This window comes from Rhamphochromis sp. 'chilingali' (genome assembly GCF_963969265.1).
Source record: "Rhamphochromis sp. 'chilingali' genome assembly, chromosome: 7".
Taxonomy (NCBI): Eukaryota; Metazoa; Chordata; class Actinopteri; order Cichliformes; family Cichlidae; genus Rhamphochromis; species Rhamphochromis sp. 'chilingali'.
The window spans coordinates 6501194-6736428 of NC_137934.1; the positions used below are offsets into that span (position 1 = coordinate 6501194).

The 235235-nt window shown below is 41.4% G+C and overlaps 16 protein-coding genes across 29 annotated transcripts; 9 read left to right on the forward strand and 7 right to left on the reverse strand.

Annotated features, from left to right (window-relative positions):
• Window positions 1-19819: 19819 nt before the first annotated feature.
• LOC308399873 (DENN domain-containing protein 2A-like) lies at window positions 19820-33704 on the reverse strand. Its single transcript, XM_080887282.1, has 20 exons — window positions 33567-33704; window positions 31836-31907; window positions 29622-30752; window positions 29440-29531; window positions 28957-29051; window positions 28649-28861; window positions 27932-28025; window positions 27796-27846; window positions 27506-27702; window positions 27279-27388; window positions 27019-27088; window positions 26637-26714; window positions 24834-24974; window positions 24168-24316; window positions 23412-23589; window positions 23277-23318; window positions 22584-22692; window positions 21919-22188; window positions 21292-21378; window positions 19820-20366 (listed from the first exon to the last, which is right to left on the reverse strand). The coding sequence occupies exons 2-20, from the start codon at window positions 31892-31894 to the stop codon at window positions 20335-20337; spliced, it is 3198 nt and encodes a 1065-aa protein (XP_080743408.1). The 5' UTR covers window positions 31895-31907; window positions 33567-33704; the 3' UTR covers window positions 19820-20334.
• A 999-nt stretch (window positions 33705-34703) lies between these two features.
• Window positions 34704-42896, forward strand: slc37a3 (solute carrier family 37 member 3). Its single transcript, XM_080886175.1, has 14 exons — window positions 34704-34815; window positions 36972-37170; window positions 38182-38296; window positions 38573-38665; window positions 38991-39074; window positions 39227-39372; window positions 39712-39808; window positions 39919-40003; window positions 40381-40583; window positions 40666-40807; window positions 41673-41774; window positions 41944-42143; window positions 42315-42380; window positions 42626-42896. Exons 2-14 carry the CDS (start codon window positions 37094-37096, stop codon window positions 42716-42718), a joined length of 1503 nt encoding a protein of 500 aa, XP_080742301.1. The 5' UTR covers window positions 34704-34815; window positions 36972-37093; the 3' UTR covers window positions 42719-42896.
• A 1618-nt stretch (window positions 42897-44514) lies between these two features.
• Window positions 44515-49535, reverse strand: cdkn1d (cyclin-dependent kinase inhibitor 1D). 2 transcript variants are annotated; one of them, XM_080887414.1, is made up of 3 exons: window positions 49363-49535; window positions 46758-47248; window positions 44515-46662 (listed from the first exon to the last, which is right to left on the reverse strand). In XM_080887414.1, the coding sequence occupies exons 1-3, from the start codon at window positions 49500-49502 to the stop codon at window positions 46604-46606; spliced, it is 690 nt and encodes a 229-aa protein (XP_080743540.1). In that variant the 5' UTR covers window positions 49503-49535; the 3' UTR covers window positions 44515-46603. The 2 variants fall into 2 exon arrangements, with proteins under 2 accessions (XP_080743540.1, XP_080743541.1); XM_080887415.1 differs by lacking the exon at window positions 49363-49535 and adding an exon at window positions 48905-49063.
• Window positions 49536-68156: 18621 nt separating this feature from the next.
• On the forward strand, window positions 68157-72717 carry sapcd1 (suppressor APC domain containing 1). Its single transcript, XM_080887417.1, has 4 exons — window positions 68157-68391; window positions 71623-71793; window positions 72204-72359; window positions 72521-72717. The coding sequence occupies exons 1-4, from the start codon at window positions 68293-68295 to the stop codon at window positions 72608-72610; spliced, it is 516 nt and encodes a 171-aa protein (XP_080743543.1). The 5' UTR covers window positions 68157-68292; the 3' UTR covers window positions 72611-72717.
• A 2446-nt stretch (window positions 72718-75163) lies between these two features.
• On the reverse strand, window positions 75164-80387 carry prdm4 (PR domain containing 4). Its single transcript, XM_080886796.1, has 12 exons — window positions 80314-80387; window positions 79957-80023; window positions 79644-79759; window positions 78846-79034; window positions 77981-78751; window positions 77744-77893; window positions 77536-77654; window positions 77349-77434; window positions 77134-77261; window positions 76331-76885; window positions 76079-76247; window positions 75164-75976 (listed from the first exon to the last, which is right to left on the reverse strand). Exons 3-12 carry the CDS (start codon window positions 79756-79758, stop codon window positions 75616-75618), a joined length of 2643 nt encoding a protein of 880 aa, XP_080742922.1. The 5' UTR covers window position 79759; window positions 79957-80023; window positions 80314-80387; the 3' UTR covers window positions 75164-75615.
• LOC308399495 (achaete-scute homolog 4-like) lies at window positions 80031-82554 on the forward strand. 6 transcript variants are annotated; one of them, XM_080886799.1, is made up of 4 exons: window positions 80031-80408; window positions 80561-80698; window positions 81663-81742; window positions 81839-82554. In XM_080886799.1, exon 4 carries the CDS (start codon window positions 81843-81845, stop codon window positions 82380-82382), a length of 540 nt encoding a protein of 179 aa, XP_080742925.1. In that variant the 5' UTR covers window positions 80031-80408; window positions 80561-80698; window positions 81663-81742; window positions 81839-81842; the 3' UTR covers window positions 82383-82554. The 6 variants fall into 6 exon arrangements, with proteins under 6 accessions (XP_080742925.1, XP_080742927.1, XP_080742926.1 ...); XM_080886801.1 differs by having other exon boundaries at window positions 81842-82554; XM_080886800.1 differs by having other exon boundaries at window positions 81690-81742.
• A 7356-nt stretch (window positions 82555-89910) lies between these two features.
• tmem209 (transmembrane protein 209) lies at window positions 89911-96819 on the forward strand. The gene is made up of 15 exons (XM_080887640.1): window positions 89911-89971; window positions 90260-90420; window positions 90511-90569; window positions 91060-91191; window positions 91347-91576; window positions 91666-91870; window positions 93539-93714; window positions 93841-93912; window positions 94014-94110; window positions 94247-94372; window positions 94551-94648; window positions 94980-95094; window positions 95224-95321; window positions 95738-95811; window positions 96017-96819. The coding sequence occupies exons 2-15, from the start codon at window positions 90281-90283 to the stop codon at window positions 96069-96071; spliced, it is 1677 nt and encodes a 558-aa protein (XP_080743766.1). The 5' UTR covers window positions 89911-89971; window positions 90260-90280; the 3' UTR covers window positions 96072-96819.
• An 858-nt stretch (window positions 96820-97677) lies between these two features.
• ahcyl2b (adenosylhomocysteinase like 2b) lies at window positions 97678-152256 on the forward strand (the record flags this gene model as incomplete). Of its 2 annotated transcripts, XM_080887638.1 has the most annotated exons (17): window positions 97679-98090; window positions 133836-133944; window positions 137517-137660; window positions 137943-138043; window positions 138139-138241; window positions 138399-138493; window positions 138733-138839; window positions 140344-140460; window positions 140631-140694; window positions 141744-141832; window positions 141915-141985; window positions 142787-142881; window positions 144352-144450; window positions 146280-146348; window positions 146445-146523; window positions 147320-147440; window positions 149050-152256. In XM_080887638.1, the coding sequence occupies exons 1-17, from the start codon at window positions 97755-97757 to the stop codon at window positions 149054-149056; spliced, it is 1806 nt and encodes a 601-aa protein (XP_080743764.1). In that variant the 5' UTR covers window positions 97679-97754. The 2 variants fall into 2 exon arrangements, with proteins under 2 accessions (XP_080743765.1, XP_080743764.1); XM_080887639.1 differs by lacking the exon at window positions 149050-152256 and having other exon boundaries at window positions 97678-98090; window positions 147320-147444.
• Window positions 120971-128078, reverse strand: LOC308399536 (general transcription factor II-I repeat domain-containing protein 2-like). Its single transcript, XM_080886851.1, has 2 exons — window positions 126602-128078; window positions 120971-121079 (listed from the first exon to the last, which is right to left on the reverse strand). The coding sequence occupies exon 1, from the start codon at window positions 127970-127972 to the stop codon at window positions 126608-126610; it is 1365 nt and encodes a 454-aa protein (XP_080742977.1). The 5' UTR covers window positions 127973-128078; the 3' UTR covers window positions 120971-121079; window positions 126602-126607.
• A 1682-nt stretch (window positions 152257-153938) lies between the features above and the next one.
• Window positions 153939-184772, forward strand: strip2 (striatin interacting protein 2). Of its 4 annotated transcripts, none has more exons than XM_080887781.1 (22): window positions 153939-154202; window positions 159347-159416; window positions 163882-163956; window positions 165732-165866; window positions 166099-166219; window positions 167491-167559; window positions 168245-168351; window positions 168472-168599; window positions 169705-169893; window positions 170256-170306; window positions 173471-173703; window positions 174345-174410; window positions 174499-174562; window positions 174845-174916; window positions 176066-176140; window positions 176454-176551; window positions 177330-177456; window positions 178266-178366; window positions 178575-178641; window positions 178740-178844; window positions 179032-179236; window positions 180760-184772. In XM_080887781.1, the coding sequence occupies exons 1-22, from the start codon at window positions 154092-154094 to the stop codon at window positions 181008-181010; spliced, it is 2520 nt and encodes an 839-aa protein (XP_080743907.1). In that variant the 5' UTR covers window positions 153939-154091; the 3' UTR covers window positions 181011-184772. The 4 variants fall into 4 exon arrangements, with proteins under 4 accessions (XP_080743907.1, XP_080743909.1, XP_080743908.1 ...); XM_080887783.1 differs by having other exon boundaries at window positions 153939-154112; XM_080887784.1 differs by lacking the exon at window positions 153939-154202 and adding an exon at window positions 159014-159137.
• Window positions 184773-185759: 987 nt separating this feature from the next.
• morn2 (MORN repeat containing 2) lies at window positions 185760-188010 on the reverse strand (the record flags this gene model as incomplete). Its single annotated transcript, XM_080887234.1, has 6 exons — window positions 187871-188010; window positions 187739-187771; window positions 187617-187667; window positions 187409-187443; window positions 187118-187254; window positions 185760-185889 (listed from the first exon to the last, which is right to left on the reverse strand). The coding sequence occupies exons 1-6, from the start codon at window positions 187875-187877 to the stop codon at window positions 185760-185762; spliced, it is 393 nt and encodes a 130-aa protein (XP_080743360.1). The 5' UTR covers window positions 187878-188010.
• A 255-nt stretch (window positions 188011-188265) lies between these two features.
• dhx57 (DEAH (Asp-Glu-Ala-Asp/His) box polypeptide 57) lies at window positions 188266-199244 on the forward strand. The gene is made up of 25 exons (XM_080887786.1): window positions 188266-188395; window positions 189004-189037; window positions 189142-189297; window positions 189390-189668; window positions 189750-189956; window positions 190087-190979; window positions 191072-191253; window positions 191374-191495; window positions 192608-192803; window positions 192914-193038; window positions 193158-193291; window positions 193380-193434; window positions 193530-193741; window positions 193830-193946; window positions 194303-194399; window positions 194545-194718; window positions 196256-196456; window positions 196565-196841; window positions 197080-197175; window positions 197267-197350; window positions 197570-197707; window positions 197793-197867; window positions 197954-198088; window positions 198178-198378; window positions 198601-199244. The coding sequence occupies exons 3-25, from the start codon at window positions 189146-189148 to the stop codon at window positions 198742-198744; spliced, it is 4296 nt and encodes a 1431-aa protein (XP_080743912.1). The 5' UTR covers window positions 188266-188395; window positions 189004-189037; window positions 189142-189145; the 3' UTR covers window positions 198745-199244.
• Window positions 199245-199388: 144 nt separating this feature from the next.
• smkr1 (small lysine rich protein 1) lies at window positions 199389-200280 on the forward strand. The gene is made up of 3 exons (XM_080887787.1): window positions 199389-199742; window positions 199840-199884; window positions 199962-200280. The coding sequence occupies exons 2-3, from the start codon at window positions 199882-199884 to the stop codon at window positions 200205-200207; spliced, it is 249 nt and encodes an 82-aa protein (XP_080743913.1). The 5' UTR covers window positions 199389-199742; window positions 199840-199881; the 3' UTR covers window positions 200208-200280.
• Window positions 200281-200720: 440 nt separating this feature from the next.
• Window positions 200721-204717, reverse strand: stmp1 (short transmembrane mitochondrial protein 1). The gene is made up of 3 exons (XM_080887791.1): window positions 204564-204717; window positions 201874-201927; window positions 200721-200861 (listed from the first exon to the last, which is right to left on the reverse strand). The coding sequence occupies exons 1-3, from the start codon at window positions 204576-204578 to the stop codon at window positions 200790-200792; spliced, it is 141 nt and encodes a 46-aa protein (XP_080743917.1). The 5' UTR covers window positions 204579-204717; the 3' UTR covers window positions 200721-200789.
• A 95-nt stretch (window positions 204718-204812) lies between these two features.
• On the forward strand, window positions 204813-215965 carry LOC308400226 (dynamin-1-like protein). 4 transcript variants are annotated; one of them, XM_080887789.1, is made up of 19 exons: window positions 204813-205055; window positions 205946-206084; window positions 206598-206644; window positions 206729-206800; window positions 207945-208031; window positions 208422-208584; window positions 208702-208822; window positions 209158-209289; window positions 210479-210685; window positions 210906-211026; window positions 211199-211354; window positions 211435-211524; window positions 211627-211719; window positions 212255-212308; window positions 212616-212696; window positions 213534-213665; window positions 213764-213873; window positions 214879-215038; window positions 215121-215965. In XM_080887789.1, the coding sequence occupies exons 1-19, from the start codon at window positions 204954-204956 to the stop codon at window positions 215175-215177; spliced, it is 2124 nt and encodes a 707-aa protein (XP_080743915.1). In that variant the 5' UTR covers window positions 204813-204953; the 3' UTR covers window positions 215178-215965. The 4 variants fall into 4 exon arrangements, 3 of the variants coding, with proteins under 3 accessions (XP_080743915.1, XP_080743914.1, XP_080743916.1); XM_080887788.1 differs by having other exon boundaries at window positions 204815-205055; window positions 205946-206087; XM_080887790.1 differs by lacking the exon at window positions 212616-212696 and having other exon boundaries at window positions 204815-205055; window positions 205946-206087.
• Window positions 215966-216061: 96 nt separating this feature from the next.
• Window positions 216062-233989, reverse strand: tnnt2e (troponin T2e, cardiac). Its single transcript, XM_080887792.1, has 17 exons — window positions 233891-233989; window positions 230729-230788; window positions 230629-230636; window positions 230517-230540; window positions 228183-228206; window positions 227597-227620; window positions 227355-227369; window positions 226894-226917; window positions 226629-226659; window positions 226455-226515; window positions 224776-224892; window positions 224579-224656; window positions 223545-223658; window positions 223300-223412; window positions 223042-223132; window positions 220059-220096; window positions 216062-216254 (listed from the first exon to the last, which is right to left on the reverse strand). Exons 2-17 carry the CDS (start codon window positions 230770-230772, stop codon window positions 216215-216217), a joined length of 846 nt encoding a protein of 281 aa, XP_080743918.1. The 5' UTR covers window positions 230773-230788; window positions 233891-233989; the 3' UTR covers window positions 216062-216214.
• Window positions 233990-235235: the final 1246 nt, after the last annotated feature.

Below are 235235 nucleotides of genomic sequence, written 5' to 3' on the forward strand. Positions count from 1 at the left end.
CTTGATTGTTTAATTTCTAATCTAATGTGGTAGTGTAAAGCAAGAAATTAACTGCATTTGCATTCACAGGTGTTCAGGCACCAAACTCCAAATAAATGCTGACTAAAACAGAGTAATACAGATAAGGTTTTCATGAATTTAACAAGAGATAAATGGCTTAAATGAAGCGCAACAATGACCAGTAAAAGCTAATAATCTTCAGTGCTGCGATAATAAACCTGTACACTTTTACGTCTAATTCTTTACCATGAAATGGACAAACACTATGATTAAATGACAAGCAGAAATAGAATTAGACCTCCTGGGAATTTCTTGCATTTTAAATCTGTTCTTGCTCAGGTTGAGTTAATTTGACCAGACTCCCTCTTCTAATGTGCTACCAGGTCCCCTACAACTGCAAAAGGTGAGTTGTGTAGCACTGGAGGTCAGCCTACAATTAATACTAATGTTAATGCACTCTATAACATATTTTAGCCCAGGTTCACATTTAAAGTCTTGGCTTTCAGCTTCATGTTCATTTACGTTCTACGTAAGGCAATATGTTTCTTCAAACGAGAAGCTTTTGTTTGGAGACAAAACTACCATATTGGAAGCACATTGCATTAAGATTCATCCCACAAGCTCTGTTTTCTGTTGCCTTAATAATGAGCTGGTCCAGAGCCCAAACCCCTGGGAGCAGTATAATCACAGTTTAATGAGCTGTATCAGGACCAGTGCCGAGAGCCAGGGGATTTGGAGAATTACTGACCAGGCTACAGGCCCTACCTGTTACCCCAAATGCTCCCATAACAGAACATCTGGATTCAATGGCAATAAAACACAATTTGTGTGACTGTTATTTACACCGTTATTAGATTTGTCCAAACCGCCTCGTATTTATCAGCAAAATGTCTCCAAAGAAATAAGGGCTACAATCTTCAGCTGTTTGTTTTATGTTTGGCAGTTAGTTCTCAAACTGTGGTACGTGCACAAGTATATACATAAAGCTCCCGCAGGTGGTTCAACAGTATGTGGAAATTCTATTACAGTTTTTACCGAATGCCTAAACACTAACTGTGATTCCTGTAGCACAATTTCTAAAACTAGTCAGACGTATAGCAAAACCACTCACTGAGTGTGCAAAACTAAAAGCACAAAAACTGCTTTGCACTCAGTTTGCAATTTTGTAACACACACTTTGCAAGACTGTAGGCACAATTCACTGCACAACACTCAATTTCCAAATTTCCAACACACTCCTAGCAAAAGTATACACATGTATGGCTATCATTAACACTAATTTGCCAACTGTCTGGCACACTTTCACATGTGAAAACTTTTTTAGATAATTTGTTCACTTTGCAATCAGCCTAAGCACTATAATACAGGTAAGCTGTGTGTGCGGAGTACAATGGTGGGAGCAGAAAGAGTGAGAAGTAGAGGAGGCCGAGGAAGAGGACGTGGAGGTGAAGAAGTAGGATGAAGAGGACGACAAGGACAAGGAGGAGCAAGAGGAAGACGAGGAGGGGGCAGAGGAAGCATGTTCACTGCAGACCAAGTAACCCATATAGTCATTATGGCGATTGCAAATAATCCTATACTTGGAAATAAACACTTGTGTTTGTTTTGATGTGTTTGACTAAACACCAGTACTTGAAGTTTGGATCCCTCCATGCTTATGGATCTATGACAGAAGTATGAGCTCAAACTGACATAGCCTACCTTGTGCACAGGGAAGGCAAACGCCAGATGTGTTTTGTATTCATACCATCGGTGTGCAGTTGGCGCATTGTGTGCTTAGTAGATGATGGCTTGTGTGTACTGTTTGATACGGAAACACCATTTTTACAAAGGTGTGAAGAGTTAATCTAGCTGTGTTCGCTTTTGCAAGAGAACTAAAATGTTTGGATAATTGGGTGACAGGTTGTTTTATTTGTGTGTAGAGTTTTGCTAAATTAGCCAATAGTTACATAACATGTGCTTAAGCAATCAGAAAAAACTGTAATACGGCATCTTAATTACCAAAAAATGCTAAAAGGGTTTTTTGTCATGGTCAAATAAAAGCAGCACACACAAACACATCTGACAACAGATCCGGCACACCCCTTGAAAAATGAGTCACAATTACAACTGTTCATGGAAGTAAATATCATAAAACAGCAGCAGCAGATGTTTCAGAAATGGACATTTCCATTGCCTGTATAAGGCATCGGTTCAGACTAAAGAGCTAGAGTAATATGGGCATAAAAATGAAAAGAAGCACCAAAGCAGATGCGTCTGGTCATATTAATAGAAGAGAATGATTTTAACATGTGTCAAAATGAAGGCATATCACTTTAGGTTCTTAGTAAACTTTGGCCCACCTGGTAGTTGTTAATGTCTGCACAGAAACACGCACCCCATGCACACGTCAGACTAAACAGACAGTTACACCTCCACAGTTCCTGCCGGATAACGCAATGCAACAAAAGGGAAAGTTTGATGTTGCTGGTAGATCATTTCAACAATTTGGTAGACTGAGTAGCCTTGTTGTTAATGAGTGTGCTATGAAACATCTTCTAATTTCAAAGAATATAATCTTTGAGTCCACATACAGCAAAGGTATGGATTCATAAATAGAAAGCAAAACCTTCAGATAGACATAGAACTAGAAGAGACATGCCTAAAAGTGATGGAGCTAAAGGTAAGTTTCATCTTTGTGTGCAGCCAGTTTCCTGCCACAAAACTGGGCTGCATAATACAGATAAACTGCACGATCAAAGACACTTTACTTGACTTAATGAAACATCCTGCACACCTAATCAGTTTTCATGGCGGATGCCTGTAAAACAGCCTTAGTAACACATGCAGACATGTTTGCAGGAACAAAATCATAGACTTGTTGTTTGCTTGATAGCGGCCAAATTAATGAGTGTCAAACAAGCTGTCTAAGTCAGAAGTATGCTAGGTGGAACAAAATCAATAAAAATGCATTCTTTTTCCTGAATAAATGTTATAAAGGCTATTAAAAATTAATCTGGACCCCCACTGTATTTAAAAAGAATACACTATGTGAGACAAGTAATCACTGGCCACTTTGTTAGGGACACCTTGCAAGACCCAAACCAGAACTCCCGTTTTCGAATCTCTGTATATTCCCGTGCGGAAACAGGTTTTCCACCTGAGGCAAAATTTCCCACCTCCATAACAACTGTGTGGACGCACTTCTCAGTCATCTAAACTGTATATATGTTTCAAGTTATGCTAATTAAAAAGATATAGTTGGGCATTTTGTGTTAAAGTTCTTTTGCATTAAAATACACTTTTAAGACAATTTTCCCTGAAAGAATTTGCATTCAATATCATAAAGTTTTGTAAGTGTCAGTGACATTACATTAACTCATCCGAATATGGTCACATCTAGTTTAAAAATAACAAACAAAAAGACAACTTGAGAATTAAGCAAGTTCCAGTGGGCGACATCACAGTGGCCAGTCCATTTTTCATATACAGTTTAGAAATGGAGCATTTCTTTAAAATAATCCCATAAACATGAATACAGGTGGATCAGCTGGCTAATACTATCTTCAGTTTTATTAAATTTCTCCATTTAATCAGTGAATGAATATCCAGTGCAGTTAAATCTTTTCTTTTCCTGTTGTAATCATCACTATATGATAAAGGACTAGTCATATTCATTGCCTATAGACCCATACAAAAAGTGACAAAAGTTTCTTGTGTACCAACAGTCTATAATGTCATGGTCTCCGTTGCCAAGTCAGGATATATTTTGGTTCTTGAGTGGAAACTGCCTGGAAGGAGACCCTACCCCGGAGGCAGCTCTCTGAGTCACCAACAGCCAAATTGTATAAAAGGACAGAGTCTGTGTTTGTACAAGTGTTTCACATAAGACCAGTCCCAGACATATTTCTGAATGAGGCGAAGTGACGGATGATTTTCGGAATTCCAACTTTTCCCTCTGTGAAGGGTCCAGCCAGATCTTCAGACACCTGCCTCACTTCTCAGGAATTTATCTGCAGACACCACTGGGCTACGTTCATATCCATGTATCACTATCTGTGCTGAAGTTCTAATTTTGTTATGTTTGCACGGACAACTCATTAATAACGAACACCAACATGATGCACAGTTATGGTTGCCTGGAAATTATTAATGCAACCCATGATACTTCAACCATTAGACCACCCTCTCCCATGTTTATTTGACATTTCAACACCTAATTGATTGTAAAAGCTGCTGAAATGTAAACTGCATTTTTGCATGTCGGGCCAGGTTTTCTGTTTACTACTGTAGCCCTCTCTTCATATCTCTGGGTTTGGAAGAGGAGACAGAAAGCTGTGAGCAATGACCACATTGAGGATCTACTGTATACTAATTGATACCATGTGTATAGGGAGGTAACGTGATACTAAGCTTGTGTACAACCCAAACACAGGCCACCTGCTGTGGTTTTGGAGAGAGACGAGTTCATCTCCCACCACAGTGGAGGCCATTCTGATTTGAGCGGTTCACACAAGGACACGCTGGCCAGAGTCCATAAGTCAATCAATCAGCGTGTTGAGTCCAGAGTTGAAAAGCTTTGGCTGGAGTGGCTGCTTTTTGCAGCAGGAGGAGAAAATGTCTACTTCCAAGATGAAACTTTAGAGGAGGGAGAAGACTGTAATTAATCACTGTTTCTAAAATAAAGAGAGTCCAACATGTAAAAGTTTTATCAATGGAAGTTTCTTTACTATCTCACTGTGTGCTCTTTGGCAAGACATAGTTTCACCTTTTTCCAATAATGGTTATCGCATTTTGGAACAAAATGTCCGAGGGTTGTTGTTGCCAAATTGCCTCATATGTCATTCAGAGGATTTCATTAAATGTCTCATATGTCCTATAGTCATTAAATGTCTTCAGCGTGCTCTTTAGCCAAATACAAGCTTATGAGTTCTGTACTTTCCGTTACAGCATTTGTTTTCTCACTCCAGACAGCTCTGTACATATCAACTCATAGTGCTTTGGAACATCCTGGAGAGAATTAGCTGAAAACCCTCTGCACCGTCTCTCAGGCTCATTTTGTTGTACAGAGAAACACGCTGCCAGCTACCACACACACACACACACACACACACACACACACACACACAACTATGCTAGTCACTCCCAGGACACAGCTCAGTTTGTCGCTTGGACAGTCCACAGATAAGATAATATGCAGCCCAGCCACTTCCCCTTTTCCCACATTTATTAAAACAAGGTCCAGCTCATGCTAACTATACATAAAATACAGTATGCCACATGTAAGAACCACTGAAAAATCAACCCACCCAAATAAACTCTGATTTTCCTCTTAGTCAATGACTTATATAAACAACTTTCTACATTTATTACAGTTTTTCTCAAATGTTAAAACACAAAAGCCAATCCTGTAACCCAAATGACCAGTAGTCTAAACACATTTACTAAATGTAGCCACCATATTCCAGTACCATAAACACATGTCACATGAAGACACAATTCACAAAACACAACCCTCTGTACTCATAAATCTAAACACATTTTTCCTTGCTAAAACACATGTTGCAAAACAACTCTGCTCATATCCTCAAATGAAAGCCCATGTGATGCAAAATGCTTGCCACAGTCACCAATCTTTGAACACAGGGAACACACCTGGCGTCATTCACTACACACAATGACTCAAAATTGAAGACACTTGTTGCTAATGCTGTACCCACATGTAAAAGCAAGTTCAGAGTGCACAGTATGCTGAAGGTTCCAAACAAACACAATGGATGAAGGCAGAGTCAGGGGAAGAGGAATTTGATGCAGAGGAGGGAGAAGAGCTGGCCCTGGAAGAAGAGGAGCAGGCCAATGAGGAAGAGGAGTTCAAATGAGAGGAGGAAGAGGAGCGACCAACGAGGAAGAGGAGAAGGCCAACATGGGAGAGGAGAAGGTCCAGGAGGGAGAGCAAGACAACCTCGCACCATCATTACGGACGAGATGCGAGCAACAGCTCAGCGACATGATGCCGCACAGTGATTGTGGTGTGTGTGTGGTGTGAATAACGTAAATAAAAAAACTTCACACCCTGTTCATGTTTTCAAGATTACTGTTGTGTGCATTAGATTCTGTTTTTGCATTGAGTTGTGTTACAGTAGTGTACGTACATGCAGGATTTTCTATAGATTTATACTACTCATATGAAACTCACAAATCTAAATGCCTAATCCTCTGCAGAGATCTACGACGATCCGTTACTGTATAGTTTCTAAAATATGCATTGGCAGTTATGAAACAAAGAACCTTCTCACAAATTGAGCATTGTGTTTTCAATTGTTTTGCTGTAGTGTGTAATGCTGTGTATAGTGTTTACAGTTTTGACAGCTTCGAGCTGCTCTCTTGGTGTGGGAGTTTGAGTTTTGCAGTGGGAAGGTGTGGTTGTGTTTATGTAGCTTTAGAGAAGGGTGTTGTGTTTGGACATTGGGGGACCTGGTGGTAACGTTTGTGAAATGTGTTTTAGCATTTGAGAAAAACTGTAATAGGATTATCACTGATTTGAAAACACTGAACAAAACGCTTTCAAGCTGGACTGGAAGGGCAGCATAGTTTGTTTTCACTTGTAAGGGTCTGGCAGCCTATAAGGAGCTGGACTGCACAGAAACATATTTTCCACATGTATCCTTTACATGGGAGATGGATAGTCAACATCTTCAGAGCAAAATATTATGTTCCAAAAGTTTTGCAGAAAGAAATGAAATCATATTAACTGTCCACAGAAGCATATGCCCAGGCTGAGATGAGTTTTGCTCATTTTTTCTTGGAAACACAGTCCAGTAAATCTGACATCCTGTTTAACCTGCCATCCACTGACAAATGGCTACAAATTAGAGGCTGACTGTATATTGACTCTTTGTCAATTTGGACTCAAAACAATTGTCTGCACTATTAAAAAGTCAACGCACCCATCTTGTAATCCTGCTTACAAGAACAGTAGATTCATGCTTTTCCCCAAAACCTGTGCAGCTGTGATGAAGTGTGCCACTGTAGTGTGGCCACTAGTGTGGACTTTAACATTGACTGTTCGTGGTGTAAATTGCATTTTAAAAAATTCCTATCAGCAAGCTTTCTTTATGTATTTTAAAGCTTTCTCTGTATGGTATATTTGATATGTATTACAGTTTTTGCCCGTTGCTTGAACACATTTGGCAAAACGTCGCTCATTGTGCCAAAACTCTAAACACAAGTAAACACGACACAACACTGGGAAATATACCATACACATCTGTGCCAAAATGAAACTCCACTCCCAAAACCTAAACTCTGCTGTCAAAACCTAACATTCCTCTGTCAAAATGTAACTCTGTTGACAAAATGACACATACTTGCATCATATGCAAACACTTACAGATCAGGGGGAACACACTAGTCTTCTTTACATAAAACACTGCAGTCCTTGATTTCCATTGTTTATTCAGAAGGCACATTTACAGGAGACACATTTCCAAACAACCAAAAACGCAAATAGACCTACTCAATAGTGTACATCGCAGTACCATGAATTCAGATGAAGCAAAAAAAAAAAAACCACAACACAATAATACTGCAATAGAAAAAAACACTATACTGTAAACACAAAAAACCATGACAAGTGTGCATAAGTGGGCTCATGGATCCCGCCGTCTGTTGGGGTCTGGCCACAGGACCTCATCAACATCGCAAGCTATGTCCTCTCCCGCTAGGCACCGGGGAAAATACCCTCTTGCATGCCGAAACCATCCATGGATCGCTGTCACCTCAATGTCGCCGCAGGCCTGTTCCATTGCCTGCAGAAGAGGCATGCGGGCATGTGGTTGGCGGTCATATACACGTCATCTCCAAGCCTAAAAAAATCCTCAATAGGGTTTAAAAATGGTGAGTAAGGGGGCAAGTATAGCACTTCAAATTGATTGTGGTTGGAGAACCAGGCCTGGACCAGAGCAGCCCGATGGAAACTGACATGATCCCATATCACCACAAACCTGGGCTGATCTGCTCTGTTCTGTACAACTATATCATGGAGAGCATCTAGAAATGTGAGTATGTGTTGGCTATTGTATGGACCTAGTATTGCATGATGGTGCAGAAGCCCTCGAAGGCATATGGCGGCACATAATGTGATGTTTCCCCCGCGCTGCCCTGGGACGTGCACAATTGCCCTTTGGCCAATTACATTACGACCCCGTCGTCTTGTTTTGCTCAGGTCGAATCCAGCTTCATCAATGAAAATGTATTCATGAGGCTGTGCAGCTCCATCCATGGCCGAGATTCTCTGAAAAAAAGGGGAACATGTCACTGTACTACAGTGCTACACATACGGCACCCTCACCCCATCACACAGGTACCTGTGTAGCTCTCAGAATAGATCCATGTGGTACTGATATGGTACATATTCAGCTGCTACTGGACTTCACCAATACTCTATTGTAAATGTAAGGGACAGTTACACGTACCCGTACATATTCAGCTCGAAGTCCTTTGACCCTGTCACTGTTCCTCTCGAATGGGACTCTGTAGAGCTGCTTCATGGTGATGCTGAGTTTACCCAAGATGCGTCTGATGGTGGTGATGCTCACATGGTTTATGTTGCTGAACACTCGCCTGTCTGCAAGTAATTTCCGTCGTAGCTGGTGGAGACGGATGGCATTGTCTGCCCTCACTAGGTCCACAACGGCAAGTTCCTGCTGTTGTGTGAACAGGCGTTGCCGTCCTCCCCCAGAAGGTCTTCGGGTCATTCTGGAGGAATACAACCACATATTGTCATCGGTTTGCTTATTTTTCTTACAGTACTTTACTGTATGTACTGTGTCATCCACTGTACAACACTGTACTTCAATATAAGGAATCAGCCACTTTGGCTGCAAAAGGAGCATTAGCACCCCGTACACTTGATATGGTAATGTGATATACTGTAGAACAGTGCTATGAAACCATCTGAGTAGAGCAGAAGGTATGGAGGTGAAGACATACCTGTTTTCTAGTCGGAATGTTCGTATTACAGATGCCACTGTGAAGCGGCTTAGATGTGGGTGGACTCTCTGCCCAGCTTCCCTCATAGTCAGGCCATGGTTGATGACATGGTCCACCAAAGTTGCTCTTATTTCATCAGAAATATGGGTCCGTTCATGGCCTCTTCGGCCTTCTCCTCCTCTTCCTCCTCCTCCTCTACCTCTTCCTCTTCCTCTTGCTCTCCCTCCATCCATGCTTGCAAAGTTCTTGAAATGGCTACGCTGAGGGCTTTTTGTAGTTGGCTAATTGGTGTTCGGTTTTGCAAGTACGTGCCTTCAGGTGTGTATTTGAGTGGTTGCAATTATCCGATGTGTTTTGTATTTTGGATACATGTGTTTTCCGAATGGCACCCTGAGATTTCATTTTGTGAGCGAAGTGTCTTATGTATGAAATAGAGTGTAGCATGCAGGACCATGTGTGTTGCATAAAGGGGTAGGTGTGTTGCATAAAGGAGTAGGAGTGTTGCATAATTGGTACTGGGGTGCAAAGCAGCGCTTTTGTTTAAGGTATGGGTACATGTGTTTGAGGTATGGTAACAAAAGCTTCACGTTGTGTTACTTTAGTCTGAGCATGGGTTTATAGTGTTCAAGCAACGGGCAAAAACTGTAAAAGAAAATACTGACAAAGTTAATGGTCTGCAGTGATATTAATGACAAAACAGCAGGCAGCCAAACATTTAAAACCACCCTATGAATACAGTTTTAGCTAATGCTAGTAAACATGGTGTAGTCTGCGTATCAAGCAACAACCTCCAGGATTCAAGAACAGCTCAGAAGTACCAACATTTGCAGTTCCAGAAGTGGCCACTGGAGGCTTGTTCCAAAAGAGAGTAAATTGGTACTTTCTGCTCGTCCCTTATTTTGCCACAGCAGATGGATCCGCTTCCTGATTCAACCCTGCCATTTATCCAGGCTTTGCATTTTGGATTTTGAGCAAATTCCAATAATCTCCCACTTTAAAATACCCAACGTATGGGCTTCAAAAAGCATATTTACAGTATAATCGAACAACAGGTTTGTACAGTGCTCTTGTTTCCCCTTCATTATGACTGCATGGTTTGCAATTTGTATAGCTTAATTGCAGTGCATCTTGTTTCAGCTCAAAGGTAGGGGTGTGGCTGCTTTTACTGATATACTGTAGGCAGCTGTAATGTTAGGCAACACCAGTTTTAAGGCACCACTGTTTTTTAGAGTCAGACTCTAGTATTTGTTATTCTGTTGCTTAGCACTAATTTGCAGGCATCTGTACTTACTTACTTACTTTATTGCACTATGTGAAAACTGAAAACTTCACCCGCCCACCCAAATATGGTTACTATTGGCTTGAAGATCCAACACGGTAGCAGCCAAAATGCTAGCGCTGAGGCTCATAAACACTAGTTCACAAGCTAATGGGCATCACCATAGGTACATACATCTTTTGTGTACAGTCTATAATTTGGGTACACAACCTTTTTGTTTTGTTGCTTCTTTTTTTTTAACTTCTCTTAGGATTTATCTGTCACAGAATTATAGTTACCAAAGCACAGTACATGTCTCTCTAATGTCTGTTTGACACAAATTATTTTTGCACACTACACTTAACGAGAATGCTCCTCCCACTTTTTAAAACTTAACAGGTCTTCTACTGTGTCTACTTCAACTGTGGTTTGCCTCCACCATTGTGTGAATGTGAGAGTGAATGAATAGTGGAATTGTAAAGCGCTTTGAGTGTCTAGAAAAGTGCTATATAAATGCAATCCATTATTATTATTATTCTAAAGTGAATTTCAGTCCTTCATTTTTGCAGTAGTCGATGTTCAGTTTGGGTGATACCCTATCCTATCCTGTTCCCTCCATAAGTGACTCAGTACAATTCACAACCTGCCCCAGTAGGAAAAAGCCCCTTTTCCAGAACTTTCCAGACCAAAGCCAGTTGAAGTCCTACAGGAGAACAAATCACTGTGGGGACTGGCTGAAGTGGAAAATGAAGAGGACCAAAATAAAGCAGAAGCATGTCTTTTTCATAGCAGCATGTTTTCTATTACTGTCATCTTAAGTGGAGACCAGCAGGAGCCAGGGAGTATTACGGTAAAGATACACCATTCGGAGCAAAGGCATATACTGCATTTCATCAGATAGTGCCTTGGCAGGACAAATGACAAACCTGAGGAAAGTTTCAAGGTTGTTTGGACAAAATGTACAGGAGCCCAAAATGCAAGTCAAATATTGTTGAATGTTGGTGTTTGAGTCCAATTAGATCAACTAAGAAAAATAGGTATATAATAATAATAATAATAATAATAATAATAATAATAATAATAATAATATAGAGAGTTTTTTTTTTAAAGCTACACCTGAGTGGGGGTGTTGATCATCCTAGATGTACAAAACTGAAAGAAGGAAAAAGCGCTTCTGTGACGGATCTAGTGGAAAATAAACATGACCACCACGAGATAAGCATTTCTAATCCCCGAGAATAAATACACAGGCTGATGAATGTCTGAGTGACAGCTTAAAGACAGAGCTTATTTGTATGGGCGTACTTCCTCATAGCAACATTACTCACAGGCGCATACAGTTGTCAGGCAATTTTCCCTCTCTGCAAATAGCACCACTCTCTCAACGCACTCGGTATGTGCTGCATGCCTGCACAGTAGTCCTGATTTTGAAAACGCCCTCATTTACTGCAGTTTGAAGAAATTATAGTCAACAAAACAAAAGTTACAAAAGGTTCAATCACACTTATTGCAGAAATAAGATCTTAATGCACTATAGTGGCAAGGCAATCCCTAATTTGACACACATAAAACACACACACTAAAATACAGGGCTTGTGCTAATGTGAAAAACATATGTTACTGTATATCTTCCCTATTTACAGCAAGCAGTACTAGTCACTCAAGCTTTTTTATGTTAAGCTGGCCATTGTAAAACTGCAAGTGTGCCTTGACACTGAGTGCCATCGCAGGTATGAAAAGATCACATTTCATCTGGATCACTTTAACAGATGGTAGGCTTTACAGGAAAAGATATTACGATTGTTGTGCACTCTGATTGGCAGTCACGTTGTTCATTTTGGCAAGCTGTCAGGATGCTGAGAAGGAAGGTGAAGAAGGAGAGTGAAGAAAAAGAAACTTGTACAGACAGGCTTTTAAACCTATGTCGTTTTACTTGGGCCATCACCTTGCTCCAGACCAAAATACCGTGATCTCTGTGTTGATCCTTCTTTACTTCTCGATTTGCTCTCTTCTTTTTCCATGTGCTTCCTGCTCAATGCCTCTTTCCATTTACTCCCTGCTTTATTTTGTATGTTACTTCCTCCTGTGTTATTTTCCCTTCTGTTTTCACTTCCTTTTTTACTTTTCCTACAATCGTTATTGTCTTAATTGCGTTCACTTGTGCCATATCAACTCTCTCCATGGTACAGGTATGTAGTCTGTGCATATACACAGGTATTTTGGGGATTTTGTCCACAAGTAAACACCATGTTAGGAAACTGAACAATGAGATTGTTTTTTGTTTGTTTGTTTGTTTGTTTTTAATGCTTAAAATGTGAAGAACAAACAAAGAGAAAACATTTGGTTTCCCTTTGGGTTAAATCACCACTTGTTGACAGCACTTGACATCTTTTTTTTAGTTTTTATGTAGACATCTATTTCAAAAACAAAAGCAGAAAATCACATTTAAAAAAATACCTGTGTACCTGTGAACTCCATCTTTGTAAGCTTTAATATGCATCACATTCTTCAGCAAACCATTTGTACAGATATTTATTAGGTCCAACGGTGAACCCCAATGCTGATCCACTCACCTAGCATCACCAAGGCAACAACCTGTACAACAAAGCCATTGTTTTGGCTATCTCCAAAAGCAACTCAGTCCCTGTAGACTCCCATGTGAAAATGCTCAATTTCACTGACAAAATTAAATGTTTATAGGCTGGTACAAAAAGGTAATTCTCCTTTTTATGACATCAGATTAAAAAATAATAATAAATTGCCAGTTTGGCTTAAAATTAGAGGCACGATTCTGTATCTATTGATGAATATCAGAAATGGTAGCATGCTTGCTACCTCTAAGCGTACGGTTACATTGTAACCTTGGTTCTCTCTGGTTTCACTGACCTGAAAGATGGGCTCATGGCCAAGCTTGAAACCTGGATCCCCCGTAGCCAGTTACCAAGACTACGTTAAGTACCCTAAGAAGGTCTGCTAGATGATGTTAATGCAGCACTACGGACGATACCTACAGCCACCATTACCGAGAGTAACAAGCTGATCTACACCACGGCAGTAGTGATCAGTGAGATGCTTGGCTACAAGTTGAACAGCCAAAAGGAGCAGTACCCTCCATGGATAAGGGGGCTACAGGCTAAGATCAAGGTAGCACATAGGGAGGTTAGCCAACTATCGGAGCTGCAGAAAGGTGTGATGAAGAAGGTGCCTAAGAAGTACAGCAAGGGTCTCAAGTATGAAGAATTGGACAGCACCAGGCCCTGACATGGTTCAGGCCTACTGGCTGAAGAAGCTGACTGCATTCCACGAGCGCCTGGCAGTACAAATAAACCAGCTGCTAGTTGACGAGAGGCAACCAGAATGGCTAATCGAAGGCCGGACAGTCCTGATCCTCAAGGACCCTCAGAAGGGACCGGTCCCCTCCAACTACCGACCAATAACCTGCCTCAGCACCACGTGGAAGCTCCTGTCAGGCATCATAGCGGCTAAGATGAACAGGCACATGGGTCCATACATGAGTGGGGCACAGAAAGGGATGGGCAAGAATACTAGAGGCGCAAAACACCAGCTACTGGTAGACTGAGCAGTCAGCTGAGACTGCAAGACTAGGCTCACCAACCTGTGCACTGCCTGGGTTGATTACAAGAAGTCCTATGACTCAATGCCCCACACCTGGATCCTGGAATGCCTAAAAACTATACAAGATCAACAGGACCCTAAGACCCTTCATCAGGAACTCAATGGGGATGTGACAGACAACACTAGAGGCCAACTTCAAGCCCATAGCACAAGTCACCATAAGTGCGGGATCTACCAAGGAGATGTTCTGTCCCCACTGCTTTTCTGCATAGGCCTGAACCCCCTCAGTGAGATCATTGACAAGATTATCAGCTACAGATACCGACTACAGAATGGAGCAGTTGTCAGCCACCTCCTGTACATGGATGATATCAAGCTGTATGCCAAGAGTGACCGAGACATCGATTCACTGATCCACACCACCAGGATATACAGCAATGATATTGGAATGTCATTCGGACTGGAGAAATGTAGTCGGATGATAACAAAGAGAGGGAAGGTAGTCAGAACTGAGGGGATCAAACTACCAGAAGGCAACATTGCAGACATGGAGGACAGCTACAAGTATCTGGGGATCCCACAGGCAAATGGGAACCATGAAGAGGTCGCTAGAAAAACTGCAACCACCAAATACCTGCAGAGGGTCAGGCAAGTCCTGAGAAGTCAGCTGAACGGTAAGAACAAGATCCGGGCTATCAACACCTGCCCGTGATCAGGTACCCTGCTGGGATAATAAGTTGGCCAAAAGAAGAGATAGAAGCCACTGACATCAAGACAAGGAAGCTCCTGACCATGCATGGAGGGTTTCACCTCAAGTCCAGCACCGTGAGGCTGTATGCTAAGCGGAAGGAAGGGGGCCAGGGACTGGTGAGTGTCAGCACCACGGTCCAGGATGAGACAACGAACATCCATGAATACATCAGGAAGATGGCCCCAACAGATTGCGTGCTCAGTGGAATACCTCAAGTAGCAGAAACCCAAGAATGAGGAGGAAGAGGAGGCACCATCATGGAAGGACAGGCCCCTGCACGGTATGGACAAAATGGTGGTGGCTAACCAACTGGACATAGTGGTGGTAGACAAACAGAAGAAGATGGCCATAGTGATAGATGTAGCGGTTCCCAATGACAGCAACATCAGAAAGAAGGAACACAAGAAGCTTGAGAAATACCAAGGGCTCAGAGAAGCGCTTGAGAAGTTGTTGAGGGTGAAGGTAATGGTGGTCACAGATAATGTGGGCGATCGTGGCTCAAGAGTTAGGAGTTTGCCTTGTAATCGGAAGGTCGCCGGTTTGAGCCCCGGCTTGGACAGTCTCGGTCGTTGTGTCCTTGGGCAAGACACTTCACCCGTTGCCTACTGGTGGTGGTCAGAGGGCCCGGTGCCGCCAGTTTCTGGCAGCCTCGCCTCTGTCAGTGCGCCCCAGGATGGCTGGTGTTTTTAAGTGCAAAAGAAACGTCATTACTCTATATTACTAGTGATGCGTAAAAAAAATCCAGTTTTTCCATTTTTTTCGACTTTACTACTGGAATATATTAAACTCTGTGACGTTTCTCCATCATCTGAGTTCAGAGGTAAAAAGAGCGCAACATAAATCCTGTCTTCTAAATATGGCCACTTCTGACTTCAAAAAAACAGCAACAGCCAAGAGGCAACACTTGAGGCTTTAAAACCAATTGGTAATATGACTACAGCAATCTTTTTATTAGTGTTGCTTAATTGTAATTTGTTCCTTTTTGTTTTCAGGTGAGATCTCTCCACTAGATGGATTTCCCTGATACTGGATACAGATACAGATGTACATTTAATTGTTAATTTATTATTAATTCATTTAGTACTATCATTATATAAGATTTCTATTTGATTTTCACTAAACTTATTATAAATATCTGCAAAAATAACTTAAAAATTTCATTCCTTGTGGAAATTTCAAACACAAAATGTTTACACTTAGACTGTGTGAAGATATTTTTTTAAAGGTTTATTATACCACATAGGTGATAAGGGGTGATTTTTCACCTTGTTTCATTTCTTGTCTCTACGCCAGTGAATTTTCTCGAGGAAAACCTAAAAAAATAAACGCTTGAATCCTCGTGCTTATTACGTTTCCACAAGACTTAATATAACCGCTCAGAGTCCTCAGACACGCACAACGTCCACACATTCAAAACCACATTAAGAGAGACATGAGCCGACATACCGACACTTAAACACCAGACCACCCTGTAACTATCCTGACAAACAATCCCCTGCAACTAGTCTATGTGTGCATGAGTGTGTTTGTCCACGTCCACTCTGCAGGCTCCAGACTGACTCCTCTCCGTGTTCGGCGGAGACACAAAGTCAGACAGCGGTGAGATAGGAAACTTTAAAAGAAATTAGGGGTATGACCCTTTAAAAGATCCTTAGAGCTGAACGACTTATAGAAGGAAAAAAACAACAAAACAGGACGAGCGGAGGATCTTAACCCTTGTCATCGGTTGCCACGACTAATGGTGGTGTAATAGTGGTGTGGATAAACTTGGACACGTATAGGAGACCACATGCAGACAGGCCTGACTGACGCACCCTCAGGCCTGGAAATCTATGTGTGTGGCCTGAGCTTCAATGCCCCCCCCCCCCCCCCCCCCCACCCCCCCACTACTCTTCTTTCTCCCCCTTTCGAATTCTATTTCTGAGCCTCACCGTTTCTCCTCCTTTCAAAATCTGAGATTAAAGGAAGAGGGCAAGAAAAAGAGGTCAAACACACAATCCACACTTATTTTCCTCTTCTCACACTACCCTTGTGTTACATGTTCAGTGCCCCATTCTCTCCTTTTCCCCTCCTTACACTTCTTTCGTCCTCTTTGCTAGCTTCTGGTCAAGCATAGCAGCAGGGGAATGGAAACGCTCCCCTCCTAATCCCCTTCTCTCTCCTCTACACCTACCACTTCACCTCTTCTTTTCCTCCTCTTTCCACTGTTTCCACTGTTCTCCTTCCCCACCTCCTCCTGCCTCGCTGTTATGTTCTCCATATGCTTTGATGGCTCCTCCTCAGAAGAGGGGTGGTTGGGGGAGAAATGATTCAAGCCGCTGGCATGTATGGCAGTGCTGCAGCTGGACACTGCACCTGCAGCTCTGAAAAACAAGCTGACGGGTGCAAGTTCAGGAAACTTTCAGTGCATCTGAGTGTGTGTGTAGTGTACATCTGCATGCATTTTTCAGTGTGCATGGTCAATCAGAGTTTCTCAGATATCAAATTCTTCCCTACTTTCTTACTTTTCTTCAGCCAGAATCAAGCAAGTTGAACTACTGTGAGATGTTTTGGACTAAATAGGAAGGTTTCCCCAACTTTCAGCAAGCACAAGCGCACTGTATGGGCACCCCCCCAGGCACCGTATTTGTGTAGTGATAACTTGAAAACCCTAGGCACACAAAATTTGTGAAAAATTTCATGCAGCACCTGGGGTTTAGAAACACCCTGAGCTTTTTTTTCTTTTTTTAAAAAAAATCCAAATCCGTCTGGAGTCTAACCACAATGCCCTTTTTGATTGAGGGTTGTGGGAGAGAAGGTAGAAAAAATTGAAAACAAAATGGCAGAAAACGACATAGCACTTTTCATTTTGATTAATGCAAAGTGCTGGTTTTGCTTGCCGCACCTCCACGCCTCCATAAATGACACCATAAATCATGTAAATAGCAGAGGCAGCCTCAAGAGAGTTGCGAACACTGGTTTTCAAGCCTCGAAATGAGGTCGGCGTATCTCTGAAGAGATTTTCCAGTTGAAATAGCTGCTGGTTTTAATGGGCCATGATATTTGTATGATTTTATTTCTGCTGAGAATAGTGAGCCTACCTGCAGGCTTACATTGTATTGCCAAGCTGAGCTTTGCAGCAGGTAGCTGTGCTCAAGTCAGGGTACCACTGTGTAGCATCTCTTAAAGGTGGAATGCAGTTAGGTAATAGGCACCCGTGAAAGGGACTTAGCGAGAATTATCGAAGTTTCAACAAGCTATTGTTGCCTCTAAGTGCCAGATAAGAGTCCTCTCTCGCTGACTGAAAACACATGACATTTGTGTTTTCAGCAGTGGGAGATATTCCACTGGGAGGTTTGCTGTGGAAATACACCAGTGCAGGATGTAAGGCTTCGGGGGTCAACCCCTGCTGACTGGAATTAATCGGAACCATAATTACCTCCTCGCTAACGAGCTGGTTGTCCTGAACCGCAGCCAGGTGTTAAGCAGGAAACAGTATGTGATACATTGGGTTTGGGGTTCACCCCTCTCTACACACACAAGCGCACACAGACACACACACATACTCATAACTCCAAGAACCTGAGTGGGTTGAGCAAACATTCCAGCCGCTGTCCGTGCTCTTCTCTCACCACATCCATTCATCTTCCTGAGATGACTCCTGTCCCACAGCACAGCAGCCTTCCCACCTTGGGAGCCAGATAGGAAGTTGTGGTATGATTTTCACATTTGTTACTCTGTGACAGCCCGACTGAACATGTGTATTCAGGGAACACGTGTTTTTATTGCCCCCACAGCCCTGTCAGAAGCGCTTAACTATCCCTTCATCGTCTCTCATCTCCATGTTCAAATTGTGTATTTGTATTGACTTTGAACTGGATCTTATATAATGTTGTTGATTAAATGTGACTTTGTATTTTTCTAAAATATTTTCATGTCAACAGGAAAGCAGGACTGCAGGGCGCCCTCTGGTGCAGCAAACTTTGCAATAACAAAACTCATAGCTTGCTTTAAGGTGTTTCTTCCGTTTCTTTTTAATCTTTGAAATTTCAAAAAGCTAAATCACTGAAATTTTGGCTGGGTTCTAAAATGGGCAATAGAGGCCAAAAACAGTTTTGGCCTCTATTGCCCTCTAACAGAATCTCATTAACCTCCTTCCAGCTGAGCTGATGGTGCCAGTTGCTCATTTCAGGACCGACCGTCCATTTAGTAAATTATGGTCATTCTAAGGGTTAGATGGGAGCATTATATAGGATAGGCTACTAATTTGTGTTTGCCAGGTCATCAGCCAATGATTATATGGTTTCGCATTCATGTCTGCTCCTTATCTACACCCAGTTTCAAAACCCTAAGATTATGTCAAAAATGTTTATCTCAAGCCTTCACAATGGGATTTCACCAAACAACAGGTGATGTCACTGTAGTTTCTCAGAGTTAACCTATGAGGAATTGCAGTTTTTGGCACTTTTGTACTCTACACTTCAGCCCCAAAGGCTGATTGGCAAGTACTGAAGTAAATGTGAACCGTGTGGGTTTTAAAGTCTGGTGTGTCTGTTTAATATAGATTTTGCACTTTGGCCATCTGTGTTTAGAATCAGCAAGTGTGTCAGCGAGCCTGTGTGTGAACTTGCCATTTACAAGGTAACAGGTTAGGGGCTCTCAGGCGTGCCCAACAGGCAAGGACTGAACATACCATCCCTAAGACAATACGCTACTATGCTCTGCTCTGCACCTGTGTTATGTTTTCCTGCTGACAAAGATGTTTCCTCTTTGTGGGCTGAGGATCTGCTTTGTTTCCATGACTCAGAGACTAAAATAGTAAAGCTGCCACCAACCCTGAACCAAGGCTCTTTGTAGTAAAAGAAGAAAAAGAAAAGAAAGAAAGAAAAGGAAAGAACCAAATACCTTCAAACATACAAACACATCAGCCAGTAGTTAGGGAACTGGTGGCATGTGGATTACTCATGTTATAAAACTGGCACACAAATGATGAGTGAGTGCAATTCCCTCGGCTTTGATTCTCTTGTTCCCAGCGTGTAACAAACGGAAATTGTAAAATTTGCACCGTGTCATTGGATACATCTTGTATTTACCATAAAGTAAGCTCATCATTTGAAAATGTGCAAACTGGAGGAGGAAGAGAGAGAAAAGACATTTACAAAAATGGCACTGAGAATCTAAACATGTAATGCAACAGTTGTATGACATATTGCCATTTGCTTTGATGGCAACGAAAAAAATATGACAGCATCGAGACAAGAAATCACCACAGCATAGCCAGAGGATATTTATTCAAAGTGCATGTGATGTTGTCATGTTATGAATAAAAGAAAACTGAAATGCTATTTGGTGTAACTTTGTGGTCAGTCACTGTCAAAATATGTCTGAACAGCAAAAATATACTACTGCCCCCTGGTGGATTTAAAAGATTACTGCGAACGCTTCTTTCACTTTAACTTATATTCAAATCCAGACTACCACTGTTACTACTAATCAGTCTATTTATTTCCCATTAATCCAGGTTAATTCCTCAGCCATATGTAGCTCACAGCAACACACCAAACACAAAACCAGACATGCATAAACTGATGATGTCTGAAGAATCCTGTTATAAAAAGGATCAACAAGGTTTTTCATCTGTGTGACATGCAGCAGCATTTTTCCCTTGGCAGGATTAATTTGTTTGCAAAATCCCTCGTTCAGTGACATAAATCAGGATGAACAAAATTTGGTTGTGTTTTTCTTTGTTACATTAGTAGTTCTTCAAGACTTTCCTGGTTTCAGTGCTTTATTTGTTGTATTATTTCTTTGAAAGAAATTTCATTTTGTTTCCTGGAACAAAAAAAAGACACACACACAAAGTGACCAAAAGTGAGAATGAGCCCAAAACAATATTTTCCTCAAAAAAATTAAAGGAACAATTTGAAAGGTAATGTGGAATAAATGCATGCCATATCTTTGATCAAAATAAAAAGTATCAACCTACAGAGGGCTGCATTCAAAGAGATTTCAAAAATCAAATTGGAAAAAATGATGCAGCAGGTTTGTCCATTTTACTAAAATTTCATTAATCAACTCAAAATAGTAGTCAGTAGCTTATATGGTGCCTATGTGCTTGTATGCATGCCTGACAGCGTTGGGGCATGCTCTAGATGGTGTCCTGGAGGATCTCCTCCTAGGTCTGGACCATGGCACCACAGAGCTCCTAGATGTGGGAATCTGCCAATGGTATCATGGTATCATATCTGCATACTCTGACCACATTAGGCTGGACTCACTGCACCAATGTAATGTCTGACAACGGGTGTAAGGATTTCATCCCAATACCTAATGGCAGTCAGAGTGTCATTGCCTATATGTCAGTCCTACTGATAGATTAAGAGCCATTCTAGAGTAAAGCCTGTCTGCTATATTCTCCTCCATGCTCTTGAGACTGTGCAGGGAGACACAACAAACCTGGCAATGGCACGTATTGATGTGCCATCCTGGAGTAGTTGGACTATCTGTGCAACCTCTGTAGGGTCCAGGTATCACCTCATTAGTGACACTGACCCTAGCCAAATACAAAACTAGTGAAAAAAAAGTCGCCCTGTTGTTAATTTCACCAAAGCAACTGAAACTGTTTAACAACCCCCTCTGCTACTTAACTGACCAAATCAATATCCCAAAGGTTTCACTGACTTGATGTTACACACTCCTTAAGAAGAGTTCCTTTAATTTTTTTTGAGCAGTGTATATAAAGCAGTTGTTTCCTTACCCAAGCCTTTGAGAAACCTGTTAACCCTCCTATGTTCATTATCATGGATAGAATCCAGATACTCCTGCACTCTCACTTCAAACAGTCCTGGTGAGATTAAAAGAAGCAAAACAAAAACAATCATGAAGAGCTAGAAGAACCCATCACCCATACCCATTAAATTTATCCATCCTGTCTGTAAAAGTCACCAGTCACTTATGGCCAATCTAGAGTCACCAGTTATTCTAATTATGATGTCTTTGGACTGGAAGATGATGTAGTACTTGGAGAGAACTGGAGAAAGTGCAAACTCCACACAGAAAGGCCCCAGATGAGGAGTTCTAGACCTCAGGCAGTCGTTGACTGCAAAAGGATTCTGACCCAAGTATAAAAAATCTTTTGATTTAAAATGATATTACTTTGACCAATTACTTTTGAGCCTTTGAAAATGGGGGATAAAACAACTCAAAGTGCTCTCAAGGCTTTACTATGAGGTATTACAGAGAAAACCCCAACAATCAGATGAGCCCCTATGAGCATACACTTGGCAACAGTGGGAAGGAAAAACTCCCTTTCAACAGGAAGAAACCTCTGGGAAAAAACACACTTTGAGACAAAATTCCTGTTCTTTCTGCTGTGCCTCTGTACCTCTGAGAGCCTGCCTATGAAGCTCCCTCTCCTGGATGAACCAGCCAAACATCTGCGTCTCCATGAAGATCTCCAAGAAGCGGCGCACGGTTTTGGATGGGATGGCTTTGCGAAAACCCTCTCGCTGAAAGAAGGACGAGGCAGGGGAGGAGGATGAAGAGGAGTAGCCGTCCTCCCTTTCGCCGGTGATGAAGAGAGGATAGTGGCCTACCAGCTCCACAAAGAATCGAACAAAGGCCTCGGACACAATGGTGCTAAGATGGCCTGAGTCTGGAGACGGGATGTTAGACGTGGTAATATAAAACATAACAAAGTCGACTTGCTGATCAACCATTTACATAATGTTCAAAAAGATGTTTACAGAAATTTTTATCTTCTAGTTAGTCTTTCTATCCCTTTACCCCAGTATGAATTATTTCATGACATTCCAAATTATTAGGGGATCAAGTCTTTGAACTACAGTGACTACTGACTTTTTCTCTGGCACCAACTAAAACCTGGTGGTAAACATGGTAAATATACAGCAGATCCACATTAAAGCACATAAGCGTTGTCACCACAACCATGTTTGTGTTCTAGGTTTAACCATAAAGAAGCCTCAAAGCCACCAAAGAAGCCTCTATGACACTGTAGAGTCATAGAAAAAAGTCCTCAGTTTGACTCACCGCTGCTTGTATCTCCTCCTCGCTCATTAGCAAGCTCTCTTCGCCTCTCCAGAACGTTCTCCAGAGCTGTCTGAAGCTTAGGTGGCAGGATGGAGTCTTCATCGTCCAACTAAATGTGAGATAACAGGAAAGAAAATGTATTCATAAACCATAGATAGGTAGATGTAACCTTGGAAACATTATGAAAGATAAATATAGCCTCTAGATCTCAAAAAAGTGAAGTCAATACAAAAAGTGCTGTAAACTTTCTCTTGCTGCAAAAGCACTTACGTTATGGTATAACTATCTTTGATTTCTTTGCTCTATGACTAGCTAAGAACAGTTATGGAAACTTTCTGCCACTGAAAAAACAAACATTTTTTTGTCGCCCAGAAGTCAAAGTTTCAGGTTATTATCTTAAAATCTCAACTTACTAACTCAGACTTCTGTGAATATAACTAGAAGTTTTAACTTCTGGGTGACAGAAAGCACCTTTTTTTTCCAGTGCTGGAAGCAGGCTTCTATAAGAAGTCACATACGCACTGACCATTTGAAAAACAATACACATTTAAGGCTTTTTTTTAATTTTTCTTTGGCTACAACGCTTTTTTTTTTTTTTGAGAAAGTCTGGGTGAGGCTGAAACAATTTCATCTACACAGATACAGAGTGTGACAAACCATAAACACACACACACGCCTTTAAAAATATCTGACCTGTCTGAGAAATCGACTATTCCCAAGATCCACAACCAGAACCTGTACACAGAAAAAAGGTTATTTCTCTGCACAGCAGCTCATAAGTAATGTATTCCTATATGATTGCAGTGACACTTGTATTACTCCTCTGACCTCCTCCAGGGGCAGCTCAGTGAGTTGGGGCAGGGAGCTGGACAGCAGGCCCACGATGAAAGGGGTTGGTGTGCAGACGATGTCGAGCATAGCTGAGGGCAGCACTGGGATGTAAGTGTGCTGCCATACAAAGGGGTAGAGCAATGCCACGACTGCATGACAGCATTGGGAAAGAGTACTAAAGGAGGGAGCAGAGAACACAACAGTGGAACATTATTAAATTGAGCTTTTAATGAATTTTAATTTAAAAAACAAAACAAAACTGACTTTCCCTTTTAGTCTATATGAGACAAAGGAGAGAATTATCAGTTATTCTCACCGCATGAGGGCACCACAGTCTAAATAGAGACTAGCCATTCTCTAATGTAATACCATTGCCCTGAGAGAAAACCAAGCCTACAGACTTCTTTCATTTACATCACTGCACTTTGCATTCCTGTCTTCTACTACTGTGGCTGATCTTTCTGACTCCCAGTGGCTTTCAGCAGAGCAAACAAACCAGTCCCAACACGTCAACAACTCAGCTGGCCTTAGCTCTCTGGTATGTTCCCTAAATAAAACTGGGACTGCCTTAAATTTATTTAAAATTGTGAGTCTAGACCACCCACATATCCTGTAACTTTATCGTAAAACACCCCTGCTGCTTTCAACTAATATTTGCCATTTTCATAACTGCATAAACAGTACAGCTTCATATATAGCTGGAAGATATGGATTTTGGTGTACAGACAATATGGCTTAAATGAAGGGACAAACCTGAGCTTGTCTGCTGTGAAGATGACTCGCCTCTCTAGCAGCAGAGAGCCAAAAACCCTGAGAAGCAGGCGCAGACTCAAGCAGGAGAACAGACATTCAAAATCCACATGCTCCAGGCGTGAGTCAGAGGGTCGACAGAGCTCCATCACCTAAAAGATTTGATCCTGTCAGCTTACTCAATGTAACACCAAAGTTGTGTCTGATGGACTGACAAATCCATTCCATCATTCGGTTCTAAATATGTTCATTTCAAGTCATTTTAATCTGGATCTGAACTACTTTCAGCTCTAGTTATGGTTAGCGAACTGTATAAGCTGTTCATCCACAACTGCTAGGCAAAAATGCAAAAACATTTAGCCAGCAAATATTTTGTCAAATCTTTACATGTGTAGGAAAAAATGTAGTAAAAGTTCCAAATTACTGGGTGTCAATAAAGGTTTCATTTTTTTGCAGTGTTTTTTTAGATGAAAGAAACAAAACTGGATGAATTTTGTATAGTGAGATTTAAATTTCAAAATCTGGTCAAAAAAAATGCCAATGTTCTTAGCAGATTATTTGATTTATGCTTAGGATTCCAAATAAAAAGACATTTTTAACTATTTTATCTGACTTTTTCTTACAGTTTGTTACTTTTTTGGGGGGTGGGGAGGTTCCACTGTCGCTCACCTCAGTGCCTGAACCAGGAAGAAAAGTTTTGATGGTGATGGTTTTCCTAGGAGCTGGAAACTGGGCCTCCATGATGGCTCTCATGAAAGGCTGGACCAAGGCAGGAGACAGAGCCCTGCGCCTCTCCACCTCATCCAGCACCTAGAATGCGTGCATATAAAACAAGCTTAATTTCATTTGTAATCTGTACTCCCCAAATTCCACCAACATATTAAGTTTCCTTAATCTAACCACCACTCTCTGCTCCTCATCCCTGCTTACACCCTGCTCAGGAAACAAACCCCTTGAAGCACCCAGGTCATTAAATGTGGCCAGATGATCCTCCAGCCACAGGACTGTTTTGACAGACTGGTCCATCTTTGAACAGCAGGACATGGAGACCTTTACTCAGTCTGTCCCTTTCTACAGTAAGTGCTGCGTAGAGAATGTGACAGTGACCAAAACCATCTGGGTTTTTCCTAACTAAAAAACCTTGGATGATGAGTGACGTACAGGCTCTGATCAAACTGATCAGACATGGTTCTGGATAGTAAGACTACACACCTTTGGAGCAGGAGTCACAAGTTCGATTCCCACCCGCTATCCAGTAAGGGTCCTGGCTAGACCCGCCATGCTAAAAAAAAAACCCCAAAAAACAAGCCCTGGAATGCTGCAGCTCAGACACAAGCATTTCACTACATTGTGTATGTGACAAATAAAGGTTGTTTATTGGTGTCACTCAGTATCAGATCCCCGCAAGGCTGCCCTCTCAGCCCCCTACTCTACACCAACCCATCTAACCATTGTTATTGTCAAGTATGCTGATGAGACCACTGTGGTTGGGCTCATATTTGATGGAGATGAGACAGTGTATAGGGCGTAGGTAGAGAACTTGTCCCGCTGGTGCTCAGAAAATTACCCAAAGCTGAACATCCTTAAAACAAAAGAACTCATGATGGACTTCAGGAGGCACAGGCAGGTCCACCACCCTCTCATCTTAAGTGGAGAACATGTGGAATCTGTCTCCACCTTCATTTCCAGGCACCCACATCTCCACCGATCTCACCTGGACCCACAACACCAACGCCCCTTAAAGAAAGCCCCACAGCGGCTGCACTTCCTCCGTGTCCTGAGGAAGAATAACTGGGACCAGAAGCTGCTGCTGGCCTTCTAACGCTCCTCGGTGGAGAGGGTGTTCTCCTACTGCCTGGGTGTTTGGTATGAAGGGGTCACTACTGAGAATAGGAAGGCTGCACAGAGGATAATTAACACCACCCAAAAAAAAAAAAAAATCAGTGGCTGCCCTCTGTCACCCCTGGAGGCCATCGCCAGATCCTCCTCTCCCAGCAAAACCAGAGCCATCATAGGTAATCCCTTGCACCCCGCCCACCACCTGTTTGACCTGCTGCAACCTGGTCAGTGCCTCGGGTCAATCAGGTCGCACACCTCCAGACTCACAAACAGCTTCTTTCCCTGGGCCATTCAGACTGTTAACAAGCACTATCCCCCCACACCCCACCCCTGCCCACTCACAATATTAATCTGTGCCATGGTCTGAGTAACCCTCATCACTCAGGCCACTCGCATACAGACTCTTCCACTATTTCCAAGCACTTTGTCTCCAATGTGTCCCTTTCTCTTTTTTTGTATATATCCCTTTTGACTTTATATATTTGTCCTGTTTGTTATTTATTCCCGGTGTCTTACTATCTATACATTATTCCTACACAGTTGGTGTGGAGTGCCCATAATTTTGTTGTACATGGACATGGACAATGACAATATAGGGTAATAAAGGATGCTATCTGCGGAGGAGTGATTTACCTTGGAGAACAAGTTGAAGCAGCCAAGATGGCTGACAATACAATAGACCTCTGGCAGACGTTTGCCTTTTCCACTAGGCTGTGAGAAAAAGATGAAAATATGACACATAATACTCACTAGTGTACTCCTAGACATGAGGACAGACTAGTATATAAATCAACAGTATTGCAATACACGCACTCCTCCTACAGAAATGCATAAGCAGAAACACATGCGCACCCGCACATACACAGTTCCCAGTCTCACACATTTCCGCCCAGAGTCTGAGATGGGCTGTTTTCCCACAGGCGCAGGCACACTATTCTGGTATGCTTATTTACTCAGCCGTCATTGTGGTATTTAGCTACTTCCTGTTCGGTGACGGCACACGATTTCTATTTACCAGTAAACGCCGGCAGTATCCAAACCTTCGGCTCCCATCCACTCCAGTCAAAACAAATGAGAACATCTCACTGCGAGGGAAGAGCCATGACAAAAATATAATTAGTGTATTTTTACTTTTCAAAGAGAAAATACACATATACTGTAAAAGTCAACACTATTAATGAAATTGATAGTGTTTCCCGTGGTATAAAGAGTTGAATTTTCAGTGTTTATTATATTGAGATAAGTGTGTCGCCCTGTTCATTTCACACTCCTCACCTTGGGTATCTCTCCACCGGCTCCCAGTCTTTAGCATCAGGAAAGCAGAACTGAGGAATGATCCTCAGTTGATCCTCCGTCTCCCTCATGAACTTGAAGGTTCGCTCCAGCTGCAGTTAAAATGAGGTGAGAGATTTAAGATCAGTTACCACTTCTTGCATTTCTTCTTTTTTAATGTATTTGGTCTTAAATTAAACTACTACAAAAATGAGACATGATTCAAGGACCTTAGGAGGGAACTGCTGTGTGACCTCTGGTAGATAGTGCGCTCCAGCCTTTGATTTCTGCAGCGACACAACCAGGAAATATTCAAAAAGTTTGCGCTGATGGAGCTCCTGTTCGAGTGAGTGTCTTCTGGTGTGGACCTGAGCCTGGCTCGGCTGGCTCAGTATAGACTTCACCGACACGAGACGCTGGCGGTGAGCTGGAAGAAAGGATGTAAGCCAGAGCACTATTATACACCTCAGTGTGAAAAATAAAGAAACAATGACAGATAAATGAATAATTGAAACCCTACCTTTTGCTCTTTCTTCAATTTCACTCTCAGAGTCACTGTTCTCATCTGTTACTGTAAATTAAAACCCAAAAATACAAACTTACTAGACAGTAAAATAAATATTACAATCAATTTTCATTCCTTTTAACACTGTCACCTCTGCCCGAGCTTGTCTCAGCATAATGATAGATCCTTCTGAGATGCTTTTTCCTGGACCGAGTTTCAAATATGCTGTTGATCCTGAGTACAACCTGTCCAAAGGAATAAATAAAAATATGTCTCAGTGCCAGTAAATACTACTGCGTGATATCTGTGTGCAAAGAGGCTGTATCTGATGTATAGGAAAATATCCAAAAACGGAGGCAGTTAGGATTGGAGTTGAGGGTTATGGTTATGGTGTGTGGTGTGATGATGTTTCCATGTCACAAACTTATGACATGATTGGTCCCTTGCAGAAGCTGGATCAACATTTATTTTGATTATCCAGGAACAACACCAACACAGTGATACCTAATCTAATGCAACGTTCCATTTGCTTCGGAAATCAGAACTGGGAGCAAAGTCACCCCCGACTTCAGTACATTCCAGTAGGAAAGTTGAAAAAGTGAGGAAAGGATTATTTTTGCTCTTAAGCGAGGTACAACTACTAATCCATCACTAGCAAAACAGTGCAGTGCTTGTTTTCTCCAATTAAAAACACTAAATCAGTGCCCAGCTGTTGTCATTCCAGTAAAAAACTAGCACTAACCATGCAAATTAGTCTTAAATAGTATGTGCTTAATAATTTGCCAGGGTTAATAAAAGAAACCGACTGTTCAAAATGGATGTGATAAGATTCTGCAGCAAAAAAAAAAAAACATGCACAAACACAGACCGTCGGTATTCTCCGGCAGGTGCGGCCATAGGAATCCCCGGGCAGCCAGGAGGCTTGTTCAGGTCCGGTGGGGGTAGATGGAGGGCTGAGCTGGGGTGGAGATGAAACACCTCTACTGCTTCCAGTGCTATGGATCTGCTGGTTGGTTCTCCGCATGTCCAGCAGCTTAAAGCTTCTGCCTGAATTCTGCCTGAAGAACCCTGGTCTGGAGGCCTATGGACAGAAAATAAATAAATAATAATAACCATAATTATTTCTAACTACTGAAACCAAGTAGTTGCTGTTTCAAGTTCAGGGTATACTTTAACCTTAGCAGTGTCAGCACCAGGAGAGGAAGGTAAAGACTGCTGGGAGCATTGGCTCTCCAACTCTATATCCTCATACGGGTTCTCATTTGACGAGTCTGCAGAAAAACCAGAAGTAACGCATTTGACGCAAGTTTTCAAGCATGTCTGATAATTGTGCACAAAGTTAACATTATTCAGTATTTTACAGTGAAGCAGGGCTGCAGTCCTGCCATGACACTTTGGACTTAATTTCTGATGCAGTAAAAGTGGTAAAGTAGTTTACCTGGCAGTTTTGAGGAGGGGTTTGTTTTTTTTTTTACACGTTTAACAAAAATTGTACTCATACTTGATTGTTTTCTGCTGAATACTGTATCTGCATGTTACAATTAGCATGTAGAAGAGGAAAAAACTCAGCTCTGGAATCAACTGCATCCCATCTAACTACACTTCCACTACAATTTGCTCATAAAGGTATTCAATGGATAATGCAGGTTGGTGTCTGACCCAGGATGTCTTCATAGTGATGTTCCTGAGACAGCGAGCGAGAGAAGAGCAGACCATTTGACCCCGCAAGGTCTTCGAACTCAAAGGATCTCCTGTCATCATGAGATGAAAGCATGAGTTAATACATTACATACAGCTGGCATAACTTCACCAAGCAAATAATCTTTCTAATCCATGGATACCTGTTGAAGCTGTCCCGGACTCTCTCACCTCTGGGTCTTCCGTAGATGCCAGAGGGAGGTTTCAAGGAAGTTTTCGAAGCTACTGACGGTAGTGGCGGGAGGTTCCTCTGCCCTCTGCCTTGCCTCCTTCCCAGGGTGGCAGTAGCTGGGTGCTGGAAGGTTCGTTGGGGTTTAGGGACGGGGTTGATGGGGGGTGCACCTGGCTCGGTGTACACATTTTCATGCTGCTCCTTCTTTTCTTTGGTCCCAGATCTTGCAACTGTGCTTCTTTGAGCTAAAGCTTCAGATTCGTTTTTCCTCACCTCCAGCTGCTTGTCCTTGCTCGGTGGGCTGAAGTAGTTTCCAAGCTCTGGGGGCATTTTTCCATGGTTCCCCCCCATAGCCTCCAGCTTTTTAAAAAGACTGAATACAGCTCTCTTCTCATGACTCGTCTGTTCTGCTGCTCTCCTGTCAATGCTTTTTTTCAGGGTTCCCACCTGCTGTTTATCTGTTGATGTAGGCGAACAGGGCCTTGAATCCCCAAGTTTTTCTACATTCTCTTTCTCGTGTTCTTGTTTTTCTTTGTGAACTACAACTCTTTTACAGTCTTCCTTTACTTGGTTGCTACCAGGCTTACTGATATTGAATGCTCCTCTTTGCTGTTTTGTGGGTTCAACCGGTGAACAAGGCCTGGAATCTCCATTTTTTCCTACACTTTCTTTCCTAAGATCCTGCTTTTCCTTATGGGCTACTTTTGTGCAACTTTCTGCACTTTGCTTGTCTTCTATACATTTATTGTTGCTTTTTGGCAGCCAGTCTGTCCTTTTTACACCGCTACTTTGGCCCACGTTATCCGAGGTTAGAGATGAATGAGTGGGTTCCTTGCCCTCCCATAGTGAAATCTTGTCCCTGATGCTGCAGCCATTTGATCTGGGCAGCTTGACTCCTACTAAGAGAGCATTGTCATTGCTCTGAGGGTCAAAGCTCGACCTCCTGTGGGCCATCATGGATGATTCTTCCTTCTGGTTAATGAGGTTTTCCAGTGGGGTAAAGGGGTGTTTTAGTGTTCCCTCTCTTCTGTGCTCACCTCCCTTGTTTTCTACTGAAGCGAAACAGAAACCACTTTCCCCCACTGGAGAGCCCCTCTTTAGCCTAAAAATAAAAATAGGAAATCATTTTAGAAATGCTTGAAATATAAAAGCAAATCGCACATTATCACATGACGCAATGATAACTTCCGGGTAAATCGAACAACCCAAAATGTCTCTTGCACTGGCTGCTGCACTCTGCAAGTTTTATGTCATTTTTTTCAACCACATGTGGGTGTTTACATACAGTTTATGCATGTCATATATTGTAATGATTGTGTGAATGCGCTGCGACAGACTGGCGACCTGTCCAGGGTGTACCCTGCCTAGGCTCCAGCGCCCCAGTGGATCCTGAAAAGGATAAGCAGAAACAAATGTATGGATAGATGGCTTGTGTGAACGTATTTCACGTCGCCACGGCCAGCAGGAATAGAAACCATAGAAAAGAATGGCTTTCAGAGCACAGTTGTGGTTTTGTCCCCTAGTGTGTGGAAAAAACCCTCAGCTATGATGCAAAATTGAAGCATCTGCAATAAAGTCAAATAAATATACTTTTCCACTTGGAAGAACAAAGAAAATATAAAGCGAACTGGAGGCTTGGGTAAATCTGTCGAACATAGTCTACCATCTCCAGCTCGGGTCTCCTGGAATAACACGTTAACATTTATTTGGATTTTTTTTTAATGCATACTTTTCCACATTCCCAAATTCAATCAGAAAAATTGAAAATAAATGGAATACCAATTAAAGAATAACCTACTGCTAGCAGAGTTCCCTGAACTTCCCAGTATGGTCACAGTGACTGCCAGCTAGGGGACATTCAGTCTTTTTCTGGACAGTGGGAAAATCCATCCTGAGAGTAAATGCCAGAGGACAAGCCTATGACCGAGCATCTTCTCATCGGCCTCGCTAAATAAACACATGCTTGGATTGGAGCCCATTTCATCAAACTGTTATGTTTTAATAAATAAACGGGAGGAAATGGGAAGCCTTAAGTTGAAAGACCTTTTCTGACTTTCCCTTAATGGATGTAATGATTAAAGGGCAGCCTAACAGGGTTTCTTATTTTCTCAGGGCTCAGGGAGAAATTTGTGAAGGCCCGTGTCCTATTTTAATGCCTCACTGGTAAACCTGGTCAGATACAAACCTGTTGATAGATGAGTTGATGTAATCTTGCTTTGTTTTCATTCTCTCAGCGGCCTCCATGATCACTGCACACCTGGGAGAGAGAGAAAGAGAGACATAGAAGCAACTTCTGTCAGCATCTTCTCTGATTTTGCTTGTTCGTTGAATTGCACATTAGCGGTTGTTGTGGTTTTGCTCCCACTGACAATAGCTATCCGGCTTTACACTGTTATATAGTCTTCACATTGCATTTTTAGTAGATTAAACATTAAGCTGGTAAACTTCAGCATTCGGGCCACAGGACAGCTGGGCAAAATCAAAGAAACCATGACAGCCAGAGACTCAAGTGCAACTCCCCGAAGTAGTTCATCACACTAACTAACACTTCATTCAGCAGTCATTTAGGGCCTGCCTTTTCTTTCCTCTCCTTTAGTGTATTGTAGTATACTCGTTTTTCCACCACTTCCAAACATTTGACCCCTGCAGTGACAAAGCTGCTGTGCAAATTCTCGTACTTTCACATCTTCGAGGTCAATGTTCTTGTAGTTCAGCGTCCTCTAAAACAGGGCTTGGTGATTTCCCATATGTGAGGCCCCTGCCATCATTTGTTTATTGATATACACTCCAAATGATATGACAGATGTGCATAAGGACTACATACCACCCTTAAGGCTGTAGGGTAGCTGACTGGCTATAAAAAAAGCCATTTAGAGCTACACCATTTGCTAGAAGATACATCCTGGCAACAAGATACACAATACTAGTTAGAATTAGAAAAAGCACCACTTCAATCTTACTTTATTAGCAAACATACAATCAGTGGCCGCTTTAGGTACATGTTGCTTGTACCAGGCTGGATCCCTTTTTACCGTCATGGCCTTAATTCTTCACCGACAAGGTGCTGGAAACGTCCCTCAGAGATTTTGGCCAGGTACGCTGTGGTGTATAAATGATGCTCAGTTTAAAGTGTGGCTAGAAATATCCCCCAAATCACTACACCACCAGAACGAGCCTGAACTGTTGATCCAATGCAGTATGGATCCATGCTCTTATGTCTTCTGATACTACCAGCTCACTGTCACAGTAGAGGATTTTTCAGTTATCTTTTGTCCACTTTTGGTGAGCCTGTGTGTGAACTGTAACCTCAGTTTCCTGTTTTTAGCTAACAGGAGTGGCACCCGGTATGGTCTTCTGCTGCTGTATTCTGTATTCTGCATACCTTGACTGTAACACATGGTTATTTGTGGTAGTGTTGTCTTATTAAATTGAAGCAGTCGAGCCATTCTCCTCTGACCTCTGGCATCAACAAATGGATTTTTGCCCAGAGAACTGCTGCTCACTGCATACTTTCTCTTTGGTGTGTGGGAAAATATGAGCAGAACAGCAGTTTTGGAAGTACTTGACCTGACTTGATCTGGTATCAACAACCCTTTTACATTCAAAATTACTTAAATCACCTATCTTCCTCCTTCTGATGCTCAGTTTAAACTTCAGTAGGCTGTTTTGACCATGCCTAAATGGCCCAAATTGCTCTTATGTGACTGGCTGATGAGATATTTGTGTTAACAAGCAGTTCAGCAGGTGTGTCAAACAAAGCGTAGGAGTGTATATTTAGATACAGTGAAATTATATTCTGCAGTAATCTGTTTCTTCTGGCAAAGACAAACTCATGGGCACAGTGCATATTCTGCTGAAATCAGATCATTTCTAACATTATCTCCTTTCAAATTAAAACATTAAATCAGTTTCTTACCTCCTTTCGCTGCACAGTTTTCATGTGTTCATCAGTGGAATGGGAGCACAGTGCATCCCATGCTGCTATAACAGTATCCATTGGTATAACTTCCAAAACAGCTGTAGTGTGCAGTTTATATGCCCAGGTTCAAATAGATTTTCTAAGCCTTGAAACAATTCATCGACTGCTTATCTTAGTGAGCCTTGAAGACACAGTGCTGAACGTGCCCCCCTCACCCTCTCTCTCCCCTCACCCTGGATATGACTTCCTCTCTCTCTCTCTCTCTCTCTCTTTCTTTACTGTTGATTCACTTAGAGCTGGCTTCAGAAACGAGCTGTGTACGAATGAATGGATGGATAGATGTCTCTTGATGCTAACTAAAACTATTTCATCCCATACTTTACATCCACAAGCTGTGTGGAAATTTGTGGAATGTGGGACAGACATCATCATATTACGGCTTTTCCCTCTAAATCTGAAATTCACTGGAATTGTTTTTCATTCCAGCTGCTCGTGCAGCTGCACAACCCCCCTCCAATGATTTCCAATGACGTTACGTTCACTGTCATACAGAAATTGATAGGAGAACATGTAAAAAGGGAAAATTCTACATTTGTTTGTACTTTTGACTGTCATTATGCAAATGTTTGATATAAATATTTATGGGAGTGTTTATTTACATTTGCTACATATAAGCGTGGATTTAAATCCTTCAACTTTTAAACTTCAAGTTTACTCACATCTTTTATCACCACACCCAACCGCGTACCACGTTGCTCTTGCACGTGAATGGACGTGAAGCTTTGGATGTTTGAGAAGCTAGAAGGCTTTGTAAAAGTATTACATACATATGTATCAACTATACGATTAGATAAATCTACATAATTGCCAAATGCTTACCAGAAATGTAGTGCTGTCCAAGTTCAAGTGCTGCAACCCTGCTGTAAACGGACTTTTTTGGCGCTGCAGTTTTTAAACTGTAAATACATTTGCTTGTAGCCAATGAAAGTTGGGTTCTCGCGAACAAGTGGCACGGCAGCAGGTGAAATGTGAGCAGCTGGCTCACTTTTTTTTTCAACAGTCAATCCCAGCTGTTATTTTTGGGGCGGTGGGGGGAGCTGTAATTCCACTCCTGTCCTACTGGCGGCAGCAGCGCGCCTTGGCGCTCTGCGAAAGTTGACGTTTGGAGTGACGGGGCAACACACAGTAAACACAAAACTGACGCTTCATCAAGAGCAAGCTAGCCAACGGGACTCAGAGCTGAAAGGTCAGCATATGTTTTTGTTTTCAAAGAGTTAGTAGCAGTCAGCTGTTTTTTCGGAGATGTTTGTGGTGATTTTAAAGGCGCAACGAACCCGGAATTGACTCGAAAGGCTCGAACCAGTATGCGGCTTGTTACTAAGAAAGCCGAGGTGGAGAGAAACTGCTCTGTAGGTGTGGCAGTAGCTTCTTTTCACAAAATAAACGTTAATTCGGTTGGCAGAACAACAGTGGAGGGTTTATAACTTCAGTGGCAAGATGTGTCGTTGATCCACGAAGACGTAAATCATTATTTAACCACGGAGTCCATAAAATTGTGATTGCTTAGTTCAAAACAAAAGCCCGTCTGTTCCGAGCTATCGAAATTTGTCAGCACAGCACGTCTCGGTCATATTCCTCCAGTGTGCTGTATTAAGTGCACAGCATAGCCCACACTGCAGACAATTTTTTGTTAGATCCTTTTTGTCTTCTGGGAGCTTGTCAGACACTTCTGTCCTATATGAAGGTTCTATAACAGCAAAATGAATGAAAAGAGGTGTCCATGATTAAACTTTCCCATGCACCTCATTTGCCACTGTTACAGAGTTTTGTTTTTGTATTGCATCTAGTTTAAAACTAGAGTTTAAACAAGGGTGTACAAACTATTGTAGATACTGTGTAATACTGCCAAAAACTGATTTCCAATGTTTCTGTGTATTTTTTATGTGTAATATCTTTACGTATGTTGGTAAATAGGCTTCGGGTTTACAAAGGGGTTATATATAGAATTAAAAAATTATCTGTTTTTCAAGTATCTTTATAAGTCTGTGTTATTGTACTTACATTATAACCAATCCGGTCCTTTATCCCCACTTAAAATAATTTTACAGAACTATTGTAATATTTGCTGCCATGTCTGCTGTCCTCTTGGCCAACTTACTCTTACAAAAGACATTTTTTATGTTAATGAGATTTTTGTAACTGCATAAATAAAGGTTATATAAAAGTCACTGTCAAAAACTGATTGCGGCTTCTACCTTGTTACACGAATGTTGTTTGTGGCTCAAGATGACTTTATGTCATCCACAAGGGATACATTTGACATATGTTTCACATATTATAGCCCAACAAGTTACTTATAGCAGTTGAAATACGAGCAATCAGTTTTTGGCAAATACCGGAAATCAGTTTTTGGCAGGCAATCACTTTTTGGCACAACACCGGCCCCTCAGGATTTCCCGTGTCAAGTACTCGAAGTGACTTTCATTTTTATTTTTCACACCTGCTTTCGACCACTTTTATCAAATGTGTCGAGAGTTAGAAAACTCAGATCTCAAACTGACTTCAAGAAATTGGTCCAAGCATTAAAATAGTCATGCTAAGCAAGCAGGTCATCAGCAGCTCACCAGAATTTTGCCATCAGTTTGGTCCATGTATTCTGAGCTGGTAGAGCGCTATAAAGATGAAGCAAAGCAGTGTTACAGCTGAACAGGATGGAATGAAGACAGTCAGTGTACACTGGGTCCATTGAGCCCTCTTTTTTTTAAGGCAACACACAAATCCCACCTTTCAGACGAGGTGCATTACTTCATATTTATCTTTTAACCTATGGGGACATAGTTCTTTAACAAGAAGTACTGACTGGCTGCCATATTGGAATTATCAGAGACTTGAAACGAATTAATGAGCCACAATAATATTTATCCCACAGTCTCCATTGAACTATAGACTGTATATGATAGCTGGATGTACCCACCATATGGATAGTGAGGTCAGGGTGTATTGGTGTGAAGCTTTGAACAGAGTGATGTTACCCATCCTGGTTTTAAAACCAGGGCCGAGCACCATACTGGTCAGTCTTGTTAGGCCTTGCCTAAAGAAAACCCTGCTTTATCGTTGTGTTTCACTTTTGTTGGGATAAAAATTTACAACACAAACAGTGTGTTTTATTAGATAAAACTTGTGACTGTCAGCTGAAGCCATAAGCTCATAAGGAAAGTGTTTACACAGGTGATAGATAAGGGGAGCTGAGGGGTTGTTTTCCCATAGGCTTCTGTAAAATCTGCCTTCTTTATGTAATCAGAGGAGTTTCCCCTGTGGTCTGTGTCTGCAGCCCTGTCCTATAATCAGTGCTGAATGAAAAATACGTTATTTAGTTTGACATTGGCTTTCTTTCTTCTCCAGGCACGTCTAGTGATGTGTTTGTCCCATGTGGTATAGTGGAAGACTCTAGCTGAACCCCCTCCCTGTCCTCGAAGACCTTCACCAACACCTTCCTCCTCTTTCTTGTTTTGGCCGCTCCTGTGATGCCTCCATCATGCTGTGCCTCTCTGTCACAGTACACTCATCATCATCTGGTTGTCTTTCTTCTCACCTTCTTTAGGTAATTTGGAGTCACCCCGCCCTATAGAACTTCCTGTAAGCCTTGAGTAGGAATGCAAATGTCATCCTGTGCCGGTGTCTAGATAACATTGTGCTACGTGAGATATCCACAGACTAACAGAAAACTGACAAGAGCTGCACAAACTTGAAAACTTGAAACTGTATCTGGAATGATGGAATTTACACACATTTTTTGCAGCAGTTTTAATCCCAGCAAGTCCAATCTAGCCATATAGTTAATGCAGTGTGAATGCATGTGAGCTGTGAGGTCAAGTTAAAGATCTATGAGAGATTAAATCAGCTCAGATTTATCTGTCTTGTTTTATTATCATACTGTGAAACACATTAGAGTGTAGGAAAAAATAAATGTATCCATTTTCTTGTTTGTTTTTTAACAATTTTTGATCAAATCATATGCATGGAAATGCACATCCCTATTCACTGTGGAGGTTTATTAGTTGTTCGCTGTAACCCTATTTTTGCTACTAACGTTTAGTTTTAGTTTTCTTTTATTTAACAAATCTAGCAAAGAAATTAATGTCGTTTTAAATAGACAGTGTGTATCATATAATAGGCTTTGCTTTATTTTGGTTCAAGTAAAAGTCATATAGAGCAATTGCTGTTGCCATGGCATCGGACATTTGTGCATGAAATCTTTATTACAAGCATAAATTTGGCTTAAGCATTCAGTTGTTTTGGAAGTGGATTTTGTTTGGGGTTTTTTTTTTTCATTTTCATTTTTAAGTATGTAATTTCAGTGTTTCTTGCACAGCTGAAATGACATTACTTTGGAATTTTACCTTTTTATTTACAAGTAGAGAGCTGTTGTACCCAAGAGCCCTCAAAAATCCGTGTTCAAAACAAAAAGCATGTTCAAAACTCATAAATGTAACCTTTAATTGATCCATCATATTAAATAAGAATGAAATAACTGCGCTGCACTTTCAGTAAATGTTTGTCCACATATGTTTTGTCATTCCTTTCTGAGTAAAACTGCTTTCTGTCTTTCCAGCTACGTGTTGCTGCATGCGTCCAGGAAGACATTCAGCAATGTGAAAGTGAGCATCTCAGCTCAGTGGACGCCTTTCATTCTTAATGACAGCTCACCTGACTTCTCGCCTGGCGAGGTAATGAGCATACAGCACAGAACAATGTGTCTCCCACATATACAACGCTGAAATTAAAATAAGTCAGAAATATTTTTGGCTGGCCACAATTCCAAAGTAAAGCCTTTGTTTTTTTTTTACTTTTTTTTGTGTGTTATTGTTTTTCAATGTGCACACTTAGCTTCTCTGCAGTTTAACTTAATCCCTGATGCACAAAAGCAAAACTTTTACAGTCACGTCCTTGGTCTAAGAGCCTGTATGAACTCTGCACAATCACGTTTTCTCTGACTGTCCCAGACCTGGCAGGATAATCGTCTGTTTGAGGATGAAAAGCAGGCCACTCTGTTTCTGGGGATTCTGGACTCCATCTTCCTCTTCTCATATGCAGTGGTGAGTACATGATTTTCATTGTTTATTAGGATGCGTCTGCCACACAAATTGGTAAAACTGTGAGCAGAAGATAATTTTGTGTATCGACCCCGTGCCAAGTTGGGCCTGCATTTACTCAGGAATGGAAATCATTTGAACCATCTGGTGACCTGTGTGGATTATGATAAGAGTAAAACAAAGGCCAGCACATCTCTGTAACACTAAGTATCAGATTTGTTCTTGGAACTCACTGAGAAAGTACATTATGCCTGTAATTTGAACAAAATCAGATCAGACTTTTATTTATTTATTTATTTTCTCCATTTTTTTGTTCGTGTCCACACAGGGTCTGTATCTGAGTGGTATGATTGGAGACAGAGTGAACCTCCGCTATGTGCTCTGCTTCGGCCTGTGTGGCTCTGCTGCAGTGGTTAGTACATAGTACAGAATTATATGATTGATTATTAGGGTGGTGGTTTTTGCATTAATCATTGCTGGTATCTGTATAAAATCCACACAAAAAGTAAAGTTTCTGACAACTATAACACCAAACACTCAAGAAAGCTGTGCATGTTTCTGCAGGAGTTTGTGTTTGGCACTTTGACTGAATGGCTCCACATCTACAACATCTACCTGTACAGCAGCCTGTGGGTGCTGAACGGCCTGCTGCAGTCGGCCGTCTGGCCCTGCGTGGTGGCCGTCATGGGCAACTGGTTCGGGAAGGCGGGGTGCGTGTCATTTCTGTGAATGTCATTATCTTTGCCTTAACGGCTGCCAGATGAGTTTGGATCACAGACACAGCATCTGTCCAACCCAGAAATATTAGTCAGGCTCATATTTGCCAAGTCGACCTTCATCATACACGCCCAAATGGAAATACAGATGCTCACACTCGCCATCAATAGCCTCTATTCACTGGTGCCACAGTGAGAACATAGGCCTATTTAGACCCAGTTTTGCTCTGCAGCAGGGCATATTCTGCTCATATTAAAAACGGCGAGTGACAGAGTAAAAAATACTTAAAGCTGTTCTATAAATAAACTTAATGCCATTTATCTCTTTTTCAGTCGTGGTTTTGTGTTTGGCCTGTGGAGTGCATGCGCCTCTGTAGGCAACATCCTGGGTGCTTTCCTTGCTTCCAGTGTTCTCAAATATGGATATGAGGTGAAGCACACATAGACAAACATGTTTTATTGTTGCCGCCCCCCCCCGCCCCACTTAACATTGCCAACAACTAAGCACTGAAATAATGTGCTGACTGTTGCTGTGTGCAGTACGCCTTCCTGGTGACCTCTGTTGTGCAGTTTGCGGGAGGGGTGGTCGTGTTCTTCGGCCTGCTTACCTCCCCAAAGGAAGTTGGTAAGGACTTCAGGAAGCAAGTTAGATGTTAAAAATGTAAAAAATTTGCAGGGTGTTTGCTTGTTTTTTTGTTTTTGCATGCTTTAAATATATTAAGGTGACTCAAAGTACTTCCCAGAATGTTGCATATGTGTTCATATTCTCCATAATGCTTAAAAATTTATAACCCTCATTTCTTCTTAATACATTGGTGCATATACTATGTGATCAGGTTTCAGCTTGTTTTGAAATACCATCAACTTTGTATCTTTACTTTTTATAACTTCTTTCCATGAGAGGTGTGAACTCGTCTCTACCTCAAGTTGAAACAGTTTGAATAAGCTAAACTTTTGATTAAACTTATGGTCTCCTTTAATGTGTGTGTGTGTGTGTGTCAGGTCTGAGCTTGGAGTCAGAAACTGGACTCAGCCCCATTGAGACAGACACAGACAGCCACAAGCCTCTGATGAGCGACGAGGAGGATGAGGTGGAGAAGTACAGCAGGCGAGGCCAGTCTGTCGAGCAGCCTGTAGAGCCTCCAGCTGAGTCTCCACAGGCCATCGGCTTCTTAAAGGCTTTCTGTCTTCCTGGGGTGTTGCCTGTGAGTGTGAAGAAGACGAACTATATAAAACTATATAACAATGTTTTTATAGTGTGATGACTTTGTCTCGCTTGCACTGCAGTATTCCCTGGCTTATGCATGTCTGAAGCTGGTCAACTACTCCTTCTTCTTCTGGCTTCCCTTCTACTTGAGCAACAACTACAAGTGGAAGGAAGCCCAGGCCGACCGCCTGTCTGTGTGGTATGATGTCGGAGGAATCATCGGTAAGCAGCTGCTTGAAAAAGAAAAAAGTTCTGTTATAAAACTGAGGTTTGACTTTCTATTTTGAAAGAAACAGTCAGTCATCCCTGTGACTAAACACTCAGGCTTCTCTGAACACTCTTTCCAGAAATGTTTTTCCCGACTTTTGGCTGTGCAACCATAGTCCTGATATGGTCATCTCAGATCCCTCCCGCTCTTTACACTTTGTTTGCGAGGGGCAACCAATCAGGGCAAAGTTTGCTTAAAGGAAGTATGTAAGGAGAGGAACTAAAACAGCTTGTTTCAGAGAACTGATGAGCTGGGGACCAGTGTGAGATTGTTTGGAGCTGGGATCAAAGCAAAGCTGCTCTTATAGAGTCCAAGAATAAAACCATTGGAGCTGGTAATGAGCAGTAAAGGTCCTGTTTAAAATCACTTATCACTCATCATTTTGTATGATGCTTAATAATAGAATGTTATTATCACAACTTATAGTAGTGCAGTGGTTCTCTAACGGTGGGGCATGCAGCCTCTGGAGGTGGGGGCACCATCAGATAAGCATAACTTGATTTGGATCCTTCATCCATCTATTTTCTTCCACTTGTCTAATTCAGTGTAGGGGGCGGGGCTAGAGGCCATCCCAGCTGTCATAAGTTGAGAGGCAGAGTACGCCCTCGACAGGTGTGCGGCACGGCTGATTTTGATCCTTGCTGTACTTAATGGTGGTTTAAACAAAATAATGTGTGGTGTGAATATTTATTTATTTTTGGCAGGGTCCTAAAGTGGAGCTGTAATGTATGCAGCCCCACGTGTAATGTATTCATTGGTAAATAACTTTGCAGTTTGTCAGTTCCTAATTTGCCTTGATCATGCTATTTTTTGTATCAGGAGGAACATTTCAGGGTCTGATCTCTGACTTTATGGGGAAGAGAGCGCCGGTGCTGGTCGTCAGTCTGATGCTGGCAATCGGAGCCCTGGTGGGATACAGCCGTAAGTACATGCACGTCATCTAACAACAGCTCACGATCTGATATCTTCTTCTTCATAATAATAAAACAAAAAAAACTGCATTTCATGAGTCAAGGCGTCAAACTCACAATAACACTGTAAGGTTTAAAATTCACACGATTAATTTTGCGTTTAAAATCCACTCTCTCAGGATCACCTAATGACCAGGTGATAAACGGTGTGCTGCTAGCTATTACCGGACTCTTCATTGGTGGGCCGTCCAACATAATCAGTTCGGCCATATCTGCTGACCTTGGCAGGCAGGATGCTCTGAGGGGCAGTAAGGAGGCCTTGGCTACTGTCACTGGTATAGTGGATGGAACTGGAAGTATAGGAGCTGCTGCAGGACAGGTAAAGATGAAAAAAAAATCAAATTGGAGAATTAAACAGAATGAATTTGGCAGCATGAGAGCATGTTTGCTTCCACTGATGCCTTTTTGTGACACAGCTATGACATTGACTGTATACACACGAGTGATCAGACTGACCTTTAATTTGACCATTTTCTCCCTCGTCTTCTAGTACTTGGTGTCTCTGATAGAGAGCAAGCTGGGCTGGATGAGCGTGTTCTACTTCTTCATTGTCATGGTAAGATAATTCTTATCCTTAAAAGGACAAAATGTGTTAAATAAGACTTTAACTTTGAATTAATCAGAAAGGTGTTTACCGAGGTCGTAAATCAAGTGAGATGTAAGCTGGATTTCTTATAAACTCCCCCTGCTGACCGTCACGAAGCATGACACCTGGTTACACTTTTCAGTCCAAGACATTCCATCCATCTTTTATATACAGTTTGCGCTTGTTGCTTAAGGCTTCTTCTCTTCGTGTTACAGACTGCGGGCAGCATTGTGTTCATCACTCCCTTGCTTGTTAGAGAGCTGCGGGCCATGTGGACAGAGAGGCGAGCGCGGCAACGGCAGCTGTAAGAAATCTTAACCACCATCAGTTTTTACTGTAATCAGGTCTGGTGTGATTTTGTGGTTGTTGAAAGATGATGCTACTTACAGTGCATGTAAGATTTGGAGTTTGAGCTGAAGTCCTTGCCTTAAGAAGAAAAAAACCACAACAGGTTGCACTGTTCTGTATATTCAGGGCTTTGTAAAACATCCCAGAATGTACTAATGTGTATATTTTAAGGTTTTAAATGGATGTGAATGTTGATGTATTTGAATCAGTGTTGCCAAATATAGAAACTAGAGCTTCTTACCGTAAAGATCAGACTCTTTGAGAAAGCTTAATGCCCAAGGAATGTGAACAGTGATTGTAAAGTAGAACTCTGTAATCAGTTCTTGTAGATATGTATCATATTTTAGTCATTTTAAATATTGCACTATGTTCTTCTCACAGTAATCAGGCACAAGCCTTAAAACATTTTAATAAATCACTTTTAGAGGTCTGGGAAAGCTCCAGATCACTGCCATTTTATCTCACCTGTGTACAGTTTTTTGTAATTGTGTTTTAATGTTGTACTGTAAAGTCTTTTCATGGCAGGGGGCTGGTTCTCTTCATTCTGTGTACATGTGATTTTCATTTTTCCCTTTTCCATTTACTGTTTGCTCGAATGTTGACATCTTAAGTTTTAGTGTCTTAACTTGCACACACGGGCAGAAATGTTCTTAAACTCTGTGTTAACAGCATAGCATGCCTTATTTCTGTAAAACACACTACCATGGTGGAAAGGTTTGCCTGTGTGCATCAGGAGCCCTGCATATGTTTTAACTGATTTTTAACTGTAAATCCATGTAGGTTATGTCCAGATTTAGGTTTTAACAGCCAGTGTAGGTAAATATGTTTAATTTAGATGCAGTGGTATCTGCAAGGTGGGCAATTTGTTCTGGTTAAGATGGTTAATTTAGCTGCACATTTGCATGTAGCTATATAGGATTGTGTAAAGCACATTTAGGAATAGCTATTGCAATTTTTTTTATCATGCTAAGAAATTTTCTTTGTCTCTTGAAAATAAAAAAAATCATATGAGATTCCATATAATTTTTAACAAATGTAACTGTTTTTTGTTTTAAATAAATGCAATTTTTATTTCATGGTTTGCTGTCTGTGCAGTGTTGTATCAAATCCACCAGGGGGTGCTCTGAATGCAAACTTAAACCTTCACTCCCTTTTCTTTCCTGTTGAAGCAGAAACAAGTGTTGTGCTGGTAATTTCAGTTTATATCCATATAATTCATAAACATTTAACTGACTGAAGCACATTAAAACACCAACAGCCTTCATTCAACTCAACAATTAATCTCTTTTAATTACACTTCTTACATGTTGCAAAGATACATATACCAGTATTAAATTACAGTTTAAAAAAAATTATTATAAATCGTATGGAAATATTGTCATACATTCATGCATATACAAAGTATGCACTACCTTTTAATATAGCTGCGACAGGTGAGTTAGGAAAGCAGTGGTTGCTTGAGCAGAGTGAGACACTAGAGATTCATTCTATTTCTGTCCAAATTTTTCTTAGATTTTATTTTATTTTTATTTTTCCTCTTAGTGGATTTGAGGAGCAAAGCTACAAAATGCTGCTTAACCGTTAGAAGCCACGTTCAACAACATGGCAGATCTGCTTGGACACATCTACTCCATGTCTGTTTCTCTTTAAGAATTTTTTTTTTCCTTATTTTTGAAGATTACCATAAAAAAAGTAGTTCCTTTGTCAAAAATGTTTAAAGTAGTGCAATGATATGGTTTCAAAGAAAAACAATTAGTTAGTTACAGCAAAACAAAACTAAACCAAAACAACAAGAAAGAATGGGGAATTTAAAATGATGTCCCTCTGAAAACAAATGACAAAGACTGAAAATAAGTTACTACAAACACGCTGAGAAAACAGATGCACATTCAAACTTACACAGAGATAAAGTAAAAGATTTTAAAAAGAAAGAAGAAGCAATTTCTGCTTTTATGAAATGTGTGAAAAACAGTTGTGCAAAATCATGGAAGTCAAACCCAACATGATTATAAACAACTACTTTCATGGTGAGGCAGCTGAGTCATGAAAGAGAGACAGACACACTCTGGAGGGGGGGCACTTACAGACCACTCATCATCTGGATGCAGAAATCCTTTGATCCAGATAGGATCTGAGACCTTTTTCCTCTTGTTCTGGTTAAATCTGACCCTTGTTGTTTTCCTCATGTGTATTTTGGGAATGGTGTCAAAGCAAAGTAAAGGGAACAACAACAAAAGCTAACCCCACACCGCCCCTCGGCGAGTTTCCTCTGCACGGCCCTATGACACACTGACTCTTTCACCTGATGAGAAACCCGACACGAAGCAACAGGTTTTTACCACAACAGAATAACAACTTCCCCCTCGTTGAGTCTGTCTCTCTTTCATGCCTGTAGACACAAACAACCTGAGCTACACTGATTGATTTTTTTTGTCTTTTTCTGATTTTCTTATATTTGTGTTATTGAATTTTATGAGGTAGTTACAACAGATAAACCCAGGCTATGGCTTTTTACCCTTATACAAATTAGAATCACTGTAGCTAGGGCAAGCCGCATGCTATTTGAGTCACAAAACATGCAGTAACGGATCACAACAGAAAAACTCTTTTTGTTTTTAAAGTGTTGGAGACTTTCTGTAACCCACAACTGATCGCTCAAACAGTGTGCAACTTAATCCTTTGGTTGGACTGCATCAGCTGCCGCAACTTTTAAAACGAATGAAAAAACAAAATAAAAGGGGAGAAAAAACATTGACACACTCACACATACATATATGTATCTTCTATATACAAGCCTTATACAACTGCACAGCAACAGAAAATGTGACACTTTTTTATATATTAAAAAAAAAAGTTAAACGGTAGAACCAGAAGATTTGGTTCCTCTGAGCTGCACCACAGTGATAAAAACACTACATTCGCATTTACAATATCACACGAAGAGTGGGAACATGCTACATTAATAAAAGCTTAAGCCAACCATTAAGATATGTTTATAGTCTGTTGCCAAAAAGATGCTAATAATATAAAGCAAAAAAAGGGGGAAATAGTTTGTACTTTTTTTTTTTTTGCTGTGTTTTGATGGTTTCAGATAGTTTTAAGTGGCAACGGTGGAGTGTTTTATGAGCCATAAGGGCTTGTAGTCTAAGTTGTAATTTAATTACCTCGCTTTTACACTTTATTTTTTTTATCAATCTGAATAATAAATAGTGATATATGAAACATTATTATAATTTAAAACCCTGACGTACAGCCACATTCCCTAAGAAACCTCCACCGCTGACCTTTTGCCCCAAAGGTTGATCCCAGTCACGTCACCACATTTTGACTACGGGCGAGGTTTTGACCCCACGCGCTGTGGGGTTAGACTAAAGGCTAAACTTGTCAAATGAAAATCACTTATGACTTGCAGCAAGAGGGAGGGTGGGGAGAAAAAAAAAAGGTCAAGGGCTGAGGTCAAATACTACTTAAGGCACGTTCAGAAGAACATTAACCTCTTCAAACTAGAGCCTGTTTTCTGTTGGATCCTGCGAGAGTGCATTCAGAATGATTTCACAGTATAGTTAACAAAAAAAGCTAACAGTATGAAGAGTATACAGTATTATTATTATTATTATTTCTAGCTATCCACAAAAACCGATTTCTAGAGTCTAATTTACTTGGGCAATGGTAGCTTCCTTGTGCTGAGTTATAAAGGTATGTGGTGTCAGAAGTTTTTAAGCTCATGCATGTATGAGCTTGTGGACAGTCACTTGCATATTGCTACATATCTACATGTGATGCATATGAGGTGATGTGAGGAGGGATGTCGACCACTTGGTGATCCTCCGCTCATTGTGCTTTTTCTACTGCCGAGAGGAAGCCTTGTTATGCAGGAGCCTCCTCTTCTTTACCTTGAAGAAATCTGCAGAGTGAGAGAACAGAGTGGAAATCAGTTATGAGTGTGACCACAGAGGTTTAACTTTCCTTGTCTTAATCAAGCTAATCCAGCGAACTCACCTGTGATCGCAGCCTGTCTGCGTTTCCCCGTTCGCTGGATCCGGTAGCACCCCCTAGTGGTTACTTCTAGGTACTCGTCCCCAGACCCAGACGAGGCGCTCGACCCAGGCGAACCCTCGCCCGACAAAGACGACGTCCGCCGTCTCTCCTTTGTCTTCTCAGCTCCAGACCTCGCCAGCGGTCGAACCGTGCAGCTGTGGTAAAACGCCGGCACGTCCTGACACCTTAGTGCCTCCCATTGGATGTTGGAGCCCTCTAACGGCACGTCGCTCTGGAAGTCAAAGTTCCAGCGCTTGTTGGCCACCTCCACGCTCATGCAGAACAGTCGCTGGAAGTCCTGCTGCAGCTGCTGGTGATCCACGGGCCCAAAGAGGTTCTTCCGCACCGGCCCCGCCTTCAACTTCCAGGCCTCGATGCCTCCCAGGCGCGAAAGCTCTGGGTCAGATTCCATAGCTGGTTCCGCTATTGATTTAGAGGCCATCGCCATGTCCCTATCAGAGAGCAAACACACATGGATATATTAGTCCAGTGGAGTTCCAAATGAGGTGTGATCTGAGGTTTTACTGGCACAGATTACACACGCACACACTCAAGCTTTTGAACACCTAAACTCCCGCCCTCACCCATATCGGCCTCTTGGGCGCCCACATGTTTTATGTGATCACACACACACACACACATGTGCCCTCACCTGCTGAGTAACTGTTGCAGCAACAGGTACATGAGCTAACGCCAAATAAATCTCCAGCAACCTGCTCTGGTGTTCACAGGCCAAAGGTCGACAGTAATGGTCAGAAGGTCGACAAAAAAATGTTTCCCCTGCATTTGTGATATTTCATTAGAGGCAGACTGATGAATTCTGAGCACAGCCTCCGCTGGTTTCCAACTCCCAGCCAAACCCAGTTAACATTTTACAAACAACTCCAACTAACTTCCCGGGGCTTAAAAAGAACAAACATGGTATTTGGGATAGGCAGTTATTGCCACGCACTTAATGCAGCGTAAAAAGTTGTCTTTCCTCCCTGAAGGCAGACCTAAAGCTAAAATAAATACATAAACACTAAATGATTTTGCCCATGCAAATGTAGGTCAAAACCCTCAGGAAGGGAGCCCAGCGCTGGAAATTGGTTTGTGGTCATGAATTGCCTTTTTTTTCCCCCTGCCTGCATAACTGATTTAGAAACGTTCCGTTAAGACACTGTTTTTCCAGAGGTGAAAACGCACTTTACAAATTCGCCTATTCTGCTCTTGAACATACCAGCACTCTATCGGGCGAAGATAAGCCTGAAAGACAGCAATTAGACCCTGGGTTGGGGGGTGAGGGAGTTGCGCAACTGACACCTAATACTTTATAATGCTTATACTTTCACACGTACACTTAAATGCATTTACGGCACCTGCACACCCACAGGAACCGTTACAATGTCCCAAACCACAACAATTCAAACACTTTCCTAAGTGAGTGCGTATTACATATTTATAACTTCAATGACCTATTTTAACTCACATTGCCGTACAAAAACATTTAAAAAACGGGCACATAACAGTTTTTGTGTTCAGTAAGAGGACCGCGCTCCCTGAGAGAAAGTTGTTTGCGTCGAAAATGAAGTGGGCGCGGTGTGCTGGTGGTCAGGTTTCTACTATGCTCGGTGTCCCCGAGGGAAAAAAAATCCTCCACTCCTCAAACTAAACATAAATAAATATATATCCCTCCACTTTAAAATGCATTTATTTCCTTTGCAGCACTATAACACTGGCATTAAACTGCGGATAAACGCACAGCGGTGGGTGTTATTTTTTAAGGTTTTGCGGGTTAACAAGGGAGCAGCCAGAGTTCGTGACGCAGTTACATTAAACGAGGATGTGGGTCAATGAGATGCGACACACAAACAGCCTCATGTCTTTTCTAGTCTCTTCGCCCTTGCTACATAAAACAACACACACGCACTATTTTTTCTTACGAAAGCATACAGAACGCTTACATTTAAGCAGTGAGGCGAGCAAACTCTGTTAGCTTCAAAGAAAGATTAAAACAAAGCTAGCGTCTTATTAAGAAAAGGAAAAATAAAAACTAGCCTATATATGTCTATAATGACCACCAGCAATATTAATACTAGTATTATAAACATTATTATTTTTTATCTTACCATAGGCGTCAGTATCTCAGAATAGTCCGGTAAAAGTGTCGCTTTGACTGCTCCAGCTATTTTGTCGCACCGGTTTGAGGAATTAACGGTGTTGCTGTGTGACAGCCCTCGCGGACATAAACACTGTCACGCTGCAAAGTTTCACTCAAACACTACCCACGGGTGGGTCGGTCCTGTCCCCTTATCCGCGACTTGTTTGTTATGGACTGCGAAGAGACAGGGGACGTCCTTACGCGAGAAGTCGGTCACGTGGTCGCCACCAAAACAAGATTGCTGGAGCGCAGCCAGGAGGTTAGTAACGATATAATAGTTTATTAGCGTGATTAAAATATGAAGCACGTTGCACTTCTTTTGGGAACAAAAAAAAATGCACACAAAAAACACCTACACCTATAAACGTGCTACAGGAAATAGATTAATAAAAATGTATCACATTTTAATAAAGACAAACTTCTTACCTCTGATATGTTTGCGAAAATGTGAAATTCCTCGCAGCTCTCTTCCCAAACCTGTTCCCTCTTCGCTCTCCCCGCGCTGTGTTTCGCTTCTCCCTCTCGGCGCTCAGAAGTAGGTCAAATATTTTGGCAGTGGCCGCCATTTCCCCTTTTCCGTCTCTCAAATGTGACACACAGTTCCCGTGTTTGCTTGCATCACGTTTTATTTTGGCGACGTGCCCGTATCCTCGAGTCACGTTGAGCTGCAACGTGACAGGGCTGGACAGACAGACTCATTTGGACTTGCCCTACATTTTTCCAGTTGAATACAAATTTCCAACCAAGTAGGGAATAAAATAAAAATAAATCACCTGAACTTACTTCACAGGATTCAATGCATTTAGTAAAAGAGGAACTTGTTTTTTAACTCAATTGCTACTTCTCCCCTTGACCTCTTGACCAACTTATTATCATAAATACTGAAAAGAACATAATGTACTTAATGCTTTCTGACCCTGAAGAAAATTAATTAGATTTAATCTTGTGCAATTGCAGCTCTGAAAAAACGACATGACATTGTACTGCATGCCATCACACATGATGTTTTCATTGACAATTTGTCTGCTGACCAAATTAATAAGGTGTTTAATACATTAAATCATATATCTGTTTATGTAAAACGTGCATAACTCTCTGTCTTTTGGGACTTGATACAAAGTTGAGTCAGGGTGCGTGGAGCTTGGATAAACTTTGTGCTTGTGAGTAAAGACCTTTGGTTCAATGAGTAAACCATTAACGAGGAGGACACCAAACAGTAGACCCATTGTTGGGTTGTTTGGTGTTATAATGTATTATAGGAGTAAACCTAATACTACGTTGCTGTTGTTGTTGGTACCATTCAATGAATTGTTTCCAGAACAACTGAACATGAGTGCAAAAACAAAGAGATGTTCCGTTGTTTCAATAACACCTTCATACAAACAAAACACATTAATTGCACTCAAAATCAAATTTTACAGTTGAAGAAATCACTGGATGGATCAAAACCATTCATTAGTTTTGGGGAAATAAGAGTGTTTTTACTAATCCACTGGTTGTGGTTTTGATAGGAGATTTAAATAATGGTAAACAGAATCCAGTATATGACAAAAAGTAACACCTACATTTGTATCTAGTCACAAAAACTGATTTTTCACCCTAAATAAACATGAAGAAAAAAGTTGGAGTAAATTGAAATATACAAAGTTAGCCTTTCAGCATAAACATGTTTCTGAGTGTAATAGTTATATTTCTATCCATCCAGCTCTTGTAAAGCATCGGGTTTCTCTTGCCGGGTATGTATCTATTGATCCCAATGATTTCTTTTAGGTGGTGAAGTTCAGATTGTAAAATAATGTCCAAAGATTTAGAGACCGGTGTTATCTTTAGAGATGATTTGCCAACACCGCAGTCACGTTTCAAGATAAAGCGTGTACCAGCCCTGTTAAAAAAAATAGTCTGAGACTATGTGCCATATCACAGTTTTATTACATTGTTTCTGCCAGTTTTAAAATCTATTACATTTAACTCCCTTCAGGTTCCTTCCACAGAACGTGCATGTTAGGGTGGTTTTACACGACCTAACAGTCATGTTTTTTTTAAATAGTTCTTTTACTTTAGTTCAATTTATGCTTTTTTCCCAGTGGTTTGATTTCTTTTCACACAGAAAAAAAGCCAAGGGAATTCCAAGTGAACCAAAATGCGCAATTTCAAACCTTGTGAAGATGTTCAGCCTGTTTTGGCCACACGTGTCTGGTGAAGCAACAAAAGTAAATAGAGTAATGACGATGCTGTGTTCTGGAGGACTGGAGAACATGGAAAATTTACATTAATTTCACAGCCAGTTACTAGACCGTAATGACCTTTGCACATCTATGGTACCCTGCCGCATCCCAGAATGCAAAGCAAAAAATGCTATGGAAAGGTGGTAGTTGAGTTGCTTCACATTCACACTACAGATAAACCACGGAGCAGTTCATTTGGAGCCCCCACCCCTTTCTTGCCATACAAGTGTTTTCTTTTTACTTTATACTTGAATACCTCCCACTTGTCTATATATGATGTAATTTTAGTGATGTTCAGGGACCCCTTCAGTGTGGCTCTTGTTCGAGAAATTAGTTACATCCATCAATAGACTTGTAACACGCAGACATCTACAGTCTAAATTCATTTAAATCATCACTGTCGTCACTATTTCCTGCCTGCCTTCCTTTTATTTCTATTTTAGTTTTTAGTGTCAGTGAGCACTGGTGGTATTTTTGCATCCCTTTTGCTTCTTTTATCTTTCTGACACCTATTCTGACACATCATTTGTTCCCTTAACTTAAAAAATATTATTGTTCTTTCCTGTTGTACTCTCCCGTTTCCTATTGCTGCAGTGCCTCTTCACATGGGCAAAAAATTTACTGTTTTATTGCTTATCAGTGACATAATATAGAAGTCATCCAAGGGGCCTGTTAGCCAGCCAACGGCCCTCACTCCCAAAGGTTATTCAAGGATTTGCAAACACATACACAGACTATTTTTAAACTGTTTAGCACAATGAGTTATTCAAGTCTGACACAAGTAATGCTTTCCCTCCTTCAGTAAGAGATGCAGACAGAGGTTTATGAGCTCTTCTGGTCAATAATGCGGTAACGAGTGAATCATTTCCAGTGTGAATGCAACTTTAAAGGGTCCATTAGATTGCTATCATCCTCACGAAGAGTGGCACACACCAAAAGAGAAAAGAAACGACCAATTTGTGTACCTTTTTTTGTTCTATTGCGTAGACATTCAATGGCATATCAGTACAGAAGCTCAGCGATTGCCAGATTATGTACAGGAAGATGCTGTAACAGCTTGAAAAGATGACACTTTCCATGGAAAACAGAAACAAACCTCCATGTTTTCTTCCGGGGTCTACTTTCTCCACTCGTGTACTGATACACAGGTTTTGTTTCTGTGGTGAGACCTGTCATTCAGCAGAATACTGCATCCCATCTGATGCGCTCACAGTGAAGATATGAATCGTGCTGTGGTGATGTCACAGATAGCTCGCGACACAATCAGTGTGGCGACCACAAAACCTCCTTAAGGCCTCGATTATACTCTGTGGCGGACAGAGAGAGCTGGAGACCCGACAGGCAAGCAGTCATTCCTGTTATACTCCTTTGAAGTCTGAAGCCTGGGGTGCATGTGCAATTGGTTTACTTCGTATACTTTACTTCAATTTACTTCATTCAGACCCTGCTCCAACCCAGAAAGTATCATCCTGGCCTTAGCCTGCCTTGTGCTTGTACCAGCCCAGCACCATCATCCAGTGCTGCAGTGTCAAGAAGTGAAGGTCTTTAAATGGCGACTTGACCCTGCCTTGAAAAGCATTCACAGCAATCACATTGACTCCTATGCTAAACTGCCTGACTTTAAGGCAAAAATATTGTACCATTGAAGAAAAGGCCCTCCATTTCCTGTTAATTATACCCTGAGTGTCTGGTTTACACATATGTAATTCTTCCATTTGTACTAGAAATAACTGTTATCCAGAGTGTAAAGTTAGGTGGAGAGATAGATCTACAAGTTAAAACAATACATTTCATAGTAACTGCCTTTCTTTCATGCTCCATAGAGCATCCAGAAAGTGTCAGGTTACAGTTACGTTTCACGTTTCTGGAGAAGGTTGGCACTGAAAAATATCCGTCGCATGAATACTTACATGAGGGGACCGAGTGTCCCCTCAGCCAAGCATCTTTGTCACATTAATGGAAAGATACAGTGTTTCTTTTTTTAATGATTCATTGTTTTAGGTCTCGTTTATTTTAACACTAGTCAGTCAGGGTTGTGGCCCACTTCCCTAATGCCCTACTAATCTGTGTGTGAGGTGGCCTTTTTATACACTGTAATATTTGAGGACTCAGCAGCAGACAATAAGTCCTCAGCAGCATGATCCCTCACTGTTTTGTCAGCTCTGTGACCTGTATTTACAGTCAGCTTATTGTTCCACATTTAATTCCTAATCCTCTTCTTGTTGTCTACAGTCCTGTGTGTGTGTGTTTTGGTGCGCCCGCCCCCTTTTCCCATTCTTAATCCTGTGCTTTATTTTGCAGTTGCATATGCAGTCATTAAGCCCATTGTAACGGCTCCACGGTCAGTGCCCATTGAATATATTAGCACTCTTAGTAAAACAACAGTCATCATAGTACAATGTGACTTGGTCAGAAGACTGGAAACTGTCATGGTGAGCCTTGTGATTGCAAAAAAGAGAAGAATACAGACTTTTTTTTATTATAATGTTACTGATTCAGTGCACAAACAAAGGAAACAACAGAGAGTCCACTAGGAACCCTATAATACACCTCCTTCACATTTATCTGATAATATTGACAATTAATACTGACTTTCACTAAACCACAGAATCACATTAAATTACCAATTAAATACTGTTGGTCACATTATTCCCCGTGCTGACATATAGCATATGTAGGAAGGTGTTACAATACACACTGAGGTTAGGCTCATGTTCCTTTGTGCCTTCATTATTTTAAGTACTGCTTTAACTACCAAATATTGTGCCATGCAGAACTTAAAATGCAGTTTGGTTTCATTCCGGATGAGATTGAGGTTTCAGAAAGGTGCGTGTCTAGAGATAATTTTCCAGCGTTGAAGCTTTGGTGCTGAAGATGCTCTGAGGAAAACACCAAAAGAATGTACGGCACGTACCGTACGCCAGTCTCGTTTGAGCAGGAAGCGTCTGTATTGAAGGGGGATGCTTTCATAGAGATAAGGAGGACAGAAAAACTGGTGAGAGGAAGTTGTTGGTTCACAGGTGCAGTGCGGGGGTTTCCACATCCTTCTACCCTTCAGCTCCGGAAGCAAGCGCTGAGAAGAGGCTTACCACAGACAGGAGATTGTTTACATCAGTCATTATTTCCTAGCATACCACAACAAAATGCAGGCAAGGAGAAAAAGAGACACTTAATTGCACAAGAAGTAGAGGAATGGCAGCGAATTACGGGAAGTTGGTCTGCATGTTACATCACTGACATAAGGCTTCACAGCTGCCTGCTTACAGCCTTGCATTTGTTTGCATTTATGTCCATAAGCTAGAAGCTAACCTCCAGACAGCTCGTTTGTAGAGTATATGAGGAAACTACCCCCTGTGCAATATGATGGTAATCAAGCATTTATATTAATATTTTTGTTTTTTGGAAACAAAATTTGACTATAATGATTGTAGCATAGACATGTACATATATATCTGTATGTACCCTGTATGTCTGCTCCTACATCATCATGCATATAACAATTAAAAGTCTATGTAACATTAGCATCAACGGTGTCAAAGAGGATTTGGGCCTGCTTGAGAAATAATCAGTGCTTTACTGAATGTTGTTTTGAAAATGGATCTAAATCTAAATTTAATTGTACAGTTCAACAGTACGATGACACAGTCTACAATCATTTGACTTTTAAGCGGTTTTCCTACGGGGCATATACGCTTTTTTGTGTGCTCACAAGTGCATGTGCAAATGTGTACACACAAACGTTCATGCAACAGATAAGGATCTACACCAACATACAAGCTGTACAAGCAGCAAAGATACCTGTAGGCCTCAACCGTGCATATGTTACATAAAGTAAAATAATAATAATAACAAGCCAGCTCCAGTAAGGACGGGCTGGTGAATTACAGGTAATATGGTGGTGGTGAAAAGTTATTGTGTTTAGAGAACAAAGCTACATATTTTGGAAGATCATTGTGGTTACTTTTTAGTGCACATCAAAATTACACACCGACATACAGTGACTGTGAAGCTGTTCAGTGATAAGCTAAAATTTTTGAGAATACTTCTTTACTGTCTTGGTGTGAGGTTCATGAGAAGCTCATTTATCCGTACCAACTGACTACTAACTGAAGTTATTTCCTTGTTAGCTTAGCTTAGCATAAAGACTTCAAAAATAAATATAACAAACTTTGTTTGTTAATTAACATAATAATATTTTTAGGTTAGCTAACTCATTAGAATCTGTTAATTAAAGCACAACCTAAATGATTTCACTAAATGATTTGATTTTGAAACCAGCTTGCTTATTTGCTAAGGACTAGCCTATGACCATAGCTGTCATGATCCTGGGTCCTTTTGACCCAGCGTTTTGTGTTTTCTCTTCGCGATTTTGGTTCTGTTCTTCCTCTGGTTAGTGTTTACTCTGTTCTGCCCGTGTGTTCCTGTATCTAGTCCGCGTTTCTTAGGTTGTGTCCTTTCATGTGCAAGTTCCTGTTTTATTGTGAAGGTCTGCGTCTTATGTGAGTGTTTTCAGTTTGCCTCCCTAGTCTCGTCATGGTTATCACTCCCAGCTGTGTCTCCCACCTGTGTGTAATCTCCCTATGTTCTCTGAGTGTATTTAAGTTGTATTTTCTGTCTTAGTAATTGCTGGTTCGTCTGTGTTGTTTCCCCTCGGTCTCCCTGCGTCTCTCCGTATGTATTTCCCCAGACCTCTGCATCTTCGTTTCTGGTTTGTTTTGTTAGTTTTATCCAGTTTAGGTTTTCCTGTTTCACCTTCACCCACGCCATTGCTGTTTGTATTTTCTTTTGTTAAATAAACACTCACCTGCTCCAGAGCTGCTGCCCTTTGGGTCCTTTTCTACATTCCACACGGCTTGCCCCGGCAATCCGTGACAATAGCACAGATAATTGTCCTTTTTGAAATATAGTGTGACCAATTGTTACAAAATAGACTTAATGTTTTATTTGCTTTAAACCAAAATGAGCTACTTAGCCCATACATTTAGCAGGAAAGTGGTCGAGACTGAAAACCATTTTAGACTAATAGTTAATGCAAAAACTTCTTGGATGCGTTTTACGACACAGGAAGTTAAAAAAAAATCCTTTTAAAATGTCCAGTAGCACAGAGAGTAAAAGGGTCCAGTTTACTGGCAAGTGGATGAGGCCGAGCCTACTCGGTGAGATCCACCTGTCAGACCTGCCACGCCTCTAATGCAATTATTCCAGGTGAATGTGAAAAAAAAATCACCTCATTCAGAGTGCTTATGGAGGGGGGGGCGGCTATTCACAGAAACCCAAACTGATTTTCTACCAAGTTTTAAACACTTGTTTTAATGCTGTAAAGTTCAGCAGTTTATCATTGGAGCCTACAAAGGCTTAAGTGACACAAAGTTGTAAAAACTGCAGTTTTTACAACTTTGTTTATGACTGTAATTCCCTTAGTATTCAGCCCTGCTATATTTAGCATCTAAAATTCTTCATTTGCCTGGTTTTCACCTTAACTTGCATGTTTTTGTTCTGCAAACCATAAAATCTGTTCTTAGCAGGACATTAATATTGAATGGTGACACACCTTCAAAGCCAATGGTGGAGTTAAAATCAAATCAGGACATTAGTGCTGTAAAAAAAAAAAAAGGGAAAGAAAAGAAAAGAAAAGAAAAAACTTTGTGAGTGAAAAATATGTGAGGAGTTTCCATGGGAGTTTCCACTTGTGGAGGCCACAGGTGGGGTTGTCACAGAGAGTGGGGGAGTCAGTCATATACTATTTTCATATATGTGCTATGTTGAAAGAGCGAGTCTGAGAGAGTTTGCTTTGGGTCTGGAGAGACCGAGGGTTTGGGGTGGCAGCTAGTTAGAGCTGCTCACTGGGGGGGGGGGGGGATACTTGGTCGTCACGGTGAATGGCTCTAAGATGAAATTTGCCCAAAGAGACCCTGACTTTGTTTGTTTTGGGGGCTCCTCGAGGGGCTAGCGTTGGGGGGAAAAGATACAGACAGGAGACTCTAAGATTTATTTTTTCAGACTTGCGGTGTCTCATGCACCATTTCCTGAGTGTGCACTCAGCGTGTTCCCACTTTGCATTTTATCTGTACACTTAAAGTACTACTTGTTCTTTCAAGAACAGCCTGTTCTCTGAGGCGGTGCTTTCTGAAATATTGTTTCTGCAGAGTGTATTTGTGGGCGTGGGGAGAGGGAGGAGGAAGGCTGAAGGGCGGAGCGAGGCTGCTGTAAATCCATCCTTTGTTTTTATCTCTGCCTCTGTGTGTGTGTGTGTGTGTGTGTGTGTGTGTGTGTGTGTGTGTGTGTGTGTGTGTGAGGAACTTGTTTTGGTCTTACTGAGGTTAATTCAATGTCAAAACTAGAGCAAAAGTCACTGCAAGGCAATATGAAACATTAAATAAAACCAAAGCAAAATTTGAATCATTGCAAATGCATATAGGCTTAATGTGACTGCATGGTGAATAACTGCATGGAATATACTAAGAAACTTAAGTGAAGCTATATTTTATGTGCCATTCATAAGTCCAGGAGGGCTGTCTGCTTCTCCTCCCTGCAGCTGAGCTAAAATAGGTGCTTCAGCTGTTGTGCTTTTGCCCTTATCTACATCTGGTGAACATCTGGTTTCCATCTGACTGTGCTCGTGTGGAACTGGGTTGGGTTGTGAGCGTGACAATAGTGCAAAAAAGAGAGAGAGAAAGGGAAGAGGAGAGGGTATGGAATATGTTCGTGAGCTTCGATAAAGTGTGCGTGACAGGCTGGCTGAGAGGACGAATGAGTTGGGGGGGTAGGGGGTGAGCTAATGACTTGCCGAAAAGAGAGAAAGATTGTGTGTGCTTGTGTGTGTGTGTGTGTGTGCGTGCGTGCATGTTAACCTTGCCTGCAACCAATAATCTCAATGCTGCCGTGACAAATTAGGCACAAATCTTTGCTGATGTGATTAATCTCATTGTTTCACAGAAAGTTTTTTTTTATTTTTTTCACCGGAGACGATCACATCAGAAATCTGCATGGAAGAGTGAACTGGCATCTTTATCTCTTCAATGGAAACCTGTTGAGTCCTGTTTTTATGGCTCAGTTTAAAGCGAAGTATTATACCATGACTGGGGGAAAACAGAAGGGGCAAAAAAGTTGTAAAATTAAGTACGAAAAGCACCATCAAACCTATGTGTGAGTCGGATTCTTGCTTTGTGAGCAGATGATATGACGATTAATGTTTAAGATGTCCATCTCTGGGGGAAAAAAGAAAAGGCCTTTGGGTTTTAAGGGGGCAGCAGGAGTCTGTATTAAAAATCCTCGATTTGGGGCCACAGGGTATTCATGGTAAGCAGGCCAGCTGGGTTGCTTAGGAACAACCTCTAAAGCCTGTATGAACCTTTCTGCATATACATTGTATTAGATAGAGTAAATGATAAGATGTGTTGCACCTTTTGTTGATCAATATCTCTTAATATGAGATTTTAAAAAGTGGTTCTAGGCTTGGAAATGTGATTTTTAAAATGATTTTCATCCTTTGTGTCTCTTTATATTGTAATACACTGTTTATCTTGGCGTTTTGTAGTCCAAAGCTGCATCTATACTGCAAGCACTTTGCTCATCGTTCGTGACTTTGAAGCTGACGGATGGCTTCTTGCAAAAGTTGTGTTGGGTACCCTCAAATGTGTTTACTACCAGGTCGTATGTCAATCACTGAAATCCTTCGCCTCACTGTTTGTCACACAAATGTTTGACTTGAAATAATATTTTAATGCTAAAATAATAAAAACAAATATAAAAAAGCATATTTTTATTTTTTAATAAGAATCCAAATCTGTTACTTCCCTGAACAGACAAATGTGGTTTAGGTTTAATGTTATGCCCGATTAATTTCTGAAAAAAGTCCAGTTTTTCAGTTTGTAGTTTTAAACAAGTTTTTAAAGAGCTTTCTGAAGTACTTGTGTTTTCTTGTTTTTATGGTGTAATAAATCTCTTAATCACCACTAGTCCTGGGTTGGAACCTCCTTTTGGTTTCAGAACCTTAATTCTTTGTAGCAAAGGTTCTTTGCTACAGTGCAGGACAGATCCATGCTTTCACATTTAGGTTGATGTCTCCATTTGTGCTGCAACAGATGCTGGGTTTACCATCTTCTGTTGTCCAACTGGTGAGGTTAAGAAAGTTGTAGTCTCAGTTTCTCTTGTCTTCTGCTGCTGTAGCTTGCTTTGAGTTTTTCCTGACAGCACACATGTTCGAGTTAATCGCTCTATCCTAGTCCCTTGAACCAGTCTAACTATTATCTGCTGACCACTGGCACTAACAAGGCATTTTAACACACAAAACAGGCAGTTATTGAATATTTTGATATTTTGTGTTGCTTTTTAGATCTCTTATAAACCCGAGAAATAGTTGTATGGAAAAATCCTAGCAGATCAGCAGTTTCTGAAATAATCAGACCAGATTGTCTGGCACCAACAAGCATTTTACATTCAAAGTCACTTTAATTGCACTTCCTTGAACTTCAGCTGGCCGTCTTAACCATTAAATGCATTAAGTTCCTGCGTTGAAATTTGGTCGACGACATACACTGTGAGCATTTTCACAGGTTTACCTGTAAGTCTACATGTAAATACATACTTAGAGTAATATTGTAAAGGGGAAATGATGGTGCTATTTTTTACCTTTCTGGCAAAGTATTATACAAACCCATTAATAACTTCTCCATTTGCTGCTCTGCTACATTATACTGCACAAACTGCAGATAATATTGCAAACAAACTGAACAAACAGTGTGATGATCTAAACATCCATAAAGCATCTTTTTCTACATAAAGTTCTGACACAGAAAAGTCCGTAAGGCCTCAAACACCCTCCTTGAAATAAACAACCCTCAATGTGTGTTTATGATAAAGAAAGTACTGTATGTGCACAATTCAGGCGCCAACTACAGTGTGTGTATGTGTGTGTGTGAGAATCAGGGGGAATGTGGCTTATGGTGTAAAGTACATCGATTGGGCAACAACATTTGAGATGTGCTGTTAAAAAAAAGTGTAGTTTGACACATTTGGTATCTTTGACAGCTTTAATTCTTGACTTTCATTTAAAGTTTCGTGGGCCTGAGCAATGTTGGATAAACTCACCTAGTTCCAAGAGTAAAGGTAATGACACTATCTAGTCTCTGATAAAAAAAAAGAAGCTCAATGTCTGAGAAAAAGTGCTGGCTGTAGGTGCGCTATCCCTAAACTACATCCATGAGGCCTTAATAGGTCAGATTACAGCCAATATATTGTACATGTATAAGCACACTTCCTGCAACTCATCACGCAATATTATTTTTGGCACGAACACATCATATTCAGGATTGAGTTTCCTCTCAAACCGCTTGTTTGTTCCATTCCTATCCATTGCTTATATTTGGTTCTTAGGACAAGGAGGAGCCAGTCTGTAATGAGCTCCCTTGAGAGACTGCAAAGACATGTCATTATTTTCATCACTGGTTTTAAGTGTGTGTGTGTGTGTTGAAGGGGGTTGGGGGGAAAATATGTTTAAGATTCCACAAAACTATGATCTGGAACAGTGAGCCCAGAATGGCCCGCACTGGATATTGGACTGTAGAGGCGAAGGGAGCGTCCAGCTTCTGTGGCGAGGAATAATGTGTCCATTCCGCTTGACAGTGACTCTTCATGACTGTTTCACATCGCTATATAGAGGGGCCGTGGCCTGTCCGTGTTAGCTGCTTCTTCTTCTTCTTTTTTTGTTGCAAACAGTTCTATAAGTATTCATGAAACACAGGAGTGACAGCGAGGGAGCAAATATGTGTGCGAGAAAGTGTGTATGTGAGAGAGCAAGACAGGAAGCAACCAGGGGCCCACTCTCAGCCACAAAGTAGTAGTAGTGACTAAAAAGATTCACTTTAAGAGGAAGTGAGTTACTGTTGTGTTTGTGTGTTTGTGTATAAAATTGTCTGTGTGTGCGCTAGAAACTTCAGACTAAATATGAATAACCTACAAACATGTATGCACATATTGCGAAGTATTATACCATGACTGGGGGGAAACAGGAGCGGCAGAAAAGTTGCAGCTTGTGTGAATAAATTTGCACCGTTTATGTAATAAATGTGGTGAATTCACTCCTCAGGGGAGCCCACGGTGGAAACCTTTGTGATCGTATGTTGTCTTACTTATGACCATATATGCTGTGTACAAAAAAACAGGCCATCTATTGCTCAGGATATTATGAGCTCATGAAGCTTTAGGCTTCATTTTGGCAAGACTCACAGGTCTTATGATGGAACACACAATCCTCCCTCTGTAATGTAACTTTTCTATATAAAGGAATATAAATAAATGTAATATTTATATATAAATATTTTGAAATTGCTTTTCTGGGTCCTTATCTGGTCCTCTTTTCTGTCTAAATTTGCATCGTTTGGGAGAAGAAAAGTGGTTCAGTCGGTTTTTCATAGCTATACTTTGAACATGTTGTTCCTCATGAAAGAAAACATCCCCATTAAAAAAAATGGGGGTGAGGAAAGGTTGAAAATAGCTGACATACTTTTGAGGAAGTCTCTCAGTTGGCACTTAATTGTGTTGCTCCATCTGGTGTTTTGTTGAAGTTACTGCGGCACAGACTTATGAGAATATAATACAAAATGTCAGCTTTTAACAGTTTGTATTCTTCAGCAGGCAGTTTGGACTTATAGCTCCCTCTACTGTTCATAACCTATATCACACTTCAAGTAGGCTGTGGGGAAAAAGGGAAACGGAATGGAGAATATTAGAAAGCATTTTTCAAATTTTCTGTTGTCCAATTTTGTCCCAGTTTTCTGTTTTTACCCTGACAGGAGTATGCTCTTCTATTGCTGCAGCCCACAGAAAACTACACACAGATGCAGAGATGCTCTTCTGCATAACCTGTTGTTAGGAATGCTTATTTGAGTTACTTTTTTCCTGTCAGTTTGAAGCAGTCAGGCAGTTTTCCTGTGACCTCTGACACCAAAAACGTATTTTCAGTTTTCTGAAATACTCACTTAAGTGACCTTTCATCCCCATTCTGTTTGTTCAAGTCATGTAATAAATTGAGTTGCTGTCATGTGATTGCACTAATGAGCAATTGAAGGGGTATGAAGTCTCAGGTGAGTGACCTGACCATGACAAGATGAACAAGTCCTGCTATTCTACTGTATTGCAAAAATTAAATACCAGTGCATTTCTTTGCATTTGACCCAAACTCCTAACTTAAGTGCATTTAAGCTGGCATGGCTCAGATCAATGTGTTATCTATCATGACCCAGGTCATGATACTCTGTGATACTCTTTACTGTACAGCGCTGTGATAATGTAGTGGGTAGGACCAATGGGTGGGCACTGTACCGACAGGGAGGTCCATCAACATGTGTTGATGGACCTCCCTGTCAGGACAGTGCCAAAAGAGGCTTAACCGCACCCACTGAATAATCAAAACACAGTATGTACTGAATGTGATAGCCAGTCTCCCAGCAGCCTACAGTAACAGCTTAAAAGAGGTTTTATGGTTTGTTGTGTTTTGTTTTTTCTGAGCTTCTTTTTTTTATAAATATTGGTCCTCGATTATCAGAGATTGTGAGACCTTAGAATCCTAATAATAATTTGATATTGTTTGATTAGCATCAGAACTCCAGCTAAAATATTACTATGGTATCACTCTCAGGGGTTATCCCTGTTACACCTCACCCACAGCAAGTTTGTTTAGGTTATACAGCAGCGTAATAGCAAACAGTCCTTTTCACCAAAGTATTTCAAAAAGAAAGAAACAAAACTGCACAAAGACATACACTTGTGGTCAGAAATTCAAATGCAGTCATCACGGACATGAATGTCATGATAGTGTGGGGGGGGTTTCAGGGTGTGTAGCATACATCTTTAATGAGTTTAATGACTTAAATTGTGTTGCTTGTTTGTTTTTACCCCTCAAATTTTAAAGGCTGACAGGGTATCGTCATCACCCTGGTGGGCGGTCGGGCGATCGGTATTGACATCATTTCTCGATAACGCAACAACACGGTGACGTAGGAGCTTCAAATTAATATCATAAGTATATCTACTAAAAATTTCAAATCTCAGTGATCTCAACGTCAGAAGTCAAGTTTTCTGAAAATCCTGTAAATACAATAACTTCAAAATGAGGCAACATAGGATTTTTAAACTGATACCACAGGTGTGTCTGCTCGGAGGCTGAGAAGTAGAACTAGCACACGCCAGTATTTTATAATTTTTGTACTGTGCAGGTCTTCTTCCAGCCACCTTATACAGAGTCCAGAGTCCTCTTCAGAAGTAAATGCAAATTTTCTTACACCTCTCTGTGTTGTGATCTATTCTTTTATATTACATTTTATACTTGTTTATATTCATCAATATTTCTGCCCCGTGTGTATTTGTGTGTGTTATAGTTGCAGACTACAATGATACAAATTTACTGGAAGCTGCACTGCTGGGTGGGGACAGCTTCATTGAAGACACACCAGCTCCTGCATCCCAGCCTTGTTGGCAGCTTCATAAGAAAGATGGTGATGGCAGACCCTGAACCCGTAACTACCACAAAGGTTGTTTCTTTTCCTCTTTTCAGTGCATTTTTGTATTACCAGCGGCTATGTGTTGTGCTTATTCAGGTGTGCCTTCAGTGAGGAGGTGGAATAAGTGGATAGTATTTTTGTCTTGGCTTACCATCATAACTAATTGCACACCACCTGGAGTCAAGATGACTGAACGGTCTAAGGCGTTGCATTTAGGTCTTGCAGGAAATAGTTCATCAGGAATGCATGTGTGTGCATGTTTGAGTTGCTATTTGTTTCTAAGGCTATTTGACCTCAAGTTTAAATACATAAGTCAGATTCCATTCAGTTTAGGGTTATGCATTCGAGATCATTCAATTGTATATTATGATATATTGACAGATAAAAGCGTGCTCAAGCATCTTTGTAATCAGTGTTCAGTAGCTGAGCAAAAGCTCTGTGTTCTGGTTGCCTTCTCCCTTGGAGGCGTGGGTTCAAATCCTGCTCCTGTGACGAAGCATTTCAAAATATATTTCATTCAGTATTTAAGAAATTTGCAAACATGTAAACATGGATTTATTTCTCACACATAAGTTGTAAGAAAGCTGATGGGAAACGCAGATCCTAAATGGATAGCACTGGGAATAATTGCGGGTTTTTAATGCTTCATGCACTGAGAGCACAAAACATTGTGTGAATCAGTAGTGCATAAAGACTTGCTTCTTCTGCATTGCTCAGGCTGATCTTCAGCATCTATTCATGAGCTTGATCCTACTTTCACCTGCTCTGTCTGCCGGTGCAGGCCTCCTTAGATGACCTGGTGGTACCAGGGCCCACAGGTGCACCATATCCATGCTGAGCGAGGATGCCTGATATACTGCTGCAGCTCAGAGGTCCTGAGCTCAAACTATCCTCTAGCCTCAGTCTCCTGGTAGCTTGTATTACAGGCACACACCACCACACCTGGCAAGAAGCAGCCTCACTCACAGAGCTTTTAACGTCATCACATTAGAGTAGTGTCCATCAATAATGGAAGTAATGGCAAAGCAAATAACTACTGATATGAGATTTTCTTAATTAGCAGAAGGACGTGTGTGTGTGTGATCATTTTGTTTATGCACTGTCAGATAAACAATAAAACATTCATGGATTTTTAATAATCACATAAACAATGACAAACTCAGGACACTGATGGAAATCAAACTGCAGGAATTCTGTTTGGCTACACAAGCAATTTTACATTCATGAGGCAGACCACAAAGACTGAAGAAAACTGTAAACCGGAGGCTAACTTCTGAGGTTTTTCTCAGTTTTTTACAAATGTCTGTCTGAATTGTGTGACTTTGTGAAAGGTGTGACTTTGTCAGGTCTTCCAGAGTAAGATGAACCAGCACAGGTATTTATCATTTTGCCAAATCTCATGGGCTATTGTGTCATGATGGCAGAGCGGTTTAAGGCGCTGCGTTCAGGTCGCAGTCTCCTATGGAGGCGGGGGTTCAAATCCCACTTCTGACAGCAAGTAGCAAATGAAAGATGAAGATGCTGTTCATCATTACAAAACTAGTCACTATGCAGGGTTGAACAGTGCCCAACTAAGAGACCTGTGTTATGAGAAATTTAGATCTCAAATGCATTTTGTCAGAGTAACACTAAGAATAGTTGTACCCTGTTCATCTGAACAAGTCAGTTTCCCGCATTGAAAACACCTGAATGCAGTAGTGGCAGTCGAATCTACGCCTTAACCTGCTCAACCATCTATATCTTCCACAGCGCTTTTTGGTGATATAGATAATTCCACAGAGCTTCCTGTTTCATCTTAAGCCCTCAATACATGCAGCTGTTACAGAGGTTACAGATATGATATTATGGTTGGTGCTTAGAACTTTGGTCTCATAAAAGCAGATCTCAATGTGTTTTGAAGTGAATTCAAAGTCCAAAGCATTAACCATTACACCATGGGAGTGCCAAAATAATGCCATTAGAAAATTAGCTGGAAATCATTGGATTGTGCTGTTTACTGGAAAACAAAACGAATCATATTAGCTTTAGTGGTTAACTTGCATTTTAATGGTATAAAGATCATGTAAATAAAAAAAGAAGGTCAGCCCTGATTTTACCAATAATGCTCGAATGACAATAAAGTTGCTCCAGTGATTTCAAATTTGCAGATTTGTGTAAAAGAAAGTGATTCTACCAGTATGTGATAGTGCCTTTAATAAATAGTTAGCACAGTGTACATGACAGTTATATATCTTCAGTAAATATATTAGTGACATGAAATTAATGACTTGCTTTGTTGTACATGTCAGCTATTACAAGTCAATTATTACAAAACTCACCAACGTGGAATTAGACCTGACACAACACCAGCATCTTTACTTGAACAGTGTCAGACAAGCTACTTGCTGTCAGAGGTGGGATTTGAACCCACGCCTCCAGGTGAGACTGCGACCTGAACGCAGCGCCTTAGACCGCTCGGCCACCCTGACACATCTGTAGTCATGGTTTCGTGAAGTTAAAAATTTAGGACGGCTGCCTATGCCATCTAAAATGTTCGGATCATGCTGTTGTTACAGAGGTTTGGATCTTTAGCCATCAGAATTGTTGTCTGCCACCCTCCTGGGAAGAGCTGAGGAGAGCCCCAAACGAGAGGTCACCCAGCAGCCACGGAGCAGAGGGTTGCAGTGACCCCTCTCAGGCCTCAGGCCCAGAGGCCATCAGGAGTGAGCCAGTACATACATGAGCGCCCAGCCCCAGACACCAAGAAACACCAAGAAACACCAACACACCGACCTCTCAGAGCATCAGCCACTGGCAGAGAGTGTGGAGAGGGGAGGTGAACAGGTGCACGCAGACACAAACGTGCATTCCCACCCCCATATACACGAACAAATACTCAGCACTCACCCGACGTAGAGACAAACATAAATAGACACTGTACACACATTCACACTCCCCAAACATACTCTATATCCCAGGTCCGTGTACCCCTGCCCCCAGAGGGGCAAACCATACCCAGACCCAGGAGATGTAACCCTTCTCTCTGGGGTGGAGGAAAGCAGATCGCCTCCTTATCTGCAGTAGCAGGGAGGCCCCGCATCCCAGACCCCAATCCGACGGCCAGCACTTCCTCCCAGCTGCCCAGCCCTGATGGTTAACAGAACGGGGGTGAGTGAAGAAGTGCATTTAAAACACAGGAGGGCATGGTGCTTCCTGCCAGAGAGCAGCACGGCTCCTCCCGAAAACCCTCAGTGTCTATATGCATTTAAAATTGAGGGTAGGGCACCAGCGCCAGAGGTGGGTTTGAATACACAGACTATCCTCTGGATGCTGTATAACGTGCAGGAATCCATGATGTAAATTAGCCTTTATGCATGTAGTGTTTCGTGTCCACTTTAAAAGGGAGCACTTTTGTCCATAGCTTAGCTGCACAAGCTAATGAATGACCTCTCTTTTGAACACAAAACGCCCTCACACAAAACAGGAGGGGTACCTCCAAAGTTTGGTTTTGTCCGTTCATTGATGGTAGTTTTGTGCTTGATGCAAAACGCTAGTATAACATATATTTAACACATTGTTGTAGAGGTTAATTGTAGAACCAATCTGAGGGGGAACAGTAGGGGATTTTATTTTCTATATATATATTTTTCCCTCACAAGTTGCACTAAAATCTCTCCAACAGGGCTGCTGTTGGATCCATAACAGCCACTTTAGCCTGAGGCCCTAATGAATAACATGTGTTGCTGATTTTCTGTGTTGCCATCGACTAACTGAACAGCTGAGCGCTGATAGTAATGCTGTTAGTGTCAATAAACTGAGCCTACTGAAGTCTCTATCTCCTGTACTTGCTCTCAAACTCCAAACTATACTCGCCATAGTCAAGTTTGTTTAGCAGCTCCATTCAGTGCTCCACACCTCTGTGCTTGATCTCTCATCCTCAGGTTATGTCACATTCCAGGCAACATGTTGGGACAGAAAGCTCACCTGAAACTAACAAGAAAGTGATTTCGTGCCCTTCCTTTGGACCTAGCTGCAGATTAGCATGATTTTCCTTGAGCTGAGGGACAACTTCTTCGTATCTTGTTGGAAAATCCAGTGTTTGTGAAACACAGCCTTGTTTTCCTCCTCTGGCCTTCTGCTGTAAATTTGGGATAAACAAGCTCCCCCCCCCCCTGCTGTTATGACACTGATGGAAACACATCAGGAGCTGATAAGTGTGTAACCACACCTGTATCCTCCCCTCAAATCTCCCATCCGCAGCTTCATTTTCATATTTCCTGCTGGGTGCTTTTTCACCTTTTGTTGTCTTTTCTCTCATATTTGATCCGGCAGTGCCAGTCTCACCCCCTCTCCAACCCGGTTCTCCCTCTCTTTGTCACTGGTTGTCGATCAACCAGTCAGTGACATGTGGAATTTTTCATCACCTCGCCCCGGGGGCACCATGCTGCCTGCGCCTGTGTATCGTGCTGCTTTTTTTTCCAGTCCTGCCTTCTCTCTCTCTCTCTCTCTCTCTCTCTCTCTCTCACTCATGCACACTCATTCTCTCCCCGCGGTATTATTCTGAGTCAGCCAGTGGCAAGCTATGGTTTGTTGTTTGTGGTCAACCCAGCTGTATGGGGTAGCAGTAGCTGTCAGTGACTGATCAGCTCTCCATGGCCTATCGTCCCTCCAGCTCTGGCTCCTACACTGTGGTTATCATCCCGCTTAAGACCAGTCTGTGCAGCGTGGACGCACTTCGCTTCTACCTATGGGTGAGGATAGAGGTGGTATTTGTGTGTCTATACATCATCTGTTTTGTCTCCCTGTTTTTTTAGGAGTTGTATGAATGATCAAACTGTTGTATACTAAACATGCTTTTGATGGACTCTTCTGTCTCTGGGGAAGTGTCACTAGTTTGGTACATTTGGCCAACCTGCAATAACCTGACTTTTCCCACTTCTCTGGAATGTAACATCCATCATTTCTGTGTTGATTTTGACTCATTTACTCATTATTTTACAGTATTCTTATAAAGAGACAAGTTTATCTAGGCTAAATGGCAGCATATTTCACTAGTAAGTTCAACCGGTACAAGCTACAAGCTACAAGGAACGAGTGCCAAGAAACACAAACAACTAAAGTGCAGGGACAGAAATGTCAGAAATCTTATCTGTTGATTAGAACTGAGATTGTTAAACAATTCTTTTCATTAATCTTTGAACAGACAGCAAACACAAGTGTAGTCTCACAGACAAAAAAAACTTTTTTAACTTTTTAGGCAAATTCAAAGAGGTAAAAACGTCCAATTTTAAGTCTTCATGTCTGCATAAAGCTAATTCAGTGTCACACGAGATATCCTCAGTTCATTCTTTGATTGCACTGTAGGACAAAGGCAATTTTAATAATATGCCTAACATGATATCTGCACATTTTCAAAAAAAAGGCATGGTAAAAATTCAGCATTTTTAAAGCTGGATAAGTTTTGCAAAAGAGGATTTTGTGGTTTCTAAGTGCCTCCTTATATTGCTTGGTGGAGTATTACTCAAGTTACTTGACAGGCTCAGGCTCAGGGCTCTCTACTCTCACTGTCAGTCAGGTTTTTCATGTGTCATGCTGTAATAACATCCAACTTTTGGCAGCTGTGCAAAAAGCTTTTTTTTTTTGTATGATTTGCCTCAGGTAAACACTGCTTCCAAAGTACTGAAACAGTGGATTAACAATTCATCCATATCTTTTTGTCTAGCAGTAATAGGTTCTGACTGTTATTGAATTCCAGCACACAGCTAGACTTGCCTCACACAGCACAGAAGTGTGCCTCGACACACCATTGGGGAACAGCTTTGTTAGTTGAAAAGACACATTTTGGATTCATATAATGATGATGCACCACCCTCTGTTCAGTTGCAATGCTACTCTGCTGCACGTGCTGCAAACAGTGCTGAGATAAATGTTGAAGCTGCTCTGCTGAATAAAATATGTTATGACAGCATTTCTAAACTAATCTATTATTGCATTATTAACATTTAAGAAAAAAAGGTTTACGCTTATGAGCCAAATAATAAGTAACAACCTCCTGCCACCGATGTCAAATGACCTAATTAACAAAACAATTGATTGACTATTAAAATAGTATATAGTTAGCTATTACAGCTATAGTCTTGATGGTGTACCCTGCAACACACCACAACCATCAGAAAATCACACCAGGCATCAAAAATAAGATCAGCCTGATATCTGTGCAGTGATATCAGTCACCATTCAGTCGATAATTAAAAAGAAAGTGAAGAACAAAAACTATATTTTAAACAGTGCTTCCATTATATTTTTATCCATGGGAGAGAAGTTTAATAGGTGCTAGCTACCAAGGGGCAAACTCCAGAGCTGAAAAAGTGGCAAAAACTGCAGTTCCTGTAGCTGCCACTTGAGGCTGGCACCAAAATGAAGTTAATCTCCACAGACTCATACATTCAAAGGTTGAAGTTTAGAGATTAAAAAGCATATTTACTGCCTGGTACAAAATAGGGTTTGCGCCTGTGTGGGTAGTTTTCTCTTTTTAATAACTCATCTGCCTGTATAATTGGCTTGTTAGTCTCAGCACTAATTGGCTCAATTAACGTATTCCTGCACCCAAACAGTTTGTGAATGCAGCTTTCTGACCAAGCTAGCTAGAGTTAGCTTGATAAATTAGGGCTCCACCCTTTCTTCCATATATGGCAGCTGAGGTCACGGTGACTACTTTCATCTTTGATACTGCCTGTGGAATTGCCATGATATTTTGCAGTTGTTCTCTTGTGGTAGGGAAACTATATTCTGCTAATGTCAGTATGTTTAGCATAAAATATCACGCTCACCGCGTTTTTTACTTCTCATGAATTTTACATTTTCTAACTGGAAAAATGTGTATTTTAGGGGTTAAGGTCACGGCACAATCCTATAGAAATAGTCGCAAGTCTAATTGTTTCTTTTAAACATTAACACGTTTGAGACAAGAAAGCAGAGAAAACTATAGAGCAAATGTGCATGTTTTCTCACTAACAGCTAACCAGCCCAGTGGTGTATATGCTTTCTCCATTCTTTTCTTTTTTTTTTAAATGTAGTGTTTGTTTGTGATAACAGTAAGCCGACTCAATGTGACAAACTTGTAGATAATGTTGAACCTGATCTCTTTTTCTCAAGGCTCTCAGAGTTGAATGTTTTCACAATGTACATTTTTGGTTAACTATCATAACTGAATCATATGTGGCAAACTGATAACATAAGGTTGACAGCCATGGATTAAGAGGTCATGTTAGCAATATTCAGATTAAGAGCATGTCTCATTAATACTTCTAGCTTTTTAAATTTGTTTTCCATTTGAACAGCACACTCACTCACTGTGTGTTTTTCAGACAAGTTGAATTGTCACGTAAAGGTGATGCGCATCGTTGTATGTATAAAGTGCGTGTGTTGAGTCAGGTTGCGTTCAGTCATTTCTATCTTTGCTTTATTCGGGGTAGCGTGACTCTACAGTCATCCCAGTGACACATTCCCACATGTCAAGCTCGATCTTCACAGCTTCCTGTTGAAGGATCAGTGTAACCAGTTTTCTGTTAGCAGTAAATCTACTAACGATCAGCAGCCGAGCCAGAATAAATTTAGACTATTAACTCTAAAATAGAGAATAGAGTTTTCGGCCTCACTGTCGTTGAGATTACAGTGACTCTAATGGTCTGAAGTCATGAAGCCCCACCGCCACATGTCATGTTTCTCACTGTGTGTCTTTGTTTCAGCCTATTTAAAGAGCCTGTAACCCCGCTGGGCATAGACTAAAGAGCTAAAGGCCACCTGCTGCTCAGTGTTGCCTGGTACACAGTGCCTCGGGGCCTCTGGTTTACATGCTTCTATACATGAACCTGAAGGTCAAACATGTTAGCCTAGTACACAGGGACATACCAAAACTGGTTCTATCATATAACTCAGCACAAACAAAGTTTTCCATTTCATTTTGCTTCTTTGTGTTTCAGATTAAACGGTTGAAGGATCTGGAGAAGGAGAAGGACGCTCTGTGGTCTGGTCTGGAGATTCTGGAGAAGGCTCGGCTCTGGTATCTCCAGCGGCTGGAGGAGAACAGGGCTTGGCAGGATAGCATCGAAAGCAGAAGTGGGTTTGTCTCCAGAAATGAAGATGGAGCAGAGGTACAGAGAAGGGCCTCTTTGATTTTACTGACATGAGGCTGTCATGTTTAATAACGATGAATGATTACAGTCTTAACTTCCTTCTGACTTTGAAAAGGCTTGTCATTGTAACACAATCACAACTGGCTGCCTTATTGTCGAGGCTGAAGGATGGAAGTTGCATCGGGCCTTACCATAAATTTTAGCATGCACAGCGTCCAAGTTTAGTGGTCAATATCTGAAAAATTGTGCAAGACTTCAGCCTCATTCCTAAACGACAAACATTTCCTGTAATTACATCATTTTAAGCATCTATTTCATTTTCATCTGTTAGTGAGAGCATTCCTCACCAATCATAAAGATGAGACTTGTGCTTGGCATCCATTCGGGTGTTTCTAAGCCCACTAACAGTTCTGTGTGCCTGTCCTCAGGCTCGCTCCTGCCTCCTCGGGTCTCGTATCCAGCGGGTGAACGGTTCTCTGGGCTCTGTGATGAGTGAGCCTAACGCCATGACCGGCAGCAACCCCTCTCTGCTTGAAGCAGTGGCAGACAGTGACCTCCGGTGGCACAACTCAGTACTGACTCAGGTAAAGAAACAACCCTCAAGGAGGTAGAAGAAATATATTTTAATTAAATATTGAAACATCTTCTTTAAGAGCTTTTAATAAAGTTACGTGAATAAGTTTTGCATCAGCGTTCTTATGATTTGTCCCTTTGTGTAACATTGTCATTTTTCATGTTTTAACAGGAGGTGAAGAACAAGAACTGTCAAATATCCTTGTTAGAACAGGAAAAACACGCTCTCCTCAATCAACTCCATGCACTGAAGAACTGCTGACTATAAGCTTACACGTGTATTACACCCCAAACTTACATTTAACTGGATATCATACAGTTATTTGCATGTAAATATGTATTTAAATTAATAAATGATAGTAAATGATACATTATTTTTTTCTTTGCTTTGTATGCAGTGAACCAGCCTGACTGGAAGGTTTTTGAATAACTTGACTGACGTGTTGAATGTGCTGCATTTGTTAATTCCTCATGACTATCATTTAACTTTGACCACTTTATGCTCTCTGCTGCTGATGATACATTTAGGGTTATGTCAACATCCAAGTATTCCCACAAATTTGTTCCTGCACTATTTGTCTAATTAAAATGTAAAAGTATATTAAATAACAACTGCAAGTCCAGAAAAAGATGCCCAGGCTTCATTTGAACCGTAACACCTTCTAGTTTCTGTAAATGTGCTTGCTGAGCACGTGAATAAATCATATTCTAACTGTGAAGATATTCAGTTGTATGTAGACGTACAGTCGAATAATAGATACACCTGGATCACTGCATTGATTCTTTATGAAATGAAATGTCTCCATGTTTGGAGATACTCTCTGAAATGGATGGACACAACATGACTAAACTGATACCACATGAGCAAATTAATTTTTTTTTTCCTTTACTGAATGCACTGAGTAAGTGCAATAAGTGAGCAATAGTGTTTAGTACTTCTCCAAAAGACACTTGAAGCAAAGTAATCTCATTATAATAAAGGCTTACAAATTTGAGAGACTAGCCCATGTCTCAGTTTTAATTACGTTCATTTCAATGTAATTTATATAGCACTAACTCACAAAACTAGTTGCCTCAAGGTGTTTTATATTTATATTTATATTATTAGCAAGACAATCCCAACAATCACACGAACCCCCAACAAGTTAGCAGTTGGCAACAGCGGGAAGACAAATTTACTTTTAACAGGATGAAACCTTAAACTGAACCAGGCTCAGGGAGGGGCAGCCATCTGTTACAACCAGTAGTTGATCACTTAATGAGAAGTACAGAGATTCACATTGGTGGAAAAGTGAACAAAAGAATGATCATCAATTCACATTAAGAAAAACTGCTGATAGCTAAATGACTGTTGCTGCTACTGTCTTTAGAGGGTGTCCTGTAAAGATTACAAGAAGAGCTCAAGAAACAATCCTGGAAGAGTTGTTCAAAACAAAACAAAATTTAAAAAAACGGAGAAACAAAAATATACAACACTGTTTCGAGGGGACACGGTACGGGACATCAGCTGCAAAGCCTCATTCCCACTGTAGAGCACGGTGGAGGGAGCATCATGGTTTTGGGCTGCTTTGCCATCTCAGGGCCTGGACTGTGAGAAGTCACTGAGGGGACAAATGGTTTAAGGTGGTATTTTGAAGTGGTTACTTCAAAGATGGGAACCAGGTCACAGTGAGTTCTCTTCAGAGCAGTAAGTCTGGTTTCAATCAGCTTGCATTCAATGAAATCAAGCTGGCAAATAAATCCATTCTTTTTATGGAAATATTGTTATTAGCTGTAATTTAAAAAAAGAATCTATTACTGTCTGCATTTACTGGAATTTACAATAAGTAGGGATGGCTGTAGCTCAGGAAGTACATCTACAAATTAGAAGGTTGATGGTTCAATCCCTGGCTGCTCCAGTCTGCATGCCAAATTTACTTGGGCAAGATACTAACCCCAACTTTCTCTCCAATTGGAGTATGAATGTTGAAATTCCTCTACTAATAGTGACATGGTTGCTTAACTTCAGAATGAAATAGGCACTCAGTTGGGCTCAATCGCTGTAGCTGGCTCAGAGTGATTGCAGTGTGTGCGAAATCAGTTTGCATTTATAAATTATCTGGCGAGTGATTGCAGTCAGTTTGGAAACATGTTGCGTCCCACCAGGCAACCTGTACAATTGCCTTACAATCTAAAGTGGTCGGTTACAGAATTTAAAAAAAAGTGCAATCACTAAGCAAACACTACGATTTTCCTAGTCACAAGACTTTTACCCCTCCGCTGTAGAAGGCTGATGAGGAATTGTTGGCAGGCGGGCAGACGGGTAGCATGGACACCCAACAATGCAATTAGGGATTTTCAAATCTATACCATAGGTGCATCACCTAAAAAAATCTCAGAGGTGTTAAAATCTTGTTGACCTGGACCTTAAGGTAACGTTTTTCTGAAAATCTTGCAAATCTGATAACTCAAGGGGGAAATCCTCAAGAAGACTTTCAAATGTATTTATCATTTCCTGGTGCATTTACCAGGAGGCTGAGGGGCAGCACTGATGGTTCTCATTATTTTTATTCCTAGTTTCACTCAAGTGTAATTAAGCCATTAGTTCCTGGCTGGCATGCTCGACTTCATACGTCACAAAAACATGCTCTACAATTTGTTAACAGTACTAAAAAATGCTGACATCAGCAGTGCTACCCTTTACTCTCTCGGTAAAGCGCGAATGGTGTTAATTTGAAAGTCCTAGATGATGTCCTTGAGTTAACAGATTTGCAGGATTTTGAAAAAAAGTTGCCAAATTTTCTTTGCAACTTAATGAGATGACACATAAAAAATATCAGTCTGCTCTATAGCACAGTTGTTCGTTTATTAAAATATGCATTACACAGTATAAAGCTGCAACATTACTTTAACACCCAGTGTGGGATAATGCACCATAAATGCCTACCATATTACTCTGTAGCAAAAAAAAAGGTTATCAGCCACATTACTGAGTGAGCTGAAGAATTAAGATTAAGAGAAAAATAATGAATAAATGATAGCTTATATGAAACCCGAAAACCAGTAATTACACAGGCCTGAGTCATGAGAGGAAAGAAAATACAGTCAGATCTCAGATTATTTTAGCAGCTCTTGTGAGAAACTAGACAAAAATGTGGCAGTTCAATTGTACTGATGGCCAAATATGTTATTATATATTCAGAAAGTTATATTTGGCAAAAACGAAAGGTAAACATCGATAGTTTTATGAACTTAAATAAATAAAACATCTCAACAGGCACAGTGTTGTCAGTGAGGGGGTGACAGGGACTTTTCAGAGTTATATCCACCGACATCTAAACCGCAGTCTTCACTATTGGCCGAGTCAACCAGTCTCTCTCTTCCTCTTCTGCTGTCGTCGTCGTCCTCCTCCTCCTCCTCCTCCTCCTCGTCTTCGTCGTCAGCGTCCTGCTCCTTGCGGGACCCCCTTTCTGTCTTGGGCCCTTTGCAGATCTTGAGGTGGCGCGTGAGGTGGTATTTGGTGAGGAAGGCTTTGTTGCACTTCTCGCACACAAAGTCTCGGCGGCCCTCGTGAGAGTTCATGTGCTTCTTCAGGTGGTTGGTCTTGAGGAAGTGTTTGTTGCACTTTGGGCACTGAATCCGCCGCTCACTGTCATTGAGAAATGAAGGAGATTTAAAAACAACTATTAGACACTCTGGATTCTGAGAGTACAATCCATCTGTTGACTTTTAAAGCAATGAAGTGACGCACTGTGTGTGAGAGAACATGTGCTGCTTCAGGTCGTGTTTCCTGATGAACGCTCGATCGCAGAGGTCACACTTGAGCTTCTCCGCCCCGGTGTGGATGAGCATGTGCGACGCCACGTGGGACTTCTGAGTGAACGACTTCTCGCAGACTGTGCATCTGTAGTTCTTCTGACCTGTCAGTGCGAAAACATGTGTGCATGTGTTAATCAGTCTGTGTGCCGAGCATCTGAAGTTACACTATTTACGCTGTACCTACCTGTGTGAATTTTCAGGTGCATCCTGAGGTTGCTGGGGTCGCTGAAGGCTTTGCTACAGTACTCGCACTTGTGAGGTTTCATCCCCACATGGCCCATGAAGTGCACCTTGAGTTTAGTGGATGTAATGAACGCCCGAGTACACATGCTGCATTTGAATTTCTTCTCCCGCACGTGGCCCTGACCTTTTGCCCTGGAGGTAATGTTATCAGAGTTTCTATCACTGCCGCCCCCACTGCTGGCGCCGGTGTCAGTGTTTGTCTGCCCTGCAGCAGGGTTGTGACAGGGCCACGGGGAAGAGGAGGAGCTAGAGGTTTCATTTGTCAGCTTGTCTTCCTGGTGAGAGTGTTGCTGGGGCTGCTGCTCCTGTTGCTGTTGCTGCTGAGTTGGTGGTTGCTGTTGCTGATTGTGGTCCTGCTGTGATGGGCTGTGGCTGTGTGGAGGTTGGGTATGGCTGTGGTTACTGTTATGGCTGCCAAGATGAGACTTAAGGTCAGAGAAGGAGGCGCACTCTTTGCCACACTGGCAGATCTGACCCTCGGGTACCTGTGTAACACCTGAGAACCAAAGAAAAGGAAGTTAGAGAGTTGAGAATGTGGGCCAGTCAATGGCATCTATTCCTTCATCCTCCAGGAACTGCCTGCATACTCTCACCATATGATTATTGTGTACCAGGAGGTACCTAGGACCCACTGCACCAATGTAGGGTCAGACAATGGGTCCAGCTGTTTACTCACACTCGTACTAAATGAGGGTTCCTTAAATTTATACAGAGGGTTAGACATATTTAGTCATGTCCGCTCACCCATCAGCCTGCAGTAGTCTCTGCTGTAATAGAAGAGCAGCTCCTGGTCCGGGTGGATCTCAGTGGTTGTGCAGAAGAAGAGTTTACCGTTAGCAGGGTACGCCACCAGATTCTGCTCTTCATGTGTCCTGGACACACAAACAAAAACGTGTTAATTTTAATTTGCATTGTGGGTAATGTAGGCAACAATGGCATATAAAAACACGAGCATTCACCGAGCTTTGCGGACGAACATCATCCAATTGCATTCGTTCTCATCTGTTGTCACGATGCAGAACTCTAGCACGTTGTTGTGGTACATCTGTGACAGAGAAACTTGTTTATCATGCGTTCCCATGCTTTCATCGTGGTTTTGTATTGAATGTGGCAACTGCACTCCTAACAAAGGGCCACAAGATTAACCTTCCATATTTGAGGTGTGTCCTTTTCCGGCCAATCAGAGAGGTCCACGTTGCTACAATGCTGGCCAACCATTGGTCCAAAACAGGTCCTTGGTGGAATGACGTCCCGTGCAAAAACTCCTATGAGTGCAACCACATGCACATTTAAACATGAGCTTAGAGTAACATCTGAGGTCTGTCCTCATTAATAATCAAGTTTCTTTTCTTACCGAGCGGTTCGTCGGCAACAGAGATACGCAGGCACAGCGGACGCGGGAGAGAGAGGCGAGCCCGGCTTTGGATGGGAGCATCTGGGATGAAAGTGACTGGGCCATGCTCAGGACAGTCTGAGGTATATGAGCACTCACACAGTGTGCACCCTAAAACAAAAATGCACATTAGCTTTAAAGATTTCTCCATAAGCTATCGATTTTACTTGGATAGGAGACTTGAAGTTAAAAACTCACAGATGCTGTAAGCATTGACCATGTTCTCCTTGTTGGAAGAGGAATCCTCGAGCTGCAGCGTCGAGTTCACCAGCACCAGGTTGTTTTCCGGCCCCAGAGAAACCTCAGCAGTGATGGGGGACACGTTAACGGCCTCCAGCCCCATCCCAGAGTGTCCATGCAGAGACACAGGCTCCAGCTGGTTCTGGTTGGCCATGGAGCCGGTGAGTACCACACTTACTACGCCTGAGTTCAGCTCCCCGTTCGTGTGGAGTTGCTCCCCAAGTCCCCCTGCTCCCCCTCCCCCCGAGTTGCCCACTCGCCCCCCCATGTGATCCTGTTCCATTACCACTGGCAATTCGAGCACAGGGGGTCCATGCAGGGGCATCACCCCACCAGAAGAGTCCACCCCTGTCAGGCCCTCGTGAGGCTGGGGCTGCCTTCCCCCTCCGAGCTGCTGCTGGGTGTCAGGCACCGGCACTACTCCGACTCCATCCATTGAGGCCAATTCCTCCCCCATCCGCTCAGGAGACATGGGACTGCTGACACGTGACTCCATGGCAAGCCCTGTAGAGTCCAGCTCATGAGCACCTGTCTGGTGAAGGTCTGCCTGACCACTAACTTGTCTGGAGTCCATGGGCACCAGGCCCTGCTCCAGTGGGCCTCCAGGGCCACTATAGGGATCCAGACCTGAGGAATTGTTACTGGGCACAGACAGGGTCCCATCCATGTTAAGGCTGCTGGGATGAATATACTGAGGTGGAGGACGGTCTGCCAGGTAGGACAGAATACCTGTAGACCAAACACAGAGACCGTGTGGGATATACAACTTAAATTAAACATTGCCCTCGCCTCTAGATGAGTGTTCTGAGAAACCTTAACCCACCTGGCAGTATGTGTCGGAAGTAGCTGCTTTCCAGGTGAGGGTATGGTGGAGGGGGCAAGGAGTAATTCCTTTCAGGCAGGCCGCACATCACCCCTCTATCACTCAGTGGACCCATGGGGAGCATCAGAGACAAGGCTGAAGGGAGAGAACCAAGGGAAGGACCCAGACTGGGGATGGCCACTGGCATACCTAAACTCCCAAACCAAAGAACAGGTAAATACACACTGACGCTTGAGACAAGAAAGAATAATATGCAAATGAAAAATATGATCTATCTGCAAACAAAAACATTTTATACACCAGCTATAAAGTGAAAAATAACTGTCAATAGCTGTTTAATTAGTACATGAAACCGGGTTAACACTGACAACAGAAATCTGGACACAGTCATGTATGCCCCACGAGTCTGAGCAGGCCTCTACACAACCCATATTGTAAATATATGTAAATATGTGAGGATTGTCAGGATGCTTTCAAGCTTGATACCTTCATTAACAAAAATCTAAGTGCAAGTGTAACTTCTGATGACGAGTCAGTATTTTACAAGTATCAGTTAGAAAACAAACTAAATTTCTTATAATTATAACTTTGTTTAACAATAAGAAATAATTATTACAATATGCTTTGTGACTTTTTCTCCTTATTGGGTCTTCCAGAAATCAGAATTAAAAGCAGAATAGCTGGAGTGAGTATGTTTTGTTTATAAAGGACAAAATGTGTGGACCATCACAGATCACCAGGTCGGTCTAATGTGTTCCCAGCTACAGCATTAAGAGCAGGAAGCAGCGTGTTCCATACCTGGAGTGGGAATGGGATTGTGCGTGGGGGAGGTGGGCAGACCCAGGTGGCTGGCACTCACTGAGGACACGCTGAGCTGGTCCATGCCCACAGGACTGAGGTTCATGTCATTCATCCTGGAGAGTCAACATCAGAGGCAACCTGAGCGTTTAGCCAGAAAGCTAGCTAACATACACAAGTAAGCACATTTTGGGAGGGTGAGGGGGTGAGAAGGTTATTGTACCAACCTCGCGACCGTCTTTTTTTCTGAAGGGAAGCCTTTAGTAATAAACAGAAAGCACACAATGTGCACACAGATTAAGTACAAACTTACCTGAATTTAACAACTGAGGTCCTGCAGTAGCCGTGTACATCTGAGTGGTGCTCCTACATGTCTGTCCCTGCGAATTAAAGACAGTAGGCTTGAAATAAACTTAAAGCGCATGACACTGACAAAGAAGCTAAAACTAAAGTCAACGTTATCAGATTTTTTTTTTTAAAGAAAATAAAAAAGCTTTGCAACTAGCTAGCTAGTTAGCCCAACATCTCCGGACTGGCCGCACTGTTAGCTTTGTTCGAGCGGTTTCTGCTGGGCAGTATTACACGTGTAACTCGATACGTCCGTAAGTGTTGCTTTGTTGCTGAAACGTTGAGGATTTTAAAAGGAAAAGCCGTGAAAACAACAACATACCAACACAATACCTCCATGACCTGGGCCATGACAGTACTGCCTCCCGGCGCATGCGCCGTAGCATAGAAGGATGGAGGCGCGTCGGCTGATCACAGGTCAGTAAGAGGGATAACCTCCTCCTAATTTACCTTTAGTTTTTAATATTTACTATTTAATGTTTTTATAAATCTGTGCGGTGTTTCTTAGTGAAAAATGTAACTAGGAAACGCTTATTTGCTTTATTTTGTTTCCTTTGGTGCTTGTTTAGCTGTCCAGGGAATGATGTTGGTGAGTACGAACACGGCAAAGAGGCTGTAGTTCGGAGGTGTCAAACATAGGGCCCGGGGCCCGAATCGGCCCGGCAAAGACTCCAGTCTGGTACGCTGGACGGAAGATATGGTGGAGGGTATAAAGTTTTGTTCTTTTAATTGCATTTTTATAAGATTTCCAGCTGTTCCTGCTAATAAAGAACCCCCCCCCCCCCCCCACGCACACATACAGCCACTCATACACTAAAGTAGGTAAATAGTAGACAATGAAATGACAGAAAAGTTCTTGTATTTTTACTGTTTAGTAGAAGCTTATTTAGATTCTTCACTATTCTAAGAGACATATTCTTATTCTTTTAAATAAAAAATACTATAAAAGGTAATATTTTAATTATCTAATTCTATGGGGTTTGTTTAGGTTGTGATTTTTCTTCTTGCTGCTCCAGTCTAGTTCTTGATTTACTGATTTGTCAGATAAACTTGAAGTTAATCTTACACTCCTCTGCTGTGACATTGAGGAGTGTGTGTGCTTTTACTACCAGTTGGTGATAAGTTTCAATTTTTTGGCACTGAAAGATTGAATGCTATCATGTGGAACAAATAACTTCATGTTATGATGTTTCATGATGGTTTTACGTACAAATGCTACCTTCAACTCATATTTTGTTGTTGGATTAGGATTTCAAGGACATACAGTCCCTTGCAAAAGTCATCTATTATCATTGTTGAAAAAGAAAAAAGAAAACAAAGATAGATGACTTTGGGATATTTTATCCCAAAATACACCAAATAAATCCTAATCAACATCCATAAGGCTAATTGTTGAATAACTTACAATGAAAATTACTTATAAGCCAATAAAATTTTCCAATCTTTTTTTGTCCTGCTGAGAACTGCTTCACACTGTTAGCGGAAGGAAGAAAACGTTGTGTAAACAATTTTATCTTGTTGAGAAAAGCTACATGGATTCATCTCCGCCCAGGATCACACCCACCCATGTCAGCAGCCTCAAAACCCCCAACAAACAAGCTGTCACTGACTACATCGAGGGCAGCCGACTTTGTTGTTGTTTTCTTTTCTTTTCTTTTCTTTTTTTTAAAGATAACACGTTTCATCTGCAAAATTCAGAAGGAAACTCGCGCACACACCAGTGATGGTTGTTGTGAGGAGGCTCTGACGAGGTGAGTTGAAACGATTCATTTGGTGCTGGATGGTTTGAATCGATGTAATACCCTCTGACTTTATGATAAAAAATGTATTTTTTCTTGTTATTTCAGCAGAATGGCTTACCACAGTCAGGGGATGATGGAGCACATTTCACTCGTCCGTCCGCTGGCTCTCCACGGCATCTCCATGGACAACAGCGGAGCGCACCGTCAAGACGCGCTTCGCCTCGGACTGCCCTGCCACCTGGACGCCTACTTTGACCCCGTGCACGGACAGAGATTACCCTGCAGACGATTCTCCTACATCCCCTTTCACGGACCCCTCGGTGTGTGCGATTACTCTTTCGAGCCCGCGTTTATCCGGAAAAGGAACGAACGGGAACGGCACCGAGTACGCTGCGTAAACGAGGGTTACGCGCGCCTCCGGGAGCACCTGCCTCACGAGTTCGACGACAAACGGCTCAGCAAAGTGGAGACGCTGCGAGCGGCCATTGACTATATCAAACACCTGCAGAACCTGCTGGATGTAAACGTCTCCGGGGTGGAGGTGTCACTCGGAGGGGCGCGCAAACTCGAGCGGCTACAGCAGAGCTCGGAGTGCACTAGCGATGGAGAAACTCAAACCAGCCTAAGCGAAAGCGGGGATGTTGTTTAAATAGCCCTGCCTGTCACTCAGACCTGCTGTGTATGATCAAAGTGTAAAAAGGAAAAAGGGACAGTAAAGATGAGCTGTAATTATTATTGAGTCATATTATTTTTATATCATGCAGTCAATGAAATAATAATGTCTTTCTTCACTTTCGGAAAAGGTACATGTTACAAAATAATCCCAGCTCATTTATGTCATCATTAAATTGAGTTTAAAAAAAAGCATTAACGTCCAATTATTTTTTTACCACATGTTACAAGCTCTTTGTGGTTGAAAAGTATCAACAAGGTTCCTGAGCTTGCTTTTGACTAAAACATAACCCTGTGCGAAATGTCTCTTTAGAGAGACTTTAGAGCAAGGGTGTCATGAGGCCAGGGGGCCAGAACTGGCCTGGCAAAGACTCAAATCTAGCCCAATGAGCGCTTTGGAAATTATAAGCAAGTACTTTTGAACTTTTAACTGTATTTTCATAACGTTTACAGCTTTTTCTTTGGATAAAGACCTCCCCTTTTTCCATTCATACTACACCCAAATGATATGTAACCGATAAAATGACAAAAGTTCCTGTTTATCCACTATAGAAATTTAAGTTTGCTTGTGTTTTTTTTCCATAGCTACCGTAATCGCATACAGTACAGTAATAGCTACCAGAGCTTTTTCTGTAATTTAACATATTCAACACTTTTTTTCTTATACTAAGACATCTCAGGGATTAAATGTTTAGCTAAATGTCTTTCCACTGATGGAAAGGGGGAATTTCAACTGGTCCAGCCCAAATAACATGTGTGTATGTGGCCTATGATATAACACTGGTTCAACATTGCTGTGTCAGAGTCCCATTTTTATCCATCCTTCTGCCATCTTAACTGCATATTTAATTCAGTGTCACGGAGGAGCTGGAGCTTATTTCACCTTTTACTGTGGAACCTCGGGGTGCACATCACATGTTGACAGTCTCTTTGCTCTCCGGTTACTTTGAAATGTTTTCCTCAGTTTTAAAGCGCTGGATTTAGATACAAATAATTTCCCTTATGTAAGTTAAAAAAATAATGGCTTTCCCGTGCACAGGTCTAAGGTGGCATGTACAATCATGCACTGAATGATTAAGCAACTCAAAAAATCTGCTGTTTGAACTTTTCTGAGCCTCGCGCATGGGCAGTTTGGTTGTGCAATCAGAAAATCTGTTCTAATCAATGGAATAAGGTGATGTTATCATTCTGCTTTGACACACAAGATTTCGATTGAGTGGAATTTATTCTCTTTGGTTTGTTATTTAACAACAACACGCTCAGTCTCGTCTTGTTTCAAGAACGAGCGGCTATTGATATAGTCATAAAAAATGAGAGAAATGAAATCTCAAATCTGCTACTGAACTAGTTAAGTAAATAAATTTATTTATATAGCACTTTTCACAGATAAAAATCACAACAAAACCAGAAATAAAAATTAAGTAATAATATAAAACAATAAGTTGAAAACATAAGACAACTAACCACTTTAGTTGTCATTAAAGTGGTTATTTAACTTCATTTGAACTTGCTGCACATTAATATGAGCTCAAGAATTCAGTTAGTCTCCTGATATATTTGTAACTATGAAAACGCTTTTGGCCATGACAGAAAATCGAGGATTTTTACTTTGCTGTTGCTTCTCTGTTGTAACTGTAGCCCTTCTGATGAGCCCTTTTCTCCCACCCTGACTGCTGAGAATCTTGTGCTAAAGGCCATTTGCTGCTCAGTGTTCACTCTGGACAAAAACCTTCTTAAGCCAAGCCCGAAGATGAACAGCACTCAATGATGACATCTACCTTCTCATTTGTAAGCTGTGCATTCTGAGTGTTTTATCTTACTGCTTTATGTATGAGCTGACAATACCAAGGTACTCCTTGCTTTTTTTCTGCCATTTAACTTTTATTTTTTGTAATAAATAATCAGCATTGTCAAGCAGTTTGTGCAGCTGTAGATTAGCATACTTGATTTCTCGCCAGTGTTAAACGGTTGTTTGCAAAACCATGCTTTTAAAGCAGTTTCCCAAGCACTCCTTAAGCAAGAAGCATCCCTTCAGAAGAAAGTATCTCTCTCTTTCTTCATGTTTTTTGCACCTAAATGTTCTTCAAAGACCACCTACTTCATATCTCATGGTACTCAGGAAGTTTTTGCCTTCTAATATCTTGAGGAGTGCATTTATCAGGGAACCCTCAGCTTCATAAGAGGAAACTCTAGAAACATTCGTCTCTACTTCTACTATTTGCATGTTTATCCTTCCAACCTCCGCTGGCCTGCATGGAAACAGCCCCTTTCTCATTTTTTGTAATACCAAAACCACAAATTTACCCCCCAAAAGTAAACATTAGCGATATTGTATACAGTTAAAGGGGATTTGGAAAGCCCTGCAGAATGCACGCCAACTGAACCGTGCAGATAGGGGAGAATGGCATTGATTTCCACTAAAGCATGACAAACCCTCAACAAAAGGCGTTTGGTAGTGCAGTGTGTGAATTAGACCCAATAATTAGCCAAGTGCTGGTACTTTGCGCTTGATGGTTCAGCGGCACTCTAAAGATGGAAAACATGAAGCTACTACTGAAGCTACTAAAGCTTCTGCCATAATGCATGTTTTCTTTCCTGAAGTACACAGGCAGATTCTAATCGGATTCCTGCACAGATTCCTTGGATCCATGGATCTATTTCAGTGTGAAATTTGTTGCCTATGTGTGCGTGAGATTTAACCCATAATAAAGAGGAAAGGGTTGTGAGGAATCATGTGGATTGTGTTTTATTTTTGGAAAGTGTGTTCCACATCCTTACCTCCTATACAATCAGTTTTTTGAATCTGAGGGACTAAAAAAACAAAACAAAAACAACTGCTCAAACATTGTTGTCCTCTGAACATCTTGTCACACAGGGCCACCATGGGCCCTTAGTAAACACACGCTTGAGAACAATTGGGTATATCCCTTACAATGTGGTGAAAAGCATGCTAAGCAAGATTTCAATTATGTAGTCACAAAAACAGAAAGATGAAAACAATAAAGAAAATAACACGTGGAAGAAAAATGAGGAAGGAAATTAGAATACAATCAGACAAGCAAGTTTAAGCTCAATATTAAGCCTGCTGATCTATTCCTGTTTGCGCAAGGCTACACATTCGTGCAGCGCATGGTGAGAGAATTCCTGCAAACGTTCGCGATGACTAGGCGCGATAAAGTTTATCAGCTGCAGTGAGATCAGTAGGGGACCACCAGGAAAGATTGCTGCCGCATGTTCAGACACAGAGCCCTCATCCGGGGACGGAAACGGAAGAAATGGGACTAACAGGGCACGCAATGATGCTGAGGTGTCCTCCTCAAACTGCAGAAAAACACAAGTGGAGCTCAACTTAAAAAACATGTTTTGAAAGAGCATGTGTTTGTGGCAAAGCAAGTTTATCAGCGTTAGTTCATCATTACTATTACAGCAGTGGGGGAAGCAGCTGCTTTACTTTATTGAAAGGAGTAATGCCACACCATAAAAAATCTTTAGTAAAACTCCTGCATTTAAATAGCTCGACAGTTGAAAAGCCTGCATCTGTGATGGCGTGAGATTGCATTCGTAAGCATGTTGTGGGTAACTTTCCCATCTGTGAAGGCCTCATTAATGCAGAATAATCTATACAGGTTTTGGAGCAACATATGCCGCCATGCTGATTGCATCTTTTTTTTCCGGGGAAGCTTTGTTTATTTCAAGACACAATGCCAAAACCACACTTTGCGTGCATTCTGACAACATGGCTCAAATGTAAAAGTTCATGTCCTATCAAATTCTCAAAGCATTCACCACATTCTGAGATGAAAAACAAAGAACACACTGAACTGTTGTAATCCTACGTCAAGAAGCATATGTGGCGTACAAATGCACTGATGTCCTCGCTGTCTGAAAGCTGACATAGTGTTGATAAAAGAAGCAGTGATGTAACACAGAACTATATGTAGCCCAGTTTATTAAACCATGTTGCTGGCATCATCTCAGTAAATCAGCATTTTCTGAAATACTCAGTCTGGCAACGACAATCGTGCGATGTTCACTTCAAAGTCACTTAAATCATCTTTTTTTCTACATTCTGCTGCTCAGGCTGATCTTCAGCAAATCATCTTGACTGAGACTACATTCCTGAAAGCACTGAGCTGCTACCATGTGACTGGCTGATAAGATATTTGAACAGTTGAACATGCGTTCTAGATAAAGTGGCTGGTCAGTGTATAGCGGGGGAAATAAATGCAATGCTTAATTTGCAATCTCAAACTGCATTTTGAGAGAAAAAAAGGTTTATTTATAGTCACACGTATCCGGGTTATTAAAGTGATGGATATGTGAGAATGTAATGAATAGTAATACAATTTTACTATGTAAGTAAAGGTAAAATATTGTATTTATTTTTCCATCACATTTACAGATGGACAAAAGTTAAAGCACAATCACCACATATGGCCTTTAGACATCACAGGAAAATCCAGGTCCTGTAGTCCACTACATTTTATACGTGTAGTAGGATATGTGCACTGTAGGTTCTGTATGTACAGTTTGTGATGATATAAAACTGTAGAATTCTAGATTAATAGATTCATTTCTAATCTGAAGTCCAATAGAAAATCAATTCTCAGATGAAACTCAGCAAACAACCAGGAAAACTACAGAAAAAGCACCAAAACTAGAAGCAAAACTACAACAATACTCTGACTAGTACTTCTACACTGTCTGTGTTTAGTCAACATGGAGATAAGCACCAACTCAACAGGCGAGGTAAGATTTTCTGAATATCAGAGACTGTTTTCTTAAAGTGTTTAGGACAGTCCAGTATTCTTTGATTGGTTCATCTTATCTCTGTACAAATGCAATTGTGTGATTGGATCAAAAAATAAAGTTTCCAGGGAGGGTCAGGATGAAAGAAGGGTGGGATGAGTTTTAATGACCCATACTGGTAGCCTCATGCTGAGCCTGATGGCCATTAGATCTACCTACACTCTAACAAAGGGGTGGGGAACTCCAGGTCTCAAGGACCGGTATCCTGTAGGTTTTATTTGTCCTTGATCCAACACACCTGATTTAAATGGCTAAATTACCTCCTCAACATATCTTGAAGTTCTCCACGGGCCTGGTAATAAACTAATCCTTTGATTCAGGTGTGCTGACCTCGGATGAGATCCAAAACCTGCAGGACACTGGCCCTTGAGGCCTGGAGTTCTCGAACCGCTGATCTAACAGTTTGCATGAGTTTGTGAATAGTATACAGTTCTTGTTGAGAATAATTCATCTTAATGTTAAGTGACTGTCTTTAGTGAATCAAAACATGTTTATTTTGCATGTGTTGCATGTGTATTTCTTTGTCTTTTAGTCACTTGAACAAGTGCAGCCTGATTTTGCATCCCAGCATGATGGACATGCTCCCCAACAGCATGCTGCAAACCCTGCACCAAGCCCTTCTGGATAGTCAGGAGCTGGATGCAGAAAATGCTGCTCTGAGGCAGCAGCTCACCCAGTGTAAGGAAGAAAGACAGATGCTGGTTGAGAACCAGAAAGAAATCAAATTTTATGAAGAGGAGAGGAAGAGAACAAAGAAAGAAATGGAGATTAACCTCAGGTCCCGGAAGCAAACACTGCACCACCAGCAAACCATCTTGATTATTTGTATTTTACCACAGATGAACATTTTCATACAGCAAATGTTTTGTACTTCATCAAAGTTAAACTACAAGCCCCGAAGTAGTTCGACTTATGAACGTGTATGACCTTTTTGATTTGATACAGAATTTTACTGCCAGATATTGGCTGGAATAAATCCTGAACAAGAACACCCAGAGAGCACACCCAGGAGCCAAATTTAGCGAGCATTTGTGGCTTGTATAAGCTGAAAAACTTGAGATTTTAAGATATGTTCACACACTGTGTAATTTTGTTATGGTGTCAATGTGATGTTGTAGGTTGTCATATTGAAAAAGGTCTAGGTCTAGTATATTGTTGTAATGTTTGAGGATGCTCCATAAAAAAAACTTGTGGTGGAAATATAAAGTCTTTGCTAATTTTCATATTTGGTGTGATCTTCAAACCAAATCTGAAAATGATATATTGAAAACCTTAAATGCCAGACCACCTCCTCTACACACACACACACACACACACACACACACACACACACACACACACACACACCGTTTTCTCCAGATTCAGCTTCAGCTCACAGGCTGCTGCCTTGATTATTTCCTGTTACATTTTAGGATTAAAGCTTAAAGTCATCTTTTCCCCTTTACTGCTTTCAAGGTGATTTCCAGGTGACCAAGAAATAAGGTACCAAACCATGATGCCCCCTCCACCATAGTTCACACTGAGGATTTGTTGGCTTTCTTTCCTCAAAATACAGCTTTTATTTTATTTTTTCTGTTAACTTTTTTTTATTTGTATTTATCTATTTTCCATGTTGTTTGTATGTGCTCTTGAATTTTGAAAATTTGTTCAGTTTGTGTTTGATCTTGAGGCAAATGAGGCATGATTCACAAATATCAGTCTTTCTTAAACAGCAGACTATTAGTAAAGTGATGCTAAGAACATCTGATCCTAGGGGGAGTTTTTGAGAAGTCTGCATCGTGAACAATTAATCTGCCGCTCCCTTTAGGATCATCACAGTGAATCATCTATCTCCATCTCACCATGTTTTTTGTATCCCTTCAGTTACACCAACCTCTCTGCATGTCCTGCTTCACTACATCCAGGAATCTTCTCGCCGTTTTTTCTCTTTTTCTTCTATTTGACAGCTCCATATTTAACACCCATTGTACAGTATATCCACTGTCCCTCCTTCGCACAAACATTTTCTGCCCTGCGTCTCTCACTCTGTCTCTTAACCGCTCATCCCTAGCTGTCCCTCTGATGTAGGGTAGACCAGGGTTGGTTGTCACACTTTTTACTCCTGCATGAATTGTTGATCACTGAAACATTTTAACATGACAGTATATGGTATGGGACTGATTGTCCCTATAGTTATTAATGGGGTTTCAAGCCTTTTGTAAACCTTCCCTTTCCTTTGGATGAGGTTTTTACACTCATCCACCTTCACCACCTCTGCTCCTTGCAGTTTCACTCTTACACCTGTCTCCCTCTCGTTCAAGATATTAAATACAAATAGAATAACTTTATAACTAATAGCTTCTGTTATTAGTTAATTCGGGTTGTGTTTGTCTTTTTGTGATTATGTGTCTGTCAAAATTAGACCTTAGTTTAAGCCATTAATACCTTATTTCAACTCTACGTGAATGAAAATGGTAAAACTAGATGGGCAACGCCCCCAGTTGGCCATATTAATATCACATGTTTCAATATTTATGACCTGAAACAAACTATGACCTTCTAAGATTAAAGCGCAATCTACTACTTTAGTCTTACAGAAAATGAACAAATAATTAATTGTGTCTGCATTAATATATATAAGAATATAATAATATTTTATTTTTACTATTGAAATTTGAGCAGCTTTGATGCGTATATAGAAGGTACCGGAAGTGCACCCTACAACTTCCGGTGAAATACAAATCATGCAGCGCCGCATTTGTCATTCACTTTAGCGTGGTATGAATTTCTTAAATTCCCTGTGCTTTGTGTTTGTATTAATGTTTGGTTCAAATGTTGTTACTTTTAACAATGAGAAGGGGCGCATAAAGTGTAACCAAGCCTCTAACTTAGAACTGTTTTAACTTGTAAGCTAGCTAACTTTAGCTAGCCCTTCCTGTTAGTATGCCGGGCTAACTAAACTATGCTATGGTACCCGTAGTCGCGAGCCAAGTACAGCTATTACTGTCACGCGGTTTTATTCCTTGCCGAGCCAGAGAACAGTTATTTCTTTATGCTTTCCCTCAGCCTGATCAGTGGGATAAAACCATGTTCACTCCGCCGAAGGAGGGGATGCCCAGCATGATAGACAGGGCGCTGAGGATGAGGAGGGAGGAGCAGGCTCGTCAGGTGGTCCTTGCCTGGGCTGTTCTAAACGTATCTCTTGCTGGCATGATTTACACTGAAATGTAAGTTACATACCTCAATGTTAAATAATGCTGTGTGCTTGGCGGTGTGGTTATGTACCCGTCTGGTTTTACTTTTTACTTTTCTATCAGGTCAGGCAAGCTGCTGAGCCGATACTACAACATTACCTACTGGCCTATCTGGTACATCGGTGAGGCTCCTCTACACTACTGCACAAACAGCAACGCAGACCTAATATACCGTATTAGGCTACGTATCAGAATTGTGTTTTGTTTCTCTGTTCAGAATAAGTCCTATTTATTCTCAGCTGTGCTTAAAGTAACATTTACAGTGTAGAAAAGTCTTAACTCATGCTTCACTTCATGTTTTGCTTCCAAGCAAACAGACTTTCTTGTAGGGTTATAATGTGTTCTTCTTATAGTTGTCCTGACTTTCTGAAATTCTTTCAGAGTTTTTCTTTGGACATTGGCTGCTTTTACAACAACTTTAAATTGTAACTTGAGAGACTTGTTTTTCATGCTGTATTTCCATTCGTTTGCACATGAGAGGAATTTTGCACGATACCATATATAATGCTAAAAAGACTCATGCCAGGAATACAGGGAAATGGCTTTTAATTTGCCACCTGCATGTTCATGCTCTGCTACAGTCTTTTATTTAGTTTTTTTCTTCTTTTACAGAACTGGTGCTTGCCTCCCTTTTTAGCCTCAATGCTCTTTTTGACTTCTGGAAGTATTTCAAATACACAATGGCTCCGTCCACAATTGCTGTAAGCCCTGAGCAGCATCACCTTCTGGGTCTGAGAAACACAAGTGAGGCGCAAATTTATGGTTTATATTTTTCCACACCTTTTATCCAGTTCTTGCTATGTTCAAGATCCTTTGTGGCAAGTAAAGTAGCAGAAAGGAAGCCCCATCCGATCTTTAGATGAACATATGAGCCAGAGTTGGGGTTTTTTGTTTTGCAGGTATTCAGGCATCTCCGCCCCAAAAGCCAGAAAAGAAGGAAGCTCCGGCTCCAGCCCAGTCATCTCCTTTGCAGGGCCAGAGCGTGCTCAGCTTTAGTCCCTCTCGTACAGCTTCCAGCAGCCCCAAGTTCTCCCCCAGCTGTGTTCCTGGATATAGCCCCACACTCAGCAACCCATCCCCAACAAACAGTGCAGGAGGCCCCTTTTCCCCTTCTGTGTCCTTTGGAAAGGTACTTTTAACCAGGAGTGACATGAGTACACGAGAAAAAAAGAAAACTGAACTCCATTTCCTTTCCATTAACGATTCTCCTTGTTTCAGGTGCTGAACTACAGTCCACCCTCTGGCTCCTCTCCTTATCCCACTACTATTGGGTCAGCAGAAGGCTCCAGCTTGAGGGCTCGTTACCGCACACCTCCCTCAGTGTTTAACTCCCCTGGAAGCAAGGAGGACTACATGGAGGATCTAAAAAGTCTGGAGAGGTTCCTGCGAACAGAGGAGGAAAGGAGTCATCGGAGCCAGCTTGGTAGGTAGCTAAAGTAGAGTAGATCACAGAGGAAATTGTAGGTTTCATTCACGATTTTTAAAGCATGAATGAATGAATACAATTAGGCAGTTGGGTTTATGCTAACAAGCAAGGTTTGAACTACAGCCTTGAAGGATAGTGCCTCTCTTGGACATTGTACAGATCCAAGAGTGGAAAATCCTTATTATTTGAAACTAGAGCTGGGCGATATGAGATTTTTTCATATCACGATATGTTTTTTTCATTTCAGGCGATAACTATATCTATCACGATATAAGCCAAATAACTATATTTGTAAGATTTAAATGTGCTGTTGCTCACAAGTAAAATGTGAAATAATCAGCAGCTTGTTTTTATTTAAATATTTATTTCCCATAATAAGTTCAACAGGGTAGATGTACTTAAGGAACATGAGACTTTTTCAGATAAATAAAGGCAAATATTGCAAACTACACAAAAGGCAGCCGCTAAAGCGTTTAAGTTTCAAAATGAACAAACGAAACAGACTACTAAATTGTCAATTCCACTTGGAAACAAAATATTAATTCTAAAAATAAATCTTAGTTTGTTTTACAGAAGAACAGACAAAACTGACTAACTTTTGTCAATATCAAATAAACTGAGAACTAAAAGGAAATTCTCAATCTCTCCTTGTTGTATAGCTGAGCTTTTCAAACACTTTTAACAGTTACTTTAGTCTGACAAAAGCCGAATGACGAATTAGCGCTTCCAGTCAGAGACTGAGGCTACGCCCACACGTACACGGGTATTTTTGAAAACTGAGATTTTCCGTTTTCGTTTTAAAAAATAATCCCGTCCACACATAAAGGCAGAAATGAAGGAAAACGCTGCTATGAACATGCCAAAGCAGCAGGTGGCGCTAGATTCCTAACCGTGCCGAAATGTTGGCCAATCAGAAGTCTAGAAGCCTCGGTGGGAAAAAGGAAACAAAGCTGGGGCATAGAAGCAGAACCGAGTCGTATGTGTGGAGGGACAGTAACTGTGTGTATATGTAAGCATTTAAACACTGCAGAGAGTAGAATTAACGGTATTGTAGAAATTCATTTCACCGAAACAATAACGTGGCGCACAGTGTGACGCATGCTCCAGTTTATTGTATTTCCAGACTTGCTTTCGGCACAATTTACAGTGCGCGCTACTCTATTTTTTGTCAGACTTGAAATAGCCGAAATACCTTCACACTACGGAACTTCTATGGCTCTTCTGTTTGACAATCTCTCCGGCATTGGAACCATCATCTGTTTTCTCTTCGGTCACGCTCGGTTGATTTTTCTAGTCGGCACACTCATTTCCTCCATTACCCGCTGGCTGCTTCCCAAACAAACACACGTGCGGCGTGGCACTTGTGCTGTACGTAACAAGTCACGCGACGTGACGCTGCAGCTGTGATTGGTTCGGCTCTGCGCTACTTAATTTGGATTGGCTGACCTTTTTTTTTTTTTTTTTTTTTTTTTAAGAGGACAAGAGCGGCGAGGTCTATCGCGATAGCTTAATTTCTCTATCGAGTAAAAGTTATATCGCGATACATATCGTTATCGTTCTATCGCCCAGCTCTATTTGAAACTTTGGCTATAGTTAGCATGAGTATCCCCCATTCTAACATAGTAGGTCACTTCTGATGTCATGATGGCATCATTCCCTGTGTAGGAAGTCCAGAGTCTGTGTCTCCAAGTCACAGTCCTACGTTTTGGAACTACAACCGTTCGGTGGGAGATTATGCGCAGAGCCTGAGGAAGTTCCTTTACCAGCCTGCATGCCGCTCTCAGGCGCCTTCTGCCCACAAGGATGAGACGGACCTGGGCTCCAAACAGGCTGCAGAGGAGGTCTGTGTGTCAGTATTTGTTTTTTGGGCGGGGTTTATCAGTTGAAAGATTAGCCTTTTTTTGTCTCTTCTTTAAACTATAGTTGGCTCTTTTGAAAATGTTTTCTATCTCCTTTCTGATACGTAGGTGTGGGCGAGAATCACAACCAGTCGCCCGGTTTTGGATCGCATTGATGGCTGGACAGCCAAGCTTAGAAATGTGAGTAGGGCTTCACTTGATTATCTATATATTTAATGAATTCCAGGTGTCCAGAAATATTTGATCTGAATTTTAAAAAATAATTTTATGTGTGTCTGCAGTGGATCAGTGATACTATCTTGGTCCCCTTGGTCAAAGAAATAGACTCAGTTAATAGCTTGCTCAGGAGAATGGGCTGCCCAGAGCTCCAGATAGGAGGTAAACTTCTAAAATCTGCTATTGACTGATGAGTAGTAAGGAGTTGCCTCAAAATATTTCCAAATCAATTGAAATTGACACTCTGTAGGCACTGTTATGCCAGCTACTTTACCTTTTCACTTTTTTTCTCCACCAGAGGCCAGCATAAGCAGTCTGAAACAGGCAGCAGTGACCAAAGCCTCCTCCATCCCTACTTTGAACTCTATTGTCCAATACTTGGATATCACACCCAACCAGGAGTATCTAGTGGACCGGATAAAGGGTGCGTTTAATATTAAAGCATATAGGCATTAATTGATATATATATATAAAAAAGTCCTGTATACCTGCATCAAACTAAATAAAATGTGTTATTTTCAGCCATGAAAAATGAACACTGTGGACCTGTGATTGGACTTCACTGCATATGTGCTGTGTGTTTTATTTCTTCTTTGTGTCAGAGCTGGCTCACAGCGGTTGTATGAGCTCCTTTCGCTGGAACGGTGGTGGTGACCTGAAGAACAGGAAATGGGATACAGACCTTCCTACTGACTGTGCTGTGAGTGTACATGACCACACCCAGCGATATCCACACAGACATAATGAGCAGCAATTATTTATTTATTATGTGCATTTAATAAATGTCACATGTGAGTATACTCAAAATGTGTTTAAATTGCTCCAGTGTTCAGTTCTCATCATATAAATGATTTTTTAATGCTTCTAAAGGACAAGGATGGGGTGTGAATGAGCTAAAAAGTAAATGTCAGTAGCAAAGGTTGGAATAATTACCGTAATTGTTCTACTCGTCAGATCAAAGCGACCTTGCTCTTTTACTGCACACGCTGTGGCTCAGTTGTGTCACAATAACTACGTGTCTGTCTCCTCAGATCCTCATGCATGTGTTTTGCACATACCTGGACTCCAGGCTGCCTCCGCACCCAAAGTACCCAGATGGGAAGACTTTCACTTCTCAACATTTTAGCCACACCCCGGACAAACCTGGTGAGCACAACATTAGATAGGATTTGAAGAATAGTACTTAAAGACTTAAGATGGCCACTGTTTGATCCTCCTTGAAATCCAGCATTGCTTTTTTTTTCTTTTGTGTCACCTTTTTGTATTAACTCATAGATGTTACCAAGGAGAACCTCTTCTGCATTCATCAAAGCAGCACCACTCCTCCTCACTACCAGCTCATCTACCAAGGACATGTCTACAGTCTTCCCAAGGTTCTCACTCCTTTTTATTTTCTTCTTTTTTTTAGGAATGCACCAGTTGTAAAATTGTTGGCCATTTGTAGGCAGTGTTTAAATTAACAATGTAGCCAATAATTTTGCGGTTGTTACATATTCCTCTGTTTTCCCAAGGAAACATTAAAATCTCCTTCATGGAGGATAACTTAAAATACTAATGCCATTATCACATTATCAAATGTTGGGATGCTGAATAAAATGATTTGCAAATCAAAAACCCATGTTTTATTCATAAAAGAATAACTCTTGTTACTTTAAATCCATGGGCCTTCCTCGTCCTAGAGAAAGAGCCAGCATGTAACGGGCGTATCGTTCAGTAACATTTGAGGTTTTCTTGCTTGTTTGTAACACTTTATTGCGCTGATGTGAACCTATGTTGATTTCGGTTACAGGGCAGGAACAACCTGTTCCACACAATCCTCATGTTCCTCTATGTTATTAAGACCAAGGAGTCAGGGATGCTGGGGTGAGTGTTTCTCTTTATTCAAAGCTAGTTGGATTTTAATCTCCAACGTGAACAGAGCCATTAGAAAGAATCATGAAATGATTCATTTTCCCGATAGAAATGATGCACTAAAGTTCAGATTTAAGATAGACTTTTATTTATTTTAAGTGACTACTTTGACCTTGTCTTGTGTACTGTGGTTAAATTGTTCTCATATTCTCCTCAGGAGAGTGAATCTGGGCCTCTCAGGTGTGAACATCCTGTGGATTTTTGAGGACTGAGGCGTCATCCTCAAATATTAAGTTACAAGGGAACTCCAAGTGGATTTGAGGACATGTGTGTCTCCTTTCTGGTGGACATGAGCAAAAAAAAAAAAACACAACAACAAACAAACAGCACACAAGACTTCAGTTAGAGTAGATGCATGTTCTTTGAACATTTTGATGATTGACAGCCTGCTGTGTTTTCATTTGCATTTTTTAGAGACATGTTTCTTTTTCACCACAGAGTGCTTATGATACAACAAAGAGCTGTATTTTTTAACAGTGTTTGGAGTTTCTGATTTTTTACTTTAAGAATGTACCCGCATGGCAGCCTTGTAAATAATATACCTCAGATTTATCTGGTGGACAGCAAGGGCTCAGACCCATCAGCTTGAATGTAAATAGCAACTTTTTGTCGCTTTCCCCGCCTGTCCTGTTGTAGTTTAGAATGCAATAATCGGATTATTCCTGGCATGCGCTTGAATTACTGGGGAGGGGAAAAAAAGACCAGTGGATATTGCAGCTATGCTGAAAGCAGTTGTACGTATATGTACAGCTGCGGAAATGCTGCACATACATGTACAACAGTTGAACTATGTGTGATGGAGAGATGAAAAGCCTTCAAGTCACCAACGTCTGTTTCTGTGAATATTTCTTTTCCTTAGATTTTATACCACCCTCTACATGTTTGTTTGTTTTCGATAAAGCTGTTTTACAAGTGTCAAACGAGACTTGGAAATTAAATTGAAATATTAATTATAGAAAACACTTGTTTCTTCATTTCCTTGAACTGTACGCAGTGTGCTTAAGATCTGTTTTTTTTTTTTGTTTTTTTTAAATATCTTAGGCATCCACTTGGTGGCAGTGCAGCTCCTTATTTGTGATTTGACCTTCGTCTTGTACCCGTCTTATGTACCACCGCATTATGTGATGCAGTATATTGACTAGAGTATTGATAAACACTCTGGTACACACAGAGTGTAATAGCGCAGCCTGCTCTTGCTTACTTTGACAAAACAAGTAAAATGGTAAATGGCCTGTAATTGTATAGCGCTTTACTAGTCCCTAAAGACCCCAAAGCGCTTTACGCATCCAGTCATGCACCCATTCACACACTGGTGATGGCAAGCTACATTGTAGCCACAGCCACCCTGGGGCGCACTGACAGAGGCAAGGCTGCCGAACACTGGCGCAACCGGGCCCTCTGACCACCACCAGTAGTGGATTTTGTACGTTGTAAATATTTTATTTTAGAAAGAAATTTGATTATTTTTCACAAAAAAGATCTAAGTGTGCATTTTATGAGATTGTCTCTTGAAACCGCATTATCTGCAAAGCTCACGTTTGTTATGTAGTTTATTGTCGTCCTCTTTTTATTAAAAACTGCATTTCCCAGAGTGTATTTAACAACCCGGCTATCTCTATTGGGAAATGTGGTCTCAATGTCTATTAGGACTCTCTTTTTAGCTAATTTAAATGTATTATAATAATAAGTAACGATATTGTTCTTTTGCTGCATGTATTGACGTCCAATAAAACGTTACTCATGTACGAATAAGTGGTGTGAGAAGTGTCCTGTGAGCCATTGAGCTACTTAGTGGAACTACAAGAGCCACAATGCATTTGGCCGTCGTGGCTCCTCCGCTCACATCCGCTTGACTCGCTATCGTGCTGGAAAAAGGACTTTGAGAAACTGCAGCGATGTCAGTCCAGGTTGTGGCAGCGAAAATGGCAGAGGTCGAACTCAAAGACGTCCCCACCGGCAAAGACCTGCCGGCTGAATCCCCGGTGACACCCACGTCGGAAGGCAAGAACCTCCCCAGAAACGACCCGCACGAGGCTGGTTCCGCGGCTGCCGTGTCCCCTATCGCGGAGCCTTCCGCGAAAGCCGGGGAAGGAGGCACGGGCTTGCTCACCCCAAACCCGGCGAAGATGCCTCAAGCGTCGTCTATGAAACGCTCGGACCCGCAGCAGAACGGCGGGGAGGCGTTTGTCAACCGGGACGGAACCGTTGCCGAGGCTCCTCGCATGAAAAAGGTAAGACAGGCGGCATTTTTCTCCCCTCCACATAAGTGCTTTTGTATATCTCGCTGTTGCTGGACCACCACTGAGGACCTCGCCGCAGCGCGAGCTTGCTGGGAAAGCTGGCATTGTGTGACGATGCTAACAGGCTAGCTGGCACCAAAGCTGAATCGGCGGCGGCCGTTGACGGTTTAAATGATGCTTTTCACTGCTTATAACACAAGGGAAGGAATGTTATTCTTTTTCTCATACCCGTTTTCACTAAGGCTGACATTTAAGTGAAATATTTAGGACTCAGGAGGTGGGCGACAGTATCCAACTGTTCTCACAAGTTGTGCTGATACTGGGTATTTAAAAGCTCTCTCATAGCATGAGGTCCCACATGCTTTTGTAGGTTTGTGTATATTTGTGTCACATTATCTTGAGCATAAACGTGACAAACGCAAAACACAGACCGCTTACATTTTTCGGATATGGTCTTTTCAGTCATAGTTTAATTGTGGCACATCTTTCTTATTTTTGAAGAAGCTCTGATTATTGACACTTGGGTGTCCTTCTGTGGAACTTCATGACTCTTGCTTGACCTCAGATTATTATGTTAAAACTATTCACAGTTCACTGCCTGTAAAACAGGCATGCCGTTTTAGTTTAGTCAAATTTATGCAGGTGTGTGGTCTAACTTGGCTGTAACAGTAGTCAGTGATGTGTAACCCCTGTGACCTGGTTTATAAAAATAAACCTCTTTGAGTCTGTAACACCTATAATTGATACCGTAGGTGGATTTAGGCACTGTTTAGCTGTGGTTGTCTTATCGCTCTGCTCCTTACAAGGTCTTTTTTAGGACAGAAGAAGGGCAACGTTCAAGGAAAGGACATTTTTTTATTTGATAAGAAAATGATTGCAAGAGCTTTATTAACAGTTGCATATCCTGTTATCTTTGTAGTGGACTTTATAAGTAGTGGTCAGCTGTTGCACTAATACACATGCCACTTTAGTGTTTTTTTTTTTGGCTTCAGAAAGCCTAGAAATTGGGTGAAACCCGGTGAAAGGACAAGTCGGGTGGGATGCACTCCCCACCCACACCCTGTACTACGTCAGTGATCCTATCCTATTAAACCAAACCCCGAAGGAAACCCAGCTTAAAGACCCTTTAGCCAAATGTTTGGTAGTAACGTGAGAGAATGGAGTGCGCAGCACAGAGCAGATGGCTTCAAGTACCTCAGACTGTCAAAGCGAGCCGGCATCTAGAAGAGAATGAGCAGTCGGAAACACCGGGCTTGCAGGGGGAAGCGCAGCCAGAGCTATGGGAAAGCAACAGCCACATCTGTGCTACTGAGGAGGCCAAGTTTGAATGCAGGTGCAAGGTACAGACTGTTGATTAAGGGGAGAAGTAGTTGTGAAAATTTACTTAAAATAGTGCTTTTTTTAAAAAATTTTTATTTGAAAGTAAACATTTTGGTCACACTTGTTAACTCTTTACCAATATTTCCTTCAAATATCAGTGCAGGCACTCTATTAAATATCTGATCATTATATGTTGATCTTTATATCCTGTTGTTATGGCTTAGCTTGTGTGATTAAAATGTATGTCTGTCTTTGAATTTTCATTGCAAGTGTGTTGTCTTGTTTCAAGTTCATGGGATGCAGAGAGTCCAGAAAGCTTGAGTTGAGGATGAACGCCATCCTGAACACTTTTAGGGCTGAAGTCTGCCTGTTATGTAAATTTCTGCAGTGTGTTGGAACTGTATTGGTCTGATCAACTGTTTTTCAGTATTTTTGTTTATTCACAGAAGGTTGCCTGCAGCCTATTTATAGATGAAGTATAGCAGGAGTAATGGTACTGCATTATAGATTTATATGACCACAGCCTGGCCTCGAGCATCTGCTGAACTGTCCTTCCCCAGTTGCAGTAAAAGCTAAGTGAAGCACTGGGGACGATGATGCAAGTACGCAGCCAGGCAGGGCAGTGGTGTTGACTGACTGGCTGGATGGCTGGCTGGCTGGCTTTTAATCCTTGCCTCTATCATGTCACCACATGAGGGGATTAAAAGGCCAGCTTGCTGTTGTAGGTGAGCCCAGATGTAAGCTTTCTGAGTCAGTGATGAGTGTGATTGTAACCCGTCCAGCTTGGCTTGAATATCTCCAGCCTCTGGGAAGTTCTGGGTGAAGGCTCCAGCTGCGGAGTACTTCAAGAAGCGGGCCTAGCTGCTATCACGTTTGCTGTGCGAGACTCGTGTGGCAGGCAGACATTTTTGTAGCTGCATACTTGGTCAGTAGTGTCACCTGCCTGATTTGGCAGGGATTGCACTTCCTAACAGGTTTATGGGAAGCATGCATAGTGATGTTATTACCGTATTTCCCGGACTACAAAGCGCACCTGAATATTAGCCGCACAAGCTAAAATCAGGGGAAAATCCTGTTTTGTACATACATTAGCCGCACCTGACTAAAAGCCGCAGGTGTTTCAATGTTGACTTATCATATGTAAGAGAATATGCACAAAGGGAATTGTCAGGAAAGAGATGGCTGTTTGGAGACACACCCCTTTTATTAATATTTTGAATAACAAGTTATGGGTACATATTTGCATAACTTTTTAGGTATATGTACAAGTAGCGGTAATGGAACGAAACATGTACTGTGCTTCATAAATGAGTAACAAATGTAGTACATAACAATAACCTACAGCACACCAGAAAAATGGATCCGGACTACCTTTTAGGCTCAGGTGCAGTGACACGGCTTTAACAAGAAGAAAAGTCAGTCATTCACCACCATCTTTCTCTTCTTCCTGCCCACTAAAACCACCAAAGTCCTCTTCTCCAGTGTCGGATACGAACAGGCTCAGGATGGCTTCGTCATCCACTCTCAGCTTCTTTCCTTTGTTGTCACTTTCAAAACCAAACAAATCCTCGTTGTCAGTGTCAGTGTCGAACACCCTCAGAAGGGCCGTGGCGGTGTCCTCCTCTCCATCATGCAGCAGTCCAGCCCTTCGAAATCCGTTGGTGATCATGGATGTTTTCAAACTTTTCCACGCTGTCAGATTCCACTGGTGGAGTTGAGCATAACTTGCTTTTCGCAAGTTTATCGGCGCTCATCATCCACGTCTCCTGCTGAACGGGTAGCGCTACTTTGAAGTTTGTTTTTCGCGCTACTTGTACAACACTATGTTGCCTGGCGGATGGACATGTGACCAACATACCACTCTTGAACCCCGATACTGTGTGTCAGATCACATGCCCTTCCGCCAGGCAACGTAGTGCCGTACAACAGCGGAACAAATAAAACAAATAGTCTTACGATATGACAAAAATCATGGACAATCCATAGAAAAGCCGCACTTGACTAAAAGCCGCAGGGTTCAAAGCTTGTGCAAAAAGTAGCGGCTTATAGCCCGACAATTACGGTAAATGATTTCACAGAACAGCAGGATCTACCAGGAACATTCCTCTCTGTTGTAATGTTATATCACCTACTAAGCTGATGTTCCTGGTAGTGCTCACTGGTTAACAGGCTTAGTGACATGTGGCTCAGGACGAAAACAATTTTGAAGGTGGGGTTGTGTTTCACAAGAGTCAAAAATCAGCCCAAGTTGTTGTTGCCACGTGTTGATGGTGCTATAGGTTTCCACTCTAATGCCACTCATTAACTCATTAATTGTAACTATATTTACACCAGCTTGCTCTGTAAAAGGCACTATTGTTGTGATCAGTTTCATGCAGGTGTCAATATGGTGAGATGAAGCAGGGAGCTAGTACGATGTGCTGAAGCCAGCTGAGCTAAAGATTGCGCAGCCTGTTTCCTCATCAGTTCCTTCCATGCTCTCGTGATTGTTCCAAGTCATCTGGTGAAGGATATGAGGTGGCTGCTCTGTGGTTTCTCAGCGTGGCCATCTTCATGCAAGCACATTGATCTTCATCTCCCCGTGACTGTTCTCAGCTACAAAGGCGAATGTGTCACTGTCCTTCCCCTGCGCCCTCTGATTGGTGAGTCACCTCAGCAACTGAGCTGGTCTGTGTGTGGGGGAGTGCCTGCATTGTGGTGATCACATGCACTTCCTAAGGGATAGAAGTTGAATTATGTCCTACCCCTACTTTTGTATTCATCAAATAGATTATAGGAATAAATATATTTATTCAAGTCCCCTCTTCAGATAAACTTGTAGACCCTGACAGATAAAATTTTTTTGAGATAGATATTTAGTTATTTAAATATCTAATATCGGACAATTTTTATTACATTTTTTGAAACGCACAAAAACACAAACAGATTTCCCTAACATTTTGTTGTGCGTGTTATTTATGAGTCACTATTAAGATAACATAACAATGCAGTTTTATTGTCAAAAGTCAAGGGTTACAATATGCTCTGCTCGACTCTGCTGGTTGTATTTGTGGCAGACACACACACACACACACACACACACACACGTGTACATCTTTCTCACATCTATTTTATTACTTAATTTTTATATTTTGACTGCTATAAATACCAGTACCAATATATCGGTAAGGAGCTAATATCGGCCTATACATGGGCCCCACTGATATACTGGCTAGACTCTTGGCTCAGACCTTATTGAGCTCATTGCCAACTCTATTCTTTTTGGACTCTAGTAGAATGAGTCAAAGTTCAAAATAATCCTTATTTATCTTATACTGGGCCATGGTGCAGCACATCAATTTGCCAACCTTCTTCTGATTGGCTCTCCCTCCAAAACAGAAGGTTTGAAAGTAGGGCTGATGTGCTCACAGCTATCTCTCTGACTTCATACTGAGCCGAATGTTGAAACAGAATCTGACCCTTAATATTTAGAGCAGTCTGAAGCCTGTGGTTACTTGAACACACCTTGACCTTATTATCTGAAACTTTGGGCATGTTTAATATGAGCATCTTGAAAGGCGCTTCATAAATACAGTTTTACTTTTTGCTGGCGACTCCTTAAAAGAAAACTGTTATGGTTCCACTTTGACATGAACTATTGAGTCTTGAATTTAATACAAATTAATTGCTATAATTATCTTTTTGTTGGCTAGCACGTCTCTACTACAGATACAGCACAAAGAGCCGTATTTCTACTGTCATTTTTATATCTGTCTAACAACGTGACAGCTTCCCAGCTTCACAAGTGCCTTTAAATGCTGATTTGGAAACTCTATGACAGGACTAAAAAGCTCACAGGAGTTGTGAGGTCCCAGCAAGCTTTAACGCATTGTCAGAGGTCACCGGAGAAGCATTAAGAATGATCGACAGCCCGTGCCCAGACCTTGAACCTCATGGTAGTTTGAAGGCTTGCCTTAGTGGGAAAGTTCCTGGCCCCTTTTTAAGACAGTAGAGTGGACTGTCTTAAAAAGAACAAACCCAGTTGTAAGGAGTGGTGGAGAGGCCCAGGCAGGCCTGCATGGGATCCACTAGTTAATCAGACCTGGGTAGAGCTTTAATGGCTGTAGTAAGTGGTTGGGGTTTTAATGTGTGTGTTTGAGTGCATAGCTTGAATGTAAATGATTGATTAATCAGTTAGTCACTGGTAAGCCTGATTGGTTGTATGTGTATGTAATACTAACTTAAAAGATCAAAGAGCTATATCTGTGGATTACTGTGAAATACTTCCAGGCAAGAGACCAAGTAATATATCTCAAAATAAATGCTTATAGGAACTGAATGGTACTGTTGTGTGATTTGGCAAGTCTGAACTGCCTCTTCCACTCATGGTAGAGGGTGTATATTTGGCCAGCTTTGCCCTCAGTGCACTTAGCTGAGGTTTATCGCTCTTTTTAATGGCCTATGAGTGAAACCCCCGGATTTATCTGATCTTTCTCTGGTGCTCTCACTCTCCTCTTGCTCAAATTACCATGTCACACCACTTTTTATTTTTGCTCCATCTCCCCTCTGGTTCTGCTCAGGCTGTGTGCCTCATGTCAGCCTGCTCAACAATACTTTCCAAACAGTGGATCAGCAGACTTCTTAAAATAACCCCCAAAACAGTCTGAGTTACAAACTACCCACACCGCAGGATACCGCTTCCTCTGTCGTTTTTTATTATTTAGCTTTCACGCCGTGTCTCACTTTCTCACAGTCTTGGTGTTCCCGTACAGCACAAGACCTTTTCCCAGCGCGAATCCCAGCACCACTATGTGTGAGATCATGCCTGCCTAACCATCTTTATCCATGGCACTCGGGCCAAATCAGGAAATGGACTGTTAGTACTTTACACCAGTTACAGTTTCTCTCGCTCCAAGTTGCCAAATAGTTAGCCCTTCATCGCTGTCCAGATTGGTCGTTGTAGCGGCTGCTCTGCTGTAGGGCTGCATGCATGGATGGATAAAATAAGAATCAGAATTTTCACACTGAAAAGGTGGTCACGTGGTCAACATATTTGTTACAATATTCTCAACACTAAATAAAACTAACCAGCAGCCTGGTCATTAAATCCCAGTTGTGCAATTGATAAATAATGGCTGCTTTCATTATGTAATGCATTAAAGTAAAATGCCACAACCAGCTTTATTTATATAGTGTTTTATTCACGTATGAATACACACAACTCTTGCTGTACTTCCATTAACTGTGGACTGGCTGAGAGGTGAAGTCAAGCAAACATTAGACAAAACTGTGAGCTGTAATAAATGTAATAGAATAGAGTGGGCATAATGTAAAAATCTTTATAAACAGTTAGTCCTGAGGTCTTCTCCATACCCACACTCACATACTTGCTTTTGGGAAAAATGATTACAGAATCAACTAATTTGGTTTATTGTTTTTCACGAATGTGGCAAAGCTGTCCAGGCTGAGGAACCTAAATGAAGCAACCAGTTGAAAGATGCCTTGCAGCCTCTGAATTTGGGGCAGAGACCAGAAGAAAAAAGAATATGCTCAAGGTGCACTCTTCCCCAGTAAAGTAACAAATTGAACCCTTAACATCTACTAGTTTGTGGCCCTCTAGCAATGCTGAATGGTATTATGTAGTACTGTCATGAAGTAGGTAGTATTACTTTTCTTTGTAATCTAGCAACAGCCATCAACATAGAAGAAATAACTAGGTTCACTACCTAGAGGCATTGTTAAAGATTCAGTGTATCTACAGCCACATAGAAAGAGAATCTGTGAATGCGTTCTTTGTTTCTATTGGCAGTCCCTCAATGGATACCTGTTCTGCGGGCAGTGGCTACACTGCTTGATAGAACTATGCGGTTGTACAGCCAACATTTGGTAGGGACACAGGCTGCTTATGGTCTTATGGGTAAAAGATGGTTTTGTGGTGGTTGTGTGGACAGCTTTGCAGACCATCGTTTACGCGTTGTAGGTGTTTATGATCAGCGGTGGCCGGATCACAAACTGTGTGATACTTTAGCTTGTGCCGTTGGTCCTTCAGCCAGCTGCGGGGAAGGGCAACCTAATAACATATAAAGAGCTGAAGCGAAATCAAGCATAAGCTTCTGGGTTTATTTGTGCAATTTGCTAACATACTTCCTCTTTGTTGTAAAGTAAATCTGGTTTGGCACAGGAAAATTCCAGCCTATTGTGAGGCTGGTGGTAGCACAAAAATACAAATTATAGGCCAACAATCCAAATGCTGTCGGTGTCTCTGGTTATTATAAAGAATAAACACAATAGATAAACACAATGGATGTCTAATGTTTCTTTAATGGAAAGGGGAACTAATTGGCAAGTGAAAACTAAACAAATTGCAGCACTTAAAGTTCCTGAATGGGACAGCACTCTCTGCCAAGTTTGAAACTTCCCACCATCTTACAGGCACAAAAGTTTGCCCACCTGTATAAGAGAGCCATTCAGCTGTGCCTGTATGTGATGCAGTGCCTGCTGGTGAAATGGCAGTATTTTGCACCCTGGGATGAGAACACATTATCAGGGTAGACTGTCTGTGACATTTTAGCACAGTGGTTATACAGGGTTACCTTGGCATTAAGGGTGTGCAGCTGTCAGATTGGGGAGGGAAAAAAAAAATCACTGATCGCTTGCATTTTACCTCCCAGTCTCCTGCTGTTCTTACAGCACACATTCATTTCTAAATTAGGTTGCACCTACATGTATCACCTTCCACTGGCACATGATGCTGACTTTACTGGCCTTGACATCTAGTGCTCAGTAGATGGGATCTGAACGCCTGTCGTGGACAATTCATGAAGGTTTTCCCCTTTTCTTGCCTGTGGGTCTGGTTTGAGACTGGCACTTTAAGAGTCTTTGCATCCCTCCTAATGAGTGTACCACCCACACATACACATCTGCAACTCCCCAGTTGAAACTCATTTCCTGCCTTGTCATCCCAGATTGGTATCACTGAGCATGTACAGCTGATTGAGTTACACATCTTTCCATCAATAGGCTTTTTACAAGCCTCAGATCCTTGGCACAGAGGAGTGAACATAATGAAGGGAAAAGAAGAGCACTCACTTTTCCTGGAACCCATGTTCATAAACAACCAGCATAGTGTGAAATTTTAAACCCCTTACTTTAGTTACTGTTGAACCAGCGAGGGAGCCCAGGCTTTTTGTTTGTGTGTGTGTGTGTGTGTGTGTGTGTGTGTGTATGTGCGACCTCCAGCCTACAATGCTGAGTACACATGAGAATCTGTGGACATTAACAGACAAGTCGCCAAGCATGAGAAGAAAATGGTGTTGGGCTGTGCTTGTTTCAATTTCCCCATACGATATAAATTATGCAAGGTTCTTGTGGCTCTGGAAAACAGAAATCTGTAATATTGTCGACTATGTAAACGTTCTTACTTATGGTTCTAACTTTAACACTGCAGTCAGTCACATACAAGTAAAACTGTAACAGAACAAACACCATGTTAGACACTTTGTAACACCTATAATTGTATGTTTTCAAAATTACACCACAGGGGCATGCTGGATAATGTTGGCTAGACAAAAACAACCTGTTAGGAGCTGAGAGAGGCTTCATCACTAAATTTGGGAGCTTTCTATGCTGTATGATTTAGTTAGTTTTAAAGAGAAGGGGGGGGGGGAGGCAAACTAACAATATAAACATTGAATCCAAGAGTCTGTTTTTGTTATTTAGTGTTTTTATTTTGTTATTTTTATTTTAATTCTGTTATAAGAAGCAGTAGTATAAGGAACTGTAGTGGTTTTAAAAAAAAATGTCCGAGTCACCTGTCGTTTCTTGATATATTATTGCAAGAAAGCCAGACTTTCTTGTCACCTTTAAAGAGATATTGAGCAATTGTTCTTTGTTTGCACATTAGCTACTTTTTCGCTGAGTTTCAGATGACAATTCTCATTGGAATTTTTTTGTCTGTCTTTAAGCCACTTAACACTGACCCATGAATCATTCAAGCATAAAAAAGGAACCTAACTCAAGGGATGAACCATTGTTGTCTACACATAACTGACAAAACACTTCACTTGTTCCAGTTCTTTAACTGAAAATACCAAAGATGAAAACGTTTGACAGGCATAAAGTAGTATTTTGCACCAACAAGGTGGTTCCCAAAAAGCTGTTGTTCAAAAACTTGGCGTATCTTGCCATGGAGGGCAGAACTATCTGAGATCTGGTCATTTAGTTGATCAAGCTGCTCTTTATTGAATGCTCGTCAGAAATGGTCTTAGCTGAAGGGTGTCTGTGAACAAGCCATTTTTAATGAAGGGAAACTGAGAAAAGACACAAAGGTATACCAAATTACCCTGGAACTGGACTGAAAATCAGTGGCAGCAGTTCTTGTGGAGTGATGAATCCAGATTTTTGAATGTTTTGGTTCAAATCATCATTAATATGTACAGCAGAGATCAGGAAAGTGGTATAACAGCGAATGCCTATAGATGCTTGATTTTTCACCATGACAGTGATTCCAAACAAACTGTCTATGCTGGGTAGAAAAATGTACCATCAGTGATGGATTGGCCTCAGCAAAGCCCAGACCTCACCATTATTGAAGCAGCGTGGGATCTTAGAAGAAAGCTTTCTAAGAGAGTTCAGGCTGTGCCGAAGAACCCAGGCATGCTTAAAGACATGAAACCACTACTTCCCTTTAATTTTCTGTTGATTCTGTGAAAATATTGTTATTTTGCTGATCATACAGTAATATCAAAATGAAAATCTCCTTTTGTTACAGCACTAATTTAAACTAACAAAAACAAAATAAGTAGTGTACATTTCTGGTTGCACCTCCCAGCAATACAGCGAATGCTCTGTGCTTGAGCATTGCAAGTGAACAAAGGAACAACATTGTGCTCAAAAAGTGCTGCCTCACAAAAGGCCTTCACAAAGCCTGAAATGAGCCCCTACACACCCATCTGTCTATCCAGCTTCCTATTAGTTAGACAAAACCACCAACTCTTGGCAGAGAGAGACAATGGCTGCTAAAGCTTGAATCACCTTGGAGCTGGATAATGGATGTATAAATCCACTTCTAGATGTACACTTTATTACATTTGAGCTAAGGAAATTTCATTGATATGAGCAGAAGTAATGTTCTTTACTTAGTTAAGTCAGGCACATCATGTAAAGATGGTATTGCTAACAAACTGCTGTTTGAATAGTACTGTTTGAACAGACAGCCCTCTTCACAGTTGTGTTTTAGTATTTGATTTGTGGTCTTTTAGCAATCATTGACTAAAATGGCAAAACTCCAGGGTGTAAAACCCAAACAATAAGCTGAATGATGCTAAAATGTTACCTATAGCTCGGGGAAACTAGAGTCGTATGATAATTATTTGCATAGGCGATATATGTGGAAAAAACCTCCTTCTTAGAGTAGCTTTAAACACCAGCTTTCCTCATATTTCATGTTGTTTGCTGCTGTGCAGGTTTTGTTGTTAGTCGGATTCATTTATAAAGACAAATCCAGCCTAATAACCAATGAAGAAATTGCTCCACAATCCTAATTAAACATAGATCATCGACCCCCATAATGGGTTTATTCAAAAATAGAGCAGCACCACCCCCTACTGTGTGCTTTTGATGTAATTATACCTTCCCCACAGGGAGCTGCTGCTATTTTTAGCATTTCAAAAAGAGGGAAGACAAAACACAAACACACATTTCCAGAGACAAATCACTTAATTTTTGAGATTTGTTGTGGCATATTCTAAAAGTGTGTGGTGTTGCTTTCAAGCTCGTGGAAAAAATTATTATATATAATTACTTAATTGATTTTTGGTTAATGTTAAATTATGTTTCTTTCTAATGGTGGCATTTATCGACCCTGCAGTGGCTTAAAAAAAGTAGACTGGAGATGGATCTGTATAAAGGCAGCAGATACAGGTTGCTCTTCAATTTGCTAAAAAGGCCACAGACACAGTTTTGATGCATCACTTAGTCATCATTTGTCGATTGTTGCGGTTTGTTTTCTCTCAGATGTGAGAGCCACATAGTCAGAGTAGAAACAATTGATTATTAAATGAGCTGATCAATAGTAATATTGATGGCTTGATCATCTCTGTGAATGGAGGTTATTTGACCACAGCCATTGAATGGGAGTGTGAAGCCTTTGGGCACCAAACCGTGCCCTAGTTTGATTGACGTAGTGGGGGGAAAAAAAAGACCCTGTTACACAACTGAATTTTGGGACTGTGCATGTGAGATAGATAAAGACTATAATTAGACTCAGTGAGATTTTCTAATAATAGAAAATCTTTTCTATTTAATGCCACAATGCCTCAATACAGTATTTCTTCTCTTAATTAGATATGATTTGAATTTGCCTGTTTTTAATTAACAAAGTCTAACAGTTTTTGGTTTTTTTTTTTGTTTCTTTTTTTTTTTTAAATCAGAATATTGTTCTTTGTCAGTTTGGGCTGAAGACTCAAAAGTTTATCAGTAATGTTTCTGGTGGTCACTGCAAGTAAAATGTGGCATTTAAAAATCAGCGACACAGCAAAACGTTTCTTAAAGGACATGTGAAAGCCCCCCCCCCCCCCCCCCACCACCACCACACCCACCCCCACTCAGAATAAGAAGGAAGAGTCATGTGAAAGAAGAAAAAAGTTCCAGAAAGGCCTGCATGTGTCCTCTCTCCCCCGTCTCTGTTAAGTAAGCAGGTAGTGTTTAATCTGTCACTAAGCCCCATCATTCATTGCCTGTTCTCCTCCAGTATCAGTGTCCCTGGGTTTTTACTGTGACTATCAGATCATATCAGAAGGACAGCGATTGTTTTAGTGGGGAGTGCTCTGTGTAGATGGCCCTGCATACTTTCCATAGTTTTATAGCAGCACTGGGATCATTTCAGGCAGTTGCAGTAAGAGAGAGGCATTCAAAAGGAAGTAGGCTCATTCAGTAATCCTCCCCTTATTATTATTATTATTATTATTATTATTATTATTATTATTATTATTATTATTATTATTTGTTTTTATGTTATTTAATTTTATTTTTTAAGATTTGAATTCTGATTCTCATGCACAGTTTGTAGGCAATAGGAAAAAAACTTTTTTTTTCATTCTTTCATTTTTTTCATGTCATGTTGGACTTGGACAGCAAACCCGAGCTTTCCACTGCCTGACAGCAATTTCTGCAAAGCTTGTTTAGCCAAAATGTGAATTTCAGTCTATGCAGACGGCAAAAGGTGTGTGTGATATATATATATATATATATATATATATATATATATATATATATATATATATATATATATATATATTTTTTTTTTTTTTTTTTTTTTTTTTAAATGATTTATCAGTCAATTGCTGTATTATCGCAAACGGATTGCTTGCAAAATTGCCAACTTAATCCCATTCAATTGCAGAGTGATAGCAGACAGACTCCATCTTATGGCAGCATTTATGACATTTAGTGACAGTGTTGGTATGTTATAAATATAATGTTATATCATTAGATAAAACATAGATGAAATGTATTGATAACACTTAACTTTGAGGACATAATTATTCCTTTTTCTTTTTTAAAACTAAGAAACTTGGATTGCTTTAATACAGAACATCCCCTGTCAGTGATATGAGTACTGTCTAACTGCTGCTGCAGATCCACAGCAAACAAAACGTTCTCCCAAACAGTGCTGTAATGATATAATTCTTGTGGTAATCCTGGGGTGTCAGTTGATATGTGGGAATATTTGGAGAGTTGCAGAATAAGTTTTCCATTGTTATACAGCTACAAGTTGGTTCACACAGGTGATGTTTGTCCCTCATTTCTCCAAAGTGATTGGACAGCTAGGTCATAGGTCAGTGTCTGTCTAGTCAAAGGACATTTCTCCCCTCTTTAGGACCTGGGGGGGGTGAAAGCTTGCAACAGAAAAGACACACAGTGCTTCATTGCACTGTTGGTGCGTGTAGCTTATCTACCAATGAGGCATTGTCATTAGAAACAATTGAATAAGCACTACATGTCCCTCTTAAAGATGCACCCAGACCGAAAATACCCACAGCTCCCTCTACTCTTGTACAGTTTCATCCTGGTGAAAACTTAGAATTACAGTTCAGGTCCATTCAGTTTTGTTTCTGCAGAACCAATTCACAGTATGAGTTGTCTCTGGGTGCTTTTTATTTTAATATTTCCATTTTTGAAATAAAAAGAAAAAGAGCGAGAAGTGAATTGGTCCCCTGATGGAGTCTAGACTCAAACATCTCCTTTTGCAATGGATTAAACTAACATTTCTACAAACATTTGTGTTCATATCAATTTTAATACAACTGATTAACAAATTTAAAAAAAAGGACAACAATTTGCCAAAGTACCAGGTACGTAGCTGCTAGCTGTTCATCTACATAATGCATCTTTACTTTTTTTTTTTTTTGGGACACAGTATGTGCTGATGCTGCAAATAGGCTTCAGTGAAGAGCTTAAGATGGCTTTCTCTGCTGCTGACGTGGCTGCACAAAGCCTCTACCAACATATACATACTGTGTGTGTGGGCACGTGCTAGCCCATTGGTAATTGCATGTTGTCTCAGTAGCTGCCAAGTGTATGCACGGTAATGGTGGGCGCATGAGTGTGCGTATGTGTGCCTTTTTATTTACAGTCTGAGCACTTGTCTGTGTGTATAAATCAGAGGGGGCATTCTTACATCATAGGCAACCTCAGGGCAGCACACTGTGCTCTGATTCTGAAACATATCCTTATACACACCACCTCACACTAGCTTGCTTCCTTCCTTCATATTTTTTCCTCCTTATTGCTCAGAGCAGTCAGAAATCTACAATTGGGTGAAAGGAAGGTAATAAAACCACCATCTGAATGTTGCAGCAGACATTAGGACAGGGCAGCACGTTTAGTTTTCTTTTTTTTCTCCAATTTTGGTTAGCTGCAGCCACTGTTTCATGATCTTAGCCCACAGAATCAGTACCTGGTGTGATCTTCTGCTGCTTCAACATTTTACATGTTTTGCATTCAGAGATTCTCTTCTGCGTACCCTGTTTGCAACGAGTGGTTATTTGACTTACTGTTGCCTATCTGTCAGAAGTCTGGTCATTCTCAAACCTCTTACGCCGAGGCATTTTCTCACAGAGAACTGTTGCTCACTGGACAGACCATTCTCTGTAAACCCTAGAGATGTTTGTGTTGGAAAATCCCAGTAAATCAGTAGTTTCTGAAATACTCAGACCAGTCCATCTGTCACCAGCAATCATGCTATGTTCAAAGTTACTTGAGTAACCTCTCTTCTCCTTTCTGACGCTCAGTTTGAACTTCAGCAGCTCGTCCTGACTGTGTCCACATGCCTAAATACACTACTTACTGCCATGTGATTGACTGATTAGATCTGGACAGGTGCACCTGACTTTGCTTGGTGTGCTGTGCTGTTGTCAGCTAATACTAGCAAGTTTGGCTAGCTAGGTGGACCCTAGGTGTGTCACTACACTGTATGGCAGCATAACACAACGAGAAGCTGTTTGATTTCTGGCCACCTGCTAGTTGATGTGTTGCCTGGTTGGTGTGTTGCCGGGGTTGTGGGCGGGTGGGTGCATGGGGGCCCACCCCTGGAGCAGGGTGCCGCCGGTGCATCGAGCCGCCTGGGGGGCTCTTCAACTGGTGGGGGAGATTGTCACATCTTGCAGGAGCTTTCCTCTCCTCGGGAGCTCTCTCTGCAGGAGGGGGAGATACAGGAGAGGTGGAGGAAGATCTCAGCCTGGGTGTTTATTGTCTTATGTAGTCTGGAAGATGAGTGGATGGTGGGGTGGGTGCAGTTTTCTCTGTGGTGGGGTTGGGTGGACTGTCCCGGGCTCTGTGGGGCCGGGAGGCGCTGCTGCACTGGGCCCCGGTCTGGATGGGCCTGGGCCCCCTTTCCCTGGCGGGTCGCGGAGTATGGGGGTGCCTACTGGGGTCAGCGGGGGAGCTGGCCCCAGGGAGGGGTCACCTGCCCCTCCCTTCCTTCCCTCCCCATCTCCAGCTGCCTCCCTCTTCCCGCTCCACCACAACCACCCACACATGCAGGGCCTTGGAGTAGGGGTATGTCACCAGGGTGCAGAGGAGGCTACCCCCTCTGTCCCCTTCTGTCTGCCTCAATTTTATCCCACAACTTAGACATTCACATTACTCACACTCTCATTACACATACATATAGGGTCTTGGGGGTGGGCACGATACACGGAATCCAAAGTACCATCAGGGTGTACACCCCACCCCTGGCGTCGTTGCCCACCTCTCAAGGTTAAATACACGTAGACATTGAGGGCTAGCAGGAGGGACCATGCACTTACCTGCTGCTCTGTGGCAGGTAGCTCCATTCCCTCCTGGGTTTTAAATGCACCTTAGAACACACATGCATCAACACTACAATGAGCGGGTGGAGGGAGGTTTGGAGTCTTCTCTCACCCCCGTTCTCTGCGACCTGCTGGAGCGGGGGGGCTAGGAGGAGGAGTTGGCCGTCCGACTGCGGTCTGGAGTGTGGGGCCTCCCTGCTGCTGCGGAGTCGGGGCGGTCTGCCTCCCCCCACCGCAGGGAAAAGGGTAACACCACCTGGGTCTGGGTGCAGTTCCCCCTCCAGGGGCAAGGGTACCTAGACCCGGTTTGTAGAGTACGCTTGGGGAGTGTGATCGTGTGTACAGCGTCTCTTTATGTCTGTCTCCACGTTGGTTGAGTGTGGAGTAAGTGCATATGAGAGCATGAGGGTGGGAATAGATGTTTGTATATGTGTGTGCCTGTATTTCTGTGTCTATATGTCAGGTTGGGTGTCAGGCGCCACCTCTCTGGGGACATCTCAGGCCCTCCAAGGTTTGGAGGCCTATCTCCCCCTACCACCACTTCCCCTGCCGGTGGCGGACTCCCTCAGGTGTCGGTGCGTTGGTGGTTCTTTGTGTCCGGGGATGGGCGTCCAGGTACACACCGGCTCACTCCTTGGCGGCCGCTTATCGGGGCCTGGAGCCTGGGGCTCGCTCGGGCCACTTCGGAGGTGGGGTGCCCCCGGCCTCTCGGCCTGGGGCTCAGTCACTCAGGCACGGCTGGCTGCCGGCGGAGCTCACGGGCGCGTCACTGCAACTCCCCCTGGCTTCTGCTCCGCGGCTGCTGAGTGAGCCCTCATCTGGGACTCTCCTCAGCTCTTTCTGGGACAGTGGCACGGCTGCCCCTCTGTTGGTCTTCCTTGGTCTCTTGTGTTCTGGGTGCCTCTGGATGTCTGGAGTTTTGATCTCCTCCATACCTGCTTCATGCCCTGGAGGACGGGGCTGTGGCCCCCCACACCCTCTAGCAGATCATTACATGAAGGAACCTTTTAAAAAAACAAGCGCGTCCATGCTCAGAGGTGTACACACGGGTGATCACACCCACAAACTACACCCTTTTTGGCTCCTACCTCAAAGCACACTGTGTTCTGTTGATCTTATGTGCTGCACAATAATGTTTAATATTTAGTATTTACTGTGATATTCCCATATATCATTGTGATGCTGTTTATTCTATTACTCTTGTTCTCTTCTGCTTGTTTTCTTTTTTCTTTCTCAGCAGGTGATCCAGGTGATTGATATATGCATTTTTTATTTCTTTTTTTTTTCTTTCTGCTCATTCTGTTGTTTTTTGTTTTTTGCCCTTCTCCCCCGTCCCTCTTCTCAGCTGTTTCTCTTTCCCTCTTTCTTTCTCCCCTTCTTTCCCCCAGTCAAATCTGTCCCGTATTCAGTAAGTGAAAATAAAATAAACAATAAAAGGTGAATCAAATGGACCATTACGGCAAGGCTGGGATGGTCAATTTGGTAAAGTAAATCCGTTGGGCATCTTTCTTTGCCTTTAGACAACAATTCTGATGGCAAAAGAGCCAAACGGGACAGGCAAAAAAAAAAAAAAAAAAAAATGGTTTCTCTGCCTTTTACTTGCTTGTCTGGTTTGTGTGTCTGCTTCTGCTTTGCCAGAGCTTGCAGACTACAGAGCCATTTCAGTAAAAGCCAGGCGTCTGCCAGAGTTCTGCCCCTGTTTTTGTGTCTGGCCTTTCCTGTGGCGTGAGTTCAGACACGATCTTAGCCACAGGCTTGTTTTTCAGATGGTTATTGTTTTGCTCCATGGTGCAGGTTGTTCTCTCCAACTATTGTTTTCTTTCTTTTTTTTCATTTTTTGTAGAAAAATCTATGCATGGGTAAGAAACCCTACTCTGTCGCCTTTAATTTCACTCTGACAAAGGCAGTTTCTCATTACAAAAGCAAAATGGACTCTTCCTTTCATGCCTGTTAAACATGTTGGTCAGTAACTTAACTTTTGTCTATGGAAGTGCCAGTGACATGCAACATTGCACAGTATTTAGACATCAGGCAAAGATGAGACTGATGGCACCCTTTAACGCAGATGTTACCTCCCTGAAGGCCGAGCAAAGATCGACAGACGGTCTGCTGCTTGCATGCCATCCAGCGGTAGCGCAGCCTGGGTGTATGACAGGCCGAGCTGTCTTCAACAGCCTCAATTGTCAGCCAAAATGTCAGTCAGCAGCGTTGTGCGTGCTTGAAGATCCAGCCACCTGTTAGCTCTGTCTGGTTGATAACATTGTTCACAAGGTGGATAAACTGTGATGGTTCAGTGTAGATGTTGTGAGAATAATAGAAAAAAAATGGAAAAATTCTTTCATTTTTTTATTTTCTTTTTTTAAAGACTTGTCCGCCAGTACAGTTTGACTTAAATCTGAGGCTGCTGTAATCCAGCCAAGCTGTGGGCTGTGTTTGATCTCACTTCAATTACAGAGGCAGGGAAATGTGTAAAGAGAGGGAGAGCGACATAAGAAGAAAAATATATTTTTAAAATATTGTCGACACCTCTCTGTCTGCTGCAGTCTATTATAGGTTTTCTTCTACACAAACACAATAGTAATCCAAGAATAGCAAGTAAAACCACTGAGAAGCATGTCCACAGCTCTTACATGTGGCATCCAAGAGCAGCTTACAAAACAAGCACATAATAAACTGTGGTCGGCTCCACTCTGAATCAAGATTGTTTACGGAGGAAGAGTTGTAACAAGAATGGAGTAAAAAGAGAGAATCATTTATGGTCTCTTTTTAGTTGCTTCCTTTAGGACTGCATGTCCTCTACGGAGTGCTGCAAAGCAAGACATCCGTTGCTTTGTCTAGTACACTTCATAAAAGCCTGAAGGACTTCCTCTGCTTTAAGAACCAAGGCCAAAACACACTGTTAACAAGATGTTGTAACAATACGTGTTTCCACCAAGGTGTCTTGACGGCTCTTTGGCTTCTTTATAGTGACACACTGCTAATATCAAGAGGCCATAAAAGCTCCCGTTTCAACAATGGTGAAGTATTGAACAGTTATCGAAAACGTTAACCTTGCTGGCACACATATTAATGTTAGCCACCTAACTCCTAGCAATTACCATTAATTGTGAGTCACAAGCTAGTGTACTCCTGGTGCCAGGTGTTGTGCCAAAAAGTGATTTCCAGTGCTTGCGAAAAACTGTTGTAAATTACTTGTTGGCCTGTAATCTGTCAAATACATGTCAAACAAATCTCTCATGAATGATTAGATGCCATTATGAGCCAGAACATAGATACCTTTCACAATATTAAAGCTGTAATCAGTTCTTAGCAAAGTGACATTAATCACGTAAACATTATCATTGACATTAAAAATGTCTTTTTCAGAGGCGTTCTGGCCAAGAGGAGAGCAGCAATTTGAATGAATATAACAAAACGGTTCTATAAAGATATTTTAAGTGGCCATAAAGGACCCAATTGATTATAATGTAGATCACAATGGTAGGGACAACAAGTCAGAGCCATAGAGATACTTGAAGAACAGGTCATTTCTTCATTTTATGTATAATGCCTTAATAAGTCATGCTAAGTAGAGCCTATTTTGCAATGTGAGCAAATGTATTAGATAATAAAAAAAAATAAAAAAAAACAGAAACATTGGGAATCACTTTGTGGCAGATTATTACTTTTTGGCACATCACCGGTCCCAAGCATGGATAATTGGCATGTTTGCATCAGGAAGCGCATCTGGCATAAGATCTGTGTCAAATGAAACCTATGGATCCATCCACTGTTGCAACCTCTGTGGAAATAAGGGAGCAGTCAGAAGAACCTTCATCTAATATCCACATAAGCTTTTTGATTTTAACTTGTTGTCTAATAAGTTAACATTCATGTAGTACTGTGTTTGATATTCTAGTGTCCAGCCTTGTTGGATTATTACCTGTGTTAAGTGACTAAGAGATGGATGCCCAAGCTTGTGGCATTCAAAAACTACATTTCCCCAAAGGACCATTTACACACATAATAATTACCTATAAATGTTTTTGACCACATTGCATGAGTTGTTGCAGATGCAGATCAATTTTACAAGATATTTCTTTTTGTAATATATAGGGAGCATTTGGGTTAATTTTAATATTAGATTATATTGTATGCATGAGCATTTTGCTTTTACAACCTTTGGCACATGGGTAGGGTTCCTACTGTTTTTAACTCTGAGTTAAAGTCTCTACTTTTAACTAAATGACTCCCAGATTGGGGACAGTCTGACAGAAGCACTTTTAGGATTTGGTTTTGAGGACATTACCAGATATTTGTGTGGTGCGTTAAGCTGTTAACAGGACATGTTCCTTGTTTTCTTTCCTTTTTTTTTTTTTAAATGTCACCACTCAGTTTTCCAGACCTTATGGCAGACATTTGAACAAAGCTATTAAAAGCTCTCTGGCACTTTGATTTAAGAGAAGTGATCCTTGCTCTTAGTCTGATCTGATCCGCTTGTTTTCTCCTTTGAACTTTGTTCAGTCATCATCACCTATAATTATGTTATTATGACATAAAAACCTGATAGCCAGTCCAGCACCATGGAACAACGATCACAAAGCTTTGGTACCTGGTAAGGTGTTGAAAAAAACATTTGCAGTGAGGGGGAAGGGTGTCTTTCCTAACTAGCTTATACTCTGGAAGAGCTTAAATGAGCATGCTATCTTGTGTAGATTGCATCATTAAAAGACACCATAAGCAAGAATTTTATTCCTAAAGTCACTGACGTAATGCTTCGTGCTCATGTTTCCCTTCCTCCGTCCTGCCCAGGCTGCTGTTTTATTATAATGTTTTTGCTTAAAACTTGTGTTTGGCTAAGACAAGTCTGCTATTTATATACCTCTCAAAAACTATAATTAGCAAACTGTTCATTTTCTTCTGTTTTATGGTGGTAAAATATAACTTGCTATAATATCAGGATATGACTTCTGTAAAAATATCAGCACAGAAATACATTTGAAGCACTTGAGATTTCCCCCAGAGAAGAGCAGCAGCAAAGGAGGTATAAACAGCAAGTTTCCTACTGGCCTTATGGAGAATACTTCCTTCCCTCTTCTCCTCTTGGGTTTCCTCTCAAAGGACTGTGCATCAGGCTTCTACAGGCCTAGCTTAGGTTACCTCAACTGTTTACCTTCCTTCTTTTACATAGACACTAGGGGTAGGTAATATGTCAGTCACTGTCACTTCAATCATCAGTGATTGCTAATATATCAGTGGAGGAGCTAAGTGTGTCCTGGCTTATGGTTGCTTGTGCTGGCAAGCTGTGGGTACTAAAAGAAGGATGAAGGGTGCTTTAGAGCCTCTAAATAAACAAACAGGTGGCGATAGCATATGCTGGTAAATGTTCATAGGAGAACCCATCAACCATACTAAAACAGTCTAGCAATTATACTGTTTTACTGTTGCTATAATTGTAATATATACACACGTCCCTCAGTCTTGTCCCTTCATTCTGAGGCTCAGTCTGTGTGTGACTTTTTATGGTGTAATAAAAGTACTTAAAAGTCTGTTCATACTTGAAACCCTTAAATTCACCTCTTGAATATTTATCAAATGTGGATCCCCATAATTATAACGGCACCCTAACATATTAACTCTACAAGTCTCCTCATGATCCTGCTGGAAGTTTCTAAATAAATGTCCATTTTCTTCCCCTCATCCGAAGTTGGCTTGCTTTGGTAGCAGGCTGAGGAGGGTTTTCCAGGCACCCTTTTTCCTAGCAGTATAGCAGGTTCATCCTAGGGGATTGTGGGACACTCCCAGACCAAATGAGCAATATAGTCCTGCGTCTATCCTGCTGTCTCCTCTCAGCCGGGCGAGTGCAGACCTCAGGGAGAATTTTGACCTCCAGATCAGCTCTCTGTTCACCACAGCAATCTGGTACAGTGCCCGCATTACTGCTGATATTGCAGCAATACACACTTCCACCTGTCGCTCCACCTTCCCATCACTCATTAACAAGATCCCAGGATACTTAAAACTTGCTTGGGTTATCCATCCTTCCAAAAAGCTTGCAATGTGCACACTGGGTGTTTTTACTTGTTTACCAGTATAGCTGTATTTGAAAACCTGCATAAAATTATAACTGTTATACTGTTAAATACTCATCGGAGCTGTTGGGTGAGTTTTATCCATTTTGGGGATGCGCACAATCCAACAGTGTCATTCAGATGACCACACATGGGGTCTCAGTATCTCTGACACAAACATTCACTGTTTGCTCCATGAGAACAATGGCTCTTTGGTTTTAGGTGGAGGAGCATTAAATGATATGGCCCATGATCATCTACATAAGTGCTTTGGGGCCCAGAAACATCAGACAAAGGTTTTAAGCTGGTTTGTGATTATTTGGTCAGCATCATGTATTTTTAGAGTGGTAATTATAGATGGTTGGCAGTTTGAACAGCTGCAGTGAGGCGATAAAAATTGACAGGTTATGTGGGAGTGAGTGAATAAGACTTCAATTATGAGAGACAGCGCTCAAGTCTTCTTTTGCCTCAATCCTTTATATACCCACTCCTCTTCCTCACTCAGCCCCTGTCTCTTTCTGTTCCTGATGTGGCTAAAACTTTTATAGATGATGACACGTGCAGTTCGAAGGCAAGATTTGACACCAGATTGGAGAACGGACTGACAAGTGTCCACACAGATGCAAAGCAAAAAATAAATAAGTGTAAAAAACAGACCAGCTCAAGGTGATTGCAAATTGTGCCACTGTAAGAAAGAAAAAAAAAAAAAAGGCACAATAAAAAGAACTTTTGCAGCACCGATCCTGGCAAATGGAGCCAACGTGAGCTGGCCAATTTTCCCTGTCATCATCATTAAATTTCAATTTTCTTTCTAGTACATTACCTTCTCATCAGTGTTTGTTAGCATGCTCCTCTCTGTCTGTCTCCTTCTGTCTTTCACTTACGATTACTCATTTTGGAACACATGCCAATCTGTGTAGAAGCCTCACACCGTGAGACGAGAGGCTCCGTATCTGTTTATTATTCACGTCAGTTAGCACCTGAAGCAGGTCGAATGGGAAATGAACATCCACCACCGTATGCTGATGAGATCTGGATAGGCTGACAATTTTATCTCATGTGTGTGCCAATGAGGCAATCTTGTGGGCCGTGTAATAGAGGTGCCATAAGGTTTGAATCCCTTCCAAGCAAGTTAGCAATTGAACGTGAGATGGTTACTTTCTAATGAAAGTCCACAGTTCAACTCAGTAGGTTCAGTGCGGTCGTTGCTGCAGGGGTCGCCGCTGCAGGGGTCACCGCTCCAGCCCATTACCCCGTCGTGTGACCGAGATCAATGGTTCGGAAAAACACAGATTTGATCTCTTCTGGTGTGAAGCCACCTTTGAAAAAACAAAAAAATTAAAACAAAACTCAAGCTGCCAAACCATACACACGGCTCATCGAAAGAGCTGCTTGCTTTGCTCTCGTTTCTAGCCAAACATCTGATTTACGGGAACTCGAATGTTTTTAGAAGAAATTTGCATGCAGAGCCTTCAGAAACACAGCTGTGAAGACATCACTGTATGTTTTGCATTATGTAGCATAGCATGCCAGCTTGTGTCCCTACAGTCACAGCTGAGTACACACACAGCCTTTATTTGTGAAATATTTTTCCTTGTTGGAAAAACTACAACCCCCCCTACAACCCTCTCAGTATTTCCTACAGAGCGATGTTTTAAAACTGCACTTTTTTGCTCGAACAGCCACCCAAACTGCAAGTTGAATATGTAAAAGAATTGATTAGCAAAGTAATTGTTTGCATTTTAATCACTTTTTGAATATGTTTTGTTGCTAGTGGACATTCAGGGCTTCAGTTGCCCGACTGTAAAATGTCAATCATTAGTATCTTGCACTGTCATTGGTAGTCACTTCAATAATTTGCCCTGAAGTTTATCTTAAAACGTGTCCATTTCACCTGAGTGCACACAACAGTCTCTGTCTGAAGTCTCAGTTGAATTTGATTAATTACCACTAGAATTTTACCCTTCATGCAGGATTTTTCAGACAAAGAATACATTTTATTGATTTATTTTTTATGACCCTACAAAGTTTTCATCCTGAGACAGAAAAATCAGCAGCATCGAAGTACTTAATTTTTTATTCCATATTGATTTTCCATATTGATACTAAAGTTTGAATCTCAGTGACATCAATGTCATGTTTTCTGAAAATCATGTGAATTAGGGCTGCCACAAACGATTATTTTGATAGTCGACTAATCAGATCATCATCCACTGGACGTAAAACTACAGCTTATTGCACCATGCAGCATTCAGTCTGACGTCACTAGCCGTGTCTGGGTCTAAACTCCGCTGCAGGTCCATATATCAAACGATCACTATGGCATTACTGAGAGTTGAAAAACTGTCTAAAGTCTTTCATCTTTAATAAAATGATCAGCCTTCTCCTCTACCAGGTGTAACAATTGAGTTTAACATCCAGGCATCCATGAAAACGGAATTTATGACATTTAACGGAGTTAGAAGTTAGCAGGGAGTTAGCTCGCTAGCTTCTATCTAAATACAATATAGCATGTCCTGACTGCAGGGTTTTGGAAACAAATTAAAACGTACAGCTCTGTTATCACTTCCAGCATAAATGAAGACAGAAAACTAAACAGCAGTGACGTTTGTAGGGTTACTGAAGTTGGGCTAGCTGGTATATAATGATGTGCTACGTGACAGCTAGCGACACAGCTATGTTAGCATAATATAAACAAGCTAACTTTTTTTCCACTCGATAAAAGTTAATGTGAGTGTTCTCGGTGGTCAGGAACAAATGTAATCGCATGGCAGGATGCTGTAAAAGGACCAAACTTCAGCCAGGAGAACAACTGAGATAATCCATCCACAATACGAGGTTAGTCATTCATATACTGCTGCATGGGCTGGGCTGTAGTTACATCCTAAGGTTTTAAAAACTGAGCTTAAATAAATGATTAGCGGTAATAAAAGCCGAGGGAGGTCAACAGTGATCACTGACTGTTTTAGGAGCTTTTTGAGATCAAATAGAAGAAAATACATAACATTAAACATGTTAACAACACAAAAGCCATATTAAACGCAGACTACTTTAGACCCGGAAGTAGGATTCGTCGCGTCATCACTGAACAACCGGATAACTATCATTAGCTTACAGCTTTAAGCTTTTAAGGTGCTAACTAAAAATAAAGACAAGATGATAGTTTATTCAATTTTAATGAAATTTGCAGATTGTTTCGGTAAAGTTGAATAAACTCCTTGCTGTCTAAAATATAACAGGACACCGGAGTATATTCTCCAGCATCTCACACTTCTGATAATCAGCTGTCTGCTTGACGTTTATTCAGCTGTGTAAAACTATAACTTTAATCTCAGCCAAACCGATTTACTCAGGAACAAATAAAATACTAAAAAAAAAAAAAAAAAAAAAAAGCCAAACAACAACATTTTTAATTTATCTAAGTGACTCATATATATTTAACCTGAGTCGCGAAAGACGGCGGTGGGTTTGAAAACAATTTGCCGGGAGTCCGGTGTTCTCACGGCGCTAGTGACCTAGCCCCCGGATAGCTATCGAGCTAGTGGGTAACAGACGTCTCCGAAAACGTCGGAGCGCTTTTGAAAATATGTGGTGTCCTGATAAACTGAGCCGATATTTGAGGTTTACACAGCTACATTCTCGCCTGAAAATATGTTAAACGTTTATTTTGTGACCCAGAAAGAATAATAAGAGTAATATTAAAACTAACTAGCTACCGCCATTGTTGGAAACTAAGCTGGGCCGCGCTATGAATTCTGGGACACAGCTGCTTCTTCTTCTTCGGGGTTTAACGGCAGCTGGCATCCTTGTACATGCAGTGCTGCCATCTTCTGTTTCAGTCCGTTATTACACTCTTAAATCCTGCTATTATTCCTGCGTCTTTTGCGATCTTACAAAGCTTCAAACGACACGTCGACTATTAAATCAGTCGTCGACGATTTTGATAGTCGACGTAATCGTGACTAGTCGACAAATCGTGGCAGCCCTAATGTGAATGTGGTAACTTGAGAAAGATATGACCTAGGATTTTCTAATCTAATTGACATAGGTGCTTCTCCTAAAAGGCTGAGGGATAGCGCTGAGGGCCATCAGTATTTTGAAACCAATTTTGTTAATCTGGCTTTCATTTATGAAGCATAAAGATATTTTGGTTTATGAAATGGTCAACAAAGACTTACTGCCTTTTAGAATGTTAAACCATCACATCTGATTTTTGTGTTGCCCTGAAAAGGCATTTCAAAGCTGGGAAAATTCCTGATGAACCTGAAGTACCTCAGGTTCTTTCAGCCAAAGGGAACATTTTGTACTCCCACACACGCACACAGAAAGGCATATTGGGCAGGACTCTTTGGCTCCCCACAGTTATCAGGTGTTGTGGGGATGCCGAATAAGCCCTCCCTCCCTTCCTGTTGGCTTGTCAATCAGTGGCAAAGGCCAGCACTGAAGACACCAGGCTTAAAGTCTGCACGGTCATTGTCCCGTCACCTCACTGCTGGTTTAAAGTCCTTGTTCGAGGCATACGTGTTATGATGTGTGACTAAACATCAAATTAATCTTTAAAGCTTTCGTCTAGAATTCCTTGAAATACTCAGAAATGGCTAAACATTAATTTTAGAAGATGAAATGTTTTCCTTGGTGGAGTGATGCCAAAGGCAGAGTGCAGAGCTTGGCATTTTGCACTTGCTCTGTGCTTTGTTCTGAGCAGAAATGTATTACAAAAATATTAAGTGACCAACGTCATTACAAGCCACTTAGCAGTTAGAGCCAAGCTTTTAGCTTTGGTTTGTGCTTGGTCTCTTTATTGGCTTATTTATGTGTTTTTATTCAAGATTGCAGGGTGCCATTTTTTTTTAAGGTAGTTAGCTGGTGTCTCATCTTTTGCAGCTTTCATACCAAAAAACAACCAAACTGGTTAAAAGAGGGAGGCATTTTTTTCCTCCTGCTGCTGGAGCTGAAAAGCCTGCTGTACTCAAGACTTCAGTGAGCATGGGTGTATTTTCTTTCCCTCAAACAAAAAACCACCAGCTGTTCTGACCTTCTGTGCTAGTCAGAAGAAAGCTTGCTTAAAAGTGAGTGTGGTCTTAGAGAGGAAGAGAGTAGGATAGGGCATAAATGTTTTTTGTTTTTTTGAGAGCGGGTGAACTAAAAAAATTCTTCAAGGCCCCAAAAGATAAATGATGATCATTTTTAACTGTGAATCATGCCACGTTATTCTACTAGAATCAGAGAATAACAATATGGTGTGTGAAGTGAATATTATGTTCTTTTAAAGATAAAACCTTGTCCAAATGAATTATAATAAGGAGTAACTTCTTCCTGTTTCTCCCTTTTTATAAAGGCATGATTTTTTTTTTTTTACCTGAGGTGCTTCAGTAACATTTCATTCAACTCTTTAAGCAAAATATTAAAAATAGCAACATCACAGGTTAACAGGTGATGTCAGGCAGGAGTTTCCATGGACTGTTATTTTTGCAGACTATACTTATGGGCGATCGTGGCTCAAGAGTTGGGAGTTCGTCTTGTAATCGGAAGGTTGCCGGTTCGAGCCCCGGCTTGGACAGTCTCGGTCGTTGTGTCCTTGGGCAAGACACTTCACCCGTTGCCTACTGGTGGTGGTCAGAGGGCCCGGTGGCGCCAGTGTCCGGCAGCCTCGCCTCTGTCAGTGCGCCCCAGGGTGGCTGTGGCTACAATGTAGCTTGCCATCACCAGTGTGTGAATGTGTGTGTGAATGGGTGGATGACTGGATATGTAAAGCGCTTTGGGGTCCTTAGGGACTAGTAAAGCGCTATATAAATACAGGCCATTTACCATACTGTTATCTGTAGAGGAGGGAACAGGTGGAGATATGCTCTGGAGAAAAGAGGATTGACGGTGGATGACTTTGGCTGGTCAACCATCCAAAGCTACAGATGAGCACAAGAGAGGTGAAGAAGAGAGTGCAGGCAGGTGGAGGGGTTGGAGAAGAGCGTTGGCGTTAATCGTAACAAATGGTACCAAGGTTAAAGGGCATGTTTAAGAGATGGCAGTGAGACCTGCTATGATGGTGGTTTATGATGTATGGATATGATGGATGTGGCAGGGTATCCTCCCAAGGTTTTGTTCAGAATGACTAGGATGGAAAGGATTAGAAATGAGTACATCAGAGAGAAAGCTCAGGTTGAGCGGTTTAGACGCAAATAGAGGCAAAGCTGAGTTTGGAAATGTGCAGAGCAGATAGCAGACATCTGGGTGGAAAAGATGAAGCTATGAGGTAGGAGGGAAGGTGAAGGGGGTTGGCGTGACAAGAGGATGCTAGGGATAGGTTGAAATGGAGGCAGATGATTACCTGTAGTGACCCCTAAAGTGAGCAGCAGAAAGAAGGTAAAGATGTCAGCGTATAGCTGTACCTTAAAGAGCTGTAAATCCTCTTATTGACATTCACAAGCCAAAGCAGGTATAAGGCAAGTGCACTGTTGTATTGATATGTTGTATATCTTCAAAGTGTATTTGTATACAAAAACATGACAAACATGTTTTTTTGTTTTGTTTTTTTACAGTGTATTCATAAGTGCTAAATATTGCTATCTTCACCTCTGTGATTAATAACAGAGCATGTTTGTTAAGTCACTTGTCACTTCAAATTTCTGTTGATAGTCTAGCACAGGGGTGCTCACACTTTTTCCGCATGTGAGCTACTTATAAAATGACCAAGTCAACATGATCTACCCACTACAAAAATCCAAAACATATACTTATTTATAAATATATTGAGGATTCTTTATATCTACAATGTATATACATGCATAACCGCAATATCCAATATTTCACAACACAATTAACAATGTAAATTTTTTGTCATTACCTGAGTTTACTCTGATGACTTGCACTGAATTGAATCAGCCAGGGATGCATAGTCCGGACAGTAGCTGCTGACGGCCAGCCTCAAACACACTTCCAAATGTTCATCAGTCATGGTGGAACGGTACTTGGACTTAATGATGTTCATGTGGGAAAATGATGACTCACATAAATAAGTGGAGCCGAATAATGCAGTCAAAGAGGCAGCACATTTCCTCATGTTGGGGTACTTTACTTCTGTGAGTAAGTTCCAGAACTGTCCATGATCTCTGGACTTCAGCTCAATGTCGGCTTGTAGTGTCAAAATCTCATCTTCCACTCCAGAAGAGTTCAGGTGAAATAGTTTTGCAATTTTTGATGCGAGTGAATCGACATCAGCATCTTCCCGAAAAGGATAGCACATGAAGGTAGCGACTGGCTCGAGCAAAGAAAAGTCTTGAAAGCGTTTGTCAAACTCTGACAGACAATTGTCAATCTGCTCTGTGTAGCGTGCACTGTCAAGTTGCAAACAGGCCATCCCCTGCATCTCCAGCTCTGACGCCAGGTTTTGAAAGTTTATCAAATCATGGCGCTGCAGCTTTAAAGAGAGATGTTGCATCTTTCGTTTGAAAGCATTAACTGAGCTGATCATGTTGATCACTGTTTTGTCTTTTCCTTGCAGCTGTAGATTAAGGTCATTCAACATGTTTGTCAGATCGGTTAAAAATGCCAAGTCTAACAGCCACTGACCGTCATTAAGTTGCATGTATTCTGCTTGTCCAGCTACACGGAAAAACTCCTTAATCTCCGGACAGAGCTCTCGAAATCTTTGCAGGAATTTCCCTCGACTAAGCCACCTCACGTCAGTGTGTAGCAACAACTCAGAGTGGTCGCAGTCAGCCTTCTCCAGATGTGCACGAAATAACCGTCTTTGAAGAGATCTGGCGCGAATAGAACAGGCGATCTTCGTTGCAACATTCATGATCTCCTTCATGTTGAGCATTTTAGCGCATAACGCTTGTTGGTGGATTATGCAATGGTAATTTAGGAAGTCCGGGAAAGCATCGTCCTGCCTGCACTTGGCAATAAATCCATTCAAGCGGCCAACCATTGCGGGTGCTCCATCTGTGGTAATAGACACCAATTTGTACACTGGGAGCTGGGTTTTCTCGATAAAGTTTTTGAACGACTGAAATATGTCCTCTCCTCGCGTCTGTTCTTTCATGGGCAGGACTGTTAATAGCTCTTCTTTTGCAGTGATATCAGTAAACACCATACGAATGAAAATGCACACCTGGGCTATGTCACTCACGTCCGTAGATTCGTCCAACTGCAGTGAGAAACACTGGCAATCTCCGATGTCCTTCCAAAGTTGCTGGGTTAAATCCTCCGCCATGGCTTCACAGCGCCGTGTAACTGTACTTCTTGACAGCTGGAGAGCTTTGATCGAAGATGTTATTTCTGCCTTATTTTTAAAGTCTCGGAACAATGAGTCAGCTGCTTCAACGAATGCCTCTTTTACCATCTCTCCATCTTGAAAATACTTCTTGTTTTTAACGATGATGTGACTCGCCCGGAACGATGCTTCGGTGGCGGCTTTCGCTTTTGAAGTTTGTTGTGTGAAAAATGACTGCTGTCCGGACAACTGGGATTTTAGTTCCTTCACCTTTTTCTTTCTTAGCTCGCTTTTCGGCGGGAATGTAGTGTCGTATTTTCCGTGAACAGTTCGAAAATGCCGCTCCACATTTCCCTTCTTTGGCATTGCGATGGCAGCCTGGCAGATGAGGCAAACGCACTTCGAAAATGACATCGTGAAAAAAAAGTCTTCCTCCCATTCCGTATGAAAGTGATACGTTTTTGTCTTCTTACTTGGTCCAGCTCCCTCACTCATTTTTAACCCTTTCTTAGGTTTAGAAAAAACCGAGAGCTAAAAATTGGAGTTAACTCGCTGACTAGCTTGTCAGTTTTACTACACTTCGCGCCGCTGTTTGCACATGCGCAGCGACCTAAGCGTCAGAAAAAAATCCGATGTCATCTGACTGGCTTCCCTGTATCAATCAAGTGACGGGATGGATGATAGGCTGGCATCTATTTTTTTAATGCCATGCGATCTACCAATACTACCTTTGCGATCGACTGGTCGATCGCGATCGACGTATTGAGCACCCCTGGTCTAGCAGGATGAGATGAATCCACGGTGTTTGTGGGGAAATCAAAACAGTACCATATCTCGTCAGATCTGATGCTGCATCTGTGTCTGTTTTCATTTTCTCTCTCCCAGAGGGGTCTCTGTTTTTTCACAACGCCAGCCTAGATGTTCTTTGCGCTGTACCACAGTTCCCTTGGCACTCAGCTAGCTTGTTGACTGTGTTCAACGGGAGATTCCCCCCACCCAGTTCTAAAACATGTCGTCTTACCACAAATTTAAAACAAATCTGTCATTTCCAGAGGGCTGCAGAGCCCAGCTGAATGTGCCAGGAGCCAGGATTTAGATGTTGTGATATTTATGGTTTCATTGTGGGTATCGCCATATGAATTACATAAACAGATGGGGCATAAAGCCTGCGTGTTTGATCTCTGATGTTAGATGTCAGATGTATTCCAGCATGGATGCTTCGCAGCACTTTAGGGCTTCCATTTAGAGTTAAGGGGTTATAGATTATTAGGATTTAAGCTTAGGCCTCCACCCCAACCCCACGACTGGAAAGATTATATTTGTCCTCCAGCGAGCACAAACATATAAAACGATGCTGCATCTGTGTCTGTCCAATTCAGCATAAGAGCTCAATAGCATCTTATACTGAATTGGAATAGCCCATTCAAAGACACTTGTAACAAAGGAGCACATGGCTTTAAATAGAGCTCTTTTCATCTCTTTTCCTCATTGTGCACATGCGTCTATATAAGCGACTGCTAGAAAACAAGTGCATACCAAGTGCTCCTCATCCCCTTTCTTCTGTGGTTGTATTGGTGGCTCATGGTCACTGCCGGATACACGATTGTGTCCCATGTGGGCAAGTGCTGAATATTGAACATGTATTATTCATAAATCATTAGCTACCCAATCAATCTGTTATGTAAAAGAGTTCCTGCGGGGTGTGAAAGCTGGATAGAAAGTGGAAGATTAGGAATGTCATGGAGGGGAAAGCCAAGAGATGAACATTGTTGCTTAAGGCAGATTAGTCTGAAATATTTTTATTACCTGCATACAACCCACATCACAACACGAACTCCACGTTTATGGCTCTTCCAGTGTCGCAACCTGCAAACATGCTGGAGTTCTGCAGCAGTGCCGGTGCTGTCTGAAAGGAAACCTAGTATAAAAAAAGTGAGTGATTCTTATAGAGCCAGGTGATAAAACGATAAAAATAATTATCGTGCAAAAACTTTCCAAGATGGCATTACTAAACAAGGTCAATATAAACTGCATGGAGCTTATCCAAATCCTTTTTTTTTTTTTTTTTACTGACAACACTGAAGGCCAATGACAGTAAGAATAGTCAGCACATGTGCTAACGTTTGGGCTGCTACACACTACAGTATATTAGGAATTCGAGTGAGATAAAAGAGAAAATGAGAACAAAGACTGTTATTGAAAAATCAAACGACTTTGTTACCAAATATGACACTGCAGTGGATACAACCTGATACTCAAAGGATTAGGACACTATTGAGGAATTAATGTGGCGATATTTTGGCTATTTAAAGTCTGACAAAGAAGCAGAGCAGTATACACTGTAAACTGTGTTGAAAACATGTTTCCACAATGGCGGCTTACACACATTACAAGACACGATGTCGGTAAACATGGTCCAAAATGTCATATTTTAAGCAGCTGAGTGCAAAGCGCACACCTGGCCCATTTATGAGCCTCACTACCCAGTACTGCACTTCATGTGGCCAACAATTTGAAAGAGTTTGTCTATATACTACAACAGTATTTATTTAAAATACAGTTACAGTGTTGCAGTACATTTATCATGTTCAGCTTATGACAAACTCATGAAGTTCATTTTGGTTTAAATATATATATCGTGATTATATATCAATAAAATGTTTATGCAAATCAGAGATGGTCAAACTGAAAATAGTTTATTATTTGAGATTGACGGACCATCTTAGAATCTGTCAGGTTACTGTAAAGTCATCTCTAATCTAACCAGTATGTGATCACTCATAACAACAGCCCTTCATTCAGACTTGCCACTCGTGGTGAGCAGTAAGCTGCAGGAACACCTAACCAGAATTTGGCTGACGGGTTATTGTACGCGGATGAGCACCAGCTCATTCATTACTTTGAGTTTATTTGCAGACTTTTATTGCCACAAGCTGAAATACAGATTTAAACCTTTTCTCACAGATGAGGTGTTTAGCACTGCAAGCAGAATTGGTCTATAAATGGCGCTGTGTCATTCACATATAAGCCACTTTGAATTTTATGATCCTGCCCCTCGCACCCAGTGTCTGAGTGAGAGAGCTGATTTCTGATTGAGACTCGAGCTCAGAGACATATGTTATAACTTGACTATGTACACTTGTAATTTGTGCATGGCTGTCTGTTAATGCATGCACTGGATTAATAGACTTGAGCTATGGTAGAAGTGGTGCATAAATATTACTGGATTCACACTGATAAGATTGCAGGTGTGCCAGCGATGGAAAAGTGACAGATTTCACTGATTCACATTCATATAGTATGCGTTTAATGGAAAGGAGTTTTAATAGCTTTTAGACAATGCTTACCCCATACCTTAGTAATAAAAACCCTGTTAATTCTGTGCTTTTCAAAGATTAGCTAGGGAATAGAAATCAGAACTGAATGGGTTACGTTTGGGTTGTTCTTCTCATGCTGTTTGCTTGTTCTCATTTTACACAGGAATAAGTGAACTACTGTGCCATTCTCTCTGGCAGTAGCCCCTGTTTCCTTTGTGCCCTGTGGTAATCTTGTCCCAAAAAACATCCAATAAGCCCTCTATCCCCAGCTCCTAAAATGACCTGCAATCCTTCAGTGCAACTCTGAGCTCTTAAAGCCCCTCATTTAATCTCCCATCCAATAAACTTTCGAGACCAGCATACCCATTACAGGTTGCATGAGGTCAGCGATGTTTGCACCAATGGCTGCCCTTGTAAATAACATAAAGCAGCAGTTCTGACTTGTTCTGCTTGTGTTGTTTTGGAATCTTCTATGTTCCAAAGAACAACAGTTTAATCCTCATATTTTTATTTATTTATCTTCTTGTATGATGGCCATTTTTAATCACAGTGCTGATAAGAGTGGAGCTCAAAGGATCAATCGAAATTACTTCCTTTCAAGATTAACTGTAATCACTGTAGTTTTTAACCTAACCTCTTCTTCTGTATGCTAATGAGCATTTCCATTCATTAAGAGAGTTTATAAGGATGTATAGATGGCTCATTCCAGTCCTTTTCTATCACTGCTTCCTTTCTTAATGCTCTTAGTTTGTTGGCTACATGTCTTGGGTCAGCAAGGGCAAAGCTTAGTTTTGATGGCAGCGATTCAGCCTGCGCTTGAACAATTGACAATTAAACAAGAATACTGAGGTAGGAGAGAGGGAAGGGGAAAAAATGAAAGGAAGGGAAAACAATTCATTGCATTGTGTTGTTGGCACATGGGCGGAGCAGTTTGGGCTGGTTTACAGAAAAGGAAAGGCTAAAAAGAGGCAGAGGGCAAGAGGTGCAGCCACTGAAATGATCATTGAAAGATGATGTCCCGTCAATGCACAAGGCCCTGAATCAAACACGCACTGTACTTGGCAGTTCGTCCCACACACACACACGTGGCAATGTTGAAGAAGGAAAAGAGTGGGGAGAGCAGTGAGCGCTGTGTGAAAAAGGTAAGGAGAATGGATGAGAAGTGGATTAGTCTGATTTATGACGTGTTATTTATTGAGATTAAAATGATATTGAGAGTATCGGTGCTTGGGTGGAATTGAAATGGAAGGAGAAATGCTCAGCTAATCAGCTAGCATCCTAACCAGATAATTTGTGATGAGTTTTAACTATTTAACTTGCCCAGCTGCATGTGCAGTTTGGCTTTCTGAGAGCTTTAATGCTGCATTGCTTTCCTTTCCATGCCTGTTTATTAAGGTGCACATTCTCCAGGCTGAATCACCAGGGTTTGGGCTCTACTTAAGAAATGCCTCAGAGATCACAAAGCAAAAAATGGGGGAAATGTGTATATTGCTGATGATTTCAGATCGTAGAGGTGACTTTTGAGTGAACAGCAGCTCTCGCTCATGAAATTTACCGAATGTCTCCACACATTATGAGAATAAATAAGTCAATACATACAAAGCCTCCTGGTATTTTACTCGTACATGCGCGCGCGCGCGCGCGCGCGCGCACACACACACACACACACACACACACACACACACACACTCAAGAACCTGAAAATTTTCAAGGACATCTTTTTGTGAGGATGAAAATTATTTAAAAATGAGTACATGCTCAAAGAACTGATGCTCTTTCAGCTGCTTTTTTTTTTTTTTGCCTTGTGCAACATCCATTAGACATCCATGTGGCAATGTAAAAGCCTTTCTTTCTATGAATTTATGGACACCATTATTGCTCATTTAATAAAAGCAACCTGACTAATAAAAAGAGGTTTTAATGCATATACACACACACACTGGCAGTTTTTGTTCTTGTCGTGTGGCTTTATTGTAGGAATAAGTCAGCCATTCATGTGCTGTAATATTATCACTGGATGAATTATGATGCACCAAGTCATTGGCTTTGATGCAACACTGAAAGATAGGCTCATGGTCAGTTTAGTGTCCTGAAAGCGGCAAATAGCCAAACACATCCCGCTCATTTTCACAGAACCAGAATGAACTGGTGCACCTCGCGTGGCCTTGTCACTGCTTGATAATAGCCTCATTGTCTCTTTTATCTTTCAGAGTCAGAGTGAACTCAAAGGCAGTCTCCCTCCTCAGAGACTATAGTGAACTTGTTCTCTCTCTGTTTATTGCCTGTCTTATTTATCTATTTTATTGATCTTCTCTTATCTGTAAAACATTTTTCACTCAGGATAGCATTCTCTTAATCAGGAGCTTAACATGAACCTAGAGTAACCTGAGCTAAAAAGCAATCAGTTTATTAAAGATGCAAAGTTTTCTTTTCCTGGCTTTCAAATTGCTTTGTGAGTCCTGTTTGTGAATAGTTTTATTTAAATACATTTTTCAAAGCTCAATTCAGATTGCCTGAATGTTTCTGCTCTCCTTCTCCACCAACAGATCCAGTTTGCAGACCAGAAACAGGAGTTCAACAAGCGTCCCTCCAAGATCGGACGGCGCTCTCTGTCCCGCTCCATCTCCCAGTCCTCCACAGACAGCTACAGCTCAGGTAAACAGACAGATTTTATGTTTGGGTGACTCATCCTGATTATGATAGCTATTATTTTTGGTGTCAGTGTGCTCACAGTAATGTCTTGTCATCGACTCAAGTAACATTATTCTTACCTGCTCAGCTCCACTCTTCTCAGTTTGTCCTCATGAAACAAAGAGCACAGGAGTGAGACTTGAAAGTTGGTAGCATGGTAGAGGCTCTCACACTGAGCCAAATAAAGTCGGCCTTGTTGGGAAGTTGCGAGCAGTGGTGGAAGAAACGCTGAACAAAATATAGCAGGGCCGTGCAAGCCTTGTTGGCACAGACATCTAAGACTAAAGCAGTGTCTTTACAGCACAAAGTAAATAGACTAAAATGACCTGTTTGTTTAAGTATATAGTGCAGACTTCATCACAGTGTCTCTCTTTCGCCATACCTGCATTCCTGTCTTAAACTATAGCCTGTTACTCAATCACTTTACCTTGCTGCTTATCTGATATTCCAGGGGGATGTTAAATTTTCCATTGAGTTCCACCTGGATGAATGGTTGACTGGACTTATCTACCACTTCTGTCCTTGTGTTTCTAGCACTCTTTCTCACACTCAGACCCTGGGTTTATGTGAAACTGTGGGCCCTGTGTTAGAGGATTAGCAGGTGCTGAAGCATTGGGTGTGGCTGAAACCAAATAGGATGGGAGAGCCAAACCATCGCCCTATTGGTGATTAACTGGAAAGCTGGTAAAGATAAATATGCCAATAGTCTAAAAAGAGTTTTAGCTGGCAGCTAGTATCAGCAACTGTAAGGTGTAGTTTTGTCTTACAGTACAAGTTTCATTGTATGTATAGATAAGGGGTTTCTTTGTTTTGTAAATTTGGTTTAAGTATGCATTGTCATGGTGTTATGATTTTCTTTGGGAGTAACCAGGAGAGACAGGCTGAGTGATTTGGAGACAATACACTCTGTGTATGATTAGTTTAAGTTCAAGCTGCAACGATTTATCGAGTAACTAGGAAAAACGTGGTTGTTTAAAAAATGTTTTTTTAATCTTTTGCTTTCTTTCATCCAGAATTAATTTAACGAATAAAAGCACATAAGGTGGTTAAAGTTAGGAGTAAACGAGTCACACTGATGATGTAGAGGTCTCAAATACTCATCACTAATATAACTGATAGCTGTAGCCATAGTTTGAGTAGATTGATGCAACACTCCTGTATATTTGGAAATGGTTAACATGGCTCTGCTCAAATACCACAGAAAACAAGAAGGGACAAGGGAGCAAAGGTTCTTTATAAATCGGTCACTATAATCCTGGCTTTCCTTTCCTTCTCAGTTATCAGTCGTTTTTAAATGCGATATTGCATAAGCCACTTGGACTCGGGCTCTTTTGATGTCCTGCTGTGTGTCAGAGTCACGGGCCACATAACTTTAAACGACACCATTTAACATGATGAATTAATCTGCATGATGGCGCTAGGACAGACAGATGGATGGCAAACGGACACATGGACTGTCAGTCAGTATTAGTGCATGTGCATAATGGATCCCTCAGGTCAGGGGTGCAAAAGAAGAAGAAAAACCCCTGCATCAGTACTTTTATTCAGAGAAGATGAGGCGTTTCGGCTCTGTAACTTCCCACTGGCACATTTGCAGACAGCTCTGTGTTTTCATAGGCGCTTGTTGGGGTCAGCTGAGAAGGCGACATTGTGTTTCTTTCCCTTTCTTTCTTCCTGTTTGAGACATTAAGTTGTCTTAAAAAAAAATCAGCTCTGAATTTCATTTTTAGCTCCAAACTGCACACTTGTGCACTTTTCTCTGGTGTGTGATTTGGATCTATCCCAGTCTCCTACCACTAAATCATAACTTCTTTTTTCTTTCTTTTCACTTTGTTTTTTTTTCTTCTCCAGCACAGCGCTTTATCTCCCCTCCTAACCAGCTCAAGAGTCCCCAGGAACCTCTCGCTCCTGCCTCGGGCTTTCACATCACCACTTAAAAAAATGATCTGCATTTTCTTCAAGATATTGAGATAATGAGGAGTGCACTTAGTCTGCTTTTATTTCATTCAGCAGGCGTCTCTGTCACACATCTTTGGATCCCTGTGTTAACACCTTAATCACTATGAACTCCTTGACATGTTTCAGAGCCTGGTTTCAGACTCCAGTACAGAATCCTTGTGCTGCTTTTTTTTCCCCGCTCTTCCTCCTCGGCTGATTCCCTGTCTTTCCTCATAATTCCCTCACTGGAGTGATTCTGATTTCTCTGATGGCTCCCACAGTACAGAGACTACAGCAAGCACCAGTCACACAGCTTCCCCCGAACCACTTTAGTTTAGGATCCTTTGATTAGGGTTCTTTTTAAAGCTGGTGGTCCTAGTCTGTAAAGCAGAACCAACACATTTACAGTACATTGTAAATAATGTCATGACAGTACAGGTTCCAGGTAAAGTTAACATGTAGCTGAAGTTTATAGCCACTGTAAAGCAGATCGAGGCTAAGGCTTCTTAGTTTGGATGTTTTTAAGCTTTTTTAGATTTTGTGTTTCTTGAGAAGAATTTCATCATGCAAAACCTTTTTCCCCTCACCTGGTTTTGTCCCAACGTGTTTTGGAAGTAGGACGGAAGGGTATTTTTTTTTCATTGATAGATGATTTGTTTTTCAGTTTTGGGCATTTAGATTGTTTTTTTTTATTTATTTATTTTTTTTAATTATTATTTCAAATCAACTCACTAATCATGTTTTACTTCATCAGCTTTTACCTGATTTAGGCACTCTGCATAGAATTTCATAGATTTTCCCAAAGAAGGCCAGGTTAAAAAAAATAAATAAATCTTTGGAACGTTCTCTAAGGATATCATTTACATGTACAGCCAAAAACACAGCACAGACATTGTCTTGAATTCATGGGTGTTACCCCCGGACATGAGGTGACGCTATTGTTAATCAATATCGATTGCTTGTAATGAACTAAAACTTGAAGAATTGGATTCGGGATATCCTCTTACACCCTCAAACCTTTGTTTTCCTGTCTGCACTTAAAGGCGTGTGTGATGTTGGCATCATGCACCATTTGTACTCATGGAGGAGTACACCCTGTGCACCTCCATGTATAGAAATGTACAGTACATTTGAAACCACACAATAATGCAAAGTGCAGACTGTGCATATGACTGTTTATATCACAGGTCCAGTGATACTACTCAAACATGTTTTCTTTTTATATCCAAGTGTAAATACTTAAGTCCAATAACATCCTGTGTTTACTTTCTGCTTCAGTCAGAGGTGATAAAGCTGCTAGTTTTGCTCTTAGTGGGAAAAGTTTGGCTGGCAGCTCTATGATAAATTAAAGCCTGTGGTGCCTGAAATCTGTAGGCTAACAAATTCAAGTTGCACATTTGAGTTTAATGTATTCTGATGAAACCAGAGGCTGAGAGAATCCATGTTTAGGTACAGAATACATTCAGTGTATTCTGTACTTAAACATGGATTCACAGTTTACAACTTTTTTTTGTTTTGTTTTTGGTTACAGCGGCAATATTTTGCCTCCTATGTGATGTGTTGACATGCTGACAATGCCTGTGTGTGTTTGTTTGCAGCGGCATCATACACGGACAGCTCTGATGACGAGACATCTCCTCGTGACAAACAGCAGAAAAACTCCAAGGGCAACGGCGACTTCTGCATCAAAAACATCAAACAGGCCGACTTCGGCCGCAGAGAGATCGAGATAGCTGAGCAAGGTGAACCAGCGGGCAGTAGCTTTAAAAACTGGGAACTGAGCTAAATACCAAACTGCTGTTATGACCACCATTTAAAATCAAACTCAATGTATTTCATTGACATTACTCTCTAATTACCTAGCAGAGAGCCTCGCTCATCGAGCTACTCCACCGCACGAGGCGATGGATTAGTTTTGAAGTATTAGGAGGATTAAATGATGGGAATTCCTTAATCATCCAGATCAATCCTGTATATCCACTTATGTGTATTTGTGTGTATGTGTGTGTTTCCTTTTCTTTCAGAGATGCCAGCACTGATGGCTCTGAGGAAGCGAGCCCAGGGGGAAAAACCCCTCGCTGGTGCCAAGATTGTGGGCTGCACCCACATCACTGCCCAGACTGCTGTAAGTAGTAGCAGTGCAAAACACTCACACACACTTGTTTATTTTTCTCTTCTGCCACGACGAAAACTCAAACTTGACCCTTGTCTTCTCCCAAGGTGCTGATGGAGACTCTGTCAGCTCTGGGCGCTCAGTGCAGATGGGCAGCATGCAACATCTACTCCACCCAGAATGAGGTGGCAGCTGCCCTGGCAGAGGGAGGTGAGGCTCAGTGTTCCCATGTGGTGACACCTGACCTTTTCTTCTCTCTTTTTTGCTGCCTAAAATATTAATGCGCTCGCTTTTCCCTTCATGGTCACATCCATTGTTATTCATACACTCGTATGCAATATGTATTCAACGCTTCCTCTCTTTGTAGGTTTCAGTGTATTTGCGTGGAAGGGAGAATCAGAGGACGACTTCTGGTGGTGCATCGACCGCTGTGTCAATGTGGAAGGCTGGCAGCCCAACATGGTAGCACACCTACATATCTAAATAAAGCTTATTACAGAAAAGTTGCCTCTGTGGTTTTTACATCAAACATCAATCATTGGTAGGCCATTCATCCGTTGTGTAGTAGGTTTTTAAATGTATTTTTACGTGATGATTGTCTACCACTGTGGCTAGAAGTGAAGAAAGGGGCATTCATTATATCAGATAATTTGTTCTGCATATTCAAACATAGAAAACTTATCTTTCTGATTTCTCGTCAGATCTTGGATGACGGTGGTGACCTGACTCACTGGATTTATAAAAAATATCCCAGCATGTTCAAGAAGATCAAGGGCATAGTAGAGGAGAGCGTTACTGGTGTGCACAGGTAGGACGTGGTGTCTTTTTAGTTTAGTTTTTGTTTTTGTGTGTGTGTGTGTGTGTGCGTGTGTGTGTGTGTGTGTGTGTGTGTGTGTGTGTGTGTGTGTGTGTGTGTGTGTGATAAACGTCGATTGATCCGTTCTGATTCAACACACGAGATCCCTTTATGGTCCACTGGTTGTCCGTTCTGTATGTGTACTGAAGTCAAATCAGGTGTTTGTACATGTTGTGGGGAGATGTGATTCTGACCAATTCACACAACGTTTAAGCCGACTTGGAGCAAGGAGTGTTCGGTCACACACAGGAGAACCATAGCCTGAGAGTGTCTGCACGTTTTCCTGAGTGGATTCAGAGGAAAACCGTCCAGCTTGTAGAGCAGGACGGTTTGAGAGCCTGCACCTCTCTCTGTTACTAAGGAAATATAGAAATGAAGACATCAATAGAATCGTATTCATCAGTTCCCCTTATTAATTCTGGGTCAGTCTCTGAGTTTGGAAAAGGAGGCCTGCACAGGTTTTCAGAGTCGATGGTTGACATTAGAAAAAAAGGCTTGCATTTGTTTTGCACGTGCAAACACTCCCTGTTTAGCCAAAATAGGGTTGATCCCAAAAAACTGGATTCAGAGGAATTGATGAGGTTTTTGATTTTAGCTCGTTTTCACGGGAGAATGTTGTGCAAGAAGCCTTCCTTGCATCTTTGTTGCATGCAAAGACTCCCCATCTGTCGGTGGGCTTCTCTGCGCCAGCAGCCGCAGCAGCAGGTTGCCCTGGGTTCTGGCTTCAGCTTCACCGGGGAAAGGATGGTGCCTGCAGGCACTATAGTCGTCCTATAGAGAGAGAAAAAACGTCCGAACAACCTGCTCTCACTAGTTTGGCATGCTGGGGTTTTGTGCTTACATGTGGTCTGTGTGATAATATTTCATGCTGATCTTGTTTGTTTGGTGTTTTGTTTTTTAAATCACAGCTATGAGAAATATGCATTCATGCTGTGTAAGCATGAATGCGCTAACCAGCTAGCCCATTATTAGTGCAGTCGTCTTGGAGATGCATGTCAATGAATTTTAGGGCTGAGCTTGTGATTGAGCCCCAGTGGGAGGGGGTTATTTGTTTAGATGAGGAGTACAGCATCTACCTCCAGATGAATGAGACATTCCACCTTTAGGTAGATAAAACCAGGTGCTGTAAATGTGTCTGTTAATGTGCTGGTTTGTGTATTTATTTCTCACTGAAGAAGTGTTTACATAATCTGTGGTGTGCCAACATCACCATCTAGTGGTGAATATGTTCTCCACTGTATATTTGTGGCATGGTAGCAAAATTTCAACTTCATTTGCGCAAATAGAAACACATCAGTTAAATCTAAATGATAAAACAAATCCTTTCAAAGATTTAAGCAGCAGCTTCTCCTGTCAGGATTAATTTGCCACCTTTCTTCCAGTCATTGAATTAAGAGACATGATTGTATTCTGATGTAAAGTTTAAATGTTTTTTGGTGTGTGTTTGTGTGTGCAGGTTATATCAGCTGTCCAAGGCCGGGAAACTCTGCGTTCCAGCCATGAATGTCAACGATTCAGTCACCAAGCAGAAATTTGACAACCTGTACTGCTGCAGAGAGTCCATCTTAGACGGGTAGGAAATGCTCTCCTGTTGAACCTTGTTAGAATTATAAAACAGGCCAAGTTTTTTGTTTCTAATAACATGCATTGCTGCAAGGTGTATACACCCGCATCCAGTCTGCTCCAAACAGTGTGAATAAATATTGGGTCGCCTGTGTGTTATAACAGTGTTTCTGTCCTCAGCCTGAAGAGGACTACTGACGTCATGTTTGGAGGCAAACAGGTGGTGGTGTGTGGATATGGAGAGGTAAGGCCACCGTCCTCGTCACGCACCTTTCTTGTTCACACAGTGATGCAAACACTGAAGCCTTGTCCTGTCTCCTGTGAGTTCGCTTATGCACATGAACAGATTTCAATGTAGCACGACAAGTTAGATAATTGTTGTCGGCCTTTTTGAGGCATCTAAGTAAGGATGGGGTTTTGCTAAGGCCGTGGCAATTAAATTTGTAAAAGGCTGGCTTGAACTTGATTAATACAGAACAAGCCACCAGAGAGTTTTGTGCTAATAGAACATCCAAGTGATGGTAGCAGAGGCCAGCTGCTGTGGATTTTTTTTTTTTTAAAAAGTACATAAATTTCTTTAAACCTTTTCTTTCTTTCTTTCTTTCTTTTTTTTTTTTTTCTTTTTCTTTGCTTTGGGTTTAAATTAAAACCTAACGGGGCTAATGTGTCAGTGTACAGTAGGAGGTCTTTTCTTTGAACCCAAGTGCTTAACTTACTGAGACACGATTGAATGAATTCTAAGTGCGCCTTGTGGTCAACGCTGTGTACCATAGTTGCTATTAAACTGGAACACGCTTCAAAACATAGCCCTTAGTTTTGACCTTTTTGTGTGTAACAGAGGACTTCGAGTAAAATTAAAATGTATGAGGTTTTAAAATGGTAAAAAGATTACTTCAAATTACTCCTATGTTAGTGCTTTGTCGTGGCGTAAGTAATCTGTCCTCTTCAGAGGATTTGGGGTCAAATTGTGGCCTGCATACTGACAAATGCAACCCAGTCAAGTAGGACGTACTGGTATTTATTTAATATAATATATTACTACTGAGTCACACTAAATGGACAGCAGTGCTACAAAATAGGTGGTTTGATCCTTGTTGCTTCCACGTGCCTCCTATTGTGTGACTGGTTGATTAAGAAACACGTCGTTTTCAGTTCTTTTTCTAAATAGTGAAATAGTGTGCACACTTAACACACTACATTCACTCAAACAGAAGCATCATGGACAGTTTCTGCATGTGATATGGGTTTATGTCCTTTGTGTTAACTCCATTTGTACTTTTTTTCTCTCCTCAGGTTGGAAAAGGCTGCTGCGCTGCCCTCAAAGCAATGGGCTCCATCGTCTACGTCACAGAGATCGACCCCATCTGTGCCTTGCAGGCCTGGTGAGACTTCTTCAGCTCTTGTTCTTCCTTTGTTGCCGTTGATGCTGCATTCATCTTACACACTTTCTTTAACCAACCGTAGCATGGACGGCTTCAGGCTGGTGAAACTCACCGAAGTCATCAGACAAGTGGATATCGTCATTACCTGCACAGGTTGGTTCAGCCGCTGTCCTTATCTGACAAGAAGAAACACAATGCAAAGAGAAATCCAGCTTAGATGTTGCATGTTAGGAGGATACAAAACATAAAGCAGTCCCTGGTATCATTCATTCAGGGTGCCTAAACGGATAATAAGTCCTTGTAATCAGTCTGCAGCAGCTACTAATAAAGTTCTTAACTCAGCAGCCAGCAAGTTGAGCGCTTGAAGCAGAGAATTACTCGCCCTCTCAGCTTCATTAGTCGGTGCTGCTGGCAGGCGAGCTGCAGAGGTCTGTCCTTAGGTGGAAATGGCAAAGATAACAGCAAAGATAATAAAAGGATCTGTGGCCTCAATAAAGTTCAAGAGTGTTGTGAAATAAAAGAAACAAATATATTAAAACACGCTGTCATAACTCTTATCTCACACATACACACAGCAGTCTCTTTGTTTGGTTTTTATTCACCTCTATCACGTCTGTTTTTTATTGCTTAGTAAAAGATTTTAGCTTGTTTTGATCTAAATAGATAAATACAAAACCATTTAAAATGCTCTATGTAGACAGGTGAGACTCTAAACTAAATTACATTCCCTAATTAACTTTGTTCAAGTCGTGCGATAAGTAATTAAATCATGAGCGATAAGGGCAATCCTCCTTCTTTTCCCCCCAGTACATAGATTTCAGAAAACCTGTTCAGTCCCTTTACAGCGTCGTATTTGATTAAAACCTCACATACAGCCGAGCCTCTTTCCTTCCTCTGGAGATTTTTGCTTCCTCAACGTTTCTCTCTGTTCTTTGTGTCCTCTCCCCTCATCAGGCAATAAGAACGTTGTGGTGAGAGAGAACCTCGACCGCATGAAGAACGGCTGCATCGTCTGCAACATGGGACATTCCAACACTGAGATCGATGTGGTCAGTTGCCAGTTTGCACGAGGTCTAAATTGTAGTCATCTCATCAGATTTAGGCGTGTTAAAACACTGCCACTAGTTATCATTTTGGAAGACTGAACTACTCGATCGAGACTGTAAAAGATTTCTGCTCCCCTGTTAAGTGTCCTCACGTCTGTAAAGCTTGACCTGGGGCAGTGATTGCTCATTGTTGTCATGGTAGCAGTCGACGTAGACTTGAGTAAGTGTGGCGTCAGTAAAAGGTCTGATCTATAACCTGCTGTTACACTCAGAAATAAACAAGACTGACAGATGGATAGTTAGTTTCCTAGAAAGACAGGAAAAATATGGAGCTGCCACTAGCCTTTCTTTGGTTACGTAATGCAAAAACTAGCAGACCTTTACAAGCTTTCAAACCATAAAGATTGTTAAGCTTTTATCCAGGGCAGCCATGAATCTTTGTCTTTGAAATACACATTTACCAATAAAAAAACCCCATAAAAATAAATCATTAAGTATCACCAGTCACATGCATGCAAGAACTTGCACCACACAGTGTAACTATCTTTGACCCATGTACACAATGAAATCAACCTGTGCAGCTGCATGTTTAAGATATTTGCTTCAGTACAAAAGGCTGTACCAGCAGAACACTTCAGAAAGACGCTTAATCATCTTCATATACAGAGATGAGCGGTTTAGGCTAATGTTAACAACAAATAGTGGATGGATGTCACATGTGCAGCTTTCTTTTTTACTTCCTTAATGTTCCAATGATGCTTTAAGCCTGTTTCAAGTGTGTAGCAGCAAAACGAGATTAATTTGTTGCCTTAACCTTAAGTTATTATAAGTTTCCCTGTTGTTTACGGAATCTTTTCAGGTCATTCATTTAGAGTTTACAGTACACTTGTGGAAATTGTGAAGATAAAAATCAAGAGGCTAGCCAGTCTGTGCGATAAGTCTGCTGGAATGGAAAGATAAGTTTAATGAGAGATGGCTGGACGTGGCGTTAACAAGAAACTTTTATTTCCTTTTTTCATTTTGACTTATTGTTCATTTCAACCAGTTAACACAAAAATCATATTTTCATATTTATTATGGGTGTGCTTTAAACATTCCAATCTACACCTCATATAAAATGATAATAAAGGTCTCAAAATGTCTTGTGAAACTTTTGTACTTGCAGACACCGGATGCACACTTTACCACTACTGTTAGTACCTTTTTCAGTCTGTAACAGGCTAATAAAGCTTTCTGGTCATTAAAGATTGTACAGAAGTGTTTAGAAATTGGAACAAAGGGCAACGTGAGGATGTTTCAAAATCAGTAATAACAATGGGTGATGGACAAAGGAAATGGTTCATATGAAAGGAAGCTCTGAGTCACTCCAGTCCTGGAAATGAAGCGTGCTCAGTCAACATATGACTCGTGATGAGATGTCATAGAGCAAACAGCCAAATACAAATAACCGATGATGTCGTTTCTTCCTTATAGGCAAGTCTGCGGACTCCTGAACTCACCTGGGAGAGAGTGCGCTCTCAGGTGGACCACGTAATCTGGCCTGATGGAAAGAGGATAGTCCTGCTGGCAGAGGTAAACACACCCAGCCACGCGTCTTCCTTCTAATCCTGGTGTCTAATTGGCATCAGTTCAGTCCGGGGTACAACAACAGGCAACTAGACATTTTTGGTGTGATGATGTTGATAATATGTCCATATTTAAATAAATGGTTGCCATAAAGTGATTCATGGTGCTGCGATACAAAAACAGAATGTAAAATCCTAGAAGAAAACTTTTACTTTATTTAGAGAGCTGGATATTCCACTTTTCATTCTTTCATTCTCTTAAGCACCTCTTTGTGTAACTGGAAGTCAGGAGTACTTTTGTAAGACAGAGAACCCCTAGCTAGTGCTGTTCTGCATTACTTTGTATGTAGACTGTAACTGGCAGGCAAACAGCCACTCAAACAGAGCAGTACATAATGCATTAATGTTAGCAGGCAAAATAATCGAATAACGTGTCCAAATTTATGCCTAAAACACCAAGTTGTCTGTGTTCAGACAGCAGAACCTTGTGAATGCTTTCTTCTGCGTTGATACCACAAATATCCCCGTATGGTTTGTCATCAGAGTCACAAACTGTATTGGGTTTATGGCCATTTAAAGAGCACTTTGTAAAATGGGCCCACTGCCATGACAATGTTTAAGAAAATAATTTTAAAGGATTAAATACAGTAGACGTTTACACAGACGATGTTTAACCACATCCGTTAAATTATCTTCAAGTTCGACTGCTTTCAGGGCGTATTCTTGCTTTTAGGCGAGTTTATTCATCCTATTTTCTCCTCTGATTTAATCACTTTGGAAACCTCTTTGGCAGAGTTATCCTCTCATATTTAATAATTGGTTGATTAATCATCATTTAAAATATTCTTTTGTAATGTAGTGCAAGTTGTTATGGAATAAACACATAAACAGGACACTTACCCTGCAAACTTTTTTGCAACTTTACTTGCAGTAATATGCACACACTCACCTCCTGATCATGAATATTTTAGGATAAGATGAGGTGTGTGTGCGTATGTGACAGAATGAGAGCAGTCCAACAGGGCCAGACAGGCAAACTGCCAGCCTGTCAATGCCTGCCTCTCTGAGGCTGTTTGATCTGCAGAAGTTTTAACCACATCAGTAGATTTGCGCCTCCATCCTCACCTCACCTGCCTCCAGATCACTCTGTTCTGATCCTTAAAATAGAGCAGTGCTCCAAAAATGCCATTCAGTTTAAATATACAAAACAACATCTGATCCTTTAGTATAGCTAACATTTGGATGTTTAAAGTTTATTTAAATTGTGGCTCTGTCCAAAAAAAGGAAGTTTTTTTGTTCCCTTTTTGTGTCCCAGTGTAATAATGCACACTCAGGCATTTATGTCATATTTATGAGCATTATTAAGCTGTAAGATGGTTCACAGACAGCTGCTTTATCATGTGAAAATGCACACAGCACTAGCGAGCAGCGTGTGTGTGAACTTCAGTGTGTACAGCAAATTAAACCCCTGTGTGGAGTTTCTGTTCTGCTTTCATCATCCAGCAACAACAGTTGAACGGCAGTCTGTTCCCCTCTCTTCGTGTAGCTTTTCAGTTTCAGAGGGATGGCCACTCGGTGCATAGTTAGCAACATCTGTCTTCATCAGTAAGCTAATGCACAGCAGTTTCATTCATTAACAGGACTGACTGCAGCGTTACACAGCTGATACACAGTCGATTTGTTGAGGGACACCGAGATCTGAGTTTATTGATTCCTTTTCATGATGCCGCCCAAAAGGTACATTTTTACACAAAGGCGCGAGCCTGTATGTGTATTTTTGACTTGTACTCTAACCTTGTGTTGTTGTTTTTGTTTTGTTTTTTCCCTCCTGTCCAGGGTCGTCTGCTGAACCTCAGCTGTTCCACTGTGCCCACTTTCGTTCTCTCAATCACTGCCACCACTCAGGTAAAGCTGTGGATCAATTTGTCTCATTTATATTGTCGCATATGTTTGGCTTGTTACACTTTGCATTGCTGCATTTGTGTGTGTGGATCTGTCCAGGCACTGGCACTGATAGAGCTCTACAATGCCCCTGAAGGACGGTACAAACAGGATGTTTACCTGCTGCCCAAGAAGATGGGTAAGAGTACCATCATTTCTGGATGTGTTAAAGTAGTGGATGTTTGTATTAAACATTTCAAATAACGACTTCGGCATTCAAGTAATTTCAGTCAGGCTCTTAGGTTTTAGGCAAAAGCTCCACCAACTTGTTGTTCAAACCTTCTGTCTTCAAGGGGATGATGAAGATGAACTGCAGGGCTGTGCCTAACCCCAGTGTGAGATAAATACGAATTATTTTGGACTTTATCATAGTAGTTTTTTATGATTTAGAGTCCACTTTGATATCAGAACACATAAAAACCTCTTGTGTAACAAATACCATCTACGTGGATGTACAGGATGTGATTACAGCATGTTAGAAGCCCTGCAGACAGACTACATTTATCTCTGCAGACAGACTCATCTGTTCAGTCCAGAGTCGTCTCCCCGGATAGCAAATCACTCACAGCAGAGTGAATCCTGTGTATCTGTAGACACATGTGTGCATGTCTGCCGCTTGTCACATCTCTGAGCCGTCTCTCAGAGGCTGAGAGCAGAGCGCACATATCGTAAAGAGAAAAACAAGGAGAAGAATGTAGGTCGGTCTGTAAGCAACTGCCACTGTTATCACAACACACACTGACACAGAGGTGGGAGAGGGCCGGGTTCGGATAAGGAAGAGAAGAATGCGGTCAGAGAAAGGGAAAAAGGAAGACAGTTATCACTGCAGAAGAAAACAGCTGGGAAATCCTGCTACTTCCTGTTCTCATTTAAATGATTAATCAAACATGGACGCCTGGTGAATGTAAGCACGTTCTCTCGCTCTTGCCCTTCAGATGAGTATGTGGCCAGCCTGCATCTCCCAACATTTGATGCGCATCTTACAGAGCTGAGCGACGAGCAGGCCAAGTACCTGGGCTTAAACAAGAACGGGCCCTTTAAGCCAAATTACTATAGGTAAGCAAACACCTCAGCGCACTTGCACTGTTTTGAGTGGCTGACATATAATCCCGTAATTCAAATAATGATCCCGTGTGTATGTACTTGTTATTAAATTGACATAGTGTACCACACCCTCTTATTAAAGCTAAATCCTTTCAAAGACCCTGTTGAATACTGGTGGGTTTAGCTTTCTAATCAGCCTTTTCACCAAGCGACTTTAGGTCTGAATGTTAATGAGCTACAGCAGCCACCAGGTATCGCACCACTATAGCCATGCTTTGTTTTGAGCAAGAGGTTGGTTATCTTGGGAGATTAATACATGCAGGTGTTTTGTCTACCAGCTCCATATAGACTCAGAACCTAAACTTCTGTGTCGCGCTTACTGTTCAGGTCATGGTCCATTTCAACGTAAACACAAATTTGCAAGTAAAGAGCAGCGTCGCTGGACTGATGCTGTGCAGTAGTGATGTGTGATACGGTATCCGCCCAATGCGACGAAAATGCAGAGCCAGTATTCCTGATACAAAGTAAAGATACTGGTATTTTTGACTTATAATGGGATCTTATGTTGAGGATAGCTGTGTGACATTAATAAGAGATGAATCATCATCATGACTGAAACATTTTGTTCACTGGATCTGTCTGAAGGCATTTCTTCCTCCTCATTGTTTCTTTTGCTGCTCATTCCAGGAAGAAGCTGTTTCTGTTTTGTGATCTTTCATGTATTCAAATAAGTTGGTGGTGTTGCCAAAGTAGAGAATTTCCCTTCAACACGCATCACTGCTTGCAGTGTTTTCATTTACCGCCTACTAAATACAGCAGAGTAGGGAGGAGGGGGCGGAGCCAAGTGTGTTTGTATGGAGTGCATTGGGCTTATAGGAGACAAACAAAAGCATCACTCCTATCCTGGTAGTATTAGCCACTGCTAATACCAGCATTGCTGTGGACGCTATCACAATTTCAGTCGATCCCCCCAAACCCTAACAAGTAGGGCATGGCTAAACTGAAAGAGGAAAATTTAAAGTTGATCTGGATCCGTAATTGAATCCAGGATTATCTAGAAGGAATCTTTACCGTTGAAGGATAAAGTGGCATTTTGCATTTCCTCCCAAGATCAAACCGGAGAGCTTTTGTTTGTTAGGCAAATGTGCAAATTTCAACACTCACATCCCGTCACATCTTCACAAATGTATATCAAATTAAAAGAAGACAAAAAATATGGAGACGTCATTTTAAAGTTTTGAGGATAATAATCCAGATCAAGGGGTTCGATAAATGTAGTTTTGGTGCATGGATGCAGTCTCAGGCTGCTGTGGATGGACATTTGTTAAACCATTAGGTGAGGCCATGGTTACAGCAATGCCTGTCTGTCAGCCTGAAGGAGCTGCTTCACTCGACTCTCCTCGTCTGTGCAGAACTGTAATGAAAAGCATCAGATTAACAACAAAGTTTGGTTTTTAGATATATTTGGGTATATATTATCATTTAAATTTGCATTTGGTTTATCCAAAATGATTTTGATTTCTTCCTTTGACACCTGTACATCAGTTTAACCTGCTTGTTTCCGCCACAGTCAGTTCAGTTGCTCCGACAGCTGCTAACATGTATGTTCTTTGTTTTTAAGGTATTAGCCAAGTGTTGTGGGAAGAAGAACTCCGTGAATCATACAGACTGGTAGCGGAGGACAGGAGGGAGGACACAACAGCCAATACACCTGCTTTATATGTAAGGGAGAAGGGGGCGGAGCTCTGAACGAGCCTGCAGGGTGGGGGTGGGGAGGGGCGTGGCTTTCCCTGCTTATGGCAGTCGTTTTATTTATCCCCCGCCTGATAACAGTAATAATAACAATAATAACATTAACTACACCTCGGAGCTGCTCCTGCCATTCACCTCGAGCTAGCTCCCAAACCCCGTCTCCCGCTCACTCGTCATTTCATCATTTCCACCCGGTCCTCTTCAGACGCTCATTTGTATGTCGAGTCGTATGTAAACCTCCATCCTCCCTTCCACGTTGCCAGATCTTTTATCGTTTATCTGTTAAATATGAAATTACTGAAGCTAAAGATATATACTATATTAAAAAAAAATCTTGATTTAAAAAAAACAAAAAAACTGTGTGAATGAAGACCACCTTTGAAGATTTATCTTGTGTCGGACAATTTTTCCTGTCCCTTATTTTTGTCGTCTTTTCTTTTCTACTTGTGATTTTTTTTTTCTTCTCTTTTTTTGTGTATTATTGGGGTGGGACGGGTGGGGCTAGACTGAGGGTTTAGGCGGGGGTCTCAGGGTCCAATCATATCGTTTTATTTGATTGCGAATTGTCTGTTTTTAAGTTGTTGTTTTTTAGTACGCTCTTATGTCACTACGGGTCACCCTGTAGTTTTTCTTTCTTCCTTTGTTTTTTAAAACGTGACTGGAGGGTGACCCCCGCCAGCCCCTCACCCAAACACCTGTCACTCAAACCCACAGTGAAACCATCTCATTCGCTGCTCTTCTTTCTCACCCGCTCTAGCGACGCCAGTGTTGAAGTAATGAAAAGTATTTTTATTTGGTCCTTCACTTAAACAAGAATACTGTAGTAAAAGCATGGCAGGCTTTTGGATCATCACGAGGGTATACTGTGTATTTAGATGTTTATAAAGAAAAGATTTTTCTATCTTTCGTTTATTTCCTCTCCTCTAATATCATTGCAGTATAATGTTCTAATGATGCGTGTAATAAATATACTCGAACTCTCGTTTTAAATACTGTGAGAAAATATTTACAGAAATACCAAACAGCAGCCACCCTGGTACGTAAAGGAGCAGCTCACCTCAAAAATCAAATGTAGTTAGTTAGTTTGTTTGTTTTCTTTCAAATGTAGGTTGTAGCTTTGTTTGGATCTGCCTTCTCTTGAACGTCATGGAACTAAAAAGCATTACCTTCTCTTCTAGTTCTTGGAGCATTAAAAAAAATCGATCTGAAACTAGGTAGCAGTATCACTTTCGCAAAATTATGCTCCGGCTATTCAAGATAAAGGAACAAAACTCCACCCAAATATTGTGAGCAGCTTCATGTAGGAACTGTTTCCTTCCTGCTGAATTACAACAACCCTCTCACTCATAACGCTTATTTTTGTGACAGGGTGTGAACACTAATGGGTGTCCCCCGTCCCCTGAGCTGTTTGTTTGGCTGATGTAGACAGAAGAAAGAAAATAGTTCCTACATGAAACCTCCAATAACAAGATGAGATTTTTACCCACACCCTGCTGGGCAGGCGGCGTAGACACCCAGGTTTGTGAATGTGATAACTCGAGAATGAAACGATGTATGATTTTTAACTTGATACCATAGTTGCATCTACTAGAAGGCCAACAGTATTTTTGAGTTACCGCTTTAAGCAAAACCCCACTTACGTCCATTATATTTAAGAGAAGGCAGACGCCTCTACAGCATACATCTCTATCTGTGCAGTGTACATTGTGGATAAAATAACACTAAATGCCAGGAAAATCTATTTAATAAATGACTGTGAGGTGAGCTGTCCCATTAAGCAGATTTCTTCTGTCAGGTCCTCAGTAAAACACATGGTGCTGTTAAGAATTACTGTATTTGCCATAATCAGATGACACAACTCTTTGGTACTCACAGATGAGTTGAGCTTACAAATGAAAGACGGCACGCACACGACATCTCTGACGTGCACTAGCCTTTCAGGTCCATTTCCGCCTTTTCTCCCACCCGGAAGGCGCTTTCTTTCTTTGTCTGTCTTTCTTATGGCTGTAATGAGCTGCACAGTCGCCATCCACTGGCAGCTCGTCCCCAGCTGAGCTGACATTTGAAATTAAAAAAGCCCTGACAGTGATTTCACCTGAAGTGTACCCCGCTGCCACACCGGCTCTGCACCTGAACCGATCACAATCTCTTCTGGCGTGCTGCGAGACGCCGCCAGCTCTGCTTTCACACACTAGGATCAAACGCACACAGAGTGGCTCATTACCCAAGTCTGAAAGTTTACTGTATCGTACTAGATATGAAAGGTAACAGTAAAAGTTTTATTTTTTGAAAAGGTGGGAGTGGCACAAAAAAACTTTGTTTACCAGTTGAATAAGTATGCTTTTGCAGGTCAGTTTAATCAAGTAGTTCAGGATTTATTTTGAAGGGTTCCTGAGAGGGCTTGTACTACCTATTTGACAAGGTTTCACGCATCTGTTGAAATTTTGGTCAAATAAATAAATAAAACTGTTCCTTTTTTGTTTTAGGCAAAAATAAGAACAATATGGGAACCCTTTAGTCAAACTCCTATACTGAGTCCCTTTCATCCGTCTCTTCATGTTGTTGACTGCTTGTCTGTAGTACTTAAACCTTTTGTCTTAAGTCTTTTTTCTTCCTTTTGTGCGCGCGTGTGTGAACGAGCGTGATGACGACGACGACGGTGCACATCTAAATGTCTCTCTGTATTTGTAAGCATCCTTTCTGTTTTGTAGGCCATAGTTGCTTTGTTACTAGCTGCCTCAGGATCCTAGCCTGTGTGTTAGGGGTGGAGAAACAGTTTTGTTTTTCCGTCAGCGCTCTGCTGACCGGGTAGGCGGGGGAAGACACCAGCATCATAGATGTATATACATACTATATGCAGATATGACAACCTTTAAAAGTATAGGAAGGTAAAAGAAGAATTGACACCTGTATTTATTGTTGTAAATCCTCATACTGTTCAAACTGACAAAAATTCAACATGTTTTAAGTTGTCTAATAAAGAAAAAATAAACCCTATGTTTAAATATTGCAAGTGATAATGTTAGATGATGAGCAATAATGACAAAATTCTGTAATCTGAATGAATAAAAAAATGGGGAAAAAAAGTTATTCCTTTGTGTGCTGCTTTATTTCTGCTACATTTAATACACAGTCACCCAGTGTGTTCACATACAGAGGGTTTTTTTTATGTCGCAGCCTGTGTTGTGTCATCGTGGATTGGTTTCTAGTTGTATTTATGTGCCGTGGAAGAAGAAGACGCATGCAGCTGCTGAGGTCTGTCACAGCCACAGTGAGCTCATCTGAGCCAGCAGCAGTCAGACGGGGACATCTCTGACATCAGCTGAGCCGAGCTGGCTCTGAGCCTCTATTTATTCTAGAAACATTAGTCAAGTTTATGTGAGCAGATTACTTTAAATAGAATCGTATTGTATGTGTGTTACACTATAATCCAGTTACATTCTATTTCAGCTTGTTTCTTTTGAAGCATTTAAAATGAGGTTTGGTTTGGGTGCTACAACAGTAATGTGTAAGCTTAGTTTCTTATATGAAGTGTCACTGTGACAAATCTGCAGTGTTTAAGGTGGAGGGAGAGGGTGGCCTGAAGTGGGCACAGCAGTGGAGCCAGACGGGTTTTATCAAGGTCACCAGACTGCCACCATTAATTTCACAGGGGTGGCTCTGAAACTCACTGCTTCTTACTACACTGCATTCATGCCAGTGTAATACACAATGAGGACTCATTATTAACATTTATTTAACCAACTATTTCCCAACCAGAGAATAGACATCAGTAGTTGCCAACTGGTCTCTAGGTTTGTTCACTGGAGCCTTATTCACGTAACCCTACAGCAAACAACTTAATGTTACATCTGTCATGTGAATAGATCCACCACTGTTGTCTGCTGCCATCTTTTACATACAGTCTGTAGTCAGGCCTTTTGAAGCTGCCTTGACCCACCTTTAAGAGAAATTAACCCTGATGATACCATTGGAATAGTTTTTAGACCAAACCTGAGCTGTGGCCTGGAATTTATAACAGAAAATAGGAAACCTCGTCCTTGCAAAAACTGTCTGTAGGTACTTTGCAGTTTGTCTGCTACCATGAAACTAAACAGTTAATGTTTTTGATAAATCCAATTTGCCTTCCTAAAAAAAAATCGTCCATCAACTGAAATCACATAAAATTCTGAAAGTGAGTACTTGAGTTACATTTAGACTAGAGTTCTAGAGTTCCTCACATCACTGTGTTTTTGTAGCTCCTGTGTTGTGTCTGCTGATCTTGGCCTGCGATGGATTTAACCACCAGTAAATTACTATTTAACCTTGAACTCTCTCACCTCCCCCACTGCCCTAGGCCATGTGGCACAAGCCTGCTCTGAACTGTTCACTCCAATCATGTCATCTTAAGTGGTTTTTCCACAGTCAGGGGGCTGTGTGTGTTTCAGTCTGCAGGACAATCCCCTCACAGCCACACATCAATAATTCACAGGGGAAAGTGACAGGAGGTGAAATGACAAATGAAGATGCACACACGTGAAGTGATCTGCGACAGTGACATCACGGCTGACGGCAGACTGTGTGGCAGCTCAGCAAAGGGGATGCAGCAGTTATTTTTATAAGATGTAGGTGCTTCTAATACTTTGAGCCATTCAACCTCCACTTTAGTACACTGACATCGTTTTGGTTCCATGTGTCAGCTGATGCGACTCTATTTAACTCCGCCCTCTCGGTTCGAGCAGGGACAGCGAATCAAACATATCGGGAGGGGGGGGGAGTCGCAACAACAGCAGCAGAAGGAGGAGGAGGAGATCCTCAACTTGGCTCTCCGGAGTCGGTCCCCCCCTCCTGACGCGGTGCAGTCTTGAGCTGTCCACCGGATCGGTATGCACTATCCGCGGAGGAGGAAGTGAGCCGAGCCGACCGTGAAAGATGCAGACGGAGGACATGGAGGTACCTATCATTAATAACCTTAACGATAACGGCGACAGACAGAGGCCGAAAGGGAAAGATGTGTTCAAGGATCAGCAGAAGGAGTCAGAGGTAAATTCAAGTACAGCACAGCGGGCTCCCACAGCTCCTGGTACAGGAGCGCACTGGACGGCTGTGTGTGCGTACGTGTGTGTATGTGTGTGTTGTTGCTGGGAAGCTTTCAGATCAGCTGAATGTCCTTTCCATGCAGCGAGTCGTCTTTGCTCCAGAGCATGCATGCGGGCAGACGGCGAGGTGTTATTTTGGCAGCGGCTCCTATAAATAACCCAGCGGTAATCCTACAGCGGTGCTCAGCGTGGGGGACTGCAGGTGGTGAAATGTGACTGCTGCTCCCAGGACCACCGAACGTAACTGCATATCATATTTATGTCCTCGTGGTGTCCTTATGGCATCTGGAGTGCATCCTCCATTTAATCAATCAGAGAATCGGATCGGTTTTTGGCAGTCCGCCTGCTCCTCAGATGAGCATTTATTGGTTTTATTTGGTATCTTTGTGAAAGGAGGGATTTGGTTTAGTACGCTTTCTTGGAAACTGAAATAAAAGTGGCTGCCAGACAATAAAACATGTGCAAATTTAAAATCTTTGAGGTTTGAACTACAGTATGAGTGATATACTGGTGGCACAATAATAAGCCGATGCTGGCCTGTTATAAATTTAGAATTGTTTGGGGCGCGTCAGAGACCTAATTTGGATGCTACAGTCCCACTAAATGTACAGTTGTTTCCAGTCCCATACATATCACCAGCAGGTGCCCTCCTCTGCCTTCTAGCTAGCTCTGGAGGCTGTTATCGTCTATTGTAAACTGATAAAAACAGAGAGGCACAAATGATGAAAATATGTAGTCAGCGTAAACGTTGTGAGTTAGAAAGTTTAAATTTGTAATGCGTTTTATATAAATGAGATTGTATTTTAACTCAAAGTGAATCAAGAAATTATCTCCCTAGACTATTAGACCATAATTGCCTTCTGAATTATTGCTACACGTCAGGGTGGATCAATGCTTTCATGTCATTTGCACCAAATATCGATCCTGTTGCAAATCGAGACTCATCCAACCAGGCAATGTTTGTTTTTTTCCAATCTTCTGCCTGATTTTAGTGAGCTTGTGCAAATTGTACCCTCAGTTTCCTCTTCTTAACCGGAAGGAGTGGGACCCATTGTGCTCTTCTGCTGCTTCAGCAGCAAAGATGCTCTCCTGCACATATTGGTTGTAACAAGTGATCATTTGAGCTACCGTTGCCTTCCTTTCAGCTTGAAGCAGTCTTGCCATCGGAGAAATCCCAGTAGATTATCACCTTTCTTCCCCCATTCTGATGCTCAGTTTGAATTTCCGCAGGCCGACTTGACTGCATCTACATGCCTAAATGTATTGACTTGTTGCCACATAACTGGATGATTAGTTATTTGCATAAACAAGCTGTTGAACAGGTATACTTAATGAAGTAGCTAGCAAGTGTATGTAAATAGAATATTGAGTAATATGTTGATATTAGAGCCTTTTTACTGTCTAAGAATTTGTACCTGCAAATCCAGTGAGTTTGTGTTTGAACTGCTGGGTGTACATTGGAATCAGCCAATAAATTTTTTTTTTTTATTTTTTATTTTTTTACATCATTGCAGTATCCTTTTTTTGATAAAAAAGACTGAGGCGGTCCCATAGGTCCGGTGTATAAGCATATTTTCTGTGGTTTAAAGAGTGTTTAGAGCCACCGTAGACGCTTATGGGAGTCACCTTCTGTAATATGGACCTGTAAGCTGTAATCTCCTCCGCTATTTCTAAACTTGACTGGCGAGGCTTGTTGTTAAGGCTCCCTCAGTGCTCGGCAGCTATAATTCATCCTCCTCATGAAAAAATTACTAGATGATGGGCTTCATTGGTGGGGTTACTCGGTCCAGATACATAAGAGATGTTACTCAGAGTGCGTTGAAGCCGAAACCATTCAGAGTGCTTTGAAAGAGGACGCTGAATGTTTTTGGGGGGAACTAGAGCATATTCATCATACGGTCAATGGATAGGGGGTTGGGGGTGAATGAATGAGGTTCCCTGGCCTCTACAGTTGAACCAGGAATCTCAAACCTTACTCAGTCGTGTACGTGACTGTTTGTCTTTCTTGCTGGCTGGAGTGGTCATCGGTTGTCCATGTTGGCATATGTTGGTAGGAGAGGGGGCGTTCAGCCTTGACACTGCGCCCGGTGTTTGCACGCTGATGCGGTGTAGAGCGTGCAAACACAGGAGCCGTGCCAGTTCAGTTTGGAGCCGGGGCAATTTTGGTTATCAGCTGGTGGCAAAGAGAAGAGGAATGGTAAACGAGAGTGAATGGGGGAAAAATGAAGGAGTGGAAGAGAGAGACTGGGTAATTGTAAGGAGAAATGGAAGAGTAGCAGCAGACGAAGAAGAGAGAGGAGAGGCATGAGAATTAAAGAGAAACATAAAGAGACGTGTCATTTCAGTTTGGGCAGAGGAGTTAACTTCAGTTTCAGGGATGCCAATGGAGGACTGAGGGACTAAGAGACTCAGTAATATAATCTATTTAAGTAATTTATCAAGGCTAATTAAGCCTAAGTGAAAGTGTTAAAGGCCTTGAAAACAAGTCGCCTCAATCACTTTTACTTTCAGGAGTGGGCTCTTGCATGGTCACACAATTTTCAGTGTAAGCTAAACAGTTTGGGTTGTTCTTGAATTTTTGTATAGTCTTCTGCATAAAACTAATCGACTAAGAAAACTAGTAATCCTTGGAATTTTATGCAATGTTTAATTATTAATGATGAATAATGTTAATAAAGGATGGTTTTGTGATAGCTGTAATATTATAGTAGCTACTAATCAGATGAAGTTCACTTGATAAAAGTTGCCTGACAAAATTGTTTGTTCTGAAACATGTGTTTGTAATGCATGAAGTTAAAGAGAAGACCAAAAATAAGAACAAGTCCAAAGTAGGAATGTCACACTATCAGAAATGTTGTTATTGGTACTGGTACCAGCATTACTTACCTTAAAGCTATAAGTTAGATTTAGAGCCTAATAGACATGGGAGTTTTAAGACGAATACCATGCCGATAATTGACGAAAATTCGATATTTCGGCCAATGTTTTTTTTCTGCTTTCAGACACAAAAAACATAAACATACTTCTCTAATATTTGTTATGTGCATTTATTTATAAGTCTTTGGATTCTTTAATTATCTTGGACCTTAAAAAACAATGATTTCATTGTCAAAGATTACTCCTTTACCTTCCAAACATATGTTTGAAATAGGGAAGTTGCCCCCTGGTGGAAAAAATGTGCAACAGCAACACTCAAAACATGGTTTAAAGGCATTTCTCCCATCTATTCTTTACTTTTGGCCGAGCTCTAGTTAGGGTCTTGTGATGACACTAATTTCTGTCCTCTGCTCTCCTGGGCTTTCTGTTGTGTATGTTTTATCATGTGGGCTTGTCTGTGTGTAAAGCCCTTTCTCACATACACTAACCAGAGTGTGGTAATGTGAAGACATTAATACTCAAGGTGTAGATGACTCTGTAAATTACCGTGAGTGCCGTAATTCCTCCCCGGCAAGTGTTAATCCGTCTAAAATGACGATATGGCTCGTTTTCATAACTGTCCCTGGAAAATAAAACCCTTACCACTGTCACCAACATCCCCCTAGCTTTGGTTCACCCGCCCCCTTCAAAAACAGACAGCCAAGGATAAACACTACAGAGCCTCCCTTCTGCTGCTTTAAGGGTCACGATAAGCATTTTCCTTCAATCATTCTGACTCCCAAGTGGTTTTCATTTCCTGGTTTACAAGTGCAGTAATGACATCAAATTGTGTTGCTCAGGCTCTCGGTCATAAACAAACTGCCATCTGATGTCCTGCATATTCTACTTCCTGCTGACTTGGTTGCAGCAGGTATTTATAGGAGACATGGCAGCACACAGTTATTTAACCAGGATGCCTGACTCAGAGAGCAGATCCTTATTTACAGTCCTGGACCGGTCCCCAGGGCGGTTTGCACAGGGTTAAACACGGCTCACACCCTTAGCCTGAAGCTAAGTGCTGCCAGGAGCGTTTCTTAATTCTCATTAGCATAACAGGAATCTTTTATAATCCCTGTAGAGAAATTTCGCTTCACGTTATTATCAAGCACAACCCTTTCACCACTTTGTTCCTACCCTTACAAGGTTTTAAAAGCCTCTCTGTATGGCTGCATGCTACTTATTGTGCAGTGTGTCTTGGTGCAAGTTAGTAAGGTGTCATTATGTGTACTGTGCATCCTGTTTCCCTGCAAATGAATTTGTTTCAAAAGGACAGTGACTGCAGGCCTTTCTGCGAGCTTATCTGCCCATCTCCCTCTGTTGTGTGCGTGCGATTACATGCTTACCCTCCCAACTTTGGTTTTACTTGTTTAGATGTTGAGAAAGGCTTCATAAAATGCATTCATAATTTATTAGGTCTGTCTTGGTCATTAAGCTAGCTAGACAAAAGAGTCTGAGGCTGCTGGGAGTGTTGTTAGTTTGGCGAGATCTCGGACAAAGTTACATTTTTCAGTTGTCTTGCCCTAAGGTTACGCTCTAAATATGACTGTGTGTGTGCGCGGGTGCGTGGATGACATACTGTTCACACGCTCACAGATTCTGAGTGTTGCGATTGCGTGAAACATAGAAAATGTGTGCAGCCTGTCTCGTGGGTATTTGTAAATCACAGGGTGAGGCTAATGTCAGAGCTTAGAGAGACCTTTTCCTGGATACAGTGGATAATCTGCTTTGATATGGGGGTGGGGGCATGTTGACTCCTGTGCCTTCTCTTTCCTCTTGTTCTGGTGCTGGCTAGGGAAAGCCTTCTCTGACTGTTCAATTAGGCTGATTAAAGCAGTAGCTGTGTGCGTCCATAGAGAGCACCTGTAACCATGAGTGAGTGGCTCTGCGTAAGAGGATCTCAGAGGAAAGATGTAAATGACTAATCAGCACTGCCTGAAAAAACAGCCACCAGTAAAAAGCCATGGTGTGTGTGTGTGTGTGTGTGTGTGTGTGGGTGATGTGTGTATGGATGTGACTGCAAACCGAGTACATAGTAATTGTAGGTGTTGGGATATGTAAATATCCCACAGTATGTTTTTTGCATCTATTTCAATGTCTGTGGGCGTTTGGGGAAACTGTGATTAACTGAATTCAGCTACATTATGTGTGCTAATGTGTGTTTTGCTCTTGCAGAGCTCCATGGAGTCTCCAAACCTGGAGTTTGAGTACGGAGACACGGACACACTGACTGCAGAGCTCTCTGGTAAGACCACAGACCGTCATCCGTTGGCTTTGGACTTTGTATTCGAAGCTTCAGAATTACCATTTTGACCACCGCTGCGCTTTTGTGGCCGTATTTGAATGACAGGTGCGAAGTTTCACCCATCAAAAATGGAGCACAGCCATCTGGATGGTCAGTACCACACAGCGGGCCATATTACTCGTCAAACGATTCCAATAAAATTACTTTAACAGCCACCAAAAGCGAAAACACGATGCAGGTGCAGATCAGCGACTCGATTGACAATCTGTGTTGGGACACCTGTCAGTCGAAAAGCTGCCAGAGCAGACTTACAGTCATGTGAAAAAGGAACATTTTCACAGGGCTCGATGCAGTGCTGTGCATCTAGTCTGTGCATAATAAATATTCTCCATTGGGGAGGAATTTTGGCTCACTCTTCTTTACACCGTTGCTTCTGTTGATTAAGAGTCACTGACGTTCATTTATACAAAGCTCTCTTAGGGTCCCACTGCAGCATTTCAGTCGAATTGAGGTTTTGACTGGGCCACTGCAGTCATTCTTTGATTCTTTTCTTTTCTTTTTCAGCCTTTCCCTTTGTAGATTTGCTGGATTGTTTTGGAACATTATCCTGCTGTATCTCTCAGTTTTAGCCAAGCTTTAGCTGTCAGACAGATAGCCTCACATTTGACTCAGATATGGACTCAAATGTGAAGGCCATTTGAGTACAGTTATGTTTAGAATACAAGTTTGAGATGATCTGAGCTTTGTGACATGGCGCAGAACATCAGAACATGGCTAAACAATATTGGAGTAGGCTTTCACATTTAAAAGATACTTTGTCGGTACTAAGAGATCCAAGATATGCCAAGAAAATATCCCCCAATTTTTAAGCCCAAACCAACCTATACAGAGGACTTTGCGGTTGATCTGTCTGCAAGGTACCCAGGTCCTGTGGCTGCAAAACAAACCCAAATCATCACCCCTTCACCACCATGCTTTATAGTTGGTATCAGATGTTTACCCTAATATGCTGCGTGTGCTTTCCATCAAACATGGTGCTGTGTCTATTACAGTCAAATGTCACCTCAAACACTTTATGTTGTAAGGCAAACACCCTACAATGATACAGAGAAAACCCCAGCCGTGAGACAACCCCCTCTGAGTAAGTACTTTGGTGACAGTGGGAAGGTAAAACTCCCTTTTAACAGGAAGAAACTTACAGCAGAACCAGGATCAGGGAGGGGCAGCTGTCAGCTGTAACCGGTTTGTTCAGATGCAACTTTGCAAATCTAGTGTTGAATAGCAGGACCTGGCTGCTTCTTTTTCTCCTAATTCTTATGGAAGCAGTGAGTGTGGACTGTATAGACTGCTGTGAAAACTTTCTCATGACTGCAGATCAAAGATCTATGTCTGCTTGTTATGCATGACAGAGCTCTTCGCCCACAGAATTCCTACGGTGACACCTCTGTTTCTACTTAGCATAGGAACGAGAATGTGCCATTGATTTGAAAAATAAATCAAACATCCACATTCCTCAGGATCCTTTCAGCTGTTTTATGTTACACATGCAAACAAAGAGAGTCGGCGAGAACAGCGATGAAGGCGCAGAACAAAAATCTTTTGGTGCGTGCTGGTATTTTTTTTTTTTTTTTTTTGCCACGCACAGAAAAAATGACTAACACTAATCATTAACACTGATTATTCATTCAGAACCGCAGCATCTGTGTAAGGTGGTAACAGCCTGTACTTGACTTGGAGCTTGGTTAATAATGTTCCTTTCAGGGCCGAGTACAAAAAGATTATTTAGAGAGCATATTATTTATTTTCTCCGATCCGGCTGGTGTGCTGAGAGAAACGTTGAATAAGTGTGTCGATTTGAAGTCAGAATGATGGTCCACCTGGTAGATGGCAAACGGCAGCTGATTTGCCAAAAAGGTTAGTCACACACAAACGGGCAAGACAGTCACCGCGGCTTTCTGCCGACAGCTCCTCGGGGTAAGGGAATGACGACTGCTCCGAGAACAGGAGGAGACGCGTGACTGTGTGACGGATCTTTAGACTGCGCATGAAACAAACCAAGGAGGACAGCTGCTCAAAGCATCAGAGCATATAATAAACATCATACGGTTACAATAATGTGAATGTGAAGGGGATGCATACATACAAACCTGAATTTTCATTATTATATTATAACTTATGGCAGAAAATAATTCATCTCCTTAATTATATGCAGCATTTACAGTTTGTCATGTGCATGTGTGCTTTTTGTGTTGTGCGTAGTGGGCTGCAAAGTCGTCCTATTTCATTCTCCTGCTGGTCTTGATGTAGGTGTCTTATTATAAGTGTCGCTATAATATTGAAAGGCCCTTAAGCTCTGTAAAAATCTGGGATTTCCGAGTTAAATTTGTTGTTTTTCGCTGTAGATGGAGGTCTATCTGTGTCTTGACCTCACCCGTCGAGCGTGGGCGGACGGATATTTTGCCAATTCATAATCTCTTTGGCTTTTAGTAGATTGCGGAATACGTTTTCTTTGCACTGCATTGTTATTTGGGTTATTTTAATCGGTGTTTGCACAGCACTGTTGTTGTGAGGCTTAGCTCTTGGTTTTGCAGGGCTTTGGAATGAAGGTTGTTTAGAGAGATAGATGCAGAGTGATTTTAAGAAAAAATCAGAATTTTTGCATGCTTGTTAGTGGATCTGCATTCTTATTTACATGCATACAGCTGTGGTTACAGAGTATGTGCTACTTTATTAGTTACACCTTGCCAGTACTGAGTTGGACCCCTTTTATCCTTCAGAATGGACTTAATTCTTAGTGGCATCAATTCAACAAGATGTTGCACTTTCACCACCACATCCTCACTGTGCTCTTTTCTATTGAGTGACATTTAAATGCCCACACCGCCATCACCACAAGCCTGAACCATTGACATAAGGCATGATGGATCCTATCAGATTGTTCATGACAAATTTTGACTCTACATCCAAATATCGTAGTAGAATTTGAGTGTTTTTTCAGTCTTCTGTTGTCCAATATTGTTGAGCCTATGGTAATTTTAGTGTCTTCTTAGATGAAAGGAGTGACACCTGGTATGGTCTCCTGCTGTAGCTCATCTGCTTCAAGGTTCCATGTGTTCAGAGATGCTCTTCTGCATACTTTGTATTGATTGATTATCTGAGTCACTGTTGCTTTCCTATCAGTTCAAAACAGTCTGACATTCCTCCTCTGACCTCTTGCATCAACAATGCATTTTCTTCCAGAGAACAGCCGCTCACTGGATATTTTCTCTTTTTCAAGCCAATCTCTGTAAACCCTAGAGATGGTTGTGTGTGAAAATCCCATTAGATCAGCAGTTTCTGAAATACTCAGACCAGCTCATCATCCACATTCAAAGTCACTTAAATCACCTTTCTTCCCCGTTCTGATGCTCAGATTGTACATCCACAGTCATCCAGGCTGTGTGTAATTCATTAAGTTGCTGCCCTGTGATTGACTGATGTTTGGTGTTTGGTGGTGGGTCTACCTTGGGACTAACAGATTCCTACCACGTAAAAGTGCAGTGTCTGTTGGACTCTCATTCAGATCCATCCCTAGCTCTTTACAAACCTGTCAGACGCACATCTCTGGGTGTGACTGTACTGGTCTATAATGGAGGGACATCTTATCATCACGTTTATTTATATGTACATTATATGAAGCCGGAAATGAATTCAGACTTATGATAAACACGTCTTCAATTAATTCTTTGTCTCCAATGTTAACAGTAAATACATTTATTTCGTTAGAGCTTATACAAGTCTGCAGACTCAAAAAACTTCTGAAAATCAGTAAAATGTGAATTTCTTTTCTATCAAGGAAATCTAGGACTCTTGGGATACTACGGAATAATTCATCTGGACAACTGCTGACTGAAATACCACAGCATGGTTTGATTTATCCAAGCCTTTTGGAGCAGATGCTACAAAAACATCCCAATTGCATTACAATATTGAACAGCTTCAACACTGCACAATGCAGTTTGGGGAGTGCTGGATTTGAGCATTTCATTTTTAGCCCTTAACTTTAAAAGCCTGACGGGGTACTGTCGTCAGTTCACCGGGCCGGCAGCATGGACGCACCCAAGTTTGTGAATGTGATAACTTAAGAGCAAGTTGACGTAGGAGCTTCAAGTTGATACCATAGGTATATCTACTAAAGATCTCGGGCGAGTTTGAATCTCGGTGAGCTCAACCTTAAAGTCAAGGTCAGAGGTCAGGTTTTCTCAAAATCTTTTGATTCGAGAACAAGGCGCTGTAGGATTTCGAATCCTCTGCTAGGAGGCTCATCTTTCTTCTGATGTATTCTTTTCATTCTCTTACTCTTGGGGAATTATTAGCGGGTTTAAATTGCTTCTCAAGCTCTAGAATTAACTGGAAATTGGTTTTCCATTACTGAGTGGGTTATAGTATTTATTTCATCCCTGATTGTATCCTGTTGTGTCCACAGAGCTCTACAGTTACACAGAAGAGCCAGAGTTTGCCCTCAACAGAGACTACTTCGAGGAGGACTTCAGAAGCCATGGTAATGTGTGCGTGTGTGTGTGTGTGTCCCTTCAAGTTCCAGAATTACAAAATTGCACTTGCACACTAAAGGCTGTAAAAGCGACGTGTTCAATGAGCTGCTGTGGTTTACAACCTGACCGGTGAGGTGAGGCGAGGCGAGGGTGAGCAGACACATCAAAGCTCTGCTCTTTTAAGCTGTTCAAAGAATTGATATCCCTACAGATTGAAGGGGCCACCCTTAAAGCATGTGATTAACGTTTGGTTATCGAGAACAAAGTGGCTTTTCCAGTCTGTACGTCGGCGTTATTATCAGCCTGACAGGATCGAGCTTTAATACGGTGTTGCTTTATCTGCTTTTGTGTGGAAAATTGCATTAAATTACGTTTTTCCTGTTGAGCAAGAAGAAAAACTTTCTTCTTGATTTATTTTATTGTGACAAAGTCGGGTTTTCTGTATTGAGGGAGGTATTATTTTTAGGTTTAGGGCGTTACATCAAGTCCTGCAGAGACTGTGTCGAGGCGCCCTTTGTAGACGGTTTGAATCAGAAGTGAGTGGTCCTCGCCGTCTGTCACTTTCCCTCCATGCTGTGTGATGATGAATAGCAGAATTAGATGAGAGCTTCACTGTTTTATGGAGGAACAGAGGACAGAGCTGCCTGTTTGCATCACTGTCTTTCCATTAGTGTTTATATGTGCGGTTTCCTGTTTGACTCGTCCTTTTTGTGGACGTGTTAGTGTAGCATGTGAGAGCTCATCAATGTTTTATGCTGCTACCCTCCCAGTCACTCTCATGAATTACAGTTATTATCAAGGCACGTCTAATTGATGGTCTTTGCTGTTTAAAAAAAACGTTTTTTGTGATGTGTGCTGAAATTAGAACGTTTTTTGTGTGTTTTCCTTGCACAAGTGAGAGTGTGTTAAGTTGAAAGAGATCAGTGAGGATGCTTTACTCCTTAATGCTTATCACTGCCTGTCTAATCAACTGAAGAGTCTAAGAGTAGAAGATGGGAGGAAAAAAATGCCATAGTCCTTGCTAGAGACTGAGACATTTCTGCAGTGCTGCTGTTTTTGTAGTTGTTTGAGGTGCACTCAGACTTAGTTTTTGCTAGTCTTAAAAATAGTGTTTTTTTAAAGCATACATCAGGTTTCTCCTCATTGCTTTCAGCTATCTCCAAAGCTAATGCAGTGAGCCACAACATACAAGTCTGCCAAAATATCTGAATATAATGGATTCCCAGATGGCAGAACTAACAGCTACTTTTGCAGTTAGCTTAATTAATTGCATGCACGGCACAGTGCAGTAAAATTAAAGCTGGAAATTTGCACTTTAATCACATCTTAATTGTTTGATATGTAATCCACTGTGATGAAGAAAACTCCTAACGAGAACAGGAAATGATAAGTACCTCGTTTGTGCAACAGCCAATGAGAATCCTGGGTTTACGACATCCATGTTACTATAGGAAACGGCTTTAGTGCAGCACGTAGCAACTGCATCATTCCTTGACCGTAGCAAACCAAGGTACGAGGACTGTGTCATTATTATAAAATTATTTATTCTTGTTATTTTGAAAAATTAACTTCCCTGTAGATTCAGATTGTTTTCAAGTTTCTTTTCCTCACTTTTTCCTCCACTTATTCCTCCACTCGCATTAAAAAATGCTGCAAAGTGCATCAAAACTTTGAAAAAGTCGACACAGATACACTCGGAGTTCTCTAAGGCACAGAAAAAAAATACAAATTAAATTTATCTGACTGCAACCTTGAACCTTTTGTTTCTGTGTCCTTTCTGCAGCTCGAGGCAGGCGGTGGATCGAGCTGACGATGGAGGAGCAGAGGGCGTATGTAATGAGGCTGCTGGACGCGCTGGAGGTGACGGACAGGGACAAGAGGCTGAAGGTGGCCAGGGCCATCCTCTACCTGGCTCAGGGTGTGTGGGCTGCACAAAATACAAGCCTTTTTCACAGCAGACATTTAGGTTTTAGAGGAAACACACATGTCTTGCTGTTAATATTAACCATGGCTAAGTCTTCAACAAGGTCGTGACAGTGAGCCAGAATGCACAGCACCTGAAATAGAATGATTTCATTATTTACACCGGTCACTGCTATTCTGCCATCATTTGCTTCGAATAGTCATCACATCTCGCCTTGTTTCTCCAGGAGTGTTTGATGAGTGTGACACAGAGGTGGATGTCCTCCACTGGTCCAGGCACAACATTTTCCTGCTGTACGACATGGGCATCTTCACAGCACTGCTGGAGCTGCTTAGCATGGAGATAGAGTGAGTAAGACACCCTGGTTATAAATGTAACATTGTTCTTTATGCAGTGCTGCAGGGATGTTTCCAGGCTGGGGTGCGAAGCGCTCCTGGGGGAGTAGATGCTCCATCGCCCTCCTCGCCCTTCTTGTGGATCGCCTCAGCTGCAATGCCCGTTCGGGTCCCCTTCGCTGGGGCGCCCCCGGCGGGTTGACTTAGAATGAGTGCAGACTGTTTAATTAAAACAAAATTATCAAAAAGAATAGAACAATTATAGAAAACTGAGGTACAAACCTCTGTCCTATCGCAGATTTATTATAAGAAAAGTGGAGATTCAAACAAGCTTTTTATGGGCTGGCATAGAAGCATGCTGCTGCCATCCCATGTCCCCTTGTAGACATGCCCCTGCAGTGCAGTGAAAAAGTTTCTTTTTTGTTATATTTCTTACTCTTACATGTTTCAGATCATCAATTTTTAACATTAGACAAATATAAACTAGTAAATACAAAATGCAGTTTTGTAAATGATGATATCATTAATTGAGTGAAAATGCCAACCTCGTCTTGTGTGAAAAAGTAATTGCCTTGTAAACACAAATACAAGTTCACGTCTTAGTCTAATTCAGAATAAGTAAGGGAGAGAGGGGCTAGCATTCCCTGGGGATCAGAGAGAAAACAGAGAGAGAGAGAGAGAAGTGAGGAATATGCAGAGGCTGATGAAGATGGTCAGCCAGGCAGAGATGAAGCTGAAGCTGAACAGACAGATGGCTGTGATCTAATCATAAATCCAGTCCATCATTTGATGATGTGGTCAGTTAAAGATGACTAATGTATGCAAACTTGCCACTTTAGTTACATGGTCATATACAAATGTAATGATACTGGGAGCGCATTGTAACTGGATACATAGCACTACACCTCTGTTCTTAATTACTTCAGAGAGGCAGAGACACATAAAAGGCTGCTGAGGAGAGACTATAGGTAGCGCGCCGCCTGTGATCAACAGACCCCTTCACTGGGAACGTGGCGTGACAAAGGCTCCTTCAAGCCAGCTTTGTTGCTGCTGGTGTCAGCCTCAGTTGGGCTTCAGTGCTGCTTTGTTGTTACATAAGCTGCTGCGAGGCATCTTCAAGTTGCATAGAGCTGCAGAGCAGGGCGGTTTCAGCAAGACGAGCAGGAAAAACATGATGAAGTGTTAATCATACAGGTACAGGTAGTCTCACCTGCGATGTATTCAGAGACTGGCTTGCCACGTTCAGATAATCCACTAAAATCATGTAGCGTTTGTTCCCGCAGCAACAGCCAGGCGTGCAGCAGTGCGGTGAGGAAGCCTGCCATCTCTCTTGCAGACAGCACAGAGCTCAGGTAAGCAGCATAAAACCGATTCAACTTCCTGTCTGCTTCAGATCAGGAGGCCAATAAATACCGTTTAAAAATAACCAAAATGCTTAACTTCATGCCATCTGGCCTAATCTGCAAAATGTAATTGTATTCGCTGACTGTTGTCCTCACATTCATTTTCACTCTACTTCTGCCTAATGAAATTGATTTTTTTTAACACAACAGGCCTTACACACAAACACATGAAATCATACGATTCACACACATACAGTAGCGCCGTCTGTGCGTTCCCTAGATGAACACTTACAAATAATTACAAGCTAGACGAGTGGATTTGCCCTTAATTACTGCCGCAGAACCGAAAGCCATTATAGTCCTTTTGAACCGAGCGAGAAGCTTTGTTGAGCGAACAAAGCATTTAATGTACAAAACACCACCTGTATTGCATCAGATAATTACGAGGGAATGGCTGCATTATCCAGCCAGAGCTCGGAGATTATTTTTTCCTAAATGCGCGAGCAATTTGCAAAACCAAGCGCTACTTGCTTATAATTTCCTCTGTTATATCAGTGATTCTTGTACTTATAGGCCATTTAGGGCCATTGTATCTGGTCAGGGCAGCAGTTAAATGCATGCCACACACAGACAAATGCACACATAACCTCAATGTGTCCATGATGAGTTCTTTGGATGTTTCTTTTTCTCGCAGAGTCTTACTGAGCATCATGTACTTGATGGTGGAAACCATTAGAGTGCAAACAGAAGACGACCGACCTGAGTGGATAGCAGCCAGAGAGACCTTCAAGAATGAGCTCGGTGTGTGCGTGTGTGTTTATTCAGTATTTTGAAGTTGCATGAGTATATCTTTTCATTGGCTTTCATGCTGCATGTCATTTTATTCCATTTAAAAACATTGCCTTTGACCCCCCCCTCCAGCTTCTCCTCTTTACAACGGAGAGCCCTTTGCTCTACTGCTTTTCACCATGGTGACCAAGTTCTGCAGCATGAACGCGCCACACTTCCCCATGAAGAAAGTACTACTGCTGCTGTGGAAAACAATACTGGTCAGTGTGTTACAGTCATGGTTGTTGCATGTAATGCAAATAAATCTATTTCTGTCCATGTCTGCATTTTTGTTTTGCTTTTTTTTTTTTTTAAATAAAACAAGTTTCACAAACACTCAGCGCCCACTTCATTATTTAGACCTTGCTGGTACCTGGTTGGGCCTTATTTTGCTTTCTTAGCTGTGTTAATAGTTGGTGGCATAGATTCAACAAGGTGCTGGAAATATTCCCCAGAGATTTTGGTCCATATTGACATGATGGCATCGCACAGTCGCTGTAAATTTGCTACTCTGTTGCATTGACATCTGGTTTTATGCTGCTGGAAGCAGCAGTCAGAGGATGGGTACACTGTGGCCATAAAGGCATGACAAGGTCAAAAACAGTACTGTCTTGTAGGCTGTGACGTTTAAATGATACAAAATTGCCACTGCGGGGCCCAAAGTGTGCCAAGAAAGTGTCCACAGTATTACACCAGCAGCAGCCAGAACGGTTGATACAAGGCAGGATGGATTCATGCTTTTATGTTGTTTACACCAGATTCTGACCCTGGCGTCATCAAGGCATTTTCTCCCAGAGAACTGCCAATCATTGGATAGTTTCCTTTTTTTTAATACCATTGTCAGATGGCTATGATGTGGAAAATCTGAAATATACACAGCCCATCTGACACTAACACCATGCCAGGTTGAGCCACTTGGATTGTCTTTCCTCACCATTCTGGTGCTCAGTTTGAACTCCAGCAGGTCGTGATGACCACGTCTACATGACTAAATACACTGAGTTGCTGCCATGTGATTGGTTGATTGGGGGGGAAGTCAAACAGGCTAATATTGCCCCATGATGGGAAGGTCGGGGGTTCGAATCCACTGAACGGCTACCCTGAGCAAGGTACCGTCCCTGCACACTGCTCCCTGGGCGCTGTACTGGTGGCTGCCCACTGGGTGAATGGGTTAAATGCAGAAGAGTTATTTCCCTATGGGGACTAACACATACACATTATTGTTTACAAAATTAATTCCGCTGTTAATAGACATTACTTAAACTTAGTTGCTAATGTTTTATAACAAATGAATCATTGTTTACCTGGGTCTTTTCTGTCTTTCAGTTTACTTTGGGAGGTTTTGAGGAGCTCCAGGAGATGAAGGTGCGACACCGGGAGCGTCTCAACCTGCCCCCACTGCCAGAGGACAGCATCAAGGTGGTCAGGGCCATGAGAGCGGCCTCGCCCCCGGCCTCCGCCATGGAGCTCATCGAACAGCAACAGCAGCAGAAGAGAGGCCGCCGCAGCCGCAGGGTACTAGCCCTCAAGCACACACGGATCTCACACTGAAGCTAAATCCATTTAGACAACGTTTAGGTGACAGTGTCACTTTAGTGTATATTGCTGGCATGCTGTTATTAATACAAACTAATGTAATGTTGATCAGTTTCATCTATCTACCCTAGTAGACTCTCACTCTCTAACTCTTTGCTGGGTCACCTTTTTCCAAAAGTTCCAACATCATCAGTTCCCTGCTGTAAGTCAGTGACCACAGATGATCTTGGTGCTCGGACAGCTTTGAGAATCCCAGCCTCTCTATTTTTTTTAATACTACAAAGTTTGACTGGACAGGCTTCCTCTTTAATTGCCCCTCTTCCTTCCTTGTGTCCCCACAGAGTGCCTTTGTTGATAGCTTGGAAGGAGACAGTCCTTTTCCCAAGAAGCAGGTCTTTACCCACAAGTTCCCTCTTATTCTCCTGCATTTTCTTTCTGCACTGAGCTAGACTTTTTGCACTCCTCTCCCACATCCCTGCAACCCGCCCCATGCAAAATCTCCTCTCTCTGCCACTTTGGCTTCCTTTTTCTCCTTCTACCTGCGTTTACTTTTCTCCTCTACGTGTCCTAACTGTTGCCATTTAAAACTCATCCAGTCCCGACCGGATGCACTGCACTTGTCAGATAATTTACCTGATTTAAATTGGAGTTTGAAGTTATCCACTGGGCAAACTCTTTAGTGTTTGAATAGATAATGGATTGGCAAAATTCTGATGTTATAGATGGTTTTGGTGCAGCCTTACATTCTGCCTAATTTCTAATACTCCATTTAATTGTTTCCAGCTTCATGCACATGTGTGTATTTCTTTTGCTTTCCTTTAAGTCTCCTGTTATTTTAATCATTTTTGCATGCTTCTGTTTTAATCCTCCAAGTGTCCCTCATTCCCTTCCCCTGCTTTGCTTTTCCATTTTGTCTTCTCCCCTTTTTTATTTGTGCTCATATTCCACTATTTTCCCCTCTTTTCGTTACTCTTTCTTCCTCCTCTTCCTCCTGGGGCGGCAGGGTTTGAGGGACAGGGCTGACTTGCTGGCTGTAATCACTGACGCTGGAGCAGTCCCATAAAGAAAGCTCACTTCAGACATCAACAGTAGGAGCATCTCCCTTGTAGTTTTCATCACATTGCTACTGGGTTTGGTCTCAAAAATCACCTTGCACCGTAGAGTGTGGACTAGGGGTCAATGTCCTTAAAATGCATTCATTGAGGAGGTGAATTGAGATCACCGCTACTGTAGTTTTACTTCTGCAGGTGCTGTATTGTAGGTTTCAGTTGACCTCTCTCATAAATGGATGGCATTAAAAGCAGTTGCCCCCTAACCCTGGTAGAAAAAACCACTAGCTTTACCTCCCACATAGCAGAGAATGGCTTTTCCATAGAGAATGGCTCACGACACAGTCTCACCTTCTCCTCTCCCTCTTCCCACTCCCTCGCTCCCACCATACACTCACTATTAGTGCTCACTTAGCATTAGCGCTACCACTGATACACCAATACTGTACATCAACTCCAGTAGCTCAACTAATGCCCCGAACGCTGACTCATGCCTGATGCTTGCACTCTTACCACAATCATTCATTGTAGAAGTAGAAAACAAAGATGCTTTGTGTGTGTGTGTGTGTGTGTGTGTGTGTGTGTGTGTGTGTGTGTGTGTGTGTGTGTGTGTGTGTGTGTGTGTGTGTTTGGCACTTAAGAGTTCAATATGAACACTGTCTTTTTGAGACTGCCGCTTGCGTTTTTACCCGTTTCTTCAGTGCAGATGTGTGGTGTGTGGTAAGTTTAATCAGACATGCTGCTTGTGGTGTTGTGGAAGTCTTTCTTCAATATATCACATTTGTTTCACAGGTTTTTGACAGGACACAGTAACCTAAGAGAGTTAAAAGAACATTTCAAGAAATCTGTTGCTTCAGTTTTTTATGCGGAATATCTGTTAGCTTAGCATAAAGACTTAAAGCGTAATAAACATGTGTCTATGTAGGTTTCCAGCCATCCAGCTTATTTCAGTCTCACGCACTTGAGGTGAAGGCAACTGGACTTCATGTAGCAGGGGACTTTATCAAAGAGTGTTTGGTGGCTAAAATGGGACAAACTGCCTGTGCCTGACCGGCCTCAGTGAGGTTAAAGGAAAAATAGGATTCAGAAGTAAATAATAATGCAAAGGGCCGAATGCCTCCAGGTCTGGTGTAGCATGACGTGCAATTAAACAGCTAACCCAACTCTAAGCTAATGTTAAAAAACAAATAAATATCCTCCTATAAGGTTTTTTATAAACTTTTTATTATTATTAAACATACCTTAGCTCTAAACCTCAATAATTTGCTTTAGGGGTGCTGGTTGACAGCTTAAATATCAATGACCAAAAAGCCCAAAGAAACAGTTAGCTTAGCTTTGCGTATTAGTATAGTATCAGTATTTGATAGTATTTTGATAAAACAAACATAGTTCCCTCCAAACGTCAAAAAGACTGCTATTACTGCTTCTAATGTGTGTTAATTAGTGAGCTTTAAAGGTGTTTGCAGATGCTATAACACTACATTTAATATGGAATGATGTCAATTACTTTCGTTTAGCTTCAAGGGGAAGCTGCCTCTTTCTATTTAAAGGTTAAGAGGAAGGCTATCACTGCCTCAAAATAATGAAATTTGATATTAAGTGAGCAATAGAGGTGGAGATCCCTAAAGCTAGCCTCCTGTATACAGCTTCATATTTAAGTCACACACATACACATCCACCCACACAGGTGTATTCATTCCTGTGTAATTAGACCACTTCACAGGTCTGTGTGGGTGTGTGCAGATATATTGCGGTTTGTTTTGCTGTTAAGAAGCTGTGCACATTTGTCATTCTCATTATTGTAACTGTGACATGTAAATCTCAACATGTATTGACTTCAGCTTCACTTGGGTCGTAATTAGCCTCTGTGCTAAGGTGATATGATGCATAATAGTGGAGTCAATCTTCTCCTCTGCTATCCTTTAGCAGAGGAGAAGATGTATTTCCCATTGAGGTACACTTACACACTTTTTGAAGGCTGTGTGTTTTCAGTGTGACCAGTATGTGGTGCCTCACAAATACCTCCGTCAGCAGCTTTCTTTAATACTCCTCCTGCAGCAGGTTTGCTTCAGCTGTCCCTGAAGAGTCCTCACACTGAGACTGCATTGCTATAAATTATATACTATCGGTCCAACTACTAACCACATATGGAACGCTTGAGCTGAAAGTGTGTAGTTTTTAGTATGCGTGTGAATTTTTTGGCACTTTAATTAAAACACATCGTCTTATGGAGTAAAAATGGTATCTGGTGCACTGCTTCCTGCAGTCTAGATAGAAGCACCTTAATTCCTTTTGCATGATTTTATATACATTTGCAGAGAAAAAGGTGCTTAAAGCTGATAAACTCACAGGTAAAGTTTATATGGTGGATTTTCAATCACTTCTTGGTTTTGCAGTGAAAACTGGAATTTATTATGTCTTAAAAATTTGGACGAGCTGCTAACTCCTTGGTTGCACAGTAGGTGCATATCTGACCTCCTTCCCCTCCTCTCCCCTCTGTCTCCCAGCCCCTGGTCAAGCAGGACAGCTTGGACACGTACAACGAGCGAGACCCCTTTAAGAACGACGACGCCCGGGACGAAGAGGAGGACCCTGAGGACACGGACAGTGGTATTGAGGGTGAGGTAGACCCTCTGGACCGCGACGTCATCATCCAACCGCCACCACCGCCACCTCCTCTAAGACCACCGACAGAGAGGGTCAACTTCCCCAAAGGTCTTCCTTGGGCCCCTAAAGTCAGGTTAATAAAAAAAATGTTGTTGCAATCTGTATTCCTAAAAGTCAGAAAGTTGTTCATGATATGACGTTTTATTCTACAAAGGTTCCAAAGGATTGGTTGGTTTGTTACCACGGTGACCACTGGGGTACAGGAAACTTCAGCTGGGACATGACGGGAAGGTGGTGTCTGTTTCCCACCCTGGTTTCGAGAAGTTAAAAGTAGATCTTAAACACAACCTCCTCCAGATTTCTCTCCTCGCCAACGTCCAACAATATGCTCTCCATCTGTGTATTTCAGACACAAGCCTGGGTGTCTCTGCAGGGGGCTGCTGTTGAATAATACATCTCAGAGAAGACAAACACGTTATAGCAGTGCATCAGTTAAAGCCTTTTCTTTAACTGAGCCGTGTCACTGGGCGCTCTCGTTACTGTGTGTTTTTTCTTTGGTCAGAGCGCTGCATCACACAATGGTGATTAGACTCTGATCAGTAGGAGGTTCTTAACCCTTCTCACAGAGAACAGCAGCAGCACACCGTGTGCCCGATGAGATTTGAGAGGGAGCTGATGCAGTACGCTGTGACCTTGTGTTGTGTGCGTTTATGTGGGTGTGTGCGCACATATTTGTGGCTTAAATCTCGCTTAAGTCTGCTCCTGTGTCTTCAGGGAGAAAGACATCGAGCACTTCCTCGAGACGAGTAGGAACAAGTTCATCGGTTTTACTCTGGGGAAGTAGGTGCTTCATCTAAGACTGTTAAATATCTGTATTCATTCAGTTTTTGCCGACTTCTTCATTCGAGTGCTGTTCGTTACTTTACAGTGACACAGAAACCCTGGTGGGCTTACCCAGACCCATCCATGAGAGTGTCAAGACTCTTAAACAGGTGAGTGTGGGAATTACTGTGGGATTATTTTCTATGTTTTTGACTTAGTAAGTCATTCTTACACAAATTCACATTTCTAGATGCCCTTATCCACTTCCTTGTGGATATAGTCTCCGTTAATCAATACTCCCACACTGTTGAATCCTCTTGAAATTGGCCTCCCACTGAAAAATCCATAACGTCTTCATAGAACAGACTGATATGCTTAATCACACAGCTCTGGGTGTCAGCCGACGATGCTAATTAACAATTATTCTCATATGTTTTTGTTTTTTTCTCCAGCATAAGTACATGTCCATTGCTGAAGTGCAGATCAAAAGGGAAGAGGAGCTGCAGCAGTGTCCACTGACTCTGGTCAGCAATCCTACCAGGCTTGTGTATAATATAGAGTGTATTACAGGGAGCAGGCACAACTGTAATGATTTCTCCAAGCACGCCTGATTTAAGACTTATTAGGCTTATGCACCAGACACAGTAACCTCACAAATACATTAAAAATGAAGAAAGTACCATTCCCATCAAGCCAAACTCTTTGCCAGCTATACATATTTAAGGTTTAGAACTGCATCTTGCACAGTTGGCATAAGCGGTCCTTCAGATCTCTGTCCACTGATCAGCTACAGCCGTAAACCACCTGCCTGATACCGTGCTGGTGCCACGGCAACATCTCTGCTCCAGTGTTGTTGGAGCCTCCGTGTATCCGACGTGTTCCAGTGACTGCCGCGGGCATTTACTTGACATATACAGTACATGAATCATAGGACCCCAGGCTTCCCAGCAGAAGGTTGCATCCTAAATGTCTGAGGTCCTCACCCAAACTCTGCGGGTGATAACAAACACCTGTGAATGTGATTCATGCTGCTAGTGTCCATGACCTTATCCCGTCAGTCACTACCCACAGCTTGTGACAGCAGGTGAACATAAATGAAAAATATATCTATATATACCGGAAATATATATATGCGTGATACTGCATAGATCTAATTCACATAACTGCAAAGTATTTAACCCCATGCTCAATGCTTATGTAGGTTATGTCGTGGTCTCTACAAAGATTCACTGCAGAAGTTTAAATCAGCCACAAGTCCACAGCATTGCAGTTTTTTGGAGCATCTCCAGGGCAGGTGAAGCCAGTAGGACCACACTGGCTGCAAGAAGGAATCATGTGATCCAGAGATCTGTTAATTCTTACCAATACAAAGACATTGTTTTGCCTTTGGACAGATGTTGTCAGCGCGGTAACATTAAAACTGTGTGAAATACAGTGGCTGATGTCAAACTTGAGCATGAACGTGAATATAGGTCTGGTTCAGCAACATTAACTCGATCAATTGGCTGTGATCACATCATGTGATTGGCTCTAATTTCCCCAATTCTGTCAGTGTTGAGCTTATATCTGCCTTTGTTCAGGTGTTTGAACTTAAATTTGGAAGAAAGATTCGAATGTTGCCCTATTGAGCACTCAGTGTTGACTTTCCACTGTATGCACGTGTTATCTCCCAGGGTGAAGAGGAAGTGGAGGACACAGCAGCAGAGATGCTGTACCTGGGAATGCTTCCCAACCTGTCACAGTATGTGGTGAGTGATTAATGATTAAATTCTCACCGGAGTTATTGACCTTTGTTTAATAAAACCAGCTCATTAAATCTTTAATAGTCTAACACAGAGTCTCAGTGGTTAGCAACTGTCTCTGTACTGGTTTCAATCATATTTCTGATAGCACTTCGTGCTTCTTTTTTTTTAGCTAGCATTAAATTATTGCACATTATCTCATATGAAATGTGTTTTGTGGAGGACAAAAAAGCTTACAAGATTTTTAAGAGGGTACTGTAGAAACTTGAATGATTAGCCTGTTATTATTCCTCTATTTTTGTGTTCTTTTTTGCATCAGATTGCCCTCCTGAAGCTACTGCTCGCTGCAGCTCCGACCTCCAAAGCCAAAACGGACTCCATCAACATCCTGGCTGATGTGCTGCCTGAGGAGATGCCGTAAGTACTGCAGAAAGACTGCTGGGATCCTTGACTGTCTTTCTTTTCTTTCCCCTACCCGTGCTGCTGTTTTTTTTTTTTTCTTTATTTTGTCATGATGCTGTAAATATCTAGAGCCATATTTAGATGAGACAGTTTTGAAGAGTAAACACACTTTTGCTAATAATGCTCAGCGATAATTAAAAAAAGATGCAGTGTGGAATAAAAAGAAAGAAATTCTCTCGGGAGCATCTTTGCACTGCTGTTTATGTACGATTTATTTTTATTTTTGTCTAATTGCTTGGCAAGAAAAAAAACAGCCTGCTTTTCTTATGGATTTTCTTGGCTGTTAGCACTGGTGGAAATGCACTACTTGTGGGTTGTTCGTGGTCTGTAGGATGGCTCTGTTTTAGATTCGCTGACACGCCAATGAAAGGAGAGACAGTTTTCCTGATGCAAAAACACCCACTCAGAAAAAAGAAAGATGTCTGATATTTTCATGGCTGAAATCCATTTCTTTCTTTCTTTTTTGTGAGCGTGTTTTGAAACTACGCACTCGCTCACCTGCCTGAGCTGGCAGCAGAACCATCAGAAGGCCATACAGGGTGCCTGGGTTCAAGTCTGCCCCAGTTTGTTTCCTGCGTGTCTTCCAGTTCTGTCCTGGCTAAAAAAAAAAGTTTTTTAAAAAGCCCAAAATAAATCTTATTCGGTCTCCTTCTGTGCCTGTCACTTTGTCAGAGAAGTGATTATACTGTTAAAGACCCAAAGGCCTTACAGTTACAGCGTGTGTTTCTTTTAGTATCACCGTCCTGCAGAGCATGAAGCTGGGAATCGATGTTAACCGGCACAAGGAAATCATCGTCAAGGCCATCTCTGCTCTGCTGCTCCTGCTCCTCAAGCACTTCAAACTCAACCATATCTATCAGGTTACACACACACACACAGACACCTTCACTGTGCCCTCCTACATACACCTTAACTTACTTTTCCTCCTCTTACATGTCACCTCTCTTCCCTGATAAAATCCATACACCTCCCCCACTGTAACCTCCCCAGTCCTGCGCCTGATTAATCAGTCAAGTGTGCCATCGCTTTCTCCATTTCATCCTCCTCCCCCCTCACACGTTTGTAGCTTTATCTTCACTCACAACTCGCAAACCCCTGACTCAGCCACACAGACTCGTAATTGGAGTTCATCTCAGTGAGGACGTAAAACTCACTGAAAAATGATTCATCCTCATTTCTGGTGCTTAGTATCTCAGTTTTTTGTTGCTTCAGTGATTATGAATTTTTCTGATGCTAGTAAGGGATATCTACATAGTTGAAAAGCTGCTCTGTAAACTTAGAATGATAGCGCCCTCTGTTGCAACTAAAGGAGATTACATGCTGACACAATTTTGAAGGGGAAAGCGGCTCCAGTGGGAAGCCAAATCGGTTGCGGATTGTTTGAGACCCACACAAACTCGGCATTGAGATGAATACTGTAGCTTCAGCATGAGAAATGACCCCACTTGGCTCCTGATCTTTTCCACACTCAGCAGTAATATTGGGTTGTTTTTTCCCCACACCCCCCAATGAAAAGTCTGAAATGTGTTGCATTATTTTTACTATTATTGACTGATTGATTGGCTTTCCTTTCTTTCAATACATATCACTAAATGTAACCGTTGCATTTTCAGCCATGGCTCTTCTCCAGACTGTTCCTCACTGCCGCCTCCTCTTTTTTTCCCTGCAGTTTGAGATTGTCTCCCAGCACTTGGTGTTTGCCAACTGTATCCCACTCATCCTCAAGTTCTTTAACCAGAACATCATGTCTTACATCAGTGCCAAAAACAGGTAGGATCCTTTTCTCTCATCCTTTCGACTTACAGCGCCATTTACGTCACCATATTCAACCTCCGACGATCAGTCGCACAAGCATCTGTTTGTGTAATAACCTAAAAGAGGTTCATACAGATTCACATTAAGTTACAGGTGACAGGTTGATCTGCAGAGTTATCAGTTTTTGTCTCTCGTTGTTTGTTTCTGTGTTTTCACACTATAGTATATGTGTGCTGGACTTTCCCCATTGTGTGGTCCATGAGATGCCTGAGCTTACAGCTGAGAGCCTGGTGAGTCACACTGATTGAGCCTCAATGAGTAATAGTCAGCTAAGAACGTAGCGCTCGCTGTTTAATGATGATCTCGGTGTCTCCACGTGTGTTTTCAGGAAGCCGGAGACAGCAGTCAGTTCTGCTGGAGGAATCTGTTTTCCTGCATTAATCTGCTGAGAATCCTGAACAAGCTGACCAAGTGGAAACACTCGAGGACCATGGTGTGTAAATCTGCATTAGTCTGCGTCTCATAAGGAAGCCTTAGGTTGGAACACCCACCTGAATTCAATATCTTTATATTGAATGCAAAGTGATATTTGCCTCCTTACTAGTGTGCATCCTGTTAAAGGGACATTTAGTTTGTAAGATTCCTTCAATTTGCTTCATTATATTTAATCTTTCTTTCAGATGCTGGTTGTTTTCAAGTCTGCCCCCATCTTGAAGAGGGCTTTGAAGGTGAAGCAGGCCATGATGCAGCTCTATGTTCTCAAACTGCTCAAGATTCAGACCAAGTACCTGGGCCGCCAGTGGAGGAAGAGCAACATGAAGACCATGTCGGCTATCTACCAGAAGGTCCGGCACAGGCTCAATGATGACTGGGCCTATGGAAACGGTAAATAGCAGCTGGCAGAAGTAGTATGCTGGGATTTGTTGAAACAGGGATTTTCTGCTTACATTTTGAAAAATATCACGAAAACCCCCAAAAATCTGAAAATACTGGCCAATCAGAAGCTACAAATAACACTGTGCACGGAAGCTCCGTTTTCACTGACCTAAAACATTGTTTATGTGTGGACGAAAGGTCAAAAAACACGTCTCATGGGAAGAGAATATATCCTTGTGTACTGGGGAACAGCCATCTGTTTGCACAGTTCAGTTTGATTTACTAAAGACCAGTTTATGTTTTGTGACTCGTGTGCTCTCTGGGTTTTATTTCATTTTTACTCCTTTTAACACTTTGTCTAGGAATTTTTCTTTAGCCAATTTTTATCCAATTTGGAGCAACTGATATGTGATTTTGGGGACAGATACAAAAAAAATCCTTTAATAAATATAGCAACGCATATTCTTTATGTATAATACACATACAGTATATCTAAACCATAAAGTTACTGTAACTTAAGTGAAGAAGGCATTTGTTCTGCACCATTCAGCTTTGATGACTCTCTGCTACCTGTGCTGCAGTGCTGAACACATAGAGCAACCTCTGCTGGACAAACGCTGTTATAACAGCACTTCCAAATTCAGATTTTCTGCAGTGTGCTTTAAAAAAATGTCAGTATGCATTAATATGTCTATGATAAGCCAGTGTCTGACTCTTAGTTCACAGTGACAAAGTACATTAGCTAAAAGAAAAGATAATGTAGTAAAAATATAAATAATACAAATTAAAAATCCATCCATCCATTCGCTTCCGCTTATCCTTTTCAGGGTCGCGGGGGGCGCTGGAGCCTATCCCAGCTGTCATAGGGCGAGAGGCAGGCAAATTTAAAATCCGATTTAAAAATGCAAAATAGAATTTTCTAACAGCGTTTTAATGGGAACAGCTGTGACAGTTTTATTGTATGCTTTATGATGATGACACAGGGTACTTATTATGTTAGTCAAAAACTGTCGAGTGGAGCTTAGTAAATTGTAGTCTGATAGGCTGGAGTCACAGATTAAATTAGGAACATCCTGCAGCATTGCTCAGAATACATTCAGTTTAGCCTTTTAGATCTTCCTAAACGAAGCAGTCACAGAGCTAATTGGCCCCAGCAGTGCTCCTCACTCAGAGCTGATGAACAGAGAGGAGACTGCAGCATAATGAACACGTGTACCCGGGGCTGTGAAAACAGGAACGTTCAGGGTAGTTACTGCATGTATGTGGGTGTTTGTGCAGCTGGTTGCATGATTCCTATACTGTCATATATGTGTGTAGTACAGTTGTCCAGCAGCCAATGGCAAACTGTCTGGTTTGTGTTGCTATGGCAACACGGATGGGGGTGGCAGTGGGGTGGGGGGACTTTTCAGGGTCTCCATCCCGGCTGGGAGAGCAAGCAAGCTGTCACTGTGAGCGTGACAGAGAGAGCGGGAAAGAGTAGGAGATAGAAAGAAGAAGCAGGCACTTAAATTCAAATTGTGTAAAAATCGCAGATATCGACGCACGGCCGTGGGACTTCCAGGCAGAGGAGTGTGCCCTGCGGGAGAGCATCGAGAAGTTCAACAGCCGCCGCTACGAAAGGAACAGGAACGGAGATTTCGCGCCCGTGGACAACTGCCTGCAGAGCGTGCTGGGCCAGCGCGTAGAGCTGCCGGAGGACTTCCACTACAGCTACGAGATGTGGCTGGAGAGAGAGGTCTTCTCGCAGCCAATCCAGTGGGAGGGCCTACTACAGAATCCATAACGTACGGGGAGGGAGGGAAGAGAGGGGGCATGAGGGCGTGGGGTGGATGTAACTGTGCGAAGGTCACACATTGAGCCTCTTGGGAGTGGTTTAAGGAGGTCGTACCAAGCAGCGCCAGCGGGAAGAAGGAGCTGGCAGCTGCATGCAGCAATGGAAGAAACGACAAGAGGATCAAAGATGAGTTGTAAAATGGATCCAATTAAAGAGTGCCACACACTGACATGTGCCTATAACTACTATGAACACACATGACCGGCAAGAACAGAGGTAGCAGTTATAAGAAACACCTGGTATCGCTGTAGCAGGAAACTGTTTTTTTTTGGCCAGTTATACTGCCCCGCCCCCATGTTAGACAACAAAAACATCGATTTCTACACCATGTCCCTTTTTTTAACACGTCGGTGCTCTTCTGATTCCTCAGTGATGTTTTCCTCTTTATTTGTATCAACGTGTGTTCTAAACATTACGTGATAAATGATTGTTTGAAAGAACCTTTTTTTAAATTTAACACAGAGCCTACTGTAGGTATAGAGATTGTGGATTGTCGGTGATGGGTTTAAACATTTCTATTATATATTTTGTATAAAAGAGAAATGGAGCCACAGGGTTATGATAGTCCAAATGTAGAAATGGGAGCTCTTTGCTCCGAAGGCACCAAAAAAACTAAAGAGAAATATACCAGCGTATTAGTGTATGGGTTTGTTCTGTGGATGTGTAAAAGTCTTTGTGTGGAGAAGGAAATCTGAAAAAATGGGAGATGTGAGTTTAAAAAACAAAATGTTTTGTCCTAAAAAAATATATATCTGTATTTTTAAGTAGAAAATTAACCTTATATACAGAAATCCTGCTATTCCAAATATCTTAGCTTCATTTTTAGCAACGTCAAACCTATAATTACTGATGTCCTCCAGGGTTTGTTTCGATACATGTCGTGAGAGATGAAGAGGTCACAGAAGCTAATTGGATGTACTTTTTATCAAAACGCTTCAGTTTTTCATATCACTTTGAATGAAGCTGTAACGCTACAGTCACACTGGGGAAAACATTGGTTGGAGGTCGCAGTGTGACCACAATTATTGCAACCGTGTGCAATGAACTTGCTTTTGAAATGGTTCCTTCAAAAGGTGCAGACCAAGCCTGCAACCACTCACAGTCAGTCGCTGTCTTCAAAGCCACTGTGGTGTGCCAAGAACAAAGATATTGACGAACCAGCAACAAGATGGAGTCAGTCTTCTATCAGTCTGTCACTGAATATGGTCAAGTTGGAAATTAAATGCAATGCGTTTGTGATAATAAAGCAATCAGCTAAGATAAATCAGTGAAAACTGCAAATCTGTTGCTATCTACAGACACAGGACATCACTGCTTAGATTAAGAGTCCAGCCAGAACCTCAAAGATCTGAAATACAAATTCAGAAATGGTGACGTAATTGCTGCAGGACAGCAATTTTTACTGAAAATTACACAGGAATTTAACAAAATGCAGTCAATTGAAAGCCAGTTGTTTTGAGTTCTCTGTTGAAAACAAAACAAACTGGCTCAGATTGCAACATGTTGGTAATTTGTCTGCATTTCTAAACGGACAATAATTTGCAAACCTTTTTCTGTTTGTCTGGCAGTCAGTCTTGAATTGGACAACGACTGTTTAAAAACAGGTTTTCTCCCGGCAGGCGACCTCGGCAGTTACAATTGGGACTGGTTGCACAGACGTAGGGGCGTTGCACTCTCGATCTCCCCAGTGGGTCACCACAAATGCTTGCAATTGGTTGGCGAATGTGAAAAATTCAGTGCAGCTCCTGGGCAATTATTCATTTCTCCCAGTCACAATGAGGTTATAGTTGTAGTTTCACTCAAGTGTGACTGAGCCATAATATGACCTGTGTATCACTTGTTTGAATTTGTTATTGACTGTGGAATGGGGAAGGTTTTTTTTACCTATATGGAAGACCAAAACTGCCAAGATTAGAACTAAATAAAAAAAAAAATGAGTGACTCAGTTAATTAATATTCTTTAAAATATACCAAAAATATAGGCATAGCATTTATTTACTCGTGCATTTATTCTCATATTTGCCAATTTATCCATTTATTTCTTGTTGTTCATTTGTTTATTTATCCATTTATTATGTTTCAACTACAACCTTTTCATTTCTCAATAAATATCTTATTATGTTATGCAAATTGAGCAGCTGTAATTTCAAGTTCATCATAAGATCATCATCGTGTCTTTTGGTTAGTTAATGCCAGGCTCAACTTGAACAGTCAGAAAGCTGCTTGAAATCGTAGACACTAAGGCGGAAATAACACTGAAATACATTCACGATTTAAAACAAATATTTTTAGTAAATTCCATCCATTCTCTTCTGCTTTTCCCTGTCAGGGTCACGGGGGGCTGGAGCCTGCTATTTTTAGTACATGTTTAACAAATTGATTAAGGATTTAAATTTAATTGGAAATAAATAAATATGTGCAGTATTTGAAAAACAAGTCCAAAATTGTCTTTAAAAAAAAAAATTCTTTGTTTCCTAAATGTCAAAGCTTTGACGTTAAAGTCTATTTTTCTTTGTTTATTTTCTATGACTTTACAGCTTCGGGATGTCTTTGGATTATTGTGGTAACAATGCAAACAGAGAAATACTCAAACAAATATTAATACATAAACAAACACAAAATAGTTTCTCTCAATGCACCAGAAACCTATTCAATAAAAAACATTTTGAGACATAGTTCTGACAGATATTTGCAAACATTATTATTCAATATTATGGACATATTGGAAAGTCCACAAGTCTGTCTTGATCGTGTCTTTTCTTGGCTGTTGTGAATAGAGAAATTTACACACACAGAAGAAATTCAAATAAAATAATGTAATTGTCCCTTTTTATAACTAAGTTAAGGCAATTTAAAAGGTTTTTCATCTAAATAATGGAGCATTTTTTTTATTGATTGTTTAGTTTGGCACTCTTTGTCCTCCACAGACTTAAAGGTCGATAGTGTGTCTGTTTTGTCTTGGCACGCCACAAAGAAGCAAGACATTAAAAACCAAACAAAAAATGTTTTATGAAGTGTTTCCAAAAGTTGTAATTTGTTTATTTTAAAGCAAAAAGACCTCTAGAGTGAAAACGAATTTGTTGTCTTGGCTGGACTGTGTCTGCTTGCTTCCCTGAGCTTTTCTATCGAACCATCTGGAGTTATTCGAACCCATGATCGGAACAGTGGCCAGTCCGTTAACTGACGCCCCACTTCCACTCAACAACAGCACAACATGTGAACCACACTGGTGGTGGCGGTTGTCACAATAATGGTGCTGCTTTTCCAGTTTAGTGCAACTTCCTGTAGATGCGACTGCCTAAACGATGCTTCAGAGGTGAGCACCTTGATTCCTGGATATGTCTTTACTTAAGCACACAAACAAGCACAAAGGACAAAAAGCATGTACTTTTGTTTTTGTACAATTGTTGATTGTTTCAGATTGTTATCTACTTGCTTTGAGGGGTTACAAACTGTTACGTATTATCTCTGTATAGAAATAATTTTGATACTCAGTCTTGTTGAAATGTGCATGACCATGGTTCTGTTCTGTGTTCACGTGTTAATGTCTTTCCAGTCCAGTAAGAAAAGTTTTTTTTGTTTCTCGTACAGTCACTCGTACAGTGTTGTGCACCACACAGGATTCTGTTTTTGTTTTCTTCTTCAGGAAGGCGATATCTTTAACAATAATATTGTATACTTTATAGATTCTCAGGTTTATGGAGATGATATATATATATATATATATATGACAACAGTTTTAAAAGCTTCCTTGCCATTCTCTGGCTCACTACCTGTAAAGAGGAATATACATTCTGATACACCTGAACCTCTAAACATTTACTGCATAAGCTGTGCATCGTCACAAAAACACAGTAGCTCATTGTGAGTGTTGGTCGCACTTAAAGTTCAGATGTAATGTTTATTTCTTTTTGTATCTTGTGCCAAATTTGAGTGCCATTTCCTGTTTTTATTCTCTTGTTTCTGCTATCTGCATTCAAGTCCATACTGAAGACTTGGAATGCAAAAAAAAATGTTGTTTTTTTTCTACCTGAAAACTGTACAATCAGTGAAAATTGCCGTTTATTGTATCTAGGGTAATATTTCACCAGAAGTGTTTAGTATTGTATGGACGTTATTACCGTATATATGTGTTTTTTGTTACTCACACTTCCATATCTGCATATTCTAGATCCAGTAAATACTCGACACTGAAGATGTTCAGGGGTATGTGCAATTACACATCCATAGAGGCATTATACGATAGAGTGACAGATTACGATATCAGAGTTGCAGAGTTGCTTATTAATAAACAGTGTTGAACACTTGTGTTTGTTTGTCGACTCATTTTAATTTGTCGGAGGGGTTATGTGGGGCAGAAAGCCAGTTCACACACAAAGCTGTGTGTACACACACTGAAGGTCAAAATGACCACATACTCACTCTTCCCCAGGCCAATGTTCCAGCAGTTTGGGTACAGCTGTTATGGATGGGGACATGAGCCCCTCTGGGATTGGATGGTGGTGCAGTGATAATAAAATTACCCTGCACTTGTCCTTCACTCTCACAAAGAGTCAAGACACAGTATTGTAGATACTTGACTCACTTATGCCAGCGACTGTCACCCACTAATATATGAAGTGAAAGAAAATGTGCACAAGATCTTGTATGAAAAACAAAATACAGAAGAAGTTTGTCTGATGCAGTTACATTTTAATGTTATAGATATATGTGCCAAAGTGTGGTATTTGTTTTGCCTAAAGATTGTGTTCCAATTTGAGCTTTGCCGTGGAACTCCCCCGTCCAGAACAGTCCCTGTGCGCTAATGAAGGCCCCATCTCCCTCCAACCTGGAACACACCAGTAAAAACAGCTAAAATCTTCAATTTCATCTGCTTGAACCAAACGAAGCCAAAGAACCGAAGAAACAACAACTACTGGGTTACACAATATTGTAGCTAAACGCGTACAATAAATAAAAATAAGGAAAGATAAATTTCAGTCTGGTCTGGATACAGTTCATCCAAACAGTTGTTGTTACCATATATTCTTTCAATTTATTATGTCGGGGTCCTGGGGTTTGACCTATGAAGGAAGTTTAACATAGCCAGGTTTCCTTTGTGTTAGCTGGCTTAATCAAACCTAAGAACTCCAGCTGGGAAAAAAACGGGTACTTTCTGCCTCATGCTTGACTATTCTTAAGACTAAAAAAGATTAATTGAGCAGAAACCACTCCAATCACAGAAATTGTCACATGAACAGAATATAAAGAATGTGGAAATATGCAAATAAAGATGTAACTAATCAATGTTCTACTCTGTGTTCAAGAAGCTGCAGCGTAAAATTGATTTAGAGCAGGTTGATTTATGCTTTTTTTTATATCACCAGCTGAGATCATTTAAATTCCTCTTTTGGTTCCTGCTTTGATTTTACTGTTATTCAAGTCTTCCTAGTGTTTCCCTGACTTCCCCACTGTTTTGTCTATGTAGTAGCACCTTCTACTTATTATCATGTTTTAGTGTTAAGTCTTATTATTTCAGTGTTTATAATTTGTCCTTTAGCTATTTCCTGCTTTACTTTGATAGTTGGTTTCCTAATATGTCAGGTTTCACTCTTTCATTCGCGCCTGCTTCTCTGGTTGTGGTTGTCTTTGCTTGATTACTTTCACCTGTGCTTGGTTCCCCACCTGTTTCTCATCCTCAGTCGATCACTTGTGCATATATACTGACCTGTTTTTCAACCTTGTCATTGTCATATCTTTGCGTTGGCTATATTTTGGTTCCCAGGTTGGACTGTATAATCATAAGATTAGAAGAATCCAGTTTGAATTTAGGATTTTTTGTTTGTTCCCACATCCTGCATTTGAATCGTCCCCATACTAAGCAATGTAACTTTAAATCTCATCTGATCGTCACTAGGTTTGTCTGGGATTTCTTGTTTGGTCAATTGCATCTCCTGTGCAAACTCCCAAATGACATGTTTGTGTCTTTTAAAATAAAAACTCTCATATAATAGTTGTCTTTAATATTTATCTGATTTTTTTTCCAGAAAATATTTTTAAAAAGGCATTTTTTTTACCTGTTATTATGAAAGTGACCTTTACACATAGAACCATCTGGGAAGGTGTATGTTCCTGTGCCGTTGTACATGTTGTCTTTGAATTCTCCTTCATATTGTGCTCCAGAGGGATACTGCATGGTCCCTCTACCATGCATCTGGGAGAGCGACAGAGAGGGAGATTATGTTTGTTTAACCACATGGTAAAAATAACTGATGTTTGAGGCAGTAATTGCATACTTTGTCCTCATGCCACTCTCCAGTGTATGTGATGCCACTTGCTGAGGTGTGTTTACCAGCACCGCTCCTCACCAGTGCTCCATATGCAGACCTGCTGCACTCTCCCTCTGTGGAGAACAGAGGTTCATACATAATTAGCATAGACTTAAATTTCATCTGAGCAGTCACATTGAGGTATTGTGTATTGCTTTAACCAAGAATTAGGTCTCTTCTTCCCAAGATTTTTACACGTGGAAATGTTTCACGTGTAAAGCTGGATCATCAGCCAGCTATAACTTACCATATCTGTCTCCGTTTGGAAAAATGTAGGAGACTTTTAGAGGTCCACCCCCTGTAAACAAATACACATTTATTCACGCTGTCACAAGAATGCGCAAACTGTGGCGCGAAGAGGATATTTACCATCAGTGTTCAAAGAATCGCTTCCTTTCTTATCTGAAAATGAAAATCACACCGAATCAGAACAGGGTTTGTGTGTGTGTGAGTGTGCGCAGACTAGGTGTTAGAACTCATATCTTCACAATCACACTCTACCAGACATCCGTGACAGCTTCCCCCAGCTGGCAGATGGTTGTCAGAGCCGAGAGCAAATGCTGTGTTCTGGCCAACTTCTTCAATGTGAAAAGTCAGACAGCTGATTAGAAAGTTGTGACTATGACACAAGTTACAACCGCACTGTAACTGTTCACTTTTACTTGCCCTTAAATGGAGCTAATGCTGCCAGTAAGCCGGGGGTCCTGTGTTTTAAAGGCAGCTAGAGGCTAGCCCTTGTTACCATAGTTACGGAATTGGTGCAAAGTAATATCTTTAATGGCTTGTGCGACGCTCTAAATGCGTTTTATTAAACTACCGTTTTTAAATAACAAGAAGAAAGGCTTACCGCCGCTAAAACCTTCGACTTTAACCTTGTCGAGTGACCGAGAGATACTGTTTGCTAACTTTTTATTGTGTTTTTTTTTTTTCTAAGCGCGAACGTAAACCGGAAAAGAAACGTTGAACTCAAGAGTTTGGGCCAATAGAAGAGATGCAGGCTACCGGTGGTCAGAGCAGCTGGTTCAGGTTTGTTCGCAATTGTTATTAAAGTTTCGTTTTTCAGTTTATTGCGCACTTTACCGATTATAACACGGCTCTATACTTTTTGACATTTTTAAAGCATTTAGATTCACTGACTTGCCTTGCCGGGAGGCTTTTTTCAGTTAGCTTACTGTTACATTAAAAGTGATGAGTGTGCTTGCTAGCTGTTAGCTCGTTAGCTAGCCGACTCCTTATACTTGAAGATGATTAACGTGCAGCACCTTACTTCCACATTATTCCTTATATGTTCTGGTCTTTTGTACTTTGCCTGTAGCCAGCCACCTAGCCGTGTGGTTAATCGGTCATCGCCCTGACTGGGTTGTTAGTCTGCATGTTAAGTTTGATTGCATAATTGTAGCCACCAGCGCTGTGTGTCAGCCACCATCTCATTGCTCGCACTTGAATTGAAGTGCCAGCCAGCCCACAGCGATGTGTGACTGTGCTCTGCAGAGGGTGGGCAGTAGTAGCTGCCTGCTCTTCCCGGGTCCGCAACCAGTAGCTCTCTCTCCCTCATCTAGGTTTTTTTGGGGGGGTATACTCCCAGGGTTGGAAAAATTTATTCAGACCATGCTTTTTAATGTCTCTTTTCGCAGATTGTTTTCTGCTATGATTGGACACTGATTGAGTGTAAGTATATTCTGACAGCAGTGATTTTTTTTTCTTTTTTAATAGTCAATTTTGTATTTGTACTGGTGTTTATGTAATGAAACTGTTCGTGTGTCCTTTGGTAGAGAAATGAACGCAAGGAGAAGAGGTGGGAAGCCCAACAGAGGAGGTGGAAGATTTAATAAACAAAGAGGAGGAGGAGGAAATCGGAAAGGAGGAACCAGGCTCTGGGATGACGGGGATGATTTCAACCTTGATTTTGGACCCTCTTATTTCAGCAGGTGTTAATTTATATTGAAGAAATATTTAGGTTTGTGTGCTCGGCTTCAGTTGATTTCCTATCATTTTGCCTCGTGTCTCATTCTGTCTGCAGATCAAATAAAGGACGAGGTGGTGGCGCCCATGCTGGTGGCAGGGATGGTGGTCGAGGAGGAAAGAAAGCTAGAGATCGAGACCGAAATGGGAAAAGTAGTAGCAAGGCTCTGCCAAGGTCCTTGACGAGTACCAGGATGCACTCAAAGGTCAGTGAATGCATCAGACCAGAGGTGAGCAGTATGCCGTTGCAGAAGATCTTCATGACTAATGCGAACCAGGAACAACTCAAGGAGTTGCTGAGGATTTTACAGACACAGGACTCTGATGAACTGTATGAGTAAGTACATACGCACTTGTTTGAAAAGAACAATTAGAAAGCTAGGAAATAAACTCATGCAACCCTCTGTTTGTTCCTTAGTGATTCTGGTTCAGATTATTCCGGGCTAGATGAGGAGGAAGAAGAGGAATTTGATGAATTGGATTACCGTGAGGAAGGCCAGTTTTGGGCCACAAATGATGAGCCTGTGCAGAAAGCAGAGAGCCCAACATTTGACCTAGAATATGAGGATGAACAGCCCAGCCCTGAACCTGTTATCTCCTTATTTGCCATAGGAAAGCTCTGCAGGTGATTTCAAATTTTGTTTTATTTCCAGAACCTTACCTATGAGCTAAATCAGATGTTCTGAATCGGTGCTTTTGTGTGTAAATATAATTAGCTTCTAACCCATTGCTTTCTCATAATTTCCTCTGTGTAGATATGGTTTTGACAGGGAGCGCAGCAAACAGGCGCTGGAAGCTGGTGGAGGAGAGTTTGGGGCAACTTTGGAACAGCTCCTCCAACAGATTTTCACTGAGCGCTATGGTCAGAAAGCAGTTTCCCCTGATGGACTTGATGAGGTGCCTTTGGATGAGTGTGTAAACCAAAAGCAGGAGGAGGCCTTGGCTCTAGCTGCTATTTATGGCGATCGCTTCAGTGAGCGCATTGCCAATGCTGTATGGACAGTAACCCTGGACCTGTCGTTCCTCTCACGATCTCCTGTTAAGAAAGGAGGAGTGGTAGGTGGAGGAGCTCCAAACATCGGTGACATCTGCAAATTCTACATGAAAGGTCAAGGCTGCCGCTATGGAAACAAATGTTGGTTCAAACATGAATTTCCCAAAAAAGACATGTCTGAGGCTGGTTCCTCGGACCTGAAAGGCCCAGGCCAGCCTGGTGTCAGCAGCTATTCTCCTCCTGAGTATGAGCTGGAAGTTCGTTTCCCCAAAGGGAACCGTTACCCTTTTCAAGCACCAATAGTTGCCTTCAGTACCAATGATGAGTCTCTCTGCGCTGCGGGGAGGCTCCATGTGACTGAGAGATTACTTGGAGAGGCATTGTCTGCAGCAGAAAGCAACCAGCCTGTTGTTTACACCCTGATAACCTTGTGTGAGGATGAAAATACCATGAAAGAACTATTGTCCATACGGCATCACAAATACAGCACCCCACCTCCTGTGATTGCTGTTCCTCCACCCTTTCTTGCCATAGCAAAGAGTAAAACTGTAAGGAGCAAAGCTTCTGAGGAGAGCATGAATGCCATCACCAGCAGTAGTAACCATGCAAACAGCGGGAGTGCTGCTGCATCTAGCAACCCAAGGACCACAGATAGTAAGTCGGATAGAAATGTACATTTTTGCTATATATTTTCTGTCGTTTCTTTATACAATAGAGAGCTGTATTTAATTCTGCTCACTTTTTAGTAAAACGGACAGTGGATGCAGAAGAGCTGGATGAGAAAGACGAGGATGAGAGGGACCACGCAGTTCCAGTTAAGAACGACAGTTACGTCAAGCTAAAGAGGAACATGGTGAAAAAGCACAATACGATGGGCAATCTGCTGCTAGAAAACAGCAAGCTGTGCAAAGAGTTCAGTAGGAAACAGGTGGGTCTTAGGAAAAAAATATGTATATTTTTTTTGGTTTTTCTTCCTCCAAATCCTTCTCAGTATGATGCATCCTTTGTAATCTGTTTCTGATTTCCTTTGGTTCCTCTGTCAAACCAGTCCTCCAGACGCTACAGTTCTATGCTTGAACAGAGGAAGAATCTTCCAGCTTGGCAAGAGAAAGAGCACATCCTAGATGTACTGGACCAGTGTCAGGTGCTGGTGATCAGTGGCATGACTGGGTAGGTCCCAGAGTTTTATCGTGACTTATAAATTAAAGAAAAAATATATTTTAATGATACTGATCCACCCTTTCAGCCTTTTTTCCCCAACCAATAGCAAGTCAAATGTGATGTATGGATATATGAAGGGTTTTAGCTTGTATGGAATTAAAAACATTTACATCAGATATATTAAAATTGAAAGTTTATAAATGAGATCTACTATGGCTTTCCTTACTTTTTGTCATATCTGCTGTTATATTGTTATAATTATTTGAAGTTTTAAATAATGAGATCAGTGTATCGTCTCGAAAGATGTACCCTTAGGACAGAGAGGAACGCTGGTTTGAGCGCGGAGTCAAGGAGGCCATTTACGTGAAAAGGGAAAAACCATCTCTGAATCGAGGAGGGGGCCTAAGGGTACATCTTTCGCCATCTTACAATGCTGTGATTGCAGCCATTCCCCAACTCTCTGTGAATGGTACTCATGGCCATTGATCAGTGGGTTTTGGTCAGTGGTTGTTGAGAATTTGGTCATGAGAAATGGTCATGAGAATTTGCATAATTATGATTAAGGAACTGACCTCCCAGCCCATTGTTCCTTCAGTGGGCTGGTTTCAGTTATTATGCAAATTTACTGTTTATAAGATTTGGGAAAACCTGCAGTCAGCTGAGACTGAAGAAGTCACTTGGATGAGTGACGAAACGTTTCTCCCACAAAACGCTACGTCCAGATGAACAGAATCAACTTTTGGAGAGATCAGTGTATGTACATAGGTAATCTCAATGAACCAAAAGCTCAGGTTTCACATTGTTCTAAACTCTCATTCTTTTGTAGTCTGGGTTTTGTATGAAAATGGTTAAGGATAAATGGTTCAATTTGATCATCATATAATATAAAAATCATATATAAACTTAGACAGAAACCTGCTGTGGCTGAACAGATGGCCTATACCAAAGTCCAGTGTAAGCTTAATATAAAAGAGGACTCGAGTTTGAAAGAAGTATAAAAATTCACCTTCACAAAAAAGATGCTAAACATGCCTGTGATTATTGCCTGTTCCTAAACATGACTGTGTTTCATGTGTTTTTTTTTTTTGTTTTGTTTTTTAATTAATGTGACTTTTCTGCAGGTGTGGTAAGACCACTCAGGTTCCTCAGTTCATTCTAGATGCCTCTTTGAGTGGCCCCGCGGAGCAGGTGGCCAACATCATCTGCACGCAGCCTCGCCGCATTTCTGCCATGTCAGTGGCTCAGAGAGTGGCACAGGAGCGCGCAGAGTGTCTGGGGAACTCTGTGGGCTACCAGATCCGCCTGGAGAGTGTCAGGGTACAGATACAGATATAAAAACATCTACAATACAGCATTCTGGTTGTCTGTTTTTTTTTTTTTATATTAATACTATATACTCTTCCGACACTGACTGCTCCTTTTATCAGACTTCAGTCACCAGGCTGCTATACTGCACCACAGGGGTGTTGCTGAGGAGACTGGAGGGTGAGGCAGACCTCAGAGGAGTCACGCATGTCATCGTGGATGAGGTGCACGAGCGAACAGAGGAGAGGTGAGACAGAAATACTTCAGCTTAATGGCACTTGTATTGTAACATGTGGAAAAATGAACCTGGAAAAAAAAATTTTATGCTGCTTCTTTGTTTCTTGTCTCTTAATTTGTTATTTTCAGTGACTTTCTGCTTCTGGTGCTCAAAGACTTGATGGTGCAAAGGCCTGACTTGAAGATTATCCTCATGAGTGCCACTCTTAATGCAAACCTCTTTTCTGACTATTTCTATAACTGTCCTACTATCCACATACCAGGTAATCTATTAGCAGAACTGACTAATTCTATTCTTACACCTCATTCTATGCATTCCCCTCTTCATTCTAATAATGTGTGTTGCTCCAGGGCGCACCTTTCCTGTTGACCAGTTTTTTCTTGAAGATGCCATTGCTAATACTCGGTAAATACATTTTAAAACATTTAAGTAAACCGTAGACTGTCTTTACAATTTGCGTAGTAACACAACGGTTTGTGTATTGTGCTGTTTTTTTCCAGCTATGTCATTGAGGATGGTAGCCCTTACATGCGCTCAGGAAAACAGAATCAGTCAACCACGGGTGCCCGAAGCAGAGGGGACCTGAGTTGCGTGGTAGATGATTTGAGTGAAGATGTCTGGAACTTCATGTCTTTCTGTAATAAAGACTTTGTCAAAGACTCGGTCCCAGACCAACAGCTCAGCCTGCAGGATCTCACCATCAGATACAAAGGTGAAATGAAAATATATTTAGGTTTTAATCAGATAAGCTGCCAGTGCCAATCAGGGCATACATCTAAAATTTTGCGTTGCTGATGCAGATACTAAGAAGTCTGTGCTCAAAACCATCGCCACAATGGACCTGGACAAGATCAATATGGACCTGGTGGAAAGCCTGCTGGAGTGGATAGTAGAAGGAAAGCACAACTACCCACCTGGTAAGAAAACAACACTGACAGCAAAGCAATCTCAGGTGGTAGAGCAGGTCACATGCCAACTGGAAGGTTGGCGGTCCTGCTCCAGTCTGCATGCCGAATATCCTTGGGCAAGACTAACTCTGTTGCTCTCCGATGAATGCATGTGTGAATGTTAGATATGCTTAGAAAAAGTACTTGTTTGAATGAACAAGTTGTGTAAAGCGCTTTGAGTGTTCATATAACGCTTTTCTGTTCTATCTAAGAGCCAGTCCAGTTAACATTGCCATATACAGGTGGCCAGTAAGTCTCTGATGTACTGATCTGGATTGGGGACAGCTGTGAAGCTGAACACTGGTTATGTTGCTTTGTGTCTGCAGGTGCAGTGCTGGTGTTTTTGCCAGGCCTCGCTGAGATCAAGATGCTCTATGAGCAGCTTCAGTCCAATAGAATGTTCAACAACAGGGGCGCGTCCAGGTCTGTGTGTGTTTTATGGCAACACTTGGTTTGCAATTGTATGTGTATAAAATGAAGCTAAAAGCTGAACCAGTTTTTTTTGTTTGTTTGTGTGAAAACTTTTGACTGAAACACATTAACTGTAACTTTTGGTCATGCCCATCAGGTGCGTGGTGTACCCCCTTCACTCAACATTGTCCAATGAGGAGCAGCAAGCAGTTTTTAGCCGGCCTCCAGATGGTGTCACAAAGATCATCATCTCCACCAACATTGCTGAGACCTCAGTAACCATCGACGACGTGGTTTATGTCATCGACTCCGGAAAAATGAAGGAGAAAAGGTAACCTTCTATTATGCTAGCCCTAAATTCTCATTTTTGACAGTTTCGGGTTGTGAATTCAGTGTTGGGAAGGTTACTTTTAAAATGTATTCCACTACAGATTACAGAATACATGCCCCAAAATGTATTTTGTAACGTATTCTGTTATGTTACTCAATGAGAGTAACGTCTTCTGAATACTTTGGATTACTTAATATATTATTATGCTTTTTTACAACTACATGAATGTGATTTATTACTATTACTGAAGGTTACTCGCCATACCAATACCGACCAGATTTTTAAATCTTAATATAAAATGAGTAACAGTAGGGTGGACATTAGGTCAGGCTGCAGTTTTTGCAGCGATCTCGTATAGTAAACTATTCCGCGCGTATATAAAACAGGTCCGCGGCTCTGAACCGTAGTAAAGGGACCTCTGGCAAATACATCAGGTTCATGTCGGGCTCGTAGCCGAAAACCATCTTTACTTTGTTGTCTGGGTCAACTTTGCTAGCGAAAGACAGAGAGAGGCGTTGAAAGGCTGCTCCAAAGGAACTTATTGTTTCGGAGGAAAACAGAACAGTGTACAGTCGAGTCTTAATAGTTAACTTACAGCTGGGCTCGTCAGGCACTCCTTTTGGCTGCAGTGGTTATTATTATATTTACATGCTTCCAGCTTTCGGCTCGGTGATAACTCGTACTTTTCCACTCTCCTTTTTCTCCGTCCCTCTCGCTCACAGACACATAACGGGTATGGCAGTCCATTTTCCCTGCAGCACGGACTACACTTCCCATGATGCTACATTGTTTAGGGCTATGCCTGTAACACTCTGCCTATTGCATTCATGTTAGAGAATTTAAAAAAATATTTCTTCACGTCATCTTAATGCGTGTTTTGTTTGCATTTCCACCGGTGTGGAATTACCAAAAATAGAGAGGGCATAGCCTAACATATGAAACAGGAAAAAACCACGGTGTAATCCATTTATTTCAACAAAGTAACTGTATTCTCAATACCACCTTTTTAAACGGTAACTGTAACGCAATACAGTTACTCATATTTTGTATTTTAAATACGTAACGGCGGTACATGTCTGTGACGGTTCTCAGTCATCCAGGTCATCGTAGTCTAAGGAGCTTGGAAAGAAAAGCTCATGTGATTAGGTAGAGGATCATCGGGGGTCCCTTGTCCCTCTTTGGGGGGAAACTCCCACTGGGTTTTAAATCTGGGACTCTCCACCCTTGACCCTTAGAACTGAAGAAGCTTCTCGGATGAGAGGTGAAACGTCTTCAAGCAACTCAAAGAAGTCCAGACGCTTTTCTTTCCAAGCTCCTTAGACAACGGCGGTACATGTATTCCGTTACTCCCAACACTGTGTGAATTATACTTCTTGTTTTTTTAAAAGGCCCATGCAATCATATTAAAATGGTTTTGTGATACATGAAGATGCACTGATATATGCTCAAATCCACAAATCTCTAAGTCTCCCTTGATATATATATATATATATATATATATATATATATATATATATATATTTTTTTTTTCTTTCAGGTACGATTCATCTAAAAGCATGGAGAGCCTGGAGGACACGTGGATTTCTCAAGCTAACGCGCTGCAGAGAAGGGGTCGAGCAGGTCGTGTGGCCTCGGGGGTCTGCTTCCACCTCTTCACCAGCCACTGCTTTAAACACCAGCTGGCTGAGCAGCAGCTGCCTGAGATCCAGAGAGTGCCACTAGAGCAGCTCTGTCTCCGGTAGAGCCGTCTGTTTTTCCCACATAACTCTGACTATAAAATACAAATGGCATTTGATTTGGAGAAATTCCAAAACGGTTGTTCACAACACTGACCTTTCTGTAACAGAATCAAGATCCTGGATGTGTTCGCGGAGCAGCCGCTGGAGTCAGTCTTCTCTCGGCTCATCGAGCCCCCGTCAGTGGGAAGCTTGGACGCTGCCAAGCAGCGCCTTCAGGACCTGGGAGCTCTGACCACAGATGAGAAGCTGACCCCGCTGGGCTACCACCTGGCCTGCCTGCCTGTCGACGTGCGCATCGGAAAGCTCATGCTGTTCGGCGCCATCTTCCGCTGCCTTGACCCAGCACTCACCATTGCTGCAAGTCTGGCCTTCAAATCCCCATTTGTAAGAAGGCGCTAGTTTCTGTTGAGAGACGCTATGTGCAGTTCATCTGCAGCATGCCCCTGATTTTAGGCTCATTAACAATTACAAGTATAGTACACAGCGCAGTAATGAGCTGCTTCATCTTTTCTGTTGGTTTTTAACAGATAGGAGGTTACATAATGACATTTATTTGTTTATTATGTATATTTGTAATGCAAGTGTCTAATTTTATGGAAATGAAAATCTGGTCTGCTTCCAGGTGTCTCCATGGGATAAGCGAGAGGAAGCAAATAAAAAGAAAGTGGAGTTTGCAGTGGCTAAAAGTGACCATCTAGCTTTGTTGCAGGCATACAAGGTCCCTACTGCATTCGCTTATTGTGATAAGATAATTCAAAGATGTTGAAATACATACAGATAATATAAAAACTTTCTTTTTTTTTATGCAGGGATGGTGCTCCGCAGCAAGGAATGGCCACCGTGCCAGCTTCCTCTACTGCAGGGAGAACTTCCTGTCATGGCGGGGTTTACAGGTGAGGCAGTGGTGTCCAGAAGCACTTAATCACTTGTCCAGAATCAATAAACTCACTTGCTCTACAGTATAATTCTGATCTTCTCTGTTTGAATATAAATCTAAAGCAGTGCTAAAGCTTATGAAGTTCTTCCAATGTATTCAGATTTAATTTCAAATGGCCCGAGCAGTGTGTTTTATATGAATAATATTTGAAATGGTGAATTGTGACCTTTGGCAGGAGATCGCCAGTCTGAAGAGGCAGTTTGCTGAGCTGTTGTCTGACATTGGCTTCATCAAGGAGGGACTGAAGGCCAGGATTATTGAGCAAATGTCTTACAAGGGTACAGACGGGGTCATGGAAGCTACTGGCCCTGAGGTGACACATACAAATCACTGAATCAGTGATTCAAGGGTTCATCTTGGAGAAAATAATTCAAAAATTCTAATATTTTGCATCTCAGGCAAACCTAAATTCCAGTAACATCCGGCTGATGTCCGCCATGCTGTGTGCTGCCCTCTATCCTAACGTGGTCCAGGTGGGCATAGTCCCCCTCTTTGTCATACAAGTAAAGAACAGAAAGCCAAACAGAAGTATGAAACATTCACACTTGATGTCCTGCAGGTACGAGCTCCTCAAGGGACTTATAAGAAGACGGGCACGGGAGTGATGAAGATGCAACCCAAAGCCAACGAGCTCCGCTTTGTGACCAAGAACGACGGTTACGTCCACGTGCATCCATCATCCGTCAACTACACGGTGAGGTTAGGGGGGGAAAAAAAGATACGCTCCAAACTAAACAACTTGTAGGAGAAATAAGCCTCACCTTTCTGTTCTTTATGCACCAGGTTCGCCACTACGACAGCCCGTACCTGGTTTACCATGAGAAGGTGAAAACGAGTCGCATTTTCATCAGGGACTGCAGCATGGTGTCTGTTTACCCGCTGGTGCTGTTTGGATGCGGACAGGTCAACGTGGAGCTGCACAGAAGGGAGTTTATCATCTCCCTGGATGATGGGTGGATCCGATTTGCTGCTGCTTCACACGAGGTCAGAGAATCTGATTTTTTTTTTTTTTTTTTTTTGATCACATGATCAAAGAGTTATAGCTGGCTCAGATCTTAGTATTGCAACGGGCGTACAAGCTGTGTAGAGTTTATATGCTTTAAAGGTTTAACAAGTTTTATGGAGAGTGCAAGCACGACAACTGAACAACTACAACATATAAGTTAACATATATGTTACTACATGTGCTTGTGTGACTATATCCAGGTGGCTGAGCTTTTGAAGGAGCTGCGCTGGGAGCTGGACCTGCTTCTGGAGGATAAAATCAAAAACCCGAGCATGGACCTGTGCAGCTGCCCCCGTGGCTCCAGCATCATACAAATGATCGTCCACCTCATCTCTACAGAGTAGCTCTGCTACTCAAAGCTTCCTTTATTATTTCTTTATTTAAAGGGCTCAGATGCATGGAGCCCCAGTGATAATGTTTTTGTGCTCCTGCATCACTCCCACAAAGTCTTTATTAAAAATTCTTTAAAAAGTCAATATTACTGCATTGATGGTGGATAGTCAGAGGAAGATTAGCTGGGCAAATATTTGACATGAGCTCAGTTTCAGTACACCAGTGTTGCCACCTTACACTTAAAAGTGTTGTTTTCCACTGAGTTGCTGTTGCACTCAAGGTTTTTAAAGCAAATTCTGCCTTTAAAGAAAAAAATGTCTCTATGCAGGTGATTATTAAGATTCCACTCTTATTCCTGCTGGACTAAAGCAGCTAATGCTTCGTTCAGTTTTTGATGTCATACTACCGCTGCATGGTATGTGCACATAAATTGGCACATGATTGGTTGTTAAGTGATGTCACAGAGTTTGTATACAGTGGTTTTTTATTTTGGGTTGTGTCTTGCTCACAACTGAGAAGTTTCTTGGGTCCATATTGGATTTTGTACTATGAGTTTATTTGTAATGCATGACTAAAAGATCCAAGAGCTTCTGCATGGTATACAGTTGGTGTACATTTACTGAATGTATTTAAATGTTAAAGTACAATTTCACAATGTGAATGCAAGGGCTTTTTACACCAGGATGATTTGGTGAGAGCTGCCAAAGAAACTGGAAAGCTACTGTCTTAACATGAATTCCACTGAACGCTGCACTACCATTAAATTATTGCGATGATAACCTGTTGTTCGCTGTTTTTCTTCCTTACTTAATGTAAGCGGTGTGTGCTGTTTGATGCCCAGCTGTGTCTCAGATACAGCAAAAGAATTTAAGCTCCGGTGGAAGGCCAACCCCCTTCATACATGAGCAAGTCCAGTCTGTTTCTACGACAACAGGATGTAAACAGATGGGGTATCACTGTCACCGCTGAAGCCATTCGAGTGCCACTTAAAGTGCCAAGGCGAGAGCTGGTATGAAATGATTGTATTTTATTATCATTTTAGGCACTTTGTCCTAAAAACTTTAAATCTTTTTTGGCAGAGAAAAACCTGATTTCTTGTTTTACAGATGAAAATCTGATCACTTACTGAAGCAAGATTGACATTCGCTATGGTAAAGTAAAAAAAAAAAAAAAAAAAGACATTTATATATTTATAGATGAGTGATTAAACCACGTATTTTCTCCAAAGCCCACCAGGAAATCAAGATCCCACAGTTCCAAGTCAGCCAAGAAGACTATGAGCCCAAAGACTCCTAAAAAGAGGTCCTCATGTAGTGCCAAAGTCACCACAACTGAGGTGGACATCCTCAGCCCAGCAGCCATGGAGAATATCTACTACATTGCTCACAATGCAGCAGACTGCCTGGAGTTCAGAGGATTTGGGTGGCCAAATTCAAAGAAGAAAAAGAAGGGGACAAAACGAAAGAAAAACTGAATCATAAATTTTGCCAAAGAGAATTTTAACTGCCTTCCAATGGTGACACCTACTGGATGGATTTGAGATGACAGTTTGAGTGTTTGAGGCAGTAAATAATTAATTCTAGTAAAACTTACTGCATGAGACTTCACTATATTCAACTTTATTGTATGGTTCAGAATGATGTTTGTACAACAACAATAAAAACTTTGGCAGTTATTGTGAGGTGTGTGAAGGAAAATCTTTATTAACTTTAACTCTAAAATCTGTGGACATATTGAATAGCTTGAGTGCATAACAAAAATGGTCAACCAGCAGTACCATGAAACTGGAATTAAAATGATCCCATTAGTTTTTTTTGTAATATTCTTTAAATCCAGTCTTTGCACTATTTACCTTAGAAAACAGTTTACAAAGAGTATGCTTCTAAAACTAAAGGAAGAAACAAACACTGTTCCAGGCACGGCTTATATTTTCATATACATGTAACATGGTCAACTCTTATCAAGTGTACAACCATGACATCAAAATAAGCCTTTAAAATAAATAGTTTCTCTGCAGAGGATGTCCATTCTTGCTTGCAACACGGTCCCACTTTGCTCACTCTGGGGGCTTCTTCTTGGCTTCCACATCTTTCTTAAAAGCTTCGATTTTCTTGGCTATGTTGGGCACCTAGAGGAGAAAGATACAAATTACAACTACCAGTAATAAAGTCTGAGAAATGTATAGGTTGTGGTTTGTTAGAGGCACCAAACTAAAACTAATGTAGTGTAAATTAACTGATCTAAAGTACATTTTTCATTAAAAAAAAAAAAAAACACAACATTCAGATTTTTGCTGTAAGCTTCAAACTTAAATATCTATTGTAGCCATCTTACAAAGGTGGGAAATAATAGATACAGCCAGGACTGCAGAAAGTGGCACTGAACATGCAGTTGCAAGAAAATATTTGAACCCTTTGGAACAACAAAGATTACTCAGAAAATGTGTTACGATCATCTCAAGTCATAACTTTTACAGCACCTTGGTCATTTTGATCAATTGAGGTCGTTTAAAATGTACTATAGAAATTGAACTTGACAGATTGTAGATGTAAATAAAGACATTCAAAGTCTGGTTACAGACAATTAAATACGGACCATTTACAACAAGGAATGGTAATGATGGAAATCTTTGAAATATTGCACAACTTGCACTGCACACCAACACACTGAAGGGAACAACATGGTTTAAAGCTGCTTTTAGGGAACAATAAATTTAAAATTGTATCAAGAAAATTCAGAAAAAAAAAAAAAAAAAAAAAAAAAAAAAGTGTAGAGACAATAACCCAAATCCCACAAGTAAACCAACCAGAGTCCAGATCATAATCCAACTGAGATGTTCTGGTTGTTCAAAAAAGACATTCAAGAAACACAAAGAATGCAAAAACTTGAAATGTGCACATATACCGTGTTTGTGTTTTAATAGCTCAGTCAGGATGTGTTTCTATACATAGATAAAGGCAACGACCTTACAAAACTGCAGTTTCACACATCAGTCACTGAAGGAATAAAAGGCTCCAGCCAGCATCTATTCACACCAGATACGTTTTGGTTTGGGGTTAGTGGAGCCCATGGGTTAAAGTGACATTTTCACTAAATCATTGGAAAAAAAAAATGGTTTGCAAGTCACAAAACACACTTACTTCATAGTTCTGAGCGAGATACATCCCCACAACATTTCCCAAGGTGAAGCCAGCCTGGAAGAAAAACAAAGTTCATTAAAACCCTTTAAACTAGTGTGAAAAAAACAACAACAATTTCACAGGATTCCACAACGTTCTGTGAAAAACTAAGCACACCCCATTCAATAGCCTTGTATTCTGTATTACTTTATCAGTCTGTCACATCGTTGTAGAGGAATTTTAGCCCACTCCTCGTCACAGCGTTGCTTCACTTTATTGAGGTTTGCTGACAATCGTTTGTTCACAGCTCTCTTAAGGTACCATCACCGCATTTTAATCAGGCTAGACTTTAACTGGGCCATTTCATCACATTGAGTAATTCTGTTGTAGATTCGCTACTGTAATCGGGATCATTGCCTTGTTAAATAACACAATTTTGGCCGAGGATGAGATGTCGGAACGATGGCCTCACCCTTCACTATAGACTACTTTAGAGAGGAGTTCACGTACTCAATGACTTCACGCTTCCAGGTACTGTGGCTGCAAAACAAGCCCAGATCATCAGCCCTCCCCTGAGTAATTCCAGTTTCTCTAAGCACTGCACGGTCTGACCTTGGGTGATTTTGCTGGATGATTGTGGCATTGTGAATGCTCTAGAGCAGAAATCTGGCAAACTTCAAAGTTTACACTTCTTGATGATAAATTAATAAAGTGGATTTGACTTGCACTGACAACTACCATGGGATGGATGGATAGATGGATAGATTCTTTGTGGTGGTTGACAGTGACATTTATTCCTAATTAGGGTTGCCAACTCCCTGAAAAATAAATAAGGGACACCTCGTGGCCAGGGCCGGGCGACCCAATTGTCTTCACCCTTCCCAGTGTGGTGAATTTTCTAGCTCTTTTTTTGTGTGTGAAATTATTTTTTTAACCATTTGACTTGAATTTGATTTAAGTAGATGTGTATTCTTTGTGATATGAACACATGTGAAACAAATGATCATTTAGCCATTTATTTTTAGCTCAAAATGACAACATTAACACGATAAAACAGGTCTCCTTCTTAAACAGAAGCCTGTCATGCTTAACTTTTGAGAATATAAGTAAATCTTTCTTTAAAAGAACTCTGTCCTGCTTAACTTAAAATAATAGAAAACAATAGAAAGAAAAACATTCTTGTAACAGTGCACATTTAGTACAATTGGCTTCAGTTGAGGTATTATTTCAGCTTTTCTAATGCTAATCAGCTGCTCCTGTTTGTAAACCCACTTGCTCCCATGATTACGCATCTTAACTCATCATCATTATTCATCTATGTATTACTTTTATGTATTAGTCATCTATTTGTTGTAATCATCTATTCTTGCAGTTGTTTATTACACAAAATAAATTATATTATCACACTTCTGGCCACATAGCGCTGATATTCACTGCACATGCCCATATTAACTTTTTCCAGCCAGGTGTTTTCCTTTTCCCATTCTTCCCTTTCTCTGAGGGGAACAAACATTGCTGCTCTAATGCTGGGCTTACACTGTGCAGTTTTAGGCCCATTTTGAGCCGATTTTTTGAGTGATCGGACCGATTTTGGCCTTCATCGTGCATCGTGTAGTATACGTGGGGTAACGAGAAGTGATTAACACCTCACGACCAGCTCCCGATCATCAATCGCTCGTGAGGGTCTCACCACAGCCGCTCACACTGCTCGCGCGCAAACACGTAAACGTTGGTGTAAAAGATGGAGCAGCACGGCTGTGCAGCCTGTGATCTGGACACAAGCGATGGAGGCACAACTTGTAGAACTTTGGAAAGCTCATCCGAGCCTTTTCGATGTGGCATCACAAAATTATCACGACCACAACAACCGTGAAAATAGTTGGATTTACATTGCTGCTCAGTCACAGCTGCCCGATCAATGTTTTTCATTAGCAATTTAGCAAAGTTGATGGTGGTGGTGTGTGTGTCTGTGTGAGTGTAAGACGGAGAGAGAGAGCGCGACAGATTTTCTGTTATAACCTTCATTTTATGGAGGCACAGTGTGAGCACTCAGGTCGCATCAGAGCATCGGGCGGTATAGTGTGAGACCTGCATCGTGACCTACCAACTTCTAACCCCTGCGAGTCAATCGTGCAGTTTGAGCAGGAGCTGAATAACGTGACTGAAAAAAATTGCACAGTGTCTGCCCAGCTTTAGGTGTACTGTCGTCCGAGACTTGCACCGCAGTGTCTGCGTTTGTTTCCCTGTTGGCCATGCTTCTTGTTGTGGTCATTTGTTGTCTTCCGGTATTTTCTCCGTAAGCGACCTTTCCTCGACCAATGAGATGAGTGGTAATCTGAATTGTCATACTCGTAAGTGTGCTGTCAGCTCATTGGTCACAAAGCAGGAGAGGGGCTGGGAATTATGTTTTCAAACAAAGCGTTAATTCCATTAAAAGTTATAGACTACTTTTGATTCTCACTGTATTACGGGACAAAGTGCGTCCCTTATTAGCTCAATACGGGACGTGTACTTTTGTTTCGAAATACGGGACGATTCCGTATTTTAAGGGACGGTTGGCAACCCTATTCCTAATCATGAAACTCAGTTTCAATTTCAATCCAAACTAGCAGCACTAGCTGCACGGTTAGCATAATGCTAACATTTTTAACTCGGCTAGCTTCGCAACAGACGTCAACTTTTAAGGAAAATAATACAAATATAAAACTTACCAGGAACTGCAGCATGATGAAATACTGAAGACACTAGAGGTAAGCAAACTAACTCAATGGTACAAAAGCATGCAGGCAGGTCAAAGTTAGAAGGAGGGAAGTAGCCGAGTTTCTTGGCGAATGAAGCTAGCTTTTTATCAACAAAACGTCTACGCATGCGCAAGACAACTAATTGTGGCGTCATTTTCAGCGTCTATATGATGTAGTCTTTTCCTTATCCTCAGCCATACGTTTTCGAACATTGGAGAACTACAACTCCCAGCACCCCACAAAATCTCTCAGCCGTCTGGTGGGTGTTGTTGCAATGGTGGTGTCGGAGGGACATTGAATGACTTTGGCTCCATCACGGAAGAAATACGGGTTTATTAGGTTAATTCAGCATTCACGAGCATGGAGGCTCTTATACCCGTCATAAACAAGCTCCAGGATGTGTTCAACACAGTAGGGGCGGATATTATCCAGCTGCCGCAGATTGCAGTAGTGGGGACTCAGGTAAAAGGCTGACTGGGTGCATTTTGCTCAGCAGGCTGTCATGCTAGCCAGATAACCTTGTTTTAATGATATACATGTATGTAGGAGGACTAAGAGAGTAGCATTTACTGCACCGTGATACCGATTCGCATATCAAAATGACGCAAAGGCCGTGTCTGGGAGTTCTGCTAAATTGTCACTTCTTCTTTTTGACAGCTAATAAACAGATACGCAGAGTCTGACCTAACGAGAGCAATTAAGTCTATTTTGATCACCATTAATTATCTCCACATCCTCATCTAGCTTCTGTAGACTAAAACTAGGACATAGCCCGAGGAAGAGGTAGAGGTAGTTTGCTAAAAAAATATTTTAAACCCCTGGTTCCATATGTGTTTGAAATTCGTAAATCTTACCCATCACAAATAACTAAAAAAAGACACCTAAGCTATCAAAGAATGAACTAAAAGTAAACATTCTTACCGATTATAAGCTGCTACTACATACAAGCTTGTGCTAAAAGAGGAAGTTCCAAATAACAAGGTTGTATGTACAGGTAGACTGGATGAACCAAATTTCCTGGTTAAATGCTCCATTTCCTGCTGCCTCACTGACCTGATATTCAAATCTTTTGTTTGCAAGGTGCAGCCAGTCAGGAGATTGGCCTTAAAGAGAGGGGAGCTAAAACTGCTTGTTTCAGACAGTAGATGAACTGAAGAGCTACATTAAGGCCCTGTATAGGCTAAATAAGGATAAATTGTGAATGATATAAAGCTGTAAAGCTACCAAGAATTTAAAAATGGGGTTGGAAAAGGGCATAATAGGTCCCCTTTAAACAATAAAACTGAACTATAACAAGCCAACTCTCTGGTGCTTTAACTCATATCTTTTTTTTGATGCACTTCTGCCTGCAGAGTAGTGGAAAGAGCTCTGTGTTGGAGAGCCTGGTGGGCAGGGACTTGCTGCCCCGTGGGACTGGCATTGTAACCAGGAGACCTCTAATCCTCCAGCTAGTCCACGTGGATCCTGGAGACACAAGGAAACATGATGAAGGTGGTATGTACTATGAACTGTAATAACCCTTTTTGGTCTTTAAACTTCTTTTCTTTTTTTTAATACAACACACACACACACACACACACACACACACACACACACACACACACACACACACACACACACGGGGGAACGCAAACACATCCTTGTAATCTTTAGTATCCTGTGTGAAAGATTCCCTGCCCCAGTTTTAAAATCCTGTCTCTATCACTGTCTTTCAAACAACTTGCAGATGTCATGGTGTGAAAAGCACTGTACTTCAAGGAGGTGCATTGTACAGGTGTCTTAATGTTTAGTAACCTACATCACCTTCTTAGCTCTACCCCCTCCTCCTCCTCAAAAGCACTACCTGTGATTCCAGCTGCTTTTATTCACCACACCAGTAAATGTCACCAGGCATCAGTCCTCGCATTAACCGCCATCACGCTCAGGCTCCCGCGCAGAGTAGCTTCTTTAATAGCCAGCACCTGTGTCGACCTGCTTTAAGAATGTTTTTATTCTGGTTCACAGGCAGAGACACTGAAGAGTGGGGCAAATTTCTACACACTAAAAATAAGGTATGTGTTATTGTGATACTAAAAAGAATTCAGTCTGCTGAGCCATACTTGTTGTGATATTGTTGTTGTGGTTTTTCTTTACAGATCTACACCGATTTTGATGAAATCAGGCAAGAAATTGAGAATGAAACCGAGCGAATATCTGGGAATAATAAGGTGAGATGAGGGTTGAACATTTTCTAAAGCCCGTGGGGTCATTGAGGATAAAATCATTATAGGATATTTCTTCCTTATTTTGCTTGTCAGAAACCCAACTTTAAACTGTGGGCCACCTACAGTCAAACTAGGAGTTAGAATAGAACAGAATAGAATAAACCTTTGTTATCCCACAGATGAGAAATTTGGGTGTTACACAGCTCTTATAGCAGCGGGAAATATAAAAGGAAGACACAAAGTGATCCTATATACATAAGCAACTGAAGTTTGTATATACAGGTAACAATGTATAGAAAAAAATTGTACGGAGATATGAATAAAATGTACTGTACAAGATAACCAAAAGGATGTTAAACTGTGTTATAGAGTCTGACAGCTGCTGGTAAGAATGACCTGCGGTAGCGCTCCTTCCTACACTGTGGGTGTAAAAAGTCTACTGTTGAACGAGCTGCTCAGTGCTCGTACGGTCTCATGCAGGGGGTGGGAGGTGTTGTCCATGATGGATTATAGCTTAGACAAGATCCTCTACTCCCCAACCTGCTCGATGGACTCCAGCGGACAGTCCAGGACAGAGCTGGCCCTCCTGATCAGTTTGTTGAGTTTCCCCCTGTCCCTCTCTGCCATTCCATCACTCCAGCAGACCACAGGATAAAAGATAGCAGACGCTACCACAGTGTCGTAAAACATCCTTAGGAGTGTCCTGTTCACCCGAAGGATCTCAGCCACCGTAGCAGGTGGAGACGACTTAGACCCTACAATAAGGGTCTAAGTCGTCATTTGTGTTCGTGGACCAGTCCAGTTTGTTATTGAGGTGAACTTCCAGGTATTTGTACTCCTCCACCGTTTCAATGTCCAAACCCTGGATGTTCACTGGTGGCTTCTTGCTGAAGTCAATCTCCAGCTCCTTTGTCTTGCTGGCGTTGATGCAAAGATAGTTAGCAGGCCGTACATACAGTAATAAAAACAGAGAATTAAAATAATCCAGCTGCAGCACAACTTTTAAACTAAATGCTTTGAAAACGGCAAGTGAAAGTGTAACTCTGGTTTAGGTCAGTGACTCTAGAGGGTCAGTGACCCCCCCAGTTCTAAGTTACTAAGCTATTAAATCCACTCTCCACTTTCCTCTTTTCTTGTCCCTCTGCAGGGAATCAGCGATGAACCCATTCATCTGAAGATTTTCTCTCCTCATGTCGTTAACCTCACACTGGTTGATCTGCCAGGAATCACTAAGGTAACATTTGCTCCAGCTCCCCAAGACAAGTCTTTGATCATCGTGCACCCCAAGGGAAATTAATTGTACAACACCTCCTTTCTTAAAAGTTTTATTCATTAAAGAGCACTAAAATGCCTTAAAAAAAGCTTTACCTTATAAGCCTGGTCAGCAATGTTCATTTCTCCATCTGGTCAATGCTTTTGTGTATTTCATATTTGTAGATGGCTGGGAATTAATGTTTTTCAACCGTGTGCTATGAAAGCCTCAGGGTATCCAGGCTTTGATTCTAGCCTCATTAGTTGGTCCCCTCTGGTTGGACGTGTTAATTTGACAAAGTTCCTACTTTGTTGTCTGACTCAAAACAACGGGTGCTGTGTCTTTGCTTGTAATTGGAATTGCTCCTTTCAGGTGCCTGTGGGTGATCAGCCTAAGGACATCGAGATTCAGATAAGAGATTTAATCCTGAAGCACATCTCTAACCCCAACTGCATTATCCTGGCTGTCACGGCGGCTAACACAGACATGGCTACCTCGGAGGCCCTCAAGGTGGCCCGGGAAGTCGACCCAGATGGTAAGAAAAACCAAATGGGAGCCATGTTCTAAAACTAGTAAAATAAGGAGTATTTTAAAGGTGTAATCTAGTGGCAGTGGGTTATGGTGCCCTTTGCGAATGACTGTAATTCATCAGGCAGGAGGACATTGGCTGTGGTGACCAAGCTGGACCTGATGGACGCTGGTACCGACGCTATGGATGTACTGATGGGCAGAGTGATCCCTGTCAAACTCGGCATAATCGGAGTAGTCAACAGGTCTCACAAACATCACACAAACCGCTACTCATAATGAGTATGATTTCATATCAGAGATGAATAGCTCAGTGGAGATGTCGAGAGAGGAGTGCCACATCAATTTTTAATGCTCCTAGTAAAGGCTAATGTCAGGATCTATTGTTTGTGTTCCTTTATCACTGTCATGCCATCAAGGGGGAAGATTTAATAAAAACGTTTCAGTCTTTGTGCACATCAATCACCATTAGACTTCTGGGAAAAATACGAGAAAGTACCGTAAAACAGACCTTTTCTCGTAAATGTCTGTTTTGTTTTGTTTTTTCCTTTTTCTTTTTTTGGTACGTTTGAACTTTTAGGAGCCAGCTGGACATCAACAATAAAAAGTCTGTGGCTGATGCAATTCGTGATGAACACGCTTTCCTGCAGAAGAAATATCCATCACTTGCCAACAGAAATGGAACCAAGTACCTGGCCAGAACCCTAAACAGGTAAAAGTAACGGCACCCTGATGATTTAGACTTTAATGTCTAAATCACACTGAGACGATGATAGAAAGTTGCATTTTCTTTATCGAGCACCATTCAAAAGCTAGTTGGTGAAGTAGAGCCCAGATGATGTATCTGTTGGCTGATATTGGCCTATTGGAGATGATTCTGTTCTCGGGCCTGTGTTTATGCTGTCCTGTATGTGGCCATATGAAAATTAGTTCTAAAAATAAAAACAAGAAGTGTAAATGATGCTTGGGGTAATTTAAAAGCAGCTTTATTACATAGACTGACAGAAGCAGTGGGCTGCTTATATATTACACATGTTACTTCACATGAATGTAGAAAGAAGTAAAGACCAAATTACAAAAGGAAACACAGATTAAAATGCAAAGACAGTTAAAGTCATTGCAAATTAAAAATGTGTACCTCCAGCACAAAAGTTCCAGGGCTTCAGGTGATACTTAAAACACCCAGAAGACTCCCAGGCTCCAGGGGGAGAGTGTTCCACAGCGTCAGACCCAAAATGGCAAACACACAGTTCTTAGTGTTACATAAGATGCCTTGCAGACCTAAAATTAAACTACTAATATGCAGACAGAGCCTTGTCAGAATCATTTAGGTTATATTACTGGATAATAGTGATGTATTAATGTGTATATCACTTTAATATTGCAGATGGAGGTTGTTTTTATTTACCTGTGTATTGAAATGTGATTTTCAGATTTATAGAGGGTGAGAGCCTCCTCGTGTCTCTCCCTCTGAGTATGTCCCTGGATATGAGGCGGCATCTGTAGATTCACTACTGATGTACTCTGGAGTTAGACCATTGACTTGAATCCTCAATTAATGGCATCAGAACCAGGGTGATGTTTGGTCATAATGTGTAGAGACAAAAAAATGGTGGTTTGAAGGGCAGCGTTTAAGAGTATATAGTGTTGTTTACTTTGTGTTACTTAGGCTAGATGAGGCTTTTTGTTTGTTAACACCAGCGATTAGTTTGCGTTTGTTTGCAGAATGTGATCATTGTCATATATACGGTACTAGAAAATGCCCAAGTAGTGCTTCCTCTGTGAAGATGCTGTCTGCATAGATATGGAGCAGCCCTGGCATTAATTACAGGCATCAGCGCATGTTGCTATTGTCCGTCCTAGAAAAGGTAATGCTCTGCCCTTTGCTGTTGTAATATCAGGCTACTGATGCATCACATTCGAGACTGTCTCCCTGAGCTGAAGACACGGATCAACGTCCTGGCAGCACAGTACCAGTCCCTGCTCAGCAGCTACGGGGAACCTGTGGAGGACCAAAGTGCCACCTTGCTCCAGCTCATCACCAAGTTTGCCACAGAGTACTGCAACACCATCGAGGGCACGGCCAAATACATCGAGACGGCAGAGCTGTGAGTAGTAGTCTCTGTGCCACTCCTCCGACCTGCCACATGGTGACGCTGTTGATCCGGTGCAGGGAGAAATGAGCAAAACAGCTGCATTGGTTTCATCATTTAATATGATCCAAATTGTAAGTTGAGGCACGCACAGCCTCTGCGAGGGAAGAGCTGACAGGAGCGGAGGCCATGGGGTTCACATCACAGCTAATATCCCCCCGCTGCTATTTTTCAGGTGCGGTGGAGCCAGAATTTGTTACATATTCCACGAGACCTTCGGTAGGACGCTGGAGTCTGTGGATCCTCTGGGGGGACTGAGCACCATAGATATCCTAACGGCCATAAGGAACGCCACAGTGAGTCGTCAGCTGTCGCATGATGTCATTAGCATCACTGCAGCTTGTCCTCTCACACCTGCGTTCAGTAGTCTGTTGTAAAACATGATGAAAAACACTTTATCTGTCATACAACTTATCTGTTCAGCACACGTTGCTGACCTGCACTTCCTCCCCTGCCTCCCCGCAATAGGGCCCTCGACCTTCCCTGTTCGTGCCAGAGGTTTCCTTCGAGCTGCTGGTAAAGAAGCAGGTGAAACGCCTGGAGGAACCCAGTCTGCGCTGCGTGGAGCTGGTCCACGAGGAGATGCAGAGGATCATCCAGCACTGCAGCAACTACAGCACACAGGTAGCTAACAGGCCCGGCGTGCACTCAGCTCGCCTTTGCTCGCGTGCAATCATTAACGTTCGTGCCGCTTCACCCCGCAGGAGCTGCAGAGATTCCCTAAGCTGCACGAGGCCATCGTAGAAGTGGTCACCTCCCTCCTGAGAAAGAGACTGCCCATCACCAACGAGATGGTACCGGCGCCTTCACTTCTCTTTGCACGTGTGCATTTATCTCCTGCGGCTGGGTTTTAGCGGCAAGTACAACCACTTTAAGCTGTTTTATTCTCGCCGCAGGTTCACAACTTGGTTGCAATCGAGCTGGCCTATATCAACACCAAACACCCGGACTTTGCAGACGCATGTGGGGTCATGAATAACAACATAGAGGTTCGTACTCACGTGGAAACAATAAACACATTAGATATAGAAAATAAAGTGCATGGAAGCAAAATGATGGAGGCAGTATTTGGAAATTAAGAAGCAACTGATTACACTGAACCCCTGTTGGTGATATTTAATTGCATTTTAGTTCAAGTGATATAGAGCAGGATCGGGTGATCCAGCTCTGTTCAAAACTCACTTATTACCCAAATAATTTCATGCACAGGGTTTTGAATACTGGTCACTTGTGTTTTCAATATGACTCTTTGTGAACTTTGGTAAATATGTTTTTCTAATTTAGTCATTTGAGTTTTTCCTTCATGTCTATTAAATTATTTATATTATAAACAGAATAACTAACAGTGCTACATGATGAAATGTGTTTGAAATGAGCAAAGTGGTTGGTTTAAGACCGAACCCCCCTTTTTTTTTTTTTTCTCTAATCTTCTTGCCAGTAAATTATTTTCCATATTTTTTTTTTCTTTCTAAGAAGTGTCAAAAACCATCAACTGTTCAGACGTGTGTTTTTGTATGTTTCTAGGAGCAAAGGAGAAACAGGATGAGGGAGATGTCCGCTGCAGTTCCCAGGGATAAGGTAAAAGAGAGCGACTGTGTTGTCAAATATAACCGTAGCTCATGTGTTGTAACATTTGGTCGCAGGCTGCAGAGTCCCAGTATAAAGGAGACTTGTGTGGCGTTAATCACTCGGAGCACTGCTGAATGATGATCCGTGAAGCAAATGCTTCGGATAGTTTCCATCAAGGAATTTTATCCCACATCTCTTCTCTCCTCTTGCCTCAGCTTACGACAGCCAGCCTCCTTTTCTTCTGTCTTTCCACATTTCTTCTCAGTGCTTTCTTTTCCCTTCCTCTCCCCCATTCCTGCTCTCGTATTCATGCTAGTCTGTTGGCAAAGGCCCGGCCGGCCCAACTGCGGTGTCTGGCGAGCCCCCTGCGTCTGGAGCAGAGATGGACGGTGCCAAGGTGGGCACACATGCAGCCTGCTGGCTCTGTGCCTGGCTGGCTGCGGGGCTGCTGGTAGCGATGGATGGATGATGGGCATGGTCTGCTGGCATGCACTCTGATCTTTGTCTGCTAATGGCGTGCTCTTATTTTGCTTTCCCTCAGCCTGTGTGGACTTGCACTGACAACTATTGTGTTCCCTGAAGTCTGTTGAACCCAAAGTTTGTCTAACAGAAAAAAAAAAGATTTCTTTCTCTTTCCCTTTCTAACCTCTTAATACTGTATGTGCAGTCTTTTGTTTTTAGATTCCAGACATTTTGAGGTAGAGAATAATCCTACCTCTGCGTACCATCTAATTAATCCTCCTTTCTTTTCTTTTTCTTTTTCTGTAAGCTATGCTAACAGTTCATGTTCCTCAGGGAATAAAGCGTGCTGACTTTGGTGACCCCTTGACTTTTCCTCTTACTTAGTTTGTGACGTGGCTGGGTTCCCCCTTCATCTTAATTGTAGCAGTGTTGAAATTGCTTCACTTTTTCCAAGCATCCCCCTTAGGTGTGCTTTGTTTTTAATCTTAATAAGCATGCTAACCTGCTTTGATAGTGTTGCCATTGATGTCTGAAGTTAACATTTGGCATGGCTTTTGTCATGTTTTCTCTCTAACTTGTTCATTAACAGCACAAAGACATAAACTTTGATTAATCCGGTCTCTTTTTTTTTTAACATGCCTGTTTTGTGTTAGCAGTGCATATGAGTCCTACTTTAACCATCACTTTCTGCAAATGTCATACTGTAATGATATTAAGGGTTCTAGATAGTGGAAAAGCATTTTTATCATTCTTTTTTTTTTTTTTTTCCCAGGCCCCACCTGCAGGGATTCAGGGGGAGCAGGACGGCACAGGAAGCTGGAGGGGCATGCTGAAGAAAGGGGAGGAAGCCCCAGGCTCAGGACCCGGAAGCCCACTTAAAGGAGCGGTCAACCTACTAGATGTGGTAACTTAACACTGGCCTTCCAGCGTGGCTCGTATTAAACATGACAGTCTATTGAGGGATTAAAACACTAGCCTTCCCTTCTTTCTTCCCTTTTGCAGCCTGTGCCTGTTGCCAGGAAGCTGTCGTCACGCGAGCAGCGGGACTGTGAGGTCATCGAGCGCCTCATCAAGTCTTACTTCCTCATCGTCCGCAAGAACATCCAGGACAGGTAGGCCCTCCCACCTGCTCCTCTTTTGTTTATTGCCATCAAATCCTACATAAAGAGACCAAAAACCAACACTGAGATAGATCTGCTAACACAGTGTGTGCAGCTGAAGCCTCATTTCTAGTATTCCCCTTGTCTGCTCGAGCGCCATTGTTGTCCAGAAATCAGAATTTAAAATGCATCAGCGAGCCGCTTTGTTGGATCATTTTTATTAGCAACCAGAGGCACTGTACCTTATTTTCACTAAATCTCTCACATATAATATCTCTGCCTCTTTAAATGCTCAGTAGTGCGCCAAATGAGCAGTAATCTGTTTGTGAATAGTCCAGTAAATGGATTTAAAAAAAGTCTTGTCTGAGTAAAATTTATACATTCACTTCTAGAAAACTAATGAGCCTTTTAAAATAAAATGAAATTATATACAGACATTGGTGATGGGAAATTGCGGTTCCCCCACTATACTGAGGTGATCCGGTGGTTCTGCTGATTTTGTGCATGCTTTGTCCCTAGGAGGGAAAGGTCGCTACAAATCAGTTGTTCTGAGTGATCACTGTCATCCTGTGATGAAACATTTCTAATCTCTGGGATCAGGCTGTAAACGCACCCCCGTCCACAGGGCACAAGGTGGGGGTCACTGAATGGTTTATGAGGATGAAAATTATGTAAATCATACGCCTTTGCACACACCAAACTTGAGCAGCTGTGAGAATTTTAAGAAAGAAGTGTTTTGCTAATGTTTTTATGTGACGTCTGTATTGGCGGCCTGTTTCTACACATTAATTTCAGTAGACACAGTGGAAATTTGGAAAGCACAGCGACCGACACTACAGGACATGTAAACACCGTCCTTTAAAATGCCTCCCTTTCCTCTTGGGAGCAGAAAGTGCCCTTTAAAGCTCAGGAAGATTAAATCCATCATATTTAGCTCCTGCTTAAACAGCTCAGTCCTCGGCCGCCTTGTTCTCAACCATCTGTTCGGTCTGTTTCCTCTTTCTCTCTCTGCGGCAGCGTGCCAAAGGCAGTGATGCACTTCCTGGTCAACCATGTGAAGGACAGCCTCCAGAGCGAGCTCGTTGGCCAGCTGTATAAATCTGGCCTCCTCAACGACCTGCTGACCGAGTCTGAAGACATGGCCCAGCGGCGTAAGGAAGCCGCTGACATGCTACAGGTAACAGGTTCCTACGTTTGAGCAGTGCTCAAGTTTTCTCCAGTGTACAGTCGCTTCAATACTTGTTCACATTTGTCCACAGGCGTTGCAGAGGGCCAGTCAGGTGATAGCAGAGATCAGGGAAACACATCTGTGGTGAAGGAGAGGGGGGGAAAAAAAACGCATCCCAGGCTGTTACCTCCTCGTCACACCCAAAGGACCGATGCTCCACGCATTCATCATGTCTGAACTTGAAGTTTTAGATTTGCTACCATGAAAATATTCTGATCTCTGCTTCGGTGTACAGAGCTACTTGAAAGGAGCGAAACTCGTGTTGTTCACTAAAAAAGTGTAGTGTTGTCTGGAGCATGTGAAAATGCACTGCCTCTGTTTGCTAACGGTAAAATGTCGCCACCCACGACTCCAGGAGGAACTGAGAGTGCCGCTAAAGGCAGTGCACTTTTCGTTTTCGCCAAAGTGTGGTTAACCAGTATGGAGATGGACATTTGTGCGATGCTGAAATCAAAGTTTTTGAATCCATTTTTTGGCAACTCAGCAAAGCATTTAATATTTTGGTTCCAAGTTATAAACTCAAAAAAAGAAAAGTAATGTATTTAAAATATTCAGCTCCTAATTCGCAGCCTTTTCATTTAAGAGTAGCTGTCACATGTCCGAAACCATCAAACCTCCATCTTAATCTTTGCACTATTATAACTGCACTGTACTGTAAAGCAAGTCCATTAACCTGACACTGTATTGCCATCAGAGTCTTTATTTATTACTGTGTTATTTAAATGTGTGGATAATTTCCAGAGCACTGTAGCAGGACGTCATTTAATTAAGTTTACATATCGCTGCCTATGTGTAAAGAAAATTCATGGTGCACTGTGGTTCTGTGTGTGGTTCCCAAAAGAAAAAAAATAAATAAAAAGTGGTATTTTACTGCCAGTTAATTGGTTTGAATTCATATGTGCAAAGAGTGAGGATTAGTGAAAAGAAAAGAGTGCTTCATTTCTGAGATAATTTAACATGAAAACACACAAATAGGCATAAAAGCACAAGTCTGTTTATTGTTTGTAAAGGCTAAGGGCTAAAAGGCACAAAACTGAGATTACTGAAGTGCAGATTGAGAACAAATTCCAACACGGGCACTCGTGGTGAGATGGCTCCTCTGAGAATATATGTCGACGTTTCCATCTATCTCACTCTGCCCTTGGCCTTTCCTCTCCCTTTGGCGCTGTGAAGTCAGACAAAAATATTCAACTGTTCAGCATGTGTGCATAGATGAATATTTTTAAGTTAAACTGCATAGTTTACACCTATTTGAACCTCCGTACGGCATTTTTCCTGCTATGGAAAGCATTAAAATTAAAACAAATAAGCTACTGAAGTTGTAATCATGAATAAATATGAACCAATTTACTGATCTTAAATCAAAAAAATAAGCAGTATTTAATAGAGGTGTGAATAGACACTAGATTTAAAAAAAAAAAAAAGACTTGATAACGATAAGCCGGATTTGGAGAAAATAAACAATGTTTAACTATTTAATGCTTATCTTCCTTCACCTGCTTGCAGTTATGATTATTTCATAATGTCTTTTAATAGTACCCAGGGAGTAATTCTGTAGTTTGCTGGCATACATGGAAACATTATTTTCAAGAAGCAAAAAGCTAGCTAAAAAGCTAGCTAAAAAGATAGCTAATAGCTATTTTAACCTTTTAGCTAATGATGTAAAAAACACATTTAAAGTACATGTAGCAACATTGATGTATGGATAAAGTGGAATTGTTAGCTGACAATGCAAACTAGCTGGAAACATAGTCCAGTGAAAACGTTTTCAGAGCAGGGGCGGATCTAGAGAAATTTGGTTAGGGTGGCATGGAAATCAAACGGGGTGGCAAAATCAAAGCCATTTCTTTACACATTCAGGCGTTACATTCTGTAATATGTACTATATGTGGTTAAAACTGTGTTTTCCAACCTTTTGCAGCCATGTATTTCACATATTTTGCATCAGACAAATCACACAGCACACCACCGAACAAAAATGTCACAAAAAGCATATTGATAATTTTTCCCCGCGCACCAGGCATAGCGAAATTGGTTTGGTTTGTATACCTTTTTTGCTTTCTTCTGACCACTACTCATCCTAGGGCCTTTTTCTGGGTGGGAATTTTCTCCAGGACCCAGGCCAGATTGACTACTTTTTTCCTTTTCAAATATTTATCTATTGCTATTACGCGCTGCGTCGTCTCACAGCATGACTATTATGGATTTTCTTCTTTGTTTTCTTCTGTTTTACTGGCAGTTGGCAACTCATTTAATTACAGCAGGTAGTTGTACTGCCCTATAGCGAAGGAGAATGTAATTGTTCTGATCGCTACTCATGCTGGTTGCTTAGAGTATTTATCAGGTGGAACCAGATAATCTTCCACGGCACACCTATGTGCCGAGGCACAGTGGCTGGGAAACAAGGTTAAATTACATCAAATGCAACACATTTACATATGTTACACATTTCATATAAACATTGTAACTTTCTTATTATCTTTAGCCCAAAATATTTACATATTTCAGTAACATAAAGAAATTTTAATTTTAATTTTATGTAGTGTATAGCCTTTATAATAAATAACCATGTAGCCCAATTGTAAGTATAAAATCCAGAAAGCTACACAACAAGAGGTGGATCAGTTAGAAATACAAGTCTAACTTTTTATGTTTCACAATCTTTTTGCTATTTATTTTTTAGTGGGGTGGGCACCTTATGCACATGCCACCACAGTTAATCCGCCCCTGTTTCACAGGACTTTACGCCCTTACTACCTTTACTGTGTTTACAGTTTTTAGAAGGCAAGTAGCATGACTTATTTATTCATTATTCATAACCATTTATTACTTCAATACCATTTATTACTTGCACAGCTGCTCTTATTGTTCTATATTTCTTCATATATTCTTTATATATTTTCTATATTGTGTATTTTGTTACAGTTATTTTATTTTTAACTTTAATTTTTATATTTTATTTTATTCTTTCCTAGTTAAATTTGCCCTTTATTTTAATTTTCATATTTATTTCCTATCCATAGTCTTTTAGTTTAGGTCACGAGTAGTTGTCTAAGCATTTCACTGCATATCGTACTGTGTATGTGACAAATAACATTTGCATTTGAATTTAGACAGGTTTCCAGGAGAAAGCTGCTTCTCTTTAAAAAAGAGCATAACAGCACAGCTTAGATTTGCAAAGGTGCATCGGAACAAACCACAAAACCTGTGGAAAAATGTCCTTTGGACAAACAGTGAAGAGTTTTGCCCATAATGCACAGCACAGAAAACGAAAAAGCAGAAAAATAGCACAAACACCTCATACCAGCTGTCAGATGTGAGGCCATTGTGTGAGGCAAGCTAAAGTTTGGCCCAAACTGAGTAACAGAACAGGACAGTGATCCCAAACACAGCAGCAAATCTACCACAGAATGGCTGAAAAATAAAAGAATCATGTCGCAATAGCCCACGCCAAGTCCAGACCTCAACCTGAGTGAAATGCTGTGGCAGGACCTTGAGAGAGCTATGCATAAATGAATGCCTGCAAACCTCCATGAACTGAAGCACACTGTGGGTGGGCAAAAGTTTCTCCAGAACGATGTGAGAGTCTGATAAAGCCAAACAGAAAAAGAAGGACTTCAAGTGGCTGCTACCAAAAGTGTTTCTACAAGCAAATGAATTATGGGATGTGCACAGTTTTTCACAGGACTGTAAAAGCTTTTTTCACATGATCGTACACAAGCATAAACATTAAAGTATAGAAACTTTCAAGTAGGGTTAAAATATTTGCCTTAAGGTATGACCACAACTTTGACAATTTGGATAAATAGTTGAAAATAAATATATGTCATATAAATTACAATATAATCAATATAATCAAAACAAGCTGCGGTTTCATTTTAACCAAATAAAAAGAGTGGAAATGACATTTAAAATATCTCGTGCCATGTTGGTACCTCAGTGTCTGGTACTTGAATGACAGTACATATCCTTGTCTGCATATAGATTGGTTTTGGGTTATGTTTCCTTAGTGTTTATACTAAGTGGGGCCCCATGTGCTATATGAAAATAAGAGGGACAGAAAGAAAGAGCTGTGATAGATGAAAGGAAAGGGCAAATGCCAAAGCATCATTCTATTAGACAGGGACAAAGGACACAATTTTATGCTGAACACAGCTGGCAAACGATGACTGTGTCCTCACCTTTGATGTGCAGCCGCTGTCTGTTTTGCACCCTTGCCCATAAGATCTGATACAGTCATAAAAATACAGGCTGCTTCGACACACAACTCACACTGTCTGTCCTAATTTTTGACATACTTAAAATCAAAAACTGAAAAATGTAAAAGATGAAAGGGAAAGATGAAAAAGTGTTGTAACAGCATTTAAGAGAATATAAACCAGAAAAGATGATAAAAATAAATAAAGGAAACTGCATACAAGCCTAAAAAAGGTTGCAATACACAAGAACTACAAGAATTTCTATTAATGAGGTGATCCTTTTCATGTCTGTTTCAAACAAAAAGAAGTTTGGCTACGTTTTCACGTGCCTGTGATAATTTGTAGCCCAGCTAAGACATCACGCTCCCAATTAATATTATACAGCATTATGTGAATTTTGGAGGCTTTGAGCGTAAGAGATAAGTAACATGCCCGAGAAAAAATGTATAAACGACCAAATTCTTTCTGAATAATAGAAATCCAATTTTCCCAGTGGGCCAAATGAGCAACTGAGTTGTGTTGTTGGCTTCACCAATAAACTGAACACAGATGTGCTCAGTGTTAATGTCATGTCTTTATTTTAAAAAAAAAGAAAAAAAGGGAGAATTAAATCAATTACCCATCCCTGGATTAGATTTCTCCGGGAGTGTTTAATCGAAAGGAAAAGCAAAATCACCTTGATACACAACAACATTTTTAAAGAAATTCTAATGATGCCCTTAGTGCAAATATGAGCCACACCTGAAGGGTGGTTCATAGATGTTACTTACCTCTGGCTGTTCTGAACACGAACCTGGAGCAGAGTGATCTGTAGAGGAAGAAACATGGAGGACATGCTGAGTCCAGGAAAAACAACAGACGCCAGCTGAGCCAGAAAAAGAGGATCTTCTGGTCCTATGGAGTAACTAGCTAACAGCATATTCTCCTTCATAATTTTATGTCCGCATGGCAACCTGTTCTGTGAACAGTCTATATTTAAGACATATTTTAAACAGACTGAAAGCTAATATTCGGATTACTGCTCATGTGTAACTTGGTGAATGTGTAAATCAAATAGTGCTTCCAGACACACAAAAGTAAACAAAGATTTTAGAAAGACTTTATTGCACCACACTGAATATGAAGCTACTTGCCTCTCCCCTATGTAATAAAACCTCAAATACAGCATCAATGGCTGATACTCAGTTGACAGTTCCAAGTAAAAGATTTGGAAAAACCACAGTTGCCATCTGCTTTAAATACACAACATTGCTAAAAATGCTAATGAAAAAGTCCCAACATAATGCAAAAACAAATCTGACATTCACATTCTGTCTTACAAATTTAAAGTGAACCTACTATACCTTTGTTATTTTCTGTCAATTATATAATGTTGGACATTCATTTCCAAAGTTTTAAATAATGAGGTCCATGTATGCACAAGTAAACCTTGTAAGGCTTCAAACTACTTTAAACGCTATATTTCAGACATTGTTTCCTAAACTTGGCTCTCTCTGATGTCACTGAAAGCGGATATGCCTAATACGTCCATCTCAGTCGCACAGCCTAGAGTATGAACACAGCAGCCCCACCCTCTTTTATTTGTGTGATTAGTTGACTCGATGTTTAAACCTTGCTGCCCTTGCTAATCAGCACCAGATTAGCTAGTACTAAACATATTCATGTACAAAGGCAGGTAAAGCCTCAGAGGTGTTACGTACAGTGGCACTGAGAGGCCAAACGGATTGCAACTTAAGAAAACACCAGCAATAAGAAAAACGCTGCAAAAGCACACAAAAACCAAAGGAAATAGGAAAAACGAAAACAGAAATAGGATAAACGAAAACAGAAACAGGAAAAAACAGATTTCCAAAAGCGCAAGGGAAGTGTTTCTGGGGAGACAATAACCCGACGGACCAGTTGCAGGAACCAAAATATGCTAAGAATTGCGCTGGGAGACACTTAAATGAAGTGGAGGATCTATCGGTTTTATGAGGAAAGAAAAAATGAGAGGTAAGTGTGTTAGCCTGCCATTAGCCTAAAAATCCATCATCAGTATTATATCAATCATGATAAAACACGCCTACCACGTTTTGGGTTCCTGCAACTGGTCCGTCGGGTTATTGTCTCCCCAGAAACACTTCCCTTGTGTTTTTTCCTATTTCTTTTTTCGTTTTTCTTGTTTCCGTTGTTGTTTTTCTTGTTTCTGTTTTGGTTTTTCCTATTTCCGTTGTGTTTTGTGCTTTTCTTATTGCTGGTGTTTTCTTAAGTTGCAGTCCGTTTGGCCTCTCAGGGCCACTGTAGAGTTAGGACACCACTGGCATCCCTGACAGCTAGCTTCACCTCCCTTTCTTACTGGACACTAGCATGAAAGTAACCAAGGCTACTGTTGCTAGCACTGCTAACATTAGCTCAGCTGTACAAACTAATCTGACACTGTGTGTATTTGCATCATCATACGTGGTGCGAAGTGCTATGCAATTTAGCAACATTTGAAACCCTATGTGCTGGGGTTTTCTTCCTGTTAAAACCGTGTTTTTCCTTCCCACAGTTACCAAGTTGTCTGACTGTTTGGGTTTTCTTTCTGATATTGTAAGGTTTTACCCTACAATGCAAAGCACCTTCAGGCAACTGCTGTTATGAATATAAATTAAATAGAATTAAACTGAATGAGATCAATAATGAGGCAATTAAGGGTTTCATGTAGCTCCTAAAATGTACACAAAATATTTGTTTGGCCAATTTTGATCTTTGTACATTTAATATGTGTGCTTTAAAATGTTTTCTTTAGATTTTCTGTCTTTTAGACTAGTTGACTAGCCTATTTTTTCCACCAGCAAATTAGTCAGAAGGCGGCCTTAAAGAAAGAGAGAACATAAAACAGCTTTTATTTGACAGTGAGTTAAATGTGATGGTGTGCAAAAAGACCCGGTATCATGTAAATAAGAATTATTTTGAATTGTAAATCATAAAAAGCCCACAAATAAAAACATGGAAATCGCCATATCAGGGAACCACGGACTCTTTTCCCCTTGGACGCCTACTACTGTCATAATTCAGGCCTCCTTCTGGAACCGAATGACTTTCTCCCTGTACAGCTTAGTAGGGCTATTATTGGAAAAACCCGGAACCTATTTTACTGATTGTCAAAACACGTCTTTATAAATATATACTGAGTTGCCAAATCTTGCCATTAAGGATACAGGAGAGGTCATCAGATGTTGTTTTTTTAGGTTAAAGAGTTAATGTGAACCTTGTAATATTAGATTTTTGTTCTGCTAAGGGAATTAGAATCTTAGAAACAAAGGAAATAATTAAAAAAAAAACCCTTTTTCCTTTGTCTTGTGTCTCTGCCTTCTTGTAAGTCAGACCTCAAGTACCGTCTCAACTCTGTACTGTCTCTTAAGGTCCAGGATTAAACGGCCACACGCTAGCTTCACCAGCACACACCACTGTTTTCACCTCCTGTTTATAACTTACTCACTCAGCGGTCAGTCAGCTCTGGTTCAGCCCTTTGAGACTCAGTTTTTGACCCTTTGACACACAGACCAAAAAACCAGAAGGCTCAGACTCGTCTTTAACAGTTACTCACAAATTCTGCTGCTCAGTGATGCAGATCTGGAGCCAGCTGATCATTTAAATAGAATGACTTTGCATTAAGTTTGATTACTGTTAGCTGATATTTTAACAGGTGCAAATAAAAGCTTGTAAATCAAAAACCGGTGTTCACTATGTCATTGCACGGCACGTAATATCCCGAGGCGAAATACTTACATCATATTTCTGTCTCATCAGTGTCTTGGTGAAGTCAAACTTCTCAGCCTCCAGCATCCACAGCCACTGATAGAGCTCATTGGCCTTCTCCCTTTTAATCAAAACCAGGAGGAATATAAAAAGTGAAAACCTAAAGGCCAAAAGGCTCAAACTGTAATGGGAGGTAGATGAGAGTTTATGCACCGCCAAATCACCTGCAGCAGACTTGAAATGTGGATTTAGGTGTTTGAGCAGAACTGTGAACAGTAGTGTCCTTACTTCAGTTTGTCCTCGTTGAGACGCTCGACGTTGAGAGGTTTCTTCCTCTCCGCCAGGATCTTTCTTTTCTTCTCTCTCTCCGTCTGCTTCTTCGCTCCCCGCTTTCCGTCTTGCTGTATGTGAGATTTAATGAACGTGTAAAATAAGGAAGAGACCGCATTTACATAATAAACAGGCAAACTGTGCAGCTGATCATATTTCCTATTGCTTTGAATGCAAATGTGTGCGCGTGTGTGATCACTCACCCTCTGCTGGAAGCCAGAGTACTGCTGAGTCATGTTTGTGAGAGCCTTCTTCTTCTTGGCGTCCTCGTCCTGCTTCCTGCGGGCCTCTTCCTGTTCCTTCCTCTCCTTTTCTTCCTGTGACACGGATTAAAGAACAGAAAAGAGAAAATGAAACCATCTGTCCACTTGTCTTTCCAGCCACTAAAACAGGACTGAAGATAGCATCCTCCAAACGTTCTGACGTCCTCTGATGTCATAAAAAAGAATGTAGCGTCCATTGTCGTTCATTCTCAAAAAGTTCAGAATATTGTTTTTATGTGAGCAAGGCTATTCTATTGTGCAATCAAGGTTATTTTGCACATAAGATTAACGTCTATGTGCAAAATACATAAATAATATTTTTACTGCCACTTGGGGGCAGCAGAAACAAGCTGTGAATCCATCACTGACATACCGGTGGTCTCATGTTTTAAGATAAGTTAGAGCACTAAAATAAATTTTCCTACTTAAATTCCAAGCATTCACTTGGAGATGTGTTTGTGACCATAGCAAGTTTAACACTAGTCTAATACTTCTGTACAATTCTGGCTCCTCTTAAGAGAAATATTTGGCTCTACACTTGCTAACAACGCCTTTCTCCTGTGGCTGAAAATGAGGCTTTATAAAGAATCAGTGAGTCAAATATCATCATTTGACCCATTGTTATTATTAAAAATGTTGAGGGCAGGTTTAAAGTAAATTGTAAAATGGAAAGCAAATATCCGAGTGCAAAGACTTTGTGTTTATCCCAGTTTATGGAATCTGATTCAAACGTAAATTTTCACTAGCCATTAAAAAGCCAGTGCGTAACATTACATGAAAACAGAGGACAAACAGATCCAGGATGGTTCTTTTTTTTGTTGTTAATTAGGCTTTTGCAGACTGTACTCTAATTCTGTTCAGGAACGTGAGTAAAACCACAGCGTGTCAGCTCCTGGAGGCAGGACACTCTTCGTTTATTGCAAACATTATCACATTCTGAAAAAAGGCAGAGGCAACTGCATCTAGAAACTCACAGCAAGCCGATTCTGCCTCTCCTTCTCATGCTCGGTTCTGATCCTCTGTTGCTCAGCTCTCTCAGCACGACGCTTCTCCTAATCATCCATGCCCACACGCAAACACAACCACACACACGCACACATAAACAGAGTGTAATTGTTTGCTGGGTGGTGCATCACTGTAGCGATCTGGCACGCTTTCCTGGAATACTTACAATCCTGTTAACGAGAGCGATGAGCTCCTCCTCGTCCTTCTTTCTCTGAATGAAGTGGGCCTCGATCAGAGATTGCAGCTCAGTCAGATCCTTCTCCTGACGCTTCCTGTGGATATCCTGCAGTCACGTATAGATGTTTTTAGTTCTCTACTGAGCACGACTCGTATGCATATCATCTCCAGTACTGGCTTCACGCTAAGATCTACATTTTGGCAAGGAAAACAGGCAGACACCCACTAGTACAGTCCTCAAACATGCAGCACACATGAAACTTGATGATTATATACACTAACTGATCCCTTTATTACTGCATGTTAATACAAATCTCTAATCACCCAATAACTTAGCACATGGCAGCAACTCAGTGGTTTCAGGCATATAGGCATGATCGAGAAGTTCAAAGTTAGTGTCAAGTAAGGTGTTTAAAGTGACTTTGGATGTGGCATGGTTGTTATAGTATTTTGGAAATCTGCTGAGATATTCCCACACAAACATCTCTAAGGTTTAGAGAAAATGCTCGGAAAATAGAAAACATCCAGTGAGCAGCGATTCTTTGGGTGAAAATGCCAGAGGTCAGAGGACAATGGACACGATCCTTCCTTCAGGAACTCAAATAATCCCTTGTTACAATAAAGGTATGCAAAAAAAGCATCTGTGAACACACAACAAATTTAACCTTGAAGGAAATGACAGCAATACAGCAGCAGAAGACCACACCTGGCGTCATTTAAGAACAGGAACCAGGCTATCATTCACAGAAGTTGAAGAATAGAAGATTGGAAAAAGGTTGCCTGGTCTGATGAGTCTTGATTTCTGCTGTGATGCTCAAATGGTCGAGTCTGAAATTGTTGCATAGGCAACATACCAATATGGATCCATTTTGTCTTGTTGTGCATCAGCGGTTCAGGCTCCCACAGTGTGGGGGCACACTTTAGGCATCTTAATAGCAACTGAGCATCATTTAAACACCACAGCCTACCTGAGTGTTGTTGCTGACTGTGTCCAACCCTCTATAACCACAGTGTACCCATCTTCTGATAACTGCACTATGTCACAAAGTTCATTTGCTAGTTTAGTCATCCTAAACTACTTTCTTGAACATGACAATGAGTTCACTGTATTCAAATAGTCTTCACAGTCACCAGATCTCAATCCATTAGAGCACCTCTGGGATGTGGCAGAACAGGAGATTGATATGATTGGCGAGTAGCCGAGAACTCTGCAGCATCTGTGTGATGCTGTCATGTCGATATGGACCAAAATCTCAGAGGAAGGATTCCAGCATCTTGTTGAATCTATGCCACCAAGATTAAAGGCAGTTTTGAAGGTAAAAGCGGGTCCAACATGGTACTAGTAAGGTCACCTAATAAAGTGGCTGCTGAGTGTATCTTTTTAACTGAAGAGGACCAGTACTTATAACCAAAGCTTTATCAAGAGCTGTGCTTCACACCCACTTGTAGATACATGCAAAAGTCAGATAAGCCTTTGATTATGTCTTTTTAAGTGTGAGTCCACCTACTCATTTTTTAATTAGAAATTAATAATTTTCTATGTTGCCAAAAAAAGAGATGTATTCTAAATTCATATTTAGAAATAGCGCTGCTCTCCCCATCTAACTCCAAGGCAAGCCATGTTGAAAAATGCCACACTGTTTCTTTAAATTGGCTTCAGTCACTCACATCAAAGTCGACTTTTTCTCCCTCAGGTATCTTTGGCACAGTCAGCGGTGGTGCAAACAGCCTGAAATATAACATCTCTGTGTTACAATGAGAGGAACTTTGAACAACCTTATTGCAAGTTGGATAAACTGATTAAAATTCAAATAACAAAAAAAAACCAAAACCCAGCCCTACTTTGGTTTAGGTTTGGATTCATCTGTCATATCTGCAACAGGGAAAATAATAATATATTATGGGTGTATATGTGTGTATCCAGTGTCCTAAAAATCTTTATTTTATTGGATTTTTCCATTATTTTAGCAGTGATGGAGAGCATCTGTGGATTTTTTATTTCCTTTTGTTTGGTTATCAAAGGCGGGTTGAAGACACCAGACATTTTTGGTAAACTAGAGCAGTGATCAAGCTATTTTCACAAGGCCTTATCAGCATGTAAAAGTACCTTCATCCACAGCTGGAGACTCGGCTGCAAAAGGACAAAGGAAAATGTTAGTGCATCAGCAGGTGGAATGCAAATGGATTTCCTTTTATTATTTCCAAACTCCATTTCACTCAGCTCTGATATTTACCCTGTGTCTATTGATATGAAAATCTTTCTTGCATGTCAGGGTCGGAAATGGAGTCTAAATCGTTTCTGTATAACGTGTCAAACTAGAGTTGCTCTAAGTACTCTCGGGGTTGCAAGCCATGAGCCTTAGTTTACCTTGAAACAGTGGAGGCATCTCTTTGATAAATGTGTATCAACCATAAGGGCCAAAATAAAATTGGACGATATTGAGATATTTACGCTGCAAATGAATGCCTCGGTACGGGAGAAAATCAAAACAATTGGATTTTATTACCTGACAAAGATGCGCACAAAAACAACTGATATAGTCTTGTATATGCACCCGTATACATTACCGTCTTCTGCAGGCTCTTGGCGAGGGCAAGGCGAGGAGACAGTAGATGAGGATTGCAGGAAATGGAAAACAACTTATCAGTTAAGACTGCTCGTAGATGGACAAGGCGCTGAACACATTTGTTATGTTTATTAAATAATAGAACGCTAAAGTTAAGGAAAATAACAAGAACAGTTGGTGATGAAACCCTCGCAAGAAGGCCGTAATTTCCTATAAAGCTAAAAGGGAAAAAGAGGTCATTACCTTCAGCTGTTGAAACCGGGGGTTCTGAGGGGTGAGAGTAATGAAAATATGATTAGATGCTGTCACTCTTTAATCGATGCAATGCATTTTCCTTCTTAAAACAATCAAGACATGTTTGCCGTGGGATAAACACGACTAAATGAATGTCAAACATGTGTGATCTGAAATGAAAATTGAATTTCAACACCCAGAGCTCTTCTTGCATTGCACGCAGTCGCTTTTGTCTGAGTAGGTGTCTCTATTTTTTTTTCTTTTTTCAAAGATCCTGGCAAATAAATCTGCCAAACTCAGCAGGCAACTCCTGGGAGCCAAACATATAATTAGCGAGTACTGAACATAGGAACGTTTATAATGATTTAGTTAAGGAGGTAATGATGAAGTGAATGAAGTATCGTTTCAATTTGATGTGGAAACGGGAGAGACGATGTTAAAAATCATTTTTTTTATATTTCAGTGATCTCATCTGATGTTTAGAATGGTGCAAGTTTATGAAATTAATCATAATTTTTCTCCATAAATATTGTTACAATCGAGGAAAAACATTTCTTCACAATGGAGGAGAAAAAAATGTACAAAGAAGAATTACCTTCGACTTCAGGAACAGCTTCTTCTGCAAAGCAAGAACAGTGAAGTAAACTTATTGAAGTAAACTTCTGTTGCTCTTGGGTGAATACAACAACAACACACAAAAAAGGGCATGATACAACAGAAACAACCACAATAATATCCCACAAGTGTGTAAGTAAAGAAACATGCTTTGTTTACAGACAAAAAAAGTCATACAAACCTTTTTCTTTCAGCGTCTCCATGACTGAGTGAACAAAATATGGATTAGTGGATCAATGAGACTCTTGCAGACAGCTTGCGGCTGGGTTTTGGTCACACTCTGAGCACTGTGATGTTGTCTCTTGGGGATGCACTGAGAAGCAGTGCTGGTGTTTGACATTCATTTTGAGCAAAGCCAAAAACTGAACCCGAGAGCGGTTTGCAACAGGCCAGATATCAAAGCAAAGCCTGAGCACATGTTTTATATATGACTGTTACCACACGCTTATCAGCGCTCCTCTCCTTTACAAAAGTAGCCTCTGAATGCTTCAGTGTAAAAGTTCTCCAAAATGAAAAGTTTGATAAGTAGGGTAGCAGCAATTTCTGTTGGGCATGTACTGTCACAGCTCAGGTACCTTTTGATAGAGCCAGGCTAGCTTTTCTGTTTCCTGTAATTGTGGTTAATGGGAGAAGTTTTGTTAGGGTAAAGAAACCAAGTTTACTTGGTTAAGTTTGAGAAAATATTGTGGTTTGGCTAGCCAGTCTGACATGTGCATATTTGTGCTAACCTGAGCTAGCAGATGCTCCCAAACTCATCAAGCTAGCCAATGCAACCAAATTGTAAACTGTACTATACTACACTCCACACTTTATTAGTTCCACTACTACTGGGTTGGACCTTTTTTGCTTTCCCAATTCTCTTAAGCCTCTGTGGCATAGATTCAGCAAGGTGATGGGGACTTTCCTCAGAATAAGGGTGGATTGTCATGTTATTATTGCCAAATTCCAACCCTATCTAATATCACAGCAGACACAGAGACTCATCAGAATAAGTTTTTACAGTCTTCTGTTTTCCAGTTTTGTAAACCCTTATGATTTATAGCCTGCTGCTGTGCAATTTAGAGATGCTCTTCTGCATACCTTGGTTGTAACGATGATTATTTGAGTTACTGTGATCTGACCATTCTCCTCTGACATCAGAAAGGGATTTTTCTCCCAGAGAACTGCTGCTCAATGGATATTTTCCCTTTTTGGGGCCATGGAGATAGCTTTGTGAGAAACTTTCAGCAGATCAGCAGTTTCTGAAATACTCAGAATCAACGACCATGCCATGTTTAAAGATTCTCAGTTTGAACTGCGTCAAACAGGTCATTTTGACCATCTCTGCATGCCGCAATAAGTTGCTGACACATGATTGGCTGCTTAGATATTTACATTAATGAGCAGATGAGTAGGTGTACCTCTTCAAATGACTGGTGAGTGCAGTTCTTAAAATGAGTCCTTTCCAAAAAAACAGATGTTATGCAACTCATAACTAAGACTAAAGGGGTCTGAAGAAGGGCATATCAAAGGTAGAGAGAAGTTTGCCTTTTTTTCTTCTTTTTAATTTTCTTTCACAGCTGAGCTGGGTTTAGGAGACAAAGTACTTGGTTATGTTTAGAAACAGACTGTGGTTTGGCATAAAACACACCCTTTCAATAACATAACCATGATTTAGAGAGGCTTACTGGAAGAAAACCTTCACTCACATTAACATTATTGCCTGGAAATATGTCACGTGACAAGAGACGCTTAAGCATGGACGTAGGGGTAAAATTACTGTACAAATACAATAAATATATGGGAATCCATCTTATCTGGAAAATAGCTGTTTTGGGGATAGGTGATTTAAAAATGCTGCTGCAGCCACTGAGAAATTAATATAATTAAATGTGAAGCTATTGCATAACATACCATCATTTAAAAAGAGTAAGCCTGGTGTATTTTAACAAAGGCCCATGTCGCTACAGGCACGGTGGAGTGAAAGTAGCATATTTAAGTAAACTTTTTCTCTAAAAGTCAAACTGATTAGAAAGAGTCAAATCGGCAACCTGGTTAGTAAACCTGTCAGAAGACTAAAACCCACAGTACACTGTATACATACTGAGATGAACTGTACAGTCCTGAAAATGTCACGGAGACATTTCCAATATAAACTGACGGCTAAACATGAGCTGACACATCGGTGTTGACAGAGAGGTTGTTAACATTCAAAAAGAAAACACACACAGCCAGCTTGCTATGGCTTTTTATCCCTGACAGCAGACACTGTAATGGCAACAGACACACCAGAAACAAGATGAAGCACACGCAAAGCCACTCAAGAAGCCTTTACCTTCCTCTTGCTGCGTCTCTGCCTCTGAGCAGACATAATCAGGTCAGCGTATAGAAGCGAGGAATGACATTTTGGTATATAAAGAGCAAATTCTCACAAAACCTTTACTTACCTTCCTCCCTGAAAATGCAGGAAGCAAAGACGTAAACTTTAAAATCAGCTGATTTTGTGTATTTATAGCTGTGTTTCGAGGGCGTAGTGAAGGTACTCACAGAATCTCCTCGATAACTTCTACTTCTAGCTCTTGATCACACATCTTGGATCACAGTTACCTGCATCGGAGAGCAAAACATCAAAAAGTCGCCACACAAATTTAATTTGATACATTTTTACATAAGAAAAGAAGCAGCTGTTGAGACAACACGAAATCATACCCACACGTATCCATCCGGGTCATTAGGGCGTTCACATTTATTTGTACATTTCACAAATTTTCGTGCTGTGATTGCTCTGATTGTTTTCTTGACATCTCATTGCCTGTAATGTTTTCACAAGCCCTCGAGATTTTTTCCCCCTCGAACAGATGGATCAGATCTTTCTTCTTTTCTTCTCCTTTCGGTACTTTTATCATTTGTGCAAACAACTAAACCAAAAATCCACAAAAAAATATTTAAATTAAAAAAAACAACTTGGCTACATGCTGTGAGATTGGAGCAGTTGTAGAATCCGAAACGATTCCACCATGGGCACTGCAGGCAGAGGCCCAGGGCTTTAAACAGCTCCAGGCCTAATCCTCAGCCATTTCCTTTTGGCGCTGATCAAGGCTGCAGTCAGCCGACTAGAGTCTGAAAAGCGCTGAAAATATCAGGCTTGCATGAGTTCTTCGGGGATGCACTGATGTATCTGCAGCCACACATATTGCATTGGCTTTGATACGTACACTCATAAACAGTTTCCCAGGTACTTAAAAGGCTTTGAAGTAGTGCAAGAAATCTCCATCATAACAGGTGCTATTTAGCGTGATGGCAATGCTTAACTTAATATATTTCTTTTAAAAGCAGTTGTATTTGATTTCAGTACAAGCTCGGTTTATTAAGCGGCCATTACCCTCTTTTTGTTTACTTAGAAATCAATTTTCTTGTCATGATCTGTACTACTCAGGCTGAGTGGCTGCTGTTCTGAATTTCGATTTCTAAAGTCTTAGAGGGCAACCTTGATACAGCCATGAGGATGTCATGAAGGTTAAGCTAGACTTGTAACAAAAAGATTGTGTTACAAAATTGTAGCGTGGGGTTTGAAAGAAGTGTGTGTTCACCTAACGCATGAGTGGACTACTGTTTTGAAGGCTGATGCTTGAGATTTCAGATGTAGCCATCTTGGCACATCTGTCATTCACTGTAATATTAAAAAAAATGTATTCAGAATAGAAACAAAAGCCAAAAGCTGGGCAAGGTAGAGGGGTGGATCTGATTCTAGTGATGAAGCCCATTAATTCACTAAGAAAACAGTGAATTAACTGACTTCTATTTGGAACCACAAAAGTTCCCCCTCAATGGCCATTAGAATAAATGCAAGTCCAAGGCACTTCTGCATTGTTTTTACATTTTATACCTGGAAATTATACATGGTTTAAAATCTAAATTCATATTTGAATTGTTTAAAAACTGATCATAAAATTGCCTCTTTTATTGTGTTACACCAAAGTTTTGAAGTATTTAATGTATTATGGCATTTTCATGGAAGCAGTAAGAATGAACATAATTTTTCACAGAACTGTATCCAGCCCCTGAAAACGTTCTTATTCACAACTTTATAGATAATCAGATCATAGGTCAAGACATCTCAAGCTCCTCTCTTTTAATTTTTCATCGTTTCTTTCACAGGAATAGGATATAGTTTTGTAAATACCTCCCTCTGTAAAAACACAACCTTTATTTTGATAAAGAGCACAAACAAATGTATTTCTGATGAGGTCCTTCATGAAAGTAATCATTGGTGTATCCCTTTGAAATCAGAGAAAGCTACCTAACATTAAGAAAATGAAATCATACATAGAGTAAAATTCACATAGGAACACGGTCGATCCAGCTTCTGTAACAACACCATCAAAATGTCAGAGTCAAGGTCATGCTGCTCAGAGGAAGGGATTCAATAAGGTTCTTTATATCGTTAGCTTCATAGCATAATTGCCTAAGTCATTTGACTAAGTCAATGACTTAGGCACTTATGCTATGAAGCTAACGATATGTAACAGTTACATGTCGGAAATATGGTTGCGCAGAGCACCTCCTGGGGCCGTGTTTTTTTTCCACATGCTTATAAATCACCGAACCGTAAACGCCAATGTCAGTGGGTCAGAATAGAAGGACCGAGGGCGAGGGTCTATTTATAAGAATAACAGAGCAAGCTTTTGAACAGGTGCTGAACAGCTCCTCCAGACAATGGGCTTGGCTCACCTCGCGCATACTCACAGTAAATCAATGAGCTGTGACTCAGGCTATTTTTGCCATTGCAGTTTGGTCAGCTGATTGTTTGGGGAAACATTTTCACAATACCTCTGGGTAGACTCTCTTGCTTTTTAAAGTCATATTTGGTAACAGATATTTGTTCTCATGCACACGTTGAATGGATGATGAAATAAAATTAGCTCCACATCCCCAGTTCCACCCTCGCTCCCACTGCCTGGATGCCGTCCTGACCAGCTGCACATTCAATCTCTGCACGCCATATTTACACCTTCTGTATATGGTTACTGCCCCAAATGTATGCTTCTGTTTAAATTCTGCTACATATGTGCTCAAATTCACACATCGCGGCGCCTGTGGAGGCCCCAGTGTGGTTACTTGTGGCACTAAACTCAGCAGCTGACGTCAAAGGGCCAATGCAAAGGAAGAAAAAGTGAGCGAGACCAAGAAAGGTAGAGAAAGCTGAAATGAAAGAAGGCCATCTGGTTGAAGAATAATACTAACTGGAAACCCAGAAAGAATTCACAATGTATGAGAGCTGTCATGGCCGGGTATTAAATGTGTATTTGCTTTAATGAATGCGGTCAGTCCCCGTCTGGCTGAAACTGTGGAACAACAGAGAGTCTGACAGCGGCAAGAATGTTGCGGGTGCTGGTTTCAGCATTAGGCAGCATTAAGTTAAAGCCAAAAGCATGCAACCAACTCCAAAGTCTCAGGAGCGAGCTTAGCACCTTCCACAGCGTGATATACACAGTTTGGATTAGAATACAGAAAAAAAAGAAGAAGTCATCATAAAAATGGCCAAGCCAGTTTGATCCATTACATCTCACTACGTATGAGTAACAGGTAATCGTTTGATCATGCTGATGGGTTTTACGTATCTAACTCAGGAGCGCTTTAATTGCAATTACCGGTATTGGCCTTTTTGACATCATGCACCCTGAGATGATGGCCATGCTCAACTCTTACCTCCTATATATTCCTTGAAGAAAAAATGGGATTAGCCACAAGTACTGGTCTTATTCTTCAGCTGCCAGACAAAGACAAGTTCAATCATCTGCCTCCCAACCCACAGCGCACACTTAATACAGCCCTGTTTGTCATGTGACCACATATCTTTTCTATGACTGGTCAGGATGGTCAGTTCTATTGTTGGAGGCAGACAGATGAGTTATACCTGGACAGACATGCTGCCTTTGAGTGCTCACCGTAATCCGCTACACATGATGGGAGAAATTGGAAATACTTTTCACTTTAGAGTGATTTTAAAGAGGGCTGTCAGAACATCATGGTTTTTGTTCCTTTAGAGAAATGACACCACAAAGCTGTGCTCTGCTGGAGTGGAAGTACAATTGCCTTCAAACTTGTACCTTCAATTACACCTCAGCCAAATAATTTCATACAGAAACATGTTTTTGCGATTTTGACCATCGTCAAACTCATTATATTCAACTTTTTCCAAGATTGCCTATTATATATTAATTTTAAGGACAGGATTTCTAGGCATAGCCAGGTGGAGGTGTGTTTCCACTTTGGTGGAGGCCTTATCCAGTGAGCGGCAGTTCTGCTGTAGAAAATGCCTTGAGCAGATACAGGAGATGAGAGGAGAATGACCAGACTTCCCCCAGCTGCTGGGAATTTGGCATAAATAACACAAATCCATGGACCTTTTATTAATACCCTTTCATTCTGAAAGCGAACAGGGTCCAACCTAGTACTAGCAAGGTACTAGATTAGGGGTGGGCAACTCCAGGCCTCGAGGGCCAGTGTCCTGCAGGTTTTAGATGTGTCCTTGATCCAACACAGCTGATTCAAATGGCTAAATTACCTCCTCAACATGTCTTGCAGTTCTCTAGAGACCTGGCAATGAACTAATCATCTGATTCAGGTGTATTGACCCAGGGTGATATCTAAAACCTGCAGGACACCGGCCCTCGAGGCCTGGAGTTGCCCACCCCTTTACCAGATCGATCCTTTTGTAGCGAGTACTAGCAAAGCATGGGTCCATCCAGTGGTGGTGGTGTCATGGTGTGAGGGTATTTTCTTGGGCTGTTTCATGCCAATTTAATTCAATTACATTTTATTCATGTAGTGCCAAATCACAACAGTTGAGGCTGTTTATATTGTAAAGACCCTAAAATAATAGAGATAAAAACCCCAACAATCAGATTACCTCCTGTGAGGAAGTACTTGGCAAGAGTGGGGAGGAAGAAATTATATTATATATGGTTATAACACCAGATATTGTTGCTGACCATATCTGTGCCTTTATGACCAATTTAGTACCAATTCTCTGATGGCTGCTTCCAGCAGG

What these genes read in the sequence shown, in the direction of transcription:
- LOC308399873 (XM_080887282.1), bottom strand. Translation starts at nt 31,894, where the DNA reads ATGGAGGCCGCTGAGAGAATGAAAACAAAGCAAGATTACATCAACTCA. An exon ending in CACAGCAGTTCCCTCCTAAG is followed by an intron (nt 27,389 to 27,505) that starts GTCCTTGAATCA and finishes TTTTAACTGCAG; the next exon opens with CTGGAGCGAACCTTCAAGTT. An exon ending in TTCCTGGTTCAGGCACTGAG is followed by an intron (nt 24,317 to 24,833) that starts GTGAGCGACAGT and finishes CAAATCTTTTAG; the next exon opens with GTGATGGAGCTCTGTCGACC.
- slc37a3 (XM_080886175.1), top strand. Translation starts at nt 37,094, where the DNA reads ATGCCTCCATCATGCTGTGCCTCTCTGTCACAGTACACTCATCATCAT. An exon ending in AACTGGTTCGGGAAGGCGGG is followed by an intron (nt 39,373 to 39,711) that starts GTGCGTGTCATT and finishes TCTCTTTTTCAG; the next exon opens with TCGTGGTTTTGTGTTTGGCC. An exon ending in AGCCCTGGTGGGATACAGCC is followed by an intron (nt 41,775 to 41,943) that starts GTAAGTACATGC and finishes CCACTCTCTCAG; the next exon opens with GATCACCTAATGACCAGGTG.
- cdkn1d (XM_080887414.1), bottom strand. Translation starts at nt 49,502, where the DNA reads ATGGCGGCCACTGCCAAAATATTTGACCTACTTCTGAGCGCCGAGAGG. An exon ending in TTTTCGCAAACATATCAGAG is followed by an intron (nt 47,249 to 49,362) that starts GTAAGAAGTTTG and finishes GCTCTCTGATAG; the next exon opens with GGACATGGCGATGGCCTCTA. An exon ending in CAGACAGGCTGCGATCACAG is followed by an intron (nt 46,663 to 46,757) that starts GTGAGTTCGCTG and finishes CTCACTCTGCAG; the next exon opens with ATTTCTTCAAGGTAAAGAAG.
- sapcd1 (XM_080887417.1), top strand. Translation starts at nt 68,293, where the DNA reads ATGGCCTATCGTCCCTCCAGCTCTGGCTCCTACACTGTGGTTATCATC. An exon ending in CACTTCGCTTCTACCTATGG is followed by an intron (nt 68,392 to 71,622) that starts GTGAGGATAGAG and finishes TTTGTGTTTCAG; the next exon opens with ATTAAACGGTTGAAGGATCT. An exon ending in GAAATGAAGATGGAGCAGAG is followed by an intron (nt 71,794 to 72,203) that starts GTACAGAGAAGG and finishes GCCTGTCCTCAG; the next exon opens with GCTCGCTCCTGCCTCCTCGG.
- prdm4 (XM_080886796.1), bottom strand. Translation starts at nt 79,758, where the DNA reads ATGAATGACATGAACCTCAGTCCTGTGGGCATGGACCAGCTCAGCGTG. An exon ending in TGTTGCCGACGAACCGCTCG is followed by an intron (nt 77,655 to 77,743) that starts GTAAGAAAAGAA and finishes TTGCACTCATAG; the next exon opens with GAGTTTTTGCACGGGACGTC. An exon ending in GCACCTGAAAATTCACACAG is followed by an intron (nt 76,248 to 76,330) that starts GTAGGTACAGCG and finishes TCGCACTGACAG; the next exon opens with GTCAGAAGAACTACAGATGC.
- LOC308399495 (XM_080886797.1), top strand. Translation starts at nt 81,558, where the DNA reads ATGTCAGCAGCCTCAAAACCCCCAACAAACAAGCTGTCACTGACTACA. An exon ending in TGTGAGGAGGCTCTGACGAG is followed by an intron (nt 81,743 to 81,838) that starts GTGAGTTGAAAC and finishes TTGTTATTTCAG; the next exon opens with CAGAATGGCTTACCACAGTC.
- tmem209 (XM_080887640.1), top strand. Translation starts at nt 90,281, where the DNA reads ATGTTCACTCCGCCGAAGGAGGGGATGCCCAGCATGATAGACAGGGCG. An exon ending in ACCTTCCTACTGACTGTGCT is followed by an intron (nt 94,649 to 94,979) that starts GTGAGTGTACAT and finishes CTGTCTCCTCAG; the next exon opens with ATCCTCATGCATGTGTTTTG. An exon ending in CCACACCCCGGACAAACCTG is followed by an intron (nt 95,095 to 95,223) that starts GTGAGCACAACA and finishes ATTAACTCATAG; the next exon opens with ATGTTACCAAGGAGAACCTC.
- LOC308399536 (XM_080886851.1), bottom strand. Translation starts at nt 127,972, where the DNA reads ATGGCGGAGGATTTAACCCAGCAACTTTGGAAGGACATCGGAGATTGC.
- strip2 (XM_080887781.1), top strand. Translation starts at nt 154,092, where the DNA reads ATGCAGACGGAGGACATGGAGGTACCTATCATTAATAACCTTAACGAT. An exon ending in GTCCTTTTCCCAAGAAGCAG is followed by an intron (nt 170,307 to 173,470) that starts GTCTTTACCCAC and finishes TCTGTCTCCCAG; the next exon opens with CCCCTGGTCAAGCAGGACAG. An exon ending in GTGCTGCCTGAGGAGATGCC is followed by an intron (nt 176,552 to 177,329) that starts GTAAGTACTGCA and finishes TGTTTCTTTTAG; the next exon opens with TATCACCGTCCTGCAGAGCA.
- dhx57 (XM_080887786.1), top strand. Translation starts at nt 189,146, where the DNA reads ATGAACGCAAGGAGAAGAGGTGGGAAGCCCAACAGAGGAGGTGGAAGA. An exon ending in CTAGAGCAGCTCTGTCTCCG is followed by an intron (nt 196,457 to 196,564) that starts GTAGAGCCGTCT and finishes TTTCTGTAACAG; the next exon opens with AATCAAGATCCTGGATGTGT. An exon ending in TGTCATGGCGGGGTTTACAG is followed by an intron (nt 197,351 to 197,569) that starts GTGAGGCAGTGG and finishes GACCTTTGGCAG; the next exon opens with GAGATCGCCAGTCTGAAGAG.
- stmp1 (XM_080887791.1), bottom strand. An exon ending in ATCTCGCTCAGAACTATGAA is followed by an intron (nt 200,862 to 201,873) that starts GTAAGTGTGTTT and finishes TTTCTCCTCTAG; the next exon opens with GTGCCCAACATAGCCAAGAA.
- LOC308400226 (XM_080887788.1), top strand. Translation starts at nt 204,954, where the DNA reads ATGGAGGCTCTTATACCCGTCATAAACAAGCTCCAGGATGTGTTCAAC. An exon ending in TCATGAATAACAACATAGAG is followed by an intron (nt 211,720 to 212,254) that starts GTTCGTACTCAC and finishes GTATGTTTCTAG; the next exon opens with GAGCAAAGGAGAAACAGGAT. An exon ending in CTGCAGTTCCCAGGGATAAG is followed by an intron (nt 212,309 to 212,615) that starts GTAAAAGAGAGC and finishes TATTCATGCTAG; the next exon opens with TCTGTTGGCAAAGGCCCGGC.
- tnnt2e (XM_080887792.1), bottom strand. Translation starts at nt 230,772, where the DNA reads ATGTGTGATCAAGAGCTAGAAGTAGAAGTTATCGAGGAGATTCT. An exon ending in GAATCCAAACCTAAACCAAA is followed by an intron (nt 226,516 to 226,628) that starts GTAGGGCTGGGT and finishes GTTATATTTCAG; the next exon opens with GCTGTTTGCACCACCGCTGA. An exon ending in AGAGGCAGAATCGGCTTGCT is followed by an intron (nt 223,659 to 224,578) that starts GTGAGTTTCTAG and finishes TCCGTGTCACAG; the next exon opens with GAAGAAAAGGAGAGGAAGGA.